The sequence below is a fragment of the Diceros bicornis genome, chromosome 17 (genome assembly GCF_020826845.1).
Source record: "Diceros bicornis minor isolate mBicDic1 chromosome 17, mDicBic1.mat.cur, whole genome shotgun sequence".
In the NCBI taxonomy this organism is placed as follows: domain Eukaryota; kingdom Metazoa; phylum Chordata; class Mammalia; order Perissodactyla; family Rhinocerotidae; genus Diceros; species Diceros bicornis.
In genome coordinates, this window is record NC_080756.1 from 41,877,060 (window position 1) to 42,165,417 (window position 288,358).

General features: G+C 37.3%; 1 long non-coding RNA gene across 2 annotated transcripts; it reads right to left on the reverse strand.

Moving 5' to 3' along the window:
- Positions 1 to 118,900: 118,900 nt before the first annotated feature.
- Positions 118,901 to 229,510, reverse strand: LOC131416266 (uncharacterized). Of its 2 annotated transcripts, none has more exons than XR_009222569.1 (4): positions 229,353 to 229,510; positions 221,881 to 222,006; positions 187,388 to 187,557; positions 118,901 to 118,981 (listed from the first exon to the last, which is right to left on the reverse strand). It is a non-coding gene; the product is annotated as an uncharacterized LOC131416266 (long non-coding RNA). The 2 variants fall into 2 exon arrangements; XR_009222570.1 differs by lacking the exon at positions 229,353 to 229,510 and adding an exon at positions 226,200 to 227,477.
- Between the last annotated feature and the right edge of the window lie 58,848 nt (positions 229,511 to 288,358).

The following is a 288,358-nucleotide window of genomic DNA, read 5'->3' on the forward strand; positions in this document are numbered from 1 at the left end:
TCAGAGGAGGTGCCAATGTAATTTGAAATACCACCCCCACAATTTCATAGATCACCCTGTCATTCATTTCTCCCAATGCATACCCTGTAATATATCTCTTTTATAGCTAGAACCAGTCAGAAAAGTTTTGGGACTTGAACATTTTCTTACAAAAACCTTATGATGACTCACATCAGGTTGATATATGAGGCTGTCAGACTGATTTTAATTTTGACCTCTTATGGTTCCTTCACACCCTGTCACTGTCACACTAATGACTGTTAAAATGCCCCAAAAGACAGGCAAATAGGAAAACAAAGACAAGAGCCAGAGGACTGCAAGTTCCCAAAAGAGCAAGTATTGCCCATATTTGACAAAAATTATTTGGGTTAGTTTACAAATGTTTGAGCATTATGAAAATCTCCAGAGGGAAAAAAAGATAACCTCTGACCATAAGAATGAGATACTCTGTTGATGATGTCACTGGCCAGTTATTGCAATTCTTAAAGATTAACACCTTCTTCTCTAAGTTAATTTTATTTAGGAATGACCACAAATATATTGACCTGTGAATGAAACAGATGTCTTAAGCATTATATATTATAATATTAATTATAAAATCTACACAGGTCAAACATTTTCAAAGTCATTTTTAAAGAAGTCAGAGACAAATTCTGTTCATGTTTTTGCTCCTGTTGAAAACTGTCCTTGCTAACAAAGGAATACATTTCTTAATTTATATGTATTTGGCATGGAAAATATAACTAGTATAGAAAATTTGTAATAGTTCATAACATAGTTAACTGCCCATTACTAAGACCTTACCTATCTCCACTCCATCCCATTGAGTTGTTCATATCAGCTTAATAACTGGATGGCCTGGCCCAGGTGCCTTCCTCTTATTATGCATTATCATCAATATCATCAAACAGCCACTGTTCATTGAAGTCTGCCGTGTGCAGCGTGCTTTTAAAAACATATCTAATTGTCATAACAACCTTATCAAGTAGGTATTATCATCCCCTTTCCAAAGAAAACTGAGGCTTAACAAGATTAAGATATTTTCCCAAGGTCTTATACCTAATAAGTGGTGAAGCCAGGATTTGAAATCGGACATATCTGCTTGCAAATTTGATAACACTATGGTGCTTCCATGATGGATATGATGGCAAAACTCCTTAAATGATTCAAAATCAACAGCTCATAGGAAACTGTTGTAAGTATGTAGGGTGAAAAATTGTGACTTTTATCAAGAATGTGAAATTATTACGTAAGTTTACCTTGATGATCAGAGAAGCATGAAAAATATGCTTCCCTTAATTTGAAGTTATGATAATAAAGCATTTTAGAATTTACAAAGAACTCCATGTCAGACTAACTCAAGAGGGCAAGCTGAGCTCTGTTACTCTCATTTTACAGAAAAGGAAGTTGAATCTCTGAGAGGCAGGATGTTAGTGGAATAAAGCATAGACCCTGAGTCTTTTGAGTTCTACTTATTCGCTCTTTCTAATACATTTTAAGGAAGACCATGTTTATGAATGACAAGAGGAAGCTCCCTGGACTCTACTCCACGATGGTTTAAACAAAAAGCAAAGGAAGAAAGAAAGCACTATAAATCAACTTGAAATATCCGCTGAGAGCTTCGTTCATTAATTAAGTGGTACTAACAAGCACTGTAAGAAAACTATTTGTGCTATGTGACACAATGTGACTACAAAAAGTGTGAAACAAGAAAGAGAAGGAGAAATTCATAAGTAATGAAAAGACTAAAAGCCATTTACAAACCAAAAAGGTTTAATAAAAGTTGGAACAAGATCATGCCAAAGCATTCTCAGAAGTCCCCTTGCATATGCCAATTTCTTTGTTACAAATTATCTTCCAGAATGATCTAGATATTCGAAACATTTTCTGTTACCTATATAAACCAAATTTGCTAAAACTGTAATATGTTTTGTAGAGTTTTAAAAATTCTAATTCATTTTTTAAATTGACAAAGTAACATATAATTGAAGATGATTTGCATAACACATAGTTTAATAGAAAATGGAGAAATAATTGAAATTTACACATAAGGAGAAGATAACTAGTCTCACAAAGAGGATTCACATCTAAAATTAGTGGCCTTTGTTTTGTTTTGTCTGGACAATGATTTAAAACCTTCCAGTTACTTAATTTCTAATTATCCTTAGGCTAAGGCAATAAATGTAGGGCTAAATAGATTTTACTTATATATTTAATATTTACTCATATATTTCATACTAGACTATTGGTTAAAACCAAGAAGTACAAGAAACACTGAAACAGAATAAAAAGCATAACGTTAATGAAAAGAATAAACTTAATTAAAAGTTAATGGGCAGCACAAAAATAGAAATAATTTTTCAAGAGGAAAGAAATGGATTAATTTGTTCCTGCTACAAAATAAGCACTCTTAGGGGTGAAGGATATAAGAGAGAGTTTCTGGTTGTTGAAACAGGAGAAAAAAACAGTCTGGAAGAATTATGTTTGATGAGCATGCTTGAGTGAAATCCTATCTGCTCTATGACATAAACACTTCCAGTGACCCAAAAATTTTCATTAAAACTAAAAGCATCACAGCATGCCTAAGGTGATTAGATCTTTTGTGGATGCTGCTGGAAGTTAACTCAATGTTGAAGCAGAATCAGCCCAGGAAGTTTACTAAAGGGACAATAGTATACTTGTAGATCATGTTAAAAATATCTTAGTACCGTGCTGAAATACTAGGGGCCAGTGGACCCCAACTTGAGAATCATTGTTCTATATAGCAGCTTTGTACAGAAACATAAACTCAAGAATAATAAAATGCTCCAACTGTAGTACCAGGTGAGATACAGTGAATTTGTTAGCCCCCGCCTTTGAGTATCCATCATGGGTATCACCCAGGCCCTATATCCCCACCAACATTTTTCTTGAATGTTCTAGAAGTCACATAGGCCCCTATTCAGAGACAACCTGCAGTCTGTACCAAGGTCAGCTGGAGAGCAACACTGAGAGTTATTCATTGATAGTGTTTGCTGCATTTGGGGTTGAAGAGGTGTCAGGGCGCTTATCAAAGAGAAGAGGGGATGACTGAGGAGAATTCATGTCAAAATTTATTTATTTCAAACCAAATGCTCAAATGGTTGCAATTGGGTCGATTAGATTTAGAGTTTCTTAAATGACACATATTTTCACTGCCATTCAAGAAAACATTTAAATTATTCATCTTGACTTTATATTAAAAATCTGCCTATTAAATAAGACACCAAGAAAATGATAAAAATGAGAACAATTCTTCTCTGGTAAAAAAAAAAATTGTGAGCTACTCCACATCAGGAATCCACCTGCAGTATTTTCACTTCATCAAAATTTAAGAAAATTTTTTTCCAACTCCTGCTTAGCGATATTTTCAAAGTTTATTTAGTTCTTTCTTCCTCTGGTTACATATACTGATGTCTTTTTCTACATCTCTAAATTATGGCATTTTTACTTCAATATTACTTTGCTTCAAGAATAGTTAAAAATTTCATAAGATATTTAGATTTTTACGAGAAGAAAGTGGAAAAATATTACTATTAGCCCAAGATCTACCATATGATTGCATTTCATCATTGATTCAAGCATAAAGAATGCTGACTGAGGGCGACCATTTTCCAGATTATGAAGGGGAAACCATACCAGTCATCAATGAGCACCACATCGCCAGCATGTTTGTAATCTATCTCTAAAGCAGAGCTTTCCACATTGTTTATGACACCATAAGATGGATGCAGTTAATTTTTTTAAGTTATTAAACAGTAAAGCGATTTTTTTCTTTTTTTTTTTTTAATACAACTTGAAGTTTATTGAAACTTTTATATTGGTCACACACATCTGTAAAATAAATCTATCTTTGCAACCTTTAAAGAAAAAGCCCATAAATGCAGATTGTATTATTAAAAGTCCTCATATGTTGCCAGAGCCCACATTAAAATAAAGAATTGCAACCTATTTTTCTTGAGACATCTTGCTTTCCCAGCTTGATTGAGATATAATTGACATATAACACTGTATAAGCTGAAGATGAACAAAGTGATTTGATATATGTATATATTGTAAAATGATTACAGTAAGGTTAGTTAATACATCCCTCACCTCACAGTTACCTTTTTGTATGCATGAGAACTTTTAAGATATACTCTCTTAGCAATTTCAAGTATACAATACAGTATTGTTAGCTAGAGTCACCATGCTATATGTTAAGGGGATCTTTTTCTAACTTTCCTGTGAAATTATTTTAGATTTCTTTATCTACAAGTACATCTAAAATACCGTACTAATTTTATTCTGCTCAAAGTTACATTGAACTGCCTATAAGAACTACGTTCATATCATTTCCATAGTCTTTAAAGTATCAAACTATTTGCTTATCCCAGATTTTACCTATTAGGATGCTATAGGAAATTGTAAAAAATATGTAATTAAAAATGGCATATAGCTATTATGCCATCTCCTTCTACTGGATAATATTGAAAACTTACTCTAATATATGTGCCTGAAGTTGTGGTTACATAGTCAAGTGACATGGAGACCTAAATCAATTAACCCAATGTCCTATCCCTAATTGTGTCATAGAAAAAAAATGTCACATGACTTGTCTACTTTGACTAACTTTGCTGCATAACTTGCTCTCTTCTAGCCCATGTTGAATGTGGCATATAAAGTTATAAGAAATATTCTCATCTTGCATATCACGATATTTGACTACAATTATTCAGTTAAGGTACAGTTTTCTCAAAAATAATTTGGGAGATCTAAAACTACTATAGCAAAAGAACAGGTATCATTGTTACTTCAAAGGATTTCCAGATTCTTTCTCTAGTCAAATCTTTGGGTGAGGAATTTAGGTCCAGGTGTTCAAATATAGCCCTTCAACTCTTAGAACAGAGAGGTTCTATTCGATTAGTCTAAGAAAGTCTCTAGCATTAGATAATTCACAAAATACCTGGAACTAGAATTTATTCTCTTATATGACATAATGTAGAACAAAGGCCTGGATGCAAACTCTAAATGGCCCTTAGCAGCTGTGTGACCTTGACAATTTATTTAACCTGTCTCATGTTCAATCTCTTCATCTCTGAAATAGAGGTAATCATCACACTTATTGCTGAGGGTTATTTTTAGGATTATCCAATTCAATGGATAAAAAGTGTTTATCAAAGTGCTTCACTCAAGGAAATGCTTAATAAATGTTAGCTATTTTTAAATAGCAATACTAAACTTGAGTCTAATGAAGCTAATAATGCAAAATTTAAATTATGTGAATGAGTCTTATGAAACAGTGCATTCAAATGCATGATTTTAAGTCAGTCCTCTTTCTGTATTTTTAAATAAAATTATAGAGATAGTAATGCATTCACTCTTCAATATGCTCCTTGAGAACCAAAAATGACATTAAATCTTAAAATCTAAGGCACTCAAAAAGACTGAATAGATCTAGAATGGACTTTAGATATTATTCTGTACAATCTCCATGTTTTTCACTCATGAGAAAACTAAAGCTTTGAGAGTTAAAATGACCTCTAACAATAATCGGGCTAGAATCTAGCCACTAGATGTTGCAGAGCATGGAGCTAGTGCCAAAGCCCCAAAGGCTAGTTCAGGACACTTCGCAAAACATCAAACATTTTCCTGGCATAAGATGCTTTTCATTTCATAATCACTTGTTCAATACATATAGCAAATACAAAAACACAATGTATGATGCAAATTATGATGCGACCAAATATGAATATGGTCTTTAGTCCCTAGAAAAGAGTTACCATAAAAATAAATCTCAATGGTTTAAATTATGTAGAGCATGCTACACTATTTGTCTTCAAATTATATTATCTCATTTTACTCTTAAATATACCCTATAAAGTAAGAAGGGTATATCTTGTTAATTGTATTTTAAAGAAGGGAAAATTGAGACCAAGAGAAGTACAATTTCATAGCTACAGACGGGTAAGACAAAAACCAGGCCTTTGGACTCCTAGTAAAGAGTTTTCTTCACTCTTTGCATTATGATGGTTTTCAGCTATAAAATTTATACCTTCTGCCCATCAGTAATAAATGTTAAATGTGTAAAAACAGATTCATCCAAATAAATGAACATTTTGATGTATATAAAATTAAGCATGCATCCTAAGATAAACGTTAAACGTTATCAAGAGTTTGACCTCAGAGAAAAGGTCATGGTCATTGTTAGTTTTATATTAATTTAAAATATAAGTTGACAAAACTTTTAATTCCTACAATACACTCTTCAAAATAAACTTAAAGTTATCATCAACTAGGAATGGAAAGATTACAAATGCATCATTAAAGCACCTAAATTTAACCAATTCTTTTTTAAGATTCAAAAAGCCTTTCATGTTTGAATGCAACTTGTAAAAAATATCTCACAGGTTAATCATCAGATTCTGAGTTGAATTTTACAAATGACCTTCACTTTGAAGTGTCCCTTTAAAGATATCCTGAAGTGTTGCTCAGTAGAGTAAAACAAATTCTGACTGTACTTTAACACTATGATAGGTTCTATTGATGTAACAGCATTATCAGCTACCCGCCCTGCTCAGATAATACCTTTCCCAAGGCACTAGGGCAATAAAGATTTGCCTAAGCCATGCTGTCAGGATCGTAAATCCTCTCTGAGAAAAGCAGTTTACCTCTTTGCCGATGTACTGCTGGGATTAGGAGCAAACAGGGAGTCCTAGGCAGAGGACACCTTCAGGGTGTGGTGTTCCCATCCACCCTGTGAGCCCTGGGCAGTGCTGCAGCCAGTCTCTAATCCTGTCCCTGGGAGCTGACCAGAGCTGCTCCTGGAAGTTGTTAAAAAGGCAGATGAGGGGCCTGCCCAGTGACTTAATGGTTAAGTTCACGAGCTCTGCTGCAGCGGCCCAGGGTTCGTGGGTTCGGATCCTGGGTGCAGACATGCGTACTGCTTATCAAGCCATGCTGTGGCAAGCATCCCACAGGTAAAGTAGAAGATGGGCATGGATGTCAGCCCAGGGCCAATCTTCCTCAGCAAAAAGAGGAGGATTGGCAACAGATGTTAGCTCAGGGCTAATCTTCCTCACCAAAAAAAAAAAGGCAGATAACATGATCATGGCAGGGAAGGCGAGGAGTGTGACCAAGGTTATAAAATCATTTAGGTTAGTGTGACTCCAGTCTAAGGGTCTAGTAAAAAGAGTATGGCATTTTAAAATTGGCCAGATCTGAGTCTGAATTCCTCAATCTCTTTACCACCAGTACGACTTTAAGCAAGTAAGTTACTCTCTCCATTGAATAGGCATATAACCTTAGGAAAGTTGCTTAACCTTTTTATGCCTCATTTTCCTCATCTATAAATGAGATAATGCCTCTTAGGGTTGTTGTGGGTTAAATGAGTTAATATATGTAAAGCCCTTAGAAAAGTAGCTGGCATACAGTAAGCCCTATTTAAATGTTAGCTATTCTTATTTATTATTATCTCTCTGAGCCTCAGTTTCCTCATTGTTATTGCTGTTGTTTTCTCCATGCAAGTTAGTTTTTTGTGTTGGACTACGGTACCATATGCTCTTATGCTAAGTGAAAAAAAGTGAGCTGGATCTTTCTCTAGTTATAGGATGACAGCTTATGACACGTCTGGAATTTAACCCTAATTCAACCTATGGTTACAGTAGAAGATACTATTCTCAGACAAAGTAAGTAAATCATTGAAATTGAGTTACGTTAAAAAGGTCCTTCATCCAGGTGATAAAAAGAACCATAAAATTCACTGTTGGAAACAGACACAGTTTTAAGATCTCCAAGAATAATAAAGATATTCCACAGAAAAGTTCTTCCATACATAGTCTTTGCCATGCTGCTGCTAATATTCATGCATGATAGTTTGTCAAAGTTAAATCTGCAGATAAGATTATAAGACATTCTTCAAGTTGGGCAAATTTGCTGATCATTTTTCTACAAGAGACCCGCACCAACATTACCCATACTGAAGCACTGATGTATCCTGGGAGCAAAAATGAGGGACCAAGACTAGGGGGAGGCAAGTGAGGCACTCACCTTGGGTATAGAAACCTCAGTAATCAAGATAAATAATACCGTAATACAATGTTTTTTAAAAAATCAAAACTAATGCAAAAAATCCATGATGAGCAAAATACCAAAATTTTAAATAAAGTCAGTGAATTAATTTTTTATGGCTTCTATAACATATTACCTTAAACTTAGTTGCTTAAAATAACACAAATTTATTATCTTATTTTACAGTTCTGTAGTCCAGAAGTCTGACATGCATCTGGGCTAAAAGTAAGATGTTGGCAGGGCTATGTTCCTTCTGGAGACTCCAGCAGAGAATCTATTACCTTGCCTTTTCCAGCTTCTAGAGGCTGCCTGCATTCCTTTGCTCATGGCCCCCTTCAACCATCTTCAAAGCCAGCAATGCTGGGTTGAGTCCTTCTCACGATGCATTACTCAGACTTGCCTACCTCTTCCACCTTTAAGGAGCCTTGTGATTACACTGGACCCACCCAGATAATCCAATATCATCTCCCCATATCAAGGTAACATATGCACAGGTTCCAGGCATTGGGTGTTGGACATCCTTGGGGGCCATTATTCTGCTTTCCATAAATAGAAGTTCCAACCCTGCAACCACATGGTCCTGCCTCACTCTCCGCACCCGAATCCTGGCCTCATCACGTTGTTCATTGACAAACCGTGAGTATTTTAGTCCTGAGTTTTCTGGATTGGTAGCACTCTATTCACAATACTCTTATAAAATCTAGAGGTGTCACTAGGCAAAGTTGTTCTGAAAGTGGCCCAGAAGCATACAAGTAATCAAAAAATTGCAAAACAAGCATGATAAATAATTTGTTAATATGCAAAGGCAGAAGTGTTTCAGTATTTAGAAGCTGTTGAAAAGCTAAAACTCATCTCTCAAGCATTAATGATTTTTTTCTCTATGTAGTAAATATCATACACTGTTATTCTAAGATTTTTACTCTATTACTTTTATTTTACTCTTGACTTCTTTTAAGTACCGCAAAATTTTCATATGAAAGTTATGATTATTTGCTCTCAATCTTTAGCTGGGTTAGAGCACCATACCTTTCTTGTGCAAGGCCCTAGGTGCTTGCTCTAGGATTGTTTTCTGCTCATATCAAGCGAGGCTTGGTGTTACCGTTCCTGGCAACTGTGAGCACATAGGTGCCTTCTCTAGACCTTATGTTAGATTTTTCCATCTTGATCTTCTCTCGTGTTTGTGAGGTCCTGAGTGCAGGGACTATCTTATTTATCATTTGGCACAAAATAGATGTCAGACATTTTTGCAACTGTTACAGCATTGAATTTTCAAAATAAGCCAAAGAATTAAGTACTGTCTTCTTTTACTCTGTCCCAGACAGGTGGAGTGACTTGCCCAAAGTCACTCAAGATAGGAGCCCAGCTCTAAAGCTCCTGCCCTTTCCACCTACTCCCACTCTACTTCATCACTATTGGGGGCTTTATCGCGGATATCCAAATACAAGCTTAAATCAGGAGATATCCCCTCAGGTTTCAGACCATTTACCTTTCCTTAGGAGTCTTTGAAGAGGATGAGGAATACACCGCTCAGGGGACAACACATCAAGAGAGACTCCTCTTTCACACACACAAAAAAAGTGTGCCAACAAAAATAATCATTAAAACTTTGTTAGAAAATCGAGCAGTCCAATTCCTGGAGACATATTAACTACCCTATTTCTGATTAAAGGAAAGAAATTTTGCTTGCTATCAAAGGGTTCAGGGAAGCTGAGAGAAAGACATCTGCTTCATTAATATCTCCTTGCCAGTGGGGCCAATTAAATTAAGACAGTCTCTTTTCCCCTCACAGATTTGGTTCCAAACACGTTACACAAGTTATACTCAGAAAATTTACTGCTAGGAGACCATTTATACTCATTAATCCTAGAGCTTTCTTTCGCAATCTTTTTCTACATAGGAAATTCCCACTGTTGCCTTAAATTATTGAACATTTTTATTTGTACATGAAAGAAGCAAATTCCTCCTCTTCATGACTTTAGCCAAGGCAGCCAGTGCCAGCACTAGGATCAGCAGGTGCAGCTTCCAGCATCTTCTTGGTGCTGGCTGCAGCATCAGGAGAAAAGCCTGCAGTAATCATTTCAGGGGCTGGACATCATGGGCTCTCCCTACACAGCACTCGCCAGCAGCTTAAAACTGCCATGTTTTAAGGTCAGTGAGAGAAGTAGGGCCTTAGGCTGATCTGCCAAATCAGAGTTCATTCAAGGGTGCACATTGCTCCACAGGGCAAGTGTGATTCTAGAAAAACAGTCTTCAGACATTTCCCCCTGTAGCTGATACTCTTTTCTCCCAAGCCCTAACATCCCTCCTCTCTTTTTTGCCTTCCCAGCTCAGATCCTGACAACAAAGTGGTCCAAAGCTATCATGGCAAAATGCCATCTCCTAAACACCAAGAAAAGCAAAATAAAACAAAACGTAGAACATTTGTTTTAGAGAACTTCATAGTGAAGATGTTAATAAATTATAACATCCTATTTCTCTATATAGAACTTGCTTAAATAAGTTTTCTTCAATAAATAAACACATTAAGAATCTAGTCTTTCTGAGAAATATTCCTTTTCAAATAGTAATCAGGAGACATAAATATTAATCTTAATTCAATTGAGCCAGTGCTCCAATTTACTTAATCATCAGAATCATTTGGAAAGCTTCTAAAAGTATAGATTCTTAGGTCTCCACCTAAATCTAATGAATCAGAATTACTCTGGAAGTACCTGAGAATCTGAATTTTTACTGGCTGATGATTATTGGACAAGTTTAGGCAACACTAAGTTAGGCAAATCTTTTTTGTGCTCTATTCTATGCATAGCTTGCAATGGACCATGTAGCTAATATAAAGATGAGAAGACACATGGCTTATATTCTGGAAGGATTTGAAATTTAGTAGGAGAAATCAGACAAGAAAATAATTATACAATAAGGCATAATGCAAGAAGTGCCATAAGAATGTTCTACCAAAATAGATCTAGGTGTTTAAAGGAAGGAGAAATCACATGAGGTCATGTAAAGACATGAAGAGTAAGGAAAAGCTTTCAAGAATATTTCATTTGAGATGGACTTTACAAAAGAATAATCTTGATGAGAATCAGAAAATGCAGAGGCACAGAGACATAAAACCCACTGTATGAATGAAAAAGAATGGGTGACAGTGTTTGCCTATAGTACAGGGAGCAGCCAAAGTACAGGCTGGAAATTTAAACCAGTGCCCAACTGAGAGGCCACTGAATATTTGGCAGTGTCGTGTATATTTCATTTCATAAGAGATGGGATTGATAAACTAAGACACAGTCAGCTGGTGATGACGTGCTCCACACAGCACTGCAGCCAGAGGCCTCACAGAAAAAAAGAAGAAGGGCTTTGACATTTAGTACAATTGATTCTTAGGTCTGAACCTGAAAAATACAAGATATCAGGTCTTAAAATCAAAACAAATCCCTCATTTAATTCTATCTATCTATCTATCATCTTTATTTATTTATTTCTATTATGTAATTTCTGTATGGATGATAGGACTGCATACAGTTTTTGGCCATTCAAAAAGCTCAAAATACCAAACAAACTCTTTGGGGATTTGGTGGGGGGTTTTTTGTTGTTGTTGAGGGAGATTTGCCCTGAGCTAACATCTGTGCCAATCTTCCTCTATTTTGTGTGTGGGTCACTGCTACAGCATGGCTGACGAGTGGTGTAGGTCCACGCCTGGGATCCAAACCCAGGAACCTGGGCCACCAAAGCGGAGCACATCGAACTTAACCACTATGCCACAGGACCAGCCCTGGGGATTTGGTGTGTTTGACAACATAAATTCAGTCTAAATTAAGATCTACAGAGGTGTGTACTGCCTACCAATGGATACCTAAATCCACAGAAGTCAAACAAACAGATTTTGCCATCCTTCTGCCAATAGTTAACATGCCCAAATGGAAACAAAATGATCTTTTCCAGGCATATCTGCAGCAAAGAAAAATGATTAATCTTTTGGCATGATATATTTACGTAAATATTAATCAACAGCTTTTGATAAAGAAAAATATAGCATATGCTTAAACAAACATGCACATAAGTTTTTGAAAAATATTTTAAATACAAGCAGCTTTGCGGAAATTCTGAAGAATTATTCCAAACATTAGCAATTATATTCTCAAAGGAAAGACTGGTCTCTATAAATGAAATAAATGTAGGGATTTTTTCTTTTTTTTTTTTTAGTACTTGTGATTGTGCAACACAGATGTCAAGATATGTTTATACTAAGAGTTTGGAAAATAAGCACAATGCTAGAGACACAGATATAAAACAAATCAAGAAAGAGCTAAGCAGAAAAAAACAGGTTGGAAAAACCTGTGCATGATTTTCTCTTCTCCTTGCTATTCCCTTTTGATGTGAGTTTATCGAAACATAGCTTTCATAGAGCTGAATGCTTGGATAGCTCTATATTGAAAAACAGGGAAGGGACAGGGAATAATAATAATTACCATTTGTTAAGCATCTGTTTTGTGCTAGAACATCTGCTAGGCTCTTTATATTTGTTATCCTGCAAAGTAGGCAACTCTTATTATCCACGGAAAGATTAAAGAAATTATCCAAGTTTATAGAACCAGTAATAGCAGTGCCTAATTCATTGTGCTATTATGAAGATTAAAATGGGTTAAAACATGGAAAGTATTTAAAAGAGTGCCTAGCATGCAATCTATAAATATAAGCCATGATTACTAGGTCATTAGAAGACCAATACCTATCTCACTTTCTTTAAAATATAACTTAACTACAGTAAAATGTTTTCCATTTTTATATTCTTGTCACATTCCTAGTGTTATTGATTCATAGAAGCACCAGTAATTTTATATTTATAGTAATTTTAGTAATTTTATATTTATAATTTTATATTTATAGTCACCATTAGAATCTAAAATTCAGTTAAAGGATATTTTTTTAAAAAGTATGTGGAAGGTAGGCCTCCTTGTGATTCATTAGCAGAGTAAACAAATCATACAATGCCATTTACAAGTTCCACCTGCTCTATTTGTATAGTTGTGCAGTGTGTGCTCCATCAGACAAATTTGGAAGTGATCTGTCTACGCGTGTGTAAATGTGTCACAGCCAGGACAAGGCCTCATGGTCTCCTCCCTTACAAGGACAGAGAACAGATTTCAGAAAGCCTCACCCAGATTTTCTCACTAGATTCTTTTGTTTCAAAAAATACAGTTGTCTTTAAAAAAAGTTGTCTATGTTAACATGTAATAGGTTTATTATTGTTATTTTTAAATAAATTAAATACATATTCAAAAATCAGTTTTAATTTCTAATATTTAATATATAATATCAATAGATATAACCCACAAAAAAGCAAGAGATCTCTGGGGAATTTCAACAACTTTTGAGACTGTAAAGGGGTTCTCAGACAAAAAGTTTGAGAACTACTGCTACAGGTGATATTGTTATACTTCTTGTGGATAACCTGAGGCTTGGCTCCACCCAGCCATAGTAGCACCACAGCCAACTAGGTTGGGGTGTGAGTATGTGTGTATGTGTGAACTTTGCATGTCCCATCATGCCTGGTATGTGCGAGTGTGAAGCAAACGTAGAAATTAATCACAGTATTCCAGTGTACAGTGCTTCATATATTTTACGTTACATCCTCCTCTGATAGTCTTTGAGGTAAATACTATTATTATCTGCATTTGGCAGATGAGGAAGTTAAGATGTAAAGAGGGAAGGGGCATTCAATAATGAAAGTACAACCAATGGGGCAGAAATAATAAGCAGGGAGTCTGTTTTTATCTAGAAGAGGAATCTTCCTATCTGAGATAGAAAAATTAAGGAAGGTGGAATGAATGAAAGAGAGCAGGCCTCAGCGTAAACAAACAATCAAACAATCACAATAACTCCTATCTGATCCTGAGAAATTGTTTCTCTCCATCTGCACATAGAGATATTAATACTTGATCTACCTCTCTTCATGTTTGTAAGGATCAAAACAAATGCAAATGTTTACAGAACTTCTCTTCAAGCTACCAGAAGTCCAGAGGTTATATAGTGTATGTCAGAAAGCATTGTAATTACGCACTTACGAACATTTCGCGATTACTCAGCTTAGAAGGACTTTCTACTTATTAGTTTGATAATCTCTTAATGTTAAGTGCACTATTTTTGAGTGTTTTTTGTTTTTCCCACCTTGGATTTTTAGTCCAGTTAGTTTGAAATCACGATGTGTGTTAAGCTAATTGTTGGCAATGTGTTTGAATAGTATTGCTAATTATTGGCATTTTCATGAATATTACAACCATATGCTTTATAAACGACTAGGGAAAATCTCAATCACAGAATTTTTCAGAAAGCCATGAGACCTCTTGTGGGGTATAATGAAAGGAAGGCCAGAAACAAATGCTTTTCAAATTTCCCTTGTAGTTTGTTGACTTGAAGATTATTTTATGAAATAGAATTGGCCATAGTTTACTTTTCTTCTTAAGTGTGTGTGTGCATGTGTGCATTTATCAAGTCAAGCACCAGCAATCTGTTTGCAAATGGCATGTCACCAAGCCACTCTCAAGCTTTGACCAGGAGCATTCATCTTACCACGTCTGGCAGTAACCACAGAAGGGGTGTCTATATTTACCAGTCTTGGCAATGAGCTGGCACCAGAGCTAGTCTGAGACCTGCTCAAGAGAACTCATGTAACTCTCAAGGCTGATGCTAGTTTGGTTTAGCTTAGCAAGTCAAGAAAATTGAAGCTTCTTGGATTTCTAACACTAGCTGTACAATCAAAGGCAAATAGCTCCAATCTCTGTTCCTCTGTAATATATAGTAATAACAAAGTTTGTTAAAGAAAGTGCAATCTTTGTTTCTGTAAAAAAAAGAAGGGGAGCATTTTGAAATTCTGACAGTGAGCTCTACGGAATATTATTCATTAAAATCATAATGTCTATCTCATTCCTATGAATGGATGTGCTCTAGAAAAGAGGTCCACTCTGAAGCCAGCCTTGTTGTGTCTTTGACATTCAATAGCATCAAGAAGACAAAATTTGAAACAACTAGAAAACAATATAAAGCCATCCATAAAAAGGACTAGATTTATGATACAGACAAAGTACTATAGGAGGTTGGAGGAAGAAAATCAATTAGGCTAGAATGATTTTAAATTGTACTATTAAAAGAAAGAAAAATAACAGCTCTGAAATCTGGCAAAGCTAAGTTGCAGTAATGTAAAACATTTTGCTTAATTCTTTCTTTCTAGGTATCATGTGCTACTACTTCTATGTGGAAAAAGAAAGAGAACTCCTTTGTCTTCCCCTTTATGTTCTCTTCTGAAGTCAAGTTTATGCTCGGTGCCAGAGAGAGAAGAATTATCCTGCTCACAGTCGCCTCAGCACTAAAGATAACACGTCATACCAAAACTTTATTCCTGAGGAAATATCTCAAAGTCCATAGGAGCCATACACATCCGGTGTCACCAGAAACCAGAGAATCTGAAGACAGAATTTTCTTCCCCTACAACTAATCCTTATAGTTTCCTTCCTCTGAAGGTTTGCACAAACATGGCCTCTTATGGTAAAATCTGAAACTTTGAACTCATTATTATTACTGTCTCATCTGAATTTATGCAAGAGATACGCTTCCCTAAATGAAAACATGGAAGTGACTCCTTGAACTAAACACAAACAATTGCATGCAGAGATAAATATTTTTAGAGGAGATTATAAAAATTAACATAAAAAAAGGAAAAAATATGAGGCTGTTTTCCAAAACAGTGAAGATAAAAATATTTCAAAGCAATATTTGACATGGAAGACTTTAATAATTCTGGGTACAGTTCCTTAAAAACATAATTCACGATAATATCTAAAAGTATATAAATAACAACTACCTAATGAAAACCTAACAAATATTTGACTTTCTTTAAGTGGAGGAGTGAACCGTGGAATTTCTACCCAATCTCTGTTGCTTCATTTCAGAATTCCTGCAAGGAAAGCAAATACTTATGCAATTCCTGGGCCTAGTGATGTGCAAACCATGGATTTCTGCAGGCATCAATGATGCCAGCCTTGGATTGCATTGTCCATATTCTACACGACCATTGTTAGGTTCTAAATATCATATCCAACATCTTTAAACATGTGCTATAGGGGCCGGCCCAGTGGCATAGCAGTTAAGTTCACGTGCTCTGCTTCAGCAGCCCAGGGTTCGCAGGTTTGGACCCCGGGTGCAGACCTATGCACCGCTTATCAAAGCCATGCTGTGGCGGCATCCCATAAAGTAGAGGAAGATGGGCGTGGATGTTAGCCCAGGGCCAATCTTCCTCAGCAAAAAAGAGGAGGAGTGGCAACAGAGGTTAGCTCAGGGCTGATCTTCCTCAAAAAAAAAAAATGTGCTATAGAAAACATTGAAGAATAGGTCTTGTAAGCATTATTTGGTATTTATACAAGACATTTTCCCTATAGAAAAAATTATTTATACTAACGTATATCATAACTATTACATGGAAATGAACACATTCATGAAGAGCATCTATGTAGATTTACTCTGGTCTTACTATAGAGTGCAAGGTTTTTAATGAAGGCAGAGATCCTTAAAACAGTGATGTACACTCTTGATTAGTTAATTCATTCACTCATCCAAGAAGTAGTTATGGAGGGCTTACCTTATGTGAGGTACTGCATTAATCATACAAATAAGACATGAGTAAATAAGATATGATCCCTTTTCCAACTCACCATATAGTTGGAGTGACAGATAAACAACTGGCAAAGAGTGAGAGAAAGCATAATAGATTCATATTCAAAGCCCTGTGGGGCGACAGAGGAAGCAGTAGCCGACGGGGCCCACATGTCAGGGGTGATGATGGTCAGAGCCTTGCCAAAAAAAAAATAAAGGTACTCATTTCACAATAGACTCGTGGGGGACAGATAATGGAAGCAAATGAAGCAGCACATGCAAATAGATGGAGACATGAAAGAGCTTTTGGGATTTTTAGTCCTACACGTAGTTTAGAAGGCCTGGTGCATAGAGCATGTACAGGTGAGCAGCAAGAACCGCAGCTGGGAAGGGAAGCAGAGTCAGATCAGGTGTGTTATGTTAAAGGAATCCAGACTGCTTCCTGAAGGTACTGGGAATGACCTAATCAGATCTGTGGTTTAGAAAGGGAAATTGTGGAAGCATCAAGAATGATTTGGTTGAGCTAAGAGATCATTACAGAAAAAACAAGCAAGAATGCTCGGAAGCTAACTATAGTTAACAACTGTGGCAGATGCTGCTAGTGGCCTATGTAATATCTATTTTTCTTTCAGCACTGCCTACAGAATTACAGTTTTCTTTGGGACGGCAAATGCTCCAAATAAAAAATTTCCAGCTCCCTCAAAGACTGATTTGAATCTAAAGCCATAGGACCATAGATCTGTCCAACAAGATGTAAGGGGAAGTCTACTGGAAAGGGTTTCTGTAAAATCTGTTGTTTGCCTAATTAAAAAGGGAGATACACAGTTAACACATGCCTTTCTGTTCAATTTTATCCTTCTTTCTGCCTGAAACATGAGCATGATACCTAGAGATGGAGCAATCACCTTGTGAACTTCAGGATAAAGCCATACACAAAGGATGATAGCATGAAAAAAAAAAAAGGAATGTGGGTCCCTGATGGTTCCTTTGAGCCATTGTACTGTCCTGAGCTGCCTATCTCCAGATTTCTTTTGACATGTAAGAAATAAATTCTGTTTGGTAAGGCACTACAGTCAGATTTCTGTTATGTATAGTGAAAAGTAATACTAACTGACTCAAAGAAAAATTTATGGGTAAGGGCAAAAAAAATCTAAAAAAACAAAGAACAAAAAAATAAACAGTAAACATACAGAGAAGACAATCTTGTTCTAGACAGAGAATGAACCAGAAAAGACCTCAAGTTTTTATTATGGCTTATATCTTCAAAAGCCTCAATCTTTGTCTTTGTCAATCTCATCACATATTTTTTCTTTCTTTCTTTTCTTTTTTTTTTTTTTTTTTTTTTGGTGAGGGAGATCAGCCCTGAGCTAATATCCATGCTAATCCTCCTCTTTTTGCTGAGGAAGACCAGCTCTGAGCTAACATCTATTGCCAATCCTCCTCCTTTTTTCTCCCCAAAGCCCCAGTAGATAGTTGTATGTCACAGTTGCATATCCTTCTAGTTGCTGTGTGTGGGACGCGGCCTCAGCACAGCCGGAGAAGCGGTGCGTTGGTGCACGCCCGGGATCTGAACCCCGGCCGCCAGCAGCGGAGCGCGCGCACTTAACCTAAGTGCTAAGCCAGGGGGCCGGCCCAATCTCATCATATATTGACTTTTGAAAGTTTAAACCCATGACCTAATTCCTCCTACTCTACCTCACATTTTTTTTTTAATTTCCTTGGATCAACGTAGGATTAAGAGTAACCTCGGCCTCGGAGGTACAGATAACCTCAGTTGTAATGTGCAAGCACAAGTAAATAAATATCCATGGCATCCTAAGCAATCCCTTTCATCTTAAACCACTAACTAAAAAAATACCTATCAAAGCAAGTATCATTAAAATACCTTATTGTGGCACATTAATTTTGGTAAAAGGAGCATGTAGAGCCATATTCACTAGTTTGTTTTTCATGAGAGCAAGAACTGATTGAACATCGGCATTATTCTAGTTTTAAAGAAAAAAATTCCCATCAACACAAATTATATCTTAAAGTGTGCCAGACCTACCAAGTGAGGTTTGGACCTCAAATACAATGGATAGGTCACATCTTCTCTTCCAGTCAACATGTGCAGTTACCATTGGCATTTCTGGGATTCTAGCCATAAATGGAGGCTAACATGTGGTTCTCAGTCATTCAGTTTCCCTGCACATAACAGGAACTGTTCTAATTATATGTGGGCTAATGCTGACACATTGTGTTGTTCCAACTAAGTAATTCCAAACATTCACATCTGAAGTCGACCTACGTTACCACTCTGGCTGCCAGATGTTCTTATGAGGAGCTGTCTCCTCTGTAGCCTCATGAACCTTGATTAAAGTAGATGAAGGACATTATATTTACTTCATCACCCTTCTGTGGAACAGTGTTCCGGCAATTGATTATAACTAGCCTCCGGTTAGAAAGAATAACCATTACTATATGAAAACTTCTAAAATCTCAATTGAGCAAACATGTAATACAACTTAACTGATTGACTTCAACTAATGATTGGTTAGCCTTACCTAAATGGAAAAATCCTTTGTGACATTACCTACTTTTATTATGGTCCAAGAGTCAGTAATATCACTTCTGAGAAGTTGGTTTTCTCTTGGATCAGGATGATAAATAATGAAAGAGTCATTTCTATACAATATTGCAAAAGATGAGACTTTATGCATAACATATTTGACCTCTACCCAGCTGCATGCTGGTTTGATTGATCCCAGATGCTAGCAAAAGGCAAGGCAAACAGCAAAACCACATAGCATACTTAAACATCTTTTTTATTTTTACCTGCATAATCAACTCAATGGTCAGAATACACATTTAAAAATAAGATTTACTATGAATACCTTTAGCCAAGATCTATCACGGCTCAACTTTTGGAATGATTAAATATGAAAGACTTATACTGAATCAGGATGGTAGAGTTTTTACAGATGGTATTAAAGGAGAAAATGGGGAAAGATAAAGAAGAATGATAATTTTTTATACCAAAATTTTTCCTATCTATAACTTTCCAAGCCTGGAACATTTAGAAGTTAGAAAGTTCACATTAGTGTGGACTTAACTATAAGGAAAAATGAGATGTTCCTGTGGTAGACACAGGGTTTTTAGTGATACTTATTCTAGATCTGATGGGGAAGAAATACAAGTCTGGTGGGTCAGAGACAACTCGTAGCTCTAAAATTCTATGGCAGGCATACCAAAAATTAGTTGATACCAAGTATCAACTCTAATTGACTGGAAGTATTTATCTGGAATGTTATATCGAGAAAACTTTGGAGGTGGAGTCCAAGATCAGAAAGGAAGAATGTTATAATTGATTAGTAATATCTGCCAAGGATAGGAGTGGGTAGAACATGAACACCATCCTACCTACGGTGTGAGTTCTTGCAAACAACTGTATTTTAAATCTAAAAATCACAGTTCTTTTTCTCTTATCTAAATCCAAATAAATGAAATATTAAGAGAATTTAAAGATTCTAGATTTTTTTACTATACACCCTACCATGGGTGTTGGAGCTTTTTTTGCCAAACCACCACTTTCCATACCAGCAGATTTGTCTGTTGATCTGACAATTGTCCATGGCATCTTTTCCTAATATATTGCTCTACTTCAGGTAAGAAACGAACAGAAGTTCGTTCAGCAATTAAATAAGACAGAAATATCCAGAATTTATTAGAATAAAGTAGAGAATGGAAACTAAAGGTATAGATAATCCAAATTGGATAATCAGCCATTTTATTAAATGTTGACTTAAATTATATTTATCACCTAAGTTTTCATAGTGAGATAGATGAAAATCAGCAATACTCTAGAACACACAACTGCAATTTATTTATTTGTTTGTTTCAATAAATATTTATTGGGTATCTATTTACTGTCAGACACTATTCTAAGTATTAGACAAAGGTAAGACAGTTATTGAAGTGTACTTTAAAATGAACACAACTTGGTCTCCGACCTCAAAAAGTTGTGATTTAGTACAAAAGATCAAATATTCAACTAATTTATTATACAAGACAGTTTAACATTACAAACAATAGTGTATACAATTTATGGCTATCGCAGAAATGACTAAATGTTAAAAAAACTATTGCTTTTTAAGTTAAGGCCTTAACAGAAATACCCCAAATCCTTCACTGAAATAAACACAATCAATGACTCAGGAATGAGATTTTCCTTGTGCTGGCCCCTTATGCCTCATTAGAGGAGACCCAAAAGGACTCTGAACCTACTTCTCGTTAAAGAAATCCTGAAAGGAGCTTGGCATTCATATGAAGTCTTCATCCTTCCATTCTGCCATAATGATCCTCTCAGCCACTCCAGGCATCCAAACCTAAGGTATGCTCATCAAATCAACATTTGAAAGAAGACAGTAATCAGCAAGATCTCCCAGGTATCGTAAGTGGGAATAATAGAAATGTCCAAAGTGAGTCAAGAGTATGAATCCAGAGGAAAGATTAATTCATTAATTCATCAACAGTTTACTGATGCCTACTGCATGCAAAGCAGTTCATAAGGGACAGGGAATGCAAAGTCGATATAATTTCAATTTCTGTCCTCAATTTCAAGAATCTCAGGTCTAGAAGGGGAGGAAATGACTTGTAAGAAAATAACTGAAATGAATTTGAGCTTTTTCCTTGCTACTTTCCCTTTCCTCCCCTTCCCCACAGCAAGCCTACCGCCTGACATCACGGAGGGTAGCGGGGAGCACAGGAAGACTTGAGGCAGTGTGTCCACAGGCACCTGAGGAAGTGAGAAATGGGGGAAGAGAGGAACCCAAGCCGCAGACACATTTATCTGAATTAGAGCAGTGTGCCTGCTGACATCTCTGGGGGCAGGGCACATGGAGTGAACGCCTGGAGGTGGAGATGGCAGGAGTGGCTGGTAAATTGGTCATATTGAACCAAGTAAATTACCACAGATAATGAGAGCCAGGTTTCTCACTGACAAACGTACTTATATACATAGAAAGAAGGAAGTCTAGAAAGAACTCAAGTGTTGCCTGGAAATTAAAGGTATCCATATAAACTCATGTATATACATACTTGAGTATACATGTATGTTCAAATAGATATAGAAATAGTATAAATATACTTACATTTCTTAGCTTTATAAGCAGAGAGGGCTGAGAAACAATGGTATCCTACTAACAACGAATACACTGAAAGCCAAGACATTAGAACCAGTACTTTTTGAGAAATAGCTGATTCTAGGATTGAGGCAGGGAAAGTACAAAATAAGGTAGGAATATCTTTTTGGGCCAGAAAGTAAGAAAGTGCTCATAGAATAGCGAGGATATGTCAAAAAGACACAGAAGCCACCTTGAATAGGGTTCCTACTGGCCATATCTGGGACATATTCAAAATTAATGACATGCCAAAATTAATGTCTGGTTGCAATTGAATGTCTGGTTATAAGGAAACATTGGAGAGACCCAGGCTGAGTGTCACATAATAGATAGAATGTAGAGCCTGGATTATTTAAAACTGTGAAAGATGGGGGAGATGGGGGAAGGAGGAATACTTGTATAATTGGAGAAAACTGAAGCTATACAAATTTAATGCAACATACATTCCTGGATAAGATGCTGGGCCAGAAAGGAAAGACACTTTGTTTAACAGCTGGAGAAACATGAACAGGATCTGTGGGTTAGACAGTAGTATTGTACCAAGAATTTCTTGATCTGGAGGGTTTCATAAAGATTATATAGGAGTGTGTCCATGTTTGAGGAAATAACACTCTGCAGTATTTGGGGGAAATGGGGCATCCTGTCTGCAACTTGCTTTCAAATAGTTCAAAAAAAGACTAATAGTAATGGAGGTATTTTTTTGAAAAGGGGATGATGAGCAAACGTGTTAAATATTAACAATTGGGGAATCTCGGTGGAGGATACATAGGAGGTCTTTGTCATGTACTTTCAACTTTTCTGTAAGTTTGAAATTATTTCAAAATAAATTACTGAACTGTTTTTTAAAAAGCTAATGTGATAAAGACTATTGCAGAGAGGTATAGCAGGAACAAACCTCAGGCCACAAACTCAGGTAATGTAATTTTCCTCTCCTTTCTCTTACTTAACTGAATTTCTAATTTAAGCTCTACGGTTTGTCAAGAGTCACAGAAACTTAACATATTTCAATTCAATGACTCCTCACACATCCCCTTTCAAGGGGTTACATTTAAGTTCTGGACTCTAGTAAATTCCAAGATATTACAGAGAAAAGTGAGAGAATATAGCCTTCAATTTCACCAGCCTTGCAGGCATCCGCCGAGACAGTGATGTCTCCATTTGGTCCCATGTCAGCATTCCATGCAGATCCCGGAGGAAATATTCCTCATCCTTCTTCCACACAGCTCCTTCGGGTTTGCCGCTTTCTCCACCCTAACAACAGCTTGGCATTATATAAGCTCCCCTATACCCGCCCTCCTCCAAAAAACCCGTATAAAACCCAGGGTAAAGTATGGGGAGATTCCTGAACTGACTGATCAAGATTAACTTTCCAACACCTTAGGGAACGGAAGCACAAATTAAATATTTAACTGAAATATAGAAAAATTTTAAAAATTAATTTTCCTGCACACTTGAGTTTGTGATGTGACAGCAGAAAGTGGATGGATGGAGGAGGGGGAAGTTCCTGCCAGGCTTTTGAATATCAAAATCCTAGGTCCTTGGGAGAACAGAAAGGAAGGACTCATGGCTTACATTCAAACATTTTGGAGAAAAACATCATGAGTAAGGGTGATACTCCCCCTCTTCACACCCACTCTCTGAGACAAGAAAAGGATTATCTGAGATGAGAAGGAAAAGAGTCAAAATAAAAATGGTAGGACATAGAAGGAGGGGCCTTGCAGCCTGTTTCCTGAGCTAATGCAGAGAGATGGCAAAACCGCAGGTGTGTTTGTAGGTTCTAAATCAGATAGAACTTAACATCCCATTTTCTCAGCAGAGTCTTGGGGAGGTGGCAAAACCCAAAATAGCAGTGGCTGCCTGGTATGCCTAGGCCAGTGATGCTCATCCCTGGCTAAACATTGAAATCACCTGGAAACCATACTAACTCAGACCCTAATCCAGGGCAGGGTTCTCAAACTTCAGCAGATATTAGAATCTCCTCCAGGGTTCTTAAAATATATATCTGGATACCACCCACAAAGTTCTTCATTCAGTAGGTCTGGGATGTGCCAAGAATTTCAGTTTCTAATCAGTCTCCAGGTGAGGCTGAATACTGCTGCTCCTGGACCACATTTTGAGACCCACTGCCCCAGGTGTCCGTAGCTTTAAAGCTCCTCAGGTGATCCTTATGTTCAACCAGGGATGAGAACTGCAGGTCTAAGCAGATGGAACCCTAGGCAATCCCCCAGACATTCCTACTTTCTGCATGGGAGAAACAAAAAACATTCCCGATGAGGGCCCAAGAGTTGCACGGCAGTAGTGGAGTGACTGCCTGACTCCAAAGAAACAAAGGTCTCCATGAAAGCCCATGTCAAAGACTGATCAAGAACCAGATGAGGGCTCGACCGCTCAGATGCCTCTGTGGTCAGATGACATCAAAGAGCAGAAAGCCCTTTATTCCTTTCACCGCCCCCCACCATAGTCACAACCAGGGAGAAAGTAAGGGTGTCAGTGGGACTGGCTGGTTGGCTGAGAGATTTAAATTTTTAAGACCTTAGCGGAACAGGGACTCAAAATAGAAATTATATTGCAATACAGAAAAATTTAAAAGTTAAAAGTTTGTGGACTGATTTTTTTTTTCTTTTGAGGTAGTAGGCAAGGTCATTTTTCATGGCCGAGGAGACCAGAGGGCACAAGAAGAGTGGTTCAAGTTTGGAATGCTGGCTGGGGTAATAGACATGGGGACTGACCAGCGATTGTTAAAAGGATTATCGACCTGAGTTGCAGGGCCAGCTGAGATGGGAAACCATAAATTTGTAGTGGCATCAATTCACACACTTGTGTGACTTCTCCACAGTGCTACCAGCCACAGAGTAGAAGCAGAAGGGATTGCTTATATTGATCTAAAGTTGGGGGTCTAGGGGTAGGTATAGCTAAAGGGCAAATCAATGAAATTAAAGATCTTGAATGTCAGTTAAGTTTAACTATTAAGTTTCATTGGAAGACTAGCAGCCAATTAGGTTCGAAGAAAGTGGAAAATTGTAAGCACAAGGATGCAACAGTACAATATATTACTAAAATGGGAAATATCTTCAAATTCAGTATTCCTATGAGATAAGTATGGAAATAGGTGATAGATACAGGAAGAGGAACCGTCAGAATACCACAGTTTGAGAACCTACTCAATCAGCTAGAGAGCAAATTATTTAACCACAATAAACTTAAAAATAATAATTTGAGGGCAAACAATGAACTAAGTTTCTCTGAAAAAGATATTTCTTTCTCAGAAAGAGAATAGCAGCTATTGACATATATATAAAACTTATTTTTGCCAATTTTTTAAAGAGACTAAAAGATTAATGATTCTTGTATTATGAAAAGATAAAATCTAAAAATCAACTAAAGGAGATTTTTTAAAACTGTAACGATAATTCAAACATTATCAAATTATTTAACATCTACTTGGTACCAAATAAGACATTCCCAGAATTGTTATCTGGTGTGTTTTTTTAGATGCTTTGCAATGATAAATAATTTTAGCGTACAAAACTAAAGGGGCACTTGCTTGCGTGTTTATCAGCAAACTTCATTTTAGTAGTCCTTTCTTACCATGAAAAATTCACTGAATTGGCACTAAACCAGGAGTTATTTGTGGTGAGTCTGAGAACGCAGCATACATGTTTGCCAAAATAGTTACATGATAATGCTAAATTCAATGGGGCATTTATCATATGAGCTTTAAAAAAAGACAAAATGGCACAATAGTTTCTCCTAGGCTGCCCTGAGAAAATTCCTTTAAAAGGATCTACTGATCATATTCTGCAATTTATTTTAAATCGGAATTGCAGAAATGAGTAAGTAACCCACCAAAATGCCTGGAAGCACTAAATGAAATTCCAGGGAGTGATTGAAAGTGTTGATCCATGTGGTGGTCAGACAATGTTTGGGAACTCTGCTGTCAGCCTAATTGTGAGTAATGACTGAACTCTGAGAAGTTTGCACATTTGAATCAGATAAGCATCCAGAATGTTGGATTCTTTCAAACTTTGAATGTGCTTTGAGTCATCATTTATCTTTTTTTCACTTGCTTTAATTTCTGATATTTCCATTTCTGAGATATTCAAGAATACATATTCAACGGCTTTTCAAGCTGCCTTTAAATCTGTGATTTATTCCATCAGCAAACTTTTAAAACTAAGGGTATTGAACATATCACAAAAAAATGTAGCCAATTATTTACTCATCAAATATTTTGTGTGAGTGCCTCTTCTCTGCTGTCTTCTCCACTACTTTCCTCTCCCTCTCCTTCTCCTCTTTTTTCTGAATACCTACTATCAAGCCTGCATGAGGCTAAGATCATATAGTTTAGTGGGAAAACAAAACAAACACACAAAGATAAATGTAATTATTAAAAAATTGCAATGAGCTATAAAATCTTACCGGGTACCAAGAAAGAGAACAATAGTAGTGGGAGAATGGAGAAAATAAGGAGACATGAATTTGCTTCAGAAATGGTGGTCATGAAAGGCTTTTTGGAGAAGGTGACTTTGAAGGCAATCTAACTTTGGGAATAATCATCCAGGCAAAGGAACCAAAATATACATGAAGCCTTAAGGAGAAAAGAGCTTGGGGGTGTTCCCAAAAGTCAAAGAAGACTCGTGCAGCTGGACCCCAGCGAGAGGAGAGGAGCCAGAGATAAAACTGGAGAAATCGTTAGGGGCTAGACCATGAGGGGCTTACTGGAATGGGAAGGGGTGTGAATTTCAACCTGAGTGCAGTTAACAGTCATTGAAGAGGCAAGAAGTGGAGAATAACATAATCAGATCAGATTTGCAGTTTTAAAAAGAATCACTGGCTTTTGGTAGAGAATGGATGGGAGAAAGACAAAAGTAGAAGCAGGGAGAACAATTAGGATCAATTATTATAGTCTAGGCAAGAAATAAGGGTGGCCTAAACTAGGACGGCAATGGAGAGATCCTGCTCCTTTTCAACCCTTAGAACATCCAATTCTATTTTTAGATGAGCAAAATAGCCTTACGTTTTGTCCCTCTCTTTTGCTCACGGTTCTTTATCTGTATAAAAGGACATGAAGTGTCTGATATGATAATTGCACACTGTTTTCATTTGTTTCCAAGTGAACTTTTTTCTACCTCTCCTGAAAGTGTCATCTTCATAAGGAGTGTATATGAGGGATTTCAAAGAATGATAAAAGGATAGCCAACATTTATCTTCCCTGAATTGAAAACAGTCAAACTGTTTTGTACAGTGGGAAAATAATTGTCATTTTAGCTCATGAGAAATGTATTATATCTATACACTCTCTTGTCCTGTGAACTAAATATCATTTTACATGAACAGGCAAAATGGCTCCAAGTCAACAGTGTAAACTGGTCCAAATTTAAAAGTTAAACTAAGACTTGAAGGGGTTTCCCAAACAAATTTAAAGTTTACTAAGCACCATTTCTCATCTCTATCAATGACAATATCAGTACTGATATGCTCAAGGTTTTTTTAGCATTACGATAATGTTCGTCTACATTTCCCAATCAATTAGTTAAAGGAAGAAAACTAGCATACCTAGGCATTTATCATTCTTCATTGAATTGATGATTCTTTGGTGACATCAATTATAAAGTGAAATTAATGCACACAGTATGACACAGACTAAAACTTTTCAGAGTAAAGTCCCTTGTTAATTAGTTTATTTGTTGGTCTATAAAGGGCTTCGTCTCATAACTAGAATATTTTTCTTATTAGAAAATGAGTAAAATAGATTCTTTATCCTAAATCATCTCTGCAGACAGGTCCAAATTATTCAACAATTCTTTAGCACTAACAGTTGAGCATTTGCTGTCTGCTCTGATTCTGATCACTGACAAAACCTTCCTGGATCGTTAGCGATTTACAATATGAATGAGCGGATACGTCAGTTAGAAAGAAAAATATAGGTCAAGTGACAATAATTAGCTAACTTTTTATAAAGAGAAGAGACTATTATTTTTCTAAGATGAAATAAAATAATTTTCTTTGGCTTTATTGAGTTGCAGGAGGGAGGGGCTGAAATCAATTTGAGCTAAAAGCCAACCAATAGTACTCCAGCACTCTACACATGGCTCAAATCCATTTTATTCATCACCTCGGGGAGTAAATCCCTAATTCCAAATTAGGTTTCCAAATCCCTTTCTATTCTTCAGCTTCTACTAGCTGAGTGGGGTAGCTATTTACCCCAGACTCCTCCTTCCATCTTTGTTTTCTTTCTCATGTGACCATTCTTGTGATGAATATTTGAACATCAGTGCACTGCTTACATAACCTTAAGTGCCAAGCTTCTCAGAGGGAGTTGAGTCAGCCAAGCAGAACATAGCATGGAGGGGGAGGGGGAAGTGCTACCATGGTGATTTACCCAGAGGACTCACCCTACATGAATGTCGCATAAATTAAATTCCATTCATCATCCTGGGTGGCATTGTCAAAGCTACCTCTCCCTTTTGTAAGCAGCAGTAGGGTTGTGTAGTACTAGAATACTTGAGAAATCAGAAGAGAAAGGGCAATATATGTATTTCCACAGGGCAGGCAGAAAATCATTTCCCTGTGAAGAAAAAATAATTGCACCAGAAAGACTTGCTCCATACTGTGAGAGAACGTTTTGCAGGAGAGTGGATGAAAGACATGATGGACGTAGACGGCATTATTAAACAGTGGCTCCTTCAATAAATATACTCATCGTATACAATGTGTCCTCAGATATAATCATGTGATGATTTTACCCTTGTCACTCTTCTCTTACCAGCACTTCATACATCTCACTTAGTTCTCACAAATCTGTTCTGTACAGTGTTTGTGTCCTGTGGCTCCTTAATACCTGGTTAATAAGAATAATGCACTCCTGCCATTGCATCAGTCACCAGGTAGCCACCCATAAAAGGAGTCAGGTGACTAACTGTTGGCAACAGTTAGAATGTCCATGCTGTTTGCCAACCAGCAGATATCTCTCTGCGATTGATTTCCTTGGGTTTGGCCTGGCTTTGTTTGTGTATCTTCAAACTGCGTCACTAGAAACTGTGGGCTCTGGATCTGTAAGAGATTAGCATTCTTAACAGAGAGGCAATCAAAAACAGTGAGAAACTTCTGCTGCCTTACTTTAGAGGGACAATATCTTGTTGTTTATTCAACACTATTTATGCTTCTCACTTACTGAATTTATGTCAGGAATTAAAAAATTCAAACCGGTAAAAAGTTGCTCTAGATTAATACCTAGTTAGCGTACCCCAACTTCTCCAAGATTCTCTTTTCCTTACTAATTAAGCTTCATGAAATCATAATCTTGGATTAATTCTAATTATAACAGGTTTTTGTAATTAATTTTCTTATTTTTAGCACTCAAAACAAATGGAAAACAAGAGCTAAGTCAAAGGGAAATTCCTTTCATGTACCAATATGTTAAAATGAAACTAAAATATTTTAAATAATATAAGAAATATTTAAGTCCCAATGTAGAGTGACCATAATTTAGCACTAGTGCTAAGTGTTCTCTTTTTGCAAAAAAAAAAAAAACATCGACAGGGGAATTCTCATATTATAAACACCTACTATAAGTTAGTCTCTGAATATAAAACACGGCCATCAAGAAATTTGCTACCTACAAACTTCTTTCTGAGGAGACAGAAAACACCTCAAAACCAACATGCCCAATACAGAATTTAGGGGCTTCTCCTCAAACCAATTCCTTCCCCTATATGCTTTATCTCAGTGGTGGTACCACCATCTATCCAGGTCCACAAGCCATAAAACTAGGAGGCATCTTTGTCATCTCCTTCGCCCTCAGCACCCACATCCTACCCAACACCAACCCTGTTGACTATATTTCGTAAATACATTTGCAATGGTTTCACCCCAGGCTAGACTACATATATCTCTTGCATAAATAGTACAAAATAGTCTCCTAACTGGTTTTCCTGAATCTTCCCTTTCCAGCCTGCAGTCTAGTCTCCACAACACAATCATACTGGTCTTTTCAAAATGTAAATCACATACCAACCTTAAAACCTTTACCCACTGACATCTGGGGCTCCAAGGCAAGAGGAGAGAGACAACTGCTCAGAAGTCAGGATCCATGATCAAAGGAGCAGCAGCAATGTCAACCAAGAACGCATTTTCAGCAAATCTTCATACACATTCCCCCATGCTCCAGCCATACCAACTTATTAACATTTTCCAGAATATTGTATGGTATTAGTGATTCTTTGCCTCTAAATGAACTTTTTAGACTTTATCTGATAAACTCATACTTTTTCTTTAGAACTCCGTCCAACCCCTCCTTCTTCTTTTGGCCTGCTTTGGCTGTGCCAAGGCTGGGTTACTTGATCCTTACTGCTAGGACTTTTAGGGTCTTAGGTTAGGACTTTTGTGTTCATGCTATTATTAAGCATTTTTCCCTTCAAAATAGTTATTGTTTAAATATATGGCTATAGTCACCACTGGACTGCTAGCTGCTTATGGGAAAAGATTTATTCATTTTCTCAGTTTTTCAACAAATATTTTTCAATGCCTACTACTACATGCCAATACATGTAACTCTAGCACGTGAAAGGCATATAGTAGACACTCACTAAGTTTGAATGTGGTGTAGAAACATTTTTTTGTTGATGCTCTTCGTCTTATTTAGAAAAAAATAAGGGACCAAGGGTGTTTTTCTCACTATTGGTTTTTTGTTTTTATTTTTGTTTTGTTTTATTTAATCTTCAGTGTCTGGCACAATGCCAAGCACACATTAGGTATCATGTAAATGTTTTCTGAATAGATGAATGAGTCCCTGGAAAATTCTCCCCATATTCCTGCTCAGTAAACTTGGACACATGCTTCTCTGAGGAAGCATTTCTCAGCTCCCCCAGACAATTTTGTCAGCCCCTCCCTTATGCTCCCAGAGCAAATGCTCATACCCTTACAAGAGTACTGAATTACATTTAAAAATCTTTTTTGAGTACCTGCTTCTTTCACTAGAGTATGAGCTCTTGATATTATATGTCTTCTTGGCTCAGCATAATGAATAAATATATGCATGAAGAGCTACAATGAAATACAATATCTGAAAGTGCACAAGAAAGGCCCATTAATTTTGAATTGAAGGATGGAAGGTTATGTTTTTGGAGAAAATGGTATTAGAATTGAAAGATGAATATAATAAAATTTCAAATTTTAAGGTCATATAAGGCATAGGGACAAGAAAAGGCAGTCCAGAGAGAGGACAGCATAACATAGCAGGGTATAACTATGCATGTGCAGGTGACAGGGGCTGACAGGAGTGGCTGGACCACAGGAGAGTGGAGGATTTAGAGATGGTGCAGGGATAGCACAAGAAAGGGGTCTGAAGCCAGGTTAGCAGGCTAATGCCATGCTGGGATGGGTAGGATTTGAATGTGACTTAGGAACATAGCATGCCACAGCACATCAGAATATGACAAGGGCAGACGGTAGTCACTGGATTTGGTTAATAGAAAGTGGGGGTTTCAGGAAACTGTTTTTGCTGGGTGTTGGAGGATAGAAGCAAGATTACAGGAGTTTCACAATGAGTTGGAAATAAAACAGATGCAAAAAAAGTAGATCATTCTGAGAGTTTTAATGATGAAAGGAAATAAAAAGACAAGGACAAGAATTCAATGTTGATGAGAGGAGATTGAACATGTGAGTAGGTCTGAGAAAAGGAGGCTAATTAATGGAGGCAATACCCAGAAACAGATGAAAAGGATAGTACAGGTGGAAGGGTGAACCTTTGAAAAGGAGAGGGATATTTCTCCCTTAGGGATAAAATTTATAACCTTAAAGAGTCACCACGTTATGCTTCTTTAGGATTCCTTTATTAGAATGCATATGGTAAGGGGCAATATTAGCATTAACAAGTATTTAATTATATTTTATTTATCACTTAAATGGATAAAGATTATACTATTTTAGAAGAGAAAAGAGCTGGGTAGTTGACTGAGAGATGGTCTCTAAATTTTCTTATAATTCTAGATTTCTTTGTCTAGAAGCCTCTTCTAGATCACTGCTCTTGACTATTTTCAGTGTCAGAGGTCATGGGAAGGTTACTCTTTCACCTTCTGTTCTTATGGACAATGCTGGTAGCTGTACTGGGTTTTAAACCGCTAAAAATTTCTTCCACAGAGAGGAAAATATCATAGTTAAATAATAGCAAACTAATATTGATTTCTTGCCACTGTGTATTTTTCATTCTCCAAAATTCAATGGCTGGGCATACTATGTTGGAAAACGGTTAAATGAACTTGCCATACTTTAATTAAAACTTGATTTCAAGCTCATGTAAATTTCTTATTCCTTTAAGAAATCAGCAGAATGATGGCTTCCATGCACAAGATCTTTTAGCGCTCTAAATTATTGTCACACACAAAAACAAAACACAAAATCCTCATAAAATTTACCGTAAAATATTAAGCTAATTGAATTTTTCTTAACGTACTGAAAAATTTAAAAATTTAAAAGATTCTTGGAAAACTGAATCAGTTACTTTACATAATGCCCTGAATAACTGCTGGGTATACTAAAATCTTAAATTAAAGAAAATTTCAGTAAGTCCTTATAATTACACCATGATGATCATTGAGTAATTTTTCTTTCCTTTTACTTTTCAAAATAAACTTAACATTGTTATTATCTACTATAAAAATTGTCTAAAATGACATGTAGTGCTTTTTAACAACATACTAAGCTTATTTGAATTATCTCTAGTTGTAGCTTTTTCTCATCTTAAACCATCTAACCTCCAACATCTAATTCATTTTTTGTTTATGGCTATAGATACAGAAACAATGTATTAATGATCCATCCCATATGTTAGTTAAGGTGAGTTCAATCATTCTTTGGCAGGAGCCTTTCTTTTTTTTTAACCTACATTTAACCTACATCATGCGAGAAAAATTAGGTTGACCTAATTGTTTGTTGGAGCATGGGATCTTCACAGCCATATTTGCACTGTCTCCTTTTAAATACTGGTGTTTTCCCTACTCTACCTTCTAACATTTTAAGGAAGAAGCATTAGAAAAAAGGGGGAAAAACTCATTTAGGGCTGTGTAGGGTGCTGGCCTTGCTGGTTTTTTAATACCACTGTGCACGCTTATCTTCCCACCTTGATTGATTGGAGCTTGATGGCGCAGTATATACTCGCAGCAATGGGAAATGATTGCTGCTACATCTCTTTGACGTCATTCCAAAAAGTTTCCAATGATAATCTGCTTACCATCCCACCCCACCAGCTTCTGTTGTTATTTGCAGAAGACATTGCCAGGATTTGGCTCTCAAGAAATCCTGAAAGTCAGAAAACTCTCTTAATGAACAATGGGATGAGAAGTAAAGGGCTGATGGCTCAACAAAAAAATTCATGTCATTCTCATAAGCAGTTACACCTAATCAAGTTTCCAACTAGGATTTAAATAAATACTTTAAGTAACATAAGAGAGAAATGACTCTTCCTTTTGTAAATTGTGAAAAGAAGTCCACTTGCTAGCATGAAAGTATTTTTTAATTTAAACTGATTTATAGCATATTTGAAAGATAACACATACTAAGTCTCCAATAAAGTGGAAAAATATTTGAAGTAGCTTAAGAATTACTTTACTATGTGATATAACAAGGAATCCAGTTTCAAAAATAAAATTAACCCTGTGTGTCACCACGTATTGTCTCTAGTGGTCGTCTCAGTATACACATGTACGATACAGAATGAACCTTTATTGCCGCCTAATATCCTAAGAAGGTAACAGTTTTCACTTATTTTTGTAGAAGTAAAGTGATATGAATGCTTATCTATATGAGATATAGTATAAACATGCAACAGGGATATAAAATATCTAATCCAAGAAATAGATAGGAATCAAGAAGGTATTCTATTGTGAGTTAGGACCTTAGCACGTGTATGGTCACCCTACATATCAGTCATTCAGTACTTATCAGAAACAAACAAGTCCCATTTATATTCATTTCCATTTATAGGTTACAGACTTCTTCCATCATGTAAAATTTGATGCAAATATCTTAGTAATTTTGCTGTTTTGACAAAGAGAATGAAATACAGTATATATATTTTTTCTTCTTTTGTAGTTATATTACTTTGAGAGAGCATTTTTTTTAAGTTGATTAGATACGTATTTTCACTTTTTTCTCCTCTGAAAGAATCACTTGCCAAGAATGAGGAGAAGAAACATAAAATCAATTCCACAAAATTCCAATTCTAATTCCAATTCCATAAATTCCATAAAATCAATTCCATCTTCAATGCAAGGAAACGTGTAATATGACTATTTACATAAATATGGAAATAGATAAAAGAATGGTTAATGGCTTAGCAAAAAAGAGAAGAGTCAAATTTAAGTGACTACAAAAGGTGGAAACCAATGAAAAGCCAAGTGAGTGTCCCTGCAGAACCTCAGACAAACAATGCAGGTGACAATGCAGAATGGCTCAAAAATCAGATATCATAGGAGGCAAGAATAAGCAAATGGTATAAAGCAGGGCGATTGTTCAAAAATCTGTACAAGGAGCAGTTAGTTCTGCAGCCAAAAAATATAAAATCTCTAGAAGAAGGGCAAGAAACCACAGGTTTGCTCTGTGGACAACCTAACAATAGTAGTCCCAAGATCCAGGCACAGAGAAGGGCTAGTGTGAGAAGCCATACTGAAAACAGGTGATTAAGCCTGCATACTGAAGCACAGGATCACTCCCCCAACCCTTCCCATCTGGCTCCAGGAGGGCAGCAGCTGGACTGATGTCTCTAAGCAGGAGACCACAAGACCTTTTTCTAGAGAAAATAGAGCAAGATCTATAGCTACTAACATTTGGGGTCCCCTGATGACAAAGCTAACTAGTCATCTGACTGCCCTAGAATGAGGGTCACCAGTGTGCAAGCCTACCCAAAGATCTTCTCAACAGCTTCTCAGTTCCTCACTCAAGTGAATGGGCAGCTAAGGATTACTGAATATTTGAGGAAAGAATCCAACATAAAATATAGTGAGGAAAATGAGCAAACAGGAAACAAAGTAGTGTGGAGAAAACAGAGACAATGCAGATAACAGACGATGCAGGTGACAATAATCATGACATTATCACAGAAATAAAAAAGGTGTCGGGGCCGGCCCGGTGGCGCAAGTGGTTAAGAGCGCGCGCTCCGCTGCGGCGGCCCGGGGTTCGCTGGTTCGGATCCCGGGCGCGCACCGAAGTACTGCTTGGTAAGCCATGCTGTGGCGGCGTCCCATGAAAAGTGGAGGAAGATGGGCATGGATGTTAGCCCAGGGCCGTCTTCCTCAGCAAAAAAAGAGGAGGATTGGCGGATGTTAGCTCAGGGCTGATCTCCTCACAAAAAAAAAAAAAAAAAAGGTGTCAATGAAATAGGAAAGGAATATGATTTAAAAAAAGGAAAAATTTGAAAAAGAGCTCCTGAAATTTTAAAGTAGGATTTCTGCAATATAAAAATCAAAGAAGGTTTACATAATAATGTCCTGGAAAAATCACAAAATAAAAAAAAATGCAGCCAATTAAGTATTAATAGAAGAGAAAATATAACAATAATGAAGATTAATCTAGGAGATACTTCAGGCAACTAATAGGATTACCCAGAAAGAGGATAGATAAAATATTTATGGGGAGAAAATCATCAAAGAAATAATACAAGAGGGGCTGGCCCTGTGGCGTAGTGGTTAATTTCACACACTTGGCTTTGGCGGCCCGGGGTTCACAGGTTTGAATCCTGGTTGTGGACCTATGCACCATTCATCAAGCCATGCCATGGCGGTGTCCCATATACAAAATAGAGGAAGATGGGCACAGATGTAAGCTCAGGGCTAATCTTCCTCAGCAAAAAAAGAGGAAGATTGGCAATGGATGTTAGCTCAGGGCCAATCTTCATCACCAAAAAAAAAAAAAAGATAAGAAAAGAAATAATACAAGAAAACTTTCTATAACCAAAGTACATGAATCTCCAGAATGAAAATGTCCAAGTACCCAGTAAAATGAATGGAAAAAGATCCACAAGAAGACAAACTACTTTGCTTGGTTCTTCAGTTAATATAAAAGACCTAGATTTTGGCATTTTGCTTTATTTTCTACTTTTGTTGCTATTTTATGTGTTTCAATGATGTTTCCTCTTTCCTATATTAATGAGAAATTGAAGAAAGTATGACAGGATGCTTATCTGCTCCTATGTTAACAGAAAAAAAACTTTCTTTGTTGAGAGTCTATAGCACACAATTTATCACTTAATTTTACATTCTTGTATTATTTCCTGTCTATTAAACTTGTTTCTCAAAATCAAAGAGCTAGCCCACACATACACTGTCAAATTATTTTTATCAAGAGCACCAAACTAACTCAATAGGAAAAGGAAAGTCTCCATATGCAAAAATCATTTCAAGATGGCTCATAGACGCAAATGTAAAAGTTAAAGTTAAAACACTTCTAGAAGAAATATAGGATGATATCTTTCAACCACAAAGATTTCTTAGATAAGACAGAGAAAGAACTAGGTATAAAAGAAAAAATCGATAAATCTTATTTATCAAAATTAAAAACTTGTTTTCATCAAAAAAACTCTATTAAGAAAATAGTCAAGCCACAGATTGGGAGAAAATATTCACAACTCATATAAATGTCAAAAGATTTGAATACAGAATATATAAACAACTTCTACAATTCAATGACAAAATAGTAGACAACACAATTAAAAAATAGGTAAAAGGCATTTCATAAAAGAATATGTGCAAATGTCCAATAAGCACATAAAAATGTGTGTTTAATAAAAATGTGTGTTTAATGTTATTACTCATCAGGGAAATGTAAATTGAAACCACAATGACAAATGACAAACCACCACAGACTCATTAGAATGGCTAAAACGAAAAAGATGGAATACAAATATTGATGAGTATGTGGAGCAACTAGTAGTTTCATACATTGCTAATTGAAGTTTAAATGGTACAATCACACATTCACCCTATGATGCAACAGTTCCACTCATAGATATTTATCCAAGAGAAATGAAACCATATGTCCTCAAAAAGCCTTGTATAAGAATGTTTATAGCAGTTTTAGTCATAATAGCCAAAAACTGGAAACAGTTCAGTGTCTGTCAGCAAGAGAACAGATAAACGAACTGTGGTATTTATTCTATGGTATACTTCTCAGCAATAAAAAGGAACATGGATGAATCTCAAAAACATTATGCAGAGGAAAGGAGCCAGACATAAGAGCGCTTACTGAATGATTCCATTTATATAAAGTACTAGATTAGGTAAAACTAATCAATTAGTGATCATTGGTGTGTGGTTTATATCTTGATAAGGGTGTGGGTTACACAGATGTATTCATTTTTCAATACTGGTTGAACTGTACATTTACAATTTGTGCATTTCACTCTATGTAGATGACGTTTCAATAAGCTTACCACGTGGACAAAATAGAAGGGCTAGGATTCTACGTTAAATTTATAAGACATTTTCCCCAGTAATTATCAGGTCATTGGGTAAGTATATAGTCCAAATGACATATTATAAAAACTCAGCCAAAGCAGATTTTAATATTATTACATGAGAACTTCCAGTTTCATAGTGTCCCCACCACTGCTTATGAGGAATTCTATTGCAGATAGAAGTTAACCTGGAAACTACTCCCACCGAAAGAGTGTACCTATTGCAAACTGCCCTAACTTCGTTTTTTTACAACCATTAGCAGGGGTTTTGGTACATGTCAGTAATCTCCAATGGTTAGAGGTAAGTGAGGACTATGGGTGTCTCTCCCCAGTCATTTCACCTCTGGGAGGTATGTTATAATGAAAGCAGGTCTTAGACTGAATTTGGTAACACATACCAACATTTGTTAGCAAGCAACCATGAACAAAATCATACAAACTGTCCTGTATGTTCAACAAAGTCCCAACCCTCTCCTTTTTGGCACTTGGACAACGAACATTTTCCAGAGAGGTTTAATTAGAAACAGATGCTCTAGTGGAAGGAGCCAGCTAATATTCAAGTTGGATCAGGTAAGAGAAACCTCCAAAGATCTTAGGACATGAGGTTGATGGAGTTTAGAATCAGGGTAGGGGTGGCTCAGGCCACTAGATTCTTAGGTCCTGTTTGAGCAAGGCTGAGGTGGCTATATCATATTTCTAGCCAACCGACATGTCTTGAACATCACTCATTTCATCATTGAAAAATAATTTGTAACTTCATTTATGCTAATTTGTAAATACTCTAGAGCTGACCTCAGGTAAAAATAGTTGTAGCTTAGCAACCTTGTGAGAACTGGGGTCTGGTTAGAGCAGTGGGCCTCAACCGTGGCTACTGTTATAATCACCTCTGGAGAGCCAATGCCCAGGCCACACTTCAAACCAACAAAATCAGAGTTTCGGGGAGTGAGGGGGGAATCCAGCCCACCTCCTTAGGTGATTCCAATTTATAGACAAAAGTTGAGAACCACTGGATTAGAATCTTTCAGTCTAGCCTAATTGTAGTGTATACTCCTGAATAAGTGTTTTAAACGCGATTTAGCCACCTTAAGGGATAGATAATACACATTATATATCACACTGTCGATGTTTAAATATTTTTAAGTAAACTATAAAAATACAACAGTATGAAACCCATCCATTTCCTCCATGATAGAACAGAGACAACAGAATTAGAGATGTCAACTAGTACGGAGCTGTAATACTTGCCAGAAAGGGAATTTGGCCATTTTTGAGTAATGGATGCATTTAAATATAGATGATTAAGACTCTGCATTGAAAATTTGAAATTATGCAATTACATCCTGAGAATTGTCTATAAATAGTAATGTGTGTTCTGATTCAAGGAAGTGACTATCTTGGACGCACCACGTTGAAGCCAAAGCAGCGAGGTACAAATAGAGCAGAATAACAAAGCCTGGGTGACAAAAGAAGAAAACCTGGAACAGACTGGATCATTGATAACTCCTTTAGCCCAGCTGGCCAAAGGTTTTACTAGTTCCTAACAATGAGAAATTGGAAGATATTTTCAGAATACTATTTTGAGTTATTTGTATTTTTAGTGCATAAATAAGTTCATGTAAATTGATTAGAAAACCGTATATTTTCTTATGATTTGGTGAGAATTTGGATATTCTCTTTTAATCTTTTCTATTTTTTATAAAGCCTGTTATATCACAAACTTTGCCCAATCCCAACCAGTTCACTGTCTTGAAAGAGTCTCCCTTAAAGAATGCAAGCCTGGACCTCAACACCCTATAAATGTTCCTCTTCTACTTCCCCTTCAGAGACACTGCTAAGACTTGTCAAGGTGGCATTCACTCTTACTGCAGTAATTTCTAATAAATTTACTTTTTCTTTAACAGATTATCTGGAGATATTTTGATGAGCTCAACAACAACAACATAATGAATGCCTAATTAAGGCTAATTCCTATTTTGGAATACTATATATTACATGAATGCAATAAATATATATTGATAATTTTTAGTAGATAATGTAAGTAGAAATAAATTTGGCAATAAAAATTCCAATAGAATATTGCAAAATATTTTGTACCATCCCATGTGTTAATCAAAAATAGTCTGAAGAGGCTTGAGGAAAAACAAAAACCCAGACTACCAACTAGAGCTCCTTCACAAGAGTCAGGTCACATAAAAGCTAGTACAGATTTATTCCTTTGGGGTTTACAGCCTAACGCTATATTCAGCCTCAGTGCTTTTGTCCATTATTTCCCTCCCATCTGGAATTGTCTTCTCACAATCATCTTTCAAAATGTGGTTTAGATGATATTTCTGTTAAGTCTGATGAGCCCTCTCACCTTCCCTTTGTAATTAATTACTCCCTCCTCTCAGCTATGTCTTTTGTGTTTATCATATAGTATTTGTTTTCATTTCGTTCTCCACCCACAATACTTTGACCTACTTCAAGCCACGATCCATGGTGTATATATCCTTATTTCTCAGGAGCTTATCACTTCAGAGCCTAAATTTTTTTAAATGTTAACAAATGTTTATTGAATTATTTAACTAGTTTTTGATCCCATGATTATTTTATTTAATTGCAAACTCTACTTATAAACCCTTATTAACTAATGATACCTGAATGGTACATGACTTTTCCACGAGAAAGAGATCCAATAAGTTGGAGACAGGTGGTTATCAGTTGGTTGGGACAGAAATTCCAACTAGAACAAGGGCCCTAAAATAGAAATTAGAAAGGTACCAAAGGCAAGAGTCAACTATTTGGGGCCATTCTGGTGAATGAGAATTTTGTAGAGGTTTGGTAGCTTTTGCATGCTTTCTAGGGAAATCTAATGTGCTTAGTGTAGTATTTCAGAAAATTTATTTTGGTATGCTTAATCATTTCAGTTTAAAAAAAATAGCTTATATAAGATTCTATCAGGTTCAAAAGAGCACGATGTGTGTGTGTGTGTGTGTGTGTGTGTGTGTGTGTGTGGTTTTCTCGCAGAAAACCTTAAGTCACATCCATATTGTTATTGTTTCTGAATTTTTTCTTCAGGGATATATTCTAGCCATTATAGTCTCTATTTTACAAATAGGGAATTTTTTAAATGTTGCATTCTTCACTGAGAGGAGTAACTTGTTTTCTCTCTTTTAAGGGGTCTGAAAAGTTAAATGACATATTTAGGTCACTAAGAAAATGAATGTCAGGGTTGACATGAGTCAAGATTTATCTAACAAGCCCTCCTTTCCCTGTAATTAGTGAGTGGTTTCACGGCATTGGTTTTAGTATCAAAAATCCTGAGGTCAAATTAGAAATTCATAACTTAGGTGGGCAAGAAGGGACCATTATTTCATGTCTCTAGGTCTCAGTTTCTTCTTTTGTTAAATGGGGATGATAGTACCTCTTCTATAGAATATTCCCGAGGATTACATGAGTAATGTGGAAAAGTATATACTAGGCAATAAAAATGTTTTTGTTGAATTGGAAATATATTCATAGCAACTTTGTAAATCAGTTAAGTCAATAAGATAATTTCACTCACCTAGATTATCACTCTATATATGGAATCATAGTTCTGGAACTATGAATACAAAGAAAAATTCTTGGTGAGCATAATTTAGGCAATGTTCTATTTGCCAGGACACTGCAGCAAATAAACCACCCCTAGCATGAGACCACAGAGGTGCTTCAATACCCACAAGTGGTCCAGATCTCTGTTTTATGTCTGTTCTGAAAGAAGGCACATTGTTTTTCTCTATCTGGTTCTCACAAATGAAGTGGGCAGAAATGTTAGCCATGTGACATTAATGAGTATCACATGAACAAGTTCCCTACCATCTACTCTGGAAATGGCACCAAATGAAAGGCCACATTTAGAAAGGGCATAAAACTGAACGAGATAATGGTCCAGTCATTGCCTGGTACACTGTTGAGGACATCACCTCTGCTGCTGGAAAATACAACAGCAATGCAGTAAGTTTGGTTACTGCCTGCACGGCAATTACGCAGACCTGTTGATGCACCTGCTTTAACTTGAAAATTGGTTCTTCTCCCAAACAAAACCAAATAAACCTAAACAAAGCAGACAGAGGGAATGCCTGGCATATCCTACAGGTACTTGTTTTCTTGTTGTTAAGCAGTTAGAAGTTTGGCCAATGCTTAAAATGCACACTTAGTCATCCACACTTAACACATTTTCTGTTGCCATAAGGGCAGTTGATAAACAGTGAAAAACTCTCACAGATAACAGTTCCAGAACTCCCTTCTGTTTCAAGCCTGTTATCCATGGAACCATTCCAAGCAAAACAAACAGTAAGAACTTCAGGACAACCTCTGTGGAGCTCTTACCTCTTGTTCACATGATTAAATTCTCATCTAATTGCCATTTGGCTGCTCAAGGCTTTTATAAAACTTAGCTTGTATTCTATATATGGCATTATGGCAAATATCGTCTACTCTGACTAGGAACCTCATTGAACAGTCGTTAGTTGTATGCCTTTCTACCCTCATCCTAGCTCCTGGAGGGTGGGAACAGTAAAATACTGAAATTATTTTTGTATCACTGATGCTTAAAACAATTTGGCATCTGACAGATCCTCAATAAATATGTGTTGACTATCTTAAGAATGTCTTCATTAGTGCACCTTCTTTCCTACTAACCCAATGTATTTGTTTATAACAAAGATCCTGCCTCCATGATTTCATTGTATCTAATAATACCTAGATTCTTGAGTGTCTGGCAGCAAATTTTAACCCTCTGAATTAACCAAACTCTTTGAGCTACTTATCACTCATTCACTCATTTACTTTCATCAAGCTCCCAATTTACTTTCTCAATTTCAACAAATATCAATCAACTTCCTTAAAATACTGTGCAATATTTTATGCAGGTTTGAAAATTGCACAATCACTGCCATCTGCAGCAACTCTCTTCAATAAAAATATAATGAGAACCACAAGTAAAAGCCACATGTGTATTTTTAATTTTCCTAGTAGCTATACTAAAAAAGTAAAAACAAACAGGTAAAATTAATTTAAATAATATATTTTAACTCTATATATATATAAAAAATATTATCATTTCAGCATGTGTTCACCACAAAAATTATTGAGATTTTTTTTTCTTTTTTTCTTATCAAATCTTCAAAATCTGGAGTGCATTTTAGGCTTACAGCAACATTACAGTACATTCTGTTTGGACTAGCCACATTCCAAGTTCCAACAGCCTCATGTGACTAGCAGTTACCATATTGGACAGCGCAGATCTATAAAATTACCTTTTCATAAAAGAGAGAGAGGTGTACATAGAACTCTGATACAAAATAGACTAGAGTGAATGTGATATTAAGTTAAAACAATAAAACGTGGGGGCCAAGGGAGGGCTCAATTCTAAGAGGAGGGATAGAAGTAGGTTTCTTTGAACCTACTCTAACTCTCTTCCCTTTCTAGACATTGCATCCTCTCATCTTACTAGCCATGTCCTCCTTTATCCAATGACTGTGTGCATCTATGTATCTGTGCAAGCAGTTCTGTGTTTTGTAGAACTACACATAAAGGGATACATTTATGTGAGGATGAGGCCATATGTAAATGAATGTGATGACCATGCAGCTTATATAAACACCGTGATTAGAATATACGGAAGGGGCAAAAGCAAGATAAAAAGAGGGGGCTGTTATTGGCACAGTGTGCTCTTTTCGCTAGTCAAGTACTAAACAGTAAGTGCAGGCAATGAGTAAGATAAAGATATGAACCTAATTAAAAGAGAAGCCAACTAATTCTGCTTTTCTCCCTCACAGGAAAAAGAATTCATAGAAATTAATGCTAGTGTTTTCACAGCACATGCTGTACAAAGATCTCTTAGCTCTTGACTCTCAGGATTGGGTATGAATTTAGAATCTAGAATTTAAAACTAGAAGGATTCATGAAAATATTCCCTATGCTTGGCAGAGGTTTTCCTAATGTTACTATGTTCTATCCAGCACAGACTAGTGTGAGGAGATACAAAGAAAAGAAACAGAGTGTCTATACAAGGATCAGCTGTAAATTAAATGATAAAAGACTGGGGAAAAAATGCATCAAAACAACCCTGGGAACGTATATGCAAAGCATTAGCCTGGGAAGAATTCATTCACTAAGCAGTTTAGATGAGAGCTGTGTTTTGGAGGTTGGGGATTTGATTTGATTGAAAAGAGGGGAAAGTGATTGAGAAGGAGGAACTCAAGAATGAAACACAACGCATGCTAAACAGCCTTAAGAGACTGGAATGGGAAATAAAATAAGTAGCTTTACACAGAATTAATCGACACAAAGCAAATAAATGGCCGTGAGGGAGAAAGGAAACAGAAGTGAGGAGCCTGGACTCGGAGACTTCACAGACACATCCTACACCCACTGGCCACTAGTTACTTATTTGGTCTCTCTGATCCTCAATATCCTCACTTGAAATGTGGGGCTCACAATAGCACCCACTCAGTGAGGATTAAATGAGTTCATCTATATAGTGTTTAGTCTAAGCCTAGCACATACTAAATCAATGCATTTTAGTCACAATTGTTAGAAGGTTTGGGGGCACAAAGATTGGAATTTGATAAGGGCAATTGGGTACTGCTGGGAAGCATCTGATAAGTTACCTTTAATGGAAAAAAAAATAAAAGATCTTACTTTTATAGCCATTTGACAAAAGAGACTATAAATGAGGAGTCCAACTTAAAATGTGCTGGTCATCTAAACAAAAGGTTGGTAGAACCTTGGTCAAAGCGGTGTCTAAATAAAAAGAAGTGGTGGATAAACAAATAATCAAATTAAAACCACATATGATAAACAAAGAGAAAACTAGAAGAATCATAAGACAGAACCACCAAACTGAATTGGCAGTCCAAAACAAATGGGACAAGAAACAAAGGAAATGCAAAAGAACCAGAAAATAAGTGACAAAACAGCAACATTCAGCCCTCATATTTCAATAATTACCCTAAATGTAAATGGATTGAACTCTCCAATCAAAAGATACAGAGTGGCAGGATGGATTAAAAAGCAAGACCCAACAATATGCTGCCTTCAGGAAACACATCTTAGCACTAAAGACAAGCACAGGCTCAGAGTGAAAGGATGGAAGACAATACTCCAAGCTAATGGCAAACAAAAGAAAGCAGGTGTTGCCATATTCATATCAGACAAAGTAGACTTCAACATAAAACAGGTTAAGAAAGACAAAGAAGGGAAATATATAATGATAAAAGGGACACTCCATCAAGAAGACATATCACTTATAAATATATATGCACCCAACATAGGAGCACCAATGTACATAAAACAACTATTAACAAACCTAAAAGGAGAAATCAACAACAACACAATAATAGTAGGGGATCTTAACACCCCACTTACAGCAATGGATAGATCATCCAGACAAAAAGTTAATAAAGAAATATTAGACTTAAATGAAAAACTGGACGAGATGGACCTAGTAGACATATACAGAGCACTCCACCCAAAAACAGCTGACTACACATTCTTCTCAAGCGCGCATGGAACATTCTCTAGGATAGACCATATGTTGGGAAACAAAGCAAGCCTCAATAAATTTAAGAAGATTGAAATCATAACAAGCATCTTTTCAGACCATAAGGCTATGAAACTGGAAATGAACCAGGAAAAAAAAACTGGGAAAGTGACAAAAATGTGGAGATTAAACAACATGCTACTGAACAACCAATGGATCATTGATGAAATTAAAGGAGAAATCAAAAACTATCTGGAAACAAACGAAAATGATAACATGCCATATCAAACCATATGGGATGCAGCAAAAGCAGTCCTGAGAGGGAAACTCATAGCGATACAAGCCCACCTTAACAAACAAGAAAAAGCCCTAATAGGCAACCTTAAATTACACCTAACAGAACTAGAAAAAGAAGAACAAACAAAGCCCAAAGCCAGCAGAAGGAGAGAAATAATAAAAATCAGAGCAGAAATAAATGATATTGAGACCAAAAAAAACAGTAGAAAGGATTAATGAAACAAAGAGTTGGTTCTTCGAGAAGATAAACAAAATAGACAAACTCTTAGCCAGGCTTACTAAGAAAAAAAGAGAAAAAGCTCAAGTAAATAAAATTAGAAATGAAAGAGGAGAAATTACAACGGATACCATGGAAATACAGAGGATTATAAGAGAATACTATGAGAAATTATATGCCAACAAATTGGACAATCTAGAAGAAATGGATAAATTCTTAGACTTATACAACCTCCCAAAATTGAACCAAGAAGAAATGGAGAATCTGAATAGACCAATCACAAGTAAAGAGATTGAAATAGTAATCAAAAACCTCCCAAAAAATAAAAGTCCAGGACCAGATGGCTTCTCCAGTGAATTTTACCAAACATTCAAAGAAGATTTAATACCCATCCTCCTCAAACTATTCCAAAAAATAGAGGAAGATGGAACACTTCCTGAATCATTCTATGAGGCCAACATCACCCTGATACCAAAACCAGACAAAGACAATACAAAGAAAGAAAATTACAGGCCAATATCGCTGATGAACATTGATGCAAAAATCCTCAACAAAATATTGGCAAACCGAATACAACAATATATCAAAAAGATCATACACCATGATCAAGTGGGATTTATACCAGAGACGCAGGGATGGTTCAACATCTGCAAATCAATCAACGTGATACATCACATCAACAAAACAAAGAATAAAAACCACATGATCGTCTCAATAGACGCAGAGAAGGCATTTGACAAGATACAACATCCATTTATGATAAAAACTCTCAATAAAATGGGAATAGAAGGAAAGTACCTCAACATAATAAAGGCCATATATGACAAACCCACAGCTAACATCATACTCAACGGGGAAAGACTGAAAGCCATTCCTCTGAGAACAGGAACGAGGCAGGGCTGCCCACTCTCACCACTCCTGTTCAACATAGTACTGGAGGTTTTGGCCAGAGCAATTAGGCAAGAAAAAGGAATAAAAGGAATCCAAATAGGCAACGAAGAAGTGAAACTCTCACTATTTGCAGATGACATGATTGTATATATAGAAAACCCTAAAGAATCTGTTGGAAAACTGTTAGAAACAATCAACAACTACAGCAAAGTTGCAGGGTACAAAATCAATCTACAAAAATCAGTTGCATTTCTATATGCTAATAATGAACTAACAGAAAGAGAGCTCAAAAAGATAATACCATTTACAATTGCATCAAAAAGAATAAAATACCTAGGAATAAATCTTACCAAGGAGGTGAAGGACCTATGCAATGAGAACTACAAGACATTATTGAGGGAAATCCACGATGACATAAAGAAATGGAAAGATATCCCACGCACGTGGATTGGAAGAATAAACATAGTTAAAATGTCTATATTACCTAAAGCAATCTACAGATTCAATGCAATCCCAATCAGAATCCCAATGACATTCTTCACAGAAATAGAAAAAAGAATACTAAAATTTATATGGGGCAACAAAAGACCCCGAATAGCTAAAGAAATCCTAAAGAAAAAGAACAAAGCAGGAGGCATCACAATTCCTGACTTCAAAACATACTACAAAGCAATAGTAATCAAAACAGCATGGTACTGGTACAAAAACAGACACACAGATCAATGGAACAGAATTGAAAGCCCAGAAATAAAACCACACATATACGGACAGCTAATTTTCGACAAAGGTGCTAAGAACATGCAATGGAGAAAGGAAAGTCTCTTCAATAAATGGTGTTGGGAAAACTGGACAGCCACATGCAAAAGAATGAAAGTGGACCATGTGCTATCGCCATTCACAAAAATTAACTCAAAATGGATCAAAGACCTGAAGGTGAGACCTGAAACTATAAAACTCATAGAAGAAAATATAGGCAACACACTATTTGACATTGGGTTTAAAGGAATCTTTTCGGATGACATGCCTACCCAGACTAGGGAAACTAAAGAAAAAATAAACAAGTGGGACTTTATCAGACTAAAGAGCTTTTATAAGACAAATGAAACCAGAATCAAGATGAACAAACAACCAACCAGCTGGGAGAGAATATTTGCAAAACATACATCTGACAAGGGGTTGATCTCCATAATATATAAAGAACTCACACAATTGAACAACAAAAAAACAAACAACCCGATCAAAAAATGGGCAGAGGAAATGAACAGACACTTCTCCAAGGAAGATATACAGATGGCCAATAGGCACATGAAAAGATGCTCAACATCACTAATCATCAGGGAAATGCAAATCAAAACAACACTAAGATACCACCTCACGCCCGTTAGAATGGCTATAATCACCAAGACAAAAAACAACAAATGTTGGAGAGGATGTGGAGAAACAGGAACCCTCATACACAGCTGGTGGGAATGCAAACTGGTGCAGCCTCTATGGAAAACGGTATGGAGATTCCTCAAAGAATTAAAAATAGAGATGCCCTATGATCCAGCCATCCCACTACTGGGAATCTATCCAACGCACCTGAAATCAACAATCCAAAGAGGCTTATGCACCCCTATGTTCATTGCAGCATTATTCACCATAGCCAAGAAGTGGAAGCAACCTAAGTGTCCCTCGACTGACGATTGGATTAAGAATATGTGGTATATATATACAATGGAATACTACTCAGCCATAAAAAAAGACAAAATCGTCCCATTTGCAACAACATGGATGGGCCTGGAGCGTATTATGTTAAGTGAAATAAGCCAGAAAGAGAAAGACAAACACTGTATGATCTCACTCATATGTGGAATATAAACCAACACATGGACAGAGAAAACTGGACTGTGGTTACCCGGGCAGTGGGGGTGGGGCGTGGGCACAAGGGGTGAAGGGAGTCATATATGGGGTGATGGACAAACAAAAATGTACAACCCAAAATTTCACAATGTTAGAAACCATTAAAAATCAATAAAAAAAAAGAAAAAAAAAAAAAAGAAGTGGTGGAAGCAAGGCAAAATTTCATCAATAAACTGAGAACTTAAAATGAACCAGCTATGAGAAGAACAAAGAGAAAATCATACCCCTAGTTCACCAGAAAACACTCACTAGTTGTGTCACTTTTAGAAGATTCCTTAATCCCTTCAAGCTTCAGTACCCTCACCTTTAAAATGGGGATAATATTCATAGAAATGTTAGGAGGATGAAGGGATTTATTATTTGTCAAGCACTTAGAATAGTGACTGGCACATGGTAAGTGCTATGGAAGTATGTGGTAGGTAAAGCTGAAAACAAACACATTATTTTAAAAAACTCTTTAAGCATTGACTTTTACTCTTCCATATGTTATATTTTTCAATCCAAAAAGCAACACTGAGGCAGTGTTGCTGCCAGTTTTAGGATGAGGAGAGAGTGTTGAAGGCATGGTCAGAGTCATACAGACAGGAAGTGTTCAAGCCAGGAGCCGCATTCAGGCCTCAGCTCTTTCCACTACCACCGGTGCCTCCAAAGCTAGGAGCCCGAAAACTTGGAAACAGTGATGTCATAATGATACTGAGAAGTTGAGAAGAGCTAGGGGTGCATTGATTTGTCTTTAGAATTCTTGTTACTTAGACTTTTAAAATCTAAATATCAGACAATCATTAGAAGTGTGTAACTAAATGAAGACCACCCAAATGAGAACAAGCAAAGGCTATTTACTCAGAGCTTGCTATAAGCAAGGGAATCAGCCACCATCACTTGTATTTTGGCAGAGACTCAAAGGCAGGCAGAGGAGTGGAAAAGCTTTATAACGGAAAAAAAGAAAAGCATTCCAGATATGCCCTGATTGGAGGCTGTTGGCATGGGGAAGCTGTAGGTGGGCTAACTAGAAGCAGAGCAACCTATGTGACTGGTTAGGGGTACATAGTTGGCTTTCTCTGGTTGGTCCTCGGGTGGAAGAGGAGACAAAAATTAGAGAAGCTGTCAGTCCTGGCTATTTGGGGTCAATTGTTACAAGAGTTATTATTGCTAGAGACAGTGGTCTGACTTCCTACAAGTCTGTCTTATAGATAGCAGGCTGCCTTCCTGGGCTGGTCATTATAGACAATGGATTGGTTTCTTGGACTGGTTGCTGCAGACCATGGGCCAGAGTTCAATTTTCATATATGGTCTGGCCATTGTCTGTTTGCATATTCGGTCTCTCAGAAGTCATCTAGTTGAAATCCCAACACAAATGTTTAATCCCTGACCACGTGCAGCATAATAGACTATTCCAAAACACAAGATGGCCTATTCCATTCTGAGACAACTCTCTCTGTTTCAATTTTTTTAGTCATTAATATTTACAAAAGTGTGCTTACTAGTAATTTCTACTACTTGGTTCTAGTTCTGTGTTCTGAACGATGATAAAACCCTCAGAGAGTACATACAACTCTCTGATGGCATACTCTCAGCAAATACATCTTGTATTAAAAGAAATATAGCCTTTGAATTCACACAGAATCATCCTGATGTCACAGCCTAATCTTGCTACTTTTACATCTCAGGGGTAATCTTCTGTTCCACCCACCCATATATTTTATAGCAAATACACCAGTTCCACAAGATTGGGCCAAATGTGAAAGTAGATCCCAACAATAAGACAAGATCCTTTCACCTGTTTCTAATTTGGGGAAAATATCTCAGAAAAACATTATTTTACCCTGCACCAGTCCCTAAAATGTCACTCTAGACAGGTACATAGGATTTGAATAAAATTTCAATTCATGAATCAGTATTTCTTAACTTTCCTTCATAGCAGATACTCTGTGCCCTCCCTCTCCCCCACCCCAAACATTAGAGTCACAGAAGATTCTCTCGCTTTTCTTAAGGAGATTTATTGCTTCTCCCTCTCCTGTCAATAGCTCAAACATGAAGAACTAAAGCAACATCAGAGAAAGACAGACAGACACATGGCTCTTGGAGCTTGTCCTTCTTGGCACTGGTGAAGGAAGAGTGGTTTTCTCAAAGTTTTTGTCTACCCAATTGGACGTAGTGGAGAAAGGGAACAATGAGAGTCAGAGGATAAGCTAACAGGACCCGCATTCACCAAGAGTGTATTGTCCTCCTAACCTTCCCTGTAGGAACACTGTGCTCACCTTCTCTGGCCTGGCCTCCTGCATTGGAAGACAGTTCTTACTTAGTTGAATAATTTTCTCTTATCTACTCTTAGCTTATACTTCAACCTCAAACATTTTAGTTAAGATCTCTTTTGCCCATCTTAAGTGGATTACAGAAATAAACTTATTGTCTTATTTCATGTATTAGAGAAAATAAGATTAAACATTCAACAACATTACCTTCTACTACATAATATTCACACACAAAAATCCATATTTGAAAACCATATTTCCATCAAGCCCCTGAACTATGTGTGTGATAATTACAAAATGTCATGAGGTCATTGGACTTGGGTCAAAGTGGGAGGGCAAGGAAGATCTCAAGCAAATGAGAATTTCACCAATCTCCCACCACCCTAGCATTACCACAATGAGAAAGAGGGAAGGCTCAGCCACAGAGCAGATAAAAACTGTATGGAGCACATTTTGCCATGAAGGGAAATCCTACCAGCCTCTCCCTTCTGGCCAGAGAGAGTTAAACTGTTTTTAGATTTATTCAACAAATATATAAACAATTAAATTTGGTAATAATCGCTGAAGAGAAAAAACAATAAGGCAGGATAATGGATAGAAAGCAACACACGAAACACGACTTTTCATTCCCTGCCTGTGGCAGAGATGGCCAGTTTTCTATCACGGATGCATCTTCTCCTTCCTTGATGCTGAGTTGTTTCTTAAGTAAAATGTTTGAGGTTGAAGTATAAGTTAAGAATGCTTTTACCCAGCCAGGGCCCTTTGTATTTAGATAGGGTCATTCCTCACCAATAGAATGTGAGCCAAAACGAGTCCCTTTCGGGCTGAAGTGATTCAAAAGCAAGTCTGCCTTCCCAGCCACTCTTTCCCCATCTGCTGGTTGAAACTGTAGGACTCCAAGTTCTGCAGGGAAATGGAAGAGCCATAGGATGGAATAAGCCTGAGATACTGAATCACTGCATGGAAAGCCATCCAAAATCATTTGATTTGGACTTTGGAAAACTGAATTGTTGGCTCTGCTATCACTTACCTGAATGCCACTGTGAGGAGTTTTGGCTTCTGAAAACTCAATTTTGATGGAAATTCATGAAAGACCTCTGCTTAACACTTTACTCTGCAGAATGTCACCAGGGTCAGAGAGGAATCCTATGATCCTTGGGAACAGGCAGGGCCTCATAGAATTTTCAACCTATAACCTATGAGCAACAGCAACTGATACCAAAACCAGGCCTTCCTGAAGAGCCATACCCTGAAGGAATCCCATGTTTCTTGGTCACAGTTGTACTACTGGTCCCTTCTCTTCCTTTAAACTCAAGATATATTCTCTCATGATCTCTCTCGTCTCCTATGTCTGCACTTGCCTAAGGTCTTCCCTCTTGCCAAATCTCTCCATGTCCTCCAGGTCAGTTTCACCTTTCCTGTTCCCACAGCAGTTATTCCACACATTACAGGAGGCAGAGAATAAAAAAGAGACTAGCACCAATGAGGAGGGAGGAGTAGAGAGAGGCCGGATCACATGAGGTCTTGTAGGCCATGGTAATGACTTTAGTCTTTACCCTCAGAAGAAAACAGAAGCCACTGAAGCACATTAAGAATGAGGATGATATGATCTGTTTTGCTTTTTTGAAAGATCACTTTTGCTGCAGGATGGAGAACAAGTTAAAGAGGGCCAGTTAGAAGGTGAAGGTAAGATCATCGAATGCAATGATCCTGTCAAGAGATGATGCGGCCTAAATCAGAGAGTGGCAGAGGGATTGATGAACAACAGGTTTGTGATAAGGACTGGATACAGAGAAGGAAGAGATCTTAAGGAGATGCCTGGATAATAATGGAGATGGGGACACTTCTAAAGAATAGATTGGGGGAGAACACTTCCTCTATTGTTTTTATAATGTTTGTTTTGTTTATTTACAGGTACTCATCAAGCAATTGTTCTAAAGGGTAACGCCCCCCACACACATACAGTGCTACTTGTAAACTGTTAATAAACCAATTGTAGGACTCCCCTGTTACTCCGTTTCTCCTCCAAGTTACCTGCTCCCCAAGATCCTCAAGAAGCTCAAGACTCGAAAGTTTTGTTTACTTCTGATGTTAGTGGCCAGAAACATCACTACATACAGCTTAGGCTCAAGGTTCTCCACCTGATGATACCTTCACTTACACATTTTCCTCTAGCTAGTTCTGTCAAGCAAGCTTTATCCATTGCCACTTTTTCAGCTGCCCCCATCTATGCCACAAAGGCCTTGACTCTTCACTCTTTAGATGATCCTTCCTTGACATTCTCTTGGATGTAGAGTTTTCATTGCTTCCTTCTTTCTACATGTTCTTAGGCTCCACATGTTCTTAGTTCTTAGAAGGGTGACTCTTCACAGCTCCAACAACCCACCACTACCACCAGTTGCAGGGACTACAGGAATTCACTTTACTTTCTCCTTCTCAAAAGGACCAAAATCCATTTTGGAAACATCACTCCATCCTCTGTTCTTGGTATGCAGGTAGCTTATTTCCTTCATGTTGACAGTGCATACTCTGCCCCTCACTTTTTCTCTGGAATCTCCACTATATAATAGATGTTAACCGAAAGAGAAAGAGAAAGTAACATTTTTTTTTTCCCCTTGGACGTTTGCCTCAAATCAATCAATTTGCTGTATTTAACATCCAAGCTTTGTGCATATGCTAATAAATCATTAAAATTCATGTGGATCTTAACATTTTTGGGTTTTCTTTCTTTTTCTGTGTTTCATAATTTCTACCCAATTCCGTAAATTATAATGTTCCAAGTGACAGTAATCACCAGCAGAAATCTGCATTGTATACAGGACTAAATAGAGGAATCTCAAGTTAAAAATCTCTATCATTTGTTATATACTTTTGGCCTTGAGTAGTTCACAGTTCCATTTCTCTTTTCCCAAATGGAATACTGCTTAACTTCAGAATGCTGTTACGTATGGTTGAACACAGTAACAAACTATACCTCCCAAAATGCCCAGAGAACCTAAAAAATCATAAAGAAGTTAGGTACTTGGGAGATTATAAGAGCCAAGCTTTCCTCTATGTATTGTTCCTTAAAGATTTAGCTCTTATTTGCATACTTTAGATGTCAAGGGACTCACTAACTGTGAGGTAGACAGTCCTAACACTGGTTGGTTCTTATTTGGGGAAAGTTTCTTTTATTGAAATAATATGAATGCTCCTATTACTTTCACGAAAAATTTATTTCCACTTCTAAATAATAGCCTTCAACTCTTCACACACAGTTGAGTCTCCATTAAGTCTTCTCTTCTTCAGACAGCATGTGCAATGACTCCAACTCCCCCTCAGAGGCCAGGTCTTACCAATCCCCCCCTCACACCCACCCAGACTCACTTCATCCACCCTGGAAGCCCTTCCACCTCATCTCTCCTCATCTCACCCTGATGGACTCCAGATTAGGCATGCCCCTGTGCCAGGTTCTAATACAGGCCAGGAGACATGATCCAAACGCCAGACAGCCAAGGATCTCATAAAACTATCCTTGACCTGAGTTCAATCCTCTTAGTTTTAACTTTTTTAGCACCATTTGGCTATTCTTAAACTTGTGGCCCACTAAAACTCAAAGGCATTTTTGACATTTTGCTGTAAAGTTAAGATGTCCCCATTATATTCCTGTTAGTTTTAGACTAACTGCTGGACTTATTTATTCCTGTTACATTACAAAGTTTGATTCCTGCCTAGTAATATATTTGAATTCTTATTTTCCCATTTGAAATATTAGCTATTCTTCCCAGCTCTCACCTCTTTTCCATTATCCAAGTCAAATATCAAAATACTAAACAGGGTAGGGTAAAGGGCAAAATGCCATGACAAAACTTAAGCACTTAAATATGTGAAATCAAAATGGTAAATCTCATTTAAATCAGGTATCAAAAATTAAAATTCCAAATGTACTTCATGATCAAAATCTTGAGGTGAATTTTCTCCCTGCATATAAGAGGATAAAATTATAACAGGGTTAGAGATATCCACAATAGCCAAGCTGAGGAAATTAATTTTTTAAAAACCTTACTATTATTGACTACAGAAAAGCTGAAGGACAAGGTATGAGCTGACATCTTTATGGAAAGCATTTATTGTGCTGTGCAAGGAAAATTTAAGGAAATTTAAGATGCACTCCTCCATAACTCTTTCCATGTAATAGGCTTACTTAGACTTTCGCTTGCATAGATGCCTGGACTAATGAAAAATGCATAACTAAGTTTGATATTAGTCTACTAACAATTTCAATTGGTCTTGCAAATTGAATATATGTAAAGGCTTCTAGTCATACTTCTCAATTCAGTGATCTCAAAGAGCCTTCAAAACAATGATACAAAAATCAAGTAGCAAAAGAAAACCGATTTGCTTCAGCAATTTAATGTCTTTAGTTACATGTTTTGCAGATAAATATGTGTGTATGCATTCAGTCTTGAGAGATATATATAGAATTGCTTAATTGTAATGCTTTTAGCAGTAAATCCATGACCTAATTATTGCTATAAATTCATTACCAATGCTTTTCCCTTTCCCACAGCAAGCTAAAATATAAACCTTGCACCATTACAAATTCTAACTGCAGCCAAATACATCCAATTATAATCAGTTGCAGTAAACTCTCACTTTGCATTAGGCATAATTAACCGTGTGATAAATAATAAGTATAATAACATTTAATGTGCTGTGATAGCATTTCTAAACTACTCATGAGAATTCTAGAAAATAGAATATAGTGTGAGTCTAACCATAAATGTTTTTAACCACTTCATGTTTGAAATTTCATGCCTGTGCCTTGTTAGACAAATTTTAGTATATCCACCCCAAAATTAAAAATTGGATATGTGTAAGGACATCTTCATCTATGTTGTAATAAAAAAATTCTCTACTTTCACCAAAATATTATCTACTTTAATAAATTTTAATAGTAAATTACATCCCTACAAATATAGCCACTTCCTAAATTTTTAAGCATTCCCAGAGTGGCCAAGATTTTCTTGGCATATTAGAGGGTATAAATTAATTAGTAATAATTTTTAATTGATGCGTTTGCATTTCAAAAAAGATCTCATGCCTGATTTATTTCAATAATAATAATAATAGGAAGAAGATGAGGAGGAGGAGGAAGACCTCTGTTTTATCCTTGTAAGGAATGAAATATACGTCTATTCCTTACATGTTCCTTACAAACATGACTACATGTTACCTTTAATTATTTATCTCTTGTTTTCCCTCTTTGTCCCACCAAAACTTTTAGCTGGTAATCTCTCTGGCTCAGTTTACTATTTCCATCTTTAAAGGCTACTCTTAATTAAGTCTTAATTAATCCGAGTTGCTTAGTGAACATGAAGCTCTCTTGTTTTCTATGCAATCACTCTGTTTTCAACAACCCAAAATTAGTAAAGAAGATACTCTCAGGATGGTTTCCACTTCGTGTTTGCAACATTTGAAAAGAAATTTACAGGGTAATTAGAAGACTCTCTTTACCCGTCTTTAAAAGGTTTTTTAGCTGTTGATCAAATAATGCAAATTGTTGCCCTTCATGAGAGAAATCCAAGTTATCAGAGCTTGGTCAATGAGGGATTCTTCTAGAAGAGCTGGTAGAGTTAGAGTAATCCATTACCAATTTTTCACCATTATGAACAAATGTGGATGGAATTTTGGATGGATAAATATGAAATAATAGAGTGAAGCCAATAAGCTTCTCATGAAGTTTAGTCTGTAACCTTGTAGTTATTATGCACACTCTAATTGACTTCCTCACCTGTCCACAAAGAATAAAGTAGGTGTCATCGAGAAGTCTCTTTCTCCTCTATATACAATGAAGGCAACTGTGGATCTTGCCAAAGGATCCAACTCTTATTCCTATTTTATTTGTTACTATTTATAAATGATAATGCTGATATGAAAACAAAAAATAAAGAAAATAATTAATTAGGGAAACTACATAAAAGGACTATTAAAAAATTCTTACTCTCAAAGAAATAGCATATACCTCTTGAACTCACAAGAATATTAAAATTGGAAGGGGATGAGAGTAGAAATGAAATATTCTGTGAGAAGAGGTTCCTCATCTGATATCTTTATAGCAGTCCCCCAAACATTCATTTCTGCTAGAAACACAGGAACATAGTCATCTATTGATTGCGGCTAAGCCCTGTGCCAGAGACACAAACATAAATAATACATGGTCTCTGCTCTCACAAGACTCACATTTCAATTAGGGAAACAAACTAAGGTAAATAAAAAGTAATTACAGGACCGTGTGTTAATTGCTAGAGGTATCCCATGGATGAAGCAATGGTTAGAAGGCAAGAAAGAATAGTCAGATAAAAAATGGAGGGCCAGCCCTAGTGGCCTAACAGTTAAGATTAGCACACTGCACTTTGGCGGCTCGGGTTCGGTTCCCAGGTGCGGACCTACACCACTCATCTGTTAGTGGCCATGCTGTGGCAGTGGCTCACATATAAAAAGAAGAAGATTGGCAGCAGATGTTAGCTTGGGGTGAATCTTCCTCAGCAAAAAAAAAATGGAGTAAAGTGTTCCAAACTGAGAGAAAAGCATAGACAAAAACACAAGAGCATGTGCCTAATAGCCCGATCCACCTGAGAGAGCCACAGATAGTTTTGTATGACCAGAATGCTGCAAGCCTGTGACCACGTGAGGGGAGGTAATGTGGGGAAGAAGGTAGTGGATGAAGTTGCAGGTATGCAAACCCCACGGTGCCTCCAATCGGTGATCCCACTATTTATTTTCTGTCCATCACTCTATTCCTCCTCTCCCTTCCCTCCTTATTTACCCAGCTTAGATACTGTGAGCCATCAATATAATCAGTGATTACAAGCACCCTCTAATCTCTTGCCCCTTTCTTCCTGTGCCATATTCCCACAGCGAAATCCAAACCCTGGTGAACCCCCCTCTTCTTCCTTCTCCATGGCTGCATCAGAGCAGCTGAACATTTAGCTGGAAGAAAGTAACACAAGCAAACACAATCTTATTAGCAGTTATAACCATGCAGAATTGCCTCACTTTACATTTTCGACTATAAATCTCAGCAATACATTTAGCTTTTTCTAGATAGTTTCAACAACCTATCTCACACCTTCCTTCTCCTCAAACATCCACCAGCTCCTCACCCACCTCCCTTATTTCAGTGAGAAAACAACAGAAATCAAAAGAGAATTACACCATTTCCCACCACCCGTTTATACCAGTTTACACGCCTGTGCCTACAATCTGCCTCCCATCTCACAAAACTGGACCAACAATAACTGCTCCTCTCTAAAGCCAACCCTTCCACTTGTACTCTGGGTGCATCCTTTCCTGCCAACTCTAGCTAAAACACTAGCTTGTGAAACCATCCTTGTTCACTGGCTCCTATAGCTTTTCCCTTTTTACTAACTCTTTCCCATCTAAATTTAAACCTGCCGTAATACGTTTCATCTTTACTCTCCCTTAACCCCATGCCCCACTCCAACTGCTATACTGTCAAATATATATAAGACAATATTTCTATTGTCTATATTTCTTATTATAGCAAAACTCCTTGAATGTATTGCGTACATGTGCCCTTTCCACTTCCTTATCTCTCATTCTCTTATTAACCCACTTAGCAGGCTTTCATCTCCATCACTCTACTGAAACTGCTCTTGTCAAGGTCTCCAACCATCTCCATTTTGCCAAAAAAACAATCAAGTCTTGATTCTCATCTTATTTGATCTCTTAAAAAACCTCTCTTCTTAGATCACTTTCTTCATTGAGCTTTAAGGACACGGTATTCCCATGGTTTTTCCTCTACCTCACTGGCCACTTCTCTATAGTCCTCTCTTCTGGTTCCTCTTCCACCTCTGACCTTGGTGCCTCAAGGCTCCATCATTGACCTACTTCCCTAATACACTTTCCCTGTCTCATCTAGCCCTAGAATTTTGAAAACTATTTATACATAAGTTTTATCTCCACCTATATTAGTTATCTATTGCTGTGTAACAAATTACCTCCAAATTTAGAGGCTTAAAACAACAGATGTTTGGGGCTAGCCTGGTGGTGTAGTGGTTAAATTCATGTGCTCTGCTTCAGCCGCCTACGGTTCATGGGTTTGGATCCTGGGTGCCAATCTACATACCGCTCATCAAGCCATGCTGTGGTGGCATCCCACATATAAAATAGAGGAAGATTGGCACAGATGTTAGCTCAGGGCCTATCTCTCTCACCAAAAAACAAAACAAAAGACATTTATTATCTCAGTTTCTGTGAATCAGGAGTCCAGGGACAGCTTAGCTGAGTGCTTCTGGCTCAAGGTCTCTCATGAGATTGCAGTGATCTGAAGACTTGACTGGGGCTGAAGGATCTGCTTCCAAGTTCACCCACATGGCTGTTGACAGGTCTTGCCCCCTCACCACATGGGCCACTCCACAGGGCTGCCTCACAACATGGCAGCTGGCTTTCCCTGGGCTAAAAATTCTAAGAGTGTCCAAGACAGAAGCTATGGGTTTTGTATAACCCAACCTCAGAAGTGACATCTCATTACTTCGGGCATGTTCTATTCATTAGAAGCAAGTCAGTGAGTCCAACCTATACTCAAGGGGAAGTGATTACTCAAGATCCTGACTATCAGGAGGCGGGGATCAATGAGGGACAGCTCAGAGGCTGCCTACCATTCTACATTCTCTCTCCAGAGCTCAAGACTCAAAAATCCCTTGGGCTCGAGTCTTGTATGGCAACCCATGTGTAGGCTTTTGCCTGTCCATCTTCTGACTGGGATGCTGCCTCTGGCCAATAGCACCAGGGGATGGCAGGGGTAGCAGTAGTAGCAAATGTTCTTAACCCTACGCTTACACTCATCCACTGCTGGCACCTGGGGTGGTCACCCCACCCCTTCTGCATGCTCAACATTCCCCTGGGGGTACCTGTATGTATCTTCTCTGAGGGATTTCAAGATCTTTGCTCTGCAACATTTAAATAGACCTTTCCAATTGGTGTCCTTGCCTCTGGTCAAGGTGGTAATGTCATGCTTTCACAAGCCAGCCTTAAGCCATACTGGATGAGGGACAGAGGCTCCTTGTCTGAATAGAATCACTCTTTTCACTGTTTGTAGGTTCCTTGCCTCTCCTCCCCATTTCTGGTGGCACATGGAAGGCAGTGATGTGGTCAATGTTAAGAGATCACATTCTGTAATGGGAACACTTGATATCTACTCTCCTAGCAAAATTCAAGTATACAATGCAGTATTGTTACTTATAGTTGCCATGCTATACATTAGGTCTCCAGAACTTATTCATCTAACAACTGAAAGTTTGTACCCTTTGACTAACATCTCCCCATTTCCCCCACCCTCCAGCCCCTGGGAACCACCATTCTTCTCTGTTACTATGAGTTCAGTGTATATCAAAACATCATGTTGTACACCTTAAATATATACAATTTTTATTTGTCAATCATACCTCAATAAAGCTGGAAAAAAATAAAATCTTTAAAAAGAGAAAGAGAGATCACATTCTAGAAATGCAATGACTATAGCCTAAAGAGTTCAAGAGAAAATATGATACTTCACATTTACACTATAAAATTCTGAAAAGCAAACTTAACATGACTAAAAAATGAATGACTGTTAACACTTTCCTGCATTCTCTGACTAAGACTTGCATTTGTGGTTATCATCAACAAAGCACAATAACAACTTTAATAGAGTCCTTGGAAACCAGTATTCACAGGGACCACAAAGGATGATGCAGGAAGATAAGCAATGATGTAACCAACACTAAATAAATGATATGAGGGAACTGCAAGCAAAGGTAAGAAAATATATTTTGTTTCAATACAAGCAGGATCCTAAGAGCCATGGCATTTTGAGTAATAACAGCATTGCTACCTTTTAATTTTTTTTATTAGATTTTTTTTATTGAGGTCATATTGGCTCATAACATTGTGTAAATTTCAGGTGTACATTATTATATTTCAGTTTCTGTACAGACGGCATCGTGTTCACCACCAATAGTTTAGTTTTTATCTGTCACCATACATATGTCATTGCTGCCTTTTTCTCATTGTAGGTGTATTAGGCAGAATAGTGTCCTTCAAAATTCATGTCCATCTGGGACCTTAGAATGCAACCTTATTTGGAAATAGGGTCTTTGGAGATGTAATTAGTTAAGTCAAGGTCACACTAGATTAGGGTGGGCCCTATATCTAATGACTGGTGTCCTTTGAAGAAGAGGAGAGGACACGATGAGATACGGAAAAAAGGCTATGTGGACATAGAAGCAGAGATTGAAGTGATGCAGCTACAAGCCAAGGAGCACCAAGGATTTCCAGGAGCCACCAGAAGCTGGAAGAGGCAAAGAAAGACTCTTCCCTAGAGACTCCACAGGGACCATGGCCCTGTCAACACCTTACTTTCAGACTTCTAGCCTCCAGAACTGTGAGAGAATAAATGTCGTTGTATTAAACCACCCAGTTTGTGATAATTTGTTGTGGCAGCCTGAGGAAATTAATACAGTAGGCGATGGAAAATTAACCAGAGATGGCACATTTGACAATGAAGAACACAAGGAGATGGTTCCCGAACCCGAACAGGAAGAGTACATAAACACTATAGAAGAATCCACACATACTCTTCCTGGACCATAATCAAAGAACTAACTACCTCTTTTCTACTCATTATTCTAAATCTTCATCAACAAATCATTATACCTCTTATAGACCCATGAATTTTGTAGTAAACTTTTTAACCAAATTGTTTCTATAGACAGGAACCCCACAATAACATGTGTCCAGGGCCCTCCTCACGCTAGATGTGGCCCTGTTACTGTTCACCTACATGTCATTCTTGGTTCCTCTCCTTTTTTTCCTTTATACCATATGTGCTAGTTTGCCTGACAGTCCCAGTTTGTACCTGTCCTGACATAATTATTAAAAATGTTCCCTTTCGTGCTCAAAAGGATCCCACTTCAGATGATAAAATTACAAGTCTTTCCAATTATACCATCAGCATGTCTTGTTGGCCCTGTTTTTTACAAAATTCTCTATTTTGACCATTCTCTACCATCTTTTAATGTATCCAAACGGTTCTTCCTGCTTCCATTCTTGTCCCCTCTGCATCCTCCCACATCCCCACAAACATTCTATTCTCCAAAGTCTATTCTCCAAAAAAACCATCAGAGTGAGCTTGAAGTGTAAATCAGTGTACAACACTTTGCTAAAAAAATGCATAAATAAAAATAAACAAAACAAAGCCCTACAATTCCTTCCTATCGCGTGTAGAATAAAATCAGAAGCCTGGAATACCTGTCCTCCAATTCTTCTCATGGCTTCCTCCTTCTCCTCGTTCTGGTGTACATTCAGACACCACAACCTCAGACAGGCCTTCCCTGACTACCCGCCTCTAAATTGTCTCCTTCCAACCCTGTCACTCTCTAAGTCCAAATTTTCTATGTTTTCTGTATAACATTTATCACTATCTGAGTCTATGCTATATTCTGTATGGTGATTTTATTTTATTCAAGTCTGGCTTCCCTACTAGAATGTAAGTTTAATGAGAGCAAGGACTTTATCTTTTTCTCCACTGTAATTTCAGTATCTAGAAGAATGCCTGGAGCATAGTAAGCACTCAATAAATATTTACTATATATGTTAAAGTAACTGTTTGACAGTGCACCATGAAAGATCCATATTTATAGAGCTATAGAAACACGGTTGAGAAACAATTAACTCCAATGGCTACAGTCAAATGCAACCTGCACATGAATTCCAGATTAATGTTCCTGAAATACCAGTAAACTCATATCACCCCACTATTCAAAAATCTTTGGAATCTTTATACTTATTATAGAATAAATTCCAAACTCACTAGCATAGCATTCAAAGTTATCTTCAGTCTGTCCCTACTTTATTCTCTCCTACTTTAAGTTCGCATCTCTAATTTTTTGGACTCAACTTATAAAAAGTTCAGCCTCGTTCTCATATTATTTCATCCATCTGGAATGTCTTCTTCCATCCTTTGCTTTCCCTACAGACTTCTTTCTACACATGTAATTCCAATTCGTCCTTCAAGGTGAGGTCCCAGCTTTCTGCTGCTCTACCGTGTATTCTCAGATATCCCCATAACTTCCTTGGCCTTCTCCTTCTCTTCTCAACAAGTGTATTTCTTATCATCTGTATCATTTATTTGGTATTTGGCAGTTTTTTTTCATAAACTGTTACTTTTTTCTGTTTCATAACATTTCTGCTCAACTAGGTATAGATTAGTTGGGAACGACAACTACTTATATCCTTTGTGTCGGTCACAGAATTCAGGCTATAGTAAATACCCAATAAATTATTATTGACTGACTAATAAGTGGACACATATACTGTATGTAAATGATGCTCTCTCTGACTCATATTGGAGAACAAGCTCATCTACTGAGGGCTATTTTTGAGTCAAGTTGACTTATATCTCAATTAGTTTAGGAAGAACAAAATTAAATTAGAAATTTACGTTTCTTGAAGAGACTAAGACTCAAAGGATTTTTTCTCAAATAAAAAGTATAAATATATAATATTTACAGTAAATGGCAGAGAAAATGGAGAAGAGCATTCCTTCTTAGACCTCTTTTCCCAAAAGACAGGAATAGAACTACAAACTTTTCTGGAAAGTTGTTCACCAGGCTATGAAAACTTGCCCATTAATTCTGTCTTCAATTTTTAAAGTAAGTTTAAAACATCAAGAAGTTAGTCCTCAGCCAACAAAAAAATCATTCCTTGACTCTGCATGCTTGTTGAACTCTGTTGAAGCCAAGAATTACTGCGTTGAATTTTCAGGTTGTGTTTCCATACCAAGAGCTTCTGCAATGGTGCTAGAGTCCTGTGAGAAGCTTCTCCAGAAGGAGAGCAGATGTGACCTTCATATGTTTCCCTGATGTTCATTTTCCTGAACTTGATTGCACTTACTCTTTTAACTCTTTTTGAAAGGAGAGCAGTGTTCTTGGCTCAAAATATTATTATTTTTATTTTGCATAAATTTGCATAATGAGGCATTAACTCAAAATATGGATAAAAAAATCAAGTAAATTCATTTGTCAACCTATAGTGATTGTATTCAAGTTCAACATAGGTGGTGTTACACACATAAAACGCCTACAATTTTAAAATTAGCCACAACCTTGATCAAGAAGAGGTAAGAATATTGCTGCAGAGCCCTGCTTAATAATCCCACGAGAAAGCCCCTGGAGTTATTCTGCTTTTACTAAATAACTCTACAGGAAACCAGCTGGGGCCCTATTTTTCTACCAGTGTTACTGAAAGTGAGCACAGCTCAAACTTTACCCCGTCTGTGAAGGCATTTTATTAATCTTTGTATCATTAGGACCTAGCATTGTTTCCACAAAACAGTCAGATGATCACTTCCCTTTCTCATTTGAAATTATTCAGTTTCCCCCTTTCTGGCCCATAAACCAGTTTTTCTGAAAGTGTGGTCTACTAATCTCCTCCATCAGAATTATCTGCAGATTCTAGACCAAAGCTACCGAGTCAGTTTCTGAAGATGGGATCTACAACTCTGAATTTTTAACAAGCTTCCTGAATGATTCTCATTCACATGAAATTTTGAGACCCATTCCTATACTCACACACATGCATATCACATAACAAACACATTTCTTACTCTAAGAAAAATACCCTAAACAGACATCAGAAAGTAGGATTTTTCTATCAGTCTTTTGTGTCAGTTACTAAAAGGAATGATTATTTACCTGGTGGGGGGTGGTATCTATTTACTAGGCAAATAATGGAAATGGTAACACCTTTTTAAAATCTGCTTTGCATTTGCCATTCGTTGGCAAATGTGTCCTATGAGGAATCAGGACCCATCATGTTCTCTGTAATCCTCCCACATTCCCGTCTGGAAATGTATCATATTTCAGCCACATGATTCCTTCAGTCTTCAAGACGCCTACCATTTGGAGATGATTGAAAATACACAAAGAAGAAAAATCTACAATGTCAAATATTTTAAAGTCGTAGAGATTAATAAAGTACTAAAGACCACATTTTGACCAAACACGTGCATGAAATACATTAATGGGCACAGACTTTTCCTACTCTCTTTACATTGTGAAGAAATTTCTCAAGTCCAGTTGTCCTTGTTGCTGTTTTTGTTTTTTGGGATTTTTTTCACAGCCTTTCTATATAGACCCTCTTTCCAGTGCTAGAATGGTCTGTGTGAATGCCGGTTGAAAAGTTCTACACCAAATAAGTAATTTTCATGTGCACAGATGTTGTGCTGGTTTTCTGCTTGCTTTGCTGTCAGTCATTAAAGTATCTGGAATTGCTAGAAGGCTAATCAGCAATTTTTTGACAAATATCAAGTAATTGAATGATTACAGTTCTAGCTAACTTTTCAAAGAAAATTAATAAAGCCCTTGTCAAGTGGATGAACTTGTGCAGCTTTCTTTCTTAACTGCCCAAAAGTGTTTCTAATAATGAGAAAGCTTTTGCTGAGAGTAAAGCTCTTAATGATGAAACGTAGAATGCTCTAACCAGTACCCTCTAAATTAGAAAACAGAAAACATCTAGTACATTAAAAGAAGTATACTGCCCAAAGACTTGGGGCTGCAGAGAAATCAGCAGGCTATTCAATCAACTTTTTCTGAGAACAAAAACGAGTCCTTTGTATTCAAAAAAGGGACAGATGTCTGTTCCTTTGTGCTCTTTGAGTTGGCTTTCCAGTAATTGTGATCTGTTCATACGGATTTATCCATACACTCTCACTTGTTTCCCCTCACTGTTGGTAAAGGACTTAAGGGCCATTGCCAAGATAACAGAAATGAGATTGAGCCTAAAGTAATGAATGGTTATATTCTGTACCATCATCATCATCATCATAGCATCACCATCATCAAATATGGAAAGACAAGTAGCAACAGTATTAAATATATTTTTGAAAAAATATAGTTTCTGGTTACTTAATAATTGCAATAATAACAACAATAATAATGGTTAGCCATTTTTGGAGTGTCAAGAAATGTTCTAAGACTTTTAAAAATATTGATACTCATTTAATCCTCATAACAACTTCGTGAGTTAAGCGATATCATTATTTCCATTTTAAAGAGGAAAGCTGAAGAACAAAGAAGTTCCATATTTTGCCCAAAGTCATATAGCTGGTAAGTATCAGAGCCAGGAATTAAAAGAGGCAGGCTAGCTTCAGAGCCCACTCTTAACCACTATGCTACGGTGCTATCAAGCAAAATAAATTGGTTCATGTCAGTATGAACTCAAGACTTCATTATCAGAGCTCTAAACAACTTAACTTACCAGTCATAAATAAATATTGCACAACAATTTAGATGCATGTGCTAAAGGTCCTCATAAAATTAAAACGGAATCATTTTTATCTAACATAAAATATACCCTGGAGAACTAAATAAGCATAATATATGAAACTAATATAAGAGAAATACTAAATGAGTATTATATTAGTCAGAATTAGCTGTAATGTGGTAATAGATTTTGGAGACCCAGGGACTAATGTTATAATTGGGGACTTTAGTCTTTTTTCTGTTCACAACACATTGTAACTATTCCACTTCTTTCTCAAAAATACTGTAGATTTAGTTTGAGAATATTAATCAGTGTGGATAGAGTTTTTAAAGTAGGAAAAATATATATATAATTTTAAATTAGGAAAAATATACTATTTTTAAAGTTTTATACACACACATTCACATATACATAAATTAATCTGTATATATTGCCCAGGATGATGATAGGAAAGGTTGTTAATGAAGGATGTTAAATATACGTTGGGTGATAAAATAACGTTTAAGGGGTAAAAAGTAAACTTACTAATTATACTAAGTAAACATTATCTGTCAGACAAGGAGACCGGAGTAAAGAAGTAGATGGTAGGGGTCTCCATAGATAAATAAAAAAGATAGGACTGCCACCCCGAGTGAATAGCCCTAGTTTGGGGGCCAATAATCCAGTCTTCTGGTTAATGATTGTGTGTCATAACTACACCCTGATTCAGCATATAAAATTTGAACAAGTCTTTCCAAAGTGAAGGAGCTTCACTGATAGCTTCTACTACAAAAGTCTTACACATATTCCTACTTTTGGAACATCTATTACTTTACTATTAGGCTTTATAGCTTAATGGTTGAAAGCATAGACTCTGATATTACAGTGTCTGGTTCTAAATCCCAGTTTTCCAATTACTCACAGTGTCAGTGGATAAGTCATTAAATTCTGAGTGTCACCTGACTTTCCTCATCTGTAAAATGGAAAGCATAAAATTGTCCACCTTACAATGGTGGTGAGAGACATAATACACGTATAGGCCATAGGCACAGTGTGTTACACATGGTAAGATTTCAAAAAATGTTATCTCTTAGCTATAGCTATGAGCCCAAAGAGCTGGAATTTTACTATCATTTATGGCATGCCTTTTTTATAATCTGCAGAAGTAAACCAAGAGGTAAAGGAGAGGTTATTACCCTTTTTCTTTTCTTTCTATCTCTTTTGTATTCTCTGAGTACAAAAAGTTAAAGGAAAGAGAAAAGTAATAAATACCAGTTTTAGAAGATACCACTGCTTTTATTTTCACTTAGTTCCTAAAGAACTTTGAGTCAAAACAGTCTACTATTAAAAAAGTTAAGAAACTTTAATTAGGGTTTATGCAACTCCCTTTATAAAAATGCCATTATTATTCATGTAGTGTGTCAGCAAAGATTTATTGAAGGCCTAAAAGACTCCAGGCACTGTTAGGACACAAATATAGAAAAAACACAAGCCTTTTTCCTTAAGTTACTCAAAATTGAATGAGGAGACAGACTCAGGAACAATTATAATATCCCAAAATAATTGTTTCACTGGAGGATTTTACAAAATATAGTGGAGTCCCAGACAAAGAATCATCCATGTCTGTCTGGGAAAATTAAGGAAGACACACAGTAGTAGGGGTTTTCCAGACAGAGAGTAAGGAGAATTTCAGGGAGAAAAACAAGAAGATTCAAGGCACAGAGGTTGAAACTACAAAATGTTGTAAGAACTGTAAGCATTATTGGAGCAAAAGAGTGTGTTAGAGGAGAGATGGAATACGAGTCCAAACAGTAAAGTAGGAATCTGATCACAAAGTGCATTTCATATTATATAAAGGAGTAGAGGGAGAAGGGACATCAGATGTACACATTAGAAAGCTAATTTTAATGATAGCGTGATTAATTGAAGTGGGTTGAGAGAAGATGCAAGGATATCAAGAAGGAGACTATTTAATAATCCAAGTAAAAGATAATATGGATCGAAACAAGAACAGAGGTAGTAGGAGTAGAGTGGAGAAGGGGCATAAGAAAGGTATTTAATAGAGTGAATAAATTGGACCTGTTGATTGATAGATATTAGGAATGAGAAGGAGTGCTGGTAGTGATAGTCTCTGTGATGATAAATGCAAGAAAGAGTTGTGTGCATGAGTCTCAGTCTAATGAGGAGACAGAAATCATGCAGTTATTTGAACAGAAAAAGTTTAATACATGGAATTATTAACTAAAATAGGAAATAACCTACTAAGAGGAAAAGAGAACTTTAAAGACGATAGAAATGCCAGATGTAGGGCAGTAGTAGCCACTACCTCTAGGGCTCAAGCAAAACAACTGAGGAAGCAACAAGTCTAGAAGACGCCCCTATCTCCCACCAAGGTTGAATTCCAGAACTTGATGGAGAGGGGGATCCATGGCCCAGTGATGACCCAGTATTTGCTGAGATGTCACACCAGCAGAACACTGGGATTTCAGTCTCTGGGGTGCTGGAGGAAGCCATCTACGGGGAGGTGCCACGCTGCTGAATTCACTGGAAAGCTACCCTTGGGGTGCTGAGGAAAGCTGCCCATGGGGAAGTGCTGCTGGAGGCTGGCCACAGTGTGCTGTTGGAGCCTATCAAGGGGAAGGAGATATACTATTTGCATTTTAATCCAAATAATTTTGACCTCGGACCTCACTGCTTTCCTGGCATGATAATATCCTACTATACCCTCATTCAAGAAAAATCAAGAGGCCATAAGTCTGTGGCTTCTTATGTGTTTGCTTAGCGGAAATGCATTCAGAAGTAACTATTTTAATGACTTTTTAGACTCATAAACAAGAAAAAGACCTCAAGGAACTGACTGAATGCACTCTGTTCTGCCACATCAATGTCCTAACTATTTGCGCCAGATTAATTTCTATTCCTCTTACAATGAAAAGCAAGCCCACAATGGCCCTTGGGAAATAACCCTCTGTGTCCTCTTACTTTTGTTCTAAGCAATCAAATGAAACAAAATAAAAACTTTCATGGTCTAACTTCAGGATTTAGGGAGAGAATTATCAGAATCACCTTAGGAGAATTGTGTAAAATATACATTCCCTTGCTCTAATCAAGATATCCTTATAAATTATTATTAACCCCGAGAGAGGCACAGTTCATATATATAGAAAGAAATAAGTTGAAATTAAATAGATGTTTACAATATATTCAAAAGTCAGATTAAGGCTAAAATACCTAGATTAATATCAGCTAAATTAGACTTCAAACCAAAGAGTATTATCAGAGATAATAAAAATAATAATAAAGGAAGATATGAAAATCATAAATATGTATGGACCTAAAATTGGCAGAATTAAAGACAGAAACATAGAATTCTACAATCAAATTTGGAGATATTAACACCCATCCTCATCTCAGTAATTGATAAAATAGCTAGACACAAACTCAGTAAAGACTGAGGTAATCTGAAAAACACCATGAACCATCATGACATAATTGATATTAACAGAATCAGCAAATGCAGAATACATATTGTTTTCAAGTGTATGTGTGTATAATATATTCACCATGACAGAGCATTGGACCAGTTCTCAATAAATTTTAAAAGACATATTCTCTGACCATAATAGACTTAAGTTGGAAATCAACAACAGTGAAAACATAGATATTGTTTCAATATCTACAAGACTTTGGAGTTAGGAAAAAGTTTCTTAGAACACAAAGAACACAAACTATAACAAAATTGGTAAATTAAGCTTTGTCAAAATTAAAAACTTTTGTTTTTTGAGAGATATCATTAAGAAAGGAAACGGCAAAATACCAATGGGGAAAAACATTTTGTAACCCATACATAAGACAAAGGAGTTGGATCCAGAATATCTAAAGAACTCTTATAACTCAATAATGAGAAGACCAAAACCCAACTTAAAAAGTAGACGAAAGATGTGAACAGGCGCTTTACAAAAGAAGATATATGAATAAACATATGAAAAGATGCTCAACATCACTAATCATCAGGGAAATGCAAATTGAAACTACAATAAGATACACAGTACATATCTATTAGAATGACTACATTTTTAAAAATAAAAATAATCTTTCCAAGACTTGGTGAGATGTGGAGCAACTGGGATTCTCATACACTACTAGGGGGGATGTAGAATAGTACTGCCACTTTGGAAAACAATTTGGCAGTTCCCTAAAAATTAAACCCTTATTTGTCATACAACTTGGCCATTCTACTGCTAGGTATTTACACAAGAGAATCCAAGATATGAAAACTTGTACATGTTATCTTTAACAGTCAAAAACTAGAAACAACCCAAATGTCCACCAACAGCTGAATGGATAAACAAATTGTGGTATATCCATATAATGGAACACTAAACTGTTGATACAACTACATGGATGGACATCAAAATTATTATGCTTAGTAAAAGAAGACAAGCAAAGAAAAAGAGAATATACTGTATGATTGAATCTCTAGAAAATGCAAATCAATTCATAATAGAATTACAAACAGAGGTGGATGAGGGATAGATTACAAACGGGCAGAGGAAACTTTTCAGGATGCTGAAAATGTTTTCTATCTGCATTTTAGTGATGATTTCATGGGTGTATACTTAAGTCAAAATTGATCAAATGCACATTTTAAACATGTACATTTGATTGCAGTCATTTATAGCTCAATAAAGACACAAGAAATTTAAAAAATAATTTAGTATTGGGAGTGCATGGGTTGACTATAGAAGAAATAATATTAGCCATGGATTGATAATTATTGAAGTTAGGAGATAAGTACAGGGGAATTCACTACATAATATCTTTACTTTTGCATATGCTCGAAATTTTGCTTTAAAAAATGTTTCAAAATCTCTGGATAAAGCCTATTAAAAATACAATCTTGATTTCTTATGAAACCTGTAGAGAGAAGTTAATTTTCTGGCCGTAACAGTAGCTTAGCACTCTAGTCTCTATATTTACTGTGCACACTACAAGGTGGCTCATATATGTTAATTAATACTTTGCTATGCCTTTGTAAATGAATCTGGCCAAAATACAATGAGACCAGGAGGGTTTCTGTAACCAAGAATTATTTTTGGAGATTATTTATGATTATAAATTCGGACTATTAAGAAAAAAATATCCAAAACTTAGAAATAGGCAAACGGATGACTACAATTTCTTTGAACATGATGGAACTTATCTAACAAACATCCAAGGTTTATTTAATACTCTAGGGTATGTATCTTTGTTTGACTTACTATTGATTAGAATATTTTACAACTGTGTAGGTGGATGTTACTTGTAGAGAACTTAACGATGATGTCAATGATTCTTGTCCAATAACAATAAAAATAAATTTTCTCTAGTAGAGATTTTATCTAGTAAAAATAAAAATGACTCCTGTCTGGTAAATAAAAAAAAAAAAAGATAACCCCAAATATTATACTTTAATTGCTCTTTAGGACATTAACTGGGTTTCTACCTAGTTTAGAAATCCCTTATTCAGTATTCATTTTTTCAGTAACTGTAAATATTTTTCTCTACTATACTCCCGTGAATGAAATTTACAATACTTCTGGCTCTCTCATTAAAAAGTTAGATAAGGCTGGCCCCGTGGCTTAGCAGTTAAGTGTGAGCACTCCGCTGCTGGCGGCCCGGGGTTTGGATCCCAGGCGCGCACCGACGCACCGCTTCTCCGGCCATGCTGAGGCCGCGTCCCACATACAGCAACTAGAAGGATGTGCAGCTATGACATACAACTATCTACTAGGGCTTTGGGGGAAAAAATAAATAAATAAATAAAATTATTAAAAAAAAAAACGTTAGATAGACTAGGGCCGGCCCACTGGTGCAAGCGGTTAAGTGTGCGAGCTCTGCTGCAGCGGCCTGGGGTTCACAGGTTCCGATCCCGGGCGCGGGCTGACGCACTGCTTGGCAAGCCATGCTGTGGCAGCGTCCCATATAAAGTGGAGGAAGATGGGCACGGATGTTAGCCCAGGGCCAGTCTTCTTCAGCAAAAAAAGAGGAGGATTGGCAGATGTTAGCAAAGGGCTGATCTCCTCACAAAAAAAAAAAAAAAAGTTAGATAGAATAGCTAAGATACGGAAACAACCTAAGTGTCCATCTATGGATAAATGGATCAAGAAAATGTGGTATACATATATATATGTGTGTGTGTGTGTGTGTATATATATATATCTGTATGTATATATACATATATGGGTATGTGTGTATATATATATATATATATATATACACACACTACGTCTATGTGTATATATACACATACACACACACACAATGGGATATTACTCAGCCATAAAACAAAGAATGAGATCTTGCCATTTGTGACAACATGGATGGACTCTGAGGGTATTATGCTAAGTGAAACATGTCAGAGAAAGACAAATACCATAAGATCTCACTCATATGTGGAATCTGAAAAAAAAAAAAACCAAGCTCATAGATATAGAGAATAGATTGGTGGTTGCCAGAGGCACGGGGGGCAGGGGGTAAAACGTGTGAACAAGATCAAAAGGTACAAATTCCAGTTACAAAATAAATACATCATGAGGATGTGAAAAAAGAAAGTTAGATAAATCTTTATTTGCTCACTTTTAAAAAATAGTCTAAAAATGCCCAAATCCCACCTTGCATCAGACACATTCTCTCTCCATAAGAATCTCATGGAGATAGAAGCAAAGGTGCATAGGCAAAATCAAAGGACACTGTATTATTTTTGGCTCAGCTTGTGCCTGAAACTCTAGTGCAGAACACTATGGTAAATTGGGTTTAAGGTGTAGGGGAAAGTTCTCCTTCCACCAAAACCCAAATCTAAATTTTATTATCAGGCAGCTACCCTAGCTCTTGCAAATGAAGAGAGTCAGGTGGCCAAACCTGCCCTTTCAGTCAGCTTGCCACCTGGAAGAAAGAGAGAAGAAAGGGCCACATTCATGGGTGACCTTTCAGCAAATATTAACTCTTTGGTAAATGTGGCTTAATCAGCATCCTGAAATCTGACAAATCAACCACAAGTCCGTAATTTGGTACCACAACGAGGTAGCAAGAAGGATTAGGAGAAGGGGCAAGGGGCTTGAGTTAGCTCATCCCCTAGATAGATACCTATACTCAGCAGCAAGACTGATGTGAATAAGTCCTGGAAAAGGTTCCAATCCAGTCGGAAAGGCCAGACTTTGAACATTAAATAGTAACAGAAGAGCTACTGATACAGATAATCTAGGTTAGAGGAAGGCAAGATTACTTTAGACTAGGGCGTTCTGAATGAACTTTGATGGGTGAAATGTAAGATTTGTTTTTTGAGGAAAGAAGCAAATGCAGGCATTTACAAAATGGGCTTTGGAGAGAGAGACAGTACAGGGTCTATCCCGGGATAACAATTCTAACTCTTGAGAGTTTAGATATAGTAACGAGGGTGTTAATAAAATATAAAAAGAAGATGGGGGAGGGGACAGCAGGGCAGCAGGACCAGAGGCAGGAAGCTAACACACAGTGACAGCACGATTGCAGTACCCTGGGATAAGAGAAGCCATAGCCCCCAGCAGTCAGGACTTCTCACTCCACGAGCACACCCTTGGAGCACCTATGATGGATGGCTCTCTGGACATTCCACTGCTTGAAGTTTAGCAAATCTGAATGGCCCTCTAGACATCAACATTAACTCCCCAGACACTCATGTTTATCTTCTTTTAAAACAAATTGGACTGGAAGAAAGCAAGCAAAGCGAGATGTGGTGGAAGATGAGTGTTTTTGATTGGAGAGAAGAAAGAGAGTGTGTTACAGGGGCTTGAGCCCCAAACTAAGCAAACACTGAAGCTTGGTATCGTGTGCAGGGCACAGACCCAGCACTGAAAATCCTGGAAGCCAGCCCTAGCTAAGCCACCAGATGTCTTGGGTAAGCCATTTAACTACTTTTACAGATACAGAGAATGAGAGAATTAAATCAAGAGAATGATCTAGTTTCCTTCCAATTCTAAGGTGTTAAACTCAATATGATGAGTACGAGAAGTTAAATTTAACAATAGATCGAAAGACTAGGAAAGGAGTAGGATTTAATTTTACACAAATAAATTAGATCCACTCCTTTACGTAAACTTTAATTTCTTTACTTTCTAAAGAGAAACCGAGTTTTATTAGAGGATGAGACAATTACAAGCATAGTCACAATGCTGAAAAAACAGGGGGAGAAAAACCCACGTGGTCATTGTTTTATTAATGAGATGCTGCCTCCTGCAGTACAAGATCAACACAGCTCTTGAGCATGAAATGTTTCCAAATGGCAAAATCAAACAACTATTTTGTTTTATTTTAACAATCTTGCTTTTTGGAATTTTTTTTAATAGGGTAGTAAAAAGAATATGGAATATAAACTTAAAATTTTTTAAAGTGTGCAAGCATTTGAATGAAAATGTTTCCAGACTAACGGCAAGCTCTGCCTGAGTTTGCATTTGTCGGTTTCCTTCACACGTTCCCTGGAGCCTGGCTCTCTTCTCTGTGCTTTGCGCCACCTGGTTTGCAGCTGAACAAGACCAATCCTCTCCATTTTGCATTAGTCTTGCTTGAAGAGTTCATAAGAAAACAGTGATACCGAATTTAGCAGGCTCTCGAGAAAGTGTAATTACACAGAAACAAATAGGGTATGCGTTAGCCTAAAAACGTCTGGAGTGATTTATTATTTTTGTTACAGTTCAATGAGTTTTTGTCTTTGATGTAGAGATTTTCATTGAGGAAAATGTACGGTAAATTCTAACAGTAAAATAAGCATTATAACAGCATGGAGCCTGGGGCCAGTCTGCCTGGGTTTGAAATGCAGCCCCAGCCCTTACTAGTTGTAAGATTTGGGTTAAGTTGCTTAACCTCTCTGCGCCTCAGTTTCCTTAGCAATAAAATTGGGGCAACAGTAGTACTTACCTCCTAAGTATCAAATAAGTTGATTTTTGTAAAGCCCTTAGAAAATAGCTGGCACATGGTCAGTGCTACATAAGTATTTATTAGTACAAATAATTATCTGTTAAATGAATAAGTTGGGGGAGGAGAAAGATCTGAATCCTTATTTTCTCATATGCTTTCCCTTCATAACCACCCCCCACACCTCTCTTCTATATCTTTCTATACTGTAACAATTAATCATCTTTTTCCTATCCTTTTTTCTGAAATATACTCTTTCTTGTGTTCGCACCATTATAGAGAAAACAAAAATCAAAGGATCGTAGAGCAGGAAAGTATTTCTAATGTGGTTTAGTCCTTTCATCTACAAGGAAAAGGAACTGAGACCCAGAGAGATTAATTAACATGTCTAGGGTCAAACAGCTAATAAATGGCCACCTCTTATCAGACGCTCAAAAGCTCCTTCTCCTCCAAAGCAAATTATTTCTGATTTTCTGATACTGAACTTCCCTGTTATTCCCACTCCTCCTCCAGCTCCTCCTCCTCCTTCTTCTTTCTTCTCTCTCTGCCCCGCCCCGCCATCTCTGGAGACTACACCTCACTCCAGTGGAGGGTTGGAAACTGAGTATCTTGCTCAAGTTTGTTCTTAATCTGGTTGCTTGAATGCCGTTTTGCTGGCAAAAATAACTTGCCCATAGTTCTGAAACAAAAATGGAAACCCAGGGCAGGATAAGAGCTTTTTACCTTTTTTAAAAACTGATATGTGAATTGTTATACACTGAATGAGTTCGGAAAGCATGAAAATTAAATCACAGGTGATTTTCTATTTAGAAAATTAACTTTCTTTAAAAAATGAAGTTACATGAAATTAGTACTGTTCTAAAATTCAAGTGTATGCCATCCCATAAGTACAGGTGTACACCACATACAATTAAAGCGACATGCACATTCAAGCCTCTAGAATCTTATTAGTTTCCATGTTGCGCTCTTTCAATTATCTGGCCACCAGACATTCAGCCACCAAAGTATATACAGCAGCATAATTGTCATTATGCTTGATGAGGCTGGTGGTAGAGGCAGGGGCTGGAGCCTGCATAGCATCAGAGGCAATGTTAAGGGTCTATATTTTATCCTAAGTGCAATGAGGAACCGTTGAAAGATGATAAGCAAGGAAATTACATGATCCTGTTTGCATTTTAAATAAATCACTATGATTACTGGTGTGCCGAATGGATTGCAGGGGGATAAGAGTAGAAGGAGGTAGAACAATTAGGAAGTTCTTCCAGATGTACCTGGAGAGATGATGATGGATTAGACTAAAGTAAGAAGGTGGTGAAGACATGGGAGAAAATTGATCAATTCAAGACGCATTTTGGGACTGAATAGATATAGAGTTCATTGTGACACATTAGATGAGGGGGATGTTAATGTGAAGGACACCTCCAGGTTTTTGGCGTAAGTTTTCTTTCTTAATCTCACCCAGTATTTTTTTCCTTTTTCTTCATTCTCTGGTCATCTTTCCTGTGCTCCTGGTACACTATAGAAAGAAGCAAGATACTGGAATGAGGCTATGCTTTTAAACTTTGCAAGCTTTAGGACTTCATAATGGATAAAAACGTAGGCCAGCTCTATAAATACATTTTCATCATGATTTGAGATTTCCAGGAAGAGTCTCATGTGCCAAGATACCTCCGAATATCTTTGCCTTAAATTCTATCAATAGAATATTCACTTGGTCCTGGACAGCATTCTATCTCTCAGAAATTTCTGATCAAAATGCAAATATCCTAGGCAAGGTTAACCCCACATATCATTCATTCACCTCAGAAAGAAATATTTTAGCAGATAGCTAGGAGGAAGTCTTTACCTGCGTTATATCACAGGCTGGGAAGTATAAAAGAAAAAGAAAAAGAAAAAGGGGAAGTGGAGGATGCCAACTTTTGGCTTTTTCAGCATTGGCAGATGACCAGCTAGGGATGTCACTTACTGATTAGAATGTTATTTTCTTTGGCTTTGTGCATATGCATATTCAAGTGCATAATTAGTTGAAGCAAATGAGAAAGGTACATCTAGAATAGATTATAATAACAATTGAGAGGAAACCACACTGTGCTTGAAACAAGACTAAAGTAGTATTGTGGGATGTTCTTCTTTCTATGCATTGAAAGGAAGATCAAGAGTGAAACTAATTATGCTGGAAAAGCACATTCAGTCAGAAATGTGGAGGGAAAAAAGGTGTTTGGAGCAATGAAAAGCAAAGCCTTTAAAGTAAAAAAAATAATTGGAAGTTGAGTGACAGAAGATCACCAAAGACAGAGACCCAAGAAAAATCACTACAAGATTAATTGTAAAGTTAGATTTTGACTCTTAACTTTATATAAATAAAAAGAATATATAGTAAAAATAATTAAGAAAATACAACAAAACTGAGAACTTATAAGAAATTATACTGAGAATTTGAACAAAAGTCCAATTGTTTCATTATTCATTTATTCATAATTCAAAAACCATTTATTGGGGCCAGCCCAGTAGCGTAGTGGTTAAGTTCTCGTGCTCCACTTTGGTGGCCCGGGGTTTGAGGGTTCGGATCCTGGGTGCGGACATAGGCACTGCTCATCAAGCCATCTTGTGGTGGCATCCCATATACAAAATAGAGAAAGATGGGCACAGATGTTGGCTCAGGGCACAGATATTCCTCAGAAAAAACTAGGAAGTTGCCGATGGATGTTAGCTCATGGCCAATCTCCCTCACCAAAAACAAAACAAAACAAAACCATTTATTGAACTCTGCTACATAGATATCTGAGACATTGTTATTCATTTGCTCATTCACTGATCCTTTCAGCAATTGTTTATTAAGAACCTACTACTTCCAGGAACTGTGGATTGAGAAGTGAACAAGACCAGGGCTGGCCCCATGGCCTAGTGGTTAAGTTTGGTGAGCTCTGCTTCAGTGGCCTGGGTTCAGTTCCCAGGCACGGACCTACACCACTCGTTGGTGGCCATGCTGTGGTGGCAAACAACATACAAAATAGAGGAAGACTGGCACAGACATTAGCTCAGGGCGAATCTTCCTCAGCAAAAAAAAAAAAAAAAAAAAAAAAAAAGAAGTGAGCAAGACTGATGAAGTCCCTGTCCTCATCAGAGCTTACATTCTAGTGGGAGAGACACACAATAAACATGTCATCAAATGAAAACATAAGAATTTCAAACGGTGCTATGTTTTATAAAGTAGTAATGGGATAGAGTGTAAGTAGGTAAAAGAACAGAAGAGATGAAGAGCATTGTAGCTAGGGCCGGTGAAAGTCGCTTAGAAGATGGAACATTTAAACTGAGACATCGATAAGAAGAAAGCAGCCACGTGACTACTCGGGGAATGAGCATCCAAGCAGAAAGAACAGCTATGGCAAAGACCCTGAGGTGGGAAAAGCTCCATGTTTGAGGGACAAAAGAAGGCCAGTGTGGCTGGGTGATCTTGACTAGCTAGGGGTAGGTGGGGTGACTATTTGGAGACTTCATAGGCAACAGATTCAGAGGCAAAGACTGGGGACCTTGAGAAACATGATATTGCATTTAGATTGTGTCTTATTCACAAAGAGAAGCTAGAGGAGGGTCTTAAGCAAGAGAGAGCTACAATCTGATTTATTGTGGGAGGAACAAAGATTTTTAGACCACTTCCCTGTCCAAGAGGAACAGGGGAACTGCGAGGTGTAGTCTTAGCCCACCTATGTGGGAGGATTATGGGAATGCCTGTGGGAGGAACTAAGTCATCCGTGGAGCCTTCAAAGCTGATTCAGCCAAAGGAAGTGGGAAAAAGAGAGGAGACAACATTCCATGAGTGCAGGAAGCATAAGCAAAGGCACCATGACAGGACACAGCATGAGTGGGCAGGGAAATTCTCACAGGTCGGAATTAGCGGAGAAAGAAAGTGAGGACAGAGCATGGTGAGGTCTGAGGTGGAGTAGACCAGGACAGTTCGTGGAAGGCCTTCTTTATGCTGGGGTAAGAAATAGGGACTTTATCCTTTGGATAACATATCAGAGGATTTTAAGAACATGGCTGAAGGGTCCAATTTATGATTTAGACTGAGTAACCTGAAGGCACTGTCAAAGTTGACAACAAAAATAGATGCTGAAGGAAGGCAAGGAGGCTGATGAAATAATCCAGACAGCAGCTGGTCAACATCTGAACATAGTTGTGTCGGCAGTAATAACAAAAATAATAAGAATAGCTTCAACATATTGTGGCACTTGCTCTGTTCTAGGCACTCTTCTAAGCAATTAACAGGTATTAATTCATTTAATGCTCACAAAAATGCTATAAGGTAAGACCTATTACAATCCCCATTTTACAGAAAAGGAAACTGAGGGAGAAAATAGTTAAGTAACTCACCTAAAAGTAATAGAGCAATACAGTAATAAAGCAAGTAAGTGGTAAAAGCTGGGCAAGAGGATGAAGGGAAGGAATTCAAGAAATACTTAGGGGGAAAACTACTTCAAGAAATACTTAAGGAAAAAATTGGTAACATTTTGTGAGTAGGAAAAGTTAAGAAAAACCTCACATTTTCAACTGTGCCTTGGATGTTTGACTGTGGCATTAATTGAGATAGAAAAACAGTGGGTAATGAGCCAGCAGAACTTTTGGGAAGAGAATGGAGTCAGTTTGAGTTATTTGAAGCACCTGTGAAATATCCAAATAAGTATAGTGAGTGGGAATTTGGAAAAGTAAGTTTAAATCTCAAGAGAGAGGTCTGGGGCAAAGATTTCAAATTGGAAGGCAATGTTATATAAATGGAAATAAAAACGATGAAGAACCTTAACAGGAAAGCTACATTTATTAATAGCATAAGTAGGAAAGGAGATTATCAGGATTCAGTAAGCATCTGTTTCTTCCCTAAGGAACCAGCAGTTCTCACAGTTCCAGATATGTTCTGAGGCCAGATGACAAATAAAAACTGAGAGGGTTTTGTGGTCAATTTAGAGGAAGAATAAGTACAATATTTTAGTTGCTTATAGTTTTCAAAGAAAACTATATCTCAATGCTAATAGATAATTTAGAGTTCAACCGACTAAAATATTTCAAGCTGTAGAGTTTGCTGAAATTGATGATGGAATTCTTATTACAGATTTAGTTAAGAATGAAAAATTGGTGGGTAGAATTTTATTTTAAGGTGTAAAATATGTAAGAATCATTAGTTTTCTGGGAACTACCAATCTTCTAGTCAAAAGCAATGAAGACTAAGTAATAATAAGGAACAAAACAAATCCTCTTTCTACCCACCATGCCATTGAAAATCTAACAAAAAATATTTATCATTAGATATGTTTTTTACAATATATGACTTTGGATTGTAAGTACAGAAATTCTCAACTACAATATGTAGAAAACTAGGAGATAGACACGTCCAGGTTAAGCAAGGGAAGGGGACTAAATTCTAATGAAAAGAATACCTTTCTTGGTTTGTTGGGGGCCCAGAGTGATCACTTAAGCATGTTCTCTAATCCAGGGTCTCCGTCTCTCAGCCAGAGAAAACATGGAGCAGAAAAAGCAAAATGATAGTTTATGATATAAATGGTATATAAATATACTAGCCTACTCTTAAATTACCAATCCAATTACCAATCCATAGTACAAAGTACTATGGCTACAAGATGCCTACATCCTGATGTTCTATTGCCAATCACCAATCAGATATATGATAGCTAGCTAGTTAGATAGATAGAATATGTACATAGAAATACATAGAGAGATACTTTATAACTTATTTCTGTCCTTTTATTCAGGTCTGTTGTCAACTTCCCTTACCTCTTCATTTATCCTGAATCTATTTCTCAAATTCAGGAATTGAAAATTGACAGAATATCTAATATGTACCTGGCGAGGAGGTATAAATATGATACAGTCTTTGCCCTAGAGATACTCATAGTCTAGTAGAGGGAACAAATTATGTCTTGCTAATCTCCCTTCTTGATGACTATATCTTCTCCTTTCTCTTTTTCTGCTTCCTTTAACAGAAAAGGCAATCCTTGAGCAACCAACAAGGTACCCAGATCGTACTCTCTTAAATTTCTCTTGTTTTCTGTAATACTAAGAATCCACTGACACTTCCTTCCGTTGAATTCACAGAACTTGTTGTTTAAATAATATATTTGGTTATTAATTGTTCACGGTCCTGTGATGTCTCTTGTGTTATCATTTTTTCCATCACTTTCAAATTCTATCATTTGTATATATCTTGTATCCCCCACTGGATTATAAACTGAAGTCAGCAATCTTGTTTTATTCTTGCTTGTACCTCTCTATCAAGCTGAAAAGAATACCTTGTACCCAGAAAGTCTCAATAATTATTTTTTGATCAATCAAACTATTTTTCATTGATCAACATACTTATTTTAAGAAAAGATTAATTCACTCATTCATTCATTCAGCCAAAATTTATTCAACACCTACTATGTGTCAGCCACTATACTGGAAATATAACAGTGAATTGAATACAGACCCAGGTGTGCTGGAGCTTATATACTATAGGGGAGAGAGATGATAATTAAATACGCTAGTAGATAATATAATGTCAGATAGTGTTAAATGCTCTGAAGAATAAAACAGGCTAAGGGAATGGACAGCGATCAGAATGCTCAGGGAAGGCTTCTCTGAAGAGCTGATATATAAACAGAGGTCTACCTGCCTAGGGAAAGTGAGGACTAAGTACAACACCCTGAGAGCAGAATGCCCTTGGTGAGTTAAAGACACAGCAAGAAATCCAGGGTGCCTGGACCAGAGTGTGCTAAGGGGAGAGGGTAGAACAAGGTTGGGAAATGATTCAAGAAACTCTTGGACCTGAGCCCAGAGTTAAGTAGTCTGTGACTTGGGGTGATTGATGTTCTTGCCTTAGTATCATTAGGTTTGGTTAATAACACCTGTCTTAGTTTGCAGATCTGATAATAATGAAAGGAGAGAGCATATATGAAAGCATCTTGAGCAATTATAAAGTGTTATGATTGTCATCTCAAAGCCTCAACCTCTTCTTTAAGGTTTTCCAGTGGGTTCTACCAGACAACTTCATTCCTTTTCTTCTTTAGGTTTTCTATAATAATATGGCCTCAAATATTTAAAGCAAAAATTAAGAGGACAAAGAAACATAGATAAATCCACAACTGTAACATAAAATTTTAGCATGCTTTTCTCAATAATAGATAGAACAAGCAGGCAAAAAAAATTAATGATACAGAACAATGGAACAAGGAGATTTACAAACTTGACTTAATAGACATATATAACACTGCACTTTTATCTACTGCAGAATATACATTCTTTACAAATTCACATGGAACATTTATTTACCATACATTTAGTCATAAAACAACCATCTCAAATTCCTAAGAAAACCATACAGAGAAAGTGTTATGAACACAAGGCAATTAATCTATAAATCAGTATTTTTTAAATATCAGAAAATCTCCATGGGTTAGAACCATGTTAGAAATCAGGAAAGAGTATAAATGAAAGAAAACTAAAATAGATCTCAAAATTAAGAGTATCTGTTTATTTTAAAGAAATTATAGTCTTTAAAGGAATATATTGAAAAAAAGAGAAAAGCTAGGAAAAAATGAGCTAAACACTCATTTTAATAAATTAAAGAACATCAAATTAAAGTCCAAAAAAAGTGGAAGAAGGACTAAGTATTCATAGAGAAATTCATGAACTACAAAGCATACACACAATAGAGACGATCAGTACCAAAAGCTGGCTCTTTGAAAGGATAAATAAAACTGATAAACCATTAGTGAACAAGTAAAGGAGAGAGAAGACACACCCATATCAGAAATGACAAAATGAACATCTTGCAGACATTAAAGAGATTAAGGGGATATTACGAACAGCTTATGACAATAAACATAAATTTAGGACAAATGGATAAATTCCCAGAAAAATATAACTATGACTCAGGGAGAAAGGAAATATGAATAATCTTACAGCCATGAAAGAAACTGAATCAATAATGAGAAGTCTTCCCACAACTAAACTCCAGGCGCAAATGGTTCCATTGGCCAGTTATTCAAATATAACTCATGCTTATTCTAAAAGGCTAGCATAACTTTAATACCAAAACCCAAAGGAACAGTAAGGGAAAAGAAAATTACAGGTCAACCTAACTATAAGCAAAAATGCAAAAATCCTCAACAAAATAGCAGCAGCTAAATCCAAAAATATTTTAAAAGGATAGTACATTTTGACAAAGGGAGATTTATTTCAAGAATATGTTCAGTTTGACATGAGAAAGACATTTAATTTAATTTACTACATTATCATATTATCTCAATACAGGAAATGCAGAAAAAGCATTTAATAATATCCAATATTTATTCATAGTAAAAAAAATATTTAACCAAAAGAATAGAAGAGAACATCTTAATCTGGCAAAATAGAGGTTGGCAAACTTTCTCTTCTTAAAGAGCCAGATAATAAATATTCTCAGCTTTGCATGCCATATAATCTCTGTCACACTATTCAACTTTGCCATTGTGGTTCGAAAGCAGCTAGAGACAATATTTAGTACATGAATGGGCATGGTTGTGTCCCAATAAAACTTTACTTACAAAAATAGGTGGCAGGTCAGATGCGGCCCATGGGCCATAGACTGCCAACTCCTGAGTTAGAGGGTATCTATAAAACATAACTTACTGGTACTTATCATAATTAATGGTGAAACCATTTCCTTCAAGATAGGAACAAGACAAAATTTCCCACTCTTTTAACTGTGATTTGAATTGCATTTGAGGTCCTCATCAGTGAAATAATGTAAGAAAAATAAAATGTTCAAGAATTGGAAAGGCAGAAACAGACCTGTCATTATTTGCAGAAGAAATAATTGTGTATATATAAAATCCAAAAGAACTTACAGATAATTTTTTTTTTTTTTGGTGACGGAAGATTGTCCCTGAATTAACATCTGTTGCCAATCTTCCTCTTTTGGCTTGAGGAAGATTGTCCCTGAGCTAACATCTGTGCCAATCTTCCTCTATTTTGTATGTGGGATGCCACCACAGCATGGCTTAATGAGCGGTGTGTATGTTTGCGCCCGGGATCCGAACCTGTGAGCCCCAGGCTGCCGAAGTGGAGCATCTGAACATAACCACTATGCCACCAGGCCGGCCTCCAGATAATTTTTTTGAGGAGGAGAATTTAGCATGGTTCCTGGATACAAAAATCAATATAAAAATTTATTCCTACGAAAAATAAAATTTAAAGTGATATAATTTAAAAAATATCAAAAAATATAAAGTACCTAAGAATAAATTTATGAAAATATGTATGACTTCTACAGAGAAGTTTATGAAACTAATTGAAAAACATTAAAAAGGACTGAATCAATGGAAATAGAAAATATGCTCATGGGTTGAAATCTCTATATTTTAGAAATCTCTATATTTTATATATTTAGATTTAAATCTCTATATATTCTCCCCTGCTGTATAGATTCAACACAGTTGCAAACAAAATCTCAATAGTCATTTTGTAGAGTTTGACAAGCTGACTCTTATACACAGAATTTCAAGAGGTCAAGAATAGCCAAAATATTTTTAAAGAAGAATAAGATAGGGAGACTTGCTCTAGCAGATATCAACATTCATTTTAAAGCTCAAGTAAATAAAACAGCATGGTACTAGCCCAGTGGCAGAGAGCTAGGAAACAGGCCAAATTGTTATGGGCACTCATATATGATAGAAGTGGCACTATGTGAAAAGATGTGTTGCTTTTTAAGTAAATGGTGCTGAGAAAATTGAAAATCCATGTGAAACAAAATAAAATCAGACTCATTCACACAATCTACTAAAATCAATCGTAGATACATTAAAGATGAAAATGAAAATAGTAATACTATAAATCTTTAGAAAATAAGAGAAACATATCCATATGACCTCAGAGTAGGGAAAGGTCTCTTAAGTAAAGACAAACAAAATTATCCCTGAAGAAAGTGATTGACAAATTCTTCCACATAACATTAAGAACATCTTATCTAAAGAACTATAAAGATGATAAAACTGCAAATCATAGAGAAAAATATTTGTAATATATAAACACAAAAAGACACTGGTATCCAAAATATAAAAACAACTCCTATAAATAGATTTTTAAAAGATAATACAGTAGAGGGGCTGGCTCCATGGCTTAGCAGTTAAGTGCTCGTGCTCGTGCTCTGCTACTGGCGGCCTGGGTTCGGATCCCAGGCGCACACCGACACACCACTTGTCTGGCCATGCTGAGGGGGCGTCCCACATACATCAACTAGCAGGATGTGCAACTATGACATACAACTATCTACTGGGGCTTTGGGGAGAAAAAGGGAAAAAAAAAAAAAAAAGAAGGAGGATTGGCAATACATGTTAGCTCAGGGTCGGTCTTCCTCAGCAAAAAGAGGAGGATTGGCATGGATGTTAGCTCATGGCTGATCTTCCTCACAAAAAAAAAAAAAAGATAATACAGTAGAAAAATGGGCAAAAATTTTAACTAAGGAAAGTGACCAAAAAGACCACAATAGTCCAAATGGCAAATAAGCATAAAAAATGATTCTCATTTTCATTAGTAATCAGGGACATGTAAATTTCCATAACCATTATATAACCATCAGCCTAAAAGAAATTTAAAGAATTTAATTATACTAAGTGTTGGTAAGGATGTGGCAATGGGAACTCTCATATACTGCTGGAAAACTATTTGACATTTTCTACTAAAACTGAATGTTTATATTCCCTTCGATATACAATTCCACATCCAAAGAAACTTGTACATATGTACACTAGAAAAATACAAGAATGTTCATAGCTGGAAGTACAACAAATGTATCCCAGTAGTAGGATAGATATAAATTGTAGTATATCCATATAATGAAATCCTATACAGTAATGAAAATGAATGAACCATATGCAACTATAGAAAATACAACAGTATGGATATGTCTCACATATGTAATATTGGGATAGAGAAGCTAGGCAAAAAGGAATGTATGACTCCACTCAAATAGAGTTTTTTTAAAAAAACAGCAAAATGAAAATGTAGTTTTTAGAGATGCATATGTACATGTTAACATCTCCTTTCTTTTCTTTATAGTTTTACGACAAAAGACCATAGAATGGATACAGGCATGTTAAAGAAATGGGGTTGTGATTAGAGAGGGATAGAAGGGGTTCGGTGTTCTGGGGAACTGGCTAGCCTCTATGTCTTGACCTCAGTGGTGGCTACACAGTGTTCACCATAGAACTATTTATTCACACGACAAGTATTTGTTTTATAATTTTTTTCTATATGCATACTATATTTCATAATAAAGAAAAAGCAAAAAAAAAAGACTATTATATTTTTTGGTAATATCTAGGTTCTTGTTTACCAAAATCTTGATTTTCATTCTATTATACCAAATAGATATTATACAATTTCTTATATATTATAAATTATGTTTTTCCCACTTAAATGTATTTCCTCGCATTATTGAACTTCTTTTTCCGGAAAATATGAGATCTCTCATAATATTTATTTGTACTGTAACAATGAATTTATAGATACCAAAAAAATACACAATATGCAGAATGGCAGTCGTCACCAACTCCTATCCTCCAAAGCTGGTTAGACGAAAATCTGACCTGACATAGAACACACAACAATAACATGAATATACAGAAGAGATATCAGTTTTTTGTCTGTCTACCAACAGATGAAAATATGCAAATGACAATGCCACACAAGATTTCTACAGATATTAGATACACTGCAAATATACACAAAAGGCATAGAGCAATCCAACAAAACTGAATATTGAAAATATATTATTCTTTTACAGTTTCCAAACTTCTACCAAAAAATATAATCATACAGAGGATATAAGAAAGCTTACAGTTTCAAATAAATCATTTTAAATGCTGAGTTTTTATCCATCTTTAAAATATCAGTCCTACGTACCCTTTAAAGGCAATTATATTCAATGCCATAGTATAGTCTCGACCCCATACATTAAAAAATAAGAATTAAAAATGGTATTAATGGACACATCACAAAATCACTGAAGTAACTATACTTTTAAAACAGTTTTCATGAAGCTATATTAGTCTGACATTCCTCTCTGCCTAGAATCTGTCTTCTCAATTCTATTTTGAGACTTTTGGTCATTTCTCTGATAGCAATGCCAATAAAGCCGCCAGTTGCCATTAATCTCAGTTCCATGAAAGAGTAAATCATTCCCACAAGCAATTAAACAATAAATCCATTAAAATAAGACCAATTAGAGCTAAGTCTAGACATGCACCACGTAGTTATGAGACAGGCTTGTCATAATCATTTCAACTTTAACTGGAAATTTCTTTAATAATTCTTTCCAACAGAAGCAAGACTGAAGATTTTGTTGTGGGAGTACCCAAATTCAGTAGGGTTTAAACTGAAATACTCCAACAGGAATTTCAGTTGTATGTCTGAAAAGCTTCCCTGCACCCTTAATTTGTATGCCCAGGATTGGTCCTAACTCGGTTTGCCAATAACCTACCATACACAACACACTCTGAGGTTTGTAACTGTGCCAGCTCTATTTCACATTCCCAACCTTTTAATACATTGCCTTGCAAAGACAAAGAGAGCTCACAGCCAATAGCTGTATGTGATGTTTTTCCTTTAGGCAGTCAACATTATACAGAAGACTGATTTCAAAGTGTTTTAATAATTTAGGCCTCTGTAGGAATAAAAATGTCTGTCTTCTCGAACTCAGGAGGTGTTTGATTCAGTTATTGTTTCACGTTATTTCTTAATACTATGAATGCTATGAATACTTAATACTATGAATACAATGAATACTACGATGAATTTAGGTAATTTTCAGAGGAACTGTGAATAAATTCTTTAATTTCTAAAGTTTGTGTTGTTGTTGTTGTTATTCTTGTTGCTGTTGTTGTCCAGTTTCATATGCCAGATTTTATTCATCAAAGAAATACTCATTTCTACCCTAAGGAAATAGAGAAATAAGGTAGTCCTTTATCTAATGACTTGTAGGCAACAGCAAAATTCCAATTTCTTCCATTCACTGATAGAGCAACAGTTTTTCTCGTTAAGGTAATAAAGGGACAGAAAAGCTGTAAATATAGACAGAAAATTCCAACTTTGTTGGCAGAGGAAAGAGATTAGGGTTGGGGAGAGGGAGTTTGATGGAGGAAAAGGAGCCCTCCTCAAAAGCCCAAGCAAAAGCAGAAATGCTCTTAGGTGTAGCAAGTGAATCAGGAGATTATGAAATGCCATGTTTTGATTTATTGACATTAATATTTTTCAATAAAGGTAATTATGATGGGAAATGATTTTGAGAATTTGCCCTGTACTTAGTGCCAATGAACAGCATGAAGGGAGCAAAGGGTTCTGCTACACGTACAAAACAGACACAGGAATCCCCTCACTCCAATCAGCGTTGAGCCAAAATCCCAAACAGGTGTCTAATATAAGTCAACCTTAATGACTTAAGAATACACTACCCAACAATTACATTGCAACTGCATAAATTATAAATGGACAATGAGTGTCTAATCTGGATCCTTAAATGAGTATCAGTGTTCAACTTATATTGTAAGCAAAATATCACGTGCATATACATGTATATAACAACTTTCTAGGGAGATAATGCACAGCATTTGTAAACACATTTTAAAAATACATACAATCTTGCAGAATGTTTAACATATTTGAGGTTTATGTCTCATTTAGTTCTGGATCCCATCAGAATAACCTGTACCCATGCAGACAGAAGAAAATATTTCATTAGAGTTATGTAACTAAACATTTCAAGGCTTTTTATTTTAGTTAAAAAAAGTTTGAGTGGATTTTTTTTTCATCTAACCATATCAAGCACTGTAAACAGTATACTTTAAAAATAACTAAGGAAACTATGTCTTCTTGAACTGTGATTTTGCCAACGCAAAGAAATAGCTCATATTTTCATCTATCATTGCTGACTGGTTACGGGAATTAGAAAGAGGAATGTAATGATAGGAACATGAACTTTTAACAATGGTTGAACCATACTCTAGCCTTGTTCCAAGTCTGCTGTCACCCACCAGATCTTATTATGACAGTTTAAAATGTCTTTTCTGATAGCAGCATTTGAGGAATTAGTTTAAGATGAAATCCGTGTTTGCATGGATACGTAATAGGAGAGTGTGGGAGGTTAATAAATGTATATTTCTCATGGAATTAAAGGAGAAGGACAAATTGTTTCTATCAAGGCAAAAACAGATAAGAGAAAATATATATGTGACATGAGTATAAAAAATAACTCAATCCACTCTTGAAAATTAGTGTAGGCTTAGTAAAATAAGCCCTAAACGAAATGAAGTATGACTAAAATATCTCAGCCTACAATCACAGGGAAAAGTCACCAAATTAAAAATATAACCTGGCACTCTAATACTTCATTCCTCTATGCCCCTGAAAACGAGAGAAGCTGGAAAATAATGTGTTCAAAATTATCCTAAGCTCTAACATTTTACAGCAATACAGTGTTCTAATATACTCAAGTCTAATGTATATGTGTTGAAATATAGTTCACTTTTTACATCAACATCAGCATTAATGCTGGTTCTCTGTACATATGAAGGAAATAAATTACATTGAATCTAAATAATTGGAAGATCACACTGTTTAACTTTTAAACATACATATTTATGTATGTAGATCAAGGATCACCTCAAATCCTGGCCTACATACTCATGACTATTTTCTTCTATTATTCAACATCATTCATTCTTTCCTGAACAGCAGCATGTGATAAAGGGAGATCTTGTTCTTTGCAGTGAGAAAGACCTGAGTTCTAGTCTCAGAATCACCATTGACTAACTAATTGACCTTAAATACGTAACTTGATGGCTCAACTTTTCCTTCTGTAAAATAGAAGTAACAATAGCTCCTTTGAAATGATTTAAGAAAGCTGGCTTATCAACAGAAACATGATTTCCTTTAGCCCAAACTTGTCACTGTTCTTTGATCTTATTCCAACTCCGATGTCAAATTTATGTGTGAAAAATACTCAGAAGTGACTGACACATAATGGCCCTCTATACACATGGACAACTGATGGTTAGTATAAAAATGGTCACAGTAACTTATACCTGTGGATAATATCTTAATTTTATGTTTCATTTTTAAAAATATAAATATCCTAAAACTTATACCTGGAGTCTTAAGAATTGAATTAATTCTATTTGATGTTTAAGAGTTAACAACAACGTTAGTTGAAGTCAAATTACGTCTCTGTTAACATTTGGATTTTTTCACTCTAATGTACTATGATACCAATGGAAGATCTGACTCATCTCTTATTTGCAAATTACCTCAGCAAACATGGAAGCAATTTACAACCAATCGTGCTACATATTAAAATTTCACAATACTCTGTCATCTATCGTTGTCATCAAGAAGACCACTTCCTTCATACTAACTTCTGTTTTGTATTTTAAAACTGACTACACAGTCATCCAACATATTAAGAAGAGAGCCTCTTAAAACAATTCACTCTAAAAGGGATAACACAGCAAAAGATTCAATGTGTGGAATATTATTTCCTCTTAATTTATGTCCTAAACATTTTAATTGGTTTGACTAAACATTAATTATCAAAGCTTCAACCCTGTCTTTGCCAAAATTCTTTCATTATTAACGCACCCATTACAGTGACACTCTGTAGGTCTCTATAAATAAATTGTTGGAAAACTCTTAATCAAGAGCACAACCCTAATGGTATAAAGGCCTATGTTTGAAAGACAAAAACAGGGCCTAAGAAGGGGGCTTCATCCATTCAGATCTCATCTTTGCAGAGTTGATTTGATTCTTCAACTCCTACAGAACTGAAGTTCATATGGGTATTAACCTGGACTCTAGGATTGCCAGAGACAGAAATCCAAGCTGACTAGTTTAAGCCCAAGAATAAACAGTGGGTGGAGTCTTATCACTGTGAGAGGCCTCTCAACACTGTGGTTGAGATCATGTGCTATGGATTCTTATTTTGGCACCATCTCTTTTTAGCTGTGCAATGTTTGGTGAGTGAATTAAGCTTTCCCCTCCTTAGCTCCTATAAAATGGGAACAGAAATAAAAACTAATTAACGGAATTGCTGGGAGAATTACACGATTTGTGTGTGTGTGTGTGAGAGAAAAATTAGCCCTGAGCTAACATCTGTTGCCAGTCTTCCACTTTTTGTTGAGGAAGATTGACCCTGGGCTAACATCCGTGCCCATCTTCCTCTACTTTATATGTGGGACACCACCACAGCATGGCTTGATAAGTGGTGCATGGGTCTGCGCCCAGGATCAGAACCTGTAAATCCCAGGCCATGGAAGCAGAGCATGTGAACTTAACCACTACACCACCAGGCCGGTCCCGAGAATTACATGATTTAACACATGTAAAGCACTTAGAAAATTGCTTGGCACATAATAAATGTTCAATAAATTTTTTAAAAGAGCACAGGTGAACCTAATTTTAGAAAGAACTGGAACCAGAGGATGAATGCCATCAGGATTCACTTATTCTGTTCTCTGTTTTTCTATCTACATTTCAATATTTCCCAACCTCAGACAAACAGCTTAGCAACCAGTTTGAAAGAGTTTTCTTTCCTCAGATCAATATAAAATATTTCAGGGAAGGACTCTGACTGGCCCATTTTAGATCATGTGCCCATTCCTGGACTAGCCACTTTGACTGCAGGTGGGGTTCTACAATCAGAATGGTCAAGTATCCCAGTTTATACCTATTGTCTCAGCATAGTGACTAACCTTCCACACTCTAAAGTGTCCCAATTTCCCTAACATTATCTATGTAGTACTCTTGCCAAAATGTTTAATCTGAAGCTAATTCTAAGGAAATAATCAGGATAATCTAGATTGTGGGAATTCTAGAATACAATCATCATGAATGCTTCAAAAAATATCAATGTCATAAAAGACTTTTAAAAAGATTAAATGAGACTAGAAAACACGATAACCCAATGAAATACATGATCCTAGGGACTAGGGGAACATCCATAAGGAACATCTGGGGAACAGTTGGGTGTGATGGTGGTACTATGCTTATGTAGAAGAATGTCCTTTGCTCTGCGATATATATATACTGAAGGATTTAAGGGAAAAACATCATAATGTCTGCACCTTGCTTTCAAACAATTCAGAAAAGAAAGGGGCTACATCGATAAGGAGAGATACAGAGCAAAGTTCACGAAATGTTAACAATTGTTGAATGTGGATAATTCAACAGATTATAATTATTATATTATTTTTAGATGCTTCTATAGGTTTAAATTTTTTCAAAATAAAAAGTCAGGGTAAAAATGACCTCGTGTGAGTCATAAACTATATGGTCACCCTATCTATGATTGGACCACTTAGGTTGGCTGTCTACCCTTGAACAACTACCAATTACTGCTTGAGAGGGAAGCAAACTCATATAAAATATGGACAGTCCCATTCATAACAAGTGTCTAAAACACAGGGAAGAAGAGCAAATTCCCAAGAAATGTGAAGCCAAGGAAGAATCATTGTGCATTAGGCAGCCACCCAGTTTATTTACTGCAACATGCAAATTATCTCTAGTCCAAATGCCGTTATTCTTGAATGCCATTTATGAGAAGGAATAAGCCAAACCATTGTCCTTTTAACAAAGGAAATGCTCTTTCTCAATTGCTTCCCTGAAATTGCCACAGTCCTTTACACGTACCTAGTGGTCAGGAAAACTTTACTGAGAAAGGCTTAGGAATTCTTCCAATTACGGAACCCATCCAATCTGAAAACTGTTGACAGTTATCATTATTGCTACCATTTTTCTAAAGCCCCCTCTTCCCCTAACCAAAGCCTATGAGAACCTGTGAACTTTCCTGTCACAAACCTTTTTTTCTGTTCAATAAACTTTTAAAGAGTGCCCACCATTTTTTATTTCATAATTTTGTAAGGTGTTTGAGAAGCAAGCCCATAGAGTCTGAGTTTGAATCTCAAATCTGCCATTTCTAAGATGTCACTTTGGGCAAGTTACTTGACATCTGAGACTCAGTTTCATCATTGGTAAAATGAGAATAATCACATCTGCCTTGCAGGGCTGTTGTAAGTATTGGAAACAAATAACGTAAAATGTGTAATAGCTGCTTTCTGTAAATGAGAATGATGATGATGATGACACAGCTCCTGCCCTCAGGGATCTCACTGTCTGGTGACTTCTGTCTCTCCTTACCCATGTTGCTGCTTACCCTGACCAACTAAAACTTTTGTCCAAACCAGCAAATGCGTCTGTATATGGGCAAGTGCAACATAGAAATACAGGCTTTTTGATGTCTGAGGTAAACTAATTGCCCAGCATCTTTTCATTTGCATCTTATTTTGTTTTTTAAACATTACCCTAATCCAAATTCATTACAGTGCATCAAATTCTAAAAAGAGATTTCTTCTCTTTCAGACCTTTCTATATGAAATATTACTTTCTCTTTGCACAAAAATAATTGACGTTCTCTGAAATTAGTTTAGATTTTTCCCATCAGTAGGTATGTCTAAATGTTTTTGTGAATAAGTGGGACCTTGTTACAGAGTAATACGTCATCAATAAAACAGAAGACACAGCTGGTGTATTATCTGGTGCTAATTCATTTTTTCCAGATTATAAAATCTTTGTTAGCATAAGTGTATAATAGATGGAAAGAATGTAGTTAAGCTATTTGGTATGAGGTTTAGATTCACAGAATTAGAAGAAAATTGTTTTGGTTAGGAAATTAGGAAAGCAAGACCTCAATATCAGTACATAAAACAATTTGGAATACTAAAAGTCACTGATATTTGTTTTGACTTGAATATAGGAATTTCAAATACAGAATGGGAACTAGTTAAGGTTGAAGATCACAACTTTTTCATCTTTATACCACAAATATCCTAATACAGGGACAAAGTAGGAGAAAATAGATTACCAATAAATTTTGAATGATTTGTGGAACAAATTAACATAAATTAGAACCAATTTTAATAAGCATTTAGGGCCATAATATTTCAAAGAAATTAGTCAATCCTCAATTATGTTAGAAAATGTCTGCTATTTAAGCACTTTAAGAGAGCCCACATTTCATGTATATTCAGGAGTGACCCTGTGTATAGACAGTTCCCTATATAACATAGTTTCAGAAACCCCTAAAGGCCTACTGTAGTTTTGAATATGATTTCAAATAACTAAATTTCCTTGTAAGTTTCCATTGTAATGAATCATTTTACCTACAGCCACTAGAAGCAGAATCCAAAGTTGACAAAAATAGACAACGGCTGAGACTCCCTATGTAGCCAAATATGAACTCCTTTCTCCCCCTCCCAACCCCTTAACCTCAGGGAAAAATGAAATAGGAAAGAAGGATGCTGCACATGGCCATGAAGTGCCGAGAAGAGAAGACTCGTGAGACAGCCAAACACATCTGTGCAGTTCTCCATATGAGCTTCAAAAGAGAAGTCATCTGTGGAGCTGCCCCAAACTAGAGTAACCTACTCAAAGTATTTTCCCACTCAACTCAGTGTTCCTCTCACATGAGACACTGATTAGCCATATGCTAAGATAATTGGTCCCAGTTTTAGAACCCTCTCCAAAGAGCCTTAGTTTTCCCATCTGTCCAGAGAATCAATCTCTCTACCAGTGTTTTCTGTACTCTAGGCCCCTTACTTTGTCTGATTATTCTTCCTCAGTTACTTTAACGGAATAACTCAAACTTTAACTCAAATTTGAAAATTTTCCTCTGGCTGCTATCTCAGCATCAGTTTCAGTTATCTATTGCTGTATAACAAGCGGCCACAACATTCAGTAGCTTAAAATATTAACAATCATTTACTTGCTCATGCTTCTGTAACTTGGGCAAGGCTCAGCAGGGACAACCTCATCCCTGCTTCACCTGATGTCACCTCGAGCTCTACTAGGGCTCAAGAATCCCAGATGGCTTCACTCACATGCCTGGCACCACAGCTGAGATGCTGAAAAAGTAGGAGGCTGACTGCACCTTACTCTTTCCATGCGGTCTCCTAGCTATACTTTTTTTTTTTTTTGGTAAGAAAGATTCACCCTGAGCTAACATCTGTTGCTAATCTTACTCTTTCTTTGCTTGAGGAAGATTAGCCTTGAGCTAATATCCGTGCTAATCTTCCTCTGTTTTGTATGTGGGTCACCACCGCAGCATGGCTGACAAGTGGTGTAGGTCCACGCCTGGGATCAGAACCCACAAACCCAGGCTGCCAAAGCAGAGTGCACAAACTTAACTACTATGCCACGGGGCTGGTCCTAGGTATACTTTTTATCTAGTGGCTTAGGGCTTCAAAAGAGCAGCAGAGACTGCCAGGACTCTTAAGGCTCAAGCCCAGAACTGGCACACTTTCATTTCTGCCCCATTCTGTTGGTAAAAGCAAGTTGTAAGGTCAGCCAAGACCCTAGGAGGGCAAACAGATCTCACCTCGGCTGAGAGGAGCAGTACATGCTTGCAGGGATGGGAGGAACTAATGGTGGCCATCTTTGCAGAGGATCAACTTATGATTTAACTTCAGCACATTTTAGCTAATGCCCAGCATGCCATCATCTTAGATAATGACAGAGATGAAATCATAGTCTTACTGCCTAAGTTCCTGTATTATTGATGACTAATACAAATTCTTTCTTTCTTTTTTTCTTTTGTGAGGAAGATCAGCCCTGAGCTAACATCCATGCTAATCCTCCTCCTTTTATTTTTGCTGGGGAAGACTGGCTCTGAGCTAACATCTATTGCCAATCCTCCTCCTTTTTTTTGCCCCCCAAACTCCCAGTAGATAGTTGTACGTCATAGTTGCACATCCTTCTAGTTGCTGTATGTGGGACGCGGCCTCAGCATGGCTGGACAAGTGGTGCATCGGTGTGTGCCCTGGATCCGAACCCGGGCCACCAGTAGCAGAGCGCGCGCACTTCACTGCTAAGCCCCGGGGCCGGCCCCACAGATTATTTCTTACTTTACAATTTTCACATAAAATAATCCAAGAATATTTCTATAGTCCTGGTGAATTGAGGGTAGGGTCACTAAGAGGTTTTCTGGGTAGGCAGTGGTAAGTCCTTCAAAAACTATACTCAACTCACCAAAAAGTCTTTTTTCCTTCATCCTGTCACAGTTCCAAACAGTCTCACCATTACAATCCTTCTTTATAGGAAGGCATTAAACTGGGAATAAAAATAAGCGTGTGTTACCTAGACCTAGGAAGAGAGAAGATTATCAATAATAAATACCATTATAGAGGTCAGCTTGGAAATCACCTGCACAAGTTCTTTATAGAAAGACACATGAGAGAGACAATTTGAGGAGGATTAAGGAGAAGAGATGCAAGATAAAGAGAAAAATAAACCAAAGGAATTTGAGGCAGATACCACTTTTAAGAAAACCTCTTAGAAGGAGCAATGGGTATGAACAGGTGAACAGGAATGAGACATACTACAGAGAAATTCACTTGTGGCAATTTGACCTGGGTAAATCATTCTATTTGGTTAACCAGGTTCTATGAGAAAAACAGTAGATGATGTTTTTGTTTCATCCAATAGAAACCACACTGCAATTCATTAATTATCTTTTATTAATGTATTATTCTTAACTGACAGCTTGTCAGTTACGGCATGATTCTATACTGATTTCCAATTTTCTGTATCCTGATACCCATGGCAGAATTCAATCTCTGAAACTTCTTTTGCACCCAATACAGGGAATAAAAATATTTTTTAGTTGCCAAAATAGACATGACTTCAAAGATTAGTTTCTAATTTTTATTAGCATTTCAAGGAATGTATATATTACAGTAAAACAGCCAAAATAGGGCTGAATAGACACTTGGAGTAAATTTAAAAAATAAAGAGCAACTTCTTACCCATGAACCACATTAATTCATGCAACAAATATCTCGTGAAGAGTCGTTATATATAAGGAAATATCAAGGATGCAAATAAGAACGTCCTGTGCCCTTAAAGAGCTTAAAATCGAGCAAGGGAGATAAGATATGAAGACTAATAGCCATAATATCAGACGAAGTGTGAAAATGTCATAGGAGAAATAGAGGGAAAGTGCTGTAGAACATCAGTGGATAGAACCAAGAACAGCTTCAGGGAAGAGAAACTCTCAATAAGCGCTTTGAAAGATAGGTAGGATTTTTTGAGTGGAAATGGGAAGAGAAGAGCATTCAACACGGAGGCAATGGCACAAACAATGGAAAAAGGAGAACATTTTCCAGGAATAGAAAGTATAGAAAATAGGAGAGTTTGGAAAACTTTAAGGTAGATGAAGAATAATATTAAAAAATTGAAAGTTGAAAACGTAGATGGGACTATCACCGCCATGCTAAAGATTTTGGTCTCTATTTCAGGGTCTTTAAATATCTTTGCTCAAGTACTCCCAAAAGAATTTTGAAAAAACTGTATACTTCCTTACACAATTTTTTCTTTACAATTATGATTTTTTGTCTTAAGTTTAAATAGCGGTAAGGATTTAATTTCCAGCAATATCATAAATACCGACTTTTTAAAACTTGTTACATCGTTTTTTAACATATCCATTGGAATTCACAATCAGTCATTTGAAAAATATATGTATATGTTCTTCTTAATCAGAAATTCTATATTGTTTCTTTTTCTTTCTTGAACTTCTGCGTCCATCCCCTTTATCCCATAGAATTTTATCCTAAAAATCTCAGAAACTTTTTATTGATTAAGCTTTCATACTTCTCCAGAAAAAAATATATTTTATATATAAATGGAATTTAACTTATTTCCTGTTTTCATAAGGCTGTGTTTATACAAAAATGTTTTGGATTAAGTTATCATTACCATGATTATCAGTACACAATTGCTCAAAAAAAATTTTACAAATTTTGATAAATGATTATTAAATATAAAGGTAAAAATATTATTGGAAATGTATCCCTTAATAAGATAAACGAGGCCTTCTTAAAAAACTTATTTCACGTGTCAGTGAATGAATATCACTTATTACAGAAGCAGATTCAGCATCAATTCTATATTTCTATTTTTTGCTTTTATAGATGTTTATAGATGTCAGGTAAATAAGTCTATAAGAGTAAAATGAGTTCTGTTATAAAAATGTCACTCAGTTCTTTGAACTCTTGAGTTATATGTCAAAAAGCACATTGATCTATCATCAAAAATTATTTTTAGCTATCATCTGATAATTTGATTAGATCCACCTTAATTTTATTCAAAGCAAGGAATTAGACATTATCTGATCAACAAAAGGATGTTATTAGAGTCCAATTATCACCAATATTTCAAGTTGTGCCTTTTTTGACACTTCAAAAATTTCATAACTTGAGGGGCCAGCATGGTGTCGTAGTTCACACGCTCCGCTTTGGTGGCCCAGGGTTCACAAGTTCAAATCCGGGGCACAGACCTATGCACCGCTCATCAAGCCATGTGTGGCGGTATCCCACCAACAAAATAGAGGAAGATGGGAACAGATGTTAGCTTGGGGCTAATCTTCCTTAGCAAAAAAAGAGGATTGGCAACAGATGTTAGCTCAGAGCCAATCTTCCTCACCAAAAAAAAATAATAATAATAATCACAACTTGAGTCAGTGCATAAGATTCAGGATGAGTGAGGCATCCATTTTTTTTGTCAGATGGGTGACGAACAGTTGTCAAAGAAGTCATAGAAAGGAAACCCACTGTTTGCATCCCACCTTTACAGCAGGCAGACCAATTTGAAAAAGTTAAGAATCTGGAAACTAACGCTCATAAAACTATCTATGCCTGAAAATCACTGTGGAAGTCTTTGTGCATCTCCTGGGGCACACGTACCCAGGTAGAAGACTGTTGCAATAGGGGAAAATGACAGTTTTCAATCGGGGAAGTAATATAATTGTAACTGTGCTTTAAAAATACTAAGCAAGAAACAATGTATAGATTGGATTGGGAGGAGAAACTGTTCAAAGCAAGGAGACAAATGGAGACCTTAGTATAGATCAGGAAGTATGAAGACAGTGTGAACTGGAATATTAGCTTTGAAGCAGAAAGAAGTGAAAGACATTATAGAATAAGAACCAAAATGGTTTAGTAACTAAAATTTGAAGTAGGAAATAAATTTATCATTTCTCTCTCTCTCATTTATTCATTCAGTGAATAAATATTTTTTAAGTGCTTGATATATGGCTACTGTGAAGACAAACATAAAAAGATAGCATAAGGTGAAAAAATTCAAAAATTTTTTTAATTTAAAAATTTAAAAAAATAAAAAATTAATTTGAAAAAGATAACATACAGGAAGACAGTTCAGTAAAATTATTTAGGGGCTCTGATAGAATATTGCTACAGGTCTTCAGGCTGTCTCCTAAAAGCCAGGGAAATCATCAGAAGGGCTGTAAGCAGAATAGATTCAAAGGGGCAAGAGTATTTCCAGAAGACTTGGAGATCTTCTTGCAGATTCCACATCACTAGTTTGCGTATTCCCTCTTCAATTCAACGTAATATTGAAATCTACCCATTTTTCCCGTTAGAAAGTGTGTTACATTTGTACCATGTCGTTTCTCTTATTACCCAATTAGATTTCCTTTAATTTTGTTGAAAGCAAAGAATTAGATATTATCTGATCTGCAAATGGAAGTTACCCAGCTATTAGGGTCCAATTATACACCAATATTTCAAATTGTTCCTTTTTTGGCACTTCAGAAATTTTTACAGCCTAGAGTAATGCACAAGATTCAGGATGAATCATGAACAGAATTGTCAATATCTATATTCCCTACTCAAGCCAAACATATCAAGGCCTACTCCTGCTCCCCAATTAAGTCCCTTCATGGCTGGCCTCGCTTTTGACCTAATCTTTTGGTAAATACTATTTTTTACTGATTCCAACATGCCATCCGCACTTCCATGAGATTATTCCCCTCAACATGGACCAATAACCGCTAGATTCATTCCCATCTCTGCTTATGCCTTACCCATCTATGCTCATACCATCCGCCCACTCAGATTCACACCTGAAACATGGATTCCTCCCATCTAATGTCTAGCTCCCCTTCAGGATCTACATCAAGACTTCATACTACATGAAATCTTTTCTGTTATCTCTACATACAATATTTTCTTCTGTCTTGATTCCCATTTTACTTAATGTAATAAATTAATTAACTAACGCTCAATTCTATTTCCATTTACTGGATTATATAAGGTTGGTCTTATTATTTCTCTTCTTTTTCAAAGGAACTACTCTTCTCCATGTAGTCAAAGTTTCCACTGTTAAATGTAAAGAGACAGAATTTCATTCCAGATATTATCTTTTAGATGAATCTACTCATACTCAATTTTTCCAAAATACCATGAAATGTAAAAAACTAAAGCATCGTCTAGTTCTCTAGGGAATTACTATTAATTTCTGGAAAACCTTGGGAAAATATTTTGTTCTGTGGGACAGAGGCATTCTTTCTCCTTCTCCCAAACCATAAATTCAAAGGAATAAACAGTTAAAGACAAAACCTCTGATATTCCCACTGTTACACTCCTTATCAGCAATAAAACTTGGCTTAGGATGAGATTTAAAGAGGAAATATACATAATGCAAATAATCTACTTTTAAGACAGAATGACTATCCTCAGCATTTCAAAAACATTATTTCAGCATTAAAAAAAAAAACCTCAGGGGCCAGCCCGGTGGTGTAGCAGTTAAGTACTCACAATTCACTTTGGCAGCCTGGGGTTCATGGGTTCAGATGACAGAAGTGGACCTACTCACTACTTAGCAAGCCATGCTGTGGCGGTGTTCCATACAAAGTAGAGGAAGATGGGCACAGATGTTAGCCCAGGGCCAATCTTCCTCAGCAAAAAAGAGGAGGATTGGCAACAGATGTTACCTGAGGGCTAATCTTCCTCTAGGAAAAAAAAAAAAACCCTCAACTTATATTAATAATGCTCCTTTAAAGTATGATCTTTCTTAATATTGTTAGTAATTAAAATTTATACTCTATACTTCTCTCTCAAATTAATAAACTTGAAATAAAAGAAAATTTAAATTAAATTCATATTGGCTAGGTCCAATATCTTAATGGAAATGAAGGAGACAATATTTCAAAGTCATGGGAGTTGGAGAAATCTGATACATGAAGGAAATGACTCTCACCAGAGTTCAGAAAGTTGGCCAAAGTGCCATGTCTTAGCAATCAGGTTTTTGTTGATTTATGAATAAAAGCATAGAACAGAAGGTTGGAAAAGTCATTCTAGCCAAAGATCCAATCAAAGATTAATAATTATCTCTCTTCTCTAACATTCCTGACTATCAAAAAGGCTCCAGAGCAGATGTCCAAGTACTCTTGTGATTAGAAACCCTCTCTTCCCCAAGTTAGTCCATTCCATCAGAGTAATGCTCTGATTATTAGAAATAAACTTCTTAAAGTGAGTCAAAAATCTGTCGCCCTTTAGCTTCACCCATCAATTCTAGCACTACCATTTGAGGTCATAAATAATTGCCCTCCCTCTTCCCTTCAAATATTTAAAAATAACTTTACATCTCTTCATTACATTTTCTCCTTTATGAGCTGAATGTGTCCAGTTCCTTCCACAGTATTTCATATGACATAGATTTTAACTTCTTCATCTTCTTGGTCTCTCTCTTCCCCATGAATGGCTTTTTAAAGTGTGACTCTCTGAAAGGAATACAACTTTATCATGTCACATCTACACTTGGAGAATATAGCAGGAAATTCATCTTCCCTTTTTCAGATGTCATACTTGATGAGGTTGTGACAGTGGGGTCAACAGGCCAAACAATATTGTAGGGGAGGAAAATTTTCCCTTCTATCCTTCTAGTTTCTATGGCTGGTCTAAGAATTAAATTGACATAATACAGATTAACGAGAGGAAAAAAACTATTTTAATTACATACGTATGTACTAGAGCACCTCAAGGATATGAGACTCCAAAGGCCACCAGATGATTGAGGCTCATATACCATCCTAGGATAAGGAAAGAGATAGGGATCTGGAGCTTCAAAGGGCAGGTGGGGGCAGGGAGGGTCATGGGAAGGTGAGAAGAGGAAATGTTTAGCAAACAAAGGTTGCCCTGCCCTGCAGATAAGTCTCCCAGGTGAAAAAGTTATCTCCTATCTCCGGTAATAGCTCTCTTCCTGGTATAGGCCCCCTTTCTAATGTAAATTTCTCTTACAAAAGGGTAACTTTCCCCCTGTTTTCAGTTTCCTTGAGTTTGCTTTCTCAAAATAATCAGCTCACAATAATCCTTATGTCAAAGAGGCATATTTTGGGATGGCGTATTCTGCTACCCCTCAATATGAACATCCCCCTCGTAAAAATAATCCAAGAAAATGGCATAACTTCACTGTACCTTTGCCTTCCATTTTTGTATATATTAATACTCTAAAGTTTTCGTCTTACAAAAAAGCAGAATTGTTAAATATAATCAGGATATTTGCTACTAGAAATACCAATTCCCAACCCTCACCAATCCTGCCCAGAATTTAAAATCTTAAATTATGCTATAAGAAAGTCTATTGCTTTAAGAAACTCAGCTCGATTTTACAATCTAAATAGCCTGAAGCAAAAACATTTCATTATTTACACAATCCATTCATTTACTTAACACTCTCAAATGCTAATGAGCATAATATGAGATTAGATACTGTTCTCCTCTATGTGGGAAAAGTTCAAGCAAAGACAAAAGCAAAGATTATCCCCAAAATAGAAAACAAAACTATGTCCTAAATCCAGACAAATGTTGATACCTTGTTGTACTTTTTGCAATATTTCAAGGAGACAAAATGTTCAATAAAAAAGAAAACAAAACTTTATTCCTTTTTTTAAGTCCTTCCTTATTATTAGAAAACCATTGAAATAGAAGTTATATTTGCTTAATTCCTAGAAGAGATGAGTCATTATCTAGAGCGGAAGTAGTGAGTGTTAAAAGCTCTTGCACAAATCTTAAATGCAGGCAACCCCAAACCGTGCTACTCTCATTGCTAAATGAAATGGTCAAGATTTTAAAAGTCAAGGGAATATTGCTGGCAGAAGGCCTGGAAATCAAGCAAAGTCTAAAAGAACGAGCTTCCTAGTTTCTAACATTTTAAACATTTTCATTTCTCAAAAGAACCAAATTCTCTTATGGTTTAGGCTGGCCTTTCTTTATGATCTTAAATAAGTCCCTCAATTGTCCACAACTAAATTCTCCCCACTCAAACCTCCTAGGCGTCAAAAAGACACTGACAACAGATATGATACAGAGGCAAGTAAAATTTGAAATCAGGATATTACTATTGTCCCTATACCTGCTATACATTTTAAATAATTCCTATAAAGGAATTGGTGAATAGAGATGCTATAGTTTGAATATTTGTGTTCCCCCTCCGTCCCCCAGAATTCAAATGGCAAATCCTAATGCCCAATATGATGGGGCCTTTGGGAGGTGAGTAGGTCATAAGGGCAGAGTCCTAATGAATGGGATTGGTACCCTTATAAAAGAGGTTCTGGAGAGATCCCTAGCCCCTTCCACAATGTGTGGACACAACGAGAGGTCTGTAACCTGGAGGAGGCCCCTCACCTGACCATGCTGGCACCTAATCTCAGACTTCTGGCCTCCAAAACTATGAGATAAATTTCTCTTTTTTATAAGCCACCCAGCTTGCAGCATTTTGTTATAACAGACCAAAAGGACTAAGACAAGAGATTTATTAGAAACATGTTGAGGTAACGTCCTTTACAATGAATAAAACAGTATTTAGAGGAGTATTAGGCCCAATTCTTACTGTCAACCAAGTTTAATGGGTTATGAAATTTCAGAGCTACGTGTCTCATCTGTTGATTAGGTGACATCTTCTCCGCCCTAATAATTACTGATAACGAATGTACATTTTTAAGTTTAGAGAGTGAAGCAGAAGAGAAGAAATATGGCTACCAAGATAATCAACACCAATGGCCAAATAAACCTTTAGAGGTGTCACAAAGGACTACAAGAAAATTATAACAAGTATCTCCGTGAGCAAGCCTAATGGGGTGCTAGAAATATTCTATAGTTTGATCTGAGAGGTGGTTGTATGGAGGTGTACATGTGTAAAAATGTACCAAGCTATACCCTTACATTTGGTACACTTCATTCTATGTAAGTTGCATCTCATTAAAGAAGAAAAAACCATATCTATAAGTTGATCTTGTCTCTGTGGCCCTAAAATCCACTTTTTGTTTGGCATTAAGCCCTTCAGTTATTATAACGTTAAGAGCACCTGAGTCCCCCATGCCTTTTATGCACCGGTGACATTCATATCAGAACTCTGTAATGCTCTTGAGCGGAGATGTCCCTTCCTGTTTAATCAAAGCTCAGAAAACCAGGGCCAACATTTGTCTTATAAATGAGCAGACAAGTCGCTTCTGTTGTAACTTGTGTAATGCCAAAAGATTACTATGCTCAAAAATCCTTTCGACCAACCTGACAGAATCCTAGAAATGTCCACACTTAATCAAACCTTTGGGTAAATGGATTGCAGTATTTAATTAAAACGCAATTTTTTCAGGTTTTCCAAAGTCACCTAAAAGAGCTTTGAAGGAATGGAACAGAGAGCAAGTGTTTATTGGTGTGTTTAAAAAATCCAGAGTATGGCTACTACCCATGAAGGACAGGCCCAAATGCCATATCAGGATGCTTTTGGATGGCAGGAATGAGGAAAGTGGTGCAGTGGGAGGGAAGAATCTCTCACATGGAGAGATTGTTCAAGTGTTAACAATGCCACCACCCCATCCCCTCACCACCAGAGATACGTGCCGGAAACATGAGTGTGAGAAGCATGGAGAAGGACAGGAGAAAGTACACAAAACTACTTTCCAAAAATTCATCACCCCAATACAGAAGAAACCACACTGGAATAATGAACCAGGAAACTTGGCTACAGTCCCAAATCTGTCACTACGTAGCTGTGCAGTTATCATTTAATTTCTCCCATTCACCATTCTTCATCTATAAATGGAAGAGGTGGAACAAGATGATGTATAAGCCCACGGGTTCCAAGAGCTCCCAGTCTTGCTGAATTATATCTCCTACTGTGTCCTGTTGGGTTCTATAATTTTTCAGTTAGAGAGGAGAAATGTATCCACTTGGAACAGGAGGTTGTCATTGTTTATTTTCATGTCTACCGTAGCAACATTCAAACATGCCGGGATCACAGATATGTCTGGCTCTCTCCCCAGTGTCCTCTTGCTGGCATAATTTTCAAAGAAGTAGACTTGAAACAATAAAGTACAAAATCACGGGGAATTCCTACATCTCCCCTAAGATAACACATCACTATCGGGATTCAGGATTGGCCCATGTTTGTATTTTTGCCCAGGGCATCAATTTTTCCCCCGAGTTTTTGTGTTGGAATTCATAGATGATTGCCCCAGGTGATACTCATTGGATTTCATCGAAAATATATACTCTTACAACTTAAAATTATGAATATTATTCTATTTCTGAGGGCAAACCTGCTGATAGAGCTAAAACTGCACAGCTAGCAAAAGCCCAAAGATTTTAATGTAAGTTCTCTTCTATACATTTCAATACCTCAAAAAAGCAATGTTTAATGGGTTACAGTGCAGTTTGCAACATTAGAATGACTTCAAGGAGTTTGTGATTTAGTATGTCAGTGATTATAATATCCAGTGACTTAGAGGATGCAAAAGGTTACAAACCCATGGATGTGAAAAGTCCTGACACATTATCTAGGATCAAAATAACTCAGACATACAAGTAGATGTAAAAAACAAAAAGTTGACATTGCTCCTGCTCAGAAAACAAGTTTCCAAGACAGGATCAGGATCTTAGGGATTACGGCAGCCATCAAATCAGGGACAGAGTAAGTAGAATGATTCTAGTTTATTTGGTAACCACTAATCAGAAGGGCTCACTGTCCATTGGCTGTTGCCCTCACAAACACTTGCCCTACTCCTGGGCTGGAGTGGAGAGAGGTGAGAGAGAAGGGGTATAAGAGAAGTGGTTTAAATAAAAATTATGGCTGCAGATGTGGGATCCAGAAGAGAGAGGAAAGAACCCTCAGTTATCTTTATCCTGACTTGGCTATAATAAATATGCTCCATGAAGTTCCACCAACTCTATCAGAAAAAATAAAAGAGGTAAAGATATATTTCAGTTAGTAGCAGGATCTATTTAATATTCTGTTTACCATTTTCATTTGTGTTTTCACAAAACTAAATTTTGCTCCCCAGTCCACCTGCTAAAAATAAAAGCATGATTTAACAATAAGCTTTCTTTCAACTACATATCATTCTGATTTTTTTAAATCCACTCTTAAACAACCCTGATTTTAAATTAAAAGTTCACTCTCCTTTTTATGTAATTTCTAAAAATAGTTTGCTTAGCTAAATATGTAGGTCCTGCAGAATTGGCTAGATTTATGAAACATTCTTTAATAAAGCAAACAATGTCTATATAAAAAGCAGATGCAATACCTTTGTAATTCAATTTTATAGTTTAAAAATATTCTGCATGGAAGTGCCAAATTCTGCCCTGCAGAGACACAGGGCTCCGGATGACGTCAATAAGAGCCACGTACTCGCAAAGGAGGGCAAGACTATGCCCTGAGCACTTAAATTTAGTAATCCATTAGGCGCAGCGAGGAAGAAAAAGATCAGTGCAAATACCATCTCATCAGCATTTAAATCCGCCAGTGCTAAACCCTGTTTGAGGCATGTTTAAACCCACAGAGCTTACAGATGGAGGAAAACACAGGAACAGAACAGTCACTTTTCATAAAATGACTGATCTGTTTTTTTTTTTTTTTTTTTTTTTTTTGTGAGGAGATCAGCCCTGAGCTAACATCCGCCAATCCTCCTCTTTTTTCGCTGAGGAAGACGGCCCTGGGCTAACATCGGTGCCCATCTTCCTCCACTCTATATGGGATGCCGCCACAGCATGGCCTACCAAGCAGTGGGTCGGTGCGCGCCCGGGATCCGAACCAGCGAACCCCGGGCCGCCGCAGCGGAGCGCGCGCACTCAACCGCTTGCGCCACCGGGCCGGCCCCTGATCTGTTTTTCAATTGGGATTTTAGGTACACTTCTATTCCCAAAGATAACGAAACTATGCCTTCATTCCTTCTGAGACTGTCTTTTACCATTTTAAGATAGTGGAAGAGTCTGATTTCTTGAAATAAGATGTAGAACTTGTGGTGGTATAAACAAGGAAAAACCTCTTCCCTAAATGAATAGAAACAGGATTTATACATGAACTAATGACCACTCCCAATGTAAGCCAGCAGCTTGTACTCACCTGAATAGGACAGACGAAGGGAAGACGATGAGAAGAGAGAATGGCTAAGAGCTACAAGATTTGAGTGATGCTTCCAGGGAAGACACTAATTCTCTGTGTACCTTTGGTACCCTGTCTAGGGTCAGCTAACTTATTACGGAAAGCTATTATTATCTTAGCTACGTTGGGGAAGAGAGAGAATCCCCCTCCACCCTTTCCCTTCAGGTTCTTCTGGCTGGCCAAATAATTAAAAAGACAGGTTAGCAGGAGAAAATAATACCAAGTTTAATAACATGTATACATGGGAGAAACCAGGGAAACTGAGTTTCTCAACACAATGGCAGAGATTTTCATCTTAAATGCCATCTTCAGCTAAAGACAAAGGAGGATGTTGGGGGGTTAGTGGTTTGGGATTTCAGAGGGGAAGAAGGCAGTTGACATGGAGAGGGAAATGTAAATGTTTGTCAGAAAATTCTTTACAGGGCCACCTATAGAGAATGTGGCTGGAGAGACAGAAATCACAGTAATCAAGAGTATGTAGATTTAAGTCCTCTCCTTCCATCCTGATAAGAGTTTTCACAGATAAGGTCATCCCCCCCTCTTCCCACTACACAGAGGGAGAGACCTTTACAAATATAAATATTTGGTAAACAGAACTTTGAAAAGAATGGGCTTATCGAGAACCCTGCCAGTCTGTCCATACCCAGAGTTAAATTCCTTTAGGCAGTTAGTGGGGGAGGTCAAATGTCCATCAGAGAAAATAATCAAGGTAAAGAGATATATTTCAGGGTGGCCAAATTTTGATCTCCCACAGCTACATGCTGTTAATAAAGTGAGGATGCGGTACCATAGTAAGAATAAAAATATTTTTAAAAATTAAATGTGTCATAGAAAAATAAAGTAGTAGTTGCAGAAACATCATGTGGATATAGCCTTCAAATTCAAATACTTTATCATTAATAATGTTTCCTTGTCAGATTCTCTGTTGTTAATGGAATTTTCCACAAGAAAATTAATGCCTTGACTGCTCCATGAATTTTAAACATCTTAGAGACATACCAGGTGAGTTTAATTTTAAAGCAAGACTAAAGTTGGACAATCTTTACCCTTAATAAGTCTTTGCTCTTTCTAGTCTCTTCCTGTCTTGGTCGGTTTTACCTCCCGCTGCCAGAATAATCTTACTAAAGAACATCATTCCCAGTTTAAACACTTTTACTGCCTCTCTCTTAACCAAAGGGCAAGTCCGAATGCCCTAACCGACCATCAAGGTTCTCTTTAATCTGACCCCACACTCCAGTAACCAACCTGAACTATTCACTGGCCCCCTATAAAGGCTCCCATACTTTCGCGCTTCTGTGCCTTTGCCATTTTGTTCTGTCTGCCAACAAGCTCATCTCCAGAGGTCCTCATCTAGATGTCTTTCAAGGTGGGATCCGCAAATCACCTCCTCCACCATGCCACCCACAATCCCTTGCTGCTAGTTAGAAGTCTACTTTATTCCTCCCCCAAACTCCCTATGCAGTCAGCTTGTTCTCTGCTTACTGCAGTGAATGACCTTCTCCATTCAGTTTTAGTTACTAATGTGTGATTTATTTCTTATTAGCCTATAAACACCTTATGGGCAAGTTGCATATTTAATTTATACTTTTTATCGTAAAGGACCTAGACCAATACTTCAGTAGCATTACAAGAGCCAAAGATATCTGCCGGCAACCAAAAAGATTACTATACAATGTTATACTTATTGGTGAGGAAACAACCATTATAGTCAACGTCAAAATAGAGTAAAATGCTGGCTCCCTCTCAAGAGTGGTCAGAGAGCCAAGGAGGACTATAAAATGCTCTGGCACAAGTGACTTCTAGTCTGGCAACAGCTACCAGTAAGAATTTCCTCCCTGGGATCGTGGTTAAAATGTGAAGATCTCATTTGTTACATTATTGCTGGAGAAAGAGAGTCAGCTGAGGAGCTTTTTGCGCTGTCACCATCTCATCCTCACAATTCACCTGGACGCTGCTCCCACTGACTTGAGAAGCACGGTAGGTTTTATAAGACACACTCACAATAACACAGACGAGGAAGCTCTTCTCTGGCAGAAGCAAGTCCATGAAGTAGTGTCCTCTTTCTTATCACAGTTGCCTAGATGACTGAGAAGCAGAGACTTCTTCAGGTGGCAAAGGGGGAAAGCAGGTGGAAAAGACAAGAAATATGAAGGCTTGACTAAGATGGCTGCAAATTAGGTTGAAGGAAACTAATCAATTGAGATGTTATCGACGAGCCCTTAACCATTTCCGGCTGCGCGGAGCCTGATCAGTTCCTTCACCTGGGCACGTAGGGAGAAGGCAGAGGCTGAGGCCACCCTGAGGATGTCTAATTGAGTGAAACTAGCCTGGAGATCGGCTCTTTGTATTTTTAACAAGCACCCAGGACACTATGTTGTATAAACCTGAAATGCAGATTCAAGTTCACTTGAAAAGCTATTTTGCTTTTTTAATTTCGTTTCTCCCATGGAGTAAAACTATGTCATTATGTCAACAACTTAAAATGACCAATCACTACTACTAGGTTCATCAAAGTAAGGCAATCAGAATCAACATCGGATACATACAGGATGAGAATATTTTCCTGAGTGTCTTATGGAGTAATCAATTATAATCTCAGGCAGAACTTGCAGAGGAGGGGACACATATATAAGTGGCCAGGAGAGTATGCCAATTAAAAGCAAAACCACTTTCTTTTGCGTCTTGTAAGGAAATCACCTCTTTGGCCAAAATACAACAGAATTGCATTAATGTAATCAATATTTTTGTTTCAACAAGACACCGTTTCAAGTAGGTAAAGTAAGACAGATGTTTATCATCTCCACCTGGGGTGTTTGATGGAGCGCATGGTTACTTAACCCCTTCCCCTCTCCTCCACTGGCCAGCAATGCCTAAGTAAAAAGACACATCTAAGACTTATTTCCTTCTGGAAGTCTTTATTTTTTCTTTCTCTTCCTCCTCTCCAATTATGTATTTCTTTTCCTTGACTATTAGAAGCAACAACTGAATCTCATCATTTGGAGGATGATGTTAGAATAAGAGTCTACTCTTTCAATTAAACATCTGAATGTAATCCAATCCACCTGAACTCCCTGAGTCTCACAACACTTGGCTGGAAACAGCATTCTTTCATGAGCTACTTAGTCTTTCCTGCTCTGTGTTTTCTATTGCCACATTTCCTAAAAATGAAACAGTGGAAGATAAGATGGTGAAAGTTATTCATTATTTAAAAACTTGCAAGAAGGTATGTTTCAAGGTTGTTAATTCTAAGGTTCCTGTTTTGGCTCATTTTCTCTTTTAGCTATTTTCTCTCTCTTCTTTTTATCAAATGAGAATTTTGTTGCTGATCTAGTTAGATTTTCCAAATGGAAAATTTTTCCCTTTTCCCAACCATCACCAATTTTGCTTTATTCCATAACTTAACACGTTTTAAAACCTACTTGTAAAAGACATTCTTCTCCATTTAGCTGTGTTATATAGAGACCAGAGTGAGCCTATAGTAAAAATAAGCCAAAATTAATAATTATGGTAGCAGAGAGAGAAGTTAACCACGTCCTTGCTTCGGTAAAAATAACCAAATTTCTCCTCACACAGTCTAAGTAAAGGCCACCTTACTATTATAGGATACAAAGTGTCTTAAGAAAAATGTAATAAGAACAAAAGCAAGACCAAAGAGACAAAGCATCACCCAGGAGACACCAATTCAAATAGAAGCTTTGTGATTCTGAATCTTTCCAATACCAGGTTCAGTCTCTCAACAATTTCTAGCCCATATAACAGCTTTTTTGAAGAAGCTGCCCTGTGGTTTAGTATGAAGCCAAGTGCTGCTTTAGATTGGAGCTCATCAAGTCAACTCCAAAAGTATACTGACACAGCAAAAATCCTTCTTCAATTCCTTCTCTGATTATTAACTCTTCCTGAATCAAGATAAAAAATGACAAGGCAGAAAAAGGTCACATTAGGTTGGGAAAACAAGGCACATTCAGCTTGTAATTCAAAAAAAGAGGCCAGAAAGGAAAATTATCTTCTTAAATGAGCTCCTGAACTTCACTGCAATGGATCCCTTAAGAGTGGTTACCAAGGCTACTCAAAATAGAGCATCTGACAAAAGTCTGCATTGCACTCACAACAGCAGGGGGAGGTTGGTGCTCTGTACTAGTACCATTTCCTTGTGTAAAAGTATCACTTGTTTGAATATCATAGCTTACTTATATGCATAATAAAGATATAAACAAGTATTATTAACAAATGTAAAAATAACTAATTGTTAAAGTTGGAGGGGAACTTAGAAGCTATTTAATCCAATTTTTCACAAAATGCAAAATTCCCAGGCTCCCTGTAATGGGAAAAAGTTGATAATCTACAAATTTGAAATTTTTACTTAGTACACAGAAGAATACAATTAGTATGTTATAAAAACTCAAAATATTTCCTACCAAGTTCACTCCATTTAATCTAAGAATCTAAGAGAGATGACAGAGAGAGAGAGATGGAGGTAGCATAAACCTGTAAAAAAAACCTTAGGCTGCTTGGTCCCTCTGCCTGAAATCCCCTTCATTTTGCCCACATGTTTTATTTGCATCCCTTTTCTCACAAGCACACTGCAAATCATATGACATAAGACCTGCTTTGCTTATGTTTCTATCTCCCCACTTAGATGATGAATTCCCGAGGACAGAGGGCAGGAGTCAGAGAGTGTTTATCTTTGAAACCCTGTTGCTTAGCATATTATTGTGCTGGGCAGCTGATGGCATGCATGACACTAGAATAGCAGTAAAAATAATACTATTTATGAAGTGGCCTATAAGCACTAGGTACTGTGCTTGCAACTTTCTAAAAGTATCTCTGATAATAACAATAATCCTGTAAAGTAGATTTTACTGAAATACATTTTACAGATGAGGGAACAGGCCGAAAAGATATGTAATTTGTCTAGCATCACACAGCTTTTAAGTGGTGGATTTTGAATTTTTAACTCAGAAGAAAATAATCAATGCATATACATGTTCCACTATACCATTTAGCAGGTGCACAAATAAATGTTTGTTGAACTGAAATGAGTATAAAGAATAAAATAATATGAATTATGTAACACTAAAAGTGATATGTTCAGCATATGAATAACTGTAAAACAAATAATATAACTATACAAAACTGGCAAGTTTATTTTTTCTACAGAATGAGGATTATAAATATGACAGCTAACCTTGAAAATCCCAAGAACATATAAAAGTATAAAGAATTATGTTTAAAAAGAAAACCTTAAATCCTACTACCCGGACATTATTAATATTTTGGTAAACATTATTTTAGTCATTTTTCTATATGTGTATATGTATATTAATACACTTTTTTCACATAGATGATATCATACAGTCCTACTGTGTATAACCCACATTTTTATTCAGTAATATGGTTTAAAGGTATTTCTATATCATTGAATCTACATATACACCATAACTGTTAATGCTCATATAGGATTCCAATCAAAGTTATTTAGCCTATCTCCTATTAACAGATGCTACTCTCTGCTCATCTCTATGATCAATTTCTAGAAATTTTATCTTATTTTATATTCTGAGAAAAATGAACACTATCAAAGCTAGAGAGCACGATTATAGTGAATAAAATATTTATTCAAGTATACTCATTACTGTGAGAGAGTTCATTGTTCTTAAAATAAAATTTAAAAATTCTATAACTAACCAATTGTTCTTTACCACTTGACATACAAACATTTTCTTTAGGGAAAGATTATTCTTATAAAATAGGGAGAAAACCACCACTTGAAAATGACCAAAGTGGCAGGACATTAGACCAGATATTTTACACAAAAAAAATTTATCTTCATCTAATAGTTGAGCCTGACCTAGGCCTGGTTTTTACTTACCCACATAGACTCAAAGAGTAAGAACACGAAAGTCAACTCCAAAAATATTCAATATTTTGCATTTACCTTTCCCTCAATACTTCCACCTAAAATGGTGTAAAAAACATGTGCCCATACATGTAACCATACATGCCTAAGTAGAGTGCCTTTCACCTGGAAAAAAATTAGTAAATATTTGGGAAAAATCAGTTACATTTACATAAACAAAATATCAGAAAGAGAAATTAAAAAAATAATTCCACGTACAATAGTATCAAAAACAATAAAATACTTAGGAATAAATTTAACCAAAGAGGTGAAACATCTGTACACTAGAAACCATAAAACATTGATGAAAGAATTGAAGACACAAATAAATGGAAAGACATTCCATGCTCATGGATTAGAAGAATTTAATCTTGTTAAAATGCTCATACTATCCAGAGTGATCTATAGATTCAATGCAATCCCTATCAAAATTGCAATGATATTTTTCACAGAAATAGAAAAAAATGATCCTAAAATTTGTATGGAACCACAAAAGACCCCAAATAGCCAAAGAAATCTTGAGCAAGAAGAACAAAGTTGAAACATCACAATTCCTAATTTCAAACTATATTACAAAGCTGTAGTAATCAAAACAGCATGGTACCAGATACATAGATCAATGGGACAGAACAGAGAGCCCAGAAAAAAGCCCACACATATATGGCCAATTAATCTTTTGCAAAGGCACCAAGAATATATATGGGGAAAGGATAGTCTCTTCAATAAATGTTGCTGGGAAACTGGATATCCACATGCAAAAGAATGAAACTAGACCCATATCTTTCACCATACACAAGAATCTACTCAAATTGGATTAAAGAAATAAACATGAGAACTGAAACCATAAAATTCACAGAAGAAGACATAGAGGATAAGATCCTTGACATTGGTTTTGGCAATGATTTTTCGGATTTGACATGAACAGCAAAGACAACAAATGCAAAAATAAACAAGTGGGACTACATTAAACTAAAAAGCTTCTGCACAGCAAATAAAACCATCAATAAAATGAACAGGCAGCCACGGAATGGGAAAAAAATATTTGCAAACCACATGTCCACTAAGGGGTTAATATCCAAACTATACAAGGAACTCGTACAACTCAATAACAAAAAACAAATAACCCGATTAAAAAATGAGCAAAGGGCCTGAACAGACATTTTTCCAAAGAAGACATACAAATGGCCAACAGACTCATGAAAAGGTGCTCAACATCACTAATCATCAGGGAAATGCAAATCAAAACCATAATGAGAGGGCTGGCCCTGTCGCTTAGCAGTTAAGTGCGCATGCTCTGCTACTGGCGGCCCCGGTTCAGATCCCGGGCGCGCACCGACACACCATTTGTCCGGCCATGCTGAGGCCGCATCCCACATACAGCACCTAGCAGGACATGCAACTATGACATACAACTACCTACTGGGACTTTGGGGGCCAAAAAAAAAAAGGAGGAGGATTGGCAATAGATGTTAGCTCAGAGCCGGTCTTCCTCAGCAAAAAGAGGAGGATTAGCATGGATGTTAGCTCAGGGCTGATCTTCCTCACAAAAAAAAAAAAACAAAACACAATGAGATATCACTTCACATGTGTTAGGATGTTTATTATCAAAAAGACACGAGATAAATGTTGGTGAGGATATGGATAAAAGAGAGCCCTGGTACACTATTGGTGGGAATGTAAACTGGTACAGTCACCCGTGGAAAACGGTATGGAGGTTCCTCAAGAAATTAAAAATAGAACTACCATATGATCTAACAATCCCACTTCTGGGTATATATCCAAAGAAAATGAAATCATTATCTTGAATAATACATGTACTCCCATGTTCACTGCAGCAGTATTCACAATAGCCAAGGTATAGAAAAATCCTACAAGCCCTTTGACAGAAGGAAAAAGAAAATGTGGCATATACGTACAATGGAATATTATTCAGCCTTAAAAAAAAGAAAAGGGAAATCCTGTCATTTGAGACAGTGGGGATGAACCTGAAGGGCAGTATGCTAAATGAAATAAGCCAGACAGAGAAAGACAAATACTGCAGAGTATCACTTATATGTAGAATCTAAAAAAAAGTCAAATTCATAGAAACAGAGTAGAATGGTGGTTTCCAGGGGCTGGGGGGTGGGGGAAATAGGGAGAGGTGATAAAAGGGCACAAACTTTCAGTTATAAGATGAATAAAGTCTGAGGATCTAATGTATTACATGGTGACTCTAGTTAATAATACTATATATTGAAATTTGCTGAGACAGTAGAACTTAAGTATTCTCAGCAAAAAAAAAAAGGTAACTATGTGGGGTAATGGATGTGTTAATTAACTCCATTTCATAATATATACTATATCAACTCTTCACATTTTATACTTTAACTATATTACAATTCTATACATCAATTATACCTCAATAAAGCTGGAAAAATAAGTAAAATAAAAAGATATTGAGGGGGCTGGCCTGGTGGCGTAGTGGTTGGATTCGCATGTTCCGCTTCAGCAGCCCAGAGTTCACCAGTTCAGATCCCAGGCACGGACCTACACACCACTCATCAAGCCACGCTGAGGTGGCATCCCACATGGAAGAACTAGAGGAAACTACAACTAGGATATACAACAATGTACTGGGACTTGGGGGAGAAAAAAGAAAAACATGTTAGCTCAGGGCCAATCTTCCTCAAAAAAAAAAAAGATATTGATAAACTAATTGGAAGATTTATTTGAAAATTTAAAGGCACTAATATGGCCAAAACTTCTTGAAAATATAATAACATTTAAGAACTCTCTACCTGACTTTAAGACTTATTCTGGAGCTACAATTATTAAGCCAGTGGGGTATTGATGTAAAGACAGACCAGCAATTCTGAAGAATTTTGGTCTTAGGACTCCTATACACTCTTGCAAATTACTGTGGATCCCAGTGAGCTTTTGTTAATATGGGTTATACTTACCATAATTAGAAATTAAAACTGAAAAGTTTTCTAAGTTTATTTTTAAGTCATTGAAAAATAACAATAAACTAATCACATGTTAACAAAAGTTAAATATTTTTATGTAAAGTAACTATTCTCCAAAACAAAGAAAAATCAGTGAGAAAATTAACACTGTTTTACAATTTAAAAAATGTCTTTAATATCTGACAATAAAAGACAGCTTTTCTCATATCTGGTTCTGTATTTAATCCTTTGCTATGTTGCTTGGGTTGAAGGAGGTGAAGAAAATCAGGCAACACATTGATGTGTATTGAAAAAGTGAAGAATATTTTCACAGACTTTTCAGATTATTACATATATTCTCTTTCGAAACTACATCAAAAATCAACAAGTGGTAGCTTTTTAAAGGTTAGTTGCAATGTAGAACCTGAAAACATATCAATGAAGTTTTCACGCTGCATTGGTCTATCTCGCACTTTGACTGGATCTTTTACCCGTGCATGCTTGTATAATATCATGTATAGGTCATTTGGAAAATATTGATTCATCAAGTTCAGCATATCTTCCTAATGGTGACACACATTATTACAAGATATCAAAAAACCATCTTCATTAATTTCACCATCAATCTTATCAATAAAGTCTTCAAGTACTGGGAAGTGATCAAGATTATGGTGTCAGATACATATTTTGCAAAATTTTCTCGTAGAGATGGTCAGTCTATCTCCTCAGAATGAGAGGCTCACTTTCTTCATTTTTGAGAAACTATCTGCCAAATATTCAAATTTGAATAATCCTAGTTTGTCAGTCATTCTTTCAAGTAATGATGGTGTTTCAAGGAAGAAAAAACAGCATTTAGTTTAACTTGGAAAGCAAACTGCACAAGCGCTTTTCTCCTAGACCAGAAGTCCACAAATTATGACCAGGAGAGGCCAAATCCAGCTTTACAACCATTTTAGTAAATAACGTCTTATTGGAACACAGCCACACTCTTTGGTTTACATATTGTCTACGACTGCTTTCACGCTATGGTGGCAGGGTTGAGTAGTTGCAGGATTTGGTGTGCAAAGCTGAAAACATTACTATCTTGCCCTTTACAGAAAAAAATTGTCAATCCTTGTTCTAGACAACCATCAGAATTTCGGTATGTAATTGAAGTGTTTTATGCAAACTTCCCATTTCATCAAATAGAAAATTTAAAAGACGCATACTCAGGAGTCAGGTTTAATAAAATTATTAGTTTTTCTTGCTTCATTACGGACTTCTTAAGTGCGTGGCAGTGAGGAATACAATGACGATGAGTACAGTTTGGCACCACTGCCATGATTCATACTAAGGTATCAGCAGTTTTACCCACAATTGCTTTTACACCATCAGTGCAGATAGCAATTCAGTGAAAAAAGCAAATAATATCTCAGTATTATTATGAAAATAGTTTTGGCTTCACAGACCCTCTGAAAGGATCTCAGGGACCCCCATGGATCTATGGACCATATTTTGAAAACCACTTTGATGGGCAAATAGATCAATGGAAAAGAATAGAAATTTAAGAAATATACCCAGACATATATATTCAATTGGTTTTCAATAGGCACCAAGACAATCAAGGGGGAAAAAAAGTTTTTCAACAAATGAAGCTGAAATAACCACATAAATATGTAGAAGAAAATGACCCCGACCCTACCTCATCCAATACACAAATAGTTAATTTGAGATAGACCATAAACCTAAATACTGATGCTGAAACTATAAACTTCTAGGAGAAAAGGAGACTATCTTTATGATCTTGGGCTAGGCAAAGATTTTTTTAAAGACAACACAAGAAGAACTAACCATAAAAGAAGTGTCTAATCTCTTTTCTATGAAAATGTGCACCATAGGCTTCCTTTTCCTCAGACACCCCATGACACAACCACACAAATTAACATGGACCTAATCAGGTAACCTCGGTGCGTCAGCAACTTTATTACTAAATTGCCAGCAAGAGGAAAACACCATTCTTCTCCATTGTCACCACCTCACCACATGCTTGCATGTCAGAGCTGAGTCAGACCTGAAGTACCTACTCCCTTAACGTTGAAAGCAAAGTAATTGAAATTTCATCATTAAACCTTAGACCAGAATCTCTACGTCCAGTTTCCGGCAGATTGTTTTTAAGAGTAGATGAATGGCTTAGCCTGCCTCATGGTGATAGTGACGCATTCAAATAAGTAATCTGAGAGAGGAGATGTGAGGCCACTAAAGAGGAAGCTGTAAATAACATTACCAGCAGAAGTATCTTACCATGCACTAACAGCTACAGATATAAAGCAATCACGTTTAGTTCCATCTCCTACATCGATGCCAGGGGCACTGCCAACAAAGCACAGATGCACACCACATGAGCAGGTGCAAGGATGATTTCATGAGCCGTGTGATGGCTGTTTGGAAACAGTAGTGGGCCCATCCCACACTGGAATTGTACATCTGTTATATCTCCAGCATTTCATTATGGAAAATCTTTGTATTCATTGAACCCCTTTGGTGGTGCATTTATTTAGCCAGGATAAATATTTCATGAATATTCATTAGTGTACCTTATTTACATAGTTACTAAGCTATTAGACACGGCAGCCAAAATTCTAAACCAGAACTCTGTATTAACCATCACTCTTGTACAGCTATAGTACCATGATGATTGATGTTCATAATGACCCTGAAGAATTACATGATTTTGAAGTTACTTCTATATCAAAGGAAATAAATTTATCTCCAAATTAAATCTCGACTGACGATTAAAATGGTAATGAGATACCATGTCTGATCTATTAAAATGGCACAGATTAAGAGAAATGATGAAGGAATGAGGAAATGGGCCCCCTACATACCGCTTAAGGGAATGTAAACTAGCACAAACTTTTGAGAGAACAGTTTGTCAAGATGTGTTAAAAGCCTTAACAATAATAGCTAATACTAAAATGTGCTTATTATAAGTCATAATAGCTTAATAGTTCTGCATTATTGCCTAATTAATCCTAAAAATATCCCTGTGAAATAGGGATTATTATTAGCTCCATTTTAAAGATGAAAACACTGAGTCTCAGAGAGATTAATTAACCTGTCCAAGGTCACACAGCTGGTAAATGGCAGAGCGGGGATTTGAACACAGGCAGTCAGTCTTCAAGAGTCCATGCACTTACTAACCACATTATATTGCACTACATTGCGTCTCAAAACGTGCAGACCTTCAAACTCCGATTCCTCTTCCAGGAGTGTATCCTAAGGAAATGAAAAAAGATATGTGTGAAAATGTACCTACAGGAATGATCATTATAGCATTGTTAGTAAAAAATTTGCGAATGAACTAAATATTCCATTGTAAAGATTATGGCATCTCCACATGGCAAACCGCTATACAGCCATTTTTTAAATGTTAATTTGAATAAAATGGAAAATGACTCTGCATAGTTAGATCTTGCACTGGCTTTCCTGTTTGCACTACCCCACATTTCCCAACCCTCACTCTGTGCCCCGAGAGGCTAACCCCTACGGATTGCATCACCTGGGCTCCCTTCAAGGCTGGATTCCAGTTGGGTTCTGCCAACAAGAAGCACCAACAGAAGACTAGAATGGAAGGAGAGAAGTAAGAGATGGAGGCGAGGTTATTTCTTTTTCCCTTATCACCCTGCACTTGTGGTAGAGGTTGCATCCCTTCTGGACTACAGCAGCTGGCTGAAGCCCCTCTTCCAGGACACCAGCTTTCACTGGGCTCCAATAACATTATTTTTCCCTGAACCCCCTCAGGCTAGGGAGGTAATAAGCCACCAGTGTTGGCTTCCAAGTGGCTCAACCTCCCTTGTTGGCTCCCAAAGCCCTACCCACACTTATAAATCATCCCTTCATTGAGGTCTCTTCAGCAGAACCAACTGAGAATAATTCTGTTGCTAACAGAGACCCTAACTGTGAGGGATGGAGACTGGGGTGGCGGATGTGTTTTAGTAGAAAAAATCTGATAGACTATATGAGAAAATGCTGCCAGTGTTTACCTTTGGGTGGTGAGATTATGAGTTATTTATTTTAATCTTTATTTATAGACATTGAGAAAAGAGAGGACTTTGTTCACATCCTCATTCAAAAACTTACTAAAAACTTACTGGATCGAAAACATTGGACAAATCACCTAATGTCATGTAGTCGTTTATGAGGTAAAAATAATAATGTCTACTTCTTCAGGTTTCTGTAGATATTAAGTAAGATAGTCCATGTAAAGGCCTAAGCATATAGTAGGTGTTTATATGATGTCTTGTTTTTAACAACTTCCTAATGCATAATTATTTATGTGGTGAAATTGCATAACATATGATAAAAGTACATATCAAAAAATGCTGAAAATTATCAAAGTCTATATAAATGTATATTTTGAAATTGTACAATAAAAAATAACTTCTACACATAGTAAATAGTGATCTGAAATATTTTTGGTAATTTTTTGAAATGACTATACATCTACTCATTAAATTATCATATAGAACATAGGTGTGAAATGAAAGGAACAGAAAGCCATTCTTGGTTTGCTTAGATAGCCAAGAGCTAGCCCATAGAGAAGTAAACAATTTCTTGGAAACTAATGTGTTCTTTATGGATATTAGCTTACAAATTGTCACAATGAAGGTAAAAAGCACATTCGAAAGCGTCCAAGAGACACAATCCCTCTTTTGACAATAAATACAATTTTAATTTTACTTTGGAGCTATTCACAGTCAGACTTGCAAGCCGTTCATCTTCTTGGTCCTATAACTCATGTATGACTTACAGTAGTCATTCCAACACTCTCCCTCCTACCACAATCAATGCCGGGTGGCTTGAAGATTGGTATCCTTCAACCCAAAAAGCCCAACTGTTTAAATGGTAACTTTTTCCATGGCTCTCCCCAAAAATGAGCAACTGGATAAAATAATCAAAAATTTCATAATAAAACCAAATAAAAGTAATGAGAAGTCCTCCAAGCTGAAAGTTTGAAAGGAGCCAACACCATTGAAATGTCTAAAGCCGGACAGGGCCTAAGGAGTTCACAAGTTCATTCATTATGGGAAACTGAAGGAAATGTGGTCAGACCTGCTGTCAGTTTAAAGAATATCACTGAAGCTTTGCAAAAATGATGTATGTTCCCATTCAAACATACCAAAAGCTATTGAACTTAATTTCCTTTTTAAACATGTACTTTGCTATCCTCAATTGCTGATGGGTGAGGAAATGCTTTCACCCACAGGGCATTTTTGGTTCACTGACAAATGTATTCACAAGCAGCAGACTGTTCCCACAAACATGTTTTTCTGTGTGAGATTTCAAGTAGACAGCCATTTCAAAGGTCTGGCCCCTCTTGATTCATTTTCTTGTTCAAGAATCCCAGCCATCTTCCCAGCCTGCCATCTCCTTCCTCATCACGTGTCTGTTTTGTGCTGCTCTCCTAACATCTCCTGTGATTATTATCTTGATCATCAAAACTGAATCACATTATCACCCTCCTTGATTCTTTTTATGAGTGTGCCTTGGTTCCTGCAGCCCTTTTCAGCCTGACATTGTGCAACTGATTTGCTTTACTGACTTGAATTTCCTCTGCAATATTAACCAAACCCAGCCCAGCATCTGGACACCTAGCTTCAGCACCCAAGACCTTCACACTTCACTTAGTTCACAGTCATGGGAACTTCTCATCCAAAAAATAAAAGTCACAAGTTGCTCCTGGGCTGACTCTAAATAAATCTACTAGGCGAAAAAAAAATTCAGCTTCTACTCTTATATCTGGCAATTGGTAAAAACTAAATACTTCAAAATTCCCAGAATAAGATGGAAAGACTATTTGCACTGTTATTTTCCTGCATTTTTTTCTTGCTTAAAACCAGTGGACACGAGGTACGGTAATGTGGAAAATTCCCACGCATATTGAAATATATAGTATAAGCCTCAATGCACGAAGATACATATGCGATATTTGTGTGCGTTACATCTTCATTACAAACTACCAGAGAAAGTGACATAGTTCAGCATCTAGTGGTTCAATGACTTATAACTAAAAGTCATTTGGATGGAACCATTCTTCTCTAATTATCTCTTAATGTGCTTTGGAGACTATCAGGATAAAGAAGTTATAGGACAGAATATGAATATAATTTGATGAATTCTAATTACTGCTGTCATGACTGATTGTTTTTCCTCCAGTTGTGTAAGTTGATGCACAGCTAGCTTCTGTTACTTCTAAACTACATACAGGAATATGGCACGTACTCTAAGAGGCCAGGCACGTGTCAACCAACTGTAAGTACAAAGAACTCGAGCCCTAGAGAAAAAATAAAAGACATGGTTACTTGTGCTCAAGGAGAATTTCTCTTTCTAAAAGTTGTAAGCTATAAAATATAAATTTAGCTTTCTTCAATTCCTGGTGGAAAAATAAATACTTAAACTCCAAGGCACACTGATAAAAGGATTACTTTTTCAACATCATTCCTCCTTCTCCGTAATGCTAGGTTGCATTAAGCTAAAAAGAAATATTGACTATTTGGTGCCAATGCACTTCTTCCCTTCTGTGATATTTGCTTAGACCATGTTCACATCCTGCTGCCATTACCTACCTCTCCCTCTCAGCTGTTTAATCAGATTTTAAATGGCCTGGGATAGTGGGATATCACAGATAGAAGGTGCTCACATATTTACTTAGTGAATAAACGAATGACTTGATTGCAAACTATTACATATAGTAAAATTAAAGTGGACACTATTTAATACTTCACAGAAGCAATCCAAGTAACTCACTTCCCATACGAACGCTGCTAGTTACTCTTTCACAGTCAATTCTCAGTTATCAAAACACAGCTCTCGCTCTCGCTCTCGCTCTCTTTGTTTTATCACAATGATTTGGACACTCTCTTAGAGAAATTTAGGAATATTTGACACACTCTATTTTCTGTTTTCTATCTGATATGTCTAAATTTGTTGCTACTGCTTTTGCAGTACCATTATTCTAAGGGCTAAGTTGAAAATTGAAAAAAAAAATGACTAAAGGTTTTAGCTGCCTTTAATATCTCTACTTCCATATGATCTTATATATTCATATTCTCTGGAAGTTACCACCCACACAAGCTTTAGACTCTTATACTCCTGCTTAGTAAGTAAGTGAGTATATGAGACAGTTGGAAATTCTTATTCTGAAAGCATTCATTGAGAAAAGCTTTCTATCGTGTCATGTATCGTAAAGGTTCTGTTTTTAACTTCAGATTGCGTTAAAAATCATCTAAAAACCCCATAATTTTTTTATCTTTTCTATCACAGGCAAACAACATAGAGAGAGCTAGTTGCTATATAATCACACAACTATAAAAAGCGGGAACAAGCTTCAAAGCTGGTGGCGAGTCTACGTACATATTCAAGCACTAAGAGTGATGTCCTGCTCTCGTGTCTTTCTTATCACGATGCTACCCAGACTAGGCTCTCATACCTGGCTGCATTCTGTTATAGTATACCCCTATAGTAGACTAGATGACCATGATCTCAACACCATTTATTTGAACTCAAATCAAAATAAAATATTCCCAAGTTCCCAAGAGCTGATCAGAACTGGTTTGAGCCAAAATTGGTCCAGTCTCAGAGATGATTTTGCCAGGTCGAAGTGATACAGAAATGTGTGTGTGTGTGTGTGTGTGTGTGTGTGTGTGTGCAGAAAGTGCTTCAAGGAAATCTGTATAAACAAAATGCCACTGGATTCTGCAAAGTAATTGAATATTGTTTCATGACCAATATCCATTTGCAAATGACTCATCTAAAATGTTAGAGATTATTAAATTCTTTCTCTCATGTATTCCTTCTGAGGATGTACATCTTACATGTTAATCAACATTCCCCCATTTACTCTGAAATGTCCAAGGGCCCTTGGATTCTCAGAATTAATAAGCTAATTTCAAGTATCCCCCTACATCTCTGCTTCTACCAGGAGGACTGAGGCTTATAAAGATTCTGCTGTATTTGTTCCTATACCTACTTTACTTTATTCTAATTATGCAATTTAAATTTATAAACAATGCAATATAAATATGAAAAACACTGTTTCTATGAAATCTAAGTGTTTTGAAAATATATGATAAAGGAAAATTGATTTTAAAAATAATAATTTCTATTGAGTTAATAGAATACCCACATTGAGTTAAATGTGGGTAAAACAACACTAAAAGTTCAGGAAAAAATTAAATATTTAGAAAGATTCTGAACTCATATTGCTCTAAAAATGTATTTCAGAGCTCACTCCACTTCAAAGAAAACCAATTAGAAACTGCAGACTATGCATAACGATTTATTCAAGAAACTTAAACTCCAATCAATAGATGCATATTGATAGAGAAAACTTGACAGTAGAACAAAAGATTGCTCAATGAACAGGTGTGCACAAGTGTGAATGTGTGGGTGGGGAAAAATAAAATGTTTTAGTATCACTTTTAGTATATCTTGCTTTTCTTCAATTAGCTAATCAACTTTGGACCTTGACTGCTTTGGTAAGAAGGCCCCACTATATGCAAAGCACATTGTAAAGTTATATACCTATTGGTTTCATTAGCCACTCCCTTTCTACTCCTTTACAATGAAGATTCCAGATCTAGGACAAGACACTCCCCTGAACACTAATCTGGACCAGTCAGATGCAGGACAATTTTTTCACCATTGTACTAGTATGTGGAGATGCTGCCAGGTTAGGTTCCCATACTTTTTTTTTTTTTTTTTTTTGGTGAGGAAGATTGGACCTGAGCTAACATCTGTTGCCAATCCTCCTCCACCTCATACGCGTGACGCCTGCCACAGCATGGCTTGACAAGCGGTGCATAGGTCCACACCCGGGATCCGAACCTGCAAACCCCAGGCCACCGAAGCAGAGAGTGCGAACCCAACCACTCTGCCACCAGGCCAGCCCCAGGTTTCCACGCTTTTGAGGGCAGCCTTTTCTTTAGATTGTTTTCCTTCTAGATGACTAAGACAAATCCCAGGTCTCATTCACCAGCAGAACAAGCCCTACATCTTCTATCTCACTCTCTCTGCCCTTCTTGCTCTTCCCTCCGCGGAGCCAGAATGCTGATAAAGCCAGTGAGAAGGCCCAAGCATCTATCTCTTTGGCTTCAGCTTCCAAACTCTTCTTTACACGTGGTCAAGACAGGATGAGCCCAAGCTACTCTGAAGACCTGGCCATCTCGCTTTCCTTCAAATCTTTATGCTCCCTCTCACTGGTAAGTCTACTCTCTGCTCAGGGTGACCCCAGGCCAGCAGCCTAGAGCAGCCACACCCTAGACGTGTGGTCAATGCTTTCACTCATTATTCCTTTGATTCGTATGGTAGATGCAGGTGTGTCCTTTTTTCCATTGGGATGAGAAGTTCCAAAATTCAATTTTGAGAGTAAAGGAAAATAAGCAAAGAAAGGCCCATTGGCTAGCTTTGTTACAATGTTTTTTAGACTCAGCTGGTATAGAAAACAGACCCCTCCAGAACCCTCCAGTCAAGCCTAGTAGAATCCTACAATAACTATGTTGATAATAAAGAGTTATTTTGCCTTGCCTTCTTTGGGAACAAATTTCCCTCAGGAGTTCATACAAAAGTGGTAAGCTCAAGAAAGCTCCCCTGGCCAATCATGATCATAATATTGTGCTAATATTATTTCTTAAAACAACCTCAGTGATCAGAACCAACAATAACGCAGAGATCATATCTTACGACTTATAGTTAAATTAGCATTACCCTCCCAGCAGTTTCTAATCCTATCGTTGGTAGATTATAATACTGTTCAAGGTAATGGAAAATAAGTCATTGATGAATAGTATAGTAACAAGGTAATATTCTAATCCCATATCTTCTTCTGAAAGTGGTATTACTAGTATGAGGAAGCTAAAACACAAAGCTTAGGACAAATTTATTTTTAATACAACTGTATGTTTATTCACTTCTTATGGTAACGTCTATATGTCTCTGGATGCTGACAAATTTGAACATTACTACAGGGCCATTCCACAGCTTTTAAACCTTTGAAAAATTTTGCAGAACTCACCATTCCAAACATTGGACTATAACAATAGGACATGATACATTTCCCAGATTGCCTAAGTAATATTTATTGAAGAGTTCCCATGTGCCAGATACCGTTCTAAGTGCTTTATACGTATTACTTTATTTAATCCTTACAGCAAACAAATGATGTTTTAAATATGAGTAAAATACGGCAAAGAGCGTTTCAGTAAGTTTCAGCAAGTTGCCCCAGATCTCAAGCAGTAAGAGGTAGAAGTGAGATTCAAATCCAGTAGTCTGGCTTCAGAGGCCCTGCTCATGACCACTGTGAAAATCTATATCACAAAATTAATCAAAACAAAGTTTTATTCCCCAAATGTATGTGCTAGATAAGGGAATAATTATGCCATCAATAAAGTTACAATTTAGTTGGGGAAAATAATACAAGTCATAAATGATTCAAAATGAGGCTCAACATAATTAATTGAAATGGTCTTGAGAAAAAACCTGTTCATTTTATTGCTGTTGTTTACTATTCCATAAAGTTGTATACATTGCATGTGGTTTTATAATCTGTTTTACAAAGCATTTGAAAAAGCTTAGAGGAACATATATAAAAATAAATAATTATGTAATAAAAATTAGAGAAAATGCCAAAGTAAAAGCTTAAGAAAAACACAACACAAACTAGATGATATTATGCATTTATTAAAGCATATTAAAGTAAAATTCCTGGTAGCCAAAAAAAAAAAAATGATCATTTACATGACTCCCATTGTCCATAAAGAGAAAACATACTGCTTTCACAAAAAGTCAAAGTGCCCACAGGCTCTTATATTTCAAGAAATTTTATGGAATTTGGGATGATTTTATTCCACTTCAGAGAATTACAGAATCGCTAATGAAAGAAGTCGAGTTTGGTAGGATTTCGGAAGGCAAAAGAAGTATGGGCAAGGCCATTCTAGAAAGGGGAAAAAGAAATGCAATAACACAAAAGTATGAAATACTTTTTTGTGTTTGAGAAATGGTGAATAGACCGACATGGTTGGAGTAGTGTTTTCTAAAAGATCTTCTGCGGAATGCTCACTAAATGACAAGAAAAAAAAAATGGTTTCCATCATAAAAAGTTGAAGAAATGCTGGATCAAAAAACTAATAACTGGAGGTTGCTCTTTTGGGCTATCATGAAATAGCTGTACCAGACTAACCTACTTCAAAAACAAAAGCAAAACAAAAACCAAAAATAATACAAATAAAGCTCCTTGAAGGCATTGAGAAGCAACCAAGACCTAAGGGGCCAACCTCCTAAAGGGAAAGAAATAAATAGAGGTGAGTCCTACCTTAGTGTGCTGCTTTGTCCCTTTGGGGCATTTGCCAATTCACAGTTCAAGGCATAGAATTCAAAGAGAAAGCAGTGGTTTAGAACTTGTGGCTGTGTCACTAGATTGGAATAGAAGTTCAGGGACACCAAGACAGCCAGGATTTGAGGGGCCAAGATTCTGAAGAAAAGGTCACCACGCAGTAGTGACCCCAAAATTCTATGTGCAATTTCCACGTCAAGTGACTTACTGTCTCCATAGCTGTACAGGGTAAGTTGCTGAAGAAACATTCAGAAAGAAGCTGCTGAGATGTTTAAAAGGCAAGTAGAGATTTGGGCCATCTGGGGAAAAAGAAATTTGAGTCACAGGGTCTGTCGCTAAAGAAAATTTAGCAAATTTGAGTTTCAGGGTCTGTCTATAAAGAAAGGTCCTGATAAATACACCAGGATTTTTGCGGAGGCCTCTGAAGAACTAAACTCTTCGATAAGAGCAAAACTGAAATTGAGACTTAACTAAATCAAGGTGGTCTTCCTGTATTTCAACCGCCTTCTAGATGAAAATTAAATTCTCTCCAGAGGACGATAACATAATCTAGAGCTTCTCAATTGTTGCATACAAATGTCTAGCATGCATTTAAAAATTAACAAGGAGCCAAGAAACAGAATCATGTGACTAAAAATTGGGAGATCCATTGGTGACCCAGATAGGGGAGTTATTAACAAAAGACTTAAAATTATCTATGATTAATATGTTCAAGAAAATAGAGGAAAAATATGGAGAATTTTCATTAAAAGGGATAAAATTTTAATTCTAGAAGTGAAAAATAACTAAAACTAAGAATTTGGCAGATTAGACAGAGCAGAGAATAGGAATAGTGAACAGAGATGAGTAAAAAAATATTAAGATTAAAGTACACAGAGAAAACAGAATGAAAAGCACGGAAGAGAGCATAACAAACATATGAAACAAAGTAAAAAGACCTAAAACGGGCATAACTGGAGACTCAGAAGGAGAATGAGAGAAGAGACCAAAAGCAATATTTAAAGAAGTCTCTGATGACAATTTCCTAAAACTGATGAAAATCATCAGTCTATGGATTCAAAAAGTCATATGAACTCCAAGCAGTTCAAATGCAAAGCAAAGCACACCTAGGCACATCCAACAAAGAAAATTCTTAAAAACAGCCAAAGGAAAAGGCACATTACTTTTAACGAAACAGCACCAAGACTGATGAATGTGTTTTTAGTAAAAATGATGCAGATCAGAAGGCAACAGAAAGATATCTGCAAAGTGCTAAAAGAAAATTATCACCAAGCTATTATTCTATACCCAGGAAAAAAAAAAAATTTATTAAAATACATGACAATTATAGCACAAAAGAAAATAGTGGTAAATGGAGTAAAGTGGCAAGTAGAACAAAGTGTGCTATAATTCCAGGATTTTACTGGAAGTGAGAAATACACTAATTTAAAATCTCTAAAAATTAAAGATACATATGGTAAACTAGAGTTTGAAAATAAACAATGAATTTTTAATAACGTATAGGTCCAAGAAGAAGCAATATAAAAAGAAAATATTTTTAACTAAATGATAATAAAAATAAGATACATCAAAATTTGTGGAGGCAGCTCAAGCAGTTCCCAGAAAACAGCCTTGTAAGACTGTTTAAGAAAAAAGAAAAACATAAATTATCAAAATGAGGAATGAAAAATGGATACATCACTACAGATCTGACATATATTATAAGATAAATTATGAGGGAACATTATGAATTATGCAATAAATTTGAAAATTTAGAGGAAATGGGAAAATTTCTTGAAAAACACAACTTACCAAAACTGACACAAGACAAAGCAGAAATTTTGAATATTCCTAAATATAGTAAATAAATTGAATTTATAATTTACATAGTCCCACAAAAAAAAAAAAACAACACTTCAGGTTCAGATGAATTCACCAAGAAATTCTTCCAAATATTTAACAAAGATAACACAATCTTACACTTCTATTCCAGAGAATAGAAACTTATTTTATGAAGGCAGCATATCCTTGACACCAAAACACGATAATGGTATAATAAGACAGGAAAATTACAGACCAATCTCACTCAAAAACATAGATGTAAAAATCCTAAGGAATGACATTGAAAATTCAGAAGCAGATGTACATATATATGGTCAGCAGATTTATGTTAATAGTACCACTGCAATGCAATGGGAAAAAGAAGAGACATTTCAACAAATGAAAGTTTTTTGATTTTTGATTTTTATTTTACTTAAACAACCAGAGTAGCAGAAGGTAAGGCAGGCCCTCTGGCCCTCGAACCTTATCTGTTGCCATGGCAAGCTGTTCTTTAGTAAATAGTACTGTAACCAGGGTCCCTGAGAATCTCTCCTGAAGTCAAGCCCAGCCCAGGTCTCACATGGACTAACTTGGCCTGTTTCCAAAGCCCAAAGTGTTGGGCAGGGGCTAGAGTGCAGTCTGTTGTTCTAAGGAAGCCAGGCCATGTTGCTAGGGTGTGTATACCCCTATCAATGGTCTTCTGAGGCTCTAAACCCTGTGATGGGGATTTGGTCTCGCCAGGATTGTTGCTAGAACACAGTTCCCATAATATCCAGGGTTCTGCAGCCCCAGAGTTACCAAGAATATCAACAGGATATTCGCATGGAAAAAATAAACCTTTAGTCCTATCTCACACCAAACACAAAGATAAGTTTCAGACAGATTGGAAACTAAATGCAAAACATTAAACAATAAAGCCCCTAGAAGATAACAGAAGAAAACTTTTATGTTTGGAGGGTAGGCAAAGATATTTTTAAACAGGAAACAACTAACCGCTAAGTAGATTTGAAATATTGGACTACATTAACATTAAGAACTTCCATTCAGGGCCGGCCCCGTGGCTTAGCGGTTAAGTGCTCACGCTCCGCTGCTGGCGGCCTGGGTTCGGATCCCGGGCGCGCACCAACACACCACTTCTCCGGCTATGCTGAGGCCGCGTCCCACATACAGCAACTAGAAGGATGTGCAGCTGTGACATACAACTATCTACTGGGGCTTTGGGGGGAAAAAATAAATAAATAAAATCTTTAAAAAAAAAAAAAAGAACTTCCATTCATCATAGGACACCATAAATAAGTAAAAAGGTAAACCAAGGAGTAGGAGAAGATATTTACAATGTAAACGTCTGACAAAGGATTTGAGTGCATAATATATAAAGCACTTCTATAAATCAATGAGAAGGAAAGACAAACCAATTTTTTTAAAAATGAGCAAAACACTAGAAGCACTCTTCACATAAAGGCTATCCAAGCTCCCAATTAGCATATGAAAAGGTATTATACCTCATCAGGGAAAAACTAATTAAATTCACAGTGAGACACCACTACACACACACTAAAAGAGATAAAATTTTATAAATCCATCAATATTAAATGTTAAGAATATGGAGCAACTGGAATTCTCATACACCGATATGAGAATTTTAACTAGTACGATCAATCACTGTGGAAAACTTTTTAGCAAGATCTCAAAAAACAGAAAACAAAACAAAAACCCATACCCACACTTCGTGGTCCAGCAATTCCACTCCTAACAAAAAAATGTGTACATACGTTCACCAAAAAACATGTACGTGATAATAGCAGCACTATTTGTCATGACCCAAAACAGGAAATAACCCAAATGCCCATAAATAGTAGAAGGGATAATTAAATTGTATATTCATACAATGGAATAGCACAGAGCAGGAATTGGCAACCTTTTTCTGTAAAAGGCCAGAAAATAAATGTTTTAGGCTTTGTAGGCTATATATGTTCTCCATTGCATATTATTCTATACATACATTTTTACAAAAATATGTTTTGAAAAATAGCAAAATCATTCTTAGCTCAGAGGCTGTACAAAACAGATGCTGGGCTGGATTAGGCCTGCAGGCAGTACTTTGCCAATCCTTGGCCTAGATCAATACAACAAATTACATGACTACACGGATCAATGTCATAACTACAACACTGAGCAAAAGACAACAGACAGAAAAGAAAACATACTCTATGATACTACTTACATAAAGTGTGAGAAGGAGCAAAACTCATCCATGTGATAAAAGACTGAATAACGTGGTGGCATGAAGAGGGCTTCTGGAGTACAGAAAACAGTCTCAATCTTGATTTGGATATTGTTTATACTACCCAAATAGTGTTCACTTGGCAAAAATTCATAAACCTGTACACTTAAGGTCTATGTGCTTTAGTATATTTATGCTTACTTCAATAAAAATTTACAAAAAACATAATAATTGTCTTTACTATGGGATTTCTCAGACCATTTAATACACTAATGTGCATTTTGAAGTTCTCAGAGGGATGTGAAAAATACAGCATTTCCCAAATTTATTTAATCACAGAATGTTTTCTCCCAGAACACCTCTCAAAACTAATATAACTCTTTGAGAAAAAGAAAAAAATTGGACTAGAACCCAAGATGTTTGAAAGTGTATAGGAGGGATTGGAAATGAAATAATAGGCTCAGATCATAGAAGGCTTCAATGCCATATCTTCAAATGGCATACCTAGTTTTAACTTTTATCTTGTAGGCAACTATTAAAGGATTTTAAGTGGGAGAGGGACAAGATCAGATCCGTGGGCTAACAGAGTAACTGGATGGAGAAAAAGAGGCACATTGGAAAGGAACAGAGGAAACCATAGGTTGGAGATCAGTTAGGGATGTTCCAGAAACACAGTGGGAAGGGCTTAAACAAAGCAGCAACAATGAGAATGAGACACTACACATGATCTTAGCCAAAAGGCCGAGAAGCGATAGAGAATGAGACAATTAAACAGGTTCAAGAAAAAATAAATGTGTTAATTGGTCAACAAATCACTGGTGATAGATAAATACACTTCTCACATTTTTAAGAAGAAATGTACTCTCATTCTATAGCTTCTATTACCACTTCAAGTCTAGAATTCTACATTGCCAGTGAATATAAGCTACAAAAGATGCAGCACAGAAGTCCTGCAGAGGAGTGCTTAGAGAAGGTGTTGATGCAAATAATCCATAACCAATCTAAAAATAAAAATTGGGGTGAGTTTATTATGAGCCAAATTTGAGGACCATATAGCCCAGGAGAGTCCTTTCACAAAGGAATGGGGCACTCCAAAGAAGTGGGGGTTGACAGAGTGGTCATATATCATCAAAGAGCCTGTATCACATATGATTGCAATGGCCCTTTTATGATAGTCACAAGATTGCCCTGTCTGCACAGTGGTTGATGGACATAGCAGGTATCAAGTCTGCTGTCTCCATGGGCACAGCAGGTAGCAGGTCTATTGTCTTGAGCTGGGTGGTCACAGGGTGAGCGTAGCAATCAAATCCTAGCCTAGGGAGAGATGCTTATCCTTAAGGAAATGCCAGTGGGGGAAGTTACATCTTTATCTTAAGGGCATTTGTTCTTGTCTTTGGAATAGGGTAAATGCTTAAAGCAGATATACAATGCATGCTCAACGGCCACGTCAGGCTCTTTTGGAAAAACAAGGTTAGGCCGAATTAGTTTTACACCAGATGTCTTCCTCATATACTCCAGTATATCCAATTGCTTGCCATATATTTATCAAGGGTAAACTGCTTAAAAAGGGGCCCTTGAGGGTTTGTCTTACAACCACATTTGCATATCAATGCCCAGTTTTTATTTAGGTGAATTTTTCTTGGGGATGGCTTCAACCTACATTTGCAGAGCAAAAATCATGTTTTTACTTAAACATATGTTCTATTTGGGGATAATTGGGGAAGGGGATAATGAAGGCTTGAGGTAAGTCAAAATCTCCCCATCTGACCACCCCCCTGCCTCAGCATTTAAATTAATTTGTAACATTTTAATGATATCATCCTTTATGAAATCAGTAGCTTTCCATACATTGCTATCTGCCATCAAGTTGTCAAAGATAATAGTGACCATATGTACATGTTTTGCCTCAAAATGGCTTTATTTGGAAAAATAAACACAAAAAACACAGGCGAATACATAATGAATTAAGCATGTCAATCTATTATTCAACCTCATTTACACCTATGGTTTCTCCATGAGATGTTATCATGGGATCTGTGTTAAACTGAATAATGATCCCCCAAATATATCCACATCCTAATCTCAGGCACCCACAAATGTTATTTTATATGGCAAAAGGGACTTATTTTCAAGATAAGGATGTTAAAACAAAGATTATCCTGGATTATCTGAGTGGGTCCTTATAAGAAGAACACAGAAGTGAGAGTCAGAGAAGGTGATGTGATGACAGATGCAGAGATGGGGTGATGCACTTTGAAGATGGAGAATACAGGTAGCCACTGGAAGCTGAAAAAGACAAGGAAACACTTTCCTTCCCTAGGACGTCCAGAAGGCAGTAGCCCAGCTGGAACCTTGACTTTAGCCCAGTGAAACTAATTTTGGACTTCTGACCTCCAGAACCATAAGCAAATAAATTTTTGTTCTTTTAAGCCACAAAATTTGTGGTAATTTTTTACAGCAGCAATAGGAAACTAATACAGCATCCTAGAGAAATGTTTATCAAACCTGGTGAACTTTGGAATCCCCTGGGCAGTTTTTTAAAGATACAGATCCTTGGATCCCATTCCTGGAAATTCTGATTCCCTAGATCAGTGATGAGGCACAGAAATCCAAATTTTTTAAGAAGCTTCTTGGGTGACTGTTGTGCTGCAAACCAGAGCATAAGTCAGAAAGAGTGGATGGGGAAAATTCAGTGCCTGAATTAGTTTCCAGGGGCTGCCCTACCAAATCATCAAAAACTTGAAATCTTAAAACAACAGAAATGTATTCTTTCATAGTTTGGGAGATCAGAAGTCCAAAATCAGTTTCATTGAGCCAAAAATCATTGTCTACAGGGTTGCATTCCCACAGGAAGCTCTAGGAGAGAATTTGTTCCTGGACTCTTCCAGTCTCTGGTGGCTGCCAGCATTCCTTGATTCCCATCACTCCAATCTCTGCCTCTGTGGTCACACTGCCTCCTCTTCTGTGTGCATCAAATCTCCCTCTGCCTCTGTCTTATAAAGACACTTGTGATTGGAATTAGGCCCACCTGGATAATCCAGGACAATCATCCCATCTCAAGACCCTTAGTTTAATCATCTCTGCAAAAATCCTTTTTTCTTGTTAAGTAACAGTCCTAGGTTCTGGCAATTGGGACTTGATATCTCTGGGTGGCCATTATTCAGCCCACGACACTGTCTTAGTGCCCTTTGAGGTAATTTTGGCATGAAAACAGTAGAGCTGAAGCAGACTTTTAAAAAAATACAACACTAAAATCTGTTTTATATTCAAATCCCCTCTGACTCTTTACAAATTACAATTATACTATTAAAAAACAACCAGTCTCACTGGAGTATTCTGATGATTAATGAGGCTATGATAGCAGGGAATTGGGGGATTACTGGAAGAAATAGGCTCCTAGAATTCAGTAGCATTTTTATTATGAGGTTAAATGACCCTTTTAAAAATTGGCTTCTCACAAGAGTTATTCTGAACATAAAAGTATTACCAACAAAGGAATCCTTATGAAAATTTCTATCACAGAGGAATTTACTACATGTGACCATACAAACAGGTTACAAGAAATGTTGGTTAGGGAGTTATTTTTTTATGTGAAAGTATATTTGAAATTTAAATAAACCCAAGGTTTCCTTGCCTACATTTTTACTCTAGGCAATCAAGAAATTTAGACTCCATGGTTCACTGACAAGAGCTTCTTGTCCTGATTGGCTTTTTAAGGCACTTCAGGTAAATAATCCAGAAAAGAGATTATCCCGAAGTCACAAGGAACATACACCAGAATTCAAACAATGGCTCAAGAAATGTGTGTAGTGGGATGATGCACCATGGAAATAATAATAAGTAATATAGATTTTATTTTCAAAAAATGTCTTTTCTTTTGGAAATGGCAAGTACTCATTCTGATATTTTTCTAACATCCCTGTATAATGAGGGTTAAGGTTTTTCCTAGCTGTAAAACCTTATCCTTTTCTCAAATGTACATATTTATATCCATTCCCTTAAAAAACATTTATAGCTCCACTCCCCTTTACTATTCCCTACTCAAAATCTAAAGAACCATCCTCTCAAAACAATCTATGGCTTGGCTTTCAACAACCTAATTTTCTAATTCATCCCACCTGAGTATGACCACAGTTTTCTTGCCCACAAGGTATTATTCACTTGTTTGAATTCCCTTGGTAGTACTGGCTCCAAATTGTGCTATCAATGCTCTGAGCAAATCTGCCAGCCTATGTCCCTTAAAATTCCCAGAGCGATAGTGTTGGCTAATAACCAACTAAAAATGTAATATATAACATATATAATAACTACTAGTATGAGGTAATAACCAACTAATAATAGTGTTATCTAAGAACCACCTCGAAAGCTTGCAAAAATGCAGATTCCAAGGCCCCGCCTCACACCTACTAAATATAATTTCTAGGAAAATAATTCAGGAATTTGCACTTTTCACAAACAAAATAGAGCCACTGGTAAATTGGAATCTAATGATTAGAAAGGTCCCTCGCTTGGAAATACCCACTTCCTGCATTCTCTTCTCCCCACAAACACCCAGGTTTTAATGGTTTGATGGCACTGTCTGTGGAAATAAAGTAGCCTTCGTTGGCACCATGAAGATAAGCATCATTCACACACCATTCAGTAAGTGTGACACATCCTTACTGTACCCTTCAATGCTAACTCCATTTTCATGTTCTTAAATTCCTATCCGATTTTATTCTTCCCTTTTCAATGACCATAACTCCATCGTTTCCTGGAGAAATCCACCCTTCCTCACTCTTCATTATTTCAGTGCCCAGTTCCATTTTCTACAGACTTCTCCCTAATGCCCTTACCCCAATCCAGAAACCCTTCCATTAATGCCAAGAGGGTGAACAGACAAGAAAAAAATCAAATATCTAGAGGATGTTATTTGGAAAAGTTTTTTGACAAATGGAACCAGAGAAGGTAGCAATTAACCTGCCATGAGCATATTTTGAACCACAAAATTTACCACCAGGACCTAATTTCCCCTTGGTTTGCATAATAGAGAAGAGGAATATTCTTAGGGGAAGAAAAATCTAGTTGTGTTGAATGACACAGTGAACTTCACTCTTCCTATCTATAGAGATTTTTACTCGACATAATAACATGAGGACAATTTAATCTTGCTCAGTTTTACTGTAAATAAATGTTTTTTCCAAAAGGAGGTTAATTTGTCCCCACAGACACAACTCTTCACAAAATGCCATTGACAGGAGCCATCCATGCTCTTTGCACTAAAATAGTGGAATCTCTTGGGCAAGACACGAGAAAGAAAACTGGGTTGTAACTGGGACAGAGAACACAGTTTGCCTTCGCGCACAAAGTAAAACTCCTACGTTCAAAATGTTTTGGTGAAGTGCTTCACAGCAGAATGTTGTTGGCCAATTTACATGGCATTTGGATTTGAAGTTATATGCCATTTGGGGAAGATTACTATAATTAGAAAAATGGCCTAATTACTTTTCTGGCAAGAGTGAAGAAAGAGAACAGACTTTTCGGCTTACAGAGACAAGTCCTTGAGAAACCTCAAAAGGTTTCAGAATCCTGTTTGACAGGAAAGAACATCTCATCTGAACCTCTTGGATCTGTTGAAAACGGAGCTTTTTTTTTGAAAAGCCAAAACCACAAGAGAGGGAGAAAGAAGGAAAAAAAAAAAAAAAAAAAAAAAACAGAAAGCAAGAAAAATACTCCTTCCTATTGGGTTTTGAAACAGATGACGGGAATGGTCTTTTCTATTGCATTGCAGAGCTTCATCTGCCAGTCTTTGCAAGAAGCACAAACAGGAAACAATGGGGTTGGGAGGGAAAAGTGTGTATTTTCAGTGACAAGACTTGGAAGATGGTTTCACAAGAGCATTGTTCGAGAGTATTTCTATCGCAACACAATTTCTATTGTCACAAGAGTATTTCTAACTGCAAATAATACAATGATATTATAATCTCAGAGATTCAAAGAACAGCTCCTATTATTTTAGGTCTCAAGTTAACATTTATGATAGGAAAGGCAAAATCATCCTAAGTTCCTCTTTTCCTGTGTCGAGAGAGGGAGACACTGCGGCATTGAATCGAACACCCATTCTCCGAGCCTTGCTCTCACATTGCTTTTCAACCAGAAGGAAAGTGGGAACAGTGAGAGTTCTGTTCGAGAAAAATGACCCAAGGCTTTTGCTATTTACGTTCTATTTCCTGAACTTAGCAATTGGAAAACCTGCACTAGATCAAACACGTCTTCACAAAAATACAATTTAAAAAACTGTCACGAATTTTTTTAAAAATATAAGGGTAAAACCAGGATAGTGAAATAACTCCAAAATGTGAAGCTTTTTAGGGGAGGGGGAAGACACGGTGGTAGCTGGGGAGAAGTCAAAGGAGTTATTAAATGCTTCTGCTTTTAAGTCATGAGCTGTCTAATGAAAATGTTCCCTTGGCCAATGTGGCTCTCGTTATAATGTTTCCTATCATTAGTGACTTCTGAAGTGTCTCCTCCTCTTCTGAGGCACTTTATCTAACACAGAAAGGACAAATTGGATTTCAGGCTGTGCTAAAAGTGCAACAGCAGCTTCGACCTTCACCAGTCTTAAAAGAGTCATCATAAAACAGCACCTTTGATCTAGAATCTCAGGGTTGGTTTTTTTATTCAATAGTCTAAATGGAAAATGTAAATACATATGAAAATATTGCCCCCTCCCATAGCGATTTTGGATCTTTTTCCAATTTCAATCTACCCTTTAAAAATTATTTATCAAATTCTTTCTTACTTTATAGCAGCTAATTCGTGTGAACATTTTAAAGCATGAATATTGTTCCAACCAGATTCTCATTAATTTGATTTGTTTTCTGGAAAAAGGGATTTGGCGTGCTATATTATAGCATTAATGAAGTAAATCTGGTTTTCTTCTTTTGGCAATAATCAATTCCTCTGGAAGAAAGGGAAAATCTACAATTACACATCATAGGTTAGCCTTTGTTGTGTGTTATAAATGTTAACTAATTGAAATATAATCTTTTAATGCGATTAGAAGGCATTTAACATAGTGCATGGACCCTTGTAAAGACACAGGTTAAGAATTATTTTCAATGGAAAAAATATAGGCCTTTTATATTGAGCTGCTATGAACAGTTAATTAAAGAGGGGTTAGCATCATGAGTCAAGAATTCTGAAACCAAACTGTTATGGGTTGATTTGTGTCCCCACAAAATTCATACATTGAAAGCCCTAGCCCCACTACATCATGACTATATTTGTATTTGATAGATCTTTTAAGGGGAGACTAAGTTAAAATGAGGCCATTAGAGTGGGCTCTCATACAATCGCACTGGTGTTCTTATGAGAAGAAGAAATTTAGACAGAGACACCAGGTGTGCATACACACAGAGGAAAGACCATATGAGGACACAGGGAGAAGGCAGCCACCTACAAGCCAAAGTGAGAGGCCTTAAGAGAAACCAACCCCACCGGCACCTTGATCTTGGACCTCTAGCCTCCAGAACTCTGAGAAAATACATTTCTGTTGTTTAAACCACCCAGTCTGTGGTATTTTGCTATGGCAGACTGTGCAGACTAATACACAAACTATCAAGTAAAGGTAGTAATCTGAAAACCAGGCCATAATACTAGACTGGAGTTGGCAACACAGAGAGCTGATATAAAACAGACAGCAAGGAGTGAGATCAGGGACACAGGAGAAAAGACTCAGGCTGCCAAGCCAGAGCAAGAGACGAAAGAGATAGACTTCTTGACTTCCAAGCTATGAAGAGGCAAGGTGGGAGACACGACTAGTTCCTCCATCAGATGAGGATTCTGTTGAATGCAGTGACAAAGAGTATTAACTCCATTCTGTGAAGGAAGGGAGAGGAGGGACCAGGCCTGGGTTTTATGATGGGCAAGAGTAGGACCTTTTGGTACTGCGAGAAATTAGGCAAAAGCTGACTTCAGTTCTAAGTCCTGAGGTAGGATTAGAGACATCTCAATGGTTGCAACAGGGATCAAAGCCGACAGAATTAACCCAAGGAGGAAAGAGGAAGAGAAAGAGAGAGTGAACCAGGAAGGTAAGTGAAATATAAACCTGGTTAGCCTGAGAAATACATAAATTTGACTGAGTTTACTTCAAAGTTCCTAGATTTTTTCTGTATCAAAAGGATAGCACTCAGAAATTAAGCTGATTAGAGAAATCTAACATTACATTTTCTCATTCCTGAGTCTGTGACAGTGAAATTTGTTTCATCTACACAATATCTGAAACCTCTGCTCAGAGGTATATTTAGGTATATAATGTTAAATATTTTATTCTTATTTTTCATTTGACCATCTCTATATTGCTCACTCCCTGGGCCCATTATTTTATTCTATATATGTGAAATATAAAAAAATATCAACCTCACTATTTCTGTAAGAATCATAATTTGGAAGTTTTAGGGCTTTTATTACTATTGCGCTGTTTTAGTCCCTTGCCTCTAACCAAAATTTGGCAATTATGGTAACATGGACTAAATGCAGATAAGAAGCTTTTGTAATATCACTCATAAATTCTAATTTTCACTAAAATAAATATTTCTCTCCTTGTTTTTTAATGTTTCCCTTTTTTTTTTTTTTGGTGAGGAAGATTGGCCCTGAGCTAATATCTGTGCCCATCTTCCTCTACTTTGTATGTGGGATGCTGCCACAGCATGGCTTGATGAGCAGGGTTTAGGTCCGTGCCCAGGATCTGAACCCAGGAACCCCAAGCAGCTAAAGCAGAGCACGTGAACTTAACCAGTCCCACCCGGGCCAGCCAGCCCCTCCCCGGCCTTTTTTTTTTTTTTTTTACCAACTACATGGGCAGAACAAAATACAGAACATAGGAGGGTACAGGAGGACCTAGCTCACCTCATTTTCAATATTTCAGGAAAAAAGTACACCTCATTCACTATAGAATTAGGTCTAGATTCTCTGCCTGAACTTCAGTACTCTTCACAATTGGAACCCATGTTTGTCTAAATGAATATTCACTTATTGAATAATGCATACTGAGGTCCTACTTTGTGTCAGATTGTTTCAACTATTTCCTATAAAACTCCAGACAGACTGGTCAATTCCATGGGTCAACTCTCCTCACACTCTCAACTGTCCAGAATGCTCTCCTCCTCCCCTCAATTTATTTAATTTCTACTACTCTTTCAAGGCACAGGTCAAAACTTTTCTCTTCCATGAGCCCACTAAGCGCTTGCCCTGTCAGAAGTTACTCACTGTCAGAATTATCATTTGAGGTTGCCTGTAGGTGAGAACGAATGTTTCCTGTTTTCTTCCTTGTAACAAAGAAGATACACTTGGTCAAATAATGTCTAGTTCTTTGAATAATGAGAAATCACATCAACTGATAAATTTTTTGCAGGGAGTTTTTTCAGCCTAGGCAAAGTATCATAGTTGAGGAATAATTACAGTCTGAAGACCTAAATATATGAGAGGGCAGTCCCAAAGATTATAAAGGAATGTGCAGACTCTGAGGAGTCTCGCAGGATTGCAGGAATGGGAGTTCCCTCTTTGGGATGGAGGAGTAATGGAAGGGGAGGAAAATGGGATAGGGAATTTCTTCAGAGATTTGTTTACAGGTCTCAATTCTGCTAAAGACACCCACATAACTTTATGGCCACATAAAGACATGCTTAATTTACTTCCCCAAGATACATCCAACCAGCCAAGGGAGTTACCATATGTATAGTATGGTGTATGCCTAGGCCCAGGGTCAAACTTTCAAACACATGTCTAAGGCAGGCAAATGCTGAGAAAGATTAAGGAGGAAATAGATTGATTCTAAATGGAGACGAAGGAGAGGCTTCCCTGAGGAAATCGTATCCAAGTTGGAGAATCCAACTTGAGAGGGCAAAACTCAATTCCCCAGGAGAGACCTATTGTCACATCAGCAGTTTGAGATTCTTTGACAAGGCTGAAAAACTATCAGTTGACGAGGAGAAACATGAGTGTCATGTTAACTTATCTTAATGCCTAATTCTTCTGAAATTAAAAACTCAGAAAGGCGTACACATCCAGGTCTATTAAAAACAAGGCCTCAATGACTCACTAGTAGTTTCATTCCACTTATTTTTGCAAGTCGATTTTAACGGAAATATTACAAGATAAATATTAAGAGATTGCTTCAGGGCAGCCCGCCTCAGAAATCTGAAGCTGCTACTCTCAATACGTCAGACCTTGCCCACTGTTATTCCAAAGCAGCCATAGACTTTTTTTTTTGTACCAGTTATGTACCGTCATGGTTCATTGAGCACCATAGGACACCGTGTACGTACGCGTGTGCATAAATGTGTGAGTGTGTGCATGTGTGCTGATATAAGACTTGAATCTGAATGGAAACCAATCAACTCCCAATAATAGTCCTAAGAAAAGGTAACAAGCCTAACAAAGAATAGTCTTATTCTTTTTGCCTTAGAAGTATACTATAACTGTTAAATTGCATAGGCATCCAGAAGAGCCAGCTCCTGAAATTAAATACACATATTTGGAATTGTTTTTAACAGTCTCCATGACTACTCCTGGGGTTGCCTAGTCTTCTCAGAACCCTGTTTTCACACACACGAATGAGCACAACCACACCACACACAGACTCGAAAATTTACACTGGCTTCTCATTCAGTTAAGGATCTTTCCTAAATTGCTTTCCTAGTTATTTTGAATTTTCTCCCTGAACTTCCTCCAGTTTCCTGAGATGCCTTCACCTCTGTCGGCTTCTTCTTCACTCTGTGCCTTCAAGATCAACCAGCAAGACCTGGAGAGGACTGGTTTCCTATTCCACCAATAAATCCCCGTCAGCTGAGACAAGTGCCCAGCAAGAACTCTCCTTGCTGTTCTTTCCCTGCCCAGTTTTTTCCTGCACATCACAGCCAAACACTCTTCTCCCAAAGAGGCTTTTGTAACATGCCTGCTCCAAGTCCATTTATAAGATTAAGTCCAAATTTGTCAGCTGGATATAGTGGACCCCCCACAATCTGGCATCTAGCTCTTATCTACTGTGATTGCTCTTCGACCTTGATTCTAATTAGAATTGTCTATTCTTTGTTCTTTAAACAGTCATGAATTTCCCCAACTCTGTTCTTTTGTTGATACTATTCTCCTTGCCTGCAATATCCTCCCACCTTCTCTTCACTCTATTTAGGCACAGTTGACTCTCATTATTTGCCATAGTTCTATAAAATCACCATGAATACTGAATTAGGGAATACAGAACCATTGCTCTCAGGAGAAATACAGGGTTAGGTTCCCGGGAGCCTCCAGTCACATTTTTGTCAAGCAATCAATACTTAATCTTGTTTGATAGGTGTTTCTCTTTAAAGACACTTTATCAATATATATTGTTGATTCATTACCATGCAACTCATGGCCAACACTGTATAAGTCATGCCTGAATGAAGTTTATCTAACACCCATCTTTTCTCCATAAGGCACATCACAGCCTTCTCGCGTTCAGGAACACTAGGCAGCACTTCAACACCACGCTTGAGGTCCATTTTAAACAGCAAAATCACCAACAAAAATGTGAAAAACATGGCACTAAATAGACCACAAAAAAAGGACACTTGTTCACAGTATGAGAGCCGAAGCAAGAAGGCAGAGTACTGCCTTGTTCAACCTCAGCTGGGAACGTGCGTGCGTGGGGTGAGTCAAATCCTTCCCCACTCCGCTCATGCCGGTAAATGACTGCAGAAGTGCCACAATTATTGATTTGGGGATTACAAATAACTTTTAGTGCGTAGGCGAATTCTCAAATATGGAATCGGGGAATCATGAGGATTAACTGTATTACCTATTCATCAAGGAAGCCACAGAGTAGCAGAATTGGTCCTGGACCTTGAGTGGAAAACCCAGTTGGGAGGACTCGTGTCCACCTGCGTAAAAGACAGCCAGCATTTCATCTCTCTAGCTCTGAATCTCCTCAGCTTTAAAACGGCAGTCATAATGTGACGCTTAAATATAAGATGATGCATGTATAATCCACCTGTCTCAATAAAGCACTATATAAAGGAGAGGTGGTGTGGTGGTCTTGTCTTCCATAAATACTTTCCCGATTATTCCAGCCTGTCCGATCTCTGTCTTACCTGAATTCAGAGCATGTATTATTAAAAACGCTTCTTTGTCATTTGACAGAGCCTTTTTCAAATTTTGCACTTCCTCAATTGATTTAATTATTTAACTCGTGTCTTCTCAAATAGAAGAAGAGCTTTTTTTTTATTTTTTTTATTTTTTATTTATTGTGGTAACATTGGTTTGTAACAGTGTATAAATTTCAGGTGTACATCATTATACTTCTATTTCTTCACGGATTACATCATGTTCTCATGTTGACCACCCACACACTGATTACAATCCATCACCACACACATGTGCCTAATTATCCCTTTCGCCCTCCTCCCTCCCCCCTTCCCCTCTGGTAACCACCAATCCAATCTCTGTCTCTAGGTGTTTGTTTGTTGTTAATATTATCTACTACTTAATGAGTGAGATCACACGGTATTTGACCTTCTCCCTCTGACTTATTTCACTTTGCATAATACCCTCAATGTCCATCCATGTTGTCACAAATGGCTGGATTTCATCGTTTCTTACGGCTGAGTAGTATTCCATTGTGTATATATACCACATCTTCTTTATCCCTTTCTCCCTTGATGGGCACTTAGGTTGCTTCCAAGTCTTGGCTATTGTGAATAATGCTGCAATGAACACAGGGGTGCATGTTTCTTTACGCAGTGCTGTTTTCACGTTCTTTGGATAAATACCCAGCAATGGAATAGCTGGATCGTATGGTAGTTCTATCCTTAATTTTTTGTGTGTGTGTGAGGAAGATCAGCCCTGAGCTAACATCCATACCAATCCTCCTCTTTTTTTGCTGAGGAAGACCGGCCCTAAGCTAACATCTATTGCCAATCCTCTTCCTTGTTTTCCCTTTTTCTCCCCAAAGCCCCAAGAGATAGTTGCACGTCATAGTTGCACATCCTTCTAGTTGCTGTATGTGGGATGCCACCCAAGCATGGCCAGACAAGCAGTGGGTTAGTGCACGCCTGGGATCTGAACCCAGGCTGCCAGTAGCAGAGCATGCGCACTTAACCGCTAAGCCACAGGGCCAGCCCCTATCCTTAATTTTGGGGGGAATCTCCATACTGTTTGCCATAGTGGCTGCACCAGTTTGCACTCCCACCAGCAGTGTATGAGAGTTCCCTTCTCTCCACATCCTCTCCAACACTTGTTGTTTCCTGTCTTGTTAATTATAGCCATTCTGACGGGCGTGAGGTGATATCTCATTGTGGTTTTGATTTGCATTTCCCTGATAGTTAATAATGTTAAACATCTTTTCATGTGCCTGTTGGCCATCTATATATCTTCTTCGGAGAAATATCTGTTCCAGTCTTTTGCCCATTTTTTAATTGGGTTGTTAGTTTTTTTGTTGTTGAGATGCATGAGTTCTTTACATATTTTGGAAATTAACCCCTTATCAGATACATGGTTTGCAAATATCTTCTCCCAATCGTTAGGTTGTCTTTTCATTTTGTTGATGGTTTCTTTTGCTGTGCAGAAGCTTTTTAGTTTAATGTAGTCCCATTTGTTTATTTTTTCTATTGTTTCTCTTGCCCAGTCAGACAGGGTGCTTGAAAATATGTTGCTAAGACCGATGTCAAAGAGCATACTGCCTATGTTTTCTTCTAGAAGTTTCATGGTTTCAGGTCTTACATTCAAGTCTTTAATCCGTTTTGAGTTAATTTTTATGCATGGTGTAAGATAACAGTCTACTTTCATTTGTTTGCATGTGGCTATCCAGTTTTACCAACACCATTTGTTGAAGGGACTTTCTTTTCTCCATTGTATGTTCTTGGCTCCTTTGTCAAAGATTAGCTGTCCATAGATGTGTGGGTTTATTTCTGGGCTTTCGATTCTATTCCATTGATCTGTGTGTCTGTTTTTGTGCCAGTACCATGCTGTTTTGGTTACTATAGCTTTGTAGTATATTTTGAAATCAGGGAGTGTGATACCTCCAGCTTTGTTCTTTTTCTCAGGATTCCTTTAGCTATCCGGGGTCTTTTGTTGTTCCATATAAATTTTAGGATTCTTTGTTCTATTTCTGTGAAAAATGTTGTTGGAACTTTGACAGGGATTGCACTGAAGAAGATGAGCTTCTTGAGGGCAAGGAACTCTTGTCTGCTTCTCTGTCTCAGTCACGTGCACCTGGAGTAATTCTATTCGTAAACTCGTGCATGAATGCGAAGCTCACAGAAATCATTCCACAGACTTCTCGCAGTGCCCTGACAGCAGGGGGTATGGTTTACATATAAGCAGGCATCCCTCATGATGCCAGCTTAGGGCTCTTAGCATCTGGCTGGCAAGGAGTGAGACCAGCAAACTTTTGAGACCTGTTTGCAAAAGAGCTTATCTTTTCCTGTAGATAAACTACCTGGAGCTAAACCAAAGCCACTTATGTACAAGTTGCGAAAGTTCAGTTGACTTTCTGATAGCTTCTATGCTTCCAGCTTTTGATAGAGACCAGCTCTAAGAATGCTAACATTGGAAAAGCAAAATCTTCTCATAGGGCACATGATCTGGAAAAATAAGGTTGCCCATTATGAAATTGCTATGCATTATTTCTCAGATATTTGAGGTTTATAAAACTGTCTCTGATTTACCTAACGTTTGGATGTTGATTAGGACCCAATATCCAAACATCCTGATATTCTCCCTTTTTCTAATAACTTAAGCTAATTTCATCCACTTCTGATTCCCATTCACAGCATCCCACAGTTTCATGTGATTCCATGATGGGAATAACTGGAGAGAGGAGAGAAAGGGACAATATTCAAAGGAAAGCCGTCTGTCTGGTGTAATAGGAGAGAATCATATCACACGGATAGCTCATGACGTGCTCTTGGCTGCTGATCCATCCTTATACTTTCCTAGTGATTTATTCAAGGGGCTCTGCTTTGTTTCACTTGCAAACTATTTTAACATTGCTGTGGGTAAACAGAGTGTCACCAGATTTCCCGTCTTTCCTGGGTCATTTTTCCTGGTTATATAAATGTTTGTCTTAATCCTACTTCTTCCTCTGCACTTTCAAAATGTTTTTCTATGCTTCTACTCTGCACAGGGTCAGTGTGCTAATTACCAAATGAGATGAAGACGAAAGAGACTCTGTATTCGGGACAAAATATCTAGGCTACAAGTCTTCAGGCAACATCATATATTTTTCATAACATTCGTTTATATCCATCCAGGCCCCCTTAACCCTCACATGTTGTTTCAAATTATTAAGTGACAACTCCAAACGGCTTCAGAGCAGAGAACTCCATGTTAAGGATCCAATAGTGGCTGCTTCTGCTTTTGTGGTTTTCAGAAGTGGGAAAGACTAGAATTAGGTATAGTGATTTATCAGCATATTTTCTTCAGCTCCAAACTTGTACAACGGGGAAGAAGTCTAGGTTAATTGTGAATGCTGCACGGTTTTCCCACCACCCGAACTGTGTTGTATTTGGCAAATGTTTTTCTGGAAGGGGAACAACACGTTAAGCTCTGGCCATGACATAGTTCATGATAAGCTTAACTAAATTCAAGAAGGAACAATCAATGCCAACTGTTCTTACATTCTTACAATTTCTCATGCACGCAGAGGAAAAAGAAGCTCAAACAAAGCTTGACCATTTCAAAAGTAATTTGATATATCAACCATATTAATTAATCCTGATACTATTCTGAAGGGCTTTTAAAATGATAAACAATCCTCTGATCATGTCCAGAGAGAAATATTTAGACTGAAATATTAAAATATGCCACTGGGTTGCTTTTTAAAAAAAATAAAAAACTTCCTACTCAACTCCAGACTGAACAGAAAAATAGATTATTTCTTGCTATAAACTAACATAGCTGAAATAATCACAGACATTAATTTTTCTCTTTCTTTATGAGAACTGCTTATATTTTTGTAAGCCTCACCACCAGAATAGTATTTCTGTTTAAAGTGTTTAATGGTAGAGCCTAAAAATTCTATTACCTAAAATCCAGCAGCTTCCAGATTTTACTCAACTAAACCCATCATACCTTTTACTAAGGGGACTAATTCTAGCTGTAAGGGGATGATTCATTCATGAGCAAGCAACCTACACATTCCATTTTGTCTATGGTGAGGCTGACAACTGAGCTCAAGTTTAGTACCTCGTTAAAAGAGAAAATACCTAGAGAAACTTTTCAGAGCCACAGCAATGACATTTCAAATGATTTTAGAGTATTTTAGAGTTGAGGCCAAATATCAAGAGAATGGTGCAGACCAGCCTACATAATTAAATTAACTGTTCTCATTTAGGACTGTAGTCATAGCACTTGTTGCATAACAAAGAAACTCTCTTATATGTAGGTAAGTAGACAGATACCAACTCAACTAGGACTTAAGAGGTATAAGAAAGGCCTTTGCTTGTCCTTGGGCCTGCCCTAATGCCCAAATAATATCTTTAGAATGATATTGGAAGGCAGGCAGTTGAACCGAGTATTAGGGCAGAAGGTCTTTAAGAATCTGATAAAAATTATGAACTTGTTTTCTGCAAAAGTGTTTACATGCACAATTTGGCAAATGTGCAGGAGGTTTTAAAGCTCCATGAAACTCATCAGCAGAATTGTAATGATTTATGGACCTCATATTAGAATCCCAGAATAAAGGCATTTTCCCCCAGTAAGAAGCAAATGTCATTGAACGAAGTAACTTCAAACTGTTTGGATCCTTGGCACTCATTGATTTATTCTCTTTCAATAAAGTCTTATTCAGCACCTACCCTCACACAAAGCACTGTGCAAAATGCTATCCACCCCCAGGTGACCTCAGCAGAATCTCACCATTCAAGTAGGTTTGGATAAAGGGCAGTATTTCGCTTCATAGTAATAGTATTATTATTATTGTTGTTTTGCTCAAGTTTAACTTTTTATGTTTACTTTTTAAAGTAAGACTTCTGCAAGCCCAGAAAACATGTTAACTTTCTTTTACGCAATTTGGAGTGTACCTGCAAAAACCTCACTGACTCAAGAGAGAGCATTATTATCAGTTACCCATTCCAAAGCATAGGCTCAAACCTTCTACAGTATTATCTTTGGCTAAGAACAGGACCCAAGCGTATAATCAGGAAGATGACTCCAGAGCCCCGTTTAGCCAGATACCTGCCTTCCACTGCAGCAGTGCAGGCAGGCTCAGAGAGCAATGTCCCTAAATGAAGGGACTGAAACAGCTGCTGTATCATATAATCCTAACATATAACATTAAGATCTTTTAGCTGAGAATTCCCAAGACTCCTTCAAATAGCTATTTCTGCTACTTTGTCTTTTTTTTTTTTTTTTTTTGCAGGGAAAGATTCGCCCTGAGTTAACATCTGTTGCCAATCTTCCTCTTTTTTTTTCCCTCCCAAAAGCCCCAGTGCATGGTTGTATATCCTAGTTGTAAGTCCTTCTAGTTCTTCCACCTGAGCCATCACCACAGCATGGCAACTGACAGATGGGTGGTGTGGTTCCGTGACCGGGAAGCAAACCTGGGCTGCCGAAGTGGTAAGCGCCGAACTTTAACCACCAGGCCATCAGGGCTAGCTCTACTAGCTTGTCTTTGGACACTGAATTACAAGATAAAACGGCATTTTCAGGTAGGTGGGTGTGAAGGCTGCCTCCACCTGCTACTTCCTAGTTTTGTAACTACAGGTAAGGCAGTTAACATTTTTAAATCTAATAGAGTCCCCACCATGGCGGCTCTTGTGAAGATTAAATGAGATCATCTTCCAAAGGATTTAGCGTGGTGCCAGACAAAGAGAAGCACTCTATAAAATGTTAATTCCTTTGATTATCATACATTACCCACCCTAATCCTCATGACCTCTGAGTTAGTAGGATCTGGTCCAGTAGAAGTAAAACTTGCTCGAAGTCACATAAAGTAACATGTCAGGGAACCTGAACTGGAAAGTAAGTCTCCCAAACCCTTGTTGGCGAGCACTCTAATAAATACAGCACGGGTGCATGTAAACATGGAACCAGGCAAAGCGTGCTAAACATTGCTGATGCGGTAATAAATAAGACTGGGTCTTTGTTTTCAGGATGGAACAGAGTCCAGTGAGAGAAGCCTCCAACATGTACATATTTATGTATATGATGAGATTTTTCAGCAGTAAAAACAAACCCAGGGGTCTCCAGGGGAAAGCATGTGGGGAGTTGAGTGTGCAATGGTTTTCTACAAAAAATGACACTTGATCTGAGGATCAAGATGCAGTGAAAACATATGAAGTCAGAACACCAGGATAGAATTAGTCTACCACTTATCAAGCAATGAGACTTTGAATAAATCCCTTAATATTCTCTAAATTATAGTTTTTCTCATGTGGAAAATGGGGGTAACAATATCCATCTCATAAAACTGCTGTGAGAATTACATAAAGTAATGTTTGTAAAACACTTCTCATCGTATAATTGATTGTCTAACCCAAGATACTTCTGAGAGTATGAGAAGGCACTATTCAAAATGATACCAGGGCAAGAGTCAAAAACTTGGACATTTGGTCACCCTATTTATCACCACACCTAGCTCACAGATGGCACTCAAAATATATCAGTTCTTTTATTTGTTCCTGGGCCTTGAAGATGCATAGTAATTTCCCAGGCTGAGGAAAGGGGGAAAATACGTAACAGAGGGAATTTCACGGACAAAGGAATATTCCAACGTAAAATGCTTGTAAAAAGGTTCATCTCTTTCATACAATCACATAATTATAAAATATTACAGCTGGAAAGAAATGAGATGTCATTAAATGCAAACAATTCATTTTCGAGATGAAGAAAGTGAAGCTCTGAGCAGTTCAATGACAGGGGTATCTAGTTCCAGACCTAGGACCGGCACCTTGGTTTTCTGACTGCTCATCCAAGGACTTTAATACTATATCATCCTTCATCTCAAAGAAAGACTTCTCCTAAACCAGAGCTGTCATAAAAATAATAGAAAAGCTGGGGCCAGCCCTGTGGCGTAGTAGTTAAGTTCAGCACTCTCTGCTTTGGTAGCCTGGGTTTGTGGGTTCAGATCCCTGGCGTGGACTTGCACCACTCATCAGCCATGCTGTGGCAGTGTCCCACATACAAAATAGAGGAAGATGGGCACAGATGTTAGCTCAGAGCTAATCTTCCTCAAGCAAAAAGAGGAAGATTGGCAACGGATGCTAGCTCAGGAAGAATCTCCCTCAACAACAACAATAAAATTTATAGAAAATCCATAACTTCCCTCAACAGCTAGTCTCACAGTTCTTAAATTATTACTGATTGAATCCAACCAACTGCAGATCCAACTAATATTGTCTTCAGGGAAGAAAAGTACAACTAGCAGCTCCCTTGCCAGGGAGGAGGAGGAGGAAGTTTACTCTGTTACATGTTATTTATTGCTCAGTTGAGAAAGAACAAATTGCTTATTCCTCATTTATATAACATCTTTTCTTTGGATTTGGAGATGCCATTCATTATAGATATATTTTACAGAGCAAATAATCTAAGAAGAGGATTTCATAAATTATATTTCATATAAAGCTCATTCTTCCAATTGACAAAATAACCTTCCAGAGCAGAAGTTATCAATATTTTTCTAACAGCATGAATGAACTAACTGGCATACACTCCCATCATTAACAATGGTTCACAAAAGGGAGCAGGGAACAGCAGAATCTCTGGGAGATACATATAATCTTTTTCTCAAATGTCCTCAAATTATTCTGATCCTCTCCTGACTTCCTCCCAAAATTTCCCTCACTTCCTGAGCCATTTTTCATAGCTCTGGGAGTAAGTTTAACATAGAGAATGTCTCCCCTGGAAAATAAGCTGGATAGAGATTTCCATTCCTGTTCTGTTGTATTGTTGAGACTTTGCTCAATAGTTTCTTCTCCAAAAGCTTTACAGCCTCATCCTCCAAGCAGAATCAGTTACTCTGTCCTCTGGGATCCCATGACATTTGCATTCACCCCTATTTTAGCCCTGAACCACACTCTCTGTTATAATAATTGCTCAGATCTCTCTGCTCAATAGACTGATACCCAGAGATATGTATGAGGTTTTATACTGCTCTGTAAACCCGGTAACAGCCTGGCACATAGTAGGAGCTCAAATAATCATCCACTGAATGAATTACTTGGAGTGCCTCGGGGACAAATTTTAATACAGGATATTACTCAGGAATTGTTTTTAGGACAAAGGAAATGGTCTATGTAAAAGCATTGTGAGTTCTTTGGAAGAAAGGTACGGTCAAACTACAAGGCATTATTCTCCTTTATTGTATGGTAAATCACTAGAGCGCTTTCCTTCAACGGTACTTAGTGGCCTGGAAAGCTAATGTCTCTCATTAAGTGCCTGACTCCCAGAGTCACTTATGTAACTGGAAACACTTGAGCGACTTCGTTGCATGAAGTCATTTTGTTTTAAAAAGTGCTGCCCACAAGAATTTTTTATCTTACCTAGCTCATTATTTGTAACCTTAGGGAAATGATAAAAAAAAAAAAATTTTTTTAATTTGGAAAACCCTTCATATGATAGAAAAAATGAGACAGAAAAAAAGCTAAGTCCTGTGAAAGAAAATGTTTAGAACATAGGGTGAGAGTGGGGTATTACTCAAATCAAGCTGATTAAATTAACTACATAAAGTTTCTAGGCTCTCAAGTCCTGTTAGAATGCATGATATTCAAAAAAAGTTTATTTAAATACATGTATTTTGGCTTTCATAAACATGCCTTCTGGTTTAAAGAAGGGACATGTAATTGCAAGATGATGTGGACAAAGACAGCAGTATGACATGGACACAAGAGTTTAAATTTCACCTCACGTGATTTTTCACGAAGGATAAAAAGTTGTCAGATTCAGTAAAACAATTGCTGGATTTTATGTCCTACAGCTATTTTGTTTTCTTTATGGCCAAATTGAATGGAAATAGTAATTTATCTGTTGGCCTACCGATATATATTTTTCAAATCCTTTACAACTGTGTTGTGCAAAAATAAACAAGTACACTTTCCTGCACTCATAGTGGAGGTTTAAATCCAAAAATCTGTTTTCAGACTGCCAAATGTAGTCCCTGACTTCACAAGTTAATAAAAAGATTTTAATGTCCATCTGCAATACTACCTCCACTCTCAAAAATAAAAAATAAAACCACGACATTTTCAATCTGTTGACCAATTCCCACAGAAACATGTTCATTTATCATTAAATGCATTTGTTCCAAACTTTCTATCAAGGTTTTGTAAATTCCAAATGCACATTTTGAGATGTTCAGACTGAATTATAAACATCTAAGACTATACTCGTATATTATTAATTCCTTATTGAAGAGTTACCTTGGCAGTGTCCACATGTTATCAATGACTTCCAAACATAGATATCGTCAGCAATCATTTATTGAGCCCCTATTATATGTAATGGGGCTACAAGTTGCTATAAGCAGCTGTAAAACTTGATTTTTTCCTTAAGGAGTTTCTCTCATTGTACACCCTAAAGAAAGAAATGTGGGCAGGGAGTAAAAATACTTAAACCTGTTTGCCCTAAAAATGTATCTTTTGTTTTATGTTAACATATTTAAGATACATCCAGCCTTCCCAATGATCACACTGAATTTAGTTTTTTCCCTCTTTTTCAAACGGTCATATGAATACGACTCCACTGACCTTCGGCATACAAACTTCTACGCACAATGAGAGATACCACAGGGAACTGAGTATTGATATAAACATGTTCAGGCTGAAGAACATATGTTATATGTTCTATTGGCTGGAGAGAGATATTTTGCTTTTCAAGCTCCAGATTTTTATGTTTAATTGAGTATACATTGTGGCATATTCACCATGTGCCCAATATATTATATTAAGCACTGCAGGTATAAAAATGAATAAGATATGTTCCCTGCCCTCAAGAAAACAAAGTCTTCAGAAGGCTTATAAATAATAATAGTCTAGAGAAGTTTGCAACAACCAAATTTCATGCATTTTTATACTTTTCTTTTTTTGTTTTCTTTTTCAGAGAATGGCCCCATCATCTACCCAGTCTTCCCAAGAATCATTACAGATTTATCCTCTCCTTTAGTCCAAACATTTAAACAGAATAAAAGCCCCATTGAGTCCACCTTCTAAATTCCTCTCAAACCAGTTCCTTTTACCACTGCCGTATCTCAGATCTGCTTCTCTTTCTACCTAGAATGTTCCAATAATTTCTGTATTTATCAGAATTGTTTTAGTAGGAAGGGATAGAAACCTAACTCAATCTAGCCTAAGGAAAAAAAAAGATGGAGGGAGGTAATTTTCTGAAAGTAAGTTGAGTAGGTCATAAAATCAAAAGAATAACTGTGGGACCCAGTACAATTATAGGGCACTTAGAGGCCAGCAACCAGGACTCCTTACCTGCCATTATTCTCTCCACCTGTCGTCTCTGTTTCACTGTGTTCTGTGGCCTTTTTCTGTCCTAGTGCAATGGGTTTACCTAGGCATCAGGGAATATGGCTGTACTGGGTTGAATAGTGTCCTTCCAAAATTCATGTCCACCCAGAACCTTGTGACTGTAACATTAATTGGAAATAGGATCATTGCAGATGCAATCAAGTTAAGATGAGATATACTGGGTTAAAGTGGGCCTTAATTCAACGACTGATGTCCTTATAAGAAGAGGGAAATTTGGGCACAGAGACACACAGTGAAAAGACTGACATGTGACAACAGAGGCAGAGATCAGAGTGCTGCATCTATAAGGTAAGGAATGCCAAGGATGGCCTGTAACCACCAGAAGCTAGAAGAGACAAGAAGGATCCTCTCCTGGGGCCTTCAGAGAGAGCATGGCCCTGCAAACAACTTGATTTTGGACTTCTAGTTTCCAGAACTGTGAGAGAATAAATTTCTGTTGTTATAAGACACCCAGTTTGTGAGACTTTGTTACACTAAATCTAGCAAAATAATACAATGGCCAGTGGCAGACCCTGGCTTCCATCATTTCTGTTTAGGAACCCTAAAAGAAAGAATGCTTCTGTCTTCCATATTAGCATATTTAAAATCCTAACCCCAGAACCTGATTCACCTAACGTGAGACAGATGCATATCCTTGGACAGATCAGAGTGTCCAGGGATGGGTTGCCATCCTTGCCCATGCCTAGGAAATGTATGCTTCTCTCTGATGATTGAAGAGGAGGAGCACGGGACAGTAATTGGAAGCCTCCTCAAAAACATATGGAGCAGGAGAGGAACAAAACTCAGACAAAAAAGACAAAGATGCTGATACGAAAACAGTGGGGAAGGGATACTGAGAACACAAATTGACATCAACTATGGTCTCTCATCTCTCTGCATCTCACCTTGTCCCCGATTTATCCATTCACCGAGTCTCTGCTAGACTAGGCTTCCCCAAAGGCATCCTCACTGTTTGCCCTCCCTCAAGTCCTTTAGCAGCTGCCTTTAATTTTCAGAGTAACGTATATCACCATCTTGCCCCTACCTCCTGTTCCACCCCCAACACTCACCCCACCTCCAACCAGACCAAACCTCTGACGATTCTGTCAACACTCCAGGCACTTACACACTCCATCTTTTTGCTCCTCCCTGGAATGTTCTTTCTACTTCTCTCCACTTTGTTAATCCCTCTTCATCTTTTAAGATTACATTCAAGTATCAACAGTAATGTGCTGCTATACACATGACCTCATCTCTCTAACTTCAGAGCTCTCGTAAGCAATATGGGGGCTGGTCATTATACGTTTCCAGGAGAAATCTCTTCAAACCCCAGTGTGCTTCCCTGGTAACTGATGGGTAAGTCTCTGTTTTCTTTTATGAGGCCAACAGGACTGACAAAAACCATAGAAATACATCAAATGTCTGCTAGCACATTGCTATCTAGCAATAAACTGCTACCTAATTCTGAAATCCTAGCTCTGCTCTAAGTTAGAAATTCAGAAGTTTGGAAAGAGTTTTTTCACAGTAGATTAAAGTGGTGTTGCTATAAATCAAATAAAAGCAAATCACTTATCAATTGAAAAAAAATAGTGACAAGAGGAAAGGAAGATGCAATCTACCGATATGTTTGGAAGGTTATTGTGAAAGGCTTGAGTGCCATTTGGATATAGTCCCCTAGTCTCATTCTATCTAGAATCCCATATAATTCACTCTCTAGGCATCATCATAAAATCTAGATCTGATTGGAGAGGACAACACACTAAGTTAGGGCCATTCAATTACACTTGAGCATTAACTGTAATTTGCACGGTTGAATCATATAAGCTCTAGACTCAAACTAGTTTGGTTCAAATCTATGCTCTGCCACTACATATGTGGCCTCAGGGAACATATTTAAATTCCTAATGTTTCTCACCCGTAAAATTGGGACAATAATAGCACCTCTCCCATAGGGTCCATTCTACGGATTTAATGGCCTAAAACATATACAGACTTAGAACGGTATCTGACAATCAAAATAGTAAGTGTTTTGATTCTATTGTCTCCAGTCTTTTAGCAGGACCACAAGGGAATAAAGGAAAGTTGAGGTTGGGGAGACAAAGAGCGTGGGACAGACTCGACATAAGAAAGAGGCTGCAAGACGGCCAACGGAGAAGAGGGGTTCAGATGATAAATCTGGGCTCTGGAGGCACACTTGCATTAGCTGGGGCTGGCATTAACGGGCAGCAAGCAGAATGACAGAGGACTCAGTCATTTACGCGGGGCCAGCCATTTCTTTGCCATGGCCTGTCTCAAACTGTAGGCTCCTTTAGATGGAACTGAAAGCAGGAGTCTCATCTTCAATCTTTTCCCCTCTTCTCCATGCTAACTTCTGGCAAGAAAGGGAAAGGTTCTGTGGTGCAACTCATAGATCCGCTACAGTCCAGCAGGGAAAAACATTTGCCTGCTGTGCTGTGGCAATCCAACCTGCTCCCCTAGCACCGAATGGCGTGAGGGCCTACTGAACATGTCAAAAGTTTTAGAATAATAGCTAAGAAAACCACACAGGCTGATAAGAAATGTCATTTTAGACATAGTTACTGTATTAGTCAGGGTTCTTCAGAGAAATGTATATATACAGAGAGAGAGAGAGATTGATTTTAAGGAATTGGCTCACATGATTGTAGAGGTTGGCAAGTCCGACTCTGCAGAGTAGGCCAGCAGGCTGAAAACCCAGAGATTTGATGTTGCAGCTCAAGTTCAAAGCAGTGTGTTGGCAGAATGCCCTCTTCCTTGAGAGAAGTCAGTCACTTTTCTCTTAGGGCCTTCAGCTGATTGGGTGAGGCCCACCCACGTTACGGCAGGTAATCTGCTTTACTCAGTCTACAGATTTAAATACTAATCTCATCTAAAAGATATCTTCACAGCAACACCCAGACCAGTGTTTGACCAAATAGCTGGGTACCGTCGCCTAGCCAAGTTGACACATAAAATTAACCAGCAAATTTATCAGTCTTTTTCTTTTCCAATTCCCAAGGAAATGCTATCACTTTAACCAACTAGACACTTAGTTAGGTTAGAGCTATTTCTCTCTCTCTCTCAAATATAAGTATAACAAGGACTATTTCAACTACAGATTTTTGTTTTCTTTGTAGTCTTCTTTGAAAAAATAAGACCCTCAGCCCCAAATTCTCAGAGTGCAATGTCACTAGGTTCCAAACTCCATGTGCTCCTACAGACAGACTATGGAGAACCAGGCCCCCAAGGCAGCTCCTTAACATTAGTGTGAATTTATTGCTAAGTTGTTTAAAATAAAGCCAAATGATGCAAATAGAATTTGAACATTATTGCTCTTAACTCATTCTGAACTTAATACCTTGTAATAAGAGGCGCACACTCACACAAAACGATATGTAATAAGAACCAAAGAGTGAATTAGGTAAATTTAAAGTCACAGTCCAAATAATATTAATAACAAGGAGAGAAATGCACTGTATTTACTTTTATATTACCTATAGAGTCTTGGATGTCACCAACACAAATCTAAAAATCACCTTTACAGAAATTCAAACTGAGAATTTGCCCTAAGATCTTCCATATTCTTAGAACATTTGATGTAAACATGACCATAACCGCCCAAGCCTCTACTCTACTGGGGGCCAGTTACTTCTCACTTTCATCTGCATGTCGCACATATGCGCTTTTCACAAAAAGCTTTAATCATTTTAGGAGGCCAAGGAAGAAATTGTAGTTCATCACTCCTTGAAGCACATAAACTGTTCATTTATCCATCCATTCATTCAGCAAGTATTGATTCATGTCTGTACACTTGGCAAGGTCTTGGGATACATTGATGAATAATACACAGTCCATAAGCTCTTTGAGCCTGTGATCTATTAGGGAGAGAAAAGCCCTCTGGAGTTTACAGACTAATATGGAAAGAAAAACAAGAACTTAATTACAATTCAGTGTGCTTTTCAGAAAATATACAAGTAAGTACTTTTCCTTAAATGTACAAGGTATTATGATTGTGAACCAAGGAGGAACAAATACAGACGGGTGGAGTGGAGGGTCAGACAACGCTTCCTTGAGAAAGTAATATACAGGCTAAGACCTTAAGCTTGAGAAGACTTAAGTCAGGACAGTTGTAAAAGAAAGAGCCTTCCTAGGAGAAGGAATATAGCAGTACAAAGGCCTATAGGTAGGAAACAACAGGTCAAGTACAAGGGTTGGAGAGTAGGCTGGAGAGCGGGAGCCCACGGGTTCCAGCATGCAGAGCCTCTTTGGGCCGTCTTAACCTCAAAATGTAGCCAAAATCCAAAAGAGCCATGTAAGCTACAACATCTAAAAATGATTTTTCCCTCCATTCATGTAGGAGATTTAAGTCTTTCGGGAAAAACATACATCTTGAAATATCAATAAATTACATGCAACTTTTATATTGAAGTCCCAGATCTACAGAAATAATCTAGTGTCTGTTTTTAAATTATTGAGAGTACATTTATAAAACATTATCTCAAAACTAAATTATTACTAAATATTTAAAACTAAATATTCTCTCTGTACTTATAGTATAAGTTGTGGCAGCAAACTTGAGAAAACTAGGAAGAAGGTCACAGAGGCTTTCAAATGCAACAAAATGCATTTCAACAAAATACTAAAAGTGAGTAAAATACAGGACAGTAAAATTAAATGATATCAATGGACTCAACAATGGATTTTCTTCCCATGTTATCGGAAAGTATACCTTAGTTTAATTTAAAATAAGGGGCATTATTATTTTTCTACTTTAATATTAAAGTTTATTAAGTATAAAGAAATGAATCTGCAGAGATAATCATAATTTAATGTGAAATACTAAGGGAGTCACAGACTACAGTGTCAGAAAGAATATGTGAGGAGGTTGGGACATTGCAACTTGGATGCCTCTACATACAAGTTTGTGGGTAAAGGGCTAAACCATGAGGCTGTCAGAGGGAACTCAGTGCACTAGACAAGCGCTCAAGTGGTCGTAAACTCAGTGACAGATCTTTAGAAAAGATATGAGGGAGATTCCCAAGCCTTCTCCCTAATTGTGAAATTTTGTTTCTGCTTTTTTCTTCCCTCTATCTTTGAGAATCCAGAAGCCAGAGCACTGTATCTAAATATAAATAATTAGTTGTTATTTATTCCTCTCTGTTGACTTGGACGTGAATGTCTCCATTTTTCTACTTTGACACTGAGAATAAGGACTGTGCCATATGAGTCAATGTTTGAAAGATGCATTCAAATCTTGCAACTAGGAGTGTGGAGTGAGGGTTACAATTTCCCACCAGAAAATGACCTCCAAGGTCTCTCTGAGTCCTGAGATGCTGTGATACACTCCATTTGTTGGACATCCATCATAACCAAGGGGCTAAGGTCAAGGCTGCAGTAGCAGGAAGCGCTGGTCTGGGTCAGACACTAAAATGGTGGGAAAAGAATGTGCTCTCAGCATCTTACATTAACAGTCAATAAAATTCAACATATGTCTTAACGAGTGGATAATAAAAATAAAAGGAAATTCATTTTAAAACTCAAAATGGAATTGGGACGGGGCAGGGGAAGACCCGTTTGGGAAACAAAGAATAAACTCTGACTTTAAAGGAACCGTAAATTAGCAAGGAGAGAGAGGAACCAGTTATTTTATTTTTTTTACTGTGAAAGGAAGTTAAATAGCCACATTTCCTTCAAATCAGGAACAGATTTGAGCAGCCACAATTTGCCAGGATGAATGGGCTACCTAAATTACCTAATTGGATGAGGGTCATTTGATCACAGCAACTGATTGCTTTAACTCCACTTAATTCTCCAACCAAAACAAATCAATCCACAGAACCTTTCGGTGGTCTTAACTGATGATAGTATTGCCTGCCTTTAGCACATTATTTCTTTAGCACTTAAAAATGTGACTAAAGATTTTCTTCAGTTTTAGGTCTTTTCTTTTTTAATATGCAAATAGTCTAAGCAAGACAACACAACAAGCAAAAAAGAAAAAGGTAAACTTTATGTAATATTCTGAAAATACAAAAGATATTTCTTTAAGATCTTGGATAGTCTAAATTAAATCAATCACAACCGATTTGGAAAGAAAAAAAATATCATAACACAATTCCGGAGCAGCAGCCCACAAGTATCCATGGAAAAACTGCTAGAGTTCATAAACAAATGCAGAGTTTCAGGGTATGTGATCAACAAACAAAAATCATTTGTGTTTCTATACACCAGCAATGAACAATCTGAAGAAGAAGTTAAGAAAACAATTCCATTTATAAAGTACGAGGATTAAGATGACAAGTTTTGAAGGTGGACTTCTTGAATTCAAGGCCCAATTGCCACTACTAAATGGGAGGGTCTCATGCAAATTACCTAATCACTCTGTGCCTCAGTTGCCTCGTCTGTGAAAATGGAAATACACCATCACCTACTTCACAGGGTTGTTGTGAGTATAAATCAGTTAATTCATGTAAATTGTTTCAAACGGTCACCAGACACATAGTGAGCTCTTAATAAATGTTAGAGACATAAAAGAAATTTAACAATAAACAAGCACAGGGAAGGATAATTAGAAAGCCCCAAAATCTACATTATTCATCAATGCTTTTGGAGTTGGATTTATGTCTTTAGGGGAATTTGTTTTGTTTTTGTTATTTGGCTGTGCTGCTTTAGACTCCAAGGCAGGAGAGAGAAAATTGTGAAGTTGGGCAAAGAGACCTCAACATAGATGATCATGCAAAACCACCATATTCTTTACAGAATGCTTCAATGGGCAACCAGTCTTTTCTGAACCCGTGTTTTCCTCATTCATTTCCACATTTAATCATTCACCAAGTCCTGCGATTCTAACTTTAAAATGGTTCTCCAAGTCTCTCTCTTCTACTTGCTCTCCACTCTGACTACTCTGATTCAAGTTTTCATGGTCTTTCACCTGGAGTACTGCTACAGCCTCCAAAGTTGTCTCCCTCCCTTCCTCCAATCTCCTAATCCTCAAATCTTCCCTGTACATATCCACCAGGGATGATCTATCCAATCATCCGTTTCCTGCTTAGATGTGACAAAGACTCTTTACCATGGCCTCCCAAGCCTTCTATGCTAGATCTCTGCCTTTCACTCCAGCATCATCCACTACATCACCAAATGGTCTTCAAGAAACTGCTTGCAGTCCACTGGGCTCTTCTTGCTGGTTCTGCCTCCATTACCTTTGTTCATTCTGTCTCTCTTCCAAGGAATGCCCTCTCTCATATTCTCACCCTCTTTAATTGGCCAACACCTAATCATTCTTTAAGATTTATTTCAGGGGACCCCTTCTCCAGAATCATTGCCTTGAACCCATACTTCCCCAAAATGACTCTCTCAGTTTTTTGTATAACACCCTCTGAATATCTCCACTATTTCACTTGCTGTCATGTTTTACAGTTTTATTGTATGTGTTGCCTTCTCAGTAGACTGTGATTTCCTTGGAAACAGAACTTGCTTATTTATATTTGTATCCTCCATGCACTGCACGGTGCCTTGCACACAGTGAAGACAAGGATTCAACCATTCTGGATCACCATGGTATCTCCAGCACCTAGCACAGGGCCTGACACAGAGCAGACACTCAATGAATATTGAAAAGGAAGGGAGGGAGGGAGGGAGGGAGGGAAGAATTTTGGTTGAAAGGGTAGTGTTAAGAGTCCTAGAGAGCCAGCCCTGCTAGTCTAGTGGTTAAAGTTTGGCGTTTTCACCACTTCAGCAGCCTGGGTTCATTTCCCAGTCATGGAACCACACCACTTGTCTGTCAGTTGCCATGCTGTCGTGGCAACTCACATAGAAAACTAGAAGGACTTACAACTAGGATATACAACCATGCACTGGGGCTTTGGGGAGGGGAGAAAAAAAAAGGAAGATTGGCAACAGATGTTAGCTCAGGGTGAATCCTTCCTTGCAAAAAAATTTAAAAAGTCACAAAGTCCTGGGTTCTGCAGATACAGCAAACAGAAGGGTCCTTGAAAGACCAATGTCCCACACTCCCTAAAATATAGAAGGACAACTGTCCAAAATCTGTCCAGTGCTACCACTCCTAACTCTGTCACTTTCCATATGACACTGGGCATTTACTCTTTAGTATCCTCACCCAGAAAACTGAGCTATTACTACCTACCCCCTTATTTTTTAACATTAAAATAAATAAAGCACCTTGGACCGAATCTGGTACATACTTCTCAATAAATGATAGCTGTTAATTTTAGGAATAATATTTGTTGAAAAGATGAATATAATCACATAGTTAGACATGGATAGATAGATTGGATGGATGGATAGAAGGAGAGAAGAATCCACAGAACCTCAGGAGATATCTAACATGATCTCCTATCTTCATACAGTTAGGTTATCTTCACCAACTTTCCTCCCTTGCAATCCTCCAACATTAAATTCTACTTCTCTTCTGGGATTTACTTAGCAAATATTCATTGAAGGCCTACCTGTGTAGAACTCTGTGCTGTGTTATTCATTTTGGTCAGTACTCTCAGAACATGACTCTGGTGTCATTGTCATTTACCTAAAATGAGGTGACTCAAAGTGGATACAATATTTTAATTAAGCCTTTTCCACTAAGCATCTAATTAATAATTACAATATAATAGAAGGAATTACTTCCCAAGTCTTATACATAATATCCCGTTTATTACACTATAGAATCAAATTTCCTTTTACCAAAATATTATCATACTACCTATTTATTAAGCATATGTTGAAATGGATTCTTCAGGTCTATTTCTTTTACTTTTACACCTAAATAATACTACCTTGGAGCTTAATGCTTGAGTTGTGGTTTTTGCTTTGTTTTGTTTTTTCCACAGAGCACCTTGCCCTAGTTTTAAAGAATCATTCTCTTTATTGTTACGATTATTTTGAATTTCAAATTTTAATCATATTAAACAACTTTCTTGGTGAAAATTTGATTTTGTAAAATCACCTTGTTCCCTTTTGCTCAACTAATTTAAATATTTAAAAGAATGCCCTAAGACAAGCTCTGTGAGCCACCACTTGAAACATCTTTTTATGAGTAAACCACCGCTGAGAATGCTTTGAATATAGTATCTAAACCACTAGGACACCCACCTGTAGTCACAGTGGCGTAAAAAGACCTAAGGTGCATCCCACACCTGACACTTACAAGCTTTATGACCTTCAAAAAAGTTACTTTATATATTTAGTCATTAGTTTCCTTCTCTGTAAAATACCTTCATTTCAGGATAATTGTGAGGAATAAATGTGATTGTATATGAAAGAATATGTGTACATTGAATGAATTCAATAAATCATTACTAAACATAAATCTAGTATAGATAGAATTGTATTTTTCCTAACTTTTCAATAAAAACAAAGCTAGGTAACATGAGAAAGTAAGATTAAATAGTTATCTCCACGCTTTTGTGGTGCTGGGAGCACCAGAATATCATACATATCATATATATCATACCATGATATTTACATCATAGTAAATATCAAATTTGCACTCTCTTTTGATCATTCCTACTGCCCAATAAATATTCATAATAACTCCCACTTCTCTCCAGCTACTGCCTCACTTCTATCTAACAAAACTCCTCAAAAGAGTTGATAATACACAATATTACTATCATTTAAGTAAGATGATCCATCCCTGTTCTCAAATAACTCACAGTCCAGAGAAAAGGATAGAGAAGCAGACAATTACAATACTGTATGATAAATGAACAATAGAAGTATGCATAGAGTAATGTGGAAACACAAAGGAGGGAGGGCACCTAGCTTATCCACGGCAGAGGGCAGAGGGTATGAGAAAGTTTCCCAGAAGAGACGATGCCTCAGTTGATTCACAAAGGACTCAATCAAATGTATCCAGATATTTCAAGAAAATGTTGCAAATGCAAAAAAGCCTGGAGATGAGCAACAGTGGTTAACTTGGGGCACTGCAAATAATTTGTTATAGCTGGAGAGTCAGGTATTTGGAGGTGACAAGTCGAGACGGGTAGCCTAATATCCTATTCCAGCCCACCTCACACTTCACTGCAATCACTTGGTTGTTCTCACTCTTTCCTATTAGGCCATAAGCTCCATGGGCTCAGGCACAAGGGTTCTTCTGCTCCTTCCTGTGTGTATCACTTTAGTATAACACACAGTTGGTGCTCAAAAATTATTTTTTGACTTTAGGTGGCTTCGCTGCCATTCATAGTAGCTTCACTCTATCACATAGCAATTGGGGTTTCACTGAACCATCATATAAGGGATTTGCATGATCATATTTAAGAAAGATCACGCTGGCAGCAGTCCCAAAAATGAAGAGGAAGACTAGACTGGAAGCAAGGAGAGACAATAAGTTGTATCCATGCAAGCATTTCATTTCCAGTCAGAATAGTTAATTCACCAAATATCGTAGACTTATAAACAGTGTCAAATAATTGGAACATTTTTATTTTTTTATTTTGGAAATGAGATTTTGGGGCCAGCCCGGCGGCACAGAGGTTAAGTGGCATGGCGTTCCCCGGGCATGGACCTACACACTGCTCATCAAGCCATGCTGTGGTGGCATCCCACATACAAAAATAGAGGAAGATTGGCACAGATGTTAGCTCAAGACTAATCTTCCTTAAGCAAAAAGAGGAAGATTGGCAATAGATGTTAACTCAGGGCCAAATCTTCTTCACCAAAAAAAAATAAAGAGAGAGAGATTTTCATCTTCATTTTTATTTTATTTTTATAATTACAATGAAGAATTTAGGAGATGTAGAATCAGATCAAAATCCTGAAAAAAGACTTCTTTTGCCTTCATTTAGCTCTTTCCTATAGATTTCCAGGAGTTTTCTTTTACTTATTTTTATAATTTAGAGTTAAGTTCTTAATTTATTTTATTTCTTCTCTTTGTATGTCAAAGTTCAGAGCATTTTATGTAAAAAAAAAAAAAAAATAGTCCAGGACCCTGTGATTGGTGGGCTTCTACAACTTTTAAAATTATTTAGAATTTCACAAAAAAAAGTACTATATTATAACCATGCAAATAGACATACAAGCCAATGGAACAGAATAAAAAGCCCAAAAATAGGCCCAAATACAGACAGCATCTTAAACCAGTGAGAAAAAGATAGCTTTATAAAATACGTGGTACTGTGACAATGAGTCATCTTGAAAAAAATAAAGTCGGATCCAAGGGAATCATAAATTTAAATATAAAAAAAATGAAACCATAAAATTACTAGAAGAAGACATGGACAAATTCCTCTGTAACTTTGGACAAGGGAAGGCCTTTCTAACCAGCAATCAAAATCCAAAAGCCATAAAAGACTGACAAATTTATTACAGAAAAAATCAAAAATTTCTACCAGACACTTTAAGTAAAGCCAAAAACTAAGTAACAAACTGGCAAAAAATATATTTGTGACTCACATCAGACAAAAGCCTAATTTCCCTAATATGTAAAGAGCTCCTAGAGATTGAGGAAAAAGAGACCAGCACTCTTAACCTATACCAAGATATTTACATGACTCATAATAAACTCAATTCAAATTAAAATTATACTAATATACCATTTATCACCTAGGAGGGGGTCAAAAGCCTAGAATTTGATAACATTCTCTGCTAGCAAAGATGAGGGGAAACAGGAACCTCCCACGTTGCTGACCAGCATGCACTTCCCTGTGGAGAGCCATTCGGCCCTAATCTCAGATTTCCAAATGCAATTTTCCTCTACCCAGAAATACCAACTCTAGGAACTTACCTACAGATAAACTTCCCACGTGCTAGATGACATACATATGATGTTGTTCACTACAGCATTGCTTGTAGCAGCAAAAAAAAAATGGGAAATAACCCAAATCTGTATCTATGCGAGACCGATTGTATAAACAATGATATATCCACTTATCTCTAGATACTGATATAGAAAGATGTCTATGATACTTTGCTAGGTAAAAAAAAAAGCAGTTGTATAAGAAAGACATGAAATACGAATATATATTAATCTTTGCTTGTATTTGTAAGCTTTGTATTTCAAAGATACATAAGAAACTAACAAAAGAATATGGGGCAAGTGTGTAAAAATGAAGTGGGTCAAAAACAGGTAAGAGTGAGACTTCTCAATGTTATCTTTTTAATATTCCCTCTTTTTTTTTGAACCATATGAAAATATCACCTATTCAAAAAAGTTTAAAGCCTTAAGTGTCAATAGACAAACAAAATAATTACCAAATTTTAAAAAATAAAAATAAAAAGAATTGGCGTAAAAACGAACTAAGAACTCTCAAAAATAATAGCATAAAGACGAAAGATCCAGTAGTAGATTTTGTGTTTCATACTCTTCTATGATTTATCCCTATGACGTGACTGTTTTGACAATGGCGGCTTCCTTGCGGGTATCCTCCATACCATTTCCCCCCGGCCACCAAAGAGACTGATCAATAAAGTTAGGGGCTTTTAACACAGGCAGAGAAGGGGCTTAAAACCCAACATGAGCTTGTTGTTTTCATACCTAACAATTCACCCAAGCACAACAGGGCATTTTCCTTTTAAAGGTATATATCATTATTATTTATATTCCATATCTATCAGAGCAACGATATGCTTTATGCAAGTAGAACAGAGAACCAGAGGAAATAGGCTTGAATCAAGAGCAGTCAGGAAAATAGAGAGCAGAACTGCAGCTAGCTCAAGAGCAGATGCATGCAATCAATTTCAACAATATTAATGTGTCAAAAAGGAGTATCAGAAGCCAACCTGCTTTCCCCACAAAAGAGACGGAGAAGGCTTTCTCCCTTGTGGAAACCTTTCCTGCCAAACCACTCCAACTGATGGCAACAGATACACCAAATCTGCCAGCGCTCAGAAATGAAAGACAGACACAGGAGACATTCAAAAGCAATCAAGCATTTGGGAAAAATAAGAAGGAATGAATGAGTTGGTTTTGACCGAATATAAAATGCTGAAGTAAGTAGACAAATGTGGAAATAAAGCAATAGAAAATGTCACATACTGGAAAGGTTACATTGAGGGCACCTTAAGATATAGAATATTTTCTCAAAATTCTTATCCAGATCACATAAGGTCAATACCATATTTTCAAATTCATGGAGCTGTTTCATTAAAAATATAGATCCCCATTTGATAGAAGCAAAACTGTGGTTTAAAGAAGGTAAGTAAATTGCCTAGAATCAGCCAAACGAGTCAACGGTGGACCCGGGATTTCTGGAGTCTTCATTCTCGATCACTAAACACATCAAAAAGTGACAGTAGACAACCGAGAATGAAAACCATAAACGCACATTCAAAAAGAAAGCAAAAATTTAGCAATTTGAGGGCCATTTGTCAGTATGCAAGTATTTCTCCATGTCACAGGAGCATGTGCAGATTCTCATTTATATAACAGAAGAAATAAAAACAGCAACAACAAGAGTTAACATATTCTGATGACGTCCTAAGTGCCCAGCTCTCTGCCTGCACTATTTCATTCTCTCCTCGCAACAGCCTGGGACATTAGTGCCATTATCATCCCCATTTTAAGATATGGAAATTGGACCTGGGAAAAGTTAAGCAGCTTACCTCCTGACTCAACTACCAAGTGAGCCAAAATTTGAACTTGAGCCCGAGCCCGTGCTTATCTTAGAGGTCCTAAAGCCTAAGGCTGAGGGGTTAGGCTCTGGCAATACTGCCTGTGAGCTGAGCCACCTTAGCCCAGTTACTAAATCTTTCTGTGCCTGTGCCTTGGGTAACTCTTCTGCAACATGAGAATGGTACTAGCACTTACTTCTCAGTTTTCTTATAAGAATTAAATGAGTTAATGTAAGTAAAGCACTTAAGAGCGTGCCTGCGCACAATATCTGATAGGATCACAAATGTTAGCTGTTACGAAGATGACGAGGATGACTGTTATCTTTAGTGTTCTCGACTGTCTTCCAGTACTGCAAAATGAATGCTCATGAGATTTCCCTGAACCATTAGGAAAAGTTCAATTTATCTTCAATAAGCTTAACAGAAGAGAAAGTATGTGGTATATTTTAGAAATTTTTCTACTAAAAATATTTATGTGCTTAATAGAGTCTGCCTTAATTATCCCAAAAAGTCATTATAAGGAACAATGAGGTTAGATAAATAAGCTGCCATCATTTGTAAGAACATTATTTCACTCACAATAGCAAGGAGCATATGCCAACATTTGATTACATTTCCCTTTCTTTTGGGTTTTTTTTCTCTTTTTTTGCTGAGGGAGATTCACCCTGAGCTAACATCTGTGTCAACCTTCCTCTAGTTTTTAGTATGTGGGCCACCAGCACAGCATGACTGCTAACAGAGCAGTATAAGTCCGTGCCCAGGAACCGAACCGAGCCCACTGAAATGGAGCGTGCTGAACGTAACCACTAGGCCACTGGGGCTGGTCCCCTTTTGTATTTTAGATTACCAAAGGATTTGTAATTAATATGAATTCTTTTAAAAAAGAAAACCAAAACATTATAGCAACCAGATACAAATATCCAAATTCTTTCAGAGCTTACCTTTGCCCTTTGCTATTTAAAAAAAAAAAATCTTTCAGCGCTGCCCCAGTGGCGTAGTGGTTAAGTTCACACGCTCTGCTTCGGCAGCAGCCCAGGGTTCACAGGCTCGGATCCCAGGCAAGGACATACGCATGGCTTGTCAAGCCATGCTGTGGCATGCGTCTATGTATACAGTAGAGGAAGATGGGCATGGATGTTAGCCCAGGGCCAATCTTCCTCAGCAAAAAGAGGAGGATTGGCAACAGATGTTAGCTCAGGGCTACTCTTCCTAACATAAAAAAAAAAAAATCTGGGGCCAGCCTGTGGCACAAGTGGTTAAGTGCGCGCGTTCCACTGCAGCGGCCTGGGGTTTGCCAGTTCCAATCCCGGGCTTGCGCCAACGCACCACTTGTTAAGCCATGTTGTGGGGCGTCCCATGTAAAGTGGAGGAAGATGGGCACGGATGACAGCCCAGAGCCAATCTTCCTCAGCAAACAAAAAAGAGGAGGATTGTCATCGGATGTTAGCTTGGGGCTGGTCTTCCTCACCAAAAAAAAAAAAAAAGAAAGAAAAAAAAAAATCTTTCCATGCTAATCTGAAAAGTGAAATACCATAGTAATCAAAGATTTCATCCATATGGAGTTTAGATGCAGAAAAACTGTTGTCCTTCTAATGTCCTTCTGGTCTGTCTGTATTATTTCCAAAGCACAGGGTACTTCCTTATGTGAATTTTAAATAAAAGAATAAATACTTATTTTGGGGTTAATGACAATATTTTTAGAAAATATCCCATCACACTTTTATGTAAACATTCAACCAAAAAATTTTCTGTAAATTTAGACACACATTGAAAATAAGTAGATTTTACTAAATTTCAAATTGGCCCAATTTCCCAGCTGGACGATTTCTTTAGGTTTGTATTGATTGATGTTTTTAATTAACTGCTCCCCTGATTTTGGATGGCACTTACCTCCTCTGTGCGTAAAAGCATTTTCTTATTTCCTGTTCACTACGTGTTAGACACACTTGTCTGTTTCACCACACTGGAAAATTAAGTTACAACACATATTTTCAGAGACTCGTACAGACCACAAAGAAATGAGGGAGGGAGGATTCACTGCTATTGCCATTGAATGGGGAAGAAACATGAATTGGCTAAAGACAGATACACGCCCACAGAAGAAAAAATTAAGAAGCCTATTCTTTACCCATTTTCAACTAAACTTATAAGAGGGAGGAAATAGTTTTTTAAATAACTCAATAGGAGAAAGTCAGAGGAAATTATTTGAAGTGTCTAATATCTTACTAATCTCTTGTGACAATAATGCCCTTACACTTTATAACATGGAAAGTGGACACATAAGAAAAGCGTGTGTGAGGTAATGGTATACTTTATCAATGGAATGAGGCCACTTTTTCAATGTGGCACGTATCGCCTGGTGTTCTCTTTTAGGTTTATTACCCATTCTGTGTCTTCTGCCAGTACCTTCCCTGCAACGAGAGGACAAGGACAGATTGTTGACAGGAGAGACCACAGAACAGTGGAGATACCTAAAACAGAACACAAGGCAATAAGCACCCCATTGAAAGGCTTCCTCATTCAATTGGTCAACTACATCATTGCAAGGAAGGGTGTTGGCTCAAGACAAAAAAATTGGAAAAGAATAAAATAGGAACTAAAAATTTTACAACACATTAAAGGACTAAAAATCTGCATAAAATAATATTAAAAGGGTTTTGTTCAAGACAATTCAGCAAATATTGTATGTCTATTAGCTGCCTTGCTCAGTGCTACATAATTAAGCTGTATAATACCCCTTAGTACATTCACAAATACCTATTTTGTCTTCCTGAAGAGATTTTTCAGCTGTCAAATTCATGTTAGAATTTAATGACTGGGAAATAAATATGTAGGATCTATAAAGATGAGTGGGAACTGGAAAGGACCTGGGCAGCGCAGACACCATCCCACACCGAGAGGAGAGTGCAATAAACTAGAGTCAAGGAAAGCAAAACTTGATCAAGGAACAACGAGCAGCCCAGGCGGAGCTAATGCTCAGAGGCAATGTGAAAATTAGAAAAGATACTGGAGTCTGAGTAGAGCTGGGTTCCAGCCCCACTCTAACACTGGTTGTATAACTCTAAGTAAGACACATAATAGCTCCAGGCCTCAGATTCCTCATGCACAAGAGTGGCAATAATATCTATTGCCATGATACCTATCTCATAAGATTATTGACAGTTAAATTAGGTAATATATGTAAAAGATTTAGGTCTCTGCCTGGCACACAGTAGATGTTCAACTAAATTTATTATTAAACTGGAGAATAATGGCAGAAATGGGAGATTAGGTTTAGTAGATTGGGATTAGATAATCTAATCTAGCTAGCTAGGAGGAAGAGCTAAAAAGAAATATGCAAAGACACTCAATCTATCTAGTAGTCAAGCAAATGTTTATTACGGTAACAGTGAGATGACGTATTTAGCCCATCAGATTTAAAAAAATGAAAAAGATGGATACCATCCACTGTTTGCTAAGATATAAGGAAATGGGTATTTTCTTACATGATCAACAGGTGTGTAGATTGACATACTCTTTTAGAAGGACAAATTGACAGCAACGCACATGACCTTCAACCCAGCAATTATACCACAGAAATCCTAATTCATGTGCACAAAAATATTGCTACCACCCTAGTCCAAACCACTGTCATCTGGCCTGTTGCAATACAGTTCTGTATAGTCAACTTTCCTGCAATAACAACCCCAATATCTTAATAGCTTATAATAACAAACTTCTATTTATCACCATGTATGTTATGTATGGGCTGAAGATTTGCTACAGGCTGTGGCTCTTCTTCACATGTCTTTTCATTCCAGGCTCTAGCCTGAATCTACTAGTCTCACGGCAGAGAGAAGAACCAAGGGGCTGAGCTGAGCCATGCATTCTGACTTAAGGATTTTAATAGGTCATGTCTGCACACATTCCATTGAATTGTTACATGGTCCAAACCTGGCAATTGGTTGGATGGGTAACAGGGGGAGGGGAGATGCAGGGATGTTCCCACAAGGTGGCAGTGCATATCAAGTAGCAACAAAGTGGGAATGTATAATCCTCTTTTAGGGAAGGAAGGCTGTAATTGACTGTGAATAATCATAGACTTACACCCCTAACTGGTCTACTTGCTTCCACGTTGTAGCCAGAGTGATCCAATTAAAACAGAAGTCTAATTCTATCACTCCCCTTCCAACAGCTACACATCTTACTCAGAGTAAAAACTATAGTCTTCACCATGGCCTAAAAGGTCCTGCATGGTTTGACTTCCCTCCTCTGTCCCACTACCTCTCTGATGGCTTTCCCCTTCAAAGCTCTTCTTTAGCCACACTTGCTTCACATCTGCCTCAGGGCCTTTGCACATACTAAGCCCTCTGCCTAAAGCACACTACATTCAGATATGCCCTGGCCCAGCCTTTCATTTCCTTTAGGTTTCATTCAAATAACAACTTAAGAGTAGATAATTGATGGTTATACAAATCTATACATATAATAAAACTGCATAGAGCTACACATATACACACAAATAAGTACATGTAAAAACTGGCAGAATTTGAATACAGTCTGCAGATTGTACCAATGTCAATTTCCTCATTTTTGTATGGTGCTATAGTCAGGTAAGATATTATCATGGGGGGAAGCTTGGTAAAGTACACACAGGAATCTCTTTGCACTATTTTGTGACTTCCAGTGAATCTACAACTATTTCAAAATTGTTTTTTTTAAATGAGAAAAGGTGACAATCACCTTGTCACACCATACAAAATGACACCCCCATACCATATATCCCTTTATTCTGCTCTATTCCACTTCATTGCCCTTATCATAAACTGACAGACTTACATGTTTTCACATAGGTGATACATTTATTTGATTATTATCTGTTTCTCCCACTAGAAAATAAACCCATGGCAGCAAGAGCTTTGTTTTGTTCACTGTTGATTCCTTGGCACTGAGAAAAATGCCTAGCACATAGCAGGTACTCAATAAACATCTTTTAAAGGGAATAAATGGGTCCAGTAGTCAAAATTGGAAACTACCTAAATGCTCATAAATAATTAAGTTTTGATATATAGCCAAATATTATACAGCAATTTAAAGAATGAAGTATATCTATATGTTCTCACATGGAACTCCGTGAAATATTGCTAAGAGTAAAAATAAGTCATAGAAAATTGGTACCACATGATCCCAATTAGTAAAGCAGAAAATCATAACACTGTATACAGAGATTTATAGAGAGAGCAGGGACTCTAAGTGCACATCCTGGTTCCATCCCTCATTTGCACGGTGGCCTCAGACAAGTTATTTCATTTCATTTACCTCAATTTCCACATTTGTAAAACCAAAATAACAATGCTGCAGGGATTAAATGAGTTAACGCATGTAAGACCGTGACACAGGATAATCCATCTGCACTTAGCAGATTGTAAACCTTTAATATATGTTAGCTATGATTATTATTTAATCCTCTATGACTATATGTATGTGTTTTAAATCCACAGAAAAAGATCAAGAATGAAACACAGGAAAGCATTAACGGGGAGAGACAAGAGAAGGGATATGGGATGAGTAATTTTTTTTTAATTAAAAAGATTCAGGGGCCGGCCCCATGGCTTAGCAGTTAAGTGCACGTGCTTCGCTGCTGGCGGCCCAGGTTTAGATCCCGGGCGGGCACCGATGCACCACTTCTCCGGCCATGCTGAGGCAGCGTCCCACATACAGCAATTAGAAGAATGTGCAACTATGACATACAACTATCTACTGGGGTTTTGGGGAAAAAAAGGAGGAGGATTGACAATAGATGTTAGCTCAGGGCCAGTCTTCCTCAGCAAACAGAGGAAGATTGGCATGGATGTTAGCTCAGGGCTGATCTTCCTCACCAAAAAAAAAAAAAAAATCCATACATCTGAGAGCCAAATACAAATTATTTTAAATTACATAAACTAATGGTCTCTTCCATAACTATGGATAATCAAGGAGTAACTACATCTGCTTCACTAGATTTGCAGTGGAGTTTGCAGGGCCCAGGAGTCCTAATTGCTGAGAAATGCTGACATGGGCTCCAGTGCTGAACGGCAGGATTCTAAGGGCACACACATCTCTTCCTCTCTCTTTCTCTCTCTTCTCATTAGGGACTCTACTAAATTGGGCCTCATACAATAAAAAATTGTTTTCAATTCAGAGGATTTGGTAAGGACTCCTACCCTTTGCTGGCTTCTAGCTGGTTGGTCAGTTAATGTCTTTTCTTATTTTCTTCGCAATATATTTTGTCTTTTGCATAAAATCTCTGCTTTACAGCTCAGCACTGTTTTAGCCTACTGCTCAATTATGCTACTTTACTTCTCCCACTCTTCCTACCTCTTACTTTTACTTTTGTCTTTTTTATCCTTTATTTTAAATCACACATTTTTATGTTTAATCATTTTTGTTTCTTATCAGCCTTTTTTCTTTTTTTTTTCTATTGGTTTTACTTATCTTTATTTAAAAATATCACAATTTGTCATTCTCTTTAACTTTTATTACTTTTAGGTCTTTTATCCATTTTATTGTTAAATTCAATAAATTCTATAAAAATTTTCATCTTTATTTCTTTTAGCTTTTTCTTTGCTTAGGTCTGTAAAAATCCTTTATCTCATTTTTTATATAATCCCTATTTGATTTGAATTTTGTAGAGAATTTAATCTAATTTTTTTCTTCTTTCAGATTTTAATTTGATTTTATGTTACCATTTGATGGTTTTATGTCACCACTTTATGATGGCTGGCAGACAGCATGGTCAAGGTGGTGGTAATAGTACACACACACACCACACTAACAGAAGAATCTGGAGACCCACTCTCCTTCACCTGTCCCTGGGGGCCCCTCCAGTTGTACCATTCTCTCCACCCCTACTTAGCAGAAGGCCTCCTTTTATAATGTTGTTCATTTCCTAAATATCTTACTCTACAGTCGTCATGACAGGGTATGTACTATCCCATCTCTCTGTGAGGAGATCCCTGTTCTAAAATTCATTGTTAGACCATAATCTAAGATGTTCAAGTGAGGCAAGAGATTATAGTACGAGGAAGTACTTTATCAACGTGCCTGGCCTGACTTTGACTAAACCACCCACGGATTTCTATCCAGGAAGCCAAATACAGTGTCCATAATGAGATTTCTGACATCACGTCTATGTCAGCCCGATTCTGATGTACTTTTCTCTAGCTGACTCCTCTCCTTTCTCAGCAGACCTATAGAAGAATCCTCCAATGTACCAGTTTCCTCAGCTATCTTCCCTCATTATGAGACACAGAAGCTCAATAGAACTGAGCTGACCTCGATGGAGTGGGGGGAAAGGAGGGTTATTGGTTTTGTTTTGTCTTAATTGAGTCAGCTCTGCTTTAACTGGATGACATCATAAAGGTATAGTAAAATCACTAAGTCGTACGGTTAGTTAGCCTATATAAATCAAATGGAAAGATCAAGTTCCTTCAACTGATTTATATGATCCATAAGAAGTCTCAAGATACAGTAAAACAGCTCAGTTTGGGTTTCTCCTTCCCTATGTCACTCCCCCAAAGAGAAACGCAAAGCTCTACTGAGAAAACAACCTGGTTAGTTTTCTGGACTTGGGCCATAATGTGGATTCTTCTAGATTCCTGCAGTTTCCTTCCATTATACCTCTTGTTTATTCTTTTTGGATCCTCTCCCTCTGGACCCAGCCTGTTGTTGCACAATTCCCGTTATTTTAATCCCCCCTCCAGTTCTAGGAAATGACATTAGCCGAGTATCCTGATTGAAGATCCAAATCATCAGGCCATTCCTATTCACTGCCCACACCCATCCACGACAACCCTCCGCAATCAGCTTCCTCAGCAATGAAGGCCCTTCGGGTCAGGTATCTTTCAAGATCTGTCTGCTTGTGCTATAACCTGGCTCGTTGGAATTTGGTCTGCTCAACTAGCAACTGCAATTCTAGCTGATGCTAAGCTGCATAATTTAAAAAAGTATCCTCTCTTCCTTTCTACAGCTATAAAGGGGAGAGACGGGCAGTAAAAAGGCAATTCTGTAGCTGTCCACTTCGCAGATGGACTTCTGTGCAGCTCATGCTCTAGAAATATGTTCATTCTCTTCATTCTTTCAGTTCCCTGATAAGCTGTGTGGCCTGGCCCACCTGTGCGGTGACAAGGAACAGAGAGCTTTGCCGTTATCTTGTTCCAATACTTCATTTCATTTCATTTCAGGCTCTAACAGGAAAGTATTAATTAAATAAAAAGCCTGGGTATATTCCAGAAAATTATAGATGTTTAACTATGCTGTTAGAAGAATGTGTTAAAAAAAAAAAAAGAAAGAAGCCTAATCAGGGGCCTCCAAAACCAGGGGCCTTCTGGTGTTTCCAGAAGAGGCACCCGTGAATCTCCTTCAAGATTTAGCCAGTTGTTCAGATTCAAGGAGGTGATCATGGTCTTGTAGGGCAGATAGTGCAAATTGGTTGGAATCTTATGATTCTAAGACTTACAGAAAGCTTTTGCCAAAATCCCAGAGCAGAAATAAATGTATCACTTGCTGCCAAACCATGAAAATAAAATATTAAATAATAAAAATATTCCATTGATAATCAACTTAGAGACAGAAACTAGTTACAATCAAAAGGAAGAACTTCAGGAGTGACGTCAGCATCATGGCGGAGTGAGCTTTCCCGTGAATTCTTCCCCCACAAAATACAACAAAAGTAACAGCCACAGACCAACAACGGAATCCCAGACAGTCAAAAGCTGGAGCGGAGGGATCCACACTGCCGCACATCTGAGAGCGGAACGTGCTGGGCCCCCGGAGGAAGTGGGGAGAGGTAAGGAGAACTCCGCTCCCTCCCCATCAGATCAGCGATCCGGTCCGCGCGGCTCCCAGAGAGGGGGGAGGGGCGGCCCTCGGCGGGAAACTGTAGCTCTTCGGGCGCTCTCAACCAGTGGGAAACTCCCGCACAGAGGGCTCAGAGGAGCCACAGGGCTACCATCAACATCTGAGCAACCCAGAGAGCGGATAAAGAGGGGCAAACGAGAAGCCTCCCACGTCAGGGACCCAGAGGGCAAAAGAGAGAGCTCCCCCCTCCCCACAACCCGGAGTCTGCAGCTCGACCAGATCTAGCGGTCTGAGGCAGACCTGAATAAACTGGACTGGACCCGTGGATCGCAGTGGGGAAAAGAAACAAAACAAAACAAAACAAAACTGCGGATCGCAGCAGAAAAACTGGGGCAGAGAGCAGGGGGCTTAGACTACACAGCCCTTTACCACCAGACAGTGGCGGCAGGTGGAAATTGCAACCAGAGACTTCCAGGATGAGGAAAATCAAAACCAACACAGGAACCACAATGCAAAAATATATGAAATCACCAGACCAGAAACAAAATGACAAGCACCCAGAAATCAACCCCGAAGACACAGAAATCCATAAACTAAATGACAGAGATTTCAAAATAGCTATCATAAAAACACTCAACGAAATACGAGACAACACAGACAAACAATTAAATGAGATTAGGAGTTTCTTCACAAAAGAGATTGAAATCATAAAGAAAAACCTATCAGGGCTGATGGAGATGAAGAACACAATGGAGGAGATAAAGGAGAATCTGGAATCTTTAAAGAACAGAGCTGACAATATGGAGGAAAGAATTAGTACTTTAGAGGATAGGAATACAGATATACTCCAGATGGAAGAAGAGAGAGAACTAAGACTAAAAAGAAATGAAGAAAGACTCCGAGAAATATCGGACTCTATTAGAAAATGTAACATAAGAATTATAGGTATTCCTGAGGGAGAGGAGAGGGAAAGAGGAACAGAGAGCCTATTCAAGGAAATAATAGCTGAAAATTTCCCAAATCTGGGGAAGGAGCAGGAAATACCAGTAAGCGAAGCCAACAGGACTCCTATATATATTAACAGACAAAGGCCTTCACCACGACACCTAGTGGTAAGGCTAGCCAGGGTCAACGACAAAGAAACAATATTAAGGGCAGCTAGACAAAAACAAAAAATAACGTACAAAGGAACTCCCATCAGGCTCTCAGCGGATTTCTCAACAGAAACTTTTCAGGCTAGAAGAGACTGGAATGATATATTCAAAATACTAAAAGACAAAAACTTTCAGCCAAGAATACTCTATCCAGCAAAAATATCCTTCAAATATGATGGAGAAATAGTAACTCTCCCAGATAAACAAAAGCTAAGGGAGTTCATGGCCACGAGACCACCACTACAAGAAATACTCAAGAAGGCCCTCAGGCCTGAAAACAACAAGAGAAAGGGAACACAAAGCTTGGAGTAAGGAGAAAAGTAGGTAGACAAAATCAGAGAAATAGTAGATCTTTACCGGAATAGGTTAGCAACCACTTAAATACTAAACTCAAAGATCAAAGGAAGAAATTCACCAAAAATAAATTTAACCTCATCACTGTAAACACACAGCCACAACACAAGATAGAATAAAGTATAACAAGAGCAACTTAGAAGGGGAAGAGGAAAGTGACTGAATTGACTTAGTATAAGGAAATAGGAGGCTATCAGATAATGGACTATCTCATACAGAAGATTTTTCGCCCAAACCTCAAGGTAACCACTAAACAAATAATCAAATTAAAACCACATATGATAAACAAAGAGAAAACTAGAAGAATCATAAGACAGAACAACCAAACTGAATTGGCAGTCCAAAACAAATGGGACAAGAAACAAAGGAAATGCAAAAGAACCAGAAAATAAGTGACAAAACAGCAACATTCAACCCTCATATTTCAATAATTACCCTAAATGTAAATGGATTGAACTCTCCAATCAAAAGATACAGAGTGGCAGGATGGATTAAAAAGCAAGACCCAACAATATGCTGCCTTCAGGAAACACATCTTAGCACTAAAGACAAGCACAGGCTCAGAGTGAAAGGATGGAAGACAATACTCCAAGCTAATGGCAAACAAAAGAAAGCAGGTGTTGCCATACTCATATCAGACAAAGTAGACTTCAAGATAAAACAGGTTAAGAAAGACAAAGAAGGGAAATATATAATGATAAAAGGGACACTCCATCAAGAAGACATATCACTTATAAATATATATGCACCCAACATAGGAGCACCAATGTACATAAAACAACTATTAACAAACCTAAAAGGAGAAATCAACAACAACACAATAATAGTAGGGGATCTTAACACCCCACTTACAGCAATGGATAGATCATCCAGACAAAAAGTTAGTAAAGAAATATTAGACTTAAATGAAAAACTAGACGAGATGGACCTAGTAGACATATACAGAGCACTCCACCCAAAAACAGCTGACTACACATTCTTCTCAAGCGCGCATGGAACATTCTCTAGGATAGACCATATGTTGGGAAACAAAGCAAGCCTCAATAAATTTAAGAAGATTGAAATCATAACAAGTATCTTTTCAGACCATAAGGCTATGAAACTGGAAATGAACCAGGAAAAAAAACTGGGAAAGTGACAAAAATGTGGAGATTAAACAACATGCTACTGAACAACCAATGGATCATTGATGAAATTAAAGGAGAAATCAAAAACTATCTGGAAACAAACGAAAATGATAACATGCCATATCAAACCATATGGGACGCAGCAAAAGCGGTCCTGAGAGGGAAACTCATAGCGATACAAGCCCACCTTAACAAACAAGAAAAAGCCCTAATAGGCAACCTTAAATTACACCTAACAGAACTAGAAAAAGAAGAACAAACAAAGCCCAAAGCCAGCAGAAGGAGAGAAATAATAAAAATCAGAGCAGAAATAAATGATATTGAGACCAAAAAAACAGTAGAAAGGATTAATGAAACAAAGAGTTGGTTCTTCGAGAAGATAAACAAAATAGACAAACCCTTAGCCAGGCTAACTAAGAAAAAAAGAGAAAAGGCTCAAGTAAATAAAATTAGAAATGAAAGAGGAGAAATTACAACGGATACCATGGAAATACAGAGGATTATAAGAGAATACTATGAGAAATTATATGCCAACAAATTGGACAATCTAGAAGAAATGGATAAATTCTTAGACTTATACAACCTCCCAAAATTGAACCAAGAAGAAATGGAGAATCTGAATAGACCAATCACAAGTAAAGAGATTGAAATAGTAATCAAAAACCTCCCAAAAAATAAAAGTCCAGGACCAGATGGCTTCTCCAGTGAATTTTACCAAACATTCAAAGAAGATTTAATACCCATCCTCCTCAAACTATTCCAAAAAATAGAGGAAGATGGAACACTTCCTGAATCATTCTATGAGGCCAACATCACCCTGATACCGAAACCAGACAAAGACAATACAAAGAAAGAAAATTACAGGCCAATATCGCTGATGAACATTGATGCAAAAATCCTCAACAAAATATTGGCAAACCGAATACAACAATATATCAAAAAGATCATACACCATGATCAAGTGGGATTTATACCAGAGACGCAGGGATGGTTCAACATCCGCAAATCAATCAACGTGATACATCACATCAACAAAACAAAGAATAAAAACCACATGATCGTCTCAATAGACGCAGAGAAGGCATTTGACAAGATACAACATCCATTTATGATAAAAACTCTCAATAAAATAGGAATAGAAGGAAAGTACCTCAACATAATAAAGGCCATATATGACAAACCCACAGCTAACATCATACTCAACGGGGAAAGACTGAAAGCCATTCCTCTGAGAACAGGAACGAGGCAGGGCTGCCCTCTCTCACCACTCCTGTTCAACATAGTACTGGAGGTTTTGGCCAGAGCAATTAGGCAAGAAAAAGGAATAAAAGGAATCCAAATAGGTAACGAAGAAGTGAAACTCTCACTATTTGCAGATGACATGATTGTATATATAGAAAACCCTAAAGAATCTGTTGGAAAACTGTTAGAAACAATCAACAACTACAGCAAAGTTGCAGGGTACAAAATCAATCTACAAAAATCAGTTGCATTTCTATATGCTAATAATGAACTAACAGAAAGAGAGCTCAAAAAGATAATACCATTTACAATTGCATCAAAAAGAATAAAATACCTAGGAATAAATCTTACCAAGGAGGTGAAGGACCTATACAATGAGAACTACAAGACATTATTGAGGGAAATCTACGATGACATAAAGAAATGGAAAGATATCCCATGCACGTGGATTGGAAGAATAAACATAGTTAAAATGTCTATATTACCTAAAGCAATCTACAGATTCAATGCAATCCCAATCAGAATCCCAATGACATTCTTCACAGAAATAGAAAAAAGAATACTAAAATTTATATGGGGCAACAAAAGACCCCGAATAGCTAAAGAAATCCTAAAGAAAAAGAACAAAGCAGGAGGCATCACAATTCCTGACTTCAAAACATACTACAAAGCAATAGTAATCAAAACAGCATGGTACTGGTACAAAAACAGACACACAGATCAATGGAACAGAATTGAAAGCCCAGAAATAAAACCACACATATACGGACAGCTAATTTTCGACAAAGGTGCTAAGGACATGCAATGGAGAAAGGAAAGTCTCTTCAATAAATGGTGTTGGGAAAACTGGACAGCCACATGCAAAAGAATGAAAGTGGACCATGTGCTATCGCCATTCACAAAAATTAACTCAAAATGGATCAAAGACCTGAAGGTGAGACCTGAAACTATAAAACTCATAGAAGAAAATATAGGCAACACACTATTTGACATTGGGTTTAAAGGAATCTTTTCGGATGACATGCCTACCCAGACTAGGGAAACTAAAGAAAAAATAAACAAGTGGGACTTTATCAGACTAAAGAGCTTTTATAAGACAAATGAAATCAGAATCAAGATGAACAAACAACCAACCAGCTGGGAGAGAATATTTGCAAAACATACATCTGACAAGGGGTTGATCTCCATAATATATAAAGAACACACACAATTGAACAACAAAAAAACAAACAACCCGATCAAAAAATGGGCAGAGGAAATGAACAAACACTTCTCCAAGGAAGATATACAGATGGCCAATAGGCACATGAAAAGATGCTCAACATCACTAATCATCAGGGAAATGCAAATCAAAACAACACTAAGATACCACCTCACGCCCGTTAGAATGGCTATAATCACCAAGACAAAAAACAACAAATGTTGGAGAGGATGTGGAGAAACAGGAACCCTCATACACAGCTGGTGGGAATGCAAATCGGTGCAGCCTCCATGGAAAACGGTATGGAGATTCCTCAAAGAATTAAAAATAGAGATGCCCTATGATCCAGCCATCCCACTACTGGGAATCTATCCAACGCACCTGAAATCAACAATCCAAAGAGGCTTATGCACCCCTATGTTCACTGCAGCATTATTCACCATAGCCAAGAAGTGGAAGCAACCTAAGTGTCCCTCGACTGACGATTGGATTAAGAAAATGTGGTATATATATACAATGGAATACTACTCAGCCATAAAAAAAGACAAAATCGTCCCATTTGCAACAACATGGATGGGCCTGGAGCGTATTATGTTAAGTGAAATAAGCCAGAAAGAGAAAGACAAACACTGTATGATCTCACTCATATGTGGAATATAAACCAACACATGGACAGAGAAAACTGGACTGTGGTTACCCGGGAAGTGGGGGTGGGGGGTGGGCACAAGGGGTGAAGGGAGTCATATATGGGGTGATGGACAAACAAAAATGTACAACCCAAAATTTCACAATGTTAGAAACCATTAAAATATCAATAAAAATCAAAAAAAAAAAAAAAAAAAAAGGAAGAACTTCAAGACCTCTTCCAGGATCAGAAGTTACCATTTAGAAAGTACAACCAACGCCAAATTATACCTATATTTAATACAGAATGTTTTCCAAAGTTCTGAGAAACATAAGCTCAGTAACTCCTGCTGTCATTCATGAAGCAAGTGGTATTGATCATATTGGATTATAACGGAATAATCCAATATAGAGGACAAAAAATATGTATGCCCACAGATGTTTTTCTCAGCATTATTTACAATACTTTTTTATCTGAAGCCATCTAAGTGATTTAAAATTGTGAAATGACTAGGTAATGATTAATTAGTAAGTGAAATGATCAATGTCAAATATACAATGGAATAATTTTCTACATTGAAAATTATTTTTATAAATAGTTTGCAATAACATTAGGAAATGTTTTTACAACAATTTTAATTGGAAAAAGGCCAGATAAAAAATTGAATAAGCAGTGTATATAAAATGATAAAGATAAAAAAACAAATTTTAAACAACAGAAATATCCACAGTTAGGTATGGAAACATAGGTGACATTTGATTTCTTCTCTATGTAACATGACATTGAGCAAGAATTTTTTTTCCCATTGCCCAAGAATTAACCAGAATCCAAAATTGAGGACAAATGTATTAAGTAATTAGTAAAATGTCCTAAGCAGCTCAAAAATAATGGAGCCAAACACAACCTCAGGGTTGATTAAACAGAAGCTAAGCTAGTTCTGCCACTCAGTCCTTCACCCTACCACTATTCTATCTAATTCAAATAAGCAGACAATCAAGGGAAAGGAAAAGAAATGAAAGAGATGACCCAGGTTATTAAGAGTGAATTATTCAAGATGAATGGGGTTTCCGGCCCCTGAAGCCAAGTGAAAAAGAACCCCCAGAGAATCACTTGCCTATAAAAGAGCAGCTCACCGTCTGGGTGCCTGTGAGGCCACAGAATCTGTGGATCCATGCCGATCTTAGCACTGGAGCAAAATGACGGCCTTCTTGAGGGAGCATGGCATGGAGGGTGAGGGGGCATATGTGAACTTACAGACTTAGGCCCACTTCTGGACTAGATATTTCCAAAGAAAGGAGGCATGCTGCAGCACCAGTTCCCACAAGGCAAAAATTGACACAGTGTGCCTGGGATGAGGATGGACAGCAACCCCACACACAGTCTCCTTACACCCTTAGGAGGCAGGGAAGACAGCAGCAGAGGTTCCCGTGAGTCCACATGATGCAGCACAGAGGTGGAGACATGAGCTGTGAAGCTGCCAGATCTCCCACTAGGAAAAGATGTTGGCTCCACAGCCCCCAATGGAACCCAAAGAACCCTTTACTTTGAAACCAAACACTTCCCCAAGAAAACAATACTTAGCATCACTACAGAAGCCACCACGTGAACAGGAGTGACTAGTAGAGGAAAGAAACAGACTGAGTCACTGTAAGACTAGGCTGCCCTCTCAATACCAGTAGACACCCAATATAACATACATAATATAAGAACTCAATTTCTCCTATACTTCCTCCCAGTTTTCCTAACATACCTGAGGGACCAAAGACCCCCCAAAAAAGGGAGAGGAGGAGGTGACCCAGAGACAAACCATATCCCTCCCCATCCTGCCATCTCTACTCCCTACTAGGAAGAGGAAAAAGAAGAGTCTTTGGGGCCTAAACCTGGCTGATGCTGAGGGAAGAGAAGGAAATACTCATGGAATTGAATACGCTTCACACTGGGCCAGACGGAGTGTTGAATAACTGAAAGTGACTGGAAAATATGAGATAGGTACAAAGCGTTGTTGTTAAGCAATGTAAAGAAGAAATTTACCATGACACGGCAGAAGTGATCAGAGAAAATAGAATCATTTCTATTTGTAGCCCACGAAGTTTACAATGTTCAATGAACTAGTTATATATATTTTTAACGTTTTCTATCATAATCATGATTTTCACATAATCATTTTTGTAATTGTTTCTCTTTGTTTTCAAACTCTATGGTTAGTCACTTGTAACTTGGTCATATCAAATATTTTTGGAGATTCAGGATATATAAATTCTTAAGTCCCAGGGCCCTTCATCCGCTCTTATATTAGGGCCTTATGTATTTTGTGAACAAGTCTAATTTTCCCCATTAAACTGACACCTCTATGAGTGTAGGGTTTAAGTTTGATGTATTTTTTGTGTGTGTGTGAGGAAGATCAGCCCTGACCTAACATCCATGCCAATCCTCCTCTTTTTGCTGAGGAAGACTGGCCCTGGGCTAATATCCATGCCCATCTTCCTCTACTTTATATGCAACGCCACCACAGCATGTCTTGACAAGTGGTGTGTCGGTGCGTGCCCAGGATCTGAACCTACAAACCCCAGGCCACCGCAGCAGAGCACACGCACTTAACTGCTACCCCACCGGGCCCATCCCTAAGTTTGATGTATCTTTTTATCCCCAAAGTACCAACACTGTGCCTTGCATGTAGAGGGTACTCAATAAATAGTAATGCAACAAGCTATTTGTTCATGTATTTTACTGCTATTTCCAAGTAAGTATATGAAAAAGTTGCTTACACATTTGTTGACGAAGAATGATCTGGGTGATGGATCATTTTGTTCTGGAATTATAATTTGGAGACCTATATAAGGTCTTCCATCCTAGTGGAGAGCGGTTAACTGATGGAGTTGTGTTAAATATTTACAATCCAATCCAATACATATGCCTTCCAATTTATTCTATATTGAGAAAAATGTCCCAACTTATTTTAAATTGGAATAATCTTGGATTTCAAGGCAAGTATCTCTATAATCAACTTCTCAGAATCATAATTCATCTGATGCTGAAACTTGATAATGTTATTCATCCTTAGTTATCTTAAAATGACTAATGATTAATATTAGAAAGTATTTTATATTATACATTTCATTTTTATTATATATGTTGAAATTAAATACAAACGAGGCAATTAAGGTTAGTTTCTTAATCTCTCAGGTGGTAAATCATACTTACTCAGGTTGATCAAATACAGTTGGCCAAATAAGCTGCATGCATATAGACAGCCTGAAAGTCATCCAAAGGTTGTGTTATGTAAAATTTCATTGAAATTTCTCAATGGAAATTCTACAGAACATAAGAATTAATGCCGAAGCATTATTTTAAATACATGGCTTACAAAAACTATTCCATAATTATATTTTAACAACAGAAAACTGTTCAAAGTCTAGAATCAGAGAAAAGGCTTCCTTAGACCAAAAATCTCCCAGGAAAATTAATATAGGAGCATCACTTTTTTCTCACAATTGTTTGCTCTAATTTGCATTTTAAACATCCTTTTTTTCTTTTTTTTTTTTTACTAATTCTCTCCCAAACACTTAAATGTAAAATGTCTTATATGGTTGCAAATGTTATAAAATGTATAGAGACAAACTTGATCTAAAGGAGCATAAGTTATAGTAGTTGTTTGTGTCATCATTTAATTAGTGAAAATATTAACAGTCTAAGATTCAAATTAGGAACTCAACTCATAATTGTAATAGAATAGCACTATCTGAATGCAATTAAATGTAAAATTCAATTATTTTATACTGTTTCTCTTCAAAAATATATTTGATGACTAAAAAATGACGAATACAGTAGTCCCCCCTTATCCTCTGGGAACACATTCCAAGAGCCCCAGTGGCTGCCTAGAACCGTGGATAGTACTGAGCCCTGTATATACTATGTTTTCCCTATACATACATACCCATGATAAAGTTTAATTTATAAATTAGGCACAGTAAAAGATTAACAACAATAACCAATAAAGTAGAACAATTATAACAATATACTGAAATAAAAGTTACCATAGATCTTAGTAACCTCAGGACACAATATTTTTTCTTTCCTTATTAAGTTGAGAACTTTCACCTTTTCACTTAAAGGAAGCACTTTACGTCTTCTCTTCGGCATATCCAAACTGCCTGCATCACTACTCTTGTGTTTTGGGGCTATTACTAAGTAAACACAAGCACTGTGATACCACGACAGTCAATCTGATAACTAAAATGGGGACTAAGTGACTAACGGGCAAGAAGCGGTGTGTACAGCGTGGACACACTGGACAAAGGGATGAGTCACATCCTGAGCCGGATGCAGCGGGATAGTGCACGATTTCATCACACTACTCAGAACAGCATGCAATTTAAAACTTTTTGTTCATTTCTGAAATTTTCCATTTAATATTTTTGGACCACAGTTGATCACAGGTAACTAAAACTGCAGAAAGTGAAACTGTGGATAAAGGAGTACTACTGTAAGACTATTTTTAAGGATAAAAAGGTTAGAGAAGAAAATAACGTGAAAAATAGTCAAAGAGATATAGATATATAGATATAGACATGTCAGCACCCTTAAACTAAAATTGAGTCATCCTATCTGAATGCTTATAAATTCTGATTAAAAACTTAAGGCAAAATAAATGTCTTTTACACTAAAAAAAAAATGGAGAGGTCAGTATAGTTACTATGATTGGGTTTAAAACCCTGCTGTAAGCTTGCTGGCAACCAAAAAGAGAGGAAAATTTAACAGACTGTTACTCACTTCACCAAGGGAATTATGTACTTTCTTCAAAGAGACATTGCGAGAATGTCCAGAGAAAAGGTAGGTGAAGTGTCTGACATAGTTCCTGGCACACGGGAGATGTCTAAGTATGTTAGCTAGTATTATTATCTAGAAGAAAAGACAAGGGAAATTTCTCAGGAAAGACACGGTTAACGCTACCACCAAATTCTAAGAGAATTTTCCTACGTGGATCATCATACTAGGGACTCAAATGAGAGTCATTTCATTAAACTTGACTGCAGGGGAGTTTGAATTACAAAGATAGCTTCTTCTTCCAGGGAAGGTTCATTGTATTGGTGCCAGGCACTGTGCCTTGCACATAATAAATAGGTATGTTTAATTGATCTTGTTATAAAGTAATGCTCTTCAATAAATATTTCTGCATATCAAAGCCTTTCTCTTTTTCCTCCACAGTTTATAAATTTCCCGAGCTTTGGCCAAGCCTCTCCTCTTCAACTCTTCCAACTACCTTGCAAGGGAAGAAAAAAATAATACTAAAACTAAATTCCCAGTCAATACCACCTGCCATAATGGAGCACATCAACTGATCCAGAGCTAAGAGAGGGAACAGAGTAGAATACGATCACATGTCCCCTATTGTCTTGCAAGTTGAAATTCTACCTTCTTAAAAAATATCTGAGAATTTGAATGAATCTCAGCTTCCTGATTTTCCCCTGCACCTCCCATTCTCTTTATAACCAGATTCAAACTTGCTTTCTCTGTTTCTTCCTTACACTCCTACACCCACCACAGGCAGGTTTTGTGCCCACCAGCTCTCCAGTGGAACAGCTATTGCTTTGTATGGTCTCAAATGACTCCTAATTACCAAATCTTATGGACACTTCAATTTGTGTATTTTTTGACCACTCTAAAAATACATATTTTAGAACACATCCTCTTTCTTGCAATTCTCACTTCTTGTGACTTACAAGACATCACACCTTCATGGTTTCATGGTTCTTCTATTCCTGACCATTTTCTCTCTCTGTTCTTTGTCAGGTCCCCATTCTCCATCTACCTCTTAAATGTTGATGTTCCCAGGAGTACAATCATTGGCTTTTTTCTCTCACTTCTCATTTTCTCTCTCCTCTCATTTTTTCTAGGAAAATTCAACACACACAAATCAATAAATGGAATACATCATATCGATAAAATGAAAGATAAACATCACACGATCATCTCAAAAGATGCAGAAAAAGCTTTTGACAAAATACAACATACTTTCATGATAAGAACCCTTAACAGATTGGGTATAAAAGGAACATACCTCAACATAATAAACGCCATATATGACAAACCCACAGCTAATACTATATTCACTGGAGAAAAACTGAAAGTTTTTCCTGTAAGATCAGGGACAAGACAAGGATGCCCACTCTTACCACTCCTATTCAATATAGTACTGGAAGTCCTAGCCAGAGCAATTAGGCAGGACAAGGAAATAAAATGCATCCAAATCAAAAAGGAAGAAGTAAAATTGTTACTATTTGCTGATGATACGATTTTATATACAGAAAACCCCAGAGTCAACAAAAACACTATTGGAACTAATCAATTATTTCAGTAAAGTTGTGGGATACAAAATCAACATACAGAATTCAGTTGCCTTCCTTTACACAAATGATGAAATATCTGAAAAAGAAATAAAGAAAACTATCCCATTCACAATAGAATCAAAACCAACAAAATACTTAGGAATGAACTTAACAAAGGAAGTAAAAGATTTAGGAAAATTCGCCCCTATGCATCTTTCCACTACTCCCTCCTGCCCACAAAGCAACCGCTGGGCCACCTAATCTACACCTGCAAGAAATGGACTATGAAAGTTTCACTTCTTCAAGGAGCATGTACTCCAATGCAGCCACGGAGGAGAGTGGAGTGAAAAAGAACCTCCCCGAGAACAAAGTCAGGAGTCACAGAGAATATAAACCGGGAAATTCCTCTCAGAAGGCAAAGCCAGGAGCCACCAGAGAGACTAATCAAGAAGATTTTCTAATGCCAGAGATGAGACTCCATAATTTCTGTCCAGCAGAATTTGATAATTGTGATGGATAGTGACTTCTATGCATTTCTCATTTCTCTTTTCTGAATGGGAAACTTCATAGCAGTTATGCTACTTCTCTACCATTAGATTTTGAGTGCTCATGGGACAAATAGAATGTCTTTTAATTTTTAGGTTACCAAGCCACAACAAGCTTCATCTGGCCCTGATGGAGAACACCAGGCATATCAAGAGATCAAGGACTTTGAGTTGGATGAGTAACTTTATGGAATTTGGGGGTTATCTTTCTTATAGCTGATGGTGTTCTATGAGTGAACGGAAGTGTGTTTATAAATATTTGGGAGTCCAAAATTTTGTCCCCCAATATGCATTTTCCCCTTTTCCAATGGTGATAAGAGTCTCCAATTTGAGGTTTGGCACACAACTTCCCAGAATGGAGACTGTAGCTTCCACTTTCCCTTTGCAGCTATGTATAGTCATATGACTAAATTCAGGTCAATGGGATGGTAAGCAGAAGTATTTATGTAACAGCTTCTGGGAAGCTTTCTGATGAGATAGAGCATATATGCCCTTTGCTCTCTTCTTTCTTCCTTCCTCCAACCTGGTGCCTGGACTTCAGATGCCACCATCCAAGACAAGGCAATAAGATATAAGGAACCTTTGTCCCTCATATTATGGAGTACCATGTTAATCTTCAAGTACTAAGCTAGATTTTTATGTGCAGTCAGTTTATGTGCAGTTCTATCATGTTTAAGCTACTATTAATAGAAACTTTCTATAAGTTAGAGTAAAGCCTAGTCCTAACTAATATAGGTATATGAAATGGAGAAAAGTCTCTTGCTTGAACAACTGAATGGATGAATGGTGGTACCATTCGCTAAGACAGAAAAGGGCAGGTTTGAGTGGAAGATTCAATTTTAGATGTGCTGAGTATGAAGTGCTCATAAAAATCCAAGTACAGACTCTCAGAAGAGGGGTTTAGGCAAAAACAAAAAATCTGGAAATCTATAACATGCAAATGGTATTAAAAAAACCTCAAGAAGGGATAAGTTCATCCAAGGAACATATACAGAGTAGATGGGCACCTATGGTATGAATCTAAAAATATTATTTCAAGTCTACAAATTTCTGTCATTTCTCATATTCTGGCTTTCATTCTCACGTTTACTCAGTATACACGATATTTATGCTGAGCCAATCTCATATCATATCTGACCTTGCCCCTCAGGAATAACCAGTGGAAAGCACTGTTCTAATAAAGTCAATGGAAAGTTCACAGACTTGTCCAAATCTTATCTGCACTATTTATAGTCCAAGAAACAGAACTAGAACATTTAGGGTAAAATGGGCTTTTCTGAATAACCTCCATCATTCACAGTCATAACTAAAGAAATCATAAAATCTCAGGACAGAAACTGCCCTCAGATCCTTCAAAACCAACACACCACCATAAATGTTACTACTACACAAAGATTACGTATCACAAATATAATTTATTTAATAAGAATTCTAAACGAACAAATTTAGGAGCTATTCCTACAACGTGTTTGAAAGAATAAGAGAATAAAAAACTTCTCTTCTCTTCCAAGAAATAACTTAGTAAATGCAAAAGTGTGGTTTTATGTACTTCTCATGCAGTCTCAAAATAGACCTTTTCCATCTCTGATATGCACAAAAACAAATTCATTGATGATATTCTGACATCAGCAAGGAAGTTCAGTTTACATATTGGGAACCACCTTTTAACTGCAAGGTCATTCAAACGTTGCTAGAGTTTACCAAAGGAGTTTATGGAATCTCCCTCAGAGGTTTTTAACAATCAGTTAGACACTCATTTGAAGGAATTAGTTTAAGATAACTTGAATGTACTTCTTTTGCAGCAGGGAGTTGAACCACAAGATTGTTTTCCTATGACACTATTTGCTGGCTGGAAATTGAAGGTGGGAAAAGAAAATAACAGTGAGTTTGAAGTTTGGGGTTTTGTTATTTAAATCATTTCCTCATCTTTAATGAGCTGCAAATTTCACCATTTATGGCATTTAAATATATTCAAGACTCTAGGACATTTTTCATGCCCTTGCCAAATGGGATTTATTTAATTTCTGACTAATGTATACTTAGGATTTCTCTGAAGGAGACATAATGTCTTGGTTCTGGCTCCAGCTTTATAACTTCCAGTCAAGGCAGAGAACCGCAAGACTGAGCTACCACAGCAGACTGACCTCTATTGTTCAAGTACATCTTGGCTTGCCTGGAAACTCTTTGATATTTGAAACTACTATTTGAAGTCACAGAGAGAAGTCATCTCTATGATTTGGAAGCAGTTAACTTTTCCAGCCAAAAAATCTATGCAGTCAACTCTTGATTAATGGGTTAATGAGGTAGAGAAAGGTAATGACTGAATTCCAAATCACAGATAAAACAAAACTGCAACTAAGCATGGTTAATCCACATTCAAGTCATCACTTCAACACTCTAAATTAATAATGAAAGAACATATATAACAGTAAGGGGAAACTGACCCAAAGACTTACTCAGAATGCAACCGTGGAAATCAGTGCTATCAAGTGCAGAGTTTATAGGAGAATGATGGACTATACCCTTTTTTCTTTCTTTAAGAAGACTCCGGATGCAGATTCAAGATCACCTTAAACTCCGCATGTCCCAACAAGACCATCATTAGCAACAAAGTAATTATTGAGCAAATTATTAAATGGCTGGAATAGAACATTGTTTGTTGACGACCACTACAAATGACACCATTTTAAGATTCAGACAATGCCTGGTAAGTGAAGTATTTATGTCAGAGTTCCTCTTCCAGAAACAGAGGCTTACCTTCACTGCCCATCTCAATAACTCTGGCTCAAGATTTCAAGAATTGAAAGGAACAAGGCTCCTGTGAGTAGGAATATCTAAGCTACTGCTCCTGCAGCATTTACAGGCTACTGATTAAACCACACAGCATTATGGCCTAAGTATCTCTGTCCTCAGTGATTTCTATCTGGAGAATGTTCCAAAGACAAAAGAAAAGTAACTTCTGAAGGTGGAAAGAGACTAAAATTGGGCACAGTCTTCTTTCATGAAGAAGTTGTATGGGAAATGAGTGGACGTGACCAGTTTACCTTAGACAGAGCAAGCAGTGGATAAATTGGCTGGGGGTCTATAGAAACATGTGTTCAAGTCCCCAGTTCTTCTATTTCTTGTGCATATACCTTTGGGAAAGTCCTTTATATTCCCTAAGGCCCAGTTTTCTCATTAAAAAGAAGGAAAAGGAAAAAGAGAAGAAAAAGGAGGGAGAGGGGGAGAAGGGGAAGAAAAAGAAATCTGTATGATACCTGCCTTAATGGATTGTTGTGAGGGTCAAAAAGTTAATTATGTGAAAGTTCTTTGCAAAGTACAGAATTCGACAGAAAACAAGGAATTACTATGTTTATTATTTGATAATCATTACTTCAGTAATTAGCAATTTGATGTCCTCTTAGGTACCACCTAACTCTGTTCCAAAATCCCTCTGGAAGCTGGAATAACAGAGCACTTTCTAACGCAGAATAAAGTAATATTTGAAAGAGAAAGGAAGCTATATTTTCACAATCCATAGGCTACATAAATACAATGTGTGCCAAGTACCAGGCCCAGCACATAGTATACCATCTATTATATATATATATATGTCACATACTTAATAATCTATAAAGTATGTCACATACTTAATCCAACAACTTCTATGAAACAGTGAAGTATATTTTTAAAATTTGGGCATCTAGTGATTATGCCAAACTCTTTATATCTTACGGCGGCCTAAAATATTTTTTCTTGGGATAGGAGTTTTGATTTTTTTCCTGTCCCGTTCTGTAGAGTAATTATCTTCTTCTCTGAAATTACCAAAATAACGCCTCATCTAATAACTGCTCTTTAATAATAAAATTCAGGAAAAAAAGAACTTGACATTTATTGTACATCTATCATGAGCTAAATCCCTTTTCAACTGGGGAAGCCTAAAGTTTAAGAAACTATCACGATCCAGATACTGTAATAGGCAATTTCCATATATTATCTCATTTAATTCTGACAGCAATAATGAAAGATGCCTATTTTTCAGATGAGAAAGTTGAGACTCAGTGAGATTAAGATTTACTCAAATTCATGCAACAAGTTACAAATTTGGGATCCCAGCAGGTCAACTTTCTCATTCCAAATACGCTTGAATATTAACCAGTTGATTTGTGTGGAGGAAATAAGGTTCACAAAATTATTCCTAGAACATACAATTATCTATACAACAACCACATCAATGAGAAGCTGCTCAAATCTTTCTCAAGACCCAAATGATGATGGGTAAAATAAAAATATGGCAGCAGTCCAAAAAGAAAGCTATCCATTTGACCTCATCTTTTTAATTTCCTTTAGTTATATTTTCCTTGGATTGGGACTTGTGGGGCATTTCCTAGATTTTTGTTAGAGGCACATACCTATTCTTTTTTAGGGTAGTTATTTGGAGAGCCAAGAAAAGATGGGATATTTGACAAGTAAAACTTTATGAATTAAAGAATTTTCAAAAACTTTAGGCCTATAATAATGCTACTGGCATCAAATCAATCAAAAATTATTTATTGTATAACTACTATGTTCTCAGCCTCAGCAAAATGTCATATCCAGAGCAGACTAGATGCCCTCTTTTATTATTTTATTGCACTCTCTATGTTTTCTTCATAGCTGTTTAATGTCTTTCTGCCCCATGAGATCATAAACTAAACTACACCAGGGTAGGTACTACATAATTGTCTTGTTGCCTGCTCTATTCCAAGGCTCTTTCACAGAGCCACACACAAGATATCTACCAAATATCTGGTGCATGAATGAATGAATGAATGAAAGGGCTTAGCAGTTGGCCAGCCATGCAGTCCTTGGTAGAGCACTTGATCAGTGTTTTCTAGAGGGACACCAACTCTAAGCAAATCTTAAGGATAAACAAAAGACCACCTGGCTTCAATATTTTAAAAATAGCATTGTTGCACATTTTTTGCCTTATCAGAATGTTTCCTGTGGCTTTTCTGCCTATAAAATGATTAAAGCCAAACTCTCCAAACTGATCTCACCCAAAAATAAGAGAACAGCCTGCCATCACACCTGCATCAAGCCATTTCTGCTCAGTCCCAGAGTCATACTCACTTTCAAAGGCAAGATCTTCCTTTGCATTTTCAGGATTGTTTCCAAATTTATTTCTCGACAAGGAGTTATACCTGCCTGGTTTTATCTCCTGCCAGTTAACCATTAATATTCCAAATGCAGCTTACCTGCAAACTGGTAAACAAGTAACTGTCCTGAGGCAAAGAATATGAAAACTACACAACTCTGAAAACAATCAAGATTAATGCTAAGAATAAACATTTGTCAGGTTAAAATTTTCAGAGAAAGTTCTAGAAAAAAAATCCTAATGAAACCCTCCCCTTGGTGACGAGCGCTATTTTAATTATTAAAAAATTTAATTTTGTAAAAGTGAATTATTTAATCAAGCTGGATTTTTTGGTCTGTTTTATTTATTTTTTATTTATTGTTATTGAAATATAGTTGACACACAATACTGTATTAGTTTCAGGTGTACAACATAGTGATTTGACATTTACATACATTATAAAATGATCACCCTGGTAAGACTAATAACCATCTGTTACCATACAAAGTTATTACAATATTCTTGACTATATTCCCTATGCTATACGTTACATCTCCATGCCTCATTTATTTTATGACTGGAAGTTTGTACTTTTTGATCCCCTTTACCTATTTCACCCTTCCTTTCACTCCTCTCCCCCTTAGCAACCACCATTTTGTTCTCTGTATCTATGAGTCTGTTTCTGTTTTGTTTGTTCATTTGTTCTATTTTTTTAGATTCCACATATAAGTGAAATCATGCAGTATTCTTTTTTCTCTGTCTGGCTTATTTCACTTAGCATAATACCCTCTAGATCCATCCATGTTGTTGCAAATGAGAGGATTTCATTTTTTTTTGAACCACATCTTCTTTATCCATGTCTGGGTTAATGTAAATAATGCTGCAATGAACATAGGGGTGCACATATCTTTTGAAATTAGTGCTTCTGTTTTCTTCAGATAAATATCCAAAAGTGGAATCGCTGGATCGTATGGTAGTTTTATTTTTAATTTTTTTTGAGGAAGCTCCACACTGTTTTCCAGAGTTGTTGCACCAATTTACATTCCCGCCAACAGTGCACGAAGGTTCCCTTTTCTCCACATCCTTGCCAGCACTTCTAACTTCTTGTCTTTTTGATAACAGCCATTATGAAGGTGTGAGCTGATATCTCATTGTGGCTTGGATTTGCATTTCCCTGATGATCAATGATGTTGAGCATTTTTTCATGTGTCTGTTGGTCATCTGTATGTCTTCTTTGGAAAAATGTCTATTCAGGTCTTCTGCCCAATTTTTTTTTTAATTGATGTGTTAATAGTTTATAACATTGTGAAATCTTGGATTGTACATTTTTGTTTGTCCATCACCATATATATGTCTCCCTTCACCCCTTGTGCCCACCCCCTACCCCCATGGCCCCTGGTAACCACAATACAGTTTTCTCTGTCCATGTGTTGGTTTATATTCCACATATGAGTGAGATCATACAGTGTTTGTCTTTCTCTTTCTGGCTTATTTCACTTAACATAATACCCTCCAGGCCCATCCATGTTGTTGCAAATGGGACAATTTTGTCTTTTTTTATGGCTGAGTAGTATTCCATTGTATATATATACCACATCTTCTTGATCCAGTCATCAGTTGAGGGACACTTAGGTTGCTTCCACTTCTTGGCTATAGTGAATAATGCTGCCATGAACATAGGGGTGCATAAGCCTCTTTGGATTGTTGATTTCAGGTTCTTTGGATAGATTCCCAGTAATGGGATAGCTGGATCATAGGGTATTTCTATTTTTAATTCTTTGAGGAATCTCCATACCATTTTCCATAGAGGCTGCACCAGTTTGCATTCCCACCAGAGGGTTCCTGTTTCTCCACATCCTCTCCAACATTTGTTGTTTTCTGTCTTGGTGATTATACCCATTCTAACGGGCGTGAGGTGATATCTTAGTGTTGTTTTGATTTGCATTTCCCTGATGATTAGTGATGTTGAACATCTTTTCATGTGCCTATTGGCCATCTGTATATCTTCTTTGGAGAAGTGTCTGTTCATTTCCTCTGCCCATTTTTTGATCAGGTTTTTTGTTGTTGTTGTTCAGTTGTGTGAGCTCTTTATATATTATGGAGATTAACCCCTTGTCAGATACATGTTTTGCAAATATTTTCTCCCAGCTGGTGGGTTGTCTGTTCATCTTGATTCTGGTTTCGTTTGTCTTGTAGAAGCTCTTTAATCTGATAAAGTCCCACTTGCTTATTTTTTCTTTAGTTTCCCTAGTCTGGGTAGGCATGTCATCCGAAAAGCTTCCTTTATGACCAATGTCAAATAGTGTGTTGCCTATATTTTCTTCTATGAGTTTTATAGTTTCAGGTCTCACCTTCAGGTCTTTGATCCATTTTGAGTTAATTTTTGTGAATGGCGATAGCAGATGGTCCACTTTCATTCTTTTGCATGTAGCTGTCCAGTTTTCCCAACACCATTTATTGAAGAGACTTTCCTTTCTCCATTGTATGTTCTTAGCTCCTTTGTCGAAAATTAGCTGTCCGTATATGTGTGGTTTTATTTCTTGGCTTTCAATTCTGTTCCATTGATCTGTGTGTCTGTTTTTGTACCAGTACCATGCTGTTTTGATTACTATTGCTTTGTAGTATGTTTTGAAGTCAGGGATTGTGATGCCTCCAGTTTTGTTCTTTTTTCTTAGGATTGCTTTAGCTATTCGGAGTCTTTTGTTGCCCCATATGAATTTTAGCATTCTTTTTTCTATTTCCATCAAGAATGTCATTGGGATTCTGATTGTTTCTGCCCAATTTTTAATTGGATTGTTTGTTTTTTTGATATTGAATTCTATGAGTTCTTTATATATTTTGGATATTAACCGATTATTGGATATATCATTTGCAAATATCTTCACACATTCAGTAGGTTGCCTTTTTGTTTTGTTGATTTCCTTCACTGTGCAAAAGCTTTTTAGTTTGATGCAGTCCCATTTGTTTATTTTTGCTTTTGTTGCTCTTGCCTTAGCAAAATAATATTGCTAAGACCAATGTCAAAGAATTTACTACCTATATTTTCTTCTAGGAGTTTTATGGTTTCAGGTCTTACACTTAAGCCTTTAATCCATTTTGAGTTTATTTTTGTAGATGGTGTAAGAAAGTGGTCCAGTTTCATTCTTTTGCACGTATCTGTCCAGTGTTTCCAACACTATTTATCAAAGAGACTGTCTTTTCCCTATTGTATATTGTTGCCTCTTTTGCTATAGATTAATTGGCCATATAGGTGTGGGTTTATTTCTGGGCTCTCTATTCTAATCCATTGATCTATGTGTCTGTTTTTGTGGCAATACCATATTGTTTTGGTTACTATAGTTTTGTAGTATAGTTTGAAATCAGGAACCGTGACTCCTCCAGTTTTGTTCTTCTTTCTCAAAACTGCTCTGGCTATTTGGGGTCTTCTGTGGTTCCATACAAATTTTAGGATTATTTGTTCTAGTTCTGTGAAAAATGCCATTGGTATTTTAATAGGGATTACACTGAATCTGTATATTGCTTTACATAGTATGGACATTTTAACATTATTTCTTCCAGTCCATGAGCTGGGTATATCTTTCCATTTATTTGTATCATCTTTAATTTCTTTTGTCAATGTCTTATAGTTTTCAGAATACAGGTATTTCACTTCCTTGGTTAAACTTATTCCTAGGCATTTTATTTTGTTTGACATAATTATAAATGGGACTTTTTTCTTAATTTCTCTGATAGTTTGTTGTTAGTGTATAGAAATGCAACTGATTTCTGTATATTGATTTTGTATCCTGCAACTTCACTGAATTAACTTATTAGTTCTAATATTTTTTTGGAAGAGTCTTTAGGGTTTTCTATATATAGTATCATGTCATCTGCAATTAGGACAGTTTTACTTCTTCCTTTCTAATTTGGATGCCTTTTCTTTTTCTTGTCTGATTGCTATAGCTAAGATCTCCAATACCATGTTGAATAACAGTGGTGAGAGTGGGCATCCTTGCCTTATTCCTGATCTTAGAGGAAAAGCTGATGTTAGCTGTGGGTTTGTCATATATGGCCTCTATTATGTTGAGGTATATTCCCTCTATACCCACCTTGTTGAAGATTTTTATCACAAATGGATGTTGAATTTTGTCAAATACTGTTTTCTGCATCTACTGAGATGATCATATGATTTTTATCTTTTGTTTTGTTAATGTGGTGTATCACATTGATTGATTTGTGGATATTGAGCTATCTTTGCATTACTGGAAAAAATTCCACTTGATCATGGTGTATGACCCTTTTCTTGTGTTGTTGAATTCAGTTTGCTAATATTTTGTTGAGAATTTTTGCATCTACGTTCATCAGGGGTATTGGCCTGTAATTTTCTTTTTTTGTAATGTCTTTATCTGGTTTTGGTATCAGGGTAATGCTGGCCTCATAGAATGAGTTTGGGAGTGATCCTTCCTCTTCAGTTCTTTGGAATAGTTTGAAAAAGATTGGTATTAACTCTCTTTTAAATGTTTGGTAGAATTCACCTGTGAAGCTGTCTGATCCTGGACTTTTGTTTGCTGTGAATTTTTTATTACTGATTCAATTTCATTAATAGTAATCAGTCTGTTCAGATTTTCTATTTCTTCCTGATTCAGTTTTAAAGATTGTATGTTTCCAGGAATTTATCCATTTCTTCTAGGTTGTCTAATTTGTTGGTGTATAATTGTTCATAGTAATTTCTTATGATCTTTTGTATTTCTGTGGTATCAGTTGTAACTTCTCTTTCATTTCTGATTTTATTCATTCTCTTGTGCACATCATCAATTACCAGCAACAGCCAAGTATGGGCCTGAGACTCCAGCACTATCCATTTTCAGGACTAGTTGATCCAGCAGGTGTGTTGTAACATACTCTTTAGTGAATTCTGACTTCCATGGCCACTGTCCTGCTAATCAGGTTAAATTTTTAAGTCTAGAATCACTGCAAATGAGCTGGAATGTACATACACAAACCAACATTTCTATTTCCAAAATGTTTGTTTTCTATAACATCACCTTTGTTACCCTTTATATAACACTGTCTTCTCTCAACTTCTCTCATCATAGATGGCAGAATATCCTCTCTGCAGCATCGTTTGCAAACTAAGCCTTTCTCTCCTGAATTGATCACATCTTTTTTCCTGAACTTCTTTCCACAAACAAATCTCTGTGTTAATAACTCATTCAGGAGTTTTCACCCAAGGAGATTTACTGCCTCTGTTTAAAATGGCAACACACATTACTTTTACTTGCATGGACAGACTAACTAATGATCTGTGAAGCATATTTTTATATGAACTCAAGATATAAAAATGAATTGCCCTTTTGTGTAATCTTTGGCTCATGACTCTGAAAAGTTTTCTCACTGTATTTTGGTAAGATACACTCAACCGGTATTCTCCTTTCTTATAAATTTTCTTCTGCAATTTTGGGGCTTCTTTTCTCTGTGCAGTAGCATCTTTTCTCTCTAATGGCTACTGGAAAATATTATGAAAGTAAAACTTTCTCTCCTGAAATTTCAAAGACTTGTCAAGATACCAATTTCCAAGTCCAAATTTCTTCTCTTTCTCAGTGAAGTGAAATAATATTGTGATTATTATACATCCTATTCTTTAATAATGACAGTAGCAAAAATTTCATTTTTATTTACTTTTCTCTTTTACATTTTTACTATGAAATACATATATCACATATGTAAAAGAATGTGTTAATTTTTTGTTTACATTTCAGAGAGAAATAATAAAATGATCACTCTGATACTAGACAGCCACCTTAAGAAACAGTCTTGCTAGTAACTATAGGCTCCCTGAGGGAGGTTGTCTGTTATCAAGTTCTTTGAATAGACTTTGGATACACTGAAAGACCCCTTTCGTCCACTCTTCTCTCTACTCCTAATTAAAGATACCCAACCTTACCTCCCTGCTAACATATTTCAACCATTCCTCTAGGTCCCTAATCTGGACCACATGACCAATCACTTCGACAACTCCTTCCCTGCTATCCAGACTTCCCTACCTCTTTGGCTTTCTGCTACAACAATGTGCAAGTCTAGTATTCCCAGAAGCTAATATTAATTGCTCATCTATGAGATACAGAGCATTGTGCTCAATCCAGATATTTAATCCTCACAACAATGAACCTGATATTATTAATTTTAATACTTTTGTGGTCTTTTTATAATACGAGTGTGAATTTTTTCTCTAATAAGAGAAATAAGAAAAGCTTTTTAAAATAAATATTTGTTGAATAAAGACTTTATTGGAAAAGTCTATACATACTTGTAAACATATATACTTACCCATCTAGAGTTCAAGGAAAAAATACGGGAGAAGAATGACAAGTAGAAAGTTTTGTATCACTGACGAATAAAGTCCCTTTTAAATATGCTTAAATGCTTCCAAGGAGTAAAAACAGCATGTGCTAATCCATTCTTTAAGTGAATTCTTTAGGACACTTTAAAATGAGGGAATTTCATCTTTATGCCTTCTCTTCTTTGCCAAAATTCTATTAAGGGGGACGAGTATTTGTGGCATCTATAATTTTTCCCTTTGCTATATAAATAGTTTTCTGGTGGAAGTTATATTAATAACACAAATACACAGCAGGTTAGATTAAAAAAAAAGATAAAGACTCTATTTGGGGCTCTGTCAAATCCTAGCTGAGTGAATTTGGAAAAAGCATTAGCTCCACTTTTTCAATTATGATATAATAATCTTGCCACCTACCTCAAAGAATTGTGTGAATTAATGTGATAAAATAATTTGAGTTCTTTCAAAATAGGCACTCTAAAAATAAGTAAAGTTGTTTCACACTGTTCCACTAACTTTGGGCCTCATTTTTCAAAGAAAATATAAGAAGGAAACAAATCACAACTATAGTTTATATTCTAACCACTTGCTCTTAAGAAAATCATTATTTTTGATGAATGTCCTCTACATCACATCTATTTCTGCCATTTCTTGAGAAACCGCATTTAAAAATTAAAAATGTGTTTGCCCTTTGACCTAGTAATTCTACTCTTGAGAATTTTGCCTAAGAAACAGGCTAAAATATCCAAAAAAAAAAGAAAAAGTTCTATATACAAATATGTTTATTGCAGCCTTAGTAGCACAGGGGGAAAAAAAGACAGCTAATGATCCAATAATGGGAGAATGTTAAAGTAAACTGTGATATAGCCACATGATGAAACATCATATAAACATTAAAATATATAGGTTTTAAGGAATTTTATAATAGCAAGGAGGAAGGCTTATCTTATAAAGTTAAGAGAAAAACAAGACAATGAAATTATTTACACACTCTGAGCTCAGCTGTATAAAAAAAAAAGACTAAAATGAAAAAGGTTAACAATGCATGTCTTAGAATAGTCGAATTATAGACAATTATACTATCCTCTTTTAATTTTTCCAACTATCTATAATGAATTTTTCTTATGTTTATAACAAGAAAAATTGGAAATCATATTTTAGAAGAAATATTTTCAGAATACATTTTAAATTCAATGGATTGAGTTTACCAAGAAACTGCAGCAAAGCAATGCATGAAACTCTGGTTCCAACACATGGACACTACTGTCAGACTCATCAGCACTTTACACATTTTGTTCAACAAGGAGTAGTGTTCAACTCACGGGCCTCAGTGCTGTGAGGTCCCAGCCTTTAGCACCACAGAAAACTCTGCAAAACAGCCATTAGTCACTTAGTCCACCCCAGCTCCACTGTTCGTCGCTATCGCTAGACCAGATAGCTGGTTCATCCGGAGCACAAGCTCTGTTTACCCACATGGGCCTAATGGGCCATTCCTGCCCGGCTCCATGACAGAAAGCTAAACTATTTACCCCTCTAAAGCCTACAAACAGATCTTCTTAGTCCTGAGACCACTAATAACTTGTTTTGCAGGATAAAATTGTATCATCCAACCACAGTGACTGAGTAAGTTTCTGAGGACAATCTCTTCTCCCTTTTCCCTCTTTTACTTCGTTTAGATTAGGACAAGCTCAGCTTTGCCCATCACGAGAGTTATAACCTCCCAGAGAATTTCTTGTGGCTTTTAGTAGACTTTGTTTGCCAGAACTGAGGTGAGCAAATACTTGCACTCTGACCCCAGCAAACGAAAAATACTTGGAAACCTGACATGGCCAGTGATTGCACCTTCATTGCATATTTTGTGATGGTCCTCAAGTCACACACAGGAGAGTCCTTGTTCTGAGACTGAAATGATCTTATAGAAAAAGCATAGGCTTTGGAATCAGAGAATTTTGGGTCCGAATCCGGTCATGCATTTATCCTGCAACTTTGGGCAAGTTACTTAATCCCTAGAGACTTCATGTCCTCGTTTGTAAAATGAGGGTAACAATTCTCAACCTTTTTCAGCTTGTGGGAAGATTTCTTGAGATGATGTAGGTAAAAGGCTTAATATGGTTTTTTATATTAATATTCACTAGGTTGTAGTTAAAATGAATGTACAGGGGTTAAAATAAAAGTTTCAACTGAGAGACTTCTTAAAATGAGGAACTAGGACAAGGTGCAAAATTGTTCAAAGAATCTAAGAACCAGAGAGGAGACCCTACATTGAAGGGATGTGAAGACTGGGAGTTGGAGGTTAGAAAGGAGGATATTTGTTGCATTGCTTTTTTAGCACCTGGTTAATGCTATCTCGACTATTTTTTTCTTAATTCGTATCATTGGAGTCTTACAGATAGAAAAGTTACAAAACATAAATGTAAAAGCACAGTGAGTTATCACTAAGGAAACACCCATATGACACCCAGCATCACATGTCAAGAAATAGAACATTGCCAGCACTACAGAAACCCAGAGATTTTTAAAGAAAGTTTTCAAGTGTTTTTAAAATAGCATTGCCTATTTCAATGTAGTAAGTAGGGAAAACATCCTCTTACCTCCATGTCACTTACCTGAACACCAGGACACTGCACGACATGTGTGTAGCAATAATGAGGAAGAATACCTGTAGACCAGGTCTCCAGGTTACTGCTCAGACCACAGCACATCCATATGCTCTTTGCTTTGGTGCCCTGCCAGAATATTTCACTACGAACCTCCATGAAGCACACAGTGGAAAAGTTCATCCAAGAAAGTGTCTTTCCTGGGCCCTGACATTGCTTGCACTTGTCACAGCGATTCTCAGAACACTGCATCATATCAAAAAAGCGGGGTTGTTAGCATAAATGAAAAGTCATTCAAAAATAATCAAAAAGGTAACTTTCTTCCTCTGTTTATAGCCTGTGATATAAAATGTAAAAGCTCAGTGATTATAGAAGAAGGTAAAAATATCAAACACCAGAAATATGCTGTCAATTAACTCCCACAAGGAGAAGTACATTAAAATAGGATTCTTAAATATCAAAGCTTGTACCTGGCTAATATTTAATAGAGCTTTATAGTTCTAGAACTTAAAAAATGAATAAATTAAAAGATCATTTTCTAGATCTTTATATATTGACCAATGAATTAAAATTAAATTTTGCCATAGCTACAAGTCTTTAGCCAAATTCTAGTCTCAATCTAATATCTTGTGTACCTGTCTTCATTAAGAGGCCTAAGTCCAGAATCCAAAGGTATATGAGTTGGAAAGAACCTTAAAAAACCATTTTATTCTACTCCCTTATTTTCCACACAGGGAAAACAAAGATCCAGAGGGATAAAGTGGCTTATCTAGAATTGCCTAACTAATTACCTGTAAGGATGCGTCCAGAACTCCAACTAATATCCTTTGTATTATACCAGAGATTTTCCAACTCTGTTCTCTACAACATTTGGATCTCCAGAGATGCCTCAAAAGCCAACTCAGGTGTTAAGGAAGATTTTTAGCAGTTCACTGCAGAACACCAGACCCCATTTTCCTTTTCTCATTTCAAGCTAATCAACTCCACTTTAATTTGTTTTACGTATTGGCTTCCATGTTAGATTTCATTTGAGGAACACATTTGGCTAAAATAATTTGAAAACCATTGCTTTATACGCGTATCAGTGAACTTTCTGTTTTCATAAAATGCATTGTGAATCAAAAGTGTAAACCTAAGCACAATTTACCATTTTGCTAGGCTCTACAAGATAAACTTGAATTGCTACTAGCCCTTAACAAAACAACAAACATCAGGTAAACAGCCTTTAGATTGACACTCCCCTCCCAAAAGATGCCAACTTGCAAATAAATCACCAATTGGCTGTTAATTGGACCCTGATTGAATAATCAGTTTTAGTTACATCATATATTGTATTTTCTTTTGTTTCATTTCACAGCAAAAAAACACTTAAAGAAAATATGTTTACAATATAACTTTATGCGAGAGGGTAAAAAGACCAGTATGTGTACATCAGGCATTTCCACAAAAAGCAGGCCACTTATATTGGGAATGTCGGCTGTAGTCATCATTTCAAAATCCTATTTCCAGTACTTGAAAATTGCACATCTCAGGATATCTTTGTTCAGATATATCTACTTCCAATCATTCTCGTTTCACAGAAAGAGCTCTCTCTGATACTAATGGAGAAAAATCTATGCTCTGGTAATGCCTAAAATTTCCTGCCTTGTTAACTCCTCATCATTGGTTATCATGTATCCTCACAACTGGTTTTCTAGTTAACTGAAAGAAGATGATGGGTAGAGTTGATGGATAGGAAAAACAACAACAACAAAACGCAAATAGTACTGTAAATAGCACTAATTCTTCCACGGATAAGATGAAAATCACATAAACCAAGATGAATAGAACTGAATAGGTAATAAGTTACAGTGGGGAATATGGTATGTGTCTGAGGGCAAAGGGGTAGCAAGACCTTCTCACCTTCTATATGCGAATTTGTCCTTAGTCAACTTTCTAGCTCTGTTCCCAAGGTGGCATGTTACATATTTTACTAGGCAACTTTGCTTACGGTAAAAATGATCTCTGATTGGTAGACCATGTCTGGTTGGAAGAACAATAAATACCTGATTGGAAGCCCTCCCTTTGGGTTCCCCTGAGAGACTGGCGTCTTTCACTCAACCTAATGTTTTCATCCATGTTGTAGCGTATATCAATATTTCGTTTCTTTCTTTTCTTTTTTTTAACAACCTTATTGAAATACAATTCACATACTGTACAATTCACTCATTTAACGTGTTTTTAGTATCTCCACGGAGTTGTGCAAACAGTACCACAGTCAATTTAGAACATTTTCATCACCTGGAAAAAACCTATATACCCTCTAACTGTCACCCCCCGTCTGCCCATTTCCTCCAGTCCTAAGCAACCACTAATCCACATTCTGTCTCAATGGATTTGCCTATTCGGGACTTTCATGTGAATGGAATCATATAGTATGTGGTCTTTTGTGGCTTGCTTCTTTCATTTCACATAATGTTTTCAAGGTTCACCCATGTTGTATCATGTATCAGTACTTCATTCATTTTTATAGTTGAACAATATTGCATTGTATAGATATACTACATTTTATCCATTTGTTGATTGATGGACATTGGGTTTTTTCCACCTTTTGGCTATAAATAAGGCTGCTATAAACATTTGGGTACAAGTTTTTTGTGCAGACATATGTTTTCATTTCTCTTGGGTGTATAACCGTTTGCTGAGTTATGTAGTAACTCCGTGTTTAATCATTTGAGGAACTGCCTGACTGTTTTATATACTATTTTCCAAATTGGCTGCACCACGTTACATTCCTACCAGCAGTATTGAGGGTTCTTATTTCTCCATTGCCTCCCCAACTCTTATCTAACTTTTTGATTCCACAAGCTTTTTTTTTTTTCTTTTTTTCTGGGGGTGGGGGGGGGGGTGAGGAAGATTGGCCCTGAGCCAACATCCATTGCCAATCTTCCTCTCTTTGCTGAGGAAGATAGCCCTGAGCTAACATCCATGCCATCCTCCTCCATTTTGTATGCGGGACGCTGAGACAGCATGGCTTGATGAGTGGTGCATAGGTCCACACCCAGGATCTGAACCCACCAACCCCAGGCCGCTGAAGCAGAGCATGTGAAGTTAACCACTACGCCACCGGGACGGCCCCCACATGCTTATTTTTAATGATCACTTTTTTCTTCTCTAAAAGGTTTGAAAACTTCATTCAGTCGTGTTTTCAAGAATTTTGACCAGGATTATCAAATTCTCCTGCTTTTAGGTTGTAAAAATTTTCTTCCTATTTTTAAGAGACAGTAAAACAATTGCCTTTGTTAATCTCCTGCACTCATTCTCATTCTCCAAGCTTGCCAAAAAACATCACCATTTCTCAAGGATCACTTTACACTGAGGGAAACAGAAGACTAGGTATTTACTTGTGTCTTTTTCTTCGACGCTGAGAAGAAAATTTGCATAAAAACAACCCCCAAAACAAAGATGCTTTCTTTAAAAAAGAAAAAAAAGTTAATTTAATTTTGGTTATTTGGCACTACTTTATTTTTTTATTTCCCTATATTATTCCTATATTGAGTTATAATAAATAACATGTCATGAAATATAAATTATAAGAGAAACGATTATTTGTTTAGATAAATAAAATAAATTAGATAAAATATATTCAATTGATAAATGGATACCTATAGTATCTCAAATGCAGGATCTAATTCTTTTGAAATGATTCATTGGTCCTAATAAATAATTATTTACCAAAAAGTTTTTTTTTTTGAAGACGACTGGCCCTGAGCCACCACCTGTTGCCAATCTTCCTACTTTTTTCCTTTTTTCTCCCCAAAGCCCCAGTAGATAGTTGTACATCTATCAAAAAGCTTTTAATCAAATTCAGATTTTAAATAGGAACAGTATTAACATTGTATTTTAGTACCAAAAAGTTAGTGAATGATTCTGATAATTCCAAAACAGAGAGTTTAACAAGGAATTTCATTATTATTCCAATCCAGTCTTATGACTCCATACAACCTAAAACTGAGCAAGAGACATTTTTTTAAATTTAGTTTCAATTGTACAACATAATGATTTGATATCTGTATATATTGCAAAATGATCACCACACTAAGTCTAGTTATTATCTGTCACCATACACAGTTACAAAAAACATTTTTTTTCTTTTGATGAGGATTTTTAAGATCTACTCTCAGCAACTTTCAAGTATACAATACAGTATTATTAACTATAGTGACCATGCTGTACATTACACCCCCAGGACTTATTTATTTTATAACTGGAAGTTTGCACCTTTTGACCCGTTCACCCATTTCGCCCACCCCCTACCCCCCCACCTCTGGTCACCACCAATCTGTTCTCTGTATCCACGAGCTTGGTTTTTTGGGTGTTTTTTTAATTCCACATTTAAGTGAAGTCATACAATATTTGTCTTTCTCTGTCTGACTTATTTCACTTAGCATAATGCCCTCAAGGTCCACATCCATGTTGTTGCAAATAGCAAGGTTTCATTCTTTTTTATGGCTGAATAGTATTCCATTCTTTATCTATTCATCCACCAATGGATACTTAGGTTGTTTACATATCTTAGCTATTGTAAAAAATGCTGTAATGAACATGGGGATGCATATATCTTTTTGAATTAGCATTTTTATTTTCTTTGGATAAATACCCAGAAGTGGAATTACTGGATCATATGGTAGTTGTATTTTTAATTTTGGGGGGAACCTCCATACTGTTGTCTGTAGTGGCTGCTCCAATTTACATTCCCATCAACAGTGCAGAAGGGTTTTCTCCCTTTTCTCCACATCTTCGCCAACACTTATTTCTTGTCCTTTTGAGAACAGCCATTCTAACAGGTGTGAAGTGATATCTCATTGTGGTTTGATTTGCATTTCCCTGATGATTAATGATGTTGAGCATATTTTCATGTATCTGTTGTACATGTTTGTCTTCTTTGGAAAAATATCTATTCAGATCTCCTGCCCATTTTTTAATCAGATGGTTTGTTTTTTTGCTATTGAGTTGTATGAGTTCTTTATATATTTCGGATATTAACCCCCTATCATATACATAATTTGCAAATATTTTCTCCCATTCAATAGGTTGCCTTTTCATTATGTTGATGATTTCCATTGCTGTGCTGAAGCTTTTTAGTTTTATGTAGTCTCACCTGTTTATTTTTGCTTCTGTTGCCTTTGCTTTTGGAGTCAGATCCAAAAAATCATCACCAAGACTGATGTCAGGTAGCTTACTGCCTACATTTTCTTCTAGGAACAGTTTATGGTTTCAGGTCTTACATTCAAGTCTTTAATCCATTTTGAGTTGATTTTTTGTGTATGGTGTAAAATGGTGGTCTAGTTTCATTCTTTCACACATGGCTGTCCGGTTTTCTCAACACCATTTATTGAAGAGACTATCCTTTTCCCATTGTATATTCTTGGCCCCTAATTGACCATATATGTGTGGGTTTATTTCTGGGCTCTCTATTCTGTTCCATTGATCTATGTTTCTGTTTTTACGCCAATACCATACTATTTTGATTACTATAGCTTTGTAATATAGTTTGAAATCAGGGAGCATAATGCCTCCAGCTTTGTTCTTCTTTCTCAAGATTGTTTTAGCTATTCTGGGTCTTTTGTGATTCCACACAAATTTTAGAACTGTTTGTTCTATTTCTGTGAATGTTTTGAATCAAACATTCAGTTACCCCTTTTTTTGCAGGTAAACTGAGAACCAAAATTTAGACAAACTTATGAAGAAATGAGCTCAGATTTAGCTATCACGTCACATTGTTCTGGCAGCTGACATGGTTGATCTTTGTCAAGCATGGAAAACAGAGAAGAGTTATGAGATAAGAAGCTGTACAAGAAATCTCAACAATTCCAAGTTCCCTTGGGGATTAATATTATCTACATGTCTATTACTGACATTTCATTGATTCCCAGAACACCATATTCAAAACATAAACACAAACATACTTTATTATCAAATATAATTTTAAATTATCTGCCATTTTGATTATCTAATTCAAACCCAACCCCTTGTGAAAGTTGTCTGTAAATCTAAATTATATCTCTAAGGATTCTCACATTTTCTAGGATGAGTAGTTAACAGATGTACATATTTGGACCAATGCCTAAGCCTAATTTTATTGTTTTTGTTTAGTTCAAGTCCTGTCCAGCCCTCTGGAATTAATCCTGTAGAAACAAGGGAATAGTATCTGGTCAGTACCAGAGTGCTAAATTAGAGAAGGGAAAAATGCTTTGCGGGTAGCAAACATCCGTCTGATTTTGTTGGTATCTTTTTAAGGAAGCCTCTCAGGTAGCAGGAGCATCTCTACAGGGACATCTAGTGGTAAAGAGGAATCAATGCAGTTATTGGCTCCTTGACGACATGAGAACTTGACCTTTGCTCCATCTTCATATAGCAAGTGGAAAAAAATGCCTGAACTCTAGATAATGACCATTAACGGTATTTATAACATCATTTGAACAACAAAAAATACTTTAAAAAGCAAAGAATTTGAAGTGAATCTTCTTTTTCTAACAACAAAACTAAGCTTATAGCTAAGATGGATTTGTTCCCACCGGTTTCTCTATTTTTTCAAGCCATAGTACTGTTAAGAAGTAAAAGACCAGGGCTGGCCCCGTGGCTTAGTGGTTAAGTGCACGCACTCCGCTGCTAGTGGCCGGGGTTCGGATCCCGGGCGCGCACCGACGCACCGCTTCTCTGGCCACGCTGAGGCCACCTCCCACATACAGCAACTAGAAGGATGTGCAGCTATGACATACAACTATCTACTGGGGCTTTGGGGGGAAAAAATAAATAAATAAAATTATAAAAAAAAAAAGAAGTAAAACACCAGTTTTACCAAAATTAATCTTTCCAGAAACCCATCAAAAGTCAGAATAAACTAATTCTCCTTTATGTTGTAGAACATTAGTTTAACAGCATTACTTTGTAAAGCAATATGAATGTAATAAAAAAAAAACTAATAGAAAACTAATGATCTATAGCACAAGTGAGATCAGTAAAATGAAATAACAGCGAATCGTAATTAAACCATTCAGTATCTTTAAGATATTTTCCTATATGTCTCTTTTATAGAAATCTTTTTGCTTCTTTCTTTAAAATGAGATTGAAAATTAAGCAAAAACTTAACTTCAGCGAAAAATACTATTTTTCCCATTAGCTTTCTTTCCTGCTCCAACAGGAAAAGCAACTGCTTTCAGGTATTCCTGGAGAGTTGTGGAGCAAAAGGCAAAAAAAGGGTGAGCATTTAGAGCTGAGTCTCGAAAGGAGTGTATTATTAAGGACAACAGGTACAGTGTTTTGATTTTAAATTAATTACTAACCTTAATCATTTCAAGAGACCAACCATGAATCTTGCTCAAGACTAAACTCCAGAATGGGTATTTCATTGGCAAGATGCTTTTGTTTTTACCTTATCTTCAACACGTGAATTATCCTCTGCCATCAGGGGAATCAGCCTGCAGCACTTCTAGCTGTCTCCATGTACCAGCTTTTCTAGTCCCAATGCTGGTCCTTTTTTCCTCATAATTACCATATTTTCCAATTTTTACTAATAGAAAAGTGGGCTTCATATTTTATAGCAAATTCACACTCACATTGGTTTCTGAAAACACTAAGGTTGTATTTGGAATTATTACCCAGTCATCAGGCAGAGTTGACATTTTACTTTTCTGGGCACCTTATTTCTGACTGCCCAAATATTTACTGTCCTCCCTCTCAACTGCTCAACATTTACCAGGTGTAAGATGATTTGACATTGATTTTTACATCAAGCGTGAAGTTGCTAAACATCTCACTTCACCTACTTCCGGATCATAAGTTGATCCTGTTTTTATACAACTGTGTCATATATCATATAAATATATGATATGACAAATATATATAAAAAATAAGCAAACGAATTAGTATAAACTTTAAGAGCATCAAGAAACTTATTTTAGCTAAAGAGGCAGCAAAAGCATAAGTAGTGATTCCCTGAATCCAGATGGGGGAGATGGGTAAAGAATGTTGCTTTCTTATGAATTTAACAGAGTATGATAGTTGTGAAAACTTGTTATTTTACATTCATTTAATATTTAGTATACATTTCTCAATCTTTTCACCTATGTCTGGCCCCAAAATATCCCATCCACTCACTGCTTTTCTAAGACAATGGATAAAATACTCATCATGGATGGGATTTTGTTTTAATTAGCAATCAAAGGCCAGACTAGACTTGGGTAGGGTACAGTTAGGCTGATAAAGTCATCATATGTAAACTCACCCAATGAGGCACATTGGGATATAGTTAGAGAAGATTGGAATGAGAGGAATTAGGTCAATATATGGTTTTTGACAGACATCTTGATACATACAGAGATATACACATATACATGCACACATATATACACACAAATATAGATATAAATATGCATATTATATATGGTTTTATTGCCTAGATCTACCCATTGAGAGGGCCTAGTAGCAATGACACCTCAATAACAATGAACACACGACGTGTCCAGATCTTGGTTTCTAATTACCATTCTCCACTAAAAGAAATGAAGTCTCCTTGGGGAAATGGCTGACTATACACAGAATTGAAGTAAGGAAAATACAAGATGAGCTTGGAACGTCTCGTTATGCCCAAGAGCAAAGATGTGTACAAAGAATGATGGAGATAGGTCAAACGGACACAGAAACCTGCTTGAACAAACTTCAACTTCTACTGCTTAAATTAAAAGCAATTTGAGGATCCTATCAAATAATGACAGTAATGGAGTATAATCCATTGAATAAAATAGGAAACAATCATATTTAAATAAATAAATTGATAGTTTGATGAGAAAAGAGATATTTTATATAGTCTTAAAGTACCTCCCCACAAAATCCCTACTTAAAACAAAGGGAAAACAGAGTAACTTTACAGTGGAAAAGTCTGGCAGATACTGCTTTAACCAAAAAAATCAAACACCATCAGCAATGGGACAAATCAAAATTATACGCCACACAATAGGATGCAATGAGAAGAACTTGGCATCACTTCTGGTATTTTCCTGCTAAAGACACACAATTGAGTCTAATCTTGAGGAAATATCAGACAACCCAAATCAAGAGATATTCTTCAAAATAATTGGCCTTTTATTTTCAAAAGTGTCCAGATTGTAAGTGTCAAGAAGACTAAAGAACTGTCCCAGAGTGAAGGAAGCTAAAGGGGGATGACAACTAAATGCAACGAGTGATTCTACCGGATCCTTTTGCTGTAAGTGGCATTACTGGAACAACTGATAAAACTTAAATAGATTCTAAGCAATAGATCATAGTAATGTATCAAAGTAAATTTCCCGATTTGGTGGTTGAATTTGATTATGTAGGAGAATATCCTTGTCAGTAAGAAATACACATGAAGGTATTCAGGAGTCAGCAACATACTACCGTGGGAGATCAAGATTTGGCCACCCTGAAATATATCTCTTTACCTTGATTGTTTTCTCTGAGGGACATTTGACCTCCCCCACTAACTGCCTAAAGAATTTGACATGGTGGCTCCTTCTTGGAACAGATCTTCTATCATGATGGCTGTAATGATAATGTAAAATAGATGTTACAATGGGAAAGGCACCAAGCCCCTTTTATCAAAAAACTCTATCTCTCCCTGACCACATTTATCTATAGATGACCCTGAAAAAAATTGTCTTCTTGCCCTCTGAAGTCCCAGACCACTACCCACCCCGAACACCTTCCTTGCCTTTAGCTACAATACTTAAGCAAGCAGCTTAGACAGAGAGACGAGTTGCTCATTTCTGAGTTTCTCCCATGTATACATGTTATTAAACTTGGTATTATTTTCTCCTGCTAACCTGTCTAGTTGATTATTTGGCCAGCCATAAGAACCTTAAGGGAAAGGGCAGAGGGGGATTCTCCCTCTCTCCCCACACTACCAAATGATTCAGAAAAAAAAGTACCATACTTCCAACTTTTCTGAAAGTTTATGCTTATTTCAAAGTTTTAAAAACTATATATATGAAAGTCCACATAAGCATTTAAAATTGTTTTCAAAATATTCATATAAAATAAATTCAAAACAAATTTTCTATGTCTGCTCCATTAATTTACTATTTGATTAGAAAACATCACTCTATAGCCATTTAAAAAGTGGTAAAATCATTTTTTTTTTCCTATTTGACATAATCCACTCAACAAACAGTCAATGAGTACACATTAGGCGAGGTAATAAGATCACAGCAGAAAATAGAGTAGATTGTGTCGTAGTCTTATTGAGTTTACATTCTGTAGAGGAGATGGACAATAAATAAGAAAAGAAATAATTTCAGATAGTGATTGTGATATGAAGAAAATAAAACAAGGTAACATGAGAGAAAGTGCATAGATTAGGAGAAGGTGACTTTAAAGAAAGTGGTTAGAGAGGGTTTCCCTGAAAAGGTGATACTCAAATGACAAGAACTAGCCATGAGAAAATCTGGACAAAGACAGTCCAGGCGAGGGAGACACCTCGTTCAAAGGCCCTAGGCAAGAACTGCAGGAAGAGAAGGGCAGCCAGTGTGTCTGGAAAGCAACGAGCAAGGGGAGATGATAAGAGACGAGGTCCATGAAAAGATGCAGCATCAAAGTCATGCTGGGCTTTGTGCGCCATATTGAGAAGTCAGGGTTTTATTCTAAGGGCAGTGGACAGCAGTGAAAGGGTTTGACCTTTAATAACCTCTCTTACCTTTAAAAGATCACATTATCCACACTGCAGGACAAATGGATTGGTTGCAGTGATGCAAGAAAGGTAGCAAAGTGATAAATTAGGAAATTATTATAGAACCAATGGGAACTGATTTGGTAAAAACCAGGTTAACAATTAGGACATAAAGAAGTAGACAGGCTGGAAATGTACTTTGGACTTGATAGTCCTCACATTTTTATGCTACTACATATTTTTGGTTGAGCAAATTCTATGTATTTGAATGAACTTCTCTCTATTTTAGTACTTAACTCTCTAACGTTGGCAGGAATAAAGTAATTAGGAGGCTGTGACCCTAGTAAGACCAAAAACAAAACAAATCTAGGGCAAAGTAAAAGTGCAAAAAGGGACTCTTTTTGATATTTCGATAAAAATTTCAATAAAATTGAAATAAAATTCTTTCTATAAAAATGGCTCCTCTACTCTAATGTGAGAAGTGCTAAGTTGTATTAGTTTTTATTCGAAAGAAGAGTTGATTGACACAAAATGAACACAAATTTGTCATTTGAAGCAAGAAGGCAAAATATATTTACAATTGCAAAACCAGGAAATGAGATGTCGGGAAGTTCCACAATCCTGAAGGTCTGTGTAGGGAGTTGTAGAGAAATAGAGAGCTGGAAGAAATCAGAGTGACAGCCCTATACTTTGGAAATTTTACCAGAGGATACAACACCATAACTAGCTAAGAAAGGATACAACACCATAACTAGCTAAGAAAGAGTGTGTTGAACTATCAGATTTGACTAAAACCTGGAGAAATACAAACCTGGAGCCCACGCTAACCCACAAACAAACTTTCCAATGTCAAATGGTCTACCCAGATTAATTTCCCCTCCTGAGAGTAGTGTTCTTTAGAAATAAAGAGATTAAGAATATACCACTGTGAAGGGTTTTTTGTTGTTGCTTTCTGTTTTTGCTGAACTTCTCTTATCAGCCTAACAGCAGAGCCTCCTAAAAGAATTCATCTGTCATAAATCCCCTCCCCGGGAGTTATGTAATCAGGAAAAATTGACTCCTATCACAGGAGACAAGAAGTTGGCACCAGGATAAGAAATTGCCTAAACAAACTTTGTCACAAAACTATCATATCTCCCATCTATTCTCCTAAGGGCCCATTTATCTTTCCTAAAAGTCATGTGTTTTCCCATAACTGCCTTCTCCCTCTCTCCTTCCCCTATTAAGATGGTATATATGCCCAAAATTATAACTGCCTCCTTGAGTCACATTTTTCTGTGAACATTCCTGTATATGAATAAAAATCTGTCTTTTCTCTTGCTGATCTGCCTTTTGTCAGTTTAATTCACACACTCTCAATTATTAAACCTAAAAGAGTAGAGGAAAAGTTTTTCCTCCCTAACAGAGGGAATAAAAAGAATTTCTTTTATAAAAAGAACAAGAGAAAGAACAAAACCCATTCCTTACCCAGTTGTTATTCTCACAATAAATTTGATTTACAGATATTTTATACTCCAACTAAATGTTACAAAGAATTTTAAGCAATACACAACAAAAACACATACGGTAAAATAGTAAACTCTCATAATAATAACTCATTCCTGGGAAAATTTAAGGCATATGCAGGAAGGGAGTAAAGCAAGTATTCAGATCCTAAGTGTCTATATAATTCATTTTCTCTCTAAGGTAGTCAAAGGGAAAAGAAAATTATGGTTGATTTTGTTGTTAAAAAGGGAGAAATAATGATGCAATGATTCCTCAGAAAAAGCAGAACTCTTCTTAGCACTTAGAGCTAAATGGGATGTGTCACATGGGACTTTCCTAATGGGGTCCTGAGCCATGTTGTAGGCAGCATCCTTGACAACATTCCCACTGCAAATGTAGTATCAGATTTCATAAGGATGTTTCTTGTAGCATTCCTCCATGAAACGTAGGAATAACAGCTCAGTGGAGGCTTAACAAGGGGGCAGGGTGGGGCTAATTAGCATCCCTGTTTGCCAACTATTCTTTTCTATCTTGCTGGTGTGACTCAGCTTATTAAGCTTTATCATCCCTGGTGATACTGATGGACAGAGTTCCACAGAAGCCAGAGCAGGAGTTCCTTAGGTCCTCAGAACATAGCAGGTCTTATATTTGGCACATTTTCAAAAAATGACAAGCCCTTAAAGAGGCAGAACACTTTAAAGCACACTTTCTTGCTTGACTGGTATCTACAATGATTAAAGTGCAATTAATATGAGAGAGGGAGAGAAATTTAACTGAAAGTGTTCTAGGCTAAGACAGTGACTCCAGCTCTGGCTGTCTAAATGCATGAGCTTTGAAAAGTCATTTATCTTCTGTGCCTCCATCCCTAAACTAACTAAAATATGCTTTAGGAAAAGTTAGATTCATACAAAGAAATATCAAGAACCAGAGGAAGTGTATTCCTTTCCATCATTAGCCACCACTAATCCACTACTTGTCTTTCAAGGAGGAGCAAAGCTACATTCCTAACACAGCAGAACATATGAACAATGAGTAACCAATCGGAGCAGTTCATTTGAAAATCTGTCACTTCCTAGAGAGTCACAAGTAGGAATTGGAAGAAAAGAATGAATTCGTCCTTGAGACTCAATGAACTATTTTCTAGAAGGATGCAGGAAAGTCAAAAGTATGGAATATGGAACATTCAACAGATGGTTCCATTTTTGATCACATGCAAAGTGAAGTGTCTCAACAATCAAGAAGTGAAAGAAAAAAAATTTAACTGGTAATTTTGTCCACATGTTTAAAATAGAACTGCAAAACTTATCTCTCTTTCTCTAATTGTTTCCAGGAAATGATTTCTCCTGGTCTGCCTTTTGGTAATGAGATACAGAAAGCTGTGTCATTGTCACTTGAAGACTGGTTGACCAGTTAGTGGTTGACCAGTTAGTTGGTTGATCAGTTAGTAGTTCTAGGAAGAAAGAGGTTACTTAAAGGAAAACCAATTAAATGGGTCACTTCCTTTTGAAGGAAGGTAATAAAGCATCATGATTAAAAATATGGATCTGGACTCAAAATGCCTGGGTTTAAACATTTGCTTGCTAGATAACAAAGAGCAGTTGACTCACCTCTATATATCTTTGTTTCCTTATCAGCAAAATGGGAATGGTAACTGTAAGTACATCATCAGGTCATTTTGAAGATTAAATACCATAATTCATGTATTTGAAATAGGCTCTGCTTTATAGAAAGCACTCATAAATGTTCATTGCAATGATTGCACCTTTAGCAGACTAACAAGGTTTACTAAGATAGGCACGTCTCTCAAGAGGTGGTTCCACTAAGTAACTACTGAGAAAGGTGAAAGGAGAATCTTACGCTGACATGGTCCAAGCTAGACCAGAAATTCAATCATTTCCTTTCCCAAAGACTATTATTTATTCTAAATAAATTTTTTTCCAAAAATGTTTTCCCCTCAAAAAATTCATTTCAACATTTCAAGTGTAGCTTAAATTTATTTTAACTAGCTACAGAACATTCCATCTTACATAAACACGTTTTAAAAATATAATTAAAAGAAACAATGAGATTCCATATGGGTAAAGAAGACAATGAAAATGTGTTCACGATCTGAACTTTATATAGATAGAATGTTTGTACAGCTGCACTATTTAATTGGTTTACTATCTTCCCAGAATTTTGAGCAACACAAGGGGAAGACTGCTAGACTGTTTTTTTCATCCTGTGGCAAGTTAGGGAAAAACTTGTCACAGAAGCAGTTTAGTTCATAGATGGAAGCAATTGGTTTACCCTCAGTTTGGTGGACTGGAGGAAAAAGTAGGAAGCTCCAGAACACAGATGACAGGAACTTCTGCACATTCTGTGCGTATCAAGAATGCAGCCATTGGATCCAGAAAACGATGCAACAAAAGTGCACAAGAGCAGACACTAAAATGAATATAGGAATAAAATAGGAGTGTGCCTCTTGCTCCCACAATTGAACCCAATTACCATTTATGGGTAATCTTGAGCCATTTAACCCACATTAAATCCTCCCCAGAAACCCTAGACTCTAATCTAAAACAAAAGTTCCCAACCTTGAACTCAACAATTTCCATGAACTTCATCCACCTTCCAGATATAAGAACAGAAATCTACAACTCCCTATATAGATTAGATTGGTGTGTGTGCCAAGTCACTGTTGCTCCTGGGGATAGTAGAGCATTACTCTCTCCCGAATCCTTGTGTCTCTATATCCAGGCAAGGAAGACACGGTAGAATTCCAAAACTTAAAGACCATTCACAGTTAGAGGTATAGCAAAAAGGACACTGAATTTTGAGTCTGAAGATCTGGGTTCAGCTCCTAGCTGGGCTACCAACTAGATGATCTTGGGCAAATAGTAAACCGTCTCTAAGCCTCAATCTTCTCAGTTGTAAAGTAGGTATAATAATATCCTACCTAAGAGTTTCTTGAGAGGATATAAAGAGATAACAGATGTCAAAATTTTTTGTAAACTCTAACACGCTGTCAAGAGTTTGTTATGATTGTTTGATAAGGTTTCCAAGGACTGTGTTTTATCCCCCTCAAAGAGACTGTGACTTTCTTGGGAGCAGGTACTGTTTTCTCATTTCTTTTGTACTCACCAATTTCTTGAGAGACATCTTTGTAGAGTGAGCAGAAAAAACAGTGAACTGTAAAACTTGGGTTTTAGTTTCTTCCATGAGTCATTTAATCTCTCTGATCCCAGTCTCCTTGGCTCAGAAGTTTATTTTCTCACATAACAGGAAGTCCAAAGTTGATGCTTTATTGTCCGAAGCATCAACTTCATCCTCAGGCTGGTCATGAGATGACAGCCAGCAGCAAACAGGGCCACATATTTCCTTGCACACTTTGCCCTTAAGTGTGACTATGCACCCTTGCCTGAAGTGAACCAATAACAGCCACCGGGGAAATGTCATAGCACATTGATTGGCTAAGACTATGGTTTTCCATTACAACTGCACTTTAGAATCACCTAGGAAGTATTTTTAAAAACACTCAGTTCCCATACCCCAAAGACTCCAATTCAGTATGTGTGGGGGGAGGTGGGGGAGTTGGGGCATCTTTTTTTTTAAGCACCCCAGATGATTCAAATATGCAGCCAGAGATGAGAAACACCATTTCAGAGTAATTAGAATGTACCCACGAAGGCGGGGATGGGGATGTTTAGAAGGTAAGCAAGAAGTAGATAATGTAGTGGATACATCTACACAGTACATACCCCTTTAAATGTTCAAAGGGTACATTTGCATATTAAACATTCGACAGTAAAGAAAGCTAGTTAATGTTTTTTCTGGCTACTCAACAAAGAAGGATCATGGCAAACAAGACAAAAGGAAGAGCTAACAGCTGAGTGAAGCATTACAAACAAAAGTCCCTTTTACTAGTCTCAGACCAATATTCTTATAGGAATTTCTGAGATAGCTTAGATATAGAGGAGCTATATTAGCATAAAACGGGAAGTTCAGTAAGACCAAAGTTAAGGAGCATAGAGCCCAGAGGTCAAGATAAAGTTGTCATTCAGGAATCTGAACAGATAAAGTCAATATCAGGACCCAGGGGATCAAGAGGTGACAGTGATCTGAGGTAGAAACTTCTTCTATTAGGAAAGTAACCGATTCCAGAGAATAGATGACTCTGAACCCATAGAAAAGAACCATTGTGGAAATGAAATTAGTTTGAAATGGTACAAGAAAGATAGCAGTTGCAGATACCCCTCAAGTTGAACTAGCTGTCTTCATTTTATAGAAGCACAGAGAAGAAAAAAAGCTCTTCCCAAAGTAGCAGGGAGGCAGAGAGATGAACTACATGAGACCTCTGAATAAGCAAAGCTCCTCATTATTGTGCCCTTAGCTGAATTTTTCTTGCCAAGGTGCAATGCTTATGACCTGATGAACCCAACATTTCAGTTTTAGCCAAAAGGGAAATAAAAATACAGAACACTAACAACTCAAAAAACACTCCATAAAATAAATACGAGGTAAATGAAGGATGTGGCGAAATGTAGTACAGACATTCCAATATGCGTCAAAAACAAGATATAAGAGAAGCAATGATGTAAACGTTTTATCAAAATGGCATTAATGAGGTCATTAATGATGTCTGAATGTTGGCAACTCAAGGAGTCTTGGGTATGTGAGCAGAATCACACAGAACACAGTTCTGGCAAAGTTACAAATAGGAAGCACTTGTGCAAACATTATGTGACAATGTCCCTTTGGGAAAGGCATGAGTGGAGTCCAAAAAGAAATGTATTTGTCCAGTCTAAAGAAGCAGTTAGCTAATTCCTGACCACTTCTACAGGCACTCCTTTGAATATTTTCAAAGTCAAATCATCAACAGATTCTATCTGGCAGCCATTGAGAGAACAACCTTCCAACCAACACACACCACTTAAACACAAATGAGAATCAGGAAGCCCTTCTGTCTAAATAGAACTTTTTATCTTTCATGTGAGTTTAGTCTCCTGTCTTAGAATTGCATCCACCACAATTCTTGGAAAGGTTGTCAGCAATGCCTCCACCCTTCTCATTCTTATTAAGAGCTCAATAGTCTTTATTTTTCCTCTTTGCAAGGAGGGGCTGGATGGAGGGAATTCGGAATGAGAAAATTTGATTAATAAAAATAATGTAGCTTTGAAAACAAGAATGAGAACTGAAGACAAAAACGAGGTAATCTTTCATTAGAATTTGTTCAACCAATATCTACAAGAACCTACGAAAAGACAGACATTGTGATAAGGGCTAAGATCCTGAAAGTATTCTATTGACCCACTGTAAAAGAGATGACTCATGAATATGTGAACCAAAGCTTGGGAAGGTGACGGTGGAAAGGTATTTGAGCTAAAATGACAGTTCATGGAAATTCTGGAAGTGGTGTTTTGATGGATTGGAGAGATGAAGGAGTGGGAAATGGTGATATATTACTTGTGCCTGTAAATTTAAGTTAGTACATGTGGCATTTGCTCCTTCCAAAATTTTAAGTGATTTTCAAATTTGTAAATCTATGTACTTTAAGTTGTTAATATATCCCATGGCATTGAGCCACAAGAACATATGTCAAAAATTGGCTCCAAATTTATGTCTTTCCCTCCTCGGATCACTCTGCAGCTGTCCCCTTGGTGCCCATTTACATTATTTTGTACGATGTGATAGTTATATTGCAGAAAGTTAAGCCCACAGACTCAGACCAGTTGTGCTCACATCCTGGCTCTAAAACTTACAAGTTATGTGATCCTAGATTTTCTCAATGAATAATCCCCTAAAAGCCCTTGTCACAGTTCCTGGCATAAGAAAAGCAGACGGTAAATGTTAGGTATTATTATTTATAGTTTCTTTATTGTTTGAAATTCTTCTTGATTTGTTTCAGATACCTATGTTTGGTCTCAAGAAATGTCTGTAAATAACTGCCTTCATAAATAAACTCCAATGCATGGAAATATAATGATCAAACCTGAATACTTATAAATGGCCATATATCAGAAATTCAGAGCATTATTCTTAGAGTGTGTCGGAAATTCTGAGCGTTTTTCTCATTTTGTGTTGGGTTAGTAAGATTAGATTTGAGGGTTACATTGACTTTAGGAGTGTGTGCCTAGATCCATGAACTTTAAGATCTGACATGCTCCGGCAAACCCAGTCACTCATGTGACTCTAATCCTCAAACATCCCTAATTTCACTCCGAATAAGATAGAAGAAATGGGGAGTAACTTCTAGATAACCATTTTAGGACTAGAAGACACAAGAAGAGAAGACTATAAAGTATAAACTTTACGATAAGTTTCTGGTTCTCTAACCAGACTCCTTCCCTGGAGGGATGGAAGAGGAGACCCAGCCACCTGTATAGAGGTGCAGAACTGGAGAGGTCCCACAGGGGTCATCTCGCCCTCTGAAAAGAAGCTCAGGACTCCCAGGCATCTGTGATCCACACTGGACGCTGAAACGTTTGAATAAAGCTAACACGAGATGTTCCTAAAATTAGAAGGCCGTATGAATGACTTCTTGAGGGTCTTGGAGGCATTGCTTAGTGGGTCCATGGCTGTGGGGCTAACAGTCCTTGAAGTGTGAACATCGGCAACTGCTGACAACCACACCAGCAACGATGCAGGGTTCTACCTCTTACGAAACGCCTCCTACCATTTTCCTTAACTTCCCAGGAAGGTCTTTTTTTCTTTCAAACAATAATATTTGATACCTGAGCTTCCTGGAGACTTAGAATTCTCGACTGAAAATATACATTGTTTAGTGATCCTGCTATGAAATATGATAGCAACATAAAGAAAATATACAGCGATATACAGAAGGGCATTTCTTTGCCCTTCACCATGGTTCTAATGAAAATAGAGACACACTTGACGCTGATTCAATGTTATTGAGTCAGCACTGAATTTTTTTTTGTTGTTTATGGAGGTGGTGGTGTTTGGGAGAAGAGGGGAATTTTTTTTTTTCAATAGCACAATACTTTGCAGCCATTAATTCATTATTCCACTTAATCCACGTGCATCCCCTGAGGCTTAGCACAATCATCCTTAAAATCTGTGACAATTGTCAAAGTAATTTAGGGTTAACAGGACATATCTCTGACAGAGCTGGGGGGAAGACATGAGCATTAAGGTACAACTAGCTCTTCCTAAAAATAGAAGTTACCTGTAATAGAATCCAAATGGTACTCTTCATTGTCTCTTCACACATCTTTTAAAAACTTTGATTCAAAAGATTTTCTTGCTTGCTTTCTTGTATTTTTCTTTTTAGACAGCAAAACTGTGGCAGGATCTAAAGATATGTTATCATTAGCACAGAAGCAATTAACTTTTATTTAACAAATTTGGTGGCATTTTAAAATTATTATCAATATATGCTGAAGGGAAGGCAACGAATAGTCCTCCCCTCATGAATCACCCAGACTCTCTGTAGACACTCTTTTCACATGAAGTTGAAACGAAAAAAAAACCTCTAGGTCTTTCCAGTCATTTTTTTTTTTAAATAAATTATTTAGCAAACTGGTTTGAATGTGACTTTTAGGCAGTGATGTGCTGTTAAATGTTTATCAATCAGCTATCACTTGTAGTCTTCACTCCTCCTCATAAATACTCTCACCCTGGATGATTTCAAGCTACCACTACGATGCCCCCAACACAGTATTGGGAAGAGGTACACACAATGGGTTCTCACAAGCTGGTATGAACCTGCTCCAATACCCCCAAACGCAGCCACCAGGACTGACTTAGAAGATGAAGCCCATGCCCAAAATTCAGCTGTTATACCACCATCTGGGGAGGTACTGAGCATACCTAAAATGATTTTTTCCCTCTGCCTCACTGAAAAGTTTTCTAGTAGTTTACATTTATCTCAGGTCCTAGTCTAGAAGACATACCAAGAACAACTAAAAAAAAGAGGGAGGGGATTCATTTGTCTACATGATGCCTTAATAGCCCTTACTAGTATTATTATTGAATAGAATAAAGCACTTAGCATAAGTTAACCAGGGAATTCTCAAGGATCCCTGAGAAGTAGGCAGTAAGTGTGAATTCCATTTTATAAGAAGCGAAGAGTTTCTGAGAAGATAAGAAATTAAGTTGGGCAATAGAACATTAAGCAGCAAAAATTCTTTTCAGCGGCAGAGTAGAAGAGGCCCACTCCTCTGGGAAAAACAGTCTTTATTCCCCTACACGCTCCAATCTTAATACAGCTGTTGCACTTAAACTCAACCTATTCTCCACCCAGCAGTGCTCAGGGATCTGGGTAACATAAACAATTAGAAGCAGCAGCCTCTGTGAATCTGAATTTTCCTTTCACCTCCTCGGATACTGTCACCCATCCTAAACATTATGGCTAGAATAAAGTATAGCCTTATGAAATAGGCCATATTATTGAGAAATTATAATTCGTCTTATCCTTCTTGCTGAAAATTCATTGGCTAGAAGAATTAAAATTTTTTTTCTCCTCTCCCAGACATGCCTTAGTAATCCTCAATTCCCTGGGAGAAAAGAAGCCAGTTTTGGTTTCACACTCCTTAAGGCAGATTGAGCTATATGGGCTCAGAAGTAGAAGGCTTGGAGGTTTTTGCCCCAAAAGACCCTGAAGAGAGCTGGATTTCCAGGGACTAGAAGCTGCAGATGATGGCCCCAAGTGGAGGTGGGAGGCTGGGAATAGACGAGACCTGCACACTGGTCCCTCAGAGCATCTAAGCAGCAGCAGGGCTTCTGGGGGACTGTCAGGATGCTGAACACTACACAACTCAGAGGCCCGGGCCCACGTCCCATGGAGGAAGTGAAGAGCAATGCAGGACCACCTTCAAAGGGGCTACACAAGCTTAAACAACATCTTAAACAACTATCAACCAGGACAGAGAACAGAGGCCCTCTTGTCTAATTTTTCTAGTTCATTTCAGCCCCCTTGGGTCTTTTGCTGTTCTGAGTAAGGTGGGGACAGGGGGAGGGTCTCCTGAAAAAACAACTTGAGTTTGACTATCCTGCTAGCCCAGCGCATGGAGCCATCTATATTTAATTGGATTCAGAACAACAAAAAGTGAGATGCTTTTTGCATCTCAGTGTCATACTGAAAATCTTGGAGCTCCTTTACTGTGGCAGGAAGGGCTTTTTACAATCCTCCCTTGCCTTAGGCTAACTGGAAATCCTATTCTGTTAATCCATATTCCTTCTATGAACGTTCCCTGGCTCCACAAATATCTCCACTGCAAATGGACTAACATGCAGTTAAGCTGAGCTAGCTGGCTCAGGGCTTTGATATTTTATACCTGCAACACATAGGTTACCCTAGGTCTTGGGATGCTCCTCTTTGGTTAAATTAAATTTGATTAAAGATGTGTGCAGCCCTCTTTAGATTAATAATTACCATGAGAAAAGGTTGTTCCTATCATACTTTTTTTGCCTGATTTGGACAATTAGATATATCTGAGGTGCATTTTTAGAATCTTAGCTGCTTTGTGCAGAAATTTTATGAAGCAAAGCAAAAGCAGACAAAGCTTGGCAAACATATCAATCTCCATCAATAAGTTGAGTGGCCAAAGCTCCCATGCCTTCCACACCATCAGAGAATAGCAGAGGAATAGGCAATGATAGAGCGTTAGGTTATTGTGCCAGCTCTGCTTGGAAGAGAAGGAGGCCCATTTTCTGCTTTTACTTGAAAGTAGACGTTTCTACCTTCAGATTGGATGAACTGCTTAACCTCTGTGGGCCATGGTTTCCTCACCTAAAAGTTGGTGTATTTAGCTGCATGATCTCTAAGATTCCTTGCAGCACTAAAATTCTTTGATTCCAAGATATTATGAAATCCCAAAAGGAAAAGAGGGACATTGTTCTCAGTCTATTGTCCACCCAGCTGATTTTATCAGATTAAGATTCTGAGTCATAAATAAAGGAAGAAAAGACACTGATACAATATAGAACTTGCATTTGCAGGAAGTGCATTTTTCCTCCATATGGATCTTAACTATTTCACGTGCTAAAAAATAATTGAACAGACTATCTATAGAAATGGTTTTGTCCATTCATCCACTTTTCTCTATAACGGTAAAAATAACTATTGCTTTGTTATAAAACTGTGTTCAAATAAAAATAGGGAAATGCAATCCTCAACAGTTTCTGAGATCTAGCTGTGAGAAAAGTCGCCACGTCTCTTTAAATAAGCATAAAGGTAAGAGTGCCATCTGCTGGCTTAAATTGTCTAATAGTGTCTTTCTAACTTGATATGTACAATAAAATTGTTACTCCACAAATAACTTCTAAAACTTGAGTCTACACCCTGCTTCATGAAAACTCTGAGCTCTTTAATAACTTGATGTACAGAGCCTAAATAGAAAAATCATTTGTCCTAATGTCCAAAATACACAAAATATATTAATATACTCTGAATATATGAATATACTCTGAATTAAATAAGTACTTCTTTTAATTATATCCTACAATATTTACCATGTCAAAAAACTATAAACCTATCAGGTCCAAGAGTAAGTAGATAATGTCTTTCTTTAAAAGCTTCTAAGAAAGCTAGAATATTTGGAGTGTTTACACGTAGGCAATAGTGTCAATTGTCAAAAGTCTCCTTAGCTTCACAGCAGGAAACCAAGGGGTACCTCTGTTAACAGAGTTCAATTAAGGAAGAAAGAAAACACAGTTAAGTAGAAAAGTCATATATCAGATACAACCATCACTTCACGCCTCCACATTGACGTCAGCAGGCAGATGAAGGTCAGACTGAAGCACTTACTGGCTCTCCTTTATGAGGTGTTGTGATGTTAATATCTGGGCCATGAAATGTACTCTTATTCTTCTCAATCCTCCCCCAAAATCTCCTTCAGAAAAGATTCTCTTTTAAGGGAACCCCCTACAGCAATGGAGCTGCTCAGAGAATGTTTCACATAAAAACAAAAAATTCCAATCAATTTCTTAGTCCAGTAAGCCTGAGAGGATCCCAGGAAAATTTATTCCATTGCCTGAAATGTTGAATATCTGTTTAGTACAATCCTGAAATCATCCAAGGAGATGTATGAGGTGACTAGAATACTTTTTATTCAAAAATGTACATGAAACTTCCTATGCCAAAAGCATTTAACTGGAAGAAAACAATCATTCTAAATAGATGAGATTCAATATTACCAAGAAGCTAAGAGACGAACTAGCACAGTTCTTAAGGGTCGTTGGCATTCCTGTTAATTTTCTGCCTTACCTATATTGTAAAGATAACATAATAATTATATTGTAAAGATTTCATAACAATTCACTGATTCTTGGCATTAAGGGTCTTTTATGTTCTCAGGATGCCATGCTACAAAGTTGTTTGGAAAAGCCAATCGTTAAAATATTAAATCACTACATACTTTCACTAGTATAGTATACTTTCTATCACTGGTATAGAAAGTATAGATATATATATCACTAGTATACTTTCAATGAATTTAGGCATAGACATAAACAAAATCTGTATGAAAAAAATAATATACTTACTGTTCTTTTGTTGAAAGATGATATCAATTATGCTGTTTCCTCTGTGTATGAATGTGAATGAGTGTGAATAAGCCACACTACAGATTACTCACAGTCTGTATTTTGAATTAAAGCTATTTCATGATCAAAGTGTGGTTTCGGTTCGTATCGGTGACATATCTTCACACCTTTTTCATCACTGGTACTAGGATGTAAGAATGCAGTTGCCTGAAGCTCAGATCCTACTCCTGGTTCTCTGAGAATGTCTTCAGGTCAGTTTGCATGCCTCCACCAACCTTGCCAACATACTAATGACAGAGCTCTAAAACCACATCCACAAGAATGCAGGAAACCAATGGTGAGTTTACACCAAGTTAATGACAATAGACAACTTGGAGGAAATTAGTTCATGTAAAACATGCCACTCTTCATACTCACTCAACATTGAAAATCATCACAGATCAACTACAGTGACAAAATTCAGACCAGGCACAATTTATATTTGTTATTACACTCCATAATAAAATATTTTCCCATTTGTTCTTCAAGACATTCTCTGAGATAAGCAGACCATTTTACAAATCACTTAAGCTCATTCACTCAATTTTCCATAGTTGGAAAATAGCTACTGGGTTTCTCCACTTGAGTAATGTTTACTGTAAGACCAAAAACACAGTAGAGCTTGTCAGTAATATGCTAGCAAACACTAAACCATATACTTGGTTGACATAATCCAATGAAGCACAATATTGGTGTCTGCTAGAACTACCACATACTCTGTTGACGGAATTCATCTCTCAGCCGAATAGCTGGCACTGCCACACATAGCAAGAGATGACAGTGAACAGGCGCCCAAAATACACATTTCCCTCTAGACCAAGGGATGACAGTATGGAGTGAAAACAATGGAGTAACATAAATTTGCTTTTTGAATATATCAAACTGATATCAACACCAAAATATATTTGAGATTATCTAGATGAAAAAACAGAGGCGTCAAAAGGCCACGTTTTATCAAGTTTAGTAGCAGAGTCAAGATTGAAACTCAATTCTAATCTTGAGTCCAGAAGTCAGGGTTGCAGATTGAAACAATGTGAAAGGATACAGGATAATTCATCAAAATGGTAAAAATAAAAATATATATGGCCAATAAATCAGTAGCCAAAGAATCTTAAATTTAAGCAAGATACTGTAATTCACCAGGCTAGTGCTGTTGAGAATTTAATTATTGCGAGGGTGAGAAAACAGACTACTCATATAAGCAGCTGGTGGGAAAGCAAAGTGATTCAACATTTAGATAGATATAGATAAGATATAGATACTGATATACTTTTTAAAATACACAAATATCAATACCCATTCACCCAATAATCCCATTTCTAGGATAAACACAAATTATTTATAAGGTCATTTATCTCAAAGTTAATTGCAACAAATAATGGAAACAAACGTATACCTATACTAAATTGATAAAATTAAAATTAATTTTTGTCTTTCATTACAATGAAATACTATGTGGCTCCAAAAAATCATGTTTTAGAAGAATAGTTTGTGAGTTGGAAAAATGCTTTAGTTATATTTTGATGTATTGATATATGCTTTTGGTATATTTTCATATATAAAAGGTTTACAAACAATATGATAGGTATGATCCTAATTAAGGCAATATTTGTAAATAAGCATATTTAGCAAATATATAGCCACTAACACACATATAAAAAGAATTGGATTAGAAATTTTTTTTTTCATCTTATACTTTATACTTTCCAAATTTTCTACAGTGGATACACATTTGGTTTCATGCCAGAAAAAATGATGTTATTTAAACCAAACACAAAGTGAGTTGAGACACCTGGGAATAAACGAGATTCATGCTTTGGGAGGATCGGTGGCTGCAGTGGTTTCAGGCTCCTGAGTTGACCAGGGATTAGCACTTGGACAATTTATCTGGCTCTTAATTTTCTGGAAATTAAGGTAAAATCGAGTAGCAAGTTTCCATTTTCTAGCAACAGAAAACACATTAAATTATTTACAATACTTTTTCCTCCAGAACTATAGTCAAACAGGAATTTAGCATCATTTGAATCCTTACATAAAAGACTTCATGAAACATATTGAGCAGTAACTTCAACTGTGGTCTTAAAAATCAGTAGCTTTCTTTGGGGATCTTTTAGGCATTGATCCTGTGATAAATCATATTCTACTACATTAAATTAAATACAATTCTGTTTGAGATCTGAGTAATTAATCTCTGACAAGAGATGGGTCTTTGTAACATGCATTTAGGCAACAAGTGTTTTTAATAAAACCATAATAATCTATCCTATAATGCTCTATTCAAGAGCAACTATTTCATTGGTTATAACAAAGGCTGAGTTAGAAGCAGAATGCCTCCTTTTATTCAAAAAGAATATCTTTAATAACCCAATATATTAAGCTCAAATAAACACTTCAATCATTTCCCAAAGGGATTATAACAGGTAGTTCATGTGTGTTTGTGTGCTACACATTGGAACATGTAACATGCTCTAAATCACATCAAAACTCTTTTACTTTAAATTTGAAAATGTCCTGTATAAAGTGTTCATCTACATTCTTAGAAATGGCATAAATAAAATTGTCTAGAAGAAGATTAATCGAGGTGATCATGTCATCTTTACCCTAGCTTTACATAAATAATCGTTTCACCAATCATCCAATCAAAAGCAAAACAAAACCAAGGAATGAGTCTTTCTCTTGGCCAGTCAAGATATGCCAAGCTCTCCTTTGCCTAAATCCTATTATACAGTGTATTTGCCGTCACTTTGCGTGGCTCCTACCCATGGCCAATTCACTGTCCCATCTACATTCTCTCACTGACTATAACAGCAAAAACATGTTAGGGAAGTACATTGCTCATAATTATGATATCTGTCTCAAAAAAGTTATGAGCACCCCTTTTTGCACTTTGATACCATTATTTTATTCAGCAAACATTTTAAATTCTTACCATGTGCTGGTACTAGACCCTAGACTAGAGAGAGATATGTGAGGAAACATATGGAATAAAGTGTTATAACTGCTATAGTAGCAATTATATATGTACATGTTTCAATGAAGAGCAAAGGAGAAAACTGTCAAGTGTATCTAAATAAGGGTTGCAAGTTTACTACTGTAAAATGTGTTCATGCTCACCTTTTAATGATCTCCAAAGTGTTCTTTCATTCTAATATATTTGGGATTTAAGGATCAAGTGAATAGTCCAACCATTTTTCTATGGTTGATCATATTCTCTTTCCTCTCCCAGCACTCTTTATATAACCTAAAACACAGAGCATATATTTATATTACAGTATTTTATTAACATATTTAACTAATATGAAACAGCATTAATTAAATGATTGGTATACAAAGCTGGTGACACCCCCCCCCATGACGTCTAATTACCACTTTTGGGGGTATGGTGAATATTTGGCATATTTGTAGCAATCCAGCATGTTTTGAACACTTTTCTTTTGTCTGAACATTTTCACAGATTCTGAGTCCCATCTCTTTAACACAGAAGCCAGAACTCCAATCTTGCTCACAGCTGGGTAAAAGCACATGATGCACTCACACAGGATTGCAGTCTGGGAAGTTGGTGACATAAGAAAGCAGATGCAGATGTAATCCATCTCTCAGTGACCATGGCAGCAGAGGTATCTGGCTGTTCAGGGTCAGAAATCCCAGGACTTCTGGAGTCCAGTCCAGTATCATCAGTGAAGTTAGCATGTCCAGGACAAAAAGCAATGTCTACACTAAGTGGTGGCAGCATTGGTGTCTTTGCTAGAGTAGCCACCAACGTCTGGTTTGGGCATTGTTTCTGGTTGTGTAGTGGCTGAGCCAGATACCCTAAGGCTACTGGAGATTCTTTGATGGATCAATTATAGTTTACTAAGTTTCTTTATTGCATAGTCAAGCTAGGGTGGATTTTATTGTTTGGAACACTGACACATTTCCAATGGCTGCTGATTATGGAGGGAGCCTTTCCATTAAGGATATCTGATTCTAAGCCACCCTGATGATTACAAATAAACACCCTTGGAGCACTCCACTTCCTACCCCTCAGAAACATGGACAATGCACAAGCACTTGCTCTCTCTCTCCGAAACTTGCTGTCCTACTTCTCCAACAGTGAAACACTTTACTCAACGACCACTGAGTCAGCTTTTGGAAGCAGACTACATTTCTTTGCTGCTGGATATGTACACCGTTTCACTCCCTTCCTCCAAATCTTAGCACACAACACTATTAATTTTCTTCACCTAAAGAAATGTCTGTTTCTCCTTACTATTTATCTTCTACCTCTAAGCCAGTTCTCTCCACATTATAAAACATTTTTCCAGTTCTAAAATGACTATTTTGATAGCTATGTTCTAAAAATATTTTCAAAGAATTTTTGAAAGTCTTAGTAAGGTATTTAAACTTTCCTATCTACCTCTTAATGGACCTGGTGATTTCATCCAGAAAAAAATTCTCATAGAGAAATCATATTACATTTCCCTAATAGACTTACCCTATTAAAGGGTTTGATCAGTAAGTCTATCCATTATTATGGATTCAGTTGGTTCCTTCTGGAATACTAGCTTTAGTGGCTTATTTTGGTACAGGATATTAAAAAACTTAATAATTTACTGTTTTCATCTACAAACAGAAATCTGCATAGGTTGTCACTTTTTAACAGGTAAGGGTGTGCATGTGCAGAAGCATACGTATACACTAATTTGTACTCTGAACTCTTGGAATTTATCATAATTCATTAAGGCAGGGCTGAAATTTGCTTTCATACAATATTTGAAAGGTAGTTTTACTGAGCAAAGTGTAGTATAAATAAAATGGAGGAAGGGGTCATAGGATTTAAGAAAGCAAATTATTCTCAAGCCCTTGAACAGCTGCTTTTCATGTACAAAATACTCTATCAGTTCAAGTCCACGACATCTCATACCACATCAGGAGTATGTCGGGATGGTAGAAATCCATTCTGATGTTTTGTATTAGCTTTTATAATACAGCCATTACTTCACAGGTATTTGGTCAAAAAATCTTGTAGTTTGACAAACCTAATGACTTCTGCTTTCCTGTTTGAGGTTGCTATAAGTTCAAATTTAAAGAGTGCAACCTAGAAAAAACTTCATGTGATGTAAGAATTAAGCAGGATAATGACGAAAGGACACACTCCTTCATTGGCCATAGACACTCTCTTTCTTCAATGAGAGCTAAAAATTGGATCCTAGAATGGAGGTAGAGATTACAAATACCATGAACCATTAATCAAAGCACACAAGGGGGATCTTGGCACTAGTTCTTTATGTTATTGATGTGATTATAGGTCAGTATGATTTCTGCTGTACAAGGGGGAAAAAAAGATTTAGCATCATACCTGGAAAAAGGATCAATACTGATATTTGACTTCAAGACTATAAGAGAAGAATAGCAATAATTGACTGCTTACGACATGCTAAGCTTTTCTCTAAGAAATTTACATGCATTATCTCATTTAATTCTAAAACAACATTAAGATATATCTTTATAACCCCATTTTACAAATGAGGTACATAGAGGTTAAGTAACTTCCCCAAGGTCACACAGTTAGTACCATTGAAGTTGGGACTCAAACTTAGGTAACCTAAGCCCAGAGCCTGTGCTCCCTATAATTACTATATTGTCTCCCTATTTTCCCTCCTAAGCCCTTGAAATTCTTTGACATTCTATATTCTAGATTTCTAAGTGTGTGATTAAAGGTGTAGGGAGGAAGAAGAAGAAAGAAAGGGAACGTTTAGGGGCCGGCCCCTTGGTGTAGCAGTTAAGCGCACGCGCTCCGGTGCTGGCGGCCCAGGGTTTGGATCCAGGGCATGCACCAACGCACCACTTGTCAGGCCATGCTGTGGCGGCGTCCCATGTAAAGTGGAGGAAGATGGGCACAAATGTTGGCCCAGGGCCAGTCTTCCTCAGCAAAGAGAGGAGGATTGGCATAGATGTTAGCTCAGGGCTGATCTTCTTCATAAAAAAAAAAAAAAAAAAAGGGAATGCTTAGAAAAATATCTAGCATAAAGAAACTTTCCTCCTTTGGGATTTGAGTGATGTTATTATCCTAAGTAAAAGTTGTGAACCAATATTATTCAAAGATTGGTAAATACCTATCCTAGCAAAATATGCTTCCAGCTGTTCAAGCTAATTGCTTTTTTCAGACTAGCTTTTTCAGAGCTTGATATTTTTAGCTATGTTTTCCATTTGCATCATCAACAGGGACTGAACAAGAGGCCATTGCCTTAATAATCAATCAAGTCTCAATAATTAGCCACTTGCTTCAACATAAACGTATTTCACCTGCAGTTATAGAAATGAGAATTTCTAAATTGTGCTTGCAAGGCTCATCAAGCTGCCCTGTGCCACAATAACACACACATGTACTTGACCTTCAGTAATCACGTGTTCTACATATACATGTATTCTCTGCAGATTATTTCCTGGTCACTAGAGTCCACAGAGTGGCTGTAACTGCAAAGAAAGCACCCTGGTAAGACAGGCTTCCTAAAGTAAAGAAAACAGATCACTTTTGGGGTGGGGTTCCATGTTATTATTAATTCAACAAATGTGTATTGAACGCCCATTTGTAGTCAGAGAACGGAGATACAGTATGAATAAACACCGACCCTGTCCTCAAAGAGTTCAGTCTAGTTTACAGACAAGAAAATCAAATATGATACAGTGATAAGTCTTAGGTAAAAGTTATTTTGAGAGCCCAGCAGAGGCAGTTAGATGGAGAATAAAGAGAGAGTGTATCAATCACACCCTGGGGTTGGATAGGGAAGTGCTTCCAGAATAAAAGGCACTTGAACCAAATTTTTTTTTTTTTTTTTTTTTTTTGTGAGGAGATCAGCCCTGAGCTAACATCCGCCAATCCTCCTCTTTTTTTGCTGAGGAAGACGGCCCTGGGCTAACATCTGTGCCCATCCTCCTCCACCTTACATGGGACGCCGCCACAGCATGGCTCACCAAGCAGTGCGTCGGTGCGCGCCCGGGATCCGAACCAGCGAACCCCGGGCCGCCGCAGCGGAGCGCGCGCACTTAACCGCTTGCGCCACCAGGCCGGCCCCTTGAACCAAATTTTAAAGAGTGAGAAATTTTAGCTAGGGTGAAGGGATTCCAAGCCCAGAGAACATAATCAACAATCACCCTTAGAAAATCGCATCAAAACAGCAAATTATAGGTAGGTTGGTGTGATTGAATGACAGTGTGCATGGGGATGTGTGGTGAGTGATGGAGCTAGAAAGATCTGCCAGATCCTGGATTTCAAAAGCCACTTTCCTTAAGAAATAGATGCTGTGAATTATTCACGGATATTCTTTGATGTTCTCATGTCCCCTCTGTTAAAGACACATAAGCATATACCAAAGAACATAATTAGAAAACCACTGCACAGATTCTGATTAAACATGGTAGACTGAACAAACCAAAGATTGAATAAGTGAAACCCCACTAATATAAATGGACTAAAAGGGAATAGTTAATAGATAAAAACAGTGATCTAAAGGACAACAAGAATAGAATGGATACAATAGCAAATGAGACATTTAAATTTTAGAAGATGGAAAGCAAATGGATGGATGGTAACCACTTTAATAGATCTCAGAAAGCTGAGTGCATTCAGAAGAAGAACTAATAAGACCTATAATCAGTTGCACTGCAGAATCCCAGAAAAGCAAAGGAATTAGAGGCAAAGAGTATTTATGAAAGTGGGTCTGAAGGCTGGGGCAAGTACCACTCCTGCAGCTTGGAAAAAGACAGGAAGTCTACTATGGGGAATGTGAACCAAAAGGCACTGAAAAGGCATAAAAGAGGGAGGACATGAAGCATCATCAAGCAAACAGATGACATGAAAGTCTACATAGTGAATGGTGATAGCCCTAGGTTTCCAGAATGCTGGCAGCCAGACCTATACCCCCAAACAAGTGATGAAAGACTCATGTCTGGAGAAATTAACTGGATTTAGAAGAAGGATCTGATTTTTAAACTGATTCTTAAAAGATTGATGCAACTTTGAGTAGCATGAGCAGAACATCCCAGGCAGAAGGTATAGCTTGTGCAGATACAAGTCATGAAGGAGTATGGCAAGTCTGAGGAGTGGCAAGAGCTTCAGCATGCTTGACAAATGGAATGTGTGGGTTGGAGAAGGGTGAGATATGACATGGAGAAGTTCAAGGTCCACTCGTTAAAGGCCTTATATGCTAAAGAGATTGTATTTCATGTTATACACAAGAAGGGAGTTTCCACAAGAAAATGACATGATCAGATTGAAAAAGACAATTCTGGTTGTAGCATAAAAGACAACCAGGATTGAGGTAGAATGATATAATGAGAAACCAGCTAGGAGACTGACTTGCTTATCTCTAAGAGAAAAACCAGAGACTGAACTAAGGCAACAGTAATGGGATAGAGAGGAGAGTCAGGATGCCAGAGACATTTATAAGGCAGGATTGATGGAATATTTTTATCAACTGCATGTAAGGGGGAAAGGTAAGGTAAGGTAAAGAGGCAAGGATAAATCTTCTGTTTCTAGTTTAGGAACTGGGAATGATGGTGACACTATTAGCTAAAATAGGGAACATTACAGAAATAATCACTTTGACAAAGGAAAACAATACAGTCAATTTTGAGACACAAGTTTGAGTTACTATAGGACATCTCTCCCTAGAAAGCTGGAAAAATTATCTTCAATTCAAGAAGGAGAACTCATCTGGAGGTATACTTGAGAATCAGCACCACATAGATAATGAAGCCAGGGTAGGAAACGAGAGCATGTAGAGGAGGCAAACATGTACCACTACTCCCAGCTCTGTGCCCAGGAAAGGAATCCCAAAGCTACTGGAGCACTCTTTCTTGCCAAGCCCAAATGTGACTTCACACATTTTCTTAGTATTGGTCTCCCAGCATCAACTACCAATCAACCAGAGTTGGCACCTGAATTAAAAACCCATTTGTCTTCCCTGATGTGGAGCAAAAGAAGACAGCAAGGACTGGACCCTGAGGAACAGGTTCTCAAACGTCTTACAAACCATCAGCTTCACGTGTGTGTGCTGGTATGCATATAGATGAGAATCTGGAGTGAGAGTATTGTGAATTCATTTGAAACCAAACCATAAAGCATGTCCACATCCATAGCCTTAGCTAACCTTCTTCCTCATCTGGACTTCTAGAGGAGCCTCACCAGTGCTTCGTCACCTGAATTCTTGTCCCTCCATAATCCAGCCTCCACATTGCAGCCAGATTAATAGTTCCAAAGCAGAGACATGATTGTATCACCCCCCACCCTCAACCCTACTATTAAAACCCCTTTATAGCATCTCATTGCTCTTAAAATAGAGACAAAGATTTTTCATAAGGTCTACAAACCTCATAGGGTTTAACCTCTGACTCTTCAGCCTATTTTGTACCATGTGCCCCTCTCACCGATCCCCACAGCATATTCTGTACTGCTCCCCTCCACCACAGGCTTCTGAAGATGCTGTCTGCCATCCTCAAGGACTCTTGCCATGAGTCTTTACCTAGCTAACTCCTATTCATCCTTTAGGTCCCAGCTTTAATGCCACTTCCATAGGAAGACTTCCAGAATGCCCAGATGTCATCAGAACAGCATGTGCCTTTCCTGCATAGAAATTACTGATGTAATTTCATGTGTCCATGTGCCGTGTTGTTTCAACACCTGTCTTTGCCAAACATTAAGCTCCACGAGCTCAGGAAAAAAAAAGTTTCTTTTTGTTTTCCCAATACCTAGCATCATGTCTGGCGCGTAGTAGGCACTCAATATTTATTTAATTTGGTTGGCTTTGGTGATCTGAATCTTGACAATATATTCTCACTCTTGGAAAATAAGCCTATATAAAGTATTTACTAAGAGTTTACTTTCATTTTAAAATGAATTAATACAGTTAAACAAACAAGAAATAACACTTGGCAAATAGCAGGACACGTATTTCAATAGCCATTTTAATTTCATCAGAATTATTCCATCATTTCCCAGGAAACTTGCAAAGTATTCTTCAATAAATAGTCACATCACTTCCTGTAATTACATGCAGCTGGAAATCCTGCTGGTTCCAAAAATAAGAAAATGAGAAATCTTTTCATCTCTTTTATTGGATTCGCTGGCTGCTTTTCAAAAATATTACAACCTTAGTGTCCTCAGCATTGTCTCAAGAGTCATTAAGAATCACATTCGCATTTAGTTTAGTTAGCTGTGTGGAACACCTCTTGTTTCCCACATCAAAGTATCCCTTCTCTATAATGGTTTTAAATTGAGACCACAAAGCTACTGCGGCACGTTAGATGAAGCAACAACATCCATAAAACACTATTGGCTCCATTTCTTCCCTTAATTCATCTTTAAGTGAAAGCTGTGCAGTGTGGAGAAGGAGGTACTTTCACAGTAATACACGATTGGGAGCATCCTTTAAGATAATCAATATACAGTACTAGCTTTCTAATGCTTAGCTGACCCAGCCTGACACAAGAACTACAACGGTGTCCCATGAAAGGAAAGCACTACATAAATTGTACAGTTTTTTAGCAGCCAAATCCAAAGAGAAACACAAGTTTCACTTGGGTGCTATTTTTTCAATAGTTACAAAAACTCTTGGATATGAATTGCGCTTTAGGCAAAGCTGTGCCACACACACATACACTTCCCATACATCACCCAAAGCTCCTTAGCACATTGTGTATGCCTTCAAATACATCTTCACTCCCACTGCCCCAGGCCTTGTGATTCGTCCTAGTTACTTAGACTATACCCAGCTTCCCTTGCAGGAAAAAGAAATAGCCTCAGTCAGAACATCCTACCTGGACTTCTACTTTCTTGGCATATGCTTCAGACCTGGGCCCCTCTAACCAAAACAGCCAGGACTGCTGACCTGGTAAACTAATTTGTAGTGAGATATTAATGACAAGTTACTAGATTATGCATTTGCCATACTATATACATTTGAAGCTCATTACGGGGACCCAGAAATTCCAGTGCTTTCAGCTAAGTGACCACTGATGGGAATTGGGTGGGGAGAAAAGTCACTGAAGGAAATCAGCTTAGGAGTTGGCTATCCATTTATTCTACCCACGCATATGTATTCACCTTTTCAAACATCCACTAAAGAAAAAAAAGGGATAGCAGATAAGAATAAATCCTAGTTGCCAAATTTCCAACCAATTCAGTAACTAAATTGATATAGTCCGTGGTCCCTACTTTCAAGAATCTTACAGTCTGGGGTGCTCATCTACATGTTAGTCTTGAGGTCAAAGATTCTATAATTTACATCCACTAGAATATAAGTTCCACGAGGATAAGGACCTCTTTTTTGGCAACTATAAACTCAACATCTTGCACCGAGCTCAATAAATATTTGGTGAATGAATGAATACTAGTAACATGGTTTTGCAAACAACAAAATCTTTCCTAGCCTATTTTTCCTTCTACAAAATGGGAATGACAATATTCACTTCATAAGACTTTTATGTAGATTAAGTTAGATGACACATGCAAAAGCTCCTAACAAGTCTTTAGGAAATAGTAAGTGCCTCTTTTTTTGATTAGGTAGACTGTGCTAATTGTGATAACAGGAACAAAAAGATGTTAACAGAGGGAGAACATAGTCAACCTTCAAGCATTCATAACAGAGACGGGTTCCCTTGGCACAGAAAGCTTGCAACACACAGATAACCCAGACCCTATATACAAGTACATAGACTAGGATAGGAAAACTGAGAGTGGAACAGCAGACTTGGAACAATCTACTTTGAGAGAACTAGGAATTACTATACTCTCACTATATAGCTAACAAGGAAGGTGGTAAGAAAGCGAAGAACTTAGTTAACTCCAGATATCCCACAATAATCACAATATGGTGATTTGGCATCACATGGTATTTGATCCTTAAAATGGGCATGACAATACAATATTGCTGAGGATCTAGAACATTCTGTTTTGTCCCCAGCTCTCACAATGCTAACAAGTCGCTAACCAATTCTGTGTCCTGGTTATCATTAAAGAGGGTCTAACCAACTAAAGAGTTAAGACTAGTAAATATGAAACATGGAAAATAGAAACGAAATGAAAAATTTTCTCCAGGGCTTTACCTAATTTTGAAATATGTCTCCATTTCTACCCTACGCCATAAATATCTCTCTCCAATAAAGATCCAAACAAGTAGGAATTCTTTTTCAAGGCAATTTAATAGTATTGAATATATTATTGTATTTGGTACTGTGTCAGATGCTAAATCTTCTTATTTTGTTTGAGTCACTGTCTTACATAATCTAGTCCTTTACACAAAGTCCTACCATCCAATATACAAATATTTTAAATTGTTTCTCCAATAGGGGTTAAAAAAAAAAAAAGTTGTACTGAGTTATTACCTTCTTTTAAATGGTCTGCTTTGGGAATGTGTGAAATATCGAGCCAAAGCTTGGTGGTGCAGTCAGTGCCCTCAGAAGAGAGTTTTCTCCCAAATGACAGAGGATATTTCATGGGAAGAACAAACCTCATTAGCACCAGAGTTTAAACTTGTGATTAGCGGTTGAGCCCATAAATTTGTGACAATGAAACATGTTGCTAGTTCTCTTCTTGGAAACTGAAAATAGAAGGAATATTTTTTAGCATAGTACCTACTGTTTGACCTTTCAGTCTTCCTTCCAGTTCTTTAATTATAGCCCATGGAGAGAACATGGTACACAAATCATTAAGCTATCTGGCTCATCATAAAATACATCCATTTGATCATTCACTACACATTAATTAAGCACTGACTATGTCCAGGAACTAGAATAGCACAAAGATGAATAAGATAAGATCTCCTGAGGGAGACAGACATGGAAACAATTGCTCTACAGCATTCAAAGTGTGACCATTGTGTACCAAAGTAGAATGGAAACATAAAGAGACCGTGAGGGCCAGGAAAGTCATCACAGAAGTAGTGACAACTGAGCTGAATATTAAAGAATCAACAGAATGTTTTTCAGACACACAGGTGACAAGGGAAGTTATTCCAGTCAGCAAGAAAAGTATTTCAAAGACACGGATTGAGATAAGCAAACTAATCTTGGGAATAGTGAGCAATCTGTCCCCAGCAGGTAGGGCTGGGGGACACAGTCAGGAGAGGTAACTGGAAAGGTGGATTAAGATCAAATCATGAATGTCCTTTATTAATTCATAAACAAATATTTGTTGGGCACTTAACTATATGCTAGAAATTATCCTAAGTAATGCAAGCACAGCCAGGAACATGGCAGACAAGATCCCTGCCCTAGATTCTAGTATATGCCAGGCTAAGGAATTTGAACCTTAGTTTAAAAACAACAGAGTAAAGCAGGAAAAGTAGCACAAGCGGATTTAGAAAGGTAACTCTTTTGACAGTGTGAAGAATGAACTGGAACAGAAGAACCCAGACGTAGTAAGACGAGTCAGAAGGCCACTTCAGTAGACCAGATGAGTCCTGCTTCTGCTATGTCTTCCATGAAATAGTATGATCTTCTTACATATGCATCTTCATGAGGAATTTGTAGAGAATATTCATTCCAAAATATCATTATTACTTGACTGAGTTCTCACAAAAGATGTGAGTTTCTTCTCAAACCTTAACAAATTTCTACACAAAGAATATATTTTTCTTGGATCCACATCATTTTGCACCACTAGCTACTCTCAGTCATCCTGACTCATTTCCTGAACTTTCAGTTGCTCCAAGAGAACCACATTTTGTCCAAGAGATTTGAGACAGAGCCAAACAGACTAAAACCACCTATAAAGGCCCAGTGAATTCTCAATTTCCAGAGGCCATTCAAAAGAATAGATGAGCCAAGACTCCTGGAAGCTAGAAAAAAAGAACTAGACTAAACTGGTTTTCTTCCTCTAAACCATCCTTCCCAAGATAATTAGGACCTCCAGGATTTATGATCTTCCAAACGCTACTATCCACTTTGTATGTACCCCAGCATCTCAAGAATTGCCCAAAGCCTTGAAATTGATGAGAGAGGGCCCCAGAAATTTATTCTTTTGTATATTGAACTTCACACATTTCCATCTATTATTTCATTTGCTCCCTGTAACAAGACATAAAATAAGGCAAATCATATGTAATTAGATCCATTTTAAAGATGAAGAAACTAACACCAAGAGAAAGCAAGACTGACGCAAAGGCATGTGCTAGTAAATAGTAGAGTCAGAACTAGAATCCAGAGCTCTTGACTCCTGGACCATGTTCTTTGCTTTACCTCCATGCTGTCTCTTCAGCCATCAATCATTGTCTCTCTCCTATTGCGCCTACACATCCGCATAACAATTTCTTGCTCTCTTATAGTTAATAAATAACCTCTTTTATGTTAACCTAGACTTCATAAAACAATCACTCTTATTTTCTGAAGCTCAGACAAAGCCATCTATATTAACCAATAAATAAAATCTCTTCTTTTCTTAATGATTCCCTTCATCTTCCTCTCCAACCTCCTCAGGGTTGCAAAGAAGTTGAGCCCTAGTCAGCCCACATTGACCCCAGTAGGCTGCAGGCTATTTTTAGATCAAGACTGATATACTCAGGCAGCAAAAAGAGCCAGTGAGACGCCAAACTCAGTATCCACCCTGGAAATGAACAAAAATGGGAAGCAAGTTAGCCGGTTCAGTGTCCCTTCAGATTTATAATAAATTGTCTGAAAGAACTTGGTGAATTAGCAGTGACTCCATGCCAGGAATGCTTTGCCTCAGCCAATCCTGGAGCTTACTCTGCTAAACCTAGGCCACCTGAGGTTTTTCAAAAATATTACTTGCACATGAAGTCCACACATCTCAGCCACTGCGGCCAAGAAGAAGGCCTAGAGAGCTCACTGACAAGCTTTGCGCTGGTCCCAATACGTAGTCACAGGAGGCGAGAGGCAGCATGTGAAAGAGGAAAAATCTAAGTAGGAGTCACAAAACCTAGATTCCTTACCACTTATGAGCCATGTGATGCTAAGAAAGTTGCTAGGAAGCCCTTATGGCCCCTAGTGGCCTTCACTGTCAGCCCCTTCACCGATTTGCCTCCATCTCAGCCACACAGAACTCCTTCACCCAAAGTCACACCCTTCCAGGGGTAGCCTGCATACAATGACTGATCCAGGTATAAGGGAGGGAAAATTCTGGCCCAACGTGAGACATTTCTGAGAGGACTTTTTGGCTTCAGAGCTCCCCATAGGGTCAGCAGAGGCTGCCAGGCTGGGCCTACATCACAGCTGGACTCCTCCCCTGCCCCACCCTGCTTCTTACACCTCTTGTCCACAGGTTTGACCCCAAGGGAACTCTCTAATGCATATCCTTAACAAGAAACACTGTCTCAGAGTGTGCATCCTGGAGAACCAAATATGCAATACCAATAAATAAATGTCATTGACACTATTAGTGAACTCCTACAAAATGACGCCTCAAATAAAAATCTTCTGAAAATCATGTTCCTTTACTTAGGTTAAGAAGTCTTCACAAACCATGCAAAGTCACACCAGTGTTACAGGATTAAAGAAGATCTCTGCTAAGCTCCTGAAGGACAAAAACACAAATAATAATAATAATTATAAAATATAGTGGCTCTGGTTCAAGACGGTGATGCAGGAAGACCCTGAACTCACCTCCTCCCATGGACACCTCAGGTCTACAGCTACATATGGAACAATTTCCTCTGCAAAAAACCTAAAGGCTAGCTGACCAATAACTACACATCGAGCAAATGAGAATAAAACCACCCCAAAGCATAAACAGAAGAAGAGAAATCATAGCTGGAAGTGCTCTGGCAGATAGTCCTCGGCCTGTAGCTCTCTCCAGGAACTGACTTCAGCTGAAGATAGTGGCATTGCCCATGAATACAACCTTATGAAATGACTAGTCAGTGCACAAGTTTAATGGCCCTCTCACCTCAACTCAGGACAACTCTGAAGGGCCACACCCGTTTCTGGGCTCCCTGTGAAGTTGGCTGAGACTATGGGAGACTGCATCACAGCCCAACTTCTCCCCCTGCCCAATACTTCTTCCTTTCCTGCCCCAACAAATGTGGGGTCCCAAAACACTCCCTAATAAGCTTTCTGTATGCTAGTATCTGTCTCCAAGTCAGCTTCAGTTGGTACCAGTAGCCTTCTGAAAAAGCAGATACTAAGATGAGATTTTGATGTTTGAATATTCTCTTACTGACTGGCAATGAGAACCCCATTACTAGTGGTGGATCCCAGACAACTCCAGGTCCTCCATACCCACTCCCAACTTACTCAACATGTACCAGAAGGAGCCAGAAGAGGATGTATGAAACTGGATTCTAAGGAAGCTGGATCAAAGTGGACAGTGCAACTGTTACTTTCACCACAGATGAACTGGGATGATATACCAGTGGAAAGAAATGGACTAGCAGGAGCAATGTATCAGGACTTGGAGAACTTGAGGAAATAGAAATTATAAGAAAAACAGAATTAGATAGCAGTTTCTGGGGACAATTTATGATCTGGAGAAAAACATAATGAAAGGCTGATATAAATCATTAATTAAAAGCTAAATGTGAGATAAAGTTGGAGGGCTCACATTTCCCAAATTCAAAGTTACTGCAAAGATACAGTAATCAAGACAGGGTAATACTGGCATAAAAATAGACATATAAGTCAATGGAGTCTAGAAATAAACCCATACATTTATAGCCAATTGGTTTTTGACAATGGGGCCAAGTCCACTCAACAGCGAAAGTACAGTCTCTTCAACAAGTGATGTTGGGACAACTGGATATCCACAAGAAAAAGAATAAAGTTGAACCTCTAACTCACAGCACATACAAAAATTCACAGAAAATGGATCAAATACTTAAATTTAAGAGCTAAAACTATAAAACTCTTAGAAGAAAATATAGGAGCAAGTCTTTATGACCTTGGATTTGGCAACGGTTTCTCAAATATGAAACCAAAAGCACAAGCGACAAAAGAAAAATAGATAAATTGAACTTCATTAAAGCTAAAAACTTTTGTGCAAAGTACACTATCAAAAGAGTGAAAAGACAACCCACGGAATGGAAGAAAGTATTTACAAATCACATGTCAGATAAGGGTTCAATACCCAAGGAACACCTAAAACTCAACAACAAAAAGGCAACCCAAATAAAAAACAGGCAAAGGACTTAAACAGACTTTTCACCAAAGAAAACATACAAGTGGATGATAAGCACATGCTCAGCATCATGAGTCATTAAGGAAGTGGCAATCAAAACCGCAATGAGCTACCACTTCACACCCACGAGGATGACTATAGTCAGAAAGATAGACAATGACAAGTGTTGGCCATGCTGTGGGAAAATTAGAACGCTCCTACATTGCTGTTGGGAATGTAAAAGCATGCAGCTGCTTTGAAAAACAGTCTGATAGTCCCTCAACAAGTTAAACATAGAGTTACCATATGGTCCAGCAATTCTACTCCTATGTATATACCCAAGAGAATTAAAAAACATATCCACAAAAACACTTGTACACGAATGTCCACAGCATTATATATAACTGCCAAAAGGCGGAAACAACCCAAATGTCTATCAACTGATGAATGGAAAAACTAAATATGGTATATCCATGTGGTGGAATATTACTCAATCATAAAAAGGAATGAAGTAATGAGACATGCTACAACATGGATGAACCTTGAAAGTATTATCCTGCGTGAAAGAAACCAAACACAAAAGGCCACGTATTGTATGAAAACATTTATATGAAATGTCCAGAATAGACAAATCCATAGAGACACAAAGTAGATTAGTGCTTTCCAGAAGCTGGAAGGAGAAGGGAATGAGGAGTGACTGTTAACGGGTTCAGGGTTTCTTTCTGGGGTGACGGAAATGTTTTGGAATTAGATAGTGGTGATGGTTGTATAGCTTTGTGAATATACTAGAACCACAGAATTGTAACTTTAAAAGGGTGAATTTTATGGTATGTGAATTACATCTCAATTTTTTAAAATCTAGGGTTTGGGGGGAAAAAATAAACAGCTAAGTGTGAAAGCCAGAGAATCTCCTTGGCAGCACATAAATATAATCTTGTCTCTTGCAGCTGGAGGTCAGAGAAAGCTGAGGAATAGGCCCAGTACTTAGCAGAGTTCCAAAGAAAATTAAATTCTCAATCTAGGCAAATTGACTATGCCAAGGCCATGACTGGCAAAGAATGGGACTCTAAGATACGGGGTGGGAATCATCCAGCTTGATGCGTTATAAATCCAGAAGCCACAGATTCCTCCGAGTCCTCCAAGCCTGCAGAAGTGGCCCACTCCTCCCTGTTAAGGAAAAATGCTTTCTCTTTACTCAAAGACAATGTAGAGGCCTCCTTCCTGCAAGAAAACAAGTGGCCCTGCTCCAAGAACTCCTTCCACTTTCCCTGGCTATAAAGTCGATAACTAGGGTTAAGTCAGAACATTATCCATCAGGGAAGAGCTAAGCCTACTAAAGGAGGAAAGAGACTATATCCCAAAGGAACTGCAGGACCTGGCCTGCATGTACTGATGGGAGCCAGGAGAACAAACATGGGAATCTAAGAGGGTGGGGCCAGAACTTATGGGAGAATTTATCGATATTGATTTTTTTTTTAGGACATAGGAGTTAATATTCTGGCAGTGCCCTTTGATATGACGTTAATATGCTGCTAGCATGGCTCTTAGAAGCTTATAGAAAGTGACGGCCCATACTTAGTGAAGTAGAATTGTCAGAATTTCCAGGGCAGACAGTGAAAGAAGGGATCACATGGCTCAGAGTGGTAAGGATGCTAGAGTAGATAAATTACAAGTTAGAAAACCCACCAGATAACTATTCTCCATGGAAGGGCCCAAGTGTTACTCCATTGACCAAAGGAATAAAATATGTGCTGGTGGGGGGGCCGGCCCGGTGGCGCAAGCGGTTAAGTGCACGCGCTCCGCTGCGGCGGCCCGGGGTTCGCTGGTTCGGATCCCGGGCGCGCACCGACGCACTGCTTGGTAAGCCATGCTGTGGCGGCGTCCCATATAAAGTGGAGGAAGATAGGCACAGATGTTAGCCCAGGGCCGTCTTCCTCAGCAAAAAAAGAGGAGAATTGGCGGATGTTAGCTCAGGGCTGATCTCCTCACAAAAAAAAAAAAAAAAAAAAAAAATATGTGCTGGTGGGTATCACATCCCTGGGAGATTAATAGAGATTAGTGTATTCTTAAAGACTTGCAGGGGTGATGGTCCCCATCATATCTCCACTTAATTCACCAGTCTCATTCCTGCAAATGCTAGAGAGAACCTGCAGGTTGACAAACTCAAACAAATAGTAGCCCTGATTGCAGCTGTTATGCCAGATACGATATCTGCTAGAGCAGATTAACATGCCTCAGGTACACGGTATGCAGCCATCGATGTGGTGAATGTGTTCTTTTCATCCTCATCCTCATCTGCAAGGAAAATCAAAAGAAGTTCCCTTTCACTCAGAACAAACAGTATACCTTGATCGGCTTGTCCCAGAGCTAGATGGAAATGATGAATCCAGGTTGGGCACAAACAGGGCCAGTGGACACATTACTTGTGCTCCAGATCCTCCTATCATCCACCACCATTTACTGAAGCTTCAGTTCACCCTATGGCTGCATAGTTGTATTTTCTGATCACTGATGGAGGAATAAAACTTGAGCTTAGTTCACAGATGGTCTGCTCACTATGTGAGAGCAAATTAAAAAAAAAAAATAGATTACACTACACAACAGGGTAATCTTAAAAGACCAAAGCGAAGGGAAATCCTCCCAATGAGCAGAGCTGCAGGCGGCATGCCTGGTCCTATACTTCAGGTGGAAAGAGAAGTGGGCAGTGGCAAATGGCTTGGTCAGTTGGTAAAACTGCTAAAAGCAGAAAAATCGAAGGATCGGGAACCAGGAGGTCAGGGGAAAAGGCATGTGGATATACCTATGGGAATGGGCATGAAATGTGAATATATTTGCATTCTATCTAGTGCCCTCCAGAGAGCATCCAGCATAGAAGAGATCATGCAACAACCAAGCAGAATTAGTCAATCAGCTGATGTTAGTCAGTCTCTGTCACTGGCTAGCCCAGTGCTGAATTATGGGTGCATTGAGTGAACTATGAATGAAGTTGCCATGGTGGCAAAGATGGAAATTATGAAGGTCCCAATAGGATACCTGCCACTCATTAAGGCTTACCTATCCACTGGCACTGCAGAATGTGCAACCTTCCACCAACACTGAACCCCATTCTTCAAAGAAACCAACCAGGCATTTGATAGCAAGTTGACTGCATTGAACCCCTTCCACTTTGGAAGGAGCAGTGATTCATTTGACTGGAACACACACGTAATATGAGTTTGACTTCGCTGCCTACAGGACATAAGCCAGTACTACTATATAAAGATTTTCAGAGAATTTGACCCCCTCAACATAGAATCCTACATAACTTGCAGCAGACCAAGAGACCTATTTTATAGCTAAAAAGGTGTGGCGGTGGGAGGCACCATACTACTACATACCATACCACCTAAAAGCTGCCAGCCTAATAAAGCAACCAAACAGGCCGTTAAAGTTACAGCTGAGCTTCCCCTTCAGAAACAATACCCTGTGAGCATGGGGTGCCATCCATGAGACAAATACATTCCAAATCAATGACCATTATATGGTGCTGGGTCTCCATCTACCCCTACTTCCAGTGACCCACTTGTGGAATTTACATGTCCTATCCTTGCAACTCTGGTTACTGTCAACTTAGAGGTTCTGGCTCCCAAAGGAGACTCAGAAATTTTTAATCTGTGGTTGATACCTAAGCACTTTGGAATCCTTTTGCCAAAGAAGTAGTAGACAAAAAGAGCAATCATCATCCTGTCAAGAATAATTGGCCTTGATCATGAGGAGGAACTAGGGCAGGGAGGAATATATCTGGCACCCAGGTGATCCATTTGGGCATCTCCAGGTTGCCCAAATTTGAAGATAAATTGATGAGTACAGCAGCCATAGCCTGAAAAGGGCATGGTGACCAGGGGTTCAAATATCTCAGAGATGAGGGTCTGGGTACCTCAAAAGATAAGCCACCTAGAACAGAAGAAATGCAAACTGAGGATGAGGGGAACATATAATGGATAAAGAGAAGGAGGTTGATGACTATCACTTGCCACTCAAGCCTAGCTCAGAAATAGAAACCATGGTCTATCCCACTAAATATCCTCTTGTAAGCCTTCCCCATAGAAAGTGGTCCAACAGAATCTGGAGGGCTGACTCTCAGAAGTAATATGAAAAAGTGGATTTGAGTAGCAGAAGGGGTAGACTGAAGTGAATGCTGTGTTGTGGAGCCCAGTCCCTTCAGGACTGAAGATTTATTTCCTCTGCTACGGAAGTGTTGTCGGCTAACGTCCTGCATCCATGATAAATCAACATGGGGTTAGAGCAGCCTGGCCCCCTCACCTCAATGCAGGTCAGCCCTGCAGGGCACCTACCCTGTGGGGTTAGATGTGGCCTTTCTTGATATTGTATCACAGCCTACTAGCTCTTTTTGCCCAATCCTGCTTCCTTCTCTTTCCCAGTAGGTGTTGATCCTGAGAGCACTCCTCCAGTAAACATCCTGTTTGCAAATTTCTGTCTCAGAGTTTACTCTCTGGGCAACCTGACCTGTGACATTTATAATTATACCATAATGGAAATAAATTTTAGACAACACTGCATTTTAATCTTCTTATCTATGAATTAACGTTAGTTCAGCTCACCTCTCAATTCTGCTAACTTATCTTTTAATCATTCCTGATTAACTTATCAAACATCCCCATAGCAAGTTTGAGAACTTTTCCTACAGTTTTCAAGTCTCCAAAAGCCTATTCATACTATATTTAGTCTCAATGATATTATTTCACTGAAATCAAAGCTAAACATTATTTCCCTTAAACTGCTTCCTCCCACTCCTAAATTTCTTTGTGTGCTCACACATAATTTTCTCTTTTCTTTCTATCTCAGATAATAAAGTGTCTCTTTCCATACCAAGGTTAATTCTTACTACTCAGTTCTTTACCCTATGGTTTCCTGACTTCTCCGAAACAATATTTCATCACAGTCTTTAATCTCTCCATCTGAAAGTTTCCTTCCTTTGAGTTTATTAATATCCGAAACATTATTCCATCAAAGTCTTTAATCTCTCCATGCAAAAGTTTCTTTCCTTTTAGTCTATAAATACCACTGCTTATTTAAAAAACAAAAACAAAACCTTGAGGTCTATTATTTTCTTTAACATGTCATCTTGTTTCTCTCCTATTCTTTCTCGTCAAACAAGGTGGAGAAATGTATAATCACACATCTACTCCATTTTGAGTCCATATTTCAATAAACTATAATCTCTATTCTATCCACAATTCTCTACTGAAATGCCTTTCTGAAAAGTCACCAGTGACGTCCTAATTGTCAAATCCCATGACTTTTCCTTAGTCTTTTTCTTTCTCAACCATTCTACAGTAATTTACATCATTTGGCTTTGTCTTATTCTTAAAACTCTTTCCTAATTACATTTTCCAAGAGGCTGTAGTTCCCAGGTTCTCAATCAAACTCTTCACCCACATTTTATCAGTTTCTACCCACCTATTATAGGCACTCCCAATGTTCTGTTCTTGATTCTTTTCTCTTCCAACTCAAATCTTCCTCTATTTCAATGATCCAATTTTCCCCATCTTGAACAACAAAAAATACGATTCTCAAAATGAAATCACCAATTTGACACTTTCTCTTGGGCTCTAAATCCAAGTTTTTATCATGAAACAGTATATTCATTATTGATTTAAAAATAATTATACTTGGGGCCGGCCCCATGGCGTAGCGGTTAAGTGCGCGTGCTCCGCTGCTGGCGGCCCTGGTTCGGATCCCAGGCGCCCACCGAAGCACCACATGTCAGGCCATGCTGTGGCGGCATCCCACATAAACCGGAGCAAGATCGGCACGGATGTTAGCTCAGGGCCAGTCTTCCTCAGCAAAAAGAGGAGGATCAGCATGGATGTTAGCTGAGGGCTGATCTTCCTCGCAAAAAAAAATAAAAATAATTATACTTGATTATATTGTCTATTCCCAGTTTATTAAGCATGTTTGCTAAATGTGTGTTGAATATAATTAATACCTCTTCAAGATTTATTGAGATGATAATATAGATTTCATCCTTTGACATACTGTACTATAATTTTAGACTCCCTGATAGTCAACTATCTTTATGTTCCTGTGATAAATCCTGCTGTAAAATGTTGTGGTTTTTTAGCACACTGCTTGATAGTATTTTGTTCAAGATTCCTAAATCAATATGCATAAATAAGATTGACCCACAAATTTTATCTAAACTATCTTCATTGGGTTATGCATTAGGGTTATTCATTTCCTATGCTTTGGAAATTTTTACAGAAGGTGAGAAGTATCAGTTTCACAAGAGTTCCAAGTACTCGCCCATAAAATCTTCTGAGTCTAGAACTCATTTGTTAAGGTAATTCTTTAAGACATTACATTGCTTCCACGGTTTCTCATCTGTCAAGATTTTTTATTTCTTCCATGTTAATTTTAGCTAGGTAAAATACAAAATCATCTTTTAAAACACATGACTGAGCTAGCAGGACAAAAACAAGAAATCCTAAGCAGCCAAAATTCACATGAAAGTTGGAACCCAGAGGAATTGTTCCCTGGTGGCCTGGAGACAGGTTTTAATGCGACTCACACACAAGCGAAAGAACACAAAGCCTAGATTCTTTACAAAGTAGAGAATCAGATCCAAGAATCCTACATAAAGGCATAAGTGAGTGAAGTAGAGGAAAAGCATTACAGGGAGACTTAAGAGGAATACTGCTATAGCCTTGGTTCTGGGAGAAGGGGCATAGAAATTCTCCCTGGAGAACTCATAATCATAGGCCTTCCCTTGGGTGGGATCAGAATGGAATTTATACTACCTCTGTCACTGGAAAAACTCCAAACTGAAATTAAGTTTAAAGGAGTCCTAGATCAGTAGTGCCTCCAGGCACCTGGCAAGAGCAAACATATGTTACCTCTGGAGAAACGCATTTAAACCCAGTTCTCAAATAATTTCCAAAACTAAAATTCCAGGGTTAGGAGCTGAACAACGAAAACAATCAAAGAAAAGGAGAAACACACAACTATGAGCAAAAATCAACAGAATCGAGAAGATAAAGAATCACAGATGCAACAATTACATATATTAGAATATAAATAATACATTTATATATAATAATATAAATAAGAAATAAAATAGTGTATTGAAAGTATAAATGAAGGAACAAGAGACTATGAAAATTGACGGGCAGATTTGAAGATAAAACCAAATAAAACTTCTAAACTGAAAATATAATTGAAGTTAGAAACTTAATGTTGGTTTAAATACATGAATAAACAAAGTTGAAGAAAGAATTAGAGAGCTGGAAAATATTTCTGAAGAAATTACTCAGGAGAATTTCTCAAATGGAAAATATAAAGAAAAAAAGATGATTAAGAAACTGAGAAAATACAAAGAATGTATCACAGAAAGACCATGAGATGGAAAATAAAAGAACTGAAGAGGTAGGGTATATAAGACAAAATAATTAGAATTTCAAGAGAGAACGGAAAAAGCAATATTTAAATAGATAAAAGCTGATAATTTTCCAGAATTTATTTTTTTAAGTAAAAAAATATATAAATTCTCACAATCAGGAGGCAACAAACTCAAGGAGGGTAAATGAAAAGAAATCCACACCCAGATTCATTGTTGTGAAATTTTAGAAGACTAAAGTCAAATAGAAGATTTTACAAACCACCAAGAAGAAAAAACAGATTCCCTACAACAGAATGACCCACTGATGACTCATCTCTCAAAAGCAACAATGGAAGCTAAAAGAATTGCAGAATATCTTCAAAATGCTAAGAGTAATTTTCAGATAGAATTGTATTCTCATCAACACTGTCTTTCAAGAACAAAGTTAAAATAGCATTTACAAAAGAACAAAAACTCAAAGAGTTTAATACCAACAGCCATCACTAGAAGAATATGTAAAGTAAGTATTTAATGAAAAAAAAATAACTTCTTAGGGAAGGGCTAAGATGCAAGATATACCAGCAATCAAAGAAAATGGTAAACATGAGATAAATCTGAAAAAGCACTATATAAATCAATAGCAATAATATCTAAGGTAGCAGTTAAAATATTAAGCTAGAACTAAAATACTGATCAAAATTTGAGAATTCTAAGCCCAGGAAGTGGGTACCTATAAAAAGATTACAACAAAGTATATATATCTTTATTAGTGGGTGGGGGGAGGAGTAAGAAAAAAGAAAACTTAATCCAAAAGTAGACAAAAACAGAGAAGAAAAAAAGAAATAAAGCAGGCTAAATAAAAGCCCAAAATAAGACAGTAGAAGTGAATTCAAATATATCAGCAATTACAATAAATGTAAATGGAATTTATTATTCTATTAAAAGATAAAACCAGTCATTTACTGTTCACGTTAAAACTATTTTAATAATAATAATATAAAATCAAATAATGATAATATTTATAGTGACTAGTTTATAGGATTAAAAATTAATAGAGAAATAAAATTTGGAACAAATTAGAATACAACTTGAAGACGATTGATAGAAAACATGAATGATCCTGTAATCATTAAAAGCATTCAATCAATAGTTAAAAGTCTTTCTCATAAAAAGAATCAAGCATTTATCCCACCTTTGTTGTATAATTATACCTCAGCATAACCAAATAATTGAGGAAGGACCATTCCTTTTATAAAAGTGTTCCAGCCAATAAACAAGGAAGAATTTATAGAATTAAAATATAACCATTTGAAATTATTAATAAAATAATGAATCTAGGCAGTAATGATCAGTGGCTATAAAGTTGCATAGTGTAGTCAGCATGGGCTTCATTGACAAAACAGCTTTTGAGCAAAGACTTAGAAAAGGTGAGGGAGTTCACCATGTGGATAGGTGGGGGAAGAATATTCCAGGCAAAGGGAAAAACCAGTGCCAAGGCCCTTCAGTGGGAGTCTGCCCAAGGGTTAAGATGTACAAAAGGAGCCCAATGAGGCTAGGAAAAATAACATATGGGAAAAATAACAGGAAATGGAACCGATTACAACAGGGAGCCAAATTATGAGCAACTGATAGAATAGAATTGATGTCAGTTGAATAGGGGAAGACTAGGTGGGGTGGGTTTGGTGGATGAAATCAGGAGTTTAGTTTTGAATATGTCAAATTTAAGATGTTTTAGGACATCCAGGTGAAGTTGTCATGTAGGCAACTGAATATATAAACCTGGAATTCTAGGCCAGAGACAAAAATGTGCAAACCATCAGCATATAGATAACTAGGGAAAGAGATTGATAAAAACAAAGACAACTAGGACTGAGTTTTGGAGAACAATCTAGGAGAAGACAGCACTTTCCACCTTCTTATATACTATATAATTTATTATGTATTGTATTTATTTTTTATAAACTCTAAGAACGTAAAATCCCATAAGGGGAGGGATTTTGTCTTTTCTGTTTTGTCCACTGATACATCATAAGTACACTGACCAGTGCCTGGCTTAGTAGGCATTCAATAAACAATTGTTGATGCAAATCTATGAATTATGCTTTTCATGTTTGTTTTAGAAATTCTTCCATATGTTGAGGTCTTCTTTCTTTTCATCTAAGTATATTATATATTTGCCTTTCATGTCTACTCCATAATCCATATGGAACTGAATAATGTAAAGTAAGGATCTAATTTCATTTTTCCCACATATCTTCATTTCTACAGAATAAAGTCCAAAATTATTAGCATAACGTTCTCAAGGCACTTAAGAGATCTAGATCCACTTTCTCTCCCCTGTATTATCTCTCACTGACACCCTGTAGAATCTTAGTTCAACTATATTAAACTACTTGCAATTCTTGAGCTCTAGACAATGCAATATGATATGCAACAGAAACAAAAGGAAAATGTGAGATTATTAAAAGACAAAATCAATATTTGTGGATCATAAAACTGTACACCTAGAAAAATAAAAACAACATTTGAAAAACATAAAATTAATAAGAATTTAGAACAATAGTTAAAAAAAATATTTGCATTCATTAAAATGTAAAGATAACAAATTACATGAGACATGCATATAATAGTAAGTTATAAAAACAGAATTCCAAATTGTACCTACCATATTGTTTAATCTCAGTTTTAAAAAATTAAATATAGAATAAACAATCTAAGAAGCATACTAAAATGGGTTAATAGTCATTGTGTTTTGATGGTCAAATTTTCCTCTATACCCTAAGTTTTATTTTATATGTATAAGTTAGTTTTATAATGAAAAATTTTAAATAAAAATATTTTATATTTGCACATAAATGCCAATATACCTTATTTCTGATCAGAGAAGTTCCACCAAATTTCAAATAATGCCTTGAAAAATGGGGACCTTAGCTATAATTTTACATCATTCATAACTACCAAAAAAATTGAAACATTCCCTTAGGAATCTTAATTTATGCCTAGAAAACACATAGGCTCATGGTCACTAAGATTAATAAGCCTAAATAATAAAGAGATTTTGGGGAAAAATTGTCAAGGTAGTATAACTCATAAGACAATAAAAAATAACATTTATCGTACGTTTTCTATGCTATAGCCAGGCACTGTGCTCATTACTTTAAATACACTAGCTCACTTTAATCCTCAGAGTAACTCTACAACAGAGATATCATTATCTGCAGTAATGGTTGAGAGCATGGATCCATGGGCTTTTCATCTACATGTAAGAGAACCAAAAAAATAGGGTTGCTGATAAATTCTAAACTAGATACTCAGATAACATAAGATTCTATTTTACAATTGAAAACGTCCCTAAAGATCACCTATCCCAACATTTTAGAGACGAGGAAATTCCAGTACTCAGGAAAAAAGAGATTTGTTGATGATCACACATCTAGAAAATAGGAATGATATCCATACTAGAATTATTGTTTTATCATTCTTTCCACTATACCACACCAATTCCCTACCACTGAGCTCAAAAAAAAATGATTGAATATTTGCCTTCAAAAATTATCTTGATAATACACTCCTCCCCAAATGGTTTCTTTTCCAAAAAGATTTTTTTAAAATATAGGCTCACACGTCCATTCACATAATTCTGAACATTGGAAACCTTTAAGGACAATACCTTGAGGCTACATACTGAGACACCATCTGCTTTTGGGGACCACCCACAAAACAACCACTTGAATAGGTAGCACAACTTTCAATATATAAATTCTCTATTAAAATGTTGATGAAGCAATTCTCCCTTCTGTCACTAGTAAATGAAAACATTATATCTTCTATTAAAAATTCATTAAGGGATGCCATTCATAAAAAGATTCAATTAAGTATATGAAATTTATCCCACTGTGACCTATATTGAGTTGTCTTATAAGACAATATAATATTATTTCTTTTCTGAGCTCATCTCTGGAGCAAAAAGATTGAATTTCATTAAGAAAAACAGCTCTGCTCTCCCAGTTAGAGTCCCAGAGGAATCTGACTACGTGAACTGTCCAGGGCATAGGGTAGGAGAAAGACCACTCATGTCGTGGTATACACACACACACACACACACACACACACACACACAGCCTTCTTGTAGTACCCCTTCCATTTGAGATTGCCCAGAGTTGTTTTGTTGTTGTTGTTGTTTTATTTTTTCTCTTTTTTATGTATTTATTATTTTGTTTTTATTTTTTATTTTTTTTATTTTTTGTTTATTGCAGTAACAATGGTTTATAACAGTGTATAAATTTCAGGTATACATCATTATACTTCTATTTCTGCATAGATTACATCATGTTCACCACCCAAATACTAATTACAACCCATCACCACACACGTGCCAAATTATCCCTTTCGCCCTCCTCCCTCCCCCCTTCCCCTCCGGTAATCACCAATCGAATCTCTGTCTCTATGTGTTTGTTTGTTGTTAATATTATCTACTACTTAATGAGTGAGATCACACAGTATTTGACCTTCTCCCTCTGACTTATTTCACTTTGCATTATACCCTCAATGTCCATCCATGTTGTCACAAATGGCTGGATTTCATCCTTTCTTATGGCTGAGTAGTATTCCATTGTGTATATATACCACATCTTTTTTATCCATTCGTCCCTTGATGGGCACTTAGGTTGCTTCCAAGTCTTGGCTATTGTGACTAACACTGCAATGAACACAGGGGTGCATGTATCTTTACACATTGGTGTTTTCACGTTCTTTGGATAAATACCCAGCTGTGGAATAGCTGGATCATATGGTAGTTCTATCCTTGATTTTTTGAGGAATCTCCATACTGTTTTCCATAGTGGCTGCACCAGTTTGCACTCCCACCAGCAGTGTATGAGAGTTCCCTTCTCTCCACATCCTCTCCAACACATGTTGTTTCCTGTCTTGTTAATTATAGCCATTCTGACGGCCCTGAAGTGATATCTCATTGTAGTTTTGATTTGCATTTCCCTGATAGTTAATGATTTTGAACATCTTTTCATGTGTCTGTTGGCCATCTGTATATCTTCTTTGGAAAAATGTCTGTTCAGGTCTTTTGCCCATTTTTTAATTGGGTTGGTAGTTTTTTGTTGTCGAGATGCATGAGTTCTTTATATATTTTGGAGATTAAGTCATTATCAGATGTATGGTTTGAAAATATCTTCTCCCAATTGTTAGGTTGTCTTGTTTTGTTGATGGTTCCCTTTGCTGTGAAGAAGCTTTTTAGTTTGATGTAGTCCCATTTGATTATTTTTTCTATTGTTTCTTTTGCCCGGTCAGACATGGTGCTTGAAAATATGTTGCTAAGACCAAGGTCGAAGAGCATACTGCCTATGTTTTCTTCTAGAAGTTTCATAGTTTCAGGTCTTACATTCAAGTCTTTAATCCATTTTGAGTTAAGTTTTGTGTATGGTGTAAGGTAAGGGTCTACTTTCACTTTTTTGCATGTGGCTATCCAGTTTTCCCAACACCATTTGTTGAAGAGACTTTCTTTTCTCCATTGTATGTTCTTGGCTCCTTTGTCAAAGATTAGCTGTCCATAGATGAGTGAGTTCATTTCTGGGCTTTCGATTCTATTCCATTGATCTGTGTGTCTGTTTTTGTGCCAGTACCATGCTGTTTTGGTTACTATAGCTTTGTAGTATATTTTGAAATCAGGGAGTGTGATACCTCCAGCTTTGTTCTTTTTTCTCAGAATTCCTTTAGCTATTCAGGGTCTTTTGCTGTTCCATATAAATTTTAGGATTCTTTGTTCTATTTCTGTGAAAAATGTTGTTGGAACTTTGATAGGGATTGCATTGAATCTATAGATTGTTTTAGGAAGTATGGACATCTTAACTATGTTAATTCTTCCAATCCAAGAGCACGGAATATCTTTCCATTTCTTTGTGTCTTCTTCAATTTCTTTCAGCAATGTTTTATAGTTTTCCGTGTACACCTCTTTCACCTCTTTGGTTAAGTTTATTCCTAGGTATTTTATTCTTTTTGTTGCAATTGTAAATGGGATGGTATTCTTAATTTCTCTTTCTGCTACTTCGTTGTCAGTGTATAGAAATGCAACTGATTTTTGTATGTTGATTTTGTATCATGCAACTTTACCGTATTCATTTATTACTTCCAAAAGTTCTCTGGTGGATTCTTTAGGGTTTTCTATATATAAAATCATGTCATCTGCAAATAGTGACGGTTTCACTTCTTCCTTTCCAATTTGGATCCCTTTTATTTCTTTTTCTTGCCTGATTGCTCTGGCTAGGACTTCCAGTACTAAGTTAAATAGGAGTGGTGACAGTGGGCATCCTTGTCTGGTTCCTGTTCCTAGAGGGATAGGTTTCAGTTTTTCACCTTTGAGGATGATATTAGCTGTGGGTTTGTCATATATGGCCTTTATTATGTTGAGATACTTTCCTTCTATACCCATTTTATCAGAGTTTTTATCATAGATGGATGCTGTATCTTGTCAAATGCTTTCTCTGCATCTATTGAGATGATCATGTGATTTTTATTCTTCATTTTATTAATGTGGTGTATTACGTTGATTGATTTGCGAATGTTGAACCATCCCTGCATACCTGGAATAAATCCCACTTGATCATGGTGTATAATCTTTTTAACGTATTGTTGTATGTGATTTGCTAGTATTTTGTTGAGGATTTTTGCATCGATGTTCATCAGTGATATTGGCCTGTAATTTTCTTTTTTTGTGTTGTCCTTGTCTGGTTTTGGTATCAGGGTAATGTCGGCTTCGTAAAATGGGTTAGGGAGCTTCCCCGCCTCTTCAATTTTTTGGAAGAGTTTGAGAAGGATAGATATTAAGTCTTCTTTGAATGTTTGGTAGAATTCACCAGGGAAGCCGTCTGGTCCTGGACTTTTATTTTTGAGGAGGTTTTTGATTTCTGTTTTGATCTCCTTACCGGTGATTGGTCTATTCAAATTCTCTACTTCTTCTTGATCCCGTTTTGGAAGGTTGTATGATTCTAAGAACTTATCCATGTCTTCCAGATTTTCGACTTGGTTGGTATATAGCTTTTCATAGTATTCTCTTATAATCTTTTGTATTTCTGAGGTGTCTGTTGTAATTTCTCCTCTTTCATTTCTGATTTTACTTATTTGTGCCTTCTCTCTTTTTTTCTTGGTGAGTCTAGCTAAAGGTTTGTCAATTTTGTTGATCTTTTCCAAGAACCAGCTCTTGGTTTTATTAATTTTTTCTATTGTTTTTTTAGTCTCTATTTCATTTATTTCTGCTCTGATTTTTATTATTTCCCTTCTTCTACTGATTTTGGGCTTTGTTTTTTCTTCTTTTTCCAGTTCCTTTAGGTGCATTGTTAGATTGTTTATTTGAGATTTTTCTTGTTTGTTGAGATAGGCCTGTATTGCTATAAACTTCCCTCTTAGAACCGCTTTTGATGTATCCCATAAATTCTGGCATGTCGTATTTTCATTTTCATTTGTCTCCAGGTATTTTTTTATTTCTTCTTTGATTTCTTCATTGACCCAGTCATTGTTCAGTAGCATTTTGTTTAATCTCCACGTATTTGTGGCTTTTCTGATTTTCTTCCTATAGTTGATTTCCAGTTTCATACCGTTGTGGTCAGAAAAGATGCTTGGTATTATTTCAATCTTCTTAAATTTATGGAGACTTGTTTTGTGGCCTAATATGTGATCAATCCTGGAAAATGTTCCATGTGCATTGGAAAAGAACGTGTATTCTTTGGTTTTTGGATGGAATGTTCTGTATATATCTACTAGGTCCACCTGTTCTAGTGTGTCATTTAAGGCCAATGTTTCCTTATTGATCTTCTGTTTGGATGATCTATCCATTGGTGTAAGTGGAGTGTTAGAGTCCCCTACTATTATTGCGTTACTGTCTATTTCTGTTTTTATGTCTGTCAATAATTGCTTTATATATTTAGGTGCACCTACATTGGGTGCATAGATATTTACAAGTGTTATATCCTCTTGGTGGATTGTTCCCTTGATCATTATGTAATGCCCTTCTTTGTCTCTTTTTACAGTTTTTGTTTGAAAGTCTATTTTGTCTTATATGAGTACTGCTACCCCAGCTTTCTTTTCATTGCCATTTGCAAGGAGTATCTTTTTCCATCCCTTCACTTTCAGTTTGTGAGTATCTTTAGGTCTGAAGTGTGTCTCTTGTATGCAGCATATATATGGGTATTGTTGTTTTATCCAATCAGCCACCCTATGCCTTTTAATTGGAGCATTTAGTCCATTGACATTGAAAGTAGCTATTGATAAGTATATACTTACTGCCATTTTTTAACTTTTTTTCTCAGTGTTTTAGTAGTCCTTCTCTGTTTCTTTCTTCTTCTATACAGAATTGATGGTCTCTTTAGTTTGATCTCTGTCTGAAAGCTCTACCGTTTAATTCCCCTCCTCCCTCCTTTTATGTTTTTGATATCATATCTAAACTCTTTCTTGTGCATTTGTATCCATTACCCTCTTATCATGGAAATAGATAATTTTTCCTATTTGTGGTTTTCTCTTTTCCCCTTAAATCAGTCCCTTTAACATTTCTTGTAGCACTGGTTTCTTGGTGACAAACTCCTTTAATTTTTGCTTGTCTGGGAAATTTTTGATCTCTCCTTCCATTTTGAATGATAACCTTGCTGGGTAGAGTATTCTTGGCTGTAAGTTTTTTCCTTTTTCCTTTTCCTAAATATATCGTGCCACTCTCTTCTAGCCTGTAAGGTTTCTGCTGAGAAGTCAGCTGATAGCCTTATGGGGTTTCCTTTGTATGTAACTTGACTTTCTCTTGCGGCTTTTAGGATTCTCTTTTTATCTTTAATTCTGGACATTTTGATTATGATGTGTCTTGGTGTGGGCCTCTTTGGGTTTATCTTGTTTGGGGCTCTCTGTGCTTCCTGTACCTAGATGTCTGTTTCCCTCCTTAGGTTATGGACGTTTTCATGTATTATTTCTTGAAATAGATTCTCTGCCCCTTTGTCTTGCTCTTCTCCTTCCCGGACACCTATAACATGGATGTTAATGTGCTTGATGTTGTCCCAGAGGTCCCTCAGACTGTCCTCACTCTTTTTAATTCTTTTCTCTTTTACCTGTTCAGCTTGGGTAATTTCTTCTAGTCTTTCATCCAGCTCACAGATCTGTTCTTGTGTATCCTCTACTCTGCTTTTGAGTCCCTCTGGTGAATTTTTCATTTCCAGTATTGTATTCTTCATTTCTGATTGGTTCTTTTTTATATCTTCCATTTCTTTGTTGACATTCTCACTGAGTTCATCTATTCTTCTCCCCAGATCAGTGAGCATCCTTAACACTCTTTGTTTGAACCCTCTGTCGGGTAGGTTGCTCATTTCTATTTCACTTAGTTCCTTTTCTGGGGTTGTGTCCTGTTCCCTTACTTGGAATGTATTCCTTTGCCTCCTCATTTTGCCTCTTTCCCTGTGCTTATGTCTAGATATTAGGTAGGTCAGCTACATCTCCTGCTCATGGATACGTGACCTTATGTAAGTGATGCCTTAGGAAGCCTGCAGTGTGCTTCTCTCAGTTCTCAGTGTTCCAGGGGTGACCCCTAGGTGGGCTACATGTGTCCTTCTGTTATGGCCTGTTTGCTCTCCCTGTAGGCGCCCAGGGAGGTCGAGTTGTGCTCCTGGCCAGCTGTTGTAATGCTCAGCTGCTTGTAGTTGTTGTGGGCCCTTCAGTCTCTTTATCAGGTGTGGGGAGGCCCAGCACAGTTGGCTGCAAGTTCTAATACCATTTGTGTCGCAGTATTTCTTTTAAGTGAGGAGGCCCCCAGCGTGGCAGGTTGTTAGGCTCAGGGGCTTACAATTGTTATAAGCCTCCAGCCTTTAGGTCTTTTGTCAGCTCTTGAGGATTGCAGCTGGGTGGGGCTGGCCTCATGCACAGGAGCACCCAATTGTTTCAGGCTTTGGAAGGTAGGGCAAACCCTCTATGTGGGTCTTTGAGAAGCACAAGTCTTCTGCAGCTGACAAGCCCTGCCACCCACAGGTCCACACACACAGTCAACACAGTCCTGCCCTGTGTGCGTGCCCCGACCTCCCGAAGTAGACTCAGTCTCTCCATGGTGGGAGCCCCACACACTCCACCACCGCCCCATACTCTCCACCCACTCCTTGTGCACGCCCTGCCCCACTGAAGTGGGCTCAGTTGCCAGGCTGCAGAGAATCCAGTCACCAATCTATGCAGGCCCACAAGTTGTCTGAGGGCTTGTTCGGTGGGGCCAGTCTCTAGGGTGGGCTGCCTGCCCTGGCTGAGCTGGATTAAATCAGTGCTCTAGCGGGTGGGGTAGACCCTGGGCTAGCAGGCCTCAGAGAGAACTCCAATGGCGTCCGCGTAGCACGCCCACACCAGGCCACAACAATGGCCGCCGCCAATGTCCCAGTCCCTGGAGAGGTCTCACCTCTCACTGAGATGCACTCAGGGCCTATTAGGTGAGTCTCTTTTCACCAAAGCACTGTGCACCTTTCTTTCTGGTGATTTTAGGTTGCTTTCTGAAAGGGGTGAGTTTGCACGTGGGCCCTTTAAGAGCCGGTTTTAATTTCTTTGTGAACCAGCTTTTCTCGGGGTACTCCTCAATGTTTTAGTAGCAGGCAAAGTCAGATATTATGCCACTCGTCTCGATTGTGCTGGGTCCACAAAATGCCCACAGCGGGGGCGCTCCTGGCTCAGGGCCCCGTGCCTCCAGGGAGGGCTGCGTACCTGTGGGCTGCTCCCCAGGGCCGTGAAGCTTACGGCTTGTGAAGGTGGCGTTTTTCCTCTCCAGAAGGGAGTCTCTGCCTCTTCCACCTCAATTAGGATTTTCCTTTTTGCAGGAGTTCCTCTTATCCAGTTTTCAGTTCTGTCTCAGGGGTAATTTTTCCACGAGTAATTGTAAATTGGCTGTGTCCGTGGGAGGAGGTGAGTTCAGAGTCTGTTTACGCCGCCATCTTGACTTCTCTCCCATTGTTGTTGTTTTAAATATAGGGAAAACATCAAGCATTCATTCATTTTTGACTACACATCCAGCAAAGGTCACACTCTAATCTAAGGTTGATCTGCTGGAAGTCATAGCCAAATGCTCTCAGCCTCACTTAAGCAATCCCACTGAAACTCTCCTCCCTCTTCTCTGAAGATATAAATTCCTCAACTGCCTTTTGCATCATAGACTCTTCTAGACCATCGAGCTAAACTTACCTCTCTGTGCAGAAATCCCTACTGCAGGAACAATAGGCCATACTCTGCTTGAATAGCCTCAAATGATGGAAGACTTACTATTACTTCCTGTGCCAATCTGTGTTTTATGGGGGCCGTTCTGGGAATTTTTCACTCTATTGATCACAGAGAGTCTGGTAATGTTTGCTTAAATGTCCCATGGGTTATTAGACATGTCTGCCTCCATAGAGTGGTAATCATTAACCTCTATGTAAGTGACAGGTTTATTCTCTCATTCATTCCATTTACCCAGCACTTTCTACATGCCTTCATATTCTGTAGAACCTTGATCTTCAGTCATTAAAAATACATACAGCAAAAATTAGGGCATAGGCATTAGAGATTATAATTTCTCTGTCATCTACAAATAAAGTATTTTTTCTTGGTCTGTCATTTTCAAGTGCTAATCTATAGACTGGTTTCATCAGAATTACTAGGGAATGATTTTTTTTAATCCTGGGTCCCACCCCTAAAAGATGATGATTAGAAAATCTGGAGAGTCAAATTAAAAAAAAAAAAAAAAAAACTCTTCAACAGATTCTAATACACATCTCAAGTTTAGGAACCACTGGTCTAAATAACTTCTAAAGTTTCTAGAGTCTCTTTAGTATTCTATAACTCAGAACTACTACTAGGTTTATTGATATTTACATCCACTGTGTACACTAATTGTGACTAACACCTTACAAGTGTGAGAACAAGGCTTCTCACTTCTCCACTGTTGCAGGTTGGATTCCATGGGAAATAGGTTTTAAGTCAGAGATTGGCATTCAGGAAGTTTACTGGGGAGTGGTAACTGTGGGGTAAGGAAATGGAGGATTGGGCAGAGTGGCAGTTGGGCAGAGATACCATCTCAAGAAAGACTTCAACTGACTCACAGGGAGCTCTGAGCTGGAATAGCTCTTCAGAGTTGTTTTGAGTGGGACAGCGGGGTTGGGTCTTCATACCTGGTACCAACCCGTCATTGGATACTACCTCAGGAAAGGGATCATGAATTTGGCGAGGTGGCTTTCTTCAGCCAAGGGTAGCTGATAGCTGTAGGAGATCCTCAGTTCTAAAGAAGAGCAAATACCCTTGGCCTGAATTCTGGCTCTGCTGCTTTTAGCTTCAGATAATGAACATTTCACTAAGTCTCTGAGTCCCAGTTTCCTTCACTAGTAAAATAGGGGTGACATTACCTCCATCAAAGGCGTCATAATGATGACACAGACAGATATAACAGAAAGGACTTTGTACACACATGCAAAGTCATTACCCCCGGCCTGGAGCCCTCCATCATTTTATTTCTCTGCACTATCTTCATAACCAGCACATAAGCAACTTGAGGCAGGCATTTTCTTAAATCTCTGATTCAGACACATTACACATCTTGCATATGATAATAAAAACTACTATTTACTATGTGCCACGTACTATGGCAAGCACTTTACATGAATTACCTAATTTAATTCTTCCAACAGCTCTGTAAAGTGAATTCTCGTCTTATTTCCATTTTATAAATGAGGAAACTGAAGCTTAGAGGGACATACGACATTCCTACCATCATACAATGAGTAAAAGCAAAGCCTTTAAGCCCCTCACTCTGCTTCCCTTCCCCCCCCCCTTTTTTTTTTTGCCGAGGAAGATTGGCCCTGAGCTAACATCTGTGCCAATCTTCCTCTATTTTGCATGTGGGACACCACCACAGCATGGCTGCCAACAAGTGGTGTAGGTCCATGCCAAGGAACCAAACCTGGGACGCCAAAACAGAGCACGCCAAACTTAGCCACAAGGCCATGGGGCGAGTCCCTCTCTTCCTCTTCTTGAGGCAGTCCAAAGAGTGGAGACAGGAGAGAACATTTCTGAAATTCTCTAATATCATTTGATCTTGAAAGCCATTAATAAAAATGTAATTTTTAATTACTTGCTTATTGTTATTTTTAATACTCTCAGTTTAGTCTATAGGTAGATTTTGTATTCTTTTTTTGGTACAAATAACGTAGGGATTTTCTTTACAGAGAGTAGGGAAAGAAACAACTCACTGCTCCAGTCATAGACTGAGCAAGCAAAGTCAGACTGAAGGAGACAGAGAGACCAGAACCAACACCACCTATTACTACCCTTGGCCAAACAGACGGGACACACTCTACTGATAGGAGGTTAATAACATCACATGCACGAATGAAAGATAAACCATTCTCACCCCCACAAGGCTGGACTTTCAACTAAACTACATTTTCCATAACACTTTTCGTCATCTTCTCCCAAAAAATTACACTTTGAAATGCAAGTTAGAAAAATATAAAACACATTTGGAATACACTAGAAGCTTACATAAGTGACTTAAGTAATAAAGTTTAAATTTAATGTGCACCAAAATTAACTGCTATGATGTTTTTAAAATACAAAGTCTCTGAACCCCATCTCCAGAACTGTCGATTCACAGCTCCAGAGTACAGCTATAAAATCTGCATTTTTGACAAGCACCGTGACTGGTTCTCATGCAGGTAGTTCCCAACCATAGCTTGAGAAATAAATGGATTAAAAGGTAATCTTAAACCAGTCAGTGGATATACATATATACATAACATATATGCCAAAATGAAATAAATATTGTATTTACAAGTTTCCACTTTCAAGACCCCAGCGAGGAAGAGAGGTGTGAACAGAAAAGAATCTCCTAATTAGAACAAAAGAGAGTCGTGGATATGGAAATGGAGCTCCTAACCTCTTCCCACTGTGGGAAAAAATTGTAGACTTGGGAGTACAGAAGAATAATTACTGACTCAAGCAAAAAGGAAAAGGAGATAAAAAAGGGACATGTTAGCTACCAAGAGCTGGTCACTGGTCACCAGCATTTCACCAAAAGTCTGTCAATATGTAACAGGGAACAGCTGCAAGTTGTAGCAACTTTTTTTTTTTTTAAAGATTTTATTTATTCCCCCCCCCCAAAGCCCCAGTAGATAGTTGTATGTCATAGCTGCACATCCTTCTAGTTGCTGTATGTGGGATGCGGCCTCAACATGGCCGGAGAAGCGGTGCGCACCCGGGATCTGGACCCGGGCCACCAGCAGTGGAGCGCGCGCACTTAACCACTAAGCCACGGGGCCGGCCCTGTAGCAACTTTTAAAAGATCTGGGAAATCAGGCACAGGCATGATCTTCCACCACTAAAGACCTTTCAAAAGAGCAACTGTCACATGTTTCTGCTCAAAGCAGAATAACAACCATAACCAGACTAGGCAAAGGCTGGGAATAGTTGAAGATTTTAGGTGTTGCTCCAATTGTTACCTTTTAAATATGTATGTCATTAATAATTAGTCAATATTTGATGTTAGAAGTAAATAATTAATATTTGCTCACTATTAAATTTCCACCATTCTAGAAAAAGCATGACCAGATAATATACTCTCTCCCTTCTTCCTCAAACATTCACATTAGTGTAAAAATCTAGCCAAATGATTATAGCCAGGTACCCGCTTTAACCTGATAGTAGCTTCCAGAATTTCAGATCTCATGAAGAATATAAAGAGCTCTGAAGACAACTTTGCACATATTGTCTAGGATCTTAGAAACAAATTTTTTTTTCTTCATGTGGGGATAGAAATGGCAAATGCTCCCCAGTTATCAAAGAGAAGATATCATAAAAATTTCAAATCACTTAAAAGTAAAAATCTTACTAGAAAATGGGAAGAAATAGGAATACACGTTTTTCCAAAGAAGACATCCAGAGGGCCAACAGGTACGTGAAAAGGTGCTCAACTTCACTAATCAGGGAAATGCAAACCAAAACCACAATGAGATCTCACCTCACACATTAGAACGGCTATTATCAAAAAGACAAGAAATAACAAGTGTGGGCAAGGATATGGAGAAAAGGGAATCCTTGTGCACTGTTGGTGGGTATGTAAATTGGTGCAGCCACTATGGAAAACAGCAGGGAAGTTTCTCAAAAAATTAAAAATAGAAGTACCATATGATCCAGCAATTCCACTCCTGGGTATTTATCCAAAGAAAATGAAAACACTAACTCAAAAAGATATGTGCACCCCCATGTTCATTGCAGCATTATTTACAGTAGCCAAGATATGGAAACAATCTAAGCGTCCATGGATGGATGAATGGATACACAATGGAATCTTATCCAGCATAAAAAAGAATGAAATGTTGCCATTTGCAACAACGGAAATGGACCGCAGGGGCATTATCCTAAGTAAAATAAGTCAAACAGAGAAAGTAAGATAAGATCTCACTTAAACGTGGAATCTAAAAAAATGAAAACAAAAAAAAAACCAGTCTCTCAGATACAGAGAACAGATAGGTGGTTGTCAAAGGCTGGGGGTTGAGGCAGGGGGAGAAATGGGTGAGGAGGGTCAAAAGGTACAAACTTATAGTTATAAAATAAATAAGTCCTAGGGATGCAATGTATAGCACGGTGACTATAGTTATTGCATATTTGCATATTTTAAAGTTGCTAAGAGAGTAGAACTTAAATGTTCTCATCACAAGAAAAAAAAATTTTTTTGTAACTACGTAGGGTGACAGATGTTAACCATACTTATTGTGGTGATCATTTCACAAGGTATACAAATATCAAACCATTATGCTGTACACCTGAAACTAATATAATGTTATATGTCAATTATACCTCAATTAAAAAAAATTTTTTTAATTAAAATCTTACATAATAAAGCTAACATTTTCACATAAAACCTTTCTAGACTTACAGAAAACATATGTATTACATTTTTATGTAATAATAAAATTTTGAAAGTTTTCCCCTTGAGATAGAGGAGACAAGAAACCTGTTATCACCACTTCTATTCAACATTGCACTGAGGGCCCTCGATCTGGTCAGTGAAAAAAAGACAAGAAAATAAAAATAGGTATAAAACAAAGGTATGAGGGGCCGGCCCCATGGCCTCATGGTTAAGTTTGGCATGCTCCACTTTGGCAGCCTGGGTTCAGGGGTTCGGATCCCAGGCATGGACCTATACCACTCGTCAGCCATGCTGTGGCAGCATCCCACATACAAAAAATAGAGGAATATTTGCACAAATCAGGGCAAATCTTCCTCAAGCAAAAAGAGGAAGATTGGCATCAGATGTTAGCTCAGGGCTAATCTTCCTCACCAAAATAAATAAATAAATAAATGTATGAGTATTCAAAAGGAATAAATTAACTGTAAATCTTTCATTATTGGCAGATAACATGATTGTGTATGTAGAAAATCCAAAAACTTACAAACCATTGGAATTTAACAAAGTCTCTAGATACAAACCTCATATACAAAAATCAATTGTAATTGTATATACTGGCATGAAACAAATGGAAAATGAAATTTTTTAAATAGCATTTAGAAAGTATCAACTACTTAGGAATAAATCAATTGAGTGATGTGTAACACCTGTACTCTAAAATTACAAAATACTATTGCGAGAGATATAGCATATTCATGGATTGGAAGATTCAATGTTATAAAAATATCAAATCTTCCAAAACTGATGTATAGATTCAAGGCAATCCAAATCATAACCCCAGCCGGATATTTTTTAAGGAACTTGACAGGCTGATTCAAATATTCAGAGTCCACTTGATTTATGACAAAGGTAACACACAGTGAATTAGGAAAAGAATGGTTTTTAGTCAATGTTGCTGAGTCAACTGTACATATCCATGCAAGAAAAATTTGAATCTTGAATCTCTGTCTTATACCATCTGCAAATATCAGTTCCAGATGTACTGTAGATCTAAATGTGAAAGCTAAAATACTAGGGCTTCCGGAAGAAATCATAACAATATTTTTATGACCTTCGGATAGACAAAGATTTCTTAAACAGAATACAAAAATCACTAACCATAAATGTAACAAAATTGATAAACTGTACAATATGAAAATTAAGAATGTCTATTCATCAAAGACATCATTAAGAAGTGAAAAGTAAGGCCTCATAGTGGAAGAAGATGTTCGCAATACATCTTACTACAAAGGTTTATATTCAGAATCAAAAGAACATCCAAAATCAGTATGAAAAAGACAGACAATCCAACAGAAAAACTGGGCAAGAAACTTGAACGGCACTTCACAAAAGAGGATATCTGAAGAGTCAACAAACATCTAAAGCTGCTCAACTTCTTCAGTTGAAACACAAATTAAAACCACTATGAGATATCACCACCAACCGCCATTATGGCTAAAAATGAAAATGACTGAAAATAGCACGAGTTGGCAGGGACAAGAAGCAAGTGGAACAGAACTCTCACAAAACCGCTTTGGAAAACTATTCAGCAGTTTCCGCTAAAGATGAATACCCTATGCCCCAGCGGTTTCACTCCTAGGTATGTACAAAAAGAAATGTGCACCTCTGTTCCCTATAAGACACTTATAAGAATGTTCATAGCAGCATTATTAGTAGCAGCCAAAAACTGTGGACTTTTCATACAACAGAATATAGAGCAGTGAGGATGAACAAAGTATTGTTACATACAACAACAGGGATAAATCTCACAGTGTAACATTCAGCTAACAAAGACAGACAGAGAAAGTACATCCTCTATAACTACATTAGTATAAATTTCAGAAGCAGGCAAAACTACTTGATGGCATAGAAGTCAGGATGGTAGTTACATCCGGGATTGTAGTGACTAGGAGGTTATATCAGGTGGGCCTATGGGTTTCTGATAACAGTCTATTTCCTTTTCTGGGTACAGTTGCCTTCACTTTGTAGAAATTGATTGAGCTATGCATTATGGTCTGTGCACTTTTCTACATGTATGTCATACTTCAATAAAAAATTTATACTTTAAAAAAGTTCCAAAGCATTCCATAAAATAGAAACATTCAGGGCCCAGCCCCGTGGCCGAGTGGTTAAAGTTCTGCGTGCGCCACTTCAGCAGCCCAGGTTCACAGGTTCAGATCCCAGGCACAGACCTACTCCACTCACCAGCCATGCTGTGGTGGTGTTCCACATACAAAAAAATAGAGGAAGATTGGCACAGATGTTAGCTCAGGGTGAATCTTCTTCAGAAAACAAAAAAAAAATAGAAACATTCATTTTTCTTTGCCTACGACAAATGAGGGATCTCAAGAACTCCTAGCTCAGGTATGAAGCCAACTAAACCATTGCCCATTCACAAATAGATGTCTCAGGCTACAATTTTCCTAAGGCTGATTTACTCACAATATTCAGCCACACCTCTTACGAGTATTTTTCCCATTCTTGCTGGTCTTTCTCTTTTCTCATCTTCTTAAGTCTGTATTTTGTTTTTGGTCTCCTTACACGATTCTGATGCTGATGAGACTAGATTGCATTGGATCTCAGAAATTTGCGATTTCTTAATTGCAATGGTAGCCAAAACATTTTCAGAACTGCAATTTGCCATCCAAAATTGCCAAGAAAGCACAAAAACCAATTATTTAGATGTTAACCCATCTGTATTCTTTTAAAAATTTAGCATGATTTTCCTTTGATTCTTGCATTCTGATTTTAAATTCTCATTGATTTTCATTGTGTAATTTTAGTATTTTGTAAAAAAAACAAATTTTTAGAAATTCCTACTGCAAATTGGAATAATTGTTAGATATTTATCCTTTTATTCTTCATATTTAATTTTCAAGGTCAAAAAGCACTAATTCAACTTCACATTTTATTCCATGTTTCATTGATGTTCCAAATCCCCCATGGCCCCAACTCTAATTCTTTTCCCACTTTTGATTAGTCTATTCCATTGGAACCACAGCAACTAAAACTGCCTCAGAAGAGAGGAGAAAGAATTAGAATTAAGTTATTGACTTTTCCAAAGGGCATGGTAATGAACATATAAAACCATTAGGAGGTAAATAATGACTGGTGCAAAATGAGCACGCAAATGACTTCCTATTGGGGTTTTTTAAACTTTCTCTATGATTAAGCTATAGTAAAGAGCGGTTCCTAGCAATTATAATTTCTAACAAATAATCTGGCCTAAGCAATTTTTTTAATTACTTTCATTGAGCTATCCAGACTTAAGTCTCTATTTTTGACAGTTAATACAATTAACCTATAACACACATTAGAGTCATCTTCTTTTAAAGACTATGTAATTCTGAGAATAAATTTTCTGTGATACCAAGATAAAAACTTACATATGGAGAATAAAAACTAATAATAAGGCACAACTTATAATTTCATTCAGAAAAAATGGAAAAGAATATTTTTAAAAAATGGTGAATAATTGGTTTAATTCTCTCCCACTACCACAAAATCTTTACCAATGAAAATATGCATGCTAGTAATGTATTGAGAGCAGAATAAAAGCATTATAAAATCCTAAGTAATAAAAAATATAATGACATGCCAATTTCTGTTTTTATTACTGACAATTGGGTGGGAAAAAACCCTTGCAAATCTGACCATTCCTTTGGAAATGACAATGATCCTAAAGTAACATTTTTCTTCCTCTACGTGTTAGTGATTTCCATGGCAACTCTCCATCTGCTTCTCACTATTTTCACAGGCTTTTTAAATTAAGTTTACATATGTCAATGCTCCAAGATTATCTTTGTGTTTGCATAAACCATATGGCTCTTTGACAAAGTTGGTTATGCCAATAACATTAGAGAAATATTTAAATGTCATGTCTGTTTTATAAGAAAAAACCGGGGGTAAAATAGGAACAAAGTTAGGATGGGAAACACTATTTCTATAAATTTATTCGTAATCATTCTTTAAGCCAATGACTACAGGCTTCTCGTTAGTTTCTAAATCAGAAAGTGATTTAAATTCTAAGAAGAAAGTATTCTACACGGAATATACTTGAGTTTATCCAATCCTTAAAATCTATAGGAAATACACAAATTTTTCAATGTAACTATTTTAGCAATCTTCATTAGATTAATTACACAAATTTTACGAAGGATCATGCAAAAGAGTAACATAGCCCTTAAAAAAATTATTAAAAGGCGGGTGGGAGTTTTAAGTCAAACAAATTTGGAACTTTCTCTTCTCACTACCAAATCCTTGTTATAATGTTACTAGAAAACTGCTTCGGAAGTAATTAGGCCCAAGAGAAATGTCCTGAGTGTTAAAAAGAAAAAAGAAAAAAAAGTTAAACTTTCACCTGAGATCCATTCTTCAGTCACGCGTGACAGAAACCTCCGGCCACAAGCTCTTACAGGGAGGAAAAACCAACAGAACCCTTAACCCTTAACCACTGAAATTTTAGCCCTAGGAAAGGTAACTATATTAAAGTATACATGTCCTACAAAAAACCTTAATTTTAAAGAGACCTTAAAGACATAGAAACGAATTTTAGATGATATTGTTAAATGTATCTTTTTCTTTTTTTTTTAAGTAGGCTGATCTGTCTTGCGTGTGGAGAATGCGTATGTCCAGTGACTGAAAAGACGTGAGAAGAGCTTCCTTGTCCTAATCTCTTCCACCATTCTAATTTGCTCTAGTGCCCCAAATTTTGGCTTTCTTCGGCTTCAGTCCTTGAAATTCCGTAGAAATACTCACATCTGAGCAAGGCAAGTCATTACATCTGGGCTCAGTTCATCTTCATTTCCCTAGCGAAGAGTAGTGCTCTGAGAAAATGGGACATGAATGTTTTCAAAGGATTGAATGGTAGCATCCCTATTGGGGCTTTATCTAGAAAGAGAAGACTGGAGTAAGCAACTACAGAGGAGGGCTTTTTAAAAGTTGGAGCAGGGAGAGGAGTGTCATGAGCACATTAGTTTTCTGGAGCAGGACCAAACATGGAAGGACAAAGGCAAGTTTAACTTATCTTGAGTTAGTGCAGGGTTAGGCCTGCCCTGATGTTAAGTATCACTTTGTTTGGGTCTCAGATCTCTTTGAGAATATGATAAAAAGCTACAAACTTCTTCCCACAAATTTTCCCTTAAAACATGGCTGTGGGGCCGGCCCGGTGGTGTAGTAGTTAAGTTCGCATGCTCCACTTCAGCAGCCCGGGTTTCGCAAGTTCAGATCCTGGGCACGGACCTACACACCACTCATCAAGCCATGCTGTGGCAGCATCCCACATACAAAATAGAGGAAGATGGGCACAGATGTTAGCTCAGGGCCAATCTTCCTCAAGCAAAAAGAGGAAGATTGGCAATAGATGTCAGTTCAGGGCCAAGCCTCCTCACAAAAAAAAAAAAAAAAAAAAAAAAAAAAACCATGGCTGTAATCCATGTTGTAGTATATGACAGGATTTCTTTCTTTTTGATGGCTTAATAATATTTCTGTGTGTATGTGTGTGTGTGTGTATCACATTTTCTTTATCCATTTATCCATCGATGGACATTTAGGTTGTTTCTACCTTTTGGTTATTGTGAATAAAGCTAAAATGAACATAGGAGTGCAAATATCTCTTTGAGATCCTAATTTCAATTCTTTTGGATAGCTACTCAGAAGGGGGATTGCTGGATCATGTGGTAGTTCTATTTTTAATTTTTTGAGGAACCTCCATACTGTTTTCCATTGCAGTAGATATTATGCTAAGGGAAATAAGCCAGTCACAGAAGGACAAATACTGCACGATTCCACTTACACAAGGTATCAAACGCAGTCAAACTCATAAAAACAGAAAGTGGAATGGTGGTTGCCAGGGCCGGGAGAGAGGGGGAAATGGGGAGATGCTGTTTAAGGGATATAGAATCTCAATCATGCAAGATGAAAAAGTTCTAGAGATTTGCTTTACAACATTGTGCTGATAGTTGACAATGCTGTACTGTACACACAAAAATTTAAGGAGGTAGATCTCATGTTATTTGTTTTTTTTTTGTTGTTAGTGCCATCCAGTTGGTTCTGACTCCTAGTGACCCTGTGTGCAGCAGAGTGGAACCCTGCCCAGTCTTTCTGTGCCATCCTCTCACCTGCTGTCGCTATATCAGCCAATGCTCCACTGCTACTCATAGGGTTTTTTTTTTTTCTGTGAGGAAGATCAGCCCTGAGTTAACATCCATGCTAATCCTCCTCTTTTTGCTGAGGAAGACCGGCTCTGAGCTAACATCTATTGCCAATCCTCCTCCTTTTTCTCCCCAAAGCCCCAGTAGATAGTTGTATGTCATAGTTGCACATCTTTCTAGTTGCTGTATGTGGGACACGGCCTCAGCATGGCCAGAGAAGCGGTGCATCGGTGCACGCCCAGGATCCGAACCTGGGCCGCCAGTAGTGGAACGCATGCACTTAACTGCTAAGCCACGGGGCCGGCCCTCATATGGTTTTCATGGCAAATTTTTTTGGAAGTGGGTGCCCAGGTCCTTCTTCCTAGTCTGTCCTGTCTGGAAGCTCTGCTGAAACCTGTCCACCATGGGTGACCTTGTTGGTATCTGAAATACTGGCGGCATAGCTTTCAGCATCACAGCAACACGCAGCTGCCGCAGTATGACAACCGCAGATGGATGGTGTGGGTCCCTGACCGGGAAAGGAACGAGAGCACCGAATCTTAACCACTAGACCACCGGGGCTGGTTATTTGTTTTTTACCACAATAAAAAAGTTTTTTAAAAAACATAGTTATAATTTCATGGCGTTCAAGTCCATTCTGATGCACCAGGTTGAGTCTCTGATCTAGCGGATCCTCACAACCCAGGGAGGTCCTCTGTCCTGTGGTGACTCAGGAAGACAGGGCTTACCTGACGAAGACAGGATCTCTCCAGAAGTCAGGATGGTGGTACCAACCCTCCAATGTAACCAACAGGATTTCACAACTACAGCAACTCAGAATAGCTATTACATTATTTAATAAGGAAAAAAAATCGTATTTATAATCTTATCAGTTATCAATTCCCATTCTGTGTCCTATGTATGGGTTAGAAAGTATCTGTATCAGCTCTTTAGAATTATCTAAAACAACTGTGACTTCAGAATAACATGCCTTTACTCTTACTGTTATGAAAGAGAAGATAAAGTGGAAGGGAGGGAAAAAGAGTTAACATCTTAGTAAAGCTGAACTATCTGTGAAAGACAGAATGTATATATATATTCTATTTATGTACAGACGTATGTATAATACAATAGTAGCTCATATTTATTGGCTTATAACTATAAGCCAGCACTCTGCTAAGTATTTTACATATATTATTTCACTTACATCTCACAATACTAGGAATTAAGTATAATTATTCTGATTTTACAAAAAAGACAAATGAAACTCAAAGATGTTAAGTAACCTGATTAACCTCATCTCAAAAACAATCTGAATTCCTTTATCTAAATTCACATTGCACTTTTAGTCTGTATTATCCAAAGTTTGACAATTTACTTATTGTCCTCCTCATCACTTTGTCCCCCAATTTGCGGGACAAATTAGAACAAATTTTGAGGTGGTGTTTTCCCTACAGCATCTCGCACAGAACTGGAAAAAGCATAAATGTTTAAAAATTCTAGCTTAAAGTCAGTTAAATTAATTCATAAAGGCCCTTTTACAACTGATTATAGCTTTGCGTTGAAAATTTTTATGGTGGTTTCCATAACCTAAAATTGCTGTGAATCTATTATCTTTTTGTCCCTCATGGCCAGGCTGATGATCACAACTGAGGTCATTCAAAGTCTGCAACATAGGACCAGCTGCCGTCTCCACCTCAGTACACGAGGATGTACTGAGTACACTGCTGGGACCCAGTAAATGTCAAATAACAGCTTTAGAGTAGCATTATTAAATCTCCTTTGAAGCTCTTCATTCAGTTATGTGGGAGCACAGTAATTACACTAGAAGGCATTTTAATCCATCTGTCATATTTTAGAATTGTCTAGAATCCATTAGTATTAACCCAGAGGACTTCAGAAGGTCCTAGATCAAAATATTGCTGAGGAATCCTTGCTCCACTATTTACTAGCTGAATGACTGTACTGACTATATTTTTTTTTTATTTTCTGTTTTCTTGCTGCTCCAGCATCTAGGGCCTCACCAAAAGGGAGAGACTGCCCCTTCCAGGGCTAGCCAATTCAAAGCACACCTTTCATATGCAAACCAACTAGTCCAGAGCCCCATACTAATCGAACTAACTCCTCTCTCTGGCTCTGACACTCCAGGGGGAAATAATATTGTGTCCTAATCATCCCAGGGCCAAGTACCAGAAAACTATGGGCAGTCCCTATGCCCCATAACCCACTATAATTATTCTAATTACCCAATCCTAAACCTGCTTACCCTGCCTCTCCTATTCCTTCCCACAGACATCACAATAAAGGCTCTTTCCCATGCTTTCCTCCTGGTGCTTCCCCATGTGGCCCTGCATGATGTGCTGTGCCTCCTGTTTCTAGGGAACTAGGAGTAAAAACTTTTTCCTTCATCACAGTCATTTCCATGTTTGCACATCTCACTATAGCTGATTAAAACAAATCCTGGGTATATTTATATGACTCAGGCTCCTCATGTTTACAATGAAAATAATAATATTACCTGCCTCAAAAAATTATTATGAAATTTAAGTAATTAATACATAGAAAACATTGAGAGCAGTACTCAGTACATAGGTTACATTCAATAGCTGTTAGCTATTATAATACTAAGTCATAAAAATAACTGATTCTAAAAGTAGCATTCTAAACCAGCATACTTTGGAAACTCTGGATTACTTTTACATTTGACATTCAAGGATTTAGTGTCCATGGGTTTAACTATATGTGAAAAACACTGAAGTTTCATGACATTTTAGTAATGTCTAATTTTGCAAAGAAAGGAATTAAATTGAGTGTAAGGTGAGTATAATTTTAGAGATTGGTCTGTACAATGCCTCCAAATCTAAAGTTCCACATGGCTTCCTACAGTCTGATCTCTGGAGTTATTCTTATTAACTAGTAAAGCTTTCTTTGATTCTCTGTGGAAAATGCCGTTCCACATGCCCCCCTAAAAACAAAGTTGGCTGATGATGTAAGAGAAGATAAAGTAAATAAATCTAAGAGAAAAAAAGAGATTGTTGGAAGCCAGAAAATGTAAGTTTGGGATAAATTAAAGGGTGAAATGTTGAATTTAGCCAAAGTCAGGATATATGGTGTAGAGTTCATCATATGCTCTATACAAAAAAAGAAAAAGCAATTCTTTAGACAGTTTCAAGGAAGCTTCCAATCAAGTGCAAAAACTGCTTACATATGAGATCAAACTGTACTAAAAATAAGAAGGGGGTCAATAAATAAAATGAAGAAATGCATAAAAAAACAAATGATCCTTGGGATAAAAGTGATTAGAGAAAAAAGCCAGAAGCTTGTAAAAAACAAAAAAAAAAGAGTTCCAGTGAAGCATTAGAGAACAAGGGCTCTCGACTGACCTTTGCTGTGAATAAAGGTAGATTCAAAGTGTTAAAAAGCATTTGTTCCCCCAGAATATAAAGTAAACAGGAGAGGGCCGGCCCTGTGGCTTAGCGGTTAAGTGCGCGCGCTCCGCTACTGGCGTCCCGGGTTCGGATCCCGGGCGCGTACAGACGTACCGCTGCTCCGGCCATGCTGAGGCCGCGTCCCACATACAGCAACTAGAAGGATGTGCAACTATGACATACAACTATCTGCTGGGGCTTTGGGGGGGAAAAAAAGGAGGAGGATTGGCAATAGATGTTAGCTCAGAGCCGGTCTTCCTCAGCAAAAAGAGGAGGATTAGCATGGATGTTAGCTCATGGCTGATCTTCCTAACGAAAAAATAAAAATAAAAAAATAAACAGGAGATACAGCATTATTTGAACATGTTGCTATGGAAGCAACACACTGGGTTATAGATGGCCACAACATTCACTGCAGACACACAGTCATGAACAGAAGATAATGATAGTGGGTTTCCAGTTTCATGTGTAAAGAGCTTGGAAGTCGTCACTCTGTTCTAAGTGAAAAACTGAACAGACTGAAAAATCAACAACTCTTTGGATCCACAGCAAGGGGAGAACACAGGGCAAACCTGTGTCCCAAGATTAGAAAGACAGACAGGTAAATAAATGGCTTACAGGAGCAAAGATTCACTAGCAGAAACCACCGTGGGAACTAGTGTGGGGGTAGGAAAACTTGAAATGTAATTGATGAATTGTTGAAGGCTCAATGCAGATGAGTCTGAGAGTTAAAAACATCAAGGGCACTCCGTCATAGGGTTGCCCCTACAATATTGTGAGATATACCTACAGGAGCTCAACCAGATTCCCACAATAAATATTGGAGAAAAATCTCCTGCTTCTGGCAGAGCATGGGGAAAGGAACCATTTTTAAACACATGAGACCACTCTGTTTTTCCTAACAAGGCCTGCCCTTAGAAGAAACTATTAACCAGAGCCTAATCTGCTGGAGGATTGTCAGAACCTAATTGACCTGGGAAGGAAAATACCCAACTCCAGCCCATTCTAGCCATCCTGTTCCACCTGATGGGGGCAGGGGGGACTGAGAAACATTTGTGAAGTTCCCAGTCCAGAGGCACAGGCTCACATAAGACACAGACCTCCTTCCCCCCACACCTCACCACCTTATTACTAGAGGCCTATTTACAGAACTTCCTTTACCTGGTACATCATGTCTTGTTATCAGGAAAAAATTAAAAGACATACCAAAAGGCAAAAAACACAATTTGAAGAGACAGAGCAAGCATCAGAACCAGACACAGCAGGGATGTTGGAATTATCATACTGGGAATTTAAAACAACTAGGATTAACATGCTAAGGGGTCTAATGGATAAAGTAGACAGTATGCAAGCACAGACGGGCAATGTAAGCAAAGAGATGGAAATTCTAAGAACCTAAGAAAAATGCTAAAGACAAAAAAAAAATACTGTAAAAGAAATGAAGAATGCCTTTGATGGGCTTATTAGTAAATGGGACACAGCTGAGGAAAGACTTTCTGAGCCAGAGGGTATATCAACAGAATCCTCAAACACTGAAAACCAAAGAGAACAAAGACTGAAAAATAGAGAACAGAATATCCAAGGACTGTGGGACAACTACAAAAGGTTAAACATGTATATAATGGGAATACTAGAAAGAGAAGAAAGAAAGGAACAGAGGAAATATTTGAAACAATAATGACTGAGAATTTCCCCAAATTAATGTCAGACACCAAATCACATATCCAGGAAGCTCAGAGAATACCAAGAGGTATTTTTTGGGCAGGGAAAATGCCCAAAAAACTGCACCTATGCATGTCATTTTCAAATTACAGAAAATCAAATATAAAGAAAAAATTCTAAAAGAAGCCAGAAGAAGAAAACATCGCACCTATAGTGAAACAAAGATAAGCATTACATCCAACTTCTGCTCAGAAAGCATGCAAGCAAAAAGAGAGTGAAGTGAAATATTCAAAACATTAAGAGAAAAAAACCACCAACCTAGAATTCTGTACCCTGTGAAATTATGCTTCAAAAGTGAAGGAGAAATAGACTTTCTCAGGCAAACAAAAAGTGAAAGAATTTGTTGCCAGTAGACCTGCCTTACGACAACTGCTAAAGAAGGTGTTGACGGAGAAGGAAAATAATATAGGTCAGAAATTCAGATCTACATAAAGGAAGAGCAATGAAGAAGAAATAAATGAAAGTAAAATAAAGACTTTTATTTTTCTTATTCTTAATTGATCTCACAGATAATAGTTTGTTCAAAATAATAATAGCAATGGTGTATTGAATTATATATGCTTATGTATATATCTTATGTATCTCTGCTTACGTATGCTTATATGTAAGTGAAATGAATGACAGCAATGATACAAAGGATAAGAGGGAGGAATTAGGATTCTTTTGTTATTTAAGGTACTTATACTACACATGAAGTGGTACAGTGTTAAGTGAAAACAGACTTTGACTAGTTGTAAATGTATATTGCAAACTTAGAGCAACCACTTAAAAAAGTAAAAAAAGAAGTATAACTGATATGCTAAGAAAGGAGAGAAAATAAAATCATATAAAATGCTCAGTTAAAACCACAAAAGGCAGAAAAAGAGTGGAAGACAAAGAACAAGGGCAACAAATAAAAAAACAATAACAAATGGTAGATATTAATCAAACTATATCAATAATCACTTTGAATTTCAGTGGTCTAAATACACCAATTAAAAGACAGAGATTGTCAGAATGGATCAAAAAACATGACCCAACTATATGTTGGTCAGCTATACACAGAATCCAACTATATATAGTTGGGTTGGACCCAACTATGTATATACAAGAAACTCACTTTAAATATAAGGACACACATAGACGAAAAGTAAGTGGACAGAGGGGCTGGCCCAGTGGCAGAGCAGTTAGGTTCACATGTTCTGCTCCGGCAGCCTGGGTGTGGACCTACTCACCACTCATCAAGCCATGCAGCATCCCACATAGAACTAGAAGGACCTATAACTAGGATATACAACTATGTACTGGGGCTTTGGGGATAAAAAAGAAAAAAAAAAAAATGAGGAAGATTGGCAAGAGACGTTAGCTCAGGGCCAATCTTCCTCAAAAAAAAAAAAGAAAAGAAAAAAAGAAAAGTAAGTGGATGGAGAAAAATGTACCATGTTAATACTAATCAAAAGAAAGCAGGACTAGCTATATTAATTTCAGACAAAGCAGACTTCAAAGTAAGGAGATTTATCTGGGATAAATAAGGGCATTACCTAAGGAGAAAGGGGTCAATTCTCCCAGAAGACATAACAAGTCTTAACATGTCTGTGCCTAGCAACAGAGCATCAAACTATATGAGGCAAAAAGTGATAGGAGTGCAAGGAGAAATAGATGAATCCACTATCATAGTTGGAGACTTCAACATCCCTCTCTCAGAAATGGTCAGAATCAACAGTCAGAAAATCAGCAAGGACATAGTTGAATTCAACAACACCATCGATTAAGTGGATGTAATTGATATCTATAAACTACTTCATCCCATAACAGCAGAATAAACATTTTTCTCAAGGTCACATGAAACATTCACCAAGACAGACCACATTCTGGGCCATAAAACACATCTGAACAAAATTAAAATAATAGAATTCATACAATGTCTGCTCTCAGACCACAATGAAATTAAACTAGGAATCAATAACAGATACAGCTGGAAAATCCCAAAATACATGGAGATTATACAATACTTCTAATAACATATGGGTCAAAGAAACAAATCTCAAGAGATATTTTAAAATATTTTGAACTTAATGAAAATGAAAACACAAGTATCAAAATTTGTGAGATGCAGCAAAAGCAGTGCTCAGAGGGAAATTTATAGCTTTGACTGCATATATTAGAAAAGAAGAAAGATCTAAAATCAATCATCTCAGTTTCCAACTTAAGAAATTGGAAAGGGAAAAGTTAATTAAATCCAAAGTAAGCATAAGAAAAGAATAAGAATTAGAGCAGAAATCAATGAAATTGAAAACAGGAGATCAATAGAGAAAATCAACAACATCAAAAGCTGGTTCTTTGAATATATCAATAAAATTGATAAGCCTCTAGCCAGGCTAACTAAGAAAAAAGAGAGACACCAATTACTAATATGAGAAATGAAAAGATCCCATGGAAATTAAAAGGATATTAAAGAAATATTATGAAGAACTCTACCCACAAATTTGATAACCTAGATGAAATAGACAAATTCCTTGAAAGTAACAATCTGTCAAAACCCACACACAAAAAATAGATGATATGAACAGGCCTACATCTATCAAAGAGATTGAATCAATAATTAATAACCTTCCAAAACAGAAAGCACCAAGCACAGATGGTTTCTTTGATGAATTCTACCATGCATTTAAGGAAGAAGTTATACCAATTCTCTACAATCTCTTTCAGAGGATAGAAGCAGAAGGAATACTTCCTAACTCATTCGATGAGCCCAGCATTATCCAATACCAAAACCAGACAAAGACATTACAAGAAAAGAAAACTACATACCCATATCTCTCATGAATATAGCTGCAAATATCCTCAAAAGAATATTAGCAAATCAAATGCAACATTATTTAAAAATACTTGCTTGCCATGACCAAGTGGGATTTATCCCAGGTATGCAAGGCTAGTTCAACACTCAAAAATCAACTAATGTAGAGTGATGTCAGCATCATGGTGGAGTGAGCTTTCCCTGTAAACTCCCCAGATGAGATACAACAAAAATGACATTCACATACCAACAAAGGACACTCACACAACACAAAAGGACATGTGAGAGACCTACGCAGCTGCACATCTGAGAGTGGATGTGCTGGAACCCCTGGAGGAAGTGGGGAGAGGTAAGGAGAAATCCTCCCCCTCCCCATTCAACCGGTGACTCCTCATCTGCACAGCTCCCCGTGGGAGGCAGGGGCGGCCCTCTGCAGGAAAACTGTCACTCTCCAAGTTTGCTCACAGCCTGTGGGAATTTCCCATACAGAGGAGACGGAAGTGTAGCAGGGGTGCCATCAACATCTGAGCACTACAAGAGAGCAGATAACTCGGGAAGAAGGAGAAGCCCCCCAGGATCGGGCATGCAAAAGAGAGAGCCCCACACACACACACCCAGCACTACAGCTCAGCTGGTTGGCCAGAGCACCGCCAGATTGAAGCAGGCTCAGAATACACAGCCCTTGACCCCCACCCAGTGGCAGCAAGTGGAAACTGCGACCAGATATTTTTAGGATGAGGGAAAACAAGCCAACATCAGCAGGCATGATGCAAAAATATATTAAATCTCCAGACCAGAAGAAAAATGACAAGCACCCAGAAATAACCCTGAAGGCACAGAAATTTATAGTCTAAACGACAGAGAATTCAAAAAAGCTACCATTAAAAAGCTCAATGAATTATAATAAAACACAGATAAATAATTCAATGATATCAGGAATTTTTTCACAAAAGAGATTGAAACCATAAAGAAAAACAAATCAGCATTGTTGGAGATGAAAAACACAATGGAGGAGATAAAGGAAAATCTGGAATCTTTAAAGAACAGAGCTGACAATATGGAGGAAAGAATTAGCATTATTGAGGATAGGAATGCAGAAATGCTCCAGATAGAGGAAGAGAGAGAACTAAGACTTAAAAGAAATGAAGAAATTCTCTGAGAAATATCTGACTCAATTAGGAAATGCAACACAAGGATTATAGGTATTCCTGAGGGAGAAGAGAGGGTAAAAGGAACAGAGCTTGTTCAAGGAAATAATAGCTGAGAACTTCCCAAATCTGGGGAAGGAGCTGGAAATACCAGTGAATGAAATAAATAGATTGCCTAAATACATCAACATGAAAAGACCCTCTCCAAGGAAGATAGTAGTAAAGCTGGTAAAAGTCAATGACAAAGAAACAATATTAAGGGCAGCTAAACAAAGAAAAAAAATAACATACAAAGGAATTCCCATCAGGCTCTCAGCAGATTTCTCAACAGAAACTTTACAGGCTAGGAGAGACTGGAATGATATATTCAAAATTCCAAAAGACCAAAAACTTCCAGCCAAAAATACTCTATCCAGCAAAAATATCCTTCTAATATGATGGGGAAATAATAACTTTCCCAGATAAACAAAAGCTAAGGCAGTTCACGGCCACGAGATCCCCACTACAAGAAATACTCAAGAAGGCCCTCATGCCTGAAAAAAAAAAAAAAACAGAAAGGGGATACAAAGCTTTGAGCAAGGAGAAAAATAGGTAGACAAAATCAGAAAAATAGCAGCCCTCTATCAGAATCAGTTAGCAAACACTAATTACCAAAATCTAAGATTAAGGGAAGGAAAATACCAAAAATAAATATAACCTCATCACTTTAAACTCAAACTCACAACACAAGATAGAATAAGTTGTGACAATAATAACTTAGAAGGGGAAGAGGAAAGGGATCGAATTGACTTAGTCTAAGGAAATAAGAGGTCATCAGATAATGGACTATCTCATCCACAAGATTTTTAATACAAACTTCAAGGTAACCACTAAACAAATAATCAGAACAGAATCACATATGATAAATAAAAAGAAAAAGAGTCATCATACAGAACTACCAAACTGAATTGGCAGTCCAAAACACATGGGACAATAAACTAAGGAAATGCAAAAGAACCCAAAAATAAGCAAAAACATAGCAACACTAAGCCCTCATATATCAATAATCACTCTAAATGTAAATGGATTGAATTCTCCAATCAAAAGACACAGAGTGGTAGGATGGATTAAAAAGCAAGACCCAACAATATGCTGCCTCCAGGAAACATATCTCAACTCTAAAGACAAACACAGGCTCAGAGTGAAAGGATGGAAGACAATACTCCAAGATAATGGAAAACAAAAGAAAGCAGGTGTTGTCAGACTCATATCAGACAAAATAGACTTCAAGATAAAACAGGTAATGAGAGACAAAGAGGGACAATATATAACGATAAAAGGGACACTGCACCAAGAAGACATATCAATTATAAATATATATGCACCCAACTTAGGAGTACCAAAGTACATAAAGCAACTATTAACAAACCTAAAAGGAGATATTAACAACAACACAATAATAGTAGGGGATCTTAATACCCCACTTACATCAATGGATAGATCATCCAGACAAAAAGTCAATAAGGAAATAGTGGACTTAAACAAAAAACTAGACAAGATGGACTTAATAGACATATACAGAGCACTCCATCCAAACACAGCAGACACATTCTTCTCAGGCATGCAGGGAACATTCTCAAGGATAGACCATATGTTGGGAAACAAGGCAAGCCTCTATAAATTTAAGAAGATTGAAATCATAAGCATCTTTTCTGACCATAATGCCATGAAACTAGAAATCAACTGCAAGAAAATAACGGCGAAAGTGACAAAGATGTGGAGATTAAACAACATGCTACTGAACAACCAATGGATCATTGATGAAATTAAAGGAGAAATCAAAAAATATCTGGAGACAAATGAAAATGAAAATACACCACACCAACTCATGTGAGATGCAGCAAAAGCAGTCCTGAGAGAGAAACTCATAGCAATACAGGCCCACCTTAACAAACAAGAAAAATCCCAAATAAGCAACCTTAAACTACGCCTAACAGAACTAGAAAAAGAAGAACAAACAAAGCCCAAAGTCAGCAGGAGAGAAATAATAAAAATTAGAGCAGAAATAAATGAAATTGAAACCAAAAAAAAAAAACAGTAGAAAGGATCAATGAAACAAAGAGCTGGCTCTTTGAGAAGATAAACAAAATTGAAAAACCTTTAGCCAGACTCACTAAGAAAAAAGAATGAAGGCTCAAATAAACAAAATTAGAAATGAAAGAGGAGAAATTACAACAGATACCACAGGAATACAAAGGATTATAAGAGAATACTATGAAAAACTGTACACCAACAAAATGGACAATCTAGAAGAAATGGATAAATTCTTAGACTCATAGAACCTCCCAAAACTGAACCAAGAAGAAATAGAGAACCTGAATAGAGAAATCACAAGTAAAGCGATTGAAACAGTAATCAAAAACCTCCCAAAAAATAAAAGTCCAGGACCAGATGGCTTCTCCAGAGAATTTTACCAAACATTCAAAGAAGATTTAATACCTATCCTTCTCAAACTATTCCAAAAAATAGAGGAAGAGGGAACACTTCCTAACACATTCTGTGAGGCCAACATCATCCTGATACCAAAGCCAGACAAGGACAACAAAGAAGGAAAACTACAGGCCAATATCACTGATGAACATAGACGCAAAAATCCTCAACAAAATAGCGGCGAACCGAATACAGCAATATGTTAAAAAGATCATACACTATGACCAAGTGGGATTTATACCAGGGACACAGGGATGGTTCAAAATCAGCAAATCAATCAATGTGATACACCACGTTAACGAAACAAGGAATAAAAACCTCATGATCATCTCAACAGATGCAGAGAAGGCATTTGACAAGATCCAACATCCATTTATGATAAAAACTCTCAACAAAATGGGTATAGAAGGAAAGTACCTCAACATAATAAAGGCCATATATGACAAACACACAGCCAACATCATACGCAACGAGGAAAAACTGAAAGCCCTTCCTCTGAGAGCAGGAATAAGACAAGGGTGCCCACTCTCACCACACTTATTCAACATAGTACTGGAAGTTATGGCCAGAGCAATTAGGCAAGAAAAAGGAATAAAAGGAATCCAAATAGGCAATGAAGAAGTGAAACTCTCACTATTCGCAGATGACATGATTTTATATATAGAAAACCCTAAACAATCCATTGGAAAACTATTAGAAATAATCAACAACTACAGCCAAGTTGCAGGGTACAAAATCAACCTACAAAAATCAGTTGCTTTTCTGTATGCTTATACAGAACTCAAAAAGATAATCCCATTTACAATTGAAACAAAAAGAATAAAATATCTAGGAATAAACTTAACCAAGGAGGTGAAAGATCTATACAATGAAAACTATAAGACATTATTGAAAGAAATCAACAATGACATAAAGAAATGGAAAGATATCCCATGCACATGTATTGGAAGAATAAACATAGTTAAAATGTCCATACTACCTAAAGCAATCCACAGATTCAATGCAATCCCAATCAGAATCCCAATGACATTCTTCATGGAAATAGAACAAAGAATCCTAAAATTCACATGGGGCAACAAAAGACCCCAAATAGCTAAAGCAATCCTGAGAAAAAAGAACAAAGCTGGAGGCATCACAATCCCTGACTTCAAAATAATAGTAAACAAAACAGTATGGTACTGGGGCAGGCCTGGTGGCGCAGGTGGTTAAGTGCGCATGCTCCGCTGCGGCGGCCTGGGGTTCGCCAGTTCGGATCCCGGGTGCACACCGACACACCGCTTGGTGGGCCATGCTGTGGCGGCATCCCATATAAGGTGGAGGAGGATGGGCATGGATGTTAGCCCACGGCCAGTCTTCCTCGGCAAAAAGAGGAGGATTGGCAGATGTTAGCTCAGGGCCGATCTTCCTCACACACACAAAAAAAAACAGTATGGTACTGGTACTGGTACAAAAACAGACACATAGATCAATGGAACAGGATTGAAAGCCCAGAAATAAAACCACACATCTACGGACAGCTAATCTTTGACAAAGGAGCTAAGAACATACAAAGGAGAAAGCGAAGTCTCTTCAATAAATGGTGCTGGGAAAACTGGACAGCCATATGCAAAAGAATGAAAGTAGACCACCTTCTTTCACCATATACAAAAATTAACTCAAAATGGATCAAAGACCTGAAGGTGAGACCTGAAACTATAAAAGTCCTAGAAGAAAATATAGGCAGCACACTATTTGAAATTGTTCATAAAGGAATCTTTTCAGATTACATGTCTACTCAGACAAGGGAAACTAAAGAAAAAATAAACAAGTGGGACTTCATCAGATTAAAGAGCTTCTACAAGGCAAATGAAACCAGGATCAAAATGAATAGACAACCCACCAGCTGGGAGAAAATATTTGCAAATCATATATCAGACAAGGGGTTAATCTCCATAATATATAAAGAACTCACACAACTGAACAACAGAAAAACAACCCGATCAAAAAATGCGCAGAGGATATGAACAGATACTTTCCCAAGGAAGATATACAGATGGCCAATAGGCATATAAAAAGATGTTCAACATCACTAATCATTAGGGAAATGCAAATCAAAACAACACTAACATACCACCTTACACCCGTTAGAATGGCTATAATTATCAAGAATATCCAATATGATATTGAAAGAAAAGAACAAGGAGGACTAAGATTATTAGCAACTTTGAGTATGAGAATGTGTCTAAAATTTATGAAAAGCTCAGCCAACATGACAAGAATAATATTTACACAGATGTCCAAAAACAAAAAAGGAAATTTTGCATTTTATATAACTGACTTCATATTGTTTTTGCTCTTACTGGTACGGGAGGAAAAAACCCCTTAAACTGGTTAATTAAAAGTAAACCAGTTTTGGGGCCGGCCCGGTGGCGCAAGCGGTTAAGTGCGCGCGCTCCGCTGCGGCGGCCCGGGGTTCGCTGGTTCGGATCCCGGGCGCGCACCGACGCACTGCTTGGTAAGCCATGCTGTGGCGGCGTCCCATATAAAGTGGAGGAAGATGGGCACCGATGTTAGCCCAGGGCCGTCTTCCTCAGCGGGGAAAAAGAAAAAAAAAAAAAAGAGGAAGATTGGCGGATGTTAGCTCAGGGCTGATCTCCTCACAAAAAAAAAAAAAAAAAAAAGTAAACCAGTTTTTTCTTTTTGAAAGCAATGTATTTCTACTAATATTCATTAAAAATTTAACCTTTCCAGCTCTTTCTACCTCTCCAGGGGTCTCTCCTCTGTCCTCATTCCTCCTTCCCAAGATGGTATCTGGATTGAGGCAGAGGCTTAATATCTTGAAAGGCTTGGTACTCGTCATGGTGGGCTAGTTAGATCCTGTTCATGGGCATCTTCCTGACTTCCACTACTAATGACCCTGAGATCTACTGTTACCTCTGGAGATAAGGTCTCTGCAGCCTCTTGCCTTCTTCTCCAGATCTCGGGCCTCTTCCATTCATTGTGAAAGATTTTGAACTGGACCAAAAGTTTACGGGCTGTCTCTAATGGAAAACAAGGCATAGTCTAGCATACTCTTCTGGTCATCTGATTCTATGGGGGCTCTGTCCTTTTTATTGTCTTTGAGCTATTTTACAATTCTATAAATTATAGAAAGCTAATAATGATACAAATGATTCTTGTCTACAAATTAATTGTATGAAGTTCAGTAGTTCATTGCCCTGTGGACAGATCCATTTTACATCTATTTGTAAATCTATTGCAGTATTCATATATAGATCTTCCTTGACTTAACGGTGGGGTTACATCCCCATAAACCCATCATAATTTGAAAATATCATTAAGTTGAAAACGCATTTAATACACAGAGCAGAAATTTTTAATTTTAATGAAATCTAGCTTATCAATTATTTCTTTCATGGATCATGTCTTTGGTGTTGTGTCGAAAAAGACATTACCATACCCAAAGTCATCTAAGTTTTCTCCTATGTCATCTTCTAGGAGTTTGATAGTTTTGTATTTTACATTTAGGTCTGTGATCCATTTTGAGTTAATTTTTTTGCAGGGTGGAAAGTCTGTGTCTAGCTTCACTTTTTTTGTATGTGGATGTCCAGTTGTTCCAGCACCGTTTGTTGAAGAGACTGTCTTTTCTCCATTGTATTGCCTTTACTCCTTTGTCAAATATCAGTTGACTCTATTTATGGTTTTTTTTTTAATACACCTAGCCTACTGAACATCATAGTTTAGCCTAGCCTACCTTAAACACGCTCAGAACACTTACATTAGCCTACAGATGGGCAAAATCATCCAACAGAAAGCCTATTTTATAATAAATGTTGAATATCTCATGTAATTTATTGACTACTGTACTGAAAGTGAAAAACAGAATGATGATGGTACGGGCACAGAATGCTTTTTAAGTGTATGGGTTACTTACCCTCATGATCGTGTGGCTGACTGGGAGCTGCAGCATGCTCCCCCGGCTCAGCATCATGAGGGAGTATTGCACTGCATATTGCTAGCCCAGGAAAAGAAGATCAAAATTTGAAGTCCAGTTTCTACTGAATGGGTATTGCTTTTGAAC